At 44.3% G+C, this 277911-nt stretch overlaps 2 protein-coding genes across 6 annotated transcripts in view; both read left to right on the plus strand.

The window, feature by feature from the left end:
* The window catches only part of LOC144607631 (neurabin-2-like), a 193826-nt gene extending 156577 nt beyond the window's left edge, over positions 1–37249 (plus strand). For all 3 annotated transcript variants that reach the window (XM_078424587.1, XM_078424588.1, XM_078424586.1), the window contains 6 exons: positions 1292–1427; positions 18063–18218; positions 21722–21775; positions 25770–25999; positions 28914–29010; positions 32870–37249. In XM_078424587.1, coding sequence (XP_078280713.1) covers positions 1292–1427; positions 18063–18218; positions 21722–21775; positions 25770–25999; positions 28914–29010; positions 32870–32923 — 727 coding nt within the window. In that variant the 3' untranslated portion in view covers positions 32924–37249. The remainder of the gene's footprint in view (positions 1–1291; positions 1428–18062; positions 18219–21721; positions 21776–25769; positions 26000–28913; positions 29011–32869) is intronic.
* Positions 37250–115399: 78150 nt separating this feature from the next.
* On the plus strand, positions 115400–243558 carry samd14 (sterile alpha motif domain containing 14). 3 transcript variants are annotated; one of them, XM_078424589.1, is made up of 11 exons: positions 115400–115975; positions 116194–116246; positions 121986–122056; positions 183003–183160; positions 184353–184725; positions 188584–188677; positions 197572–197649; positions 205454–205637; positions 227262–227366; positions 233448–233609; positions 236626–243558. In XM_078424589.1, the coding sequence occupies exons 3-11, from the start codon at positions 122014–122016 to the stop codon at positions 236785–236787; spliced, it is 1359 nt and encodes a 452-aa protein (XP_078280715.1). In that variant the 5' UTR covers positions 115400–115975; positions 116194–116246; positions 121986–122013; the 3' UTR covers positions 236788–243558. The 3 variants fall into 3 exon arrangements, with proteins under 3 accessions (XP_078280715.1, XP_078280717.1, XP_078280716.1); XM_078424591.1 differs by having other exon boundaries at positions 184353–184689; XM_078424590.1 differs by lacking the exon at positions 121986–122056.
* Positions 243559–277911: the final 34353 nt, after the last annotated feature.

A 277911-nucleotide genomic window follows, 5' to 3' on the forward strand; every position in this document is an offset into this window, starting at 1 on the left:
CTGACCCGCTGAGTTACTCCAGCATTTTGTGATGCCTTCGGTTTGTACCAGCACCTGCAGTTATTTTCCTAGAGAAATAGGTAGGGGGTCAACTGTGATTTTAGTGATGGATCAGGTTCGAGAGGTCAAGTGGCTTCCTCCTGCTTTTAATCTTCTAGCTCGATGGAACATAACAAGACGACTAAGCTCAAATTCAGGTTCAGATTAGTTTATTGTCATATATATAATAGGGTTCAATGAAATTTCTTCTTCACATGAAGCTCATAGCATCCGTTCCTTCCACAGATGCTGCCTGACTGGCTGAGTTTCCCTAGTACATTGTGTTTTGCACAAGATTCCAGCATCAGCAGAACCTGTAGAACAATCTGGAGTAGTGCAAAAAAAAAACTAAAATGCAATGATAGAACTCAAAGGATGGAAATCATTTTATTAGTTCCACATACAGCTTGTTGAAAGAGATAGAAAAAACAGTTGGCATTGGCTTCTGAGAGAAACAGGACAGAGAAAAAAATGTATTTGGTCATTGGGGATGAGGAGGCAAGATTTAGCAGGAAGTACCGTACAGTTTAAAAAACTAAAGCCAATACTCGCAGTATGTCACCGTATATCACGAGAAATCTCCTTTGTAAAGAGGGAGGAAAGCGCTGTTAGAATTGGAATGTGAATTCAGCCAGGCGTCTTGCAGATAAGGAGAAGTGAGTTGGGAGCATTATTCATCCAGAACCCCTCCTTAAAACTTGGAGGTCAATTCACTGGGTGTTTTCAAGAGAGGGCTAACAAAATCAAGGGATATGGGGAGAAAGAAGGAACGGGGTACTGATTGTGGATGATAAACCATGATCATATTGAATGGTGATGCTGGCTCAAAGAGCCGAATGCCCTACTCCACCTATTTTCTATGTTTCTATAACGCAAAGTGCTGGAGGAACTCAGCTGGTCAGGCAGCATCTATAGAGGGAAATAAACCAGACAGTGTTTCAGGCTGTGACCATTCTTCATACTTCCAATCAATTGGTAGAAGGGTCCCGACCTGACGTTGTCTGTCCTTTCCTTCCACAGATGCTGCCTGGCCCATTGACTTTCCCTAGTACATTGTGTTTTGCTCAAGATTCTAGCATCTGCAGTTTCTAGTGTCTCAATTCCACGTTCTATTTGCCCTCATGAGCAGAGTTACTCAAATGACAGTAGCTTTGAAATCTGCTTTAAGATATTGACTACAAAAAGCAAGCTTTGCAAAATCGGTAAATTAGCTATGGCCAAATATATTTACGAATTGTGGCATTGCTTTCAGGTTTCTGATCGGACGGGAGAAGCCTGGAGAAACCAGTGAAGTTGCTCAACTTATACGTCAAACCCTCGAACAGGAGAGATGGCAGAGGGAGATGATGGAGCAACATTACGGCCAATACGTCGATGATGAGGAGGAGGTAAGATTTATCAGGTGTATAATTCCCACTCTGTTACAATTCCCATGTTGTTACTTTCATTGCAGCAATGATAGCACATCAGAAATGGTTCTTGGTGAGAGAAAATGTGTTTTCCTCGCACAAGGAGATCATCGTCGGAGGTTGAGGGGAAACTGGATAGAAGTATATAAAATTATGAGAGGCATGGATAGGGTAGACAGTCAGAACCTTTTACCTAGGTTCTAGAAATACCTAGAAATATCCAACACCAGAGGGCATAGCTATAACATGAAACGGGGAAGGTTTAATGGAGAAGTTTTTTACATAGAGGGTGGTGGGCGCTTGGAACCAAAAATACTAGAGGAACAAGATAGATCACTCGACCCTAAAAACCGTAGTATGTCATGGCACCATTTTAGTAGGCAGAAACTTGCGAAAACATTTTAAAAGAAAAATAACAAAAATCTGTGAGTTGATAGATGAGATATATTCTGTATTTTAATGGTATTATCACACATATTGTTCTCCCACAACACTGATTACACTGCACGAGGCATAGCGATCGACGGGTTTCGCCTATTAAAATGGCTCCTTTGCGTACTACACTTCAGTATAGGCGATTTTGAACGGAGTGGTCCATCTTGTTCCTCTAGTATCTTTGCGTGGAACACATTGCCAGTGGTTGTGGTTGAGGCAGATACAATAGAGGCATTTAGGAGGGTTTTAGAAAGGCATGTGGAAGTGCAGGGAACAGAGGGATATGGATCATGTGTGGGCAAATGAGATCAGTTTAACTTGGCATTATGTTGTGGAAAGAATGGCCCATTCCTGTGCTGTACTCTGTGTTCTATTATCAGTTCTAATTCTATTGCTCTGAGGTTCCACTGTGCAATGTAGTGACATAATAAAGCTTTCTGTCTTCCTCGCACGGACAGAACAAGACTTGCTTGACACAGATAGACATACTGATGCAAATGTCGTCCTAATGCTGCCTACTCACACATTGTCCCCCAAAATCATGCCCCCTTGTGGCAGTTGAGTATCCTCCATCAAAAGGCTCCTTCTGCCAGACCTCATGTTTACAGATTTAGGCACTGAGTATGTCATGTTGCAGTTTTATAGGACTTTGATTTGGCTGCATTTTGAGCATTACATGCAGTTCTGGTTGCCCCATTACTTGAGGTGTTGGAGAGGGTTCAGGAGATTTACCAGACTGCTGCTGCCTGTATTAGAGGGTATCAACTTTAAGGAGAGGTTGGACAAGCTTGGATTATTGTCTCTGGAGCATTGGAGGTTGAGGGGAGATGTGATAGAAGAATATACAATTATGTTAGGCATGGATAGGGTACGCAGTCAGAACATTTCTCACAGGGTGGATATACCAAAGACTAGATGGCATAGTGTTAAGGTGAGAGGGGCAAAGTTTAATGGAGACATGTCGGGCAAGATTTTGTACTCAGTGAGTGGCAGGTGCCTGGAATGTATTGCTAGGGGTGGTGGTAGAAACAGGTGAAATAGAGGTATTGAAAAGGCTTTTAGATAGGCATAATCTAAGATAGGCAGGGAATCGAGGAATATGAATGATGTGCAGGCATTGGAGATTAATTTAACGGCATCATGTTTGGCACCAACATCCCAAAATCCCTCTCTACATCAATGGGCTTAAAGTTCCTGCCATTTATTTTAGACTTGCATGTGACTTCCCAAAATGCAACACCTCACACTTGTCCTTCAGCCTATGCCCCCCTCTCGTTCCTGAATAACATTCACTCTATTTCCTTCATGTTGGTGACCTTCATAAGATTACCCTTCAGCCTTTTGTGTTGTACGGAATGAAGTCCCACCCTGCCCAACCTCTTCCGATGTCTCAGGCCCTTGAGCTTGGCACTATCCTTGTGAATCTTCTCTACACTCTTTCCTGCTTACTCTTCCATTACCCATTAAAAAAAAATAATTCTGATGTGATTTATTGTCTGCAGTTTTTTGAATCCTAAGCAAAGATCAATGAATAATTGAGAGGAGTGATTATTAACTAGCAAGCTCCAAACCCTCAAATGACCAAGCAGAATAAGACTGAAAAGCATCCGAGCATCAAAGTCCAAGTCATGCCTCGTGTGACAATATGTTCCACAGTTTTGGTGTTTTTCCACCTGCTGTATAATGTCGTTGAACTTAATTGAGTTTTCTGTTCTGATCTGTAGGATTATGAACTATTTTCACACAATGTGAACAGTGCAGAGAGCAGTTCCCTCAACAGCAATAACAATAATAGCAACTGTCGTGCATTGGTGAAGGTTTGTCACAATGGAGTGCTTTTGGATTTGAGCCCTGTGCATGGTGTGAGGGCCCTATTGCCTTGCTTTGCTCAACTGCTTTCTTGCATTTATTTTCCTGTCGATCGGAAAGGCCAAGTTTTTCCATTGTGATGGAAAGCCCACGAAGTAAATGATGCAATTGAAAAGATTATGCATGTGGCCGCATTAGATGTCCTGGCATGAGCCCAATTAGAGCCGTTTTGATGGGTTCTACCAGGAATTCGACTTGCATCATGAGCCTTCCTTGAGAAGAAGGGAGGGGAAATCGCACCTGGGCTTTGGCCAGTATTTGCTCTCCTGGGACAGCAAGACAAGACCATCTCCCGTCCAGGCACCTGATGAAAATGGCCAGAATGATTAAAACGCATCATTTTACACAGTGCAACATCCTTTCCCCAAAAATGGTTTGCCTCCAAGAAGTCAAATCAAATTTACAGTCATATGCACAATTATGATGGAATACAAGTGCAATGAAAATCTTGCTTGCAGCAGCACCATAGGCACATAGACTCAAGGAACGCACAGAAATCTAAATGATACATTATTATTTGCAAGTTACTCACAAATCCTGCTGGACCGTGTAAAGAAAAAGAATGTGCAAAAGCGAGAGATTAGTGCAAATCACATTTAGAGAGCAAATGCATGGTAATTCCAGAGGTGGTCCTCAGTGTTCTGTTGCCAAAGTAGGATTTGGGTTGTGCAGGTCAGTTAAAGAACCTGATAGTGTAGGAAACTAGCTGTCACTAAACCTGGTGAAGTGGGACTTCAGGCTTCTGTAGCTCTGCCCTGATGGTAAAAGTGAGAAGGGACATTGTAGGGATCCTTGATGATAGACGCCACCTTCTTGAAGCTGTGTCTGATGTAGATGCTTTCAATGGTTGGTAGGCTGAGTCCACCACTCTGGACAGCCTCATACATTCTTGGGTGCGTTGGAATTGCTGTGTCAGGTCATGATGCAGCCAGTCCTTTTTACGAGGCATCTGCAGATGTTTGTTGGAGAATTACCCGGTGAAACTGTATAAACATAAGAAAGTAGAAGCCCATGGGAAAATGGGATTGAATGGGTTACCTGCCAGAAGGGTTTGGCTTCATTGGATGCAGATGTTCTTCTTGGTGAAGACACGTGATGAAATATCTCAATGGGCAGGTGAGTGGTCCCACTAACCACCCTGGAACTGCAGAAAATCAGGTGGACAACAGCAGCGTATCAAGCTTAGAAAGTCTTTTATCTCAAGCAACGATTAGGATTCAGGATTCAGGATATCTTTATTTGTCATCCAAAAAACAAGTTTTTTGGACGAAATTTGGTCACCCACAGTCCAACAATTAAAGCAATAAAATAAGCAAATTACACAACCCCAACCAACACAAAAAAAGAAAGAAACATCCATCACAGTGAATCTCCTCCAGTCCCCTCCTCACTGTGATGGAAGGCCAGAATGTCTTTTCCCTTCCCCTGCCGTCTTCTCCCGTGGTCAGGCTGTTGTCGTTGCCACGTTCCAGGCCGCGCCGGACGGTGAAAGGTCGGATTAAGACTCTTAAATTGGCTGCAGAAGTCTTTATTTCACCCTTGAGTTTCCTTTAAAGAAATTAGAGTTAGAGTCTAAGAGATACAGCAGGGAAGCAGGCCCTTTGGCTCACCGAGCCTACACTGAACATCAACCCCCACCTCCCTCATCAGATTTCACCTACACACTAGCAGCCATTTGCAGAGGCCAGTTAACCTATCAACCCGCACGTCTTTGGGATGAGAGGAATCCAGAGCACCCGGAGGATACCCGCACAGTCACAGGGAGAACGTGCAAGCTCTACACAGACAGCACCCAAGACCAGGGTTGAGCCTGGCTCTCTGGTGCTGTGAGGCAGCAGCTCTACCAGCTGTACCACTGTGGCGTCCCGTTAACAATGTGTTTACTGAACATCTGTGGATAAACAGCAAATTATCATGTCTTTGTCAGGGCGGTTCTAGTGAAGAAATCATGCTTTAAGTCTGTAAGTTGCTTTAAAGCAGTCCAAGGAGCAGAACACAATTGAATTGCTATTTTAAGATGCAGTGTGATTGTGCATCAGACACTACTAGGTCACGAAAAATGTGGGTCAGAGTAAAGCTCTACTTTACTAGTTTGGAACAAACTCTAGTAAAAAAGTTTCCCCGTTCCAGTTTCGGACACTGCTTCCTCCTCTCATGCTTGTTCTGCAGAGTTTAACCTTTCTTCACAACCATATGGAGAATGACTCACCTCCAACCTTCCAAGTTTGTAGGTGGGGAGGAAGTTCCAACAAGTTTCACACAGGTGCAAGACTTTTCCCCTCTGCAGTGAAGTGTTACCCAGCATGCAGAAGATCATACATTTGATTTTACTTCCCAGCATTTGTCACGTCCATAACATTGTCAGTTTTGAGGATTGTGGTCAAATTTCCTAGCAGGTTCTTAATCAGGAAGTGATTAGTCTGGCCTGTGGATTCTTGTGGAGAAGTGGTAAGTGTTGTTCCTACATGCTAATCAGTAACAGAGAGCAATAAAAACTATCGAGGATGTACCTCTGTCCTGTGGAGAGTGATGATCAATGAAAATTAGTTTAGTTTAAACGTGGTGTGGAAATTGGCCCTTTGGCCCATCGAGTCCGTGTTGACCCGTACACTAGTTCTATCCTGCACAATAGGGACAATTTACAGAAGCCAATTGACCTACAAACCTGCACGTTTTTGGAATATGGGAGGAAACCGGAGCACCTGGAGAAAACCCACATAGTCACAGGGACGTGCACAGAACGTGCAAACTCCGTACAGTCAGAACCCGTAGTCATGATTGAATTCAGTCTCTGGTGCTGTAAGGCAGTAACTCCAGCACTGTGCAAAAATGGAGATACAAATGCTGGAACTGCAGATGCTGGAATCTTGAGCAAAATGCAATGTACTGGTGAAACACTGGGTCAGGTAGTACCGGTGGAAGGAATAGGCAGGCAACGTTTTGGGCGGGGACCCATCTTCAGACTAGTTGGTTTGTGGATTTTGGGAAGGAGAAAGAATCAAGGAATGCAGGATAATTGAGCTATAATGGTGGAAGCTGTGGTGGGGAGATGAACTTGTGATGGTCTGGGAGATGTTGTCCTGTCGTTTGTTCGTGGGATGATGGTAAAGGCGTAGATCCGAGGAGGTGTCCGAGTCCTGAAGCCTGGCCTCAGCACAGTTGAGGATAAATGAAAGATGTGAAGCTATTCTGACAACCAGGTACTTAACATGACCAAGGCAAGGCAAAGACAGGCAGCAAGTTGTGATTTTGACTGATGTGTGTTTTTCTTTGACACCTGCTGTGATATTCAATGTCCCCATTTCCTTTACTTCCAAGTATTTGAGAGATAGAACAGAGTTGTCTGTGAGATGTGGTGTACATTCATCGATAGGGAGCTTTTATCGACACCTGGTGGTGAGGTGAGGAACATTCCTCAGCACTCACAATGCTCAGTCAGGTTTGGATTGGGTTCAACACAGCCGTGGCTTCCTCTACAGTTACCCGTTGCAACAATGTGATTTGTGAAACAGGACGAAGCGACACAGGCCTTCCTTAAAAGCAAGCCCTCTCCCTCCCCCAGCCTGGTTAAGCCATGCCTCCAGCTCAACGCTGCCAAAATTGTTGACAAACATGTTGATAAGTCGTCAGAGCAGAATTAGGCTATTTCACCCATCGAGTCTATTCAGTAAAACCATCTTGGCTGTTCTATCTTTCCCTCTGAACCCATTCTCCTGCCTTCTCCCCGTAATGTTTGACACCCTTGTTAATCAAGAAACTGTCAATCTCTGCTTTAAAAATACCCAATGATATGGCCTCCAACACTGCCCCGACTTTGAAATGCATATCCTGCAGTTCAGTCTTCCATGCTCCAGTACCTCCATTAGCCTTGCCATCTTCCAAACACTCCCTCTCCCCCAATTCCAGACCTTTATATCAAAACCTTTTCTATCCCCCTCTTTCACCTCCCCCTTCCCATTCCATCCATATCCCTCCCTCTAGCTGTACGTTTACTCCACCTTACCTTATCTGACATCCTTTTGTCTCCTTTTCAGCTCTAGCCTGTGTCACTTACTCCATCCATCTGCCACTCTCTCCCCTACCCCCGTCCTCCTCCCTCCCTCCTCGCCTGTCTCCACCTATCACTTGCCCGGCTCTGCCCCACCCGCTCCTCCCTTTTCCAGCTTTCTGCCCCCTCCTCCGATCAGTCTGAGGAACTGATACGCAATCTTGTCCATTTTCCTCCTCAGATGCTGCCTGACCTGCTGAGTGCCTCCAGCTTTTTGTGATTTGCACAACTACTTTCACTCCTTCCTTTCATTTAAATCTCTGCAACTCCGCAACTTTTGAATTTTTTTCATAAACCCCTCTACCTCTTTAGGAATCTACTTAAGTTAAAACCAAGCCCTTGCAATTAGTAACTAATAAGTCCCTCTCGTGTATGCTTTCACCAGACCATTGCTTAATAATACTCAGGTTTGGCATCTTGTGTTTCATCAATCATAACATTGTAGGAGGATCTTATGGAGGATTCAGGAATATTAGAGTTAACGATGCTACATAAATGCAAATTGTTGTTTTAACATCAGCGGGAGATTTATAGACAATAGGTGCAGGAGTAGGCCATTCGGCCCTTCGAGCCAGCACCGCCATTCAATGTGATCATGGCTGATCATTCTCAATCAGTACCCCGTTCCTGCTTTCTCCCCATACCCCCTGACTCCGCTATCCTTAATTTGTTGGTGTTCCAGTTCCTGGCATCGTGTAACTACAAATGTAATTGGCTGTTGTGATCCCCTTGTTAAATTTACAGTCAGTTCAAGTGTCAAATTTATTTGATTCTTTAAAAGGAATCACGTTATTGCATCTTCCAAAATAATAAAAAGCCAAACCATGTTGGTGTTGTAAAACAGTATAGCACTTAAGAAAATCGAATTCTAACCGGGATATCAATTCATAATTTTAAGACATTTCAATCAGTGAATAGTCTTTTATTAATATTAAATGATCCATGTCAGTAAGGTTGCGCTTTCATGCAACAGGGGCCTGGTACACTTGGGTGGAATATATCATGTTGAATTAAGCAAAATGCTGGAAATTCTCTGGAGATCTGACAACGTTAGTAAAGAATGAAACAGATTTAATGTTTCAGATCAATGATTCGAAAGACTAAATGTGCTTTTAGTTTTGATCTGTTATTAGGAATGTACACATCTGTTTCACAGAGGAGGATATATAAAAATAAAACAAACTCCAGACTACTGCTGGTTATATTGCAAGAGGAACTTGCAAACGTTATGGATGAAAATGAAAGATCTTTAGACTTTAGAGATACAGGCTGACCAGCTGTCATTCCGAACATTAGCACTATCTTACACACTTGGGACAATTTACAATTTTACCGAAGCCAATTAACCTACAAACCTGTACATCTTTGGGGTGTGAAACCAGAGCACCCAGAAAAAACCATTGCAGTCACGGGAAGAACGTACAAACTCCGTTCAGACAGCACCCGTAGTCAGGATGGAACCCGGGTCTCTGGCGCTGTAAGGCAGCAACTCCACCGCTGCGCCACTGAATCGTGCGAGCGAATGCTTAGCATCTGCTTAGCAAAATGAGAACGTGCAATATAAGTATGTGATGCGTGTGAAATAGTCCTTAACAGGATTGTTGGTGCTTTTTATTCCTATTCTCCATAGAAAAACAGGTGAGATATTCATCATCATTGTTCACTGAAGCACAAGATGTGTGTAATGAAAGTGGCAATTTAAAAACTAGCACACTGCAGTATATAGAGCAGAAATGGCATGAATTGGCTATCCATCTGGAACTGTTGGTGGAGCAGAGTGTCTTTAGATGTAGGGCAGGTCAGCAAAGTTGTACGAAAGACATGAGCTGAGGTAAAGAATATAAGAGTAGCGAGCTTGTGTTTTTACTAGTTGTTGGTTAGTTTATGCACTACTTGCCATTCTGTTCACTACGTTACGTTACACTACGAACGGCTACATTTGGAGAAGAGATTTACAAAGACTGGAAAGTTTTACTCGAGATGGATGGGATAAGCTTGGGTGATGAACAAAGGAGGCTGAGGAAGACTTAATTGACTGACTGAAAAATACAGCATGGAAATTGGCCCTTCGGCCCACCAAGTCCATGCTGACCATCGATCAGCCATTCACACTAGTTCTGTTATTCCACTTTCACATCTACTCCGTACACACAAGGGGCAATTTACTCTGTGACATCCTTCGTTTCTGGCAGCCCATTCACTATTCCAAGAGGGTGTGGCAACCTCACACATCCACATACACATGGTACATGGACTCCTCCTGACTGATGAAGATGTAATATGGTTAAGTAGCTCTTTTTCAGTTGTCGGAGATATGAAATGCCGGTGTGTGTGTGTGTGTGTGTGGTGTGAATTTTCAGTTTCTGTGATTCGGCATACTTCTAAGTGAAAGAATACCGTGGATTGGAGCAACTCCACTCAGTCATGTGTGTTTGGTATATTTCCTTTCACTTATATATAAATGTCACCATGGCACTGCACATTCTCTTTTGCATGAGTGTGGAGATAAAGCAGAAAGAAAGAAATAAAACAAAAAGCAGTGTGCAGTAAATTCCACAGATCCAAAATGTCTGATCACATCCTCCGTTGTGTAAACTTTGTGAACACTCGCTCCTTCTTTCCTCTTTGACAAATACATTCATCTTGAATCGTCATTAGATACGGGTGAGGTGCTGGAGGATTGGAGGGTGGCTAATATTATGCCTCTATTCAAGAAGGGCTGTATGGAAAAGCCTGGGACCTATAGGTCAGTGAGCCTAAAATCTGTGGTAGGCAAGTTACTGGAGAGTATTCGGAGGGATAAGAAATGTATGCATTTGGATAGACAGGGGGTGTTTGGGGAGAGTCAGAATGGTTATCAACATGGGAGATCTTGCCTCAAGACTGAGTATTTTGAAGAAGTAACCAAAAAGGTTGATGAGGGCAGAGCAGTAGACATTGTCTTTGTGGACTTCAGCAAAGTATTTGATAAGGTTCCACGTTATAAGTTGCCCTGGAAGGTTAGATCGCATAAGATCCAGTGAGAGCTAGTCGACTGCATAGAAAATTGGAAGGAAGCAGAGGGTGATAGTAGAAGGTTATTTTTGTGGACTGGAGGCCTGTGACTAGTGGTGTGCCTCAGGGATCAGTGCTGGGCCCATTGCTGTTTGTCGCTTATATCAATGATTTGGATGATAATGTACAAGGCATGATTAGTAAGTTTGCAAATGACACTAAAGTAGGTGGTTTTGTAGGTAGTGAAGAAGGTTATCAAAGATTACAGCAGGATCTTGATCAGTTGGGCAAGTGGCCTGAGGAATAATTAATGGAGTTTAATGTAGATAAGTGCAAGCTGTTGCATTTTGGGAAGCCAGAGCAGGGCAGGACTTTCACAGTGAATGACAGGGACCTGGGGAGTGTCGTAGAGCAGAGGGATCGAGGAGTTGAGGCACATAGTTCCTTGAAAGTGATGTCAGGTAGATAGGGTGGTCAAGAAGGCTTTTGGTACATTGCTCTTCATCAGATTGCATTGTATGGAAGTTGGGATGTTATGTTACAGCTGTAAAAGATGTTGGTGGAGCCACATTTGGAATATTATGTTCAGTTTTGGTCATCCTGCTATAGGAAGTATACTGTTAAGCTGGAAAGATTATAGAGAAGAGTTGCGAGGACGTTGCCAGGATTTAAGGGCCTGAGGTATAGGGAGAGGTTGGACAGGCGAGGATTTTATTCCTTAAAGTACAGGAGGATGAGGGATGATCTTATAAAGGTGTATAAGATCATGAGGGGAATAGATTGGATCATTGAACAGAGTCTTGAATTGAATTGCATAAATTTTATTAGCCAAGTATCTATACATACAAGGAATTTGCCTTGGAGCTTTGCTCGCAAGGATAACAACACGATATACAGTAGACAATTAAAAATAAAACATTACCCAGAGTAAAGAAATCAAGTACAGGAGGACATAGGTTTAAGGTGAGAGTTGAAAGATTTAATAGAAATCTGAAGGGCACCTTTTTCACACAGAGGGTGGTGGGTATATGGAACGAGGTAGTTGAGGCAGGTAATAAAACAACAAGTGCGGGCAGGTGGGTCTGGTGTAGATGGGGGCATCTTTGTGGTCATGGGCAATGTGGGGCCGAAGGGCCTGTATCTGTGCTGCTCTATGACTCTCAAATGGATATTGCTGACACTTTTCTCACTCTTATTTCACTCTTCTCTCCTTATCTGACACCTCTTTGTCTCCTTTTCATCTCTAGCCTTTGTCCACCTATTTGTCAATCACCTGTAACCACCAATCACTTACCAGGCTTTGTCCCACTCCGCCTCTCTTTTCCAACTTACTCACCCCCTACTACAATCAATCTGTTAAAGGGCCTTGACCCTCAACGTCACCTGTCCATTTTCCTCCACAGATGCTGCTTGACCCGCTGAGTTGCTCTAGCAATTTGTGTTTGATCAAGGCTCCAGCAACTGAAGTTTAGACTTTACACTTTAAAGATGCTGTGCAGAAACAGGCTCTTTGGCCTGCAATCACCACGTACACATGCACTATCCGACACACTAGGGACATTTTGCAATTCTACCGAAGCTAATTGACCTACAAACCTGTAAGTGTTTAAAGTTTTGAAGGTGATAAATGTGTCGATTTGGAGGGGCGTCAAAGACGTAAGAATCTAAGAATTGTAGGGGTGAAAGAAGGAAGTGAGAAAGAAATGGGTACTCGGGATTTTGCGGCAGACCTTTTACAAAAAGTCTTAAAATTGGATTACAAACCTTCACTCGGTCGAGCTCATAGAGTGCAGCGAAAACGTATAAAGGATGATGCCCATCCAAGACAAATTATCGTAAAGGTGCAACTGGATCATGAATTTGATGATATAATGAAGAAAATGGTTCGAGGCGGACAGCTCCTTTTTGAAGGTGCGAGATTCAGTATTTACCGAGATTACTCGGCAGAAGTCTACAATAAAAGAGTGCAGTTTATTGAGACAAAGAGAATTCTGAAGAAGGTACCTGATTTGAGATACAGTTTGCTTTATCCCGCAAGACTAAGAGTCTCCTACAAGTCCAAGGAGCATTTTTTTACAGACTACGAAAAAGCACTGGAATATGCTAAAGATGTCGGTAACACGAGCATAGACTGAAGAATTTACACTACTCCTTAGGAGTCCTGCTAGATCTAAAAGGACCTTTAAAGTTCTTTTAAGAGCTTTGAGGATATCCGGAAACCGAAATGGATGGAGGACATTGGATAAAACCGTGATCTTTTTTGCTTTTGCTGTTTACTAATCATGGATTCAGCGGAAAAAATTAATATGATAGGTAGAGAATAAACGTAGTGAATTTTTGCTGTTCATAAGTTTTTCTGCAAGGTTACGTGCTTATGTATGCATACATATGGGGAGGTATATATATATATATGTGTATATCGGGTGTATGTATGTATGGGTAAGTAAATAAGTTTGTTACTCCCAAAGAAGAGATATGAATGTTAGAAATAACCCTTTATTCTCTTTGCGCACGGAGCTGGAATTTTTTTTTTTTACAAAGGCTACGGAAGTCTTTAGAATTCTAGCCACGTTAGTGTGGCTATCACTAACTACACCAATTGTAGAGGTAGTTACTTTTCTTTCACCCTATATTAATCAACTCTATCACTTTTCTCTTTTTAAATATTTTTATAATTTAATGTTTGAATGGAAAAGTAAGACAAATACAAGGAGATGTGCTCGGAAGAGCGATGTATATGATTTTAAATTCATCTATTTGATGTTCGGGAGCAGGGTCGGGTTCTGTGTGTTGTACCTTCTGCTCGGTTATAGACCACCTTAGAAACAATATGCAAGACATTAATATGACAAGAGGGGGTCAGGGAATAACATTTTGTAGTTGGAATGTCAAGGGAATCAATGAACCAATTAAGAGAGGTAAAGTTTTGGCACATCTAAATTTAATTAAAACTGATATAATATTTCTTCAAGAAACACACCTTAAGAAGGAATCTCAATATAGACTTAAAGCTAAGTGGATTGCTGAATCATATCATTCCTCCTTTTCCCACAAGGCCAGAGGAGTTGCAATACTAATTCGTAAAGGAATACCTTTTAAGAACTCCTCAACAATAGTGGATATTGATGGTAGATATATTATAGTAGTTGGAGAGTTAAATGGAGAAAAAGTGATCCTTCTTAATGTTTACGGGCCTAATTTTGATAACCCTATGTTCTTTAATAAAACATTTAATAAAATTCCTGAATTTACACAATATAAATTAATAATTGGAGGAGACTTCAATTGTACATTAGATTCATACTTAGATAGATCATCAATGCAAAAAAAAGTAAAATCTCAATCAAGTGTATTTCTAAATTCATTTATTAATACCACTAATATTAAGGATGTTTGGAGAATAGAAAACCCAACTGGACGGGAATATTCATTTTACTCACCAGTACACAAAACATACTCAAGAATAGATTATTTTTTAGTTGACTCTACGTTTATTCCATTTATTTATAATTCAAAATACCATAACATTATAATTTCAGATCATGCACCGGTAACATTCATGATTAAATTAAATGGAATGTCCGAGAAACAAGCATATTGGAGATTTAACCCACAAATTTTGAACGAAAAGTCATGCCAGGAATATATTATTAAACAGATTCAAATATTTTTTGAAGTAAATGACAACCCCGACACACCTATTTCTCTTATGTGGGAAACGTTTAAAGCGTATGTGCGAGGTACATTAATTTCTGCTCAAGCTTTTTATAATAAAGAGAACAGGATTAAGCAACAAACATTGGAAAGTGAAATTAAACAACTAGATATAGAAAATGCGAGAATGCCATCTACTCTAAAACATAATAAAATTGCTGTATTGAAATATAAACTAAATAAAATGTATTCAGAACAAGTAATAAAACTTTATCAAAAAACAAAACAATTACATTTTGAATTTGGAGACAAACCACAAAAACTATTAGCACGTCAGTTACGAAAAATGGAAGGGGAAAAAATAATTCAGAAAATTAGAACAGAGACAGGAGAATTATTAAAAATGCCCAAGGACATAAATGATAGATTTCTCCAATATTATCAGAACCTTTATTCAACTAAAACCGTAGCACAATCAGAAGGAATAGCAGACTTTTTAAAAAAATGTAATTTACAAGGTTTAGATTCAAAAGATAGAGAAGTACTAGAAAGGGAGATTACGATAAAGGATATTGAGGAGTCTATTGGTTCTTTAAAAAATGGTAAAGCAGTAGGACCAGATGGTTTAGGCTCCGAATTTTATAAAAAATTTTATGATTTGCTTAGCCCACGTTTACATAGACTGTATGAGTATATATATACTCAACAGAAACTTCCAGATACTCTAAATGAATCTATAATAACACTTATTCCTAAAGCTGATAAAGATCCGGAAGACCCGGGATCATACAGAGCAATTGCACTTTTAAATACAGATCAAAAAATTTTAACTAAAATACTAGCGCATAGATTAAGTACAGTGATGAATAAATTAATACACCCTGACCAAACAGGCTTCATTCAGAAACGATATTCATACTATAATCTAAGAAGATTATTTAATATTATATATTCCAAGAGAATTATTAATGAAGATCTAGCAATAATCTCACTTGATGCTGAAAAAGCATTTGATCAGGTTGAATGGTCTTATTTATTTTCGGTGATGGAAAATATGCAGCTAGGGGAGAAATTCTGTACATGGATAAAACTGTTATATACAAATCCCACGGCCAGAATATTTACAAACCAAAGGTTGTCATCGAAATTTAGCCTATCTAGAGGTTGTAGACAAGGATGCCCGTTATCCCCATTATTATTTGCGCTTGCTATTGAGCCACTGGCAGAAAGAGTTAGGGGGCATCCGGAAATACATGGATATAACACAAAGGACACAGTGAATAAAATTTCTCTATACGCAGATGACGTATTAATTTACATTACAAAACCAGAAATTAGTATTCCAAACTTATTAAAGCTAATAACCCAATTTGGTTCACTTTCAGGATACAGAATAAATTGGAATAAAAGCGAAATTATGCCAATAAGGGAACATAATAAACAGATAATACAACAATTTCCATTTAAAATAGTAAATGAAAAATTTAAATATCTAGGTATCTATGTAACTAAGATATATACATCATTATTTAAAGCAAATTTCCCCCCATTACTGAACAAACTACATAAGAATATTCAATATTGGAAAACACTCCCTATCTCAATGGTTGGCAAAATTAATGCCATAAAAATGATTTTTTTACCGCAAATATTATACCTTTTTCAGACAATTCCGATATATCTGACAAAAAACTTTTTTAAAAAATTGGACTCTATTGTTAATGATTTTATCTGGGATTATAAGAATCATAGGATAAACAAAAGACACTTGTGTAAATCAAAAATAAATGGAGGCCTGGCTTTACCCAATTTTTTGTTTTATTTCTGGGCAGTTAATATTAAAAATATGAATTTCTGGTTGGAAGAAATAGATCATCAACCAGACTGGTTAAAAATGGAAAAGGAAGATTGTTTGCCTTTTGATATTGGTTCGATATTATTTGCTACGTCTAAATTAAACAAAAAAATTTATAGGGAAAACCCTATAATATTTAGTGCTATACGAATTTGGAAACAATTAAAAAAGACATTAAAATTAGATAATTTATCACTTTTTCTTCCAATTGTGAATAATCCTTTGTTTAAGCCTTCATGGGTAGACGGGGGTTTTACACAATGGAAGGATTATGGAATTAAAAATATGGGACAACTTTATAAGGAAGGCACTTTTCTGACATTTCAGGAGTTGCAACAGACTTATGGTCTTCGTGGAAATGATTATTTCAGATATCTTCAACTTAGAGATTATGTAAAATCGAACTCCCAAAATTTTCGAATTAGAAATTCAGAAATTCTTGATGAATGTTGGAACAAACATCCTAATACAGAAAAATTAATATCTTATATATATAATATCTTATTAGACAGTGACATTCCCTCCACGGACTTATACAGACAAAAATGGGAAAAAGAATTAAACCAAGTAATTACGAAAGATACTTGGGAAGAAAGTTTGCAACATATACATCAGTGTTCACTAAACGCCAGACATTCTCTAATACAATTTAAAGTAATACATAGGTTACACTATTCAAAAACAAAACTACATAAAATTTTCCAACATATCTCACCTAAATGTGATAAATGTCAACATTTAGAAGCTACATTATTTCATATGTTTGCAAACTGTATAAAAATTAAAAAATTCTGGGTAAATATTTTTAGCATAATATCTAAAGTAACCAGCACACAATTGGACCCAGATCCAAAATTAATTATACTCGGAATATTAGAATTAAATCAAACATTTAGAACAACACAAAGAAACTTTATGGATTATAGTTTAATAACAGGAAAAAAATTAATTCTAAAATTTTGGAAAGGCCCTACGTCCCCCACAATCAAAATGTGGATTATAGAAATGACGGAGACCTTAAACGTGGAAAGAATCAGATTTTCCCTGTTGGATAAACAGGAATTATTTATTGGAATATGGTCTCCTTTTATTGATTACTTAAAGGGTCAGAATGGTTCAGCACAGGAACCTGACTAGCACTCGGACTAAAGAATGGATGAAATGCTATACTTTGAAATGTACGAATATATCTCGAATGAAGTTTTTGTTATTTTAATAAATTTCTCCACTCTTCTTTAACTAACTTTTTCCTTATCTTTATAATCTGTTTTTGTTTTTGTTTTTATTTTTCTTCTCTCTTTTTTCTTTCTTTACTTCATCTAGTTCTTTAGTTCTATCTAGTTTAAAAAAAAAAGGGGCAAAAGGTATTGGAGACAATATAATAATAATTGACAATATTATCAATTTAAAAATGTATGACTGTAAAGATGTAAACAGGTTATGTACCTATCTCCAATAAAAAATTTATTCAGAAAAAAAAAAAAGTTTTGAAGGAAACCCGAGCACCCAGAGAAAACCCACGTGGTCACAGGGAGAACGTACAAACTCCATGCGGCCGGTAGTCAGGATTGAACCCGGGTCTCTGGCACTGTAAGGCAGCACCTCTATCATTGACCTACTGTTTCACTGCAGTTCTTTGTGTCTCCATTGAATAAGTAATATCCCTGATATTAGTATCTGTTTCTTAGTAATCTCGGTCTGTTGACTGATTTTGATGGAAGATCAAACATGGCTCATGAAACATTCATGTCATCACCAGACAGGAGAGTACGCAACAGACGACGAGGAAGAAGAGATGAGCCCCATGTTCGCTAACAACGACATGGCCATTGAAGTTTTCGACCTAGCGGAGAATGAAGATATGCTTTCTCCGGTGGAGCTGGATCCTGAGAAGCTGGTGCTCAAGTTCAAGGAGGTAGGAAGCACTTGATAATCTGTCAAGCATTCTGCACAATGTTTTTGCTTTGATTGAAAGGAACAGCCTGGAAACAGGCCCTTTTGCCCACCAAGTCCACGCTGACCATCGATCTCCCGTTCTATGTTGTCCCACTTTCTCATCCACACCCTACCCATTCGGGCCAATTTTACAGAGGTTTATTAAACCTCAAACCCAGCACCTTTGGGATGTGGTTGGAAACTGGAACACCTGGAGGCAAACCACGCCATCACCGGGTGAGCATGCAAACTCCGCACAGAGAGCACCTGCGGTCAGGATCGAATCTGGGTCTCTGGTGCTGTGAGGCAGCAGCTCTACCAACTGCGCCAATTTTCCATGTTTAATGCCCATTTATTTTGATCATATTGGCTCCTGTACATTTTCTCCTCCTCTGCCATTGCTGATTGTTAAGGTTGTGCTAGTTAATCAGCGGCCAGCCCCTAGAGGGCTCAGGTGAGCTGGTTGAGTCTTCCAGATGGGTGCCTTGCTGGACCTCCCCATGGTTAACCATGCTTGCTGCAACCTGATAGAGCCTCAGTCACCAATGTACTTATCTGCTGGTTTTAAGCTGGCAACCTGTGATGGTTGGATGAATCCTGTATTGGCTATTATTGTAGCAGATGAACTAGTGGGCTTCACATCTAGAGGACTGGACTAAGATTCTGAGACCCGACTTAAAATCCCACCAAGGCAACTGTGGAATTTAACAACTAGTCTAAAACAACTAGCAACTAAACAGCAAAACAAGTAGTCAACTAGTCAACAACTAAATTTCTAGTCAACTAAACAACTAGTCAGCTAAACAACAAAACAACTAGTCAGCTAAACAACTACTCAAGTAGTTAGCTAAGCAACTTGTCTTAACTAAACAACTCGCTGCACAAAGTGGTAGAGTAACTCAGAGGCAGCATCTGTGGAGAACATGAATAGGTGACATTTCGGGACGGGACCCTTCTTCAGATGCAGCCTTACTCCAGCACTTTGTGTCTTTTTTTGTACACTGTCATCTGCAGTTCCTTGTATCAACAATATAGCTAGTTTAAACAATTCAAAAAGCCAGCCTTAAACAGCCTTAAACAGATGTGGCATTTAAACAACTGGTCTTACTTATGAAGACCACAGATGCTATGAATTGTTGGGAAGACTCGTGGGTAGCGCAATGTCCATCGGGGGAGAGAATTTGTCACCCACAGGCAGCCTTGCCTGTAGTTACTCCAGACCCGTCCTAGGTACTTGACTGCTAAACACCCACTGCATTGACCTCCTGAGTCAACCATTTGTTGGACAAGGACAATAATGGGTGAGCAATAGATACATAGAGCAATACAACAGGCCCTTCGGCTCACAATGTCCGCTCCAAACATGATGCCAAGTTAATGTATCGTGCCTCTGCCTGCATGTGATCCATATCCCTCCATTCCCTGCATATACATATGCCTATCCAAAAGCTCTTAAATGCCACTATCATATCTGTCTCCACCAGCACCTTCTGTTTGAATGCTTGCCTTAACAAGGTCTCCATTATTGTGTGGAGAAGGTGATGGTACTGAGTCTTATCGATCTGCAGTGAATGTGCTCTCATAACGCTGTTTGGTGTAGAGTTCCAACCTTTAGAGAGGAGATGGTCGCCCATCTCTTTGCAGAGCGTGTGTTCGCTAAGGTGGTCGGGAGGACGATGCAAGGGTCCTTGTCGTGGTTAATCCAGAACAAATCTGCAACAGAGGATTCTCTGATTTATGGGCTGTTCCCAGGAACACACCGAGCTAGACATCAAGTGCAGCTGGAGAACCATTAATTCAGTGAAATACTCTCTTTGTCCTGCCCAAAACTTGTTGGTGTCCCAGCACAGTGAGATGTCCATACGGGAATGTTGCTGAATGGCCCACTTCAGACTGTAGGAGTACAAGGTGAGGGACTCGCTGAAGCTTGATGCAGCAAATGCAAATGCTTTGTTGGGGCTTTGTTGACCCTAGACCACAGTCTAGGGTCCTTCCGCAGCTGGACATTGAGGGGCTGTCCAGTGGGGACCCCCTTCCCCTCAAACAAGGAAAAGGATATCACAGATAGACACAAAATGCTGAAGTAACTCCGTGGGTCAGACAGCATCTCTGGAGATAAGGAATGGGTGACGTTTCGGGTCGAGACCCTTCTTCAGACCAATGTCAGGGGAGTGGGCGGTACAGAGATAAAATGTAGTCGGAGACAATAAGACTGGTGGGAGAACTTGGAAAGGGGAGGGGATGGAGAGAGAGGGAAAGCAAGGGCTACTTAAAGTTAGAGAAGTCAATGTTCATATTGATATCATATTAAGGGAAGGGATATCACCCCAGGAAGCCATAGGAGTGGCAAGAGTGTTTTGTGTAAAGACAGTTTTTAGGTTTAGTTTTAGAGATATAGCATGGAAACAGGCCCTTCGGCCCACCGAGTTCAGACTGACCAACGATCACCCATACCTTATCCGACACACTCGGGGCAATTTACAGAAGTCAATTAACCTTCAGACCTGCACGTCTTTGATGTGGGAGTGTGGGAGGAAATCAGAGCAGCCAGGGAAATCCCACGCGATCACAGGGAGAATGTCCAATCCCCGTACAGACAGCACCTGTAGTCAGGATCAAACCGAGACCCTGGCGCTGTAAGGCAGCAATTCTACCCCTGCACAACAATGCTGCCCACCTCTGCTGCCCTCATACTAACATTACTGGGTATCACATTATGGAAAAATATAGACACTGAGCGTGTATGAAGAGTTTCTGCACGGTTTTTGTCATGTACATGGTTTTTTTTACGAAGTTAATTTCGAAATTTTAAAAGGTTCAACATTTTAACCTGGCAATGATGAGGGGAAACAACACATGTCCATGGTGGTACGTGGGAGGTGATGTGCTGAGGCACCTGCTGCCCTGACTTTGTACGCATTGAAGAACATATGTTTCAAAGGTGCTACGGAAAAAGTCTTGACAAGTGATGACGTGGATCCTGTGAGCCGTACACGTAGCTGCCAGTCCTTGGTGGTGACGGATACAAGAGTTGCTAATCTGCCAGAGGTCCTTCCCCTTTGCATCTCTCCAGTGTTTTTACAATGGAACTAACTGGGCTAAACAGAGTCTTCGGTCGCAGCTAAAGTGCCTTGTGGGTGGAATCAGAGGTTCAAAGGAGCCTGGAAATTGCAGGTCACCTTTCCTTGGGACTGTCGTTACACCCCACTCTTGCCGAGTCAACTTTGTCCCGCCCCTCCTGACGTCAGTCTGAAGAAGGGTCTCGACCCGAAATGTCACCCATTCCTTCTCTCCAAAGATGCTACCTGACCTGCTGAGTTACTCCAGCATTTTGTGAAACCTTCGAATTTGCACTGGTGTCCATTCTTTACGTAATATTGGTCTTGAGTGGGTGGGTAAAATGTCATGGCAGATGGCTAGAAGATGAACGAACAGGACATGACTGCCAGTAATATCAGTGATTATATTGTGTTTTATTGCCAGCTTCAGATAAAACACGCTGTAACCGAAGCCGAGATTCAGCAACTGAAAAGAAAGGTACGTTTTCTGCTTTTGGTGATGTTTACATTGACAGGAGTGAAGATCATTTGTTTAGGTTGCCTTAACCAACCTGATCTCCCGATGGCTCAGCACTTCAACTCCCCCTCCCACTCCCAGTCTGACCTTTCTGACAAGGGCCTCCTCCAGTGTCATAGTGAGGTCCACCACAAATTGGAGGAACAGCACCTCATATTTCGCTTGGGCAGCTTACAGCCCAGCGGTATGATCATTGACTTCTCTAACTTTAGATAGCTCCTCTGTCCCTCTCTTCCCCACCCCCTTCCCAGTTCTCCCACTGTCTTCCTGTCTCCAACTATATCCTTTCTTTGTCCCGCCCCCCCTGACATCAGTCTGAAGAAGGGTCTCGGAGGTATGTAGGTTAATTGGCTGGGTAAATGTAAAAATTGTCCCTAGTGGGTGTAGGATAGTGTTAATGTACGGGGATCACTGGGCGGCACGGACTTGGAGGGCCGAAAAGGCCTGTTTCCGGCTGTAGATATATGATATGATATGATATGACCCGAAACGTCACCCATTCCTTCTCTCCTGAGATGCTGCCTGACCCGCTGAGTTACTCCAGCATTTTGTGGTACCATCATTTGTTTCCAACCATTACAGGTGAAGAGAAGGCTGGCACGTAAAACCGCGCTTTGTGCATGATACATTTTGTCACGATGTTTCAGAAACCTGTATAATATTTTGAATATGGATTTGCAATGGATTAAAGACACAGAATGCTGGAGTTACTCAGTGGGACAGGCAACATCTCTGGATAGAAGGAATGGGTGACGTTTCGTGTCGAGACCCTCCTTCGGACTGAGAGTCGGGAGATAAGGAAGTGTAAGGTGTGAAAATGAGACATCAAAGGCAATGAGGTTCAAGGAAAATGTAGAATCATTATTAGCTAGGAAAAGGTGACAGCAAAGCAGACAGAGATAACGTTTAATCAGGGGAACAGTCCGACTGGTCGGAGAACTAGGAAGGGGGAGGGATGGAGAGAGAGGGAAAGCAAAAGTTAGAGAAGTCAATATTCATACCTTGAGGAGAGGGATGGAGGAATCACAGGGGGAGCAGTGAGAGGATGTTGCTGAACTCTCTGGAAGAAGGGTCTCGACGCAAAACCTCACCCATTCCTTCTCTCCAGGGATGCTGCCTGTCCTGCTGAGTTACTCCAGCATTTTGTGCCTACCTTCAATATTCCTACCACTGGCGTGTAAGCTACTCAAGTGCATGCATTGGATTTGCCATTTGAACAGCTTTTGTTCCAGCGTTAAGATGTTATGGTCTTGGATTAGGGGGAGATTGCCAAAGCTCATTTAAGGAGTGGAGCTTTTTCAGACTGGGTAATGTGCTTAATTTGCAATGACTTCATATCCATTCTGACCAAGCATTACTGCCAGTCTGTAAGTACAGTGCATATTGTTCCATTGCTTTAATCAATATCTTGAGCTAATCATTTATTGACTGGGAACATGACCTCACTGGTTATGTGTCCTTGGTGAAAAAGTAGCTTGGAATGGATTGGAAATTCACTTTGTGTGCCTCCTTTTTGGCATTCCCTGTCCATATTGGTCTTCAGAGCCGAGTTAGCAACAGTTGTAGCTTCCTTGGCAGCAGAGATGGTTTTTCACCACGATGGTGGCCACCAGGCTTGTGTTGACGGAGCTGCCTCTTTGCACAGAGCGGGCGACACGCGGTCTTAACACAAGCCCAAGCTGAACTCCTGTAAGCTTTGTGACATTGTGTTCAAGCTTACTGGCTGATTGCCCAGGGCACCCTGTACATTCCCATGAGCCTTTGCCAGTTGGCTGAGTCTTGAAGCCTACGACTCACCCACCAACCCTAGGGAGGTGCAGGATGGGACTCCCATTGAATCTTACATGAACCTGATGGTTCACTGCATGAAGATGCCATGCATCTCTCATATATTTTGGATGACATAGAAACTGCATAGACTTCACAGACCATTCTCATCAACCCCATTCTGCCATTGGCATTTCTAATCCCTCATTATCTATTTTAATCATATCTCGTAACCCAGCAACCCCCCTGGTTTGCCCTTGCTCTGACAAACTCAGTTTTCTTTGAAAATCCCAATGCTACTTTACTGGCTTCACACACGTCAACCATGTTCTCTCAATCCACCAATCAGCTGAACCAGTTTTTTAACAGCCCCCTGTGGAAATCTTTTGACATCACTCTATTCCCATTCTCCCCTTTTGTACCACTTCTTTATCAGCTTAGAGTTCAGAGACACAGCGCGGAAACAGGCCCTTTAGCCCACCGAGTCCACGCCGACCAGCAATCCCGTACACCAGCCACACACTAGGGACAATTTACAATCTTACCGAATCCAATTAACCTACAAACCTGTACGTCTTTGGAATGTGGTAGGAAACCGGGGTACCTGGGGAAAACTCACGTGGTCACGGGAAGAACGTACAAACTCTGTACAGACAGCATTCGTAGTCAGGATCAAACCCGGGCCTCCAGAGCTATCAGGCATCAACTGTACCGCTGCACCTCTGTGCCACCAGCTTCTTGCATTATCAATATTGCATATTGATACCTTCTTGCATTATCATACCAACAGCTTATAACGTACCTCCTTTTCTTTCTTAACACGATTTATATAATCCAGCAAGCTCTGGCATTGCTTGCCTCCTTTTTCCCAGTGAAAGTACTGTGGCAAAGGCATCTCTTTAAAGACGAAGTGCTGCTTTATTGTATTTATCCGTGCCAGCTTCTGACTCCTATTTTAAGCAGGCAAAATCCTTCCTCAATCCTCAGAGTTTGCCACTCTCCTGTCAAGTAATTTTAATCAAGCCTACTATGTTCCCCATTCCTGAGATGCTTGCTGCCTGTGGCATAAAAGCATATCTTTTACTGGAGAACATGTAACTCTTAAAGATCAATAATGAATATGCGTGGATCATCTGATTCGCTATGACTAATGCATTTAGCAAGTGATCAATATGTAGCTCAGACAGTAGTTCTTGGTTTAAAACTTGCTTGGCTTGCTAATTTTCTCCTAAGAACTTACAATTTTGATACACATCAGTAATGTTTTCTTTGTCCGCTTAAAGCTGCTAAGTTTTGTGCAAGTGCTTTTATACCAACAGTGGTTTTTGCATTTGCGTCAAATTAACTATTGAACAAAATCTTTGAATTGTTTAATTTAAACAACTAATGACTTCATTAAGGAGAACAGAAAGGGCAGGAGTAACTCAGCGGGTCAGGCAGCATCTCCGGAGGACATGGACAGGTGACATTTTGGGTCGGGACTCTTCTTCAGTCTGATTGTAGTAGGGGGGAGAAAGCTGGAAAAGGGGTGGGGTGGGATATAGCATGGCATGTGATAGGTGGATACCCATCAGTGATGTTTACCTTGTCTGGTCAGAGCTGTTTAGTTTTGTCCAAGTTCTTTGAGGATTTTATTAAAATGGCTCTGTTGAGAACTGGCATTGCAAATATGTGATCTGCTGTTTGAACATTAGCACAGTGATTTAAACTCCATACTGAGTCTGCCACTTATCTAAGTGATTGAGTACATTATTGATGGAAGTAGATCACATCAGTGATCTGAGTACATTTAATGTCTATTTTAGTTTTTTAACTTTTAGTTTTAGAGATACAGCATGGAAACAGGCCATTTGGCCCAGCGATTCCCATACACTAACACTATCCTACACACTTGGGACAATTTTACTGAAGCTGATTAACCTACAATGTTTTCCAAATGTGTGAGGAAACTGGAGCTCCCGGAAAAACCCATGTGGTCACAGGGAGAACATACAAACTCCGCACAGACAGCACCCGTAGTCAGGATTGAACCCAGGTCTCTGGCAATGTAAGGCAGGTAGTGAACCACTGTGCTGCCCATGTAACTCTATTACGTGTGAAGGTAAATTTGGGCAGGGGCCATCATTCTTCACAGCGCTTCGGGTTAAATGGGTGCTTATTTTCACGCTGTGTTTGTGTCTCTGCACAGCTTCATTCGACGGAACAGGAGAAAATGCGTTGGCGGATGGAGAAGGTCCAGCTGGAGCAAAGTGTGGAGGAAAACAAGGAGCGGATGGAGAAGCTGGAGAGTTACTGGATGGAAGCGCAAACACTCTGCCAGGCAGTGGATGAGCATCTGAAGGAGACACAGGCTCAGTACCAGGCGCTGGAGAGGAAGTACAGCAAAGCAAAGCGCCTGATTAAGGAATACCAGCAGAAGTAAGAAATGCTCTCCGCAGAACTGGTGGAGATTTTTATCTTCATTTCCCCGGGGTGTGTTGTGGTTGGAGTGGATCACTTCCCTTTGCACTAAAAATTATAATGGGCCAACAATCAGGTGGGTTCATTGTGTAAGAGGGAACTGCAGATGCAGGTTGGCACTGAAGATAGACACAAAATGCTGGAGCAACTCAGCGGGACAGGCAGCATCTCTGGAGAGAAGGAATGGGGGGCGTTTCGGGTCGAGACCCTTCATTAACTGTCAAGTGGCCTATTCCAGCAGATAATAGACTACATCCTGAAATTCCAACCACTTGAAGTCTGATGAAAGATCTCGACCCGAAATGTCGCCCATTCCTTCTCTCCTGAGATGCTGCCTGACCTGCTGAGTTACTCCAGCATTTTGTGAATAAATACCTTCTAACCACTTAGTTCTTTTTAGTATGCGAGAAGAGTGGAGAGCATTGTAGTTATCAAAAGGATAAACCATTTCTGCTGTTGTTGTTTATGAGTGGTGCCGTAGGTAGATAAGGTGGTCGAGGGCTGTTGGTACATTGGCCTTCATCAGTCAGGGTATTGAGTATAGTAGTTGGGATGTAATGTTACAGTTGTGCAAGACATTAGTGAAACCACATTTGAAGTATTATGTTCAGTTTTGCTCACCCTGCTATGGGAATTATATTGTTAAGCTGGAAAAAGTACAGGGAAGATTTACGAAAATGTTGCCAGGACTTGAGGGTCTGAGCTAAAAAGTAGAGGTTGGGCAGGCTAGGACTTTACCCCTTGGAGTACAGGAGGATGAAGGGTGATCTTATGGAGGAGTGCAGGTTCATTGTTCTTGAAATTGACGTAAAGGACGTAGGTTTAAGATGAGAGGAGAAGATTTAATAGGCACCTGAGGAGCAACGTATTCACATAGGGGGAGATGGGTACATGGGATGAGAGGGGAGCAGGCAGTTGAGCCAGGTACCATCACATTTGAAAGATATTTGGACAGGTATCTGGATAGGAAAGGTTTAGAGGGGTACGGATCAAATGCAGGCAGGCAGGACTAGTGTAGATCGGGCATCTTGGTTGGCATGGGCAAGTTAGTCCGAAGGGCCTGTTTCTGTGCTCCATGACTCCATGATTGTTCTTTAAACATAAGTTGCCCACTATGTTCAAGAGGATGTCAAGGGCTTTGTATCTTTTTCTTGTTTTCCCTTTTGTGAAAATCACTTAAAATTGTTAGCAAGGTTCAGATGAACAAAGAACTAGTAGTATCACAAAATGCTGGAGTAGTCTCAGAGATGCTGCCTGACCCGCTGAGTTACTCCAGCATTTTATGATACCTTTGATTTGTACCAGCATCTGCAGTTATTTTACTAAAGAACTAGTAGTGGAGTTTGTTACGTTCAACCGTACAGCTTCAGACTTCTGTATTATTAAAAAGCTGCCAATCTCCGATCTGTGTGTGTGGGTGGAATTTGCTTCTGAGCCTTTGCTGAACATTATTCAGATCAGGCAATTACTGTTGTGCATTGATGCATATTTATCCTGCCAGTCGTGTTGAACATTGAAAGGAACATGGCATTCATCATGTAGAACACAAAGTGCTGGAGTAACTCGGCAGGTAAGGGAGCATCTCTGGAGGATATGGATAGGTGATGTTTCTGGTCGGGATGACTCTGATGAAGGGTCCTGGCCCAAACCATTGCCGAATCTCCTCCAGAGATGCTGTCTGACCCGCTGTGACTAGCACTTTGCGTTCTATAGACAATAGATAATAGGTGCAGGAGGAGGCCATTCGGCCCTTCGTGCCAGCACCGCCATTCAATGTGATCATGGCTGATCATTCTCAATCAGTACCCCGTTCCTGCCTTCTCCCCATACCCCCTGACTCCGCTATCCTTAAGAGCTCTATCTAGCTCTCTCTTGAATGCATTCAGAGAATTGGCCTCCACTGCCTTCTGAGGCAGAGAATTCCACATATTCACAACTCTCTGACTGAAAAAGTTTTTCCTCATCTCAGTTCTAAATGGCCTACCCCTTATTCTTAAACTGTGGCCCCTTGTTCTGGACTCCCCCAACATTGGGAACATGTTTCCTGCCTCTAACGTGTCCAACCCCTTAATAATCTTATACGTTTCGATAAGATCTCCTCTCATCCTTCTAAATTCTAGTGTATACAAGCCTAGTCATCATATCATATCATATCATATATATACAGCCGGAAACAGGCCTTTTCGGCCCACCAAGTCCGTGCCGCCCAGCGATCCCCGTACATTAACACTATCCTACACCCACTAGGGACAATTTTTACATTTTACCCAGCCAATTAACCTACATACCTGTACGTCTTTGGAGTGTGGGAGGAAACCGAAGATCTCGGAGAAAACCCACGCAGGTCACGGGGAGAACGAACAAACTCCTTACAGTGCAGCACCCGTAGTCAGGATCGAACCTGAGTCTCCGGCGCTGCATTCGCTGTAAAGCAGCAACTCTACCGCTGCGCTACCGTGCCGCTCCAGTCTTTTAACATATGACAGTCCCGCCATTCCGGGAATTAACTTAGTAAACCTACGCTGCACGCCCTCAATAGCAAGAATGCAGGTTCTCTGCAGGTTCCAGCATCTGCACATCCTTGCCTCCATAGTATTCAAGATGGAAGGAATAGACTTTTCAGCTTGTAAGGAAATATTAAATACATTCATATTATGCCCATGTGCAAATAGGTGGCAGCTGGTAGTCTAATTATTTATATCTATGTGGCATTTGCAAGTAGAGGAATATCATATAAGCATATTAAAGTCCCATCTATTAACTTTGCCAGTCATAAATAACACATGGCATAACAGAAATAAACTTGTACTTTGTCAAGGAGTATAGAATTTGTATGTTATTGTTCATTTTTCATGGCTGTTGTATCTTTTAGGGAAATAGAATTTCTGAAAAAGGAAACAGCTCAAAGAAGAACATTGGAAGAAACTGAAAATTCACACAAAGAAGAGATTGAGAAACTTCAGAATAAGGTATGGCTGATGCCGATGGAAAATTTATCAGTTACATTTTTGTGCAAATTATCAATTTGTCAGTGACATTTGTCAAACTGTAGAAACAAGGAATTGCAGATGCTGGTTTACACAAAAGGACCCAAAGTGCTGGAGTAACTCAGCGGGTCAGGCAGCATCTCTGGAGAAGATCGATAGCTGACGTTTCAGGTCTGAGGAAAGGTCCCGACTAGAAACGTCAATTGTTCATGTTCTCCAGAGATGCTGCTTGACCCACTCAATTCCTCCAACACTTTGTGTCCTTCAGTGAAATTTGTCAATTCTATACAGAGATTGCATTGTAAATTTCCTAAAATATCAATAATTTCCTCAATACTTTATACTTCAAATTATTTTATTATGAACGTTTTATTCTTTAAAACATATTAAGTATAGAGGAAAGAGGAGTGGATCAGTTCTGTGGCACAGAATTTAATTGATGGAATGTTTACAATCCATTTTATAACAGGTCATTACAGCGAAGTTCACAGTTTATCCTTTAATCCATCGTATAGCATGGAAGCAGGCCATTTGGCCCACCACGTCCATGCTGACCAGTAGGTTCCTATCCACACTAATTCCATATTCCAGCACTTAGCCCGTAGCCTTCTATGCCTTGTGATTCATGTGCCCAAAGAACAGTTAACAACGGGTCCATTTCGCAGTGGTTTGGTCTGACATTTCGATTAAGCTAAATCTGTAGTTCTCTATTCACAACTACTTGTATTTTTTTACATCACAGAAAGCACTCGTAAGTCAGTCATAGGAGTAGAAGCAGGTCATTCGGCCCATCGAGTCTACTCTGCCATTCATTCATTGCTGATCTATCTTTCTCTCTCAACCCCATTCTCCTGTCTTCATTCCCATAGCACCTTGACACCCTTCCAAACAAGTTTCTGTCAATCTGCCTTGTGGGCCATCAAGTTAATGCTGGCTCTTAGAGCAGTGTCAACAGTCCCATTCTTCCCCCCCCCCCCATTTTCCTGCAACACATTCCCTCGTACACACCTTGGTTAACACGTCACAAGAAGGGGAGTTCAACAATGCAGCCGAGATTGAAACAGTGACTGCGCCACAAGGGTTAAACAATGGAGACAGATTGCACTCAGAATGTTTATATTTTCTTGCATGTAGAACATTCAAGGTGTGATTTTTATTTAGGTGCCTAATTAATTCAGCGATTTCAGAGTGTAGGAAAATAACTGCAGATGCTGGTTCAAATCGAAGGTAGACACAAAATGCTGGAGTAACTCAGTGGGTCAGGCAGCATCTCAGGAGAGAAGGAACGAGTGACCCTTCTCAGACTGAAGAAGGGTCTCGACCCGAAACATCACCCATTCCTTCTCTCCAGAGTTGCTGCCTGACCCGCTGAGTTACTCCAGCATTTTGTGTCTACAAGCGATTTCAGAGGAGTGATCGACACAATTTCCTCTTACGGGCACGAGACACAAAGACGTTGCCTCAAAGTTTAGAGCCAGACCATTCACGATTGAATGATTTATTCACAGAAATTGTGCTGGTAATTTGGTTAAAGTTTTGAGGAAGATGTAAACTGAAAATGGGAAACATTCAGGTCAACCATGAAGTAATCGAAAGGCTGAAGATGCTTGAGGATTTAGAAGCACGGTGTGGCCTTGACTTTGGACGGTGCCTGTAAAGGAATGTCATTCTGCAAAGTCAAATGTAGATATTGGTTCTACAGCTCAAAGATTCAACAGGGAATGAAGCCCAGGCCTTGTTTGCTTCTGGGAAGCCTTTCAGCAGAAACCAGGGCTGAAGACATGCCCGGGGGTTTGAAAACAAGTGGAGAACTAGAAAGGTGGGAAGATGATTGGATTGGACCAATAAATTGTACAATTATGACAAAAATGGGCTGAAGAAGGGTCTCGACTCAAAATGCCACCTATCCATGTCCTCTCGAGATGGTACCTGACTCACTGAGTTACCCCTGCACTTTCTGTTTCAGCACTGTATCTGTAGGGCCTAAAGTATAGATCCCACAAGCAGACTGAAAATCTGTAACACGTTCTCTCGTACACACTGTGAGCATCGCAGCACAAGTACGAGCATTGCAGCAAATGTGATCCTCACTGGCAATACTATGCGGTAATTCAACAATGTGATCTTCAGTGGCCTGCGGAAGGCAGGTCACACAAGCGGCCTCCAGGCATATAATGCACATCACTGCACCTGTCTAAAATCCTCAGTGCGTTCTGGATCTGATGCACAGAGGACAAGCGAGCACAGTATCCTGGACTAGTAATCCACTTGGTAAATCCTGGATATCCATCAGCATTTTGTTTCTTTGTAATGGCTTGCACAGTGGCCCAGCCGGTGGAGCTGCAGCCTCACAGCGCCCATGTTCAATCCTAGTTTAATTTAGTTTTGTTTATTATTGTCACGTGTACCGAGGTACAGTGAAAAGTTTTTTCTTGCGTGCTATCCAGTCAAAGAAAAGATCACATCAAGCCATCCACAGAGTACAGGTAAAGGATTTACCTGTATAACATTTAGCGCAAGTTAAAGTCTGAATAAAGATGGTTCAAAGGTCTATAATAAGGTGAAGGTCAGGCCTACACTCTAGCTGGTGAGAGACCTTTAACAAGTGCAGTATAATATAATAATCCTGTTGGACAGAACACGTGTTAAAAGAACCAATGTGAATCGTTGGCTGAACAGTGCTTTGATGTCGTGATGCGCAAATTTCTGCCTTGATTAAAAGGGGAATACAATGAATATCATAGGTACTATTTAGGAGTTAGGGATAAAATTTGGGCTCATAACCCCAAGCAAACCACTATAACAATGCTGGTTAAAAGGCAACAGTAATTGCAAATGTCCTCGGGTGCTGTCTGTGCAAAGTTTGCAAGTTCACCCTATGACTGCGTGGGTTTCCTCCAGGAGCTTCAGTTTCTTCCCACATCCCAAAGCCATGCGGGTTTGTAGGTTGATGTGGGTTAACTCCTCCATAAGGAGTGGATTAGAAAGTGGGATAACATGGAACTGGTGTGAACGGGTGACCAATGGTTGGTGGGCATGGACAGGGGGCCCCATGGGCCTTTTTCCATGCTGTACCTCTGAACTCAACTAAGTGTAATGGCATAGAATGTTGTTGAGTCATATTATTTCTTGGAACTTACATTACTATTTTTTTCAACAAGAAGAAAGCATATTGTCTTGCAGGTGTCACCCCTTAATGATCTGTTAGAAGAGTGCAGATTAATCCAAATCCAGTGAACAAAATTCAAAACAAAAACCAAAACGTCACCCATTCCTTCTATCCATAGATGCTGCCTGTCCTGCTGAGTTACTCCAGCATTTTGAGTCTGTCTTCGAAAAAAATAAGAGCCAGAGTACCCTACTCCAAGGGAAGGCAATTCTCCACAGACCACCTTTACTTTAAACGTAAAATAAACTTCAGTAATATTTTAGTTTTTTTTTTTAGAGATACAGCGCAGAAACAGGCCCTTCGGCCCACCGGGTCCGCGCCGCCCAGCGATCCCCGCACACTAACACTCTCCTACACCCACTAGGGACAATTTTTTTTGAAACACATTTGTTCAGCCAATTAACCTACAAACCTGCACGTCTTTGGAGTGTGGGAGGAAACCGAAGATCTCGGAGAAAACCCACGCAGGTCACGGGGAGAACGTACAAACTCCCTACAGACAGCACCCGTAGTCAGGATCGAACCTGAGTCTCCGGCGCTGCATTCGCTGTAAGGTAGCAACTCTACCGCTGCGCCACCGTGCCGCTTTGTACTGACTGCTGACGTGAATATTCTTGTACTGACTGCTGACGTGAATATGTTCCAATTTTCCAATATTTGCTCTTCTCGCAGGTGACGGAACTGGAGTCGAGTTTAGAATCACTGAAGAATTCCAATGCAATTTAGATAAGAAAATAGCATCACATCACCTGTACTTAAAATAAACCTTCATGCAGGAGCAACAGGTCTTGAAACATGGACATTTTTCCTGTTTGTACTCCTCTGAAAGGTTTGTGCCAGTTGCACCCAGTGCAAGAGGTTGTGTTTAAGGGAATTTTTGCATTATTGTCTTACATATAACAATTTGCCAAGTCACTTTCGAACAGATGGCCAAATTGAATTTGTCCAGTGCGTTATGAATGGGCTGCAATGAACTGGTCTGACTAGATTGGACTTGTTTCTCAAGTCACAGAACTAGTAATTTCCCATTCGGCTTATTGAGTTTTAATAATATCAAACGGCTCGAACAAATGAATGTTCACCAAGGGGCATCCTCGTTTCAAAAGTAAACTGCAAGGTTTCTGTTGGTAACACGCCATTGATGACTCGTTGCTCAAGACGACCAGGAAGTCGAGCTTGCCATTATGCCATGAGTGAGACGACACAAGTCAAATCCTTGAAGACAGCGTGTTTTCCTTTCTTGTTCCATGTGTGATTTCTTGTCACAGATGATGTAATCATTCTTTGACCTTTCCATTTTATTTCATTCTGTAATTAAAAGCATTGCGGCACCATGTTAACAAAGCTGATGTCCTTTTATATCTGCATAGTGTGAAGTTACCAGGACCTGTCTTAACAAAGATTGTCTTTAGATGTGTAATTTTTAAAAAGAACTGTAAACCAAATTTCATTCATTTGTTTATGAGCAGGTGAAAATGAAGTGGAATATACAACATATATAGAACATTTGGAATGGAATGTTGAATGATTGTCACTGTTATGGACTAATGAAGTCAATGGTTGCAAAGTTAAAGACAATGAAAATGTTACATTTTGCAGTTTTTCTATTGTATCTATTCAGATCTACCAAGCTTTATCATTCATTCCTATTGTTATTCATTGTGCCATACTTGGTAGATCTTCCCACTTATTGCCATCACATATGTACAGAAAAAGGTGAGTGTTTGTGTAGATGTTTGGCTGACGCCCTTGTAATTTGTAGTATGAAATGTGCGAACCAGACTGCACTGTACAAAAGAACTATCCCACGGTCCGATCCGTTTCTGGAGCTGTGTATCACAGACGCTAGAGTCTGATGTTGTGACTGAATGAATTCTCCACAGGATGGAGGATTCCAGTGCAAGGAATATACTTAATAAACCATTCCAGCAGAGAATATATTTTAGAATGAGATTTACCTAACTCTACCCTCTTATCGTCACAGGTTTATGCCCAAGAACAAATCAGTTCTTCAGTCTGACTGTCATTTCAAACGAGGTTGAGGTATCTCGACGACCTTGAGTCATATCATAAGGGAAAGAATTGCCCCTCCCATTTGGAGACTAGAGTAACACTCAGGTGTGTGAAAGACATTGCCGCCCTTGATCCCACTTGTCACCATGCCGGGAGGAGCGACGGGGGCATATTGTAACGATTCTATCACTGGAGTATGTTTGGCATGGTGTAAGGGCGCTTGCTGCTGTTTGAATAGATAGATGTACCGTTTACACAACCATTTTTCCTATCGAGACAGATGTCCTATCCATCCATTACGTGACACAATTGCACCCAATCCAGGGAGCGGCTTTAGCTTGTCCGGCCAACAACTCTAGATAGGCTCGAGGTTGACGTTGAGGCGTCATCGACAAGCTGCTGGTCCGTTGCCCAGAAACACAATGCATAGCGGGGTTTCATTTTAATTAACAGTGTAATTCAGTAGAATGTTTCCAACAAATCCTCAGCGATTTATTGTCTACACTTAGCATCTACCGAGTGGCGAGAGTTATCATCACCAACACACCGGAACAACACTGGGAAGCAGCACGTGGTGATAAGATTTTGTTTTTGAGGGCCACCAAATGAATAGAAATTGAAGAAAGATTTAAACTAAGGCACTTGATACGTGAAGAACATGTTCCAATCACTAACGTGGCAAAGTTAGTATCTAACTTTGTATCTAAGTTAGTATCTAACCAGATAATTAGACAGGTAACCAGCATCAAAGCTGGAGGATGAAGATCGAACAGCACCTTTCAACTGTGGGCCTCAAGGGTTTGGGCTTGCAGTCCTGGGCCTATCCAATGGCCTAAGAAAATTCCCTGTTGTCTGCACGTTTCCACATCTCCCTCCAAAATATCCAAATTACATACCCGTCCCACTTGAAATGAACAGTGAAGAGAATCCACCTATTTTTTTATTTTCTTCCGGCTGATTTTCCCATCCCTTGGCACCCAGCCGCGGTGCACAACACCTCAACTGTGCCCATGCCCCCCTCCCCTGAACCCCCTCCCCTGAATCCCCTCTGTTCCTGTTACACAGCGGCCTGCGTGACACACCCCTCGACTGCCGGTGGCTTGAATTCCAGCCCTGCCACTCCCAACAGCAGGCTCAGATTCCCACCAAGTTGGGGTTAGAACCTATTGTAGATCAACCATATTTATCTCTGTCAATATGACCTTCACCACATACCTTATGCATGATACACATTCCACCATGTAATCCAGTCCGGGATTTGGGTCGGACTGCTGCCACTAATAACAGTCTGCTTGTCCCTTAGTTTAGTAGTCTGTAAGGTAATATGAGGAGTGCAACATTATGTATTGTTGACTCTGCATGGGTTTTAATAAATGCTTTATGGTTTACCTAATACTTTGTAATGGATTGATTAGAAATTTGGAGGCGTGGGTTCGTATCCCACTTCTGACACCATGTTTTGTAATCAATCCATTACAAAGTATTAGGTGAACCACAAAGCATGTATTAAAACCCATGCGGAGTAAGCATGGGTTCACATAATGTTGCACTCCTCGTATCACCTTACAGACTACTAAACACGGGACGAACAGGCTGTTATCAGTGGCTGCAGTCCTACCCAAATCCCGGACTGGAATACATGGTGGAATGTGTGTTATGCATAAGATATGTGGTGAAGGTCATATTGACAGAGATAAATATGGTTGATCTACACCTACTCTACCCAAGGAGGCCAGCTCAGCTTTTGGCAACTTGCTCCCACCGACCCCACGAGACCAACTGAAACGCGCTGTTGGAAAGGCAAGCATCTACTCCAGCACTGAGAGTAGTTGATGAAAATACTTTTATCCTCACCGACAGATGACATCTCATTCAACTTTTGTTTCACCAAGTGTTCCTAGTGGCCGGCTGAACCACAGGAGGAACCAACTTGCAGTCCGTTAATAATCCCCCAACAAAAACAGCAACACGAGTCTGGCCACAATCTGCTTGACCCCTTCTGGATAAAGAAGGCACTGCAGGACAGGAGGAATGAGGATAATGCATTTGCCTTGAAATTCATCCCTGTCTGGCAGGGTCGCCCGCTCGATGTGATGGTACATTGTACTTGGCCTCTGAAATTCATTTCATTGGCTTCAGTTCAATGGGACTGAAATTCCCCGGGCAAACAGTGCAATTAGCAGGGCCAAACAGGTAAGAATTTCCAGGCATTATATTTAAAAACAGAAAATATATTAAAAGCTGCTACTTACAAAATGTGACTATTCTTTTTCCATCTGTGGTATTGTGGAAGGGACTGGGTTGTGTGTTGTACCAACACGCTGGCCCCGGCAACTCAGGAACTAGGTTCTGGAACCTTGCCTCATCTCTGCTTCCTTGCCTCCAACCCTCTGATGTGGAATGAGTATTGGCCCTCTGTGTCCATTTCACGACAAGCAAGAGCCGACAACTGTAATTATCGTTAAATTAGCAATTTAACGTGAGATGTATCATAGAGGGGGAAGGTAGGACAGGGTTAAGGATGGAACAGTGAGGAGGCCTCATGTTCATGCCCCTGGAATAAAGTGTTAATTTGCCTTGCAAATACTTGAACATTATTCCACATCCCCCAGCACGGACACACCTCCCTTTTGATGGGCAAAGAAAAAGCTGTTAACTTTCCTGGATACTACAATGAACCTTCACAAGTAATGATTGAACTGTTGAATCGAAGCAGCAGGTTACACATTGAACTCAATCCTTGTTTTGACTCCTTCGGTTGCAGGGAGAGGTTGACAACACTGAGCCATATTGGATTTTTGATAAATGCTTTTATTGTTGCAGATTATTACCATTTAGAGGTTTCAATAGCCAACTGGTTTGCATAAGCCTTGTGCCCACTGTTTGAGATTGTATTTTCAATTGGTTAATTTTACTTGTGTATCTGTGATAATTGTATTTGGTGAAATGTATACAACTTCAGAAAAAAAGTTAAATTGTTTCTTTTATTGGTTTCAACCATGTTAGCTGAATGTTGATTAAATTTCCTGTTACAAGGTATTATCTAGCTTATATGAAGTCATTAATCTTTAAAATTTGATTAAACCTGTCCAATAGATTCTTAAGTAGTGTAGTGAGGATCCTTTGAGTTGTCAAAAATGAAAGAAACTGGATGATTTTTTTAATGTCTGTAGGATATTTTTTTGCTAGAATTGGGCATACATGTTATTCCCCTCCAAGTTAAAATTAAATAGTCCCTCAAAACCTATTTTATTTGAGCGTTTCCTCAACGATGATATCATATCTTTTCATGAGGTGTAGCATGAATTCGTATGAAGTTGAACAAGATTGGCAATGCTGCTTTTTTCAGGATGTGCCCTTTTAAGTTTATGTAGCAGAGAGACACTCAGCATCTCTGGAGAAAAGGAATAGGTGATGTTCAGGGTCGAGACCCTTCTTCAATATATTGTTAGTCCTTTCACAGTGATTATTTTCAGGAAGTGTTCAGTAATGCCATCATATTAGTGACACGATCTGTTTTTTTAAATTCGTTTTGCACTGAAGACATTGCATCAAATCCCTGTACAATGTCAATGAGCTTCCAGAACAACACTTATTGATGCAGTACTCTTGTGAACAAGGGCAAATAGAAGTCATCCTTCCATATTCTGTTGCTCCTCGTCTGGAGAGCAGCGTAGGTTTGTAGGTTAATTGGCCTCTGTAAATTGTCCCTTGTGTGTAGGGAGTGGATGAGAAGGTGTGATGCCATGGAGCTAGTGTGAATGGGTGGTCTGCGGGGATTCGGATGGCCGAAGGTCCAGTTTCCATGGTGTTCCTTTCAAACCGTCTCGTTCCGCAGTCAGCGAAGGTCACGTGAAGAGGTGAACAGGAAGCCATTTGGAAACACCCATTCGATAACGACCAGATCATTTGTTTTTGTGATATAGATTATGAGACAAATGGTGCTCGGCCTCCCGGATAACTCCATTTCTCTTCCTCAGAATGTGTATGGATTATTTTACCCACACCCAAGAGAGCAGATAGGGCCTTAGTTAAAACTTTGTCCAAAACCTATCTGCCATCTCAAATAATTGAGCACTCCCTCAGTACTACTGTACAACCCAATTGCTTATTGAGGTCAGACCTTTGCTCTGCACTTGTCAAGCAAATCTGTAATATCATCAAGCAACACAGTTTGGAAAATGTTTATAATTCATTGCGGGCCTGGGCTGAGTTAGATCTTCTCAGCCAGTATTGAGTTAGATGTATTGTAATTGACTTGTGTTCTCGTACCAAAAGATTACTGTTGGCTGCTGTTGTGAAGATCTCTTGACATGGATCAACCTCGTAAGATTAAAGCGAGGATTTCAGACAAACTTTCTTCAAAAATATTTGCTTTTGGTCGCTTCGAAGCCATTGAGGCATTTTTGAAATCAGATCATCATTTTAAAACAGGAAACACTATTGCCAACGTGCAAACAGCAAGCTCCCAAACACACAGTGGCTCAGCGGCAGAGTTGCTGCATTATAGCTCCAGAGACCCTATAGGGTTCAATCATGACTACGGGTGCTGCCTGTACAGAGTTTGTACACTCTTCCTGCGACTGCGTGTGTTTTCTCCGGGAGCGCTGGTTTCCTCCCACATTCCAAAGACGGACAAATTTGTAGGTTAATTGTCCCTAGTGTGGTACTAGGATAGTGCTTGTGCACGGGGATCGCTGGTCAGCACGGACTCGGTGGGCAGAAGGGCCTGTTTCCGTATTGTATCTCTAAACTAAACTAAACACTGCTATCATAATGATCACATAATCTGCATTTGAGATTATCATTGTCCTGGTTACCAGAATAACTCCCGTTCTCTTCCTCAAAATAGTGCTAAAGGCTCTTTAATTCATAACCTCGACAGCGGGTGGGGGCTCAGCTAATTCTTCATTCAAAAGAAAGCATCTCCATTGGCATCTGTTGGCATTTTAAATAATTAATCTCTCCCTCAGTACTGCATTTCAAACCCATTGAATCATTTAGAATAAGCAGCATGAATTATTTTCAACCCAGACTGAAAGTTTGCCACTGTGTTTAGTTCAGAGATACAGCGTGGAAACAGGCCCTTCGGCCCACCGAGTCTGCACCGGGCAGCGATCACCCCGTACACTAAGACTATCCCACACACTAGGAACAATTTACATTTTTATCAAAGCCTTACTGACCTACAGAACCGTACGTATTTGGAGTGTGGGAAGAACCCAGAGAAAACCCACATGCTCACAGTGAGATTGGACAAATTCCGTACAGGCAGCAACAGTAGTCAGGATCAAACCTGTTATCAGTCTGTTTGACATTGTTGGTGTTTCGGTCTTGGTAATGGATTATTATTGTCATGCGTGCTCTGAGCTGCAGTGAGAATCTTTTGTTTGCGTGCTTTCCAATTCAATCAGATCCCATGAAATGCATGAGCACAATCCAGCCGTTTACATTACATTTACAATTGGAATTGAGATTTAAGAGTCATAGAGTCATACAGTGTGGAAGCAGGCCCTTCAGCCCAACTTGCCCACGCTGACCAACATGTCCCATCTACACTGGTGCCACCTCCCTGCCTTATGCCCCTATCCCTCCAAACTTATCCTTTCCATGCACCTGTCTAAATATGTTTTAAATGTTGTGATAGCGCAGACTTCAACTACCTCCTCCAGCAGCTCGTTCCAAATACCTACCACCTTTTGCGTAAAAAAAGTTGCCCCTCAGATTCCTATTAAATCTTTTTATCCTCACCTTGACACCTATGACCTTTGGGTCTTGATTTCCCTATTCTGGGTAAAAGACTGCATTTACCCGATCTATTCCTCCCGTGATCGCATACACCTCTATAAGATAGCCCCTCATCCTCCTGCACTCCAAGGAATAAAGTCCTAGCCTGCTCAGCCGCTCCCTGTAGCTCAGGTCCTTGAGCTTGGCTTATACTCGCTGGAATTTAGAAGATTGAGGGGAGATCTTATAGAAACTTACAAAATTCTTAAGGGGTTGGACAGGCTAGATGCAGGAAGATTGTTCCCGATGTTGGGGAAGTCCAGAACAAGGGGTCACAGTTTAAGGATAAGGGGGAAGTCTTTTAGGACCGAGATGAGAACGTTTTTTTTCACACAGAGAGTGGTGAATCTGTGGAATTCTCTGCCACAGAAGGTAGTTGAGGCCAGTTCATTGGCTATATTTAAGAGGGAGTTAGATGTGGCCCTTGTGGCTAAAGGGATCAGGGGGTATGGGGAGAAGCCAGGTACGGGATACTGAGTTGGATGATCAGCCATGATCATATTGAATGGCGGTGCAGGCTCGAAGGGCCGAATGGCCTACTCCTGCACCTATTTTCTATGTTTTGAGTCCTGGCAACGTCCTGTATCTTTTCACCCTTGCCAGCTTAACAACAAAAGAGCAGAACAACTGCAATAAATGATAGTAGATTCTTTTCTGGGACTGCACATGAAGAGTCACGACACTCCCAAGGCATCTCGGTTTCCCAAGGTCTTTAACACAGCAAAATCTCAAATTTATCATTTGTTGAAGAGTTCATGGTTTCATTAAAAGTGTTGGCCTGAGGAAGACCACCTCAAGGTACTTATAATGTGAATAAACGGAGGGAGAAATAAAACAAATCACTGTGCAGCAACATCTTTGGTGACATGTGTCCACTTAGGACAGGTAAGATGGACCCGGGCTCCCCCATGAAAACAATTGCTCATTGCTTCGGCTAATGCGAAATGAACATTTTATCTGAAACTTGTTGCAGACAACACCTGCAATCAAAGTTAAAACAAAAACCACAGACACTGAAAGCAGAAAATGCTGGAAAACACACAACCGGCCAAGCAGCATCTGTGGAAAGAAAAATAACGTTTCAGGCTGAAGATCCAACGTCTGAACTGGGAAAGAGACAAAAAAAAAAAGTTTGTAAATGGATTGTCGCAGATCTGACGAAGGGTCTTCGGCCCGGAGTTTGCACGTTCTCCCTGTGACCACGTGGGTTTCCTCCGGGTCCTCCAGTCTCCTCCCACATCCCCAAAATATGCAGTAATGTAGGTAAAATGGCCTCGCTAATGTGTAGGGAGTGGAAGAGAAAATAGGATGAGATAGAACTAGCCTGAACAGATAATCGAATTATCATTGAATTTAATCGATAGCATGAATCTGGTGGGCCGAAGTGCCTATTTCCATACTGTACCGAAAGCTAACTGAAACTGAAAACCATGTTTTCTCTTTCCATAGATGCCGCCTGACCTGCTGACAGATGTACATTGAGTGCAGGACAACAACTTCACCCCAGTAGCAGAGTATTAGTGGGGTGGGGTCAGGTTGCAGGTAGTGGCAATGAATAATGTATACAAGACAGTGTTGCAAAATCTCCAAATCAGATTAAATTCTCCAGCTGTTTGACTCACTCAAAATCACAGCATCTAGTATCTCCAGATTAAATCCTTGATCTAAATGGAGTTGCATTCCCACCTTTCAGCCTCTGCATACAGTATCTAGCTACTCTCATTCAATCCCCCAGCACATGGGCTTGGCTGGCACACCTGCTATCTTACACTTCAGAAACCTGGGTCCAATCTTGCCCTCAAATGCTCTGTGTTGGAACTACACGCTCTTCCTGTGACCACGTGAGTTTCCTCCGGGTGCTCCACTCACAACCCCCCCCCCCATGTCCCAATGTCGTGCGGGTTAATTATTTAATTTGTCAATGTAAAATTATCCCTTAGTGGTTGCTTACAGTGGTGGCGATTACAGCACGGAAACGGGCCCTTTGGCCCACCGAGTCCATGCCGACCATCACCCTTTCACACTAGTTAAATGTTATCCCACTTTTGCATCCACTCCCTGCACCTCAGGGTCAATTTGCAGAGAACAATTAGCCTACAAAAACGTCCTTGGGATGTGGGAGAAACACCAAGCACCCGGAGGAAACCCACGCAGTCACAGGGAGAAGGTGCAAACTCCACACAGATAGCACCTGAGGGCAGGATGGAACCTGGGTCTCTGGCGCTGTGAGGCAGCAGCTCTACCTGCAGGGCTACTGTGCTGCCCCCTAGAATCTGGGGTAATTGCATAGGAATGTGCACAGGGTAAAATGGGATTAGTACAAAATGGGTGCTTGATGGTTGGTGCAGACTTGGTGTGTCAGCAGATTTGCTTCAGTGCTGTGTGACTCCTTGACTACCTCCCCAGATAGCCTGAGGGATACATTTTTCGTTGATCACTGATGAATAATTGGCACATACTTTATTCATCTCTGGGCATCTCAGTTCACCAGCGTCGAGGCAGGTACAATAGCAAAGGGCTTAGATAGAGTGGATGTGGAGAGGATGTTTCCATTAGTGGGAGAGTCTAGGACTAGAGGTCATAGCCTCAGAATTAAAGGATGTTCTTTAAGGAAGGAGATCAGGAAAAATGTCTTTAGTCAGAGGGTGGTGAATATGTGGAATTTGTTGCCACAGATGGCTGTGGAGGCCAAGTCAGTGGATATCTTTAAGGCAGAGAGAGATAGATTCTTGATTAGTACAGGTGTCAAAAGTTATGGGGAGAAGGCAGGAGAATGGGGTTAGGTGGGAGAGATAGATCAGCCATGATTGAATGATGGAGTAGAATTGATGGGCCGAATGGCCTAATTCTACTCCTATCTCTTATGACAACCTACAGTCAATGTTCTGTCAGACATTCACAAGAACAAATCGAAGGTATTACAAAATGCTGGAGTAACTCAGCAGGTCAGGCAGCATCTCAGGAGAGGAATGGGTGACGTTTCGGGTCGATGCCCTTCTTCAGACTGACCCGAAACGTCACCCATTCCTTCTCTCCTGAGATGCTGCCTGACCTGCTGAGTTACTCCAGCATTTTGTGACACCTTTGATTTGTACCAGCATCTGCAGTTATTTTCCTACACCAGAACAAATATAAATCTGGGGCAGAACAGTGGCGCAGCTGTTAGAGCCGTCGCCTCGCTGCGCTAGAGACCTGGGTTCAATCCCGACCTCGGGCTTTGTCACATTGTCCCGGTGATGGCGCGGGCTACTTCCAGGTGCTCCGGCTTCCTCCCATATCCCAAACAGCTTTGTAGGTTAATTGGCCTCTATCAATTGCCATTCGTGTGCAGGGAGTGGATGCGAAAGTGGATCATGTAGAACTAGTGTGAACGGGTGATCAAAGGTGGGTGTGGACTTGGTGGGCTGAAGGGGCTGAAGTCCCAGGTCCCCAGCACTGTGAGAATGGCTCTGTCATTGGAACAACACTGTTCTGCCCAACATTGATTGATTCTACATGTCCCCGATGTTGGGGGAGTCCCCAACCAGGGGCCACAGTTTAAGAATAAGGGGTAGGCCATTTAGAACGGAGACGAGGAAAAACTTTTTCACTCAGAGAGTTGTGAAGCTGTGGAATTCTCTGCCTCAGAAGGCAGTGGAGCCCAATTCTCTGGATGCTTTCAAGAGAGAGTTAGATAGAGCTCTTAATGATAGCGGAGTCAAGGGATATGGGGAGAAGGCAGGGACGGGGTACTGATTGTAGATGATCAGCCATGATCACGGTGAATGGCAGTGCTGGCTCGAAGGGCCAAATGGCCTATTCCTGCACCTATTGTCTATTGTCTATCCCAATAATCCATTAAAGATACAATACAATACAATATATCTTCATTGCCATTGTACAGGGGTACAACGAGATTGGGAATGCGCCTCCCATACGATGCAATAATTTAATTTAAACAACGACAACCCAACAAAACAAATTGTAACAGTTTTAAGACAGAATAAAGTGCAAGTAGATCTGTGCCGGATCACTGTGCGATGTGACCATCCAGCTCAGCAGGACCGGTTCATAGCAGCTATGGCCCTGGGGATGAAGCTGTTCCTGAGTCTGGAGGTGCGGGCGTAGAAGGCCTTGTATCGTCTGCCCGATGGAAGGAGTTCGAACAGACTGGTGGCATCGTGTGTTGTAGATGCCCTCCAAGGCTAGTAGCTGTGTTCCGATGGTCCTCTGAGCTCTATGGACTACCCGCTGATGAGCTTTCCTTTCTGCCTCCGTGCAGCTGAGGTACCACACAGGAATGCCATGCGTTAGGATGCTCTCTATGGTGCAGCGGTAGAAGGTCGTCAGCAGCTGTTGGGGTAGACCAGACTTTTTCAGTGTTCTTAGGTAGAACAGTCGTTGCTGTGCCTTCTTGACCAGCGCAGCAGTGTTATTGGACCATGTTAGGTCCTCCGAAATGTGAGTGACCAGAAACTTGAAGCTGGACACTCTCTCCACACTGTCCCCGTTGATAAAGACCGGATGGTATTCCCCGTTATGTGACCTACGGAAGTTGATGATTAGCTCCTTGGTCTTGGTGGTATTTAGGGACAGGTTGATATCAGAGCACCAGTCCGCCAGGTTCTGCACCTCCGCTCTGTATTTTGTTTCATCACCGTTGGTGATCAGCTCGATCACCGTTGTGTCATCTGCAAACTTGACAATGGTGTTGGTGTCGAATGCAGGAACACAGTCGTGTGTGAAGAGGGAGTAGAGCATGGGGCTCAGAACACAGCCCTGTGGTGTGCCGGTACTCAGGGTGATAGTGGAGGACAGGTGCGGGCCCATTCTCACTGCCTGCGGTCGCTCCAGCAGGAAGTCCAGGATCCAATCACATAATGACGAGCTGAGGCCTAGCTGGTGGAGTTTGGTGATGAGCTTGGTGGGGATGACCGTGTTGAAGGCAGAGCTATAGTCTATGAATAGCATCCTCACGTACGTGCCCTGTCTCTCCAGGTAAGTCAGGGCAGTGTGAAGAGCCAGAGAGATGGCGTCCTCTGTGGATCTGTTTGCCCTGTATGCAAATTGATGCGAGTCCAGTGAGGCAGGGATGCTGGATTTGATGTGTGAGAGGACCAGCCTTTCAAAGCACTTCATGATTATCGGCGTTAGGGCAACCGGGCGGTAGTCATTCTGGTTGGTGATCTTTGCTTTTTTCGGCAGCGGCACTATGGTGGCCGACTTCAGGCACTTGGGAACCGTAGCCAGAGATAGTGACAGGTTAAAGATCCCGGTGAATACCTCAGCCAACTGTTCATTACAGTCCTTAAGTACCCTTCCTTGAACTCCATCCGGGCCCGCAGCCTTGCGTGGGTTGACCCTTTGCAGAGCGCGTTGTACCTCCTGTGTGCTCAGTTGCAAGACCAGTCCCTCCGACTCAGCTGGGGTTCTTCCACTCAAGGTGGCGTTGCCAGTTTCGAAGCGGGCAAAAAAGGTGTTTAGCTCATTGGTCAGTGTCATATCGCTGTGGGGGCAGGCAGGGCTGCTCTTGTAGCCAGTGATGTCCCTGATTTGGATTAGTTTCTTTGCAGCAACATTGCACCATGCCAGGTAGTCTGTCAATGTATGTGGTGAATACATATTTGCACCATGGACCAGACCTAACTTACTCTAACTATATAACACATTATAGAAACAGCAGTTTGAATATTTAAAAAAATATAGAAATCAGGTGAATTCAATGTGATCATCGAATCAGCAGTGTTTAGTTACCATTCTCGTCCTACATATTTAAAAACAAAAATAAAAATGTAAGCCAGAATATTGTGTTGTAGGTGCTTTTAATATTAACTTGTAAGTAAAAACAGGAACAGATTGAGATTATCAATTGTTTTTTTGCTTCAAAATGCTGCAAAACATGAGCAATTGACTGATAACAAATCATGTCACGATATTGCAGGCAATTCGAGCATCTGACAGAAACAAGATTGCTGAATAATTTCACAAAACAATTGATGGAATTCTAGAATTCCTGTGAATATGTCTGTTAATAATGAGTTTCAAGGAAACAAGCTGGAGTTTACGTTTAAATTGTGTGGCCAGTCGGCAAGTCATTCTGTGCTCAAGACATTACAGAACTGCAGTGCTTTATTCGGCTAATAATAGTCCAAGTTTTATGCTATTTTCAATCTAGTAATATTCCCAATCGATCACTTTAGTGTGCTGAGGAAATATAGGTATTGATCAATTGTTCTGTGTTTTTTTTAACAGCTTTCAACATTATAACACCGCCTGTTATTATTACTATTGCATAGCACAGTTCAGTAATGTTAAAAGTGACAAATGAATGCATCACATTCATTTTTAAGTTTGCTTGATCATAAATACCAGGACCTTTAAATGTATCAATTTGGTAATTTGTATTATTAATTTATTAATATTTATTCATTTGTATTAGTCTAATATTTATTAATTTAATGGATATGCTACCAGCTTCATTAATTGACAGACAGTGAAACGTACAGATGTTAAACCATTGTGGATATTATTAAAACAGGAGCTGAATTAGTTAAATTAGTGTGATCAGAGTTAGATTACTTGTAGGTATGAAAGACTGTAACAAACTTCTCACTTCAAATTTGCTTCTGAGCAACTATTCAGACATGGTACAGTGAAAAGAAATGCCACTGCGGATGTAGGAGTGGATTTTCATCTTATAATTGAAGTGGATTATTTTGATAATGCCGGGAATCACACCAGCCCCTCAGTTTGTTATAAGGTCAGGGATTCCATCCTGTTCCACTCCCTGCCTTGATATAAACCCGCGCTCCACCAGCATATAATCACTGGTTCAGTTGAAGTACTGATATATCACAATACGTTGATGTCATTAAGATGGAAAGATTGCAGAGGAGATTTATCAGGAGAGTTGGCAGGAGTTGAGGGCCTGATTTACAAGGAGAGGTTGGACAGGCGATGACTTTATTTCTTGGAACACAGGAGGCTGAGGGGCGATCTTATAGAGTTGTATAAAATCATGACGGGAATAGGTAGGGTGATTGCACAGTCTTTTGCCCAGGATAGAGGAATCAAGAACTATATATATATATTCCTTTATTTGTCCCATGGGCTCTTGTTCTATGGGTCTGCAGCACAGGGGTTCCGCAGGGAACAGTGCTAGCTCCATTCTTGTTCACCTTGTACACCGCGGACTTCAGGGGAAATTTACAGTGTTACAGCAGCAAAGTGGATAGCAAGAGACATTCATTATAAATAAAAATAAAGATAAGGATAATTGTCATCATTTACTATGTTTTTCCTTTATTGTTACTGTTGACTGGTCTGTTGACTGGTCTGCTGGGAGCAGTGCTGGTTGTGCAGTCTCACAGCAGCGGGAAGGAAGGACCTCCTATATCTCTCCTTCACGCACTTGGGGTGAAGGAGTCTGTCACTGAAGGAGCTACTCAGTGCAGTGACAGTGTCCTGCATGGGGTGGGAGTCGTTGTCCAGCAGCGATGTTAACTTTGCCATCATCCTCCTCTCTCCCACCACCTGTACTGAGTGGAGGGGGCAACCCAGGACAGAGCTGGCCTTCCTGACCAGCTTGTCAAGTCTCTTCCCCTTCGCTGCTGAGATGCTGCTGCTCCAGCAGACCACTCCATAGAAAATGGCTGATGCCACCACCGTGTTGCGGAAGGTCCTTAGCAGTGCCCCCTGCACTCCAAAGGACCTGAGTCTCCTCAGCAGGTAAAGTCTGGTCTGGCCCTTTTTGTACAGTGCATTGATATTTTCGGTCCAGTCAAGTTTATTGTTGAGGTAAACACCCAGGTACTTATAAGAGTCCACCCTTCCGATGTCCATTCCCTGGATGTTCACTGGTGCCGGGGGGACCTGGCTGCGCCTGTGGAAATCCACCTTGGTTTTCCCCGCGTTGATCCGGAGGCAGTTCCGCTGACACCAGTCCACAAACTCCTTGATCAGTTCTCTGTACGCCCTGTCATCGTCGCCTGTGATGAGGCCGACGATGGCAGAGTCGGCAGAGAACTTCTGTAGATAGGAGTTTGCAGAGCTGTGCCTGAAGTCCGCGGTGTACAAGGTGAACAAGAATGGAGCTAGCACTGTTCCCTGCGGAACCCCTGTGCTGCAGACCCATAGAACAAGAGCCCATAGATTTAAAATGAGAGGGAAAAGATGTCAAAGATTTATTCTTCCTGGTTTCGTACAAGACTCACTCCTACAAATTTTTCGTTGATACTTTTTTTTAAAATTCCCAACATGAAACCAATGGAATTTTAAAATAGATGGCCCAAAAGAACCCCATGCTGATTAAAATAACTTTTAAAAGCATCAGAGTTGAAGGAGTTGCATAAGCAGAGCACTGTGCTGAAAAAGTCTCAGTAACATTTTACTTTTAACAGTGATTCCGCAGTTAAAAAGGTTTATTGAGAAGAGTGGAACAGTAGTTTAAAACGTTTGCATGCACTGGAATCGGAGTTGCATGTTACATGTAAACATCAATTTTCAGGTAGATTTTTTTGTTCTGAGTTCTACCACAAGAGGGAGCAGCTGCACAATAGAGAAGGTGACTACATTCTCTGATCAATGTTCAGTCAGAAACGGTATTGGCATTGGTCTTGGTTTGTTATTGTCACGTGTAGCCCAATGCAATGAAAAAGTTTATTTTGGATGTTATCCAGGAAACTCATACCATACATGATTAAGAAGGAACTGCAGATGCTGGTTTTAATCGAAGATAGACACAAAATCAGGTACACGAGTACAGAACGGAAAATATACAATGGTTCAATGGTATTTATGCAGAATAGTGTTACAGCTAGTGAATGTGCAGATTTTTTAAAAGTGTAAGGACTACAACAAGGTAGATTGGAAGATCTTCAATTCATAACCTATCTCTCTGTTCCCCGTGGGGCTCTGGGACTCTCTGATCATTGTTTCATTCACCTTATTCCGACCTACAGGCAGAAACTAAAGTCTGCTAAACCTGTGGTCAGAACAATAAAAAAGTTGGCAAGCGAGGGCATTGAAAACCTACAGCCCTGCTTTGACTGCGCTGATTGGAATGTGTTCACGGAAGCAACCACAAGCCTCGATGAATATACAGACACCGTGACATAGACAATAGACAATAGGTGCAGGAGGAGGCCATTCGGCCCTTCGAGCCAGCACCGCCATTCAATGTGATCATGGCTGATCATTCTCAATCAGTACCCCGTTCCTGCCTTCTCCCCATACCCCCTGACTCCGCTATCCTTAAGAGCTCTATCTAGCTCTCTCTTGAATGCATTCAGAGAATTGGTCTCCACTGCCTTCTGAGGCAGAGAGACATCATATGTCAGCTTTTGTGAGGACAGTTGCATTCCCACGAGGACCCGGATCTGGTTCAACAATGACACGCCTTGGTTTGCAGCAGAACTCAGACAACCCCGCCAGTCTAAAGATGAGGCCTACAGGAGCGGGGATGCAAACCTCTACAGGCAGGCCAAGTACAAGCTGAGAAATGGAATCAGAGCTGCCAGGGAAAGATACTCTGAGAAGTTAAGGAGCAAATTCTCTGCTAACGACTCATCCTCAGTGTGGAAGGGCTTGCAAAGAACCAGCTACAAGAGGAAACCCCCACCACCCCCCCCCCCCCCCCCCCCCCCCCCCCGCTCCTTGGACAATCGTCAGCTGACCAACGACCTGAACGAGTTCTACTGCAGGTTTGATGGACAGAAACATAACCCCCCTCCCCCACCCATACCTCCCCAATCAACACTTTAAACCCACTTACAGCCTGACTCCAGTCTGCAAAGACAGGTCCCTTCCCCACTACCCACCCCCCTCCCAGCTGCCAACATCAGTCTGGCCACTTCTCCATCACTAACAATAGATGTTGAGGAGGTGGAAAAGCTATTCAGGAGACAGAAAAGCCGGAAATCTCCAGGACTGGACAATGTTTCCCCCTCTACCCTCAGGCTCTGTGCCGAACACCTGGCTCCAGTCTACACAGACATTTTCAATCAGTCCCTGTAAAAGTGATAGTTCTACTCAATAACCAAAGCCTGTAGTCTCTTTTTTGCTCTGGTTTATTTTCACCCACACATTTAGGCCGTAATGGTGTATCCTTATTGTTTATGCTTTATTCTTAATTGTTAACTGTATGTTTGTGTTGTCATATGTGAGCGGAGCACCAAGGCACATTCCTTGTATATGCATACTTGGCCAATAAACCTATTCATTCATTCATTCATTCATTCAAACCTGCACTGTCCCTGCCTGCTTCAAAGTCTCCACTATTGTTCCTGTACCCAAAAAGCCAAGGATTACTGGTCTTAATGACTACAGGCCTGTCGCACTGACCACTGTAATCATGAAAACCCTTGAAAGACATGCTGGCCCACCTGAAAAATATCACAAACCTACTGCAGTTTGTATACCGGGCCAATAGCCAGTGGATGACGCAGTCAACCTAGGCCTGCACTAGGGGATCCATGCAAGGATTTTGTTTGTGGACTTTAGCTCCGCATTCAACACCATTGTGCCAGAGCTACTACACTCCAAACTCTCCCAGCTGACTGTGCCTGAACCCCTCTGTCAGTGGATCACCAACTTCCTGACAAACAGGAAGCAGCACGTGAGGCTGGGAAAGCACATCTCGGACCCGCAGACCCTCAGCATAGGAGCACCGCAAGGCTGCGTACTCTCCCCTCTCCTTTACTCTCTCTACACCAACGACTGCATCTCCACAGACTCCTCTGTCAATCTTCTCAAGTTTGCGGATAACACAACCCTGATTGGACTGATCCAGGATGGGGAGGAATCTGCCTACAGATGGGAAGTGACACAGCTGGCATCCTGGTGCCATCACAACAACCTGGAGCTCAATGCTCTCAAGACAGTGGAACTAATTGTAGACTTTTAATGAGCTCCTCCTCCTCTCCCACCACTCACCATCAACAACATCACAGTCACATCTGTGAAGTCATTTAAGTTCCTTGAAACCATCATCTCCAGGGACCTTAAATGGGAGGCCACTATCGACTCCGCAGTCAAAAAGGCCCAACAGAGGATGTACTTCCTGCGGCAACTGAAGAAACACAATCTGCCACAGGCAATGATGGTCCAATTCTACACTACCATCGTAGAGTCTGTCCTCACCTTCTCCATCATGGTCTGGTTTGGCTCAGCCACCAAGCACGACATCCGGAGGCTGCAGCGCATCGTTCGATCAGCCGAGAAGGTTGTTGGCTGCATCCTTGCCCCCATTGACGAACTGTACACTGCAAGGGCCAGGAAGTGAGCGGGTAAGATCATCTCTGACCCCTCTCACCCTGGCCACAAACTCTTTGAAGCACTTCCCTCTGGAAGGCGACTCCGGACTGTCAAAGCAGCCACAACCAGACATAAAAACAGCTTTTATCCACGAGCAATAGCTCTACTCAACAACCAAAATCTGTAGCCTCCTTGTGCTCTGGTATTTTATTCTATTCTTCACATGTTTAAATTATAATGTTTTATTTTTAATTGTCTGCTGTATATCGGGTTGTTATCCTTGCGAGCAAAGCACCAAGGCAAATTCCTTGTATGTATACATACGTAGCTAATAAAAATGTATTCAATTATTCAATTCAATTCTCAGTGTATGAGACATTCGAAAACATTGGAGAAAAAAAATGTTATTGAATCTGGTAGCATGTGCTTTCAAGCTTTTGTATCTTCTGCCTGATGGGAGAGATGAGAAGAGACAACGATCCAGATGTGGGTGATCCTTGATTATGTTGGCTGCTTTCCTGAGGCTACGGGAAGTGCAGGTGGAATCAATGGGGGAGAGGCTGCTTTGTGTGATTCACTGGGCAGCATTCACAGCTCTCTGCAATTTCCTGCGGTCTTTTGCAGAGCAGTTGCCATACCAAGCTGTGACATATCTGGGCAGGTTGCTTTGCATGGTGCGACTGTAGAAATTGATAAGAATCATTGTAGACATGATGAATTTCCATAGCCTTCTGAGGAAGTCGAGGCGTTCGTGTGCTTTCTTGACCTTAGCGTTGGTTGTGGTTGGACCAGGACACGTTATTGCGATATTTACACCACACCTTGGAACTTGAAACTCGTTAATTCAGCACCATTGATACATTCTGATGTGTGTACTTCACACTGTTTCCTAAAGTAGATAACCAACTCCTTTGGTTTGTTAACTTCAACAGTGTTCATGCTGACCAGTGACTCCCAACCTTTTTAAACGAAAGCTCAATTTTTACAGTACCCTTTCCCTCTCAGTAATGCCTGATGACGTCACTGCTCAGACCTTAGAAGGAGTTAGGGTGGTACCAGAGATTCCTGGGGAATGTTAAATTGCTGGTGAGTTGTGTATATTTTTATTATACGTACTTTTTTTGTGAACTTTCTCACTAAATTGCCTCAATGTTAGTCACAAACCCCTTATCACCTTTGGAGTCACTTGGTGGGGGTCAGATTCATAAGTTCCAGGAGCAGAATTAGGCCATTCGGCCCATCAAGTCTTCTCCGCCATTCAATCTTGGCTGATCTATCTTTCTCTCTCAAGCCCATTCTCCTGCCTTCTTCCCGTAACCCCTGGCACCCTTACTAATCAAGAGCACTAATCAAGAATCAAGTCATTGGCCTCATCCTGTCGACACTCCACCAACAAGCCCCCATTACTTATTGTCTTTCCCTCAAGTTGCTTTATTTACCTCAAAACACAGAGTGCTGGAGGAACTCAGTGGGTCAGGCAGCATCTGTGGATGGAGTGGACAGACGATGTTCTGGGCCAGGACTGTTCTTCCTGCTGTTCATTCCTGCTCTTCCCTTGCTTTATCTCCATTTAAATTTCACTTAGAAATTTTACTCCTCCGAATTTTAACAGCCCATTCAAAAGAAAGTTAACAAAATCTATTCGGACGAATCAGTTTGATGTTATCGATTTCAGATTTCACTTCTGCAAGAAAAAAGCCAAAGAGATTAATTAACCAGAATTTCTCCTTCAAGTAGCCATTACGGCTGTTACCCTGCAACTGGCTTCATCGTGATGTATAATTCAGTATTTCAACAAATATTAATGGTCCATAGCTGCCCATTCTTGAATGGGATGATTGCTTCCAATCCAGTGGGACATGGTGATCAATGGTGTTTCACAGAGTTCATCCTTTGAGTCTGCCTTTCTTGGATAGGCAGCATCAATATAATGGCAAAGGACCAAGATCTGTAAAAGGGCCCAAACCCAATGGACAAACCTGTCCATTTCCACCACCGATGTTGCCTGACCTGCTGAGTTCCTCGAGCACTTTGTATTTTGCTCAAGATTCCAACATCTGCAGTTCCTTGTGTATCCACGGAATATTGAAGTTATGGTATAAAAAGAAAGGAAAACCTATTTCATCTCCTGCCATCCTGGTGGTCTCAAGATACCACAAGGATATAGTTACAGTATTGATAAATCACAGCAATAAATCTTTTTCAATTCATCTCTTTAGACCAGACAGGGGGCAGGGATTATTGGACGAATGGACGGTTTTTGAAGCTGCTGTTCAGAACTCAGCTGTCCTTTCAAGGAATGCTACACTTGTCCATGGCTCAAATTGAACCGTTAGGAAAATTATCAGCAAATCTGCTTGAGCCATTTCCCAATGGAGCTCGTTTTACTGAATTCCCTCTTGTTTGCAAAAATGACATGGTATTTCTTCTTACTAATGTAGTACATGTTATTGTAGTCTTGTTAAGAGAATATTGATTGACTGGATTGATTTGTTCTGCATTGTCTTTCAAGTTCACTCTCCATGGGATTTTTGAGGAAACTTTTCTTTCCCTGTCCGTTGGAAGTTCAGTGCTCTATGCTCTGTAGCAATAAACATTGCCAATTATTTTTCCTCTCTGATGATCCCTTGCTCTTACACTTGCTGCAATCTTCCATTGATCCCTTCACTCGAGAGAGATGACCGTGCATATTGAGTACAACAATAGACAATAGACAATAGACAATAGGTGCAGGAGTAGGCCATTCAGCCCTTCGAGCCAGCACCGCCATTCAATGCGATCATGGCTGATCACTCTCAATCAGTACCCCGTTCCAGCCTTCTCCCCATACCCCCTCACTCCGCTATCCTTAAGAGCTCTATCCAGCTCTCTCTTGAAAGCATCCAACGAACTGGCTTCCACTGCCTTCTGAGGCAGAGAATTCCACACCTTCACCACTCTCTGACTGAAAAAGTTCTTCCTCATCTCCGTTCTAAATGGCCTACCCCTTATTCTTAAACTGTGGCCCCTTGTTCTGGACTCCCCCAACATTGGGAACATGTTTCCTGCCTCTAATGTGTCCAATCCCCTAATTATCTTATATGTTTCAATAAGATCCCCCCCTCATCCTTCTAAATTCCAGTGTATACAAGCCCAATCGCTCCAGCCTTTCAACATACGACAGTCCCGCCATTCCGGGAATTAACCTAGTGAACCTACGCTGCACGCCCTCCATAGCAAGAATATCCTTCCTCAAATTTGGAGACCAAAACTGCACACAGTACTCCAGGTGCGGTCTCACTAGGGCCCGGTACAACTGTAGAAGGACCTCTTTGCTCCTATACTCAACTCCTCTTGTTATGAAGGCCAACATTCCATTGGCTTTCTTCACTGCCTGCTGTACCTGCATGCTTCCTTTCATTGACTGATGCACTAGGACACCCAGATCTCGTTGAACTCCCCCTCCTCCTAACTTGACACCATTCAGATAATAATCTGCCTTTCTATTCTTACTTCCAAAGTGAATAACCTCACACTTATCTACATTAAACTGCATCTGCCATGTATCCGCCCACTCACACAACCTGTCCAAGTCTCCCTGCAGCCTTATTGCATCTTCCTCACAATTCACACTACCCCCCCAGCTTAGTATCATCTGCAAATTTGCTAATGGTACTTTTAATCCCTTCGTCTAAGTCATTAATGTATATAGTAAATAGCTGGGGTCCCAGCACCGAACCTTGCGGTACCCCACTGGTCACTGCCTGCCATTCCGAAAGGGCCCCATTTATCCCCACTCTTTGCTTTCTGTCTGTCAACCAATTTTCTATCCATGTCAGTACCCTACCCCCAATACCATGTGCCCTAATTTTGCCCACTAATCTCCTATGTGGGACCTTGTCGAAGGCTTTCTGAAAGTCAAGGTACACCACATCCACTGACTCTCCCCTGTCAATTTTCCTAGTTACATCCTCAAAAAATTCCAGTAGATTTGTCAAGCATGATTTCCCCTTCGTAAATCCATGCTGACTCGGAATGATCCCGTTACTGCTATCCAAATGCTCAGCAATTTCGTCTTTTATAATTGACTCCAGCATCTTCCCCACCACTGATGTCAGACTAACTGGTCTATAATTACCTGTTTTCTCTGTGGATGAACTTTACGTTATGGATTCTGAAACCAGAATACTTGCTAAGCTTCAAGGATTTTCAGTAGGGCCATAAATTATTTGATTCATTCCCAAGATCTATTCTGCCATTTTACCCATATGGAAAACACTCTTATTTGCTTTACCAAAATCTAGTAGTGGTTAAGTCAAGTATCCAAGCCTGAAAGCCAAGATTAACAGTGGATTGCTAAAATGTTCATCAGCATAAAAATAATCACAGGAATAGTGTGATTTCCTGCAAATATATTCTTTGGAACTGTTTCAGTTGGCAATGTACACTGTATTTCTAGCCATTAATCTCCAAGCAGACTATTGTTTATTTCAATGAGATGGAAGAGTAATCCATAGACACATTCATAGGCCTTGGCTCTATTATCTTCAGCTGGACGCCAGGCCTAGTGCACTCTACTTACTTTGAACGGCTGAGGTGGACTTTATTTCAATGTGGAATTTTTGCTTAGTGAAGCGGGACACGAGTGTCAAGCAAAGTTTCCTTTATTCCTCAAGCACCATACAGCTCCCCAAACCCCCCAACCAGTTCAACTCCTCCTAGAACTCCACTACCAACCGCCACTCCCCCCCATTCCAAGTTCTGTGACCCCACCCCCCAAGCCAACGATCCGCACCACACGTGGCTCACCACCAGGGGCCACCACATTAGTTTAGTTTAGCTTGTTGTCACATGTACCGTGCGGTACAGTGAAAAGCTTTTGTCGCGGGCTAACCAGTCAGCCGAAAGACAATACACGATTACAATCGAGCCATCCACAGCGTGCAGGTACATGATAAAGGGAATAACGTTTAGTGCAAGATAAAGCCAGGTGACTCCTTGAGTGCTAGTTACAGAAGCGGATCTGCAATCACGCATTACAATCCATGCACTCTTTTAAATCTCTACTCCTACAGCAACCTTTATCTTGCACTAAACGTCCGATCAAAGATAATCTGAGATTAGGTCAACGGTAGTTCAGGATTGTGCCAGGATTCGTTGTGGTAGGTGTTCTGGAACCCGGGAGTCGGAGAATGGACAGATCTGAGAGGAGATTAAGAAGGGCATAGTTAAAGTAAGAAATGTTGTTGTCGGAGTAGAGATTTAAAAGAGTGCATGGATTGTAATGCGTGATTGCAGATCCACTTCTGGAACTAGCACTCAAGGAGTCACCTGGATTGGGCGCCATCTTGGATATTAGGGAGAGCACATGTGCAGCCCCTAATACCATCACAATGCAGTGATTAATTGCCCATATCCATCCAATAAATGATCAGCATGGCTGATAATAAAGAGAGCAGTTTCCACTTTTCATTAATAATTAAAAATCTGGGTTTATGTGTTAAATATCTTATTTTCTTATCACGCATGTTAATTATGCACGATTCAGCAATCTCTGTTAATTACTGCGATCATTTTGCTTCCTCCGATGCAATTTACAGCTGCTCACTGTTATATAATTTGATTGATTTTTTTTTTTTCAACAGTCCAACAAATCTTAATATTTCTCTCATCATTAATACTGCAAAGCCAGGGGGAAAATGGAATGCATTTTATTTTTGCCTCTTTTATAAGAAAATTGCTTTGGTAACATGCCTATTTTCCTAGCACCACAGCAGAAGAGTTCGATTGACCACAGGTATGGCTTGGCAGGAGGACATCGGGTTGGCAACTACGTATGTGTAGGAAATGCAGATGCTGGCTTACACCGAAGGTAGGCACAAAATGCTGGAGTAACTCAGTGGGTCAGGCAGCATCTCAGGAGAGAAGGGATGGGTGACATTTCGGGTTGAGACCCTTATTCAGACCTGTAATCAATTGTTTAGAAAAATACATTTATGCAGAGCATTGTACTCATGTGAAGCGCACATTCTCTACAATTAAATTGCAATTAACAAATGCAATAATATTAAATTAAACAAGGGACGCAGCAGTAGAGTTGCTGTCTTACAGCACCAGATACCTGGGTTTGATCCTGACTGTGGGTACTGTCCATATACAGTTTGTACCTTCTTCCCGTGACCACGTAGGTTTACTCCTGGTGTTCCGGTTCTCTCTCGCACCCCAAAGACGTACAGGTTTGTAGGTTTCTGTAAATTGTCTCTAGTGTGAAGGATAGTGTTAGTGTGTGTCAATCGCTAGTCAGCGCTGACTCAGTGGGCCGAAAGGCCTGTTTCGACGCTGTATCTCTAAATTAAACTAAACTTCATTAAATTTGCCTTAAGTAGTGCAGCAAGATATTCACTTGCAAAGTTAGAACAGTTCTGTCTTAGCTCAAATGTCATGTTGCCCGGTTTAGGAACATGTCAAGGATAGAACGATGTGGATCCCCCATTATAATCATTCAACATGTTAAGCGCACACATATATGTACATCAATGTGCAGTGTGTTTATGTTTACACTCAGAAATGATCACATTTATATTGCTGCCTCTGTCCAGCTTCAGGATAAGTGAAGAAATAATGAACTGCAGATGTTGGTTTACACAAAACAACACAAAAATACTGCAGTAACTCAGTGGATCAGGCAGCATCTCTGGAGTCTGAGAAGGGTCCCTCTAGAGATGCTGCCTGACCAGCTGAGTTACTCCAGCACTTGATCTTTTTCTGCGGTCCAACTAAGATTGACTAACCGTTATATCTTGCTTAGAGGATGCTCAGAGACTGAAGAAGCATTTCAACCCAAAGAAGTGGTCTCGACCCGAAACGTCACCCATTCCTTCTCTCCTGAGATGCTGCCTGACCCGCTGAGTTACTCCAACATTTTGTTATATCTCAACCCAAAACATCACCTGTCCATGTCTACCAGTGGTGCCTGGCTCACTGAATACTACAGCACTTTATATTGATTTTATTCAGGATGAATGTACTGTTTTGCAAAGCTTTCACTTCTTGGCCATTCTGCTAACTGCTCAAATCTCTTCATATTTGCCAACTGAATTTATAAGAAATAATAAGAATTGCAGGCATCGATTTGATCACAGTTTGGTGATTAGTTTACATACCTGCAATCAACTTTCCAACCTTTGCCCCTTGATATCTATAAGAACATTTATAATTCAGTTTATTAGAATTGATTATCAACAAAGATGTGCATTTCCAGAGCTAATTGTGGTTAATCATCAAAAATCTGAATTATTTATATTGATTATAAACCATATTACTGGCAGTGTCCATGTCTGCATAGAAAACGATAATCCTTAATTTGTCAATCTGGCTTTTGATATATTCCTTATTTAATGAGTATGTGATGAAATGTGACCTCCTTTGTTTTACTGGAAGTAAAAACATCAAAAGTCAATAGTTACTTAAACCTAATCATCCACAACATCGAATAGTAGAATTTATTAATCCACTTACAGCCTACTTTTAAAGATATTATTATGAAATGACTGTGGACCTAGCACCTAAATAACCCTACAGCCCATGGTGATATGGTTTATACAATAGGTTTGCCTACTGATTTGCAATTTAGCAATTAATAATATGCAGCCTGCCAGCCATTTTATTTAGTGAGTATAAAAGCGAGTCTGAGTGTGTGTGAGTATGTGCATGTGAGTGTGTGAGTGTGTGAGTGAGAGTGTGTGTGTGAGTTTGCACGCATACCTGCAGATGTGTGTAAATCATTTTCAAGTAAAATTACAAATGTACGGATAATGTTTTTAACCATTGTATTCTCTGTAGTTCAAAGTGCATTTGTTAAAGATTGGTTGTGCTGGATTATATCTGTTTGCAGAAACTTGTTTTAGCGTGTTGTTGAGGAAGTACCATGAACATACTTCGCTGTCGTGTGGAAAGCTTCCACTATATGTATTGAGCACCACTCTGCACCCTATATCATGTCACTGTTTATCTTTCGGGACATCAGCACAGCCTTTAGTTACACATTTGCATTTTGCAAGCACTAGAACGCAGGGCCGTCTTAATGCATGGGCCTGATGGGCACTTGCCCGGGGGCCCACGAGCATAGGGGCCCCATGCTGATCTGTGTATGTTAAGTGACTTGCAATAAATAAATACTACTTTAAAAATGTAGGTTCAATAAGTGCTTTTTTCGCAACATTTTCGGTCCCTAAGTGCTTCTCACAGCGATCTGTAAGTGCTTTTCGCAACAATGTAGCACCCTAAGTCCATCGCTAAGTGCTTTTCGGTAAGTGCTTTTCGCCGGCACGACAGGGGGGGGGCTGGTAGGGAAAGGGGGGTGGGGGAGAGTAACGGTGGGGGCCCAGTACACTGCTTTGCCCGGGGGCCCATAATGCTGTAAAAACGGCCCTGCTAGAACGTGCTGTTAATTAATTTGGCACTCTGCTGACTTAGTTTAGTAGTAAATGAGATTGTGCCATTTGAAGACTTAGTTATCTTGTGTTATAAGAAAATAACTGCAGATGCTGGTACAAATCGAAGTTATTTATTCACAAAATGCTGGAGTAACTCAGCAGGTCAGGCAGCATCTCAGGAGAGAAGGAATGGGTGACGTTTCGGGTCAAGACCCTTCTTCAGACTGACACAAGTTATCTTGTGTTAGTCATTTGAACCACTGATGAAGTACAGCAATAAAAATGTATTTCTTTTGATCACATTGCAAAAAACATCGGGTCTGATTTTTTAAAAATATGGGAGAAGAGGGAAACTTTCCCCTGATTATCGGGTGTTAAAGGCATCATAAACACTGGAAGGATTTTCTTCAAATATTACGAACAATATTATAGTGGAATTACAAGACTTTTTCTTAAGACACCATTTTTGATTTCAGTGGAAAAAGCAAGCCCTTCGTGACAGTGCGCTATGTTCTACCATGTCATATTTTTCCTGTTAAATTATTTTCGATGATCTGACGGCAGACTTCAATGTATACTGCAGACTTTAGAAATACACTTATCAGCAATAATTTTGCCTTCTCTCCCCGTGGCCTTTTAAAAGCCTGCAGCTCTAAATGAGGACACATTTATTGCATTCTTGAATAGCCTAATCTTTCAATAAAAAAGTAACATATTATCTTTTTAACGATAAATTCCACTGGTAATTAAACATCAGGAGTTCAGTGGTTGTGTGAAATGTAATAATCCTCGTGCTGGTTGTAAATAGGTGACTGTAAGGTCAGTAATGCCTTTCTACCATAAAATGTGTCACAGCACTTCTAATATCAAACACTGAGCGATGATATGTCTGGGAAATCAGCACTCAATCGGCAAACATTCACTCTCCACACCAATTCCTGTCAGCACTAGGATTTTTCATATTGTTTTTGTGGTATGTTTATGTTTGAAACCCTTGCTGAATAATTCTAGTGACACCAGCATTGCTTGCTTATAAATGAGCTTCTGACTCACTGTTACAAAACAGGAATCATTGTAAATGTCACTCGGAAGGTACTGATACCAGAAGCAAGCATGCCATCATCGCCTTTGAATAAAGCCACTTTGAGAGAATGAATTAAACCTTTGAGTCTGAAAAGTGAATATTGCCTTCCGGGCCATTCACTATGTGAACTCAACATCATAGATCTGCAGCTTTGGATTTAATCCCGGGAACTTGAACAGTTCCATTTGTTTTTCCTTTCAAAAAAACTTATCTGCTTCATATTTTCTGAAAAGATTACCTTCCTACCTTCCTCTTGTGTTCTCTGCCCACCCCCTACCCCCCTCCCCCCTGCAATACTATTGAAGGCACACCTTTATAACGTTCGCTGTAAATTCATGCAGTGTATGTAACGTTATTTTAGCACTCTCACCTGTTGCTTTCCATTCCACATGACGTACATATCTTTGGGTTTTCATGTTAAATTTATGCCTATTGCTAATATTGTGAAAGCATTTAGCACTTGAATGTGCAATTTCTGTGGAGAATAAGCGTTGCAGTAACTGTGGATGATAATGGCATGTTTATCAATTAAAGCTGTTTCTCTGTATATTGTGATTTGTGTTGAAGTCTAATATCAAAAGATGAAACTTCATTGATCTGGTTTTAGGCTAAACCCGCTGAAGGCCCTAGTGTGTGAGTGATAAAGAGCCACAAAGGTTTGTAGCGAATCTGAATAAAATATCATTCCTAACAGTAATGTCCTAGACTTTCTATATCGTATATTCATTGCTTTGGAGAGGGTGCAGAATGGCTTTACCGGAATGCTGCTGGACAAGAGGGTATCAGCTATAATGAGAGGTTGGACAAACTTGGATTGTTTTCCCTGGATCATCGGAGGCTGAGGGGAGACCTGACAGAAGTATATAAAATTATGAGAGGTGTAGATAGGATAGATGGTGAGAACCTTATTCCTACGGTGGAAATATCAAAGGCTCATGGGCAGAGCTTTCAGGCGAGAGGGACAAACGTTAAAGGAGATATGTGGGGCAAGAGTGAGCTGGGTGCCTGGAACATGCAGCCAGGGGTGATGGTGGAGGTGGTGGTGCCAGGGGTGATAGTGGCATTTTAGCTAGGCATATAGATAGGCAGGGAATGGAGGGATATGGATCAAGTGCAGGCAGAGGAGATTAGTTTAACTCGACATCATGTTCGGCACAGATATTGTGGTCCAAAGGGCCTGTGCAGTGCAATTCTATGCTCTATGTACGTTAGCTCCATGCAGCAGTCATCGAGCAAGGAAGGGAAAGCATACTCAAACACTTTTTCCCTGTTGCCAGCACTTCTTCTGTAGCTCACTCCATATTAGCACCAGTCACTGACAAGAAGCAATCACTTCAGTTGGAGAGTCACAGCCAAATTTCAATCCTAACCCAAATTTTGTAGCAAAGACCAATATCTACGAACCAGCAAGAAGATTGCTGCTTGATTAGTCCCACATCTCCAGCCTGGGCTGCCTTGGTCATTTGTCCCACCAGGGGTGGCAGGGTGGCACAGCAGTAGCTTTGCTGCCTTACCGGGCTAGAGACCCCGGTTCGATCCTGACTACGGGTGCTGTCTGTAGGGTGTTTGTGTGTTCTCCCCATGGCCAAGTGAGTTTTCCCTGGGTGTTCCAGTTTCCTCCCACACTCCAAAGATGTACAGATTTGTTGATTAATTGGCTTCGGTAAAGATTGTAAATTGTCTCTAGTGCGTAGGATAGATAGTGCTAGTGTATGGGGATTGCTGGTTAGCGTGGACTCGATGAGCTGAAGGCACTGTGTCTCTAAACTCTAAACTCTAAATGATCATTGGAGATTTGGGATTGAACCAAGGACCTTTCTGGATCATATATCGTACACAAACACTGTGAACACATTGAGATATAGAGGAACTTTCACAATGCTTTGTTATAACTCACTAAACAAATGCTATGTTCTATCGGGCGGCACGATGGCGCAGCGATAAAGTTGCTGCCTTACAGCGAATGCAGCGCCGGAGACTTAGGTTCGATCCTGACTACGGGCGCCATCTGTACGGAGTTTGTACGTTCTCCCCGTGACCTGCGTGGGTTTTCTCCGAGATCTTCGGTTTCCTCCCACACTCCAAAGACGTACAGGTATGTAGGTTAATTGGCTGGGCAAATGTAAAAATTGGCCCTAGTGGGTGAGTGTTAATGTGCGGGGATCGCTGGGCGGCGCGGACCCGGTGGGCCGAAAGGCCTGTTTCTGCGCTGTATCTCTAAATCTAAAATCTAAAATCTATACTTGGTGTATGATTGTGTATTTTCTATTAATTTGATATTTTGTAATATCAAAATGTCAGGGTGAGTTAATAAACGGAAGATCATAATAAATTATAATGCAAGTTAAAATGGGAAATTGGCCAAACCAATTGCAATTACTGGGTAAAGTCAGTAATTTTTCAGTTCAAAAAAAGTGTTTCTCATTAACAATCTGAAACACTTTTATATTACTTCCAAACTTTGATAGAAAATACATGATGACACTGAATCTGGAACATAATACAAATACTGTAACAAGAATCTTCTCACTGATGGTAAAAACATTGTAAATACTCCTCAATGATCTCACAGGTCTTAAGTATAATAACAAATTATTGATAAAAATGAATCTAGAAAAAAAAAACTGGAAAGGATGATAGATAAATGCCTTGATCCTTTAGCACATCTGTAATCGTTATCAGAATGGCAAACTCCCAAGACGAGGAATGGTAGCAATCGAGGGAAAATACTGGGAATTTCCACCAACCTGAGCTATTTGTCCAAGGATACACAAAAAAGCTGGAGAAACTCAACGGATCAGGCAGCATCTTTGTATTCCTATTCTCCAGAGATGCTGTTCAATCCTGAACTCAGGTGGTGTCTGTGTGAAATTTGCACGTTCTCCCTTTGACCACATGAGTTTCCACTGGGTGCTCTGGTTTCCTCCCATGTTACAAAGATGTGCGGGATTGTAGGTTATTTGGCCTCTGTAAATTGTCCCTAGTGTGTAGCGACTGAATCAGTATTCAATTAGTGGAATAACATAGAACTAGTGTAAACGGGTTATCGACATCAGCATGGACTTAGTGGGGCCGGCTTCCATGCCGTGTCTCCAAACTCTAAACAAAATGGTTCAATAGATTCACCACACTTTCTCCTGAACACTAGAGAATACAGTATGTGTAGGAAAGAACTGCAGATGCTGGTTTACACCGAAGATACACAAAATGCTGGAGAAACTCAGCGGGACAGGCAGCATCTCTGGAGAGAAGGAATGGGTGACGTTTCGAGTCAAGACCATTCTTCAGACAATGGTTGTTGTACAAGGACACCAGGCTTCTCTGAATACTAACAGTTAAAAATCATTCAGCATTTTATAAAATGCTTGGCTTTTCTTTTTTTCCATTAAACAGATGACGTTACATATAAGATAGCCACAAAACGCTGGAGCAACTCAGTGCGACAGGCAGCATCTCTGGAGAGAAGGAATGGGTGACATTATGGGTTGAGACCCTTCTTCTTACAGATGCCTGTTATACTTCGTGGTCCGGTACCTGTTGTACCTTTAGTGACTCTGGAAGGACCACAAGTACACTTGTGTAAAAGGTTACATTGCTGGAGCTCAACTCCAGGCTGTTTATTCCGTTGCCACCTGTATCCAGAGTGACCGCCTAATCACACCAATCACTTATATACACAGGCATACAAAGTAGTCCTTGGATACACAAAATAGTCCCAGCAATATCACAACATCCCCCTTGTCTTATATATTACAACATCCCCCTTGTCTTATATTAAAAAAAATCTTTACCATTCGTGGGCTAAAATATATTTAACAAACAAAACCAAAACACCATTGCTTTTTGCAAACAAAACCAATAGCACAACTAAACACAATTGCTTTTTTCGCCATCATGGTGGTCACTCCTCTGCGGAATTTCACTCATCTCCGGGTGGTCACTCATCTCCGTGTGGTCACTCCACAGATATATACACATATACAAAAGTATCAAATATAATACATTAAGCTTTCAGTACATAGATCACTACACAGGTCATTAAACACAAAATATTCATTTTGTTCCATATCTTCCCCTCAAGAAGACGTGCTGTGTAGATCAAACGTAATGTAGGCTCTAGATGCTCCACCACCATGATTTGCCTGCCACTGCTGGCCTCCCACTGCTGGGCTGGCACTGCTGGGCTCCCACTGCTGGGCTGGCACTGCTGGGCTCCCACTGCTGGGCTGGCACTGCTGGGCTCCCACTGCTGGGCTGCCACTGCTGGGCTGCCACTGCTGGGCTGCCACTGCTGGGCTCCCATGCTGGGCTCCCACTGTTGGGCTCCCACTGCTGTAATCGCGGTGCGATCGCGCCTCCTCTGCAGTGCGCGCTGGCCCCGCCCACAGGTGCTCCACGGCAGCTGCCGCTCAACTTTGCGAACGCGCTGCCGCTGCTCGCTGGCCCCGCCCACAGGTGCTCCCCGGCCCCGCCCACAGGTGCTCCCGGCAGCTGCCGCACAATTCGAACGCGCTGCCACTGCCTCGGGCCCAGGGCCGTCCCGATTCTACGGTCGACGTGCCTGGGTAAGTATGTAGTGCCTCGGCCTTACCGGCCGCCGCACCTCCGCGGGTGGTCGGTCCCTCCGGTCGCCGACCCCCTCCGGTCGCCGCACACCTCCGTGGGTGTCGGGTCTCCCTGTCGCCGCACACCTCCGTGGGTGTCGGTCTCCTCCAGGGCTCTCCCGGTCGCCGCACACCTCCGTGGGTGTCGGTCTTCCCCGGTCACCGCACACCTCCGTGGGTGTCGGGTCTCCCGGTCTCCTCCGGTCGCCGCACACCTCCATGGGTGCCGGTCTCCACTGGTGGCCGCACACCTCCATGGGTGTCGGTCTTCCCCGGTCACCGCACATCTCCGTATGTCGGATCTCTCGGTCTCTCCCCCGCGAAGCAGGCGCAGGCTTCTAATCTCGGGTCTACACAGGTGCTGGGGCGCGACGTGGGCCTACACGCACCTCCCCCAGCAGCTTGCAGCGTCACGTCGGCAACTCGGGGCACCGACTACTGAGCAGGTAACTATACCAACTCACACTGGCCCTGTCGGGATGCACTCCAAATGTCCCGTACCGAGCTGGAAACTTTTCTTTCGTTTTGTTTCCCTTCAGGGCTCTTTTTATTTTCTTCTTTTTTTTTTTTTTTTTAACCTTTTCTGCTCGGGCATGCTTCATTCCCTCCCTAGGCGAAACACCAAGCCTTCTTCAGACTGAAGAAGGGTCTCGACCCGAAACGTCACCCATTCCTTCTCTCCTGAGATGCTGCCTGACCTGCTGAGTTACTCCAGCATTTTTATGAATAAATACCTTCGATTTGTACCAGCATCTGCAGTTATTTTCTTACATTATGTCTGTAGGCTTCCCCAGGCATCCTCACCAATTCCAGTACTTGTCCAGATGTTTTTTCAATGTCAGCTTAAGGCTGAACATTCCAGACCAAGTAAGGATACTATTTTTCCATGCTCACTGACACTTCTTCACAGGACTTTTTGTTACAAGTAAGAACCTGTCAGTCCTCATGTTTTCCTATTTGGTTTCCAGCTATTGATGTGGACTGTGAACAATGGGGCCCTAGCATAATTTCCTGGAACACCACTGGTCATAGACTCTTAACCTGAAAATGACCCCTCGATTGTACATTCTGATCAGTCTGTCAGCTCCTTCTAAATCAATGCAAGAAAATGACCCAACTACAGTGAGCTCTTAAATGCATTTACAAGGCATGCTTGTAGCTGCAAATATTAACTGAATTGATACTTATTATTTCAGAATAAGCACATTTTCTTTGATTTCTTAATTATTGCCACCCAGGCTTTCTTGCTCTGGAAATGTATTTTTATCTGATATATCATTTTATATTTTTATTTCTGTCTGAAGAAAGGGTCTCATCCCGAAACGTCACCTATCCATGTTTTCCAGAAATGCTGACTGACCCACTGAGTTACTCCAGCACCTTGTCTTTTTTTTGTTGTTGTTGTAAAACAGCATTCCAGTTCCTTGTTTCCAGACAATATTTAAACTGGGTCTTGTTATAGAAAAAACCCAGATATTTTGTAAAATTTTTTTGTAGAATTTTGTATTATGCTACTTTAATCTTCCACTCACAACAACTTGCTAGGAGACAGTTCGTAGATAATAAATGGAAATACAATGTGCCACCTGACCACAGTATATACTCAAAACACTGCACATTACACCTCTACTATGAACTGTGATCGCACTGTGGAATTTGGGGGGTTTTGTAATCGTATTGGGGTTATTAATGTATTGAATTTTGTTTATTATATATTTTATGTGCTTTGTATTGATAGGTCTGTTATGCTGCTGGAAGTAAGGATTTCATTTAATATGAAGGGCGGCACGGTGGCACAGTGGTAGAGTTGCTGCCTTATAGCTCTTGCAACACCGGAGACCCGTGTTCGATCCCGACCATGGGTGCTGTCTGTAAGGAGTTTGTACGTTCTCCCCGTGACCATGTGGGTTTTCTCCGAGATCTTTGGTTTCCTCCCACACTCCAAAGATGTATAGGTTTGTAGGTTAATTGACTTGGTATAAGTGTTAATTGTCGCTGGTGTGTGTTTAGGATAGTGTTAATGTGCAGGGATCGCTGATTGGTGTGGACTCGGTGGGCCGAAGGGCCTGTTTCCGCGCTGTATCTCTAAACTAAACTAAAAACAATAAAAAGATACAGCAGATGCTGGTTTATACCATAGATAGACACAAAGTGCTGGAGTAACTCAGAGGGGCAGGCAGAACATGGATAGATGACGTTTCTGGTCGGGACTGTCTGAAGAAGGGTCCCGACCTGAAACTTCACCAAGCCATGTTTTCCAGAGATGCTGCCTGACCCGCTGAATTACTCCAGCACTTTGTGTCTATTTATGGTAAGAATTTCATTGTTCCGTTGTTGGCAAAAAACACTCTTGACTCTCTTAACCTTTGAAATTTGGCACATATCTAGGCCGTTTAGCTCAACTCGTTTGGGTTATCATGTATGGTCTATAAATCTCTCCACGTCCCATCAACTTTATTTCAACTGTTTAAGATATCTTTCTCCTCCTCTTCTCCCTCATGCCTCTCCAGTTTCTCTTTGATATCATCAAACCTCCTGCATCACCCACGTTCAGGTCTCGTACATTCCACGGCCTAACCACTCTCTCTGCAAACTCTGCTCATTGTCTTTCATTTGGACTTGTTCAAAATCTATCATGCCGTTAGGCAGATGATGAAGCAATATTGTTAACTGGTAGAACATAGAACAGTACATCACAGGAACTGGGCCTTTAGCCCACAATGACCATTCTCGACATTAATTCAGCAGCTATGTTGAAGTAATCTCCCCTGCCTGCACTTGATCCATATCCCTTCATGCTCTGCTAATCCATGTGCCTATATAAAACCCGTTTACATCCACTATTGTATTTGCCTCCAGCAGTGCATTCAAGGCATCCACCACCCTCTAAGTAACAAACTTATGCCATACATCTCCTTTAAACTTTCCTCCTCTGACCTTAAGGGTACATCTTCTCATCTTTGACATTTCCACCCCGGGAAAAAAAGTTCTGACTGTCTGCTCTATCTATGCCTCACATAACTTTATCTGGTTTTATCAAGTCTCCCTTCAGCCTCTGACATTGCAGAAAGAACAACCTGAGTTTGTCCAACCTCTGCTTATAACTAACACCTTCTAATTTAGGCAGCATTCTGGTGAAATATTTCTGCAACCTCTCTGAAAACTGCGCATCCATCTGCAATGGGTGATCAGAACTGCATACGATACTCCAAATGCGACTGAGCCAAAGATTTATAAGGCTGCAACATGAGTTCCCGGCTTTTCTACTCAATGGCCTGACTGACTGATGAAGGTATGTCTTCTTTATCACTCCATTAGTTCATTAATTCATGTTCTAGGAGCAGAATTAGGCCATTCGGCCCATCAAGTCCACTCTGCCATTCAATCATGGCTGATCTATCTTTCCAAATCAACCCCATTCTCCTGCCTTCTCCCCATAACCCCCGACACCCATACTAATCAAACTTTATCCCCTTCTTTTGCCACTTTTAGGGAGTTATGGACAAGATCCCTCTGTACTTCTCCCTTTCTTCTTTCCCAGTGTCTCAGGACTGCCTGTATGATGCCCAGGATAACGCCAACTCACCAATAGAGGGTGCAAACTCTGTTACACGTGTTTGTGCAATCTGTGGCTACATATATTCCAGACTACACACCATCCTTTCACACTGGCGTGTGTGCCAATCGGAGGGTGGGCGCGAATTTAAGACCAAATCCCCCAGGTATATAGACTGGATCTAGGTGTCCATTAACACACAGAACACAGTCCTGAAATATTGGGAATGATGGCAAGCTGGGGTGATCTTGGTATAAACTAACAGAACCATAGATCTTTATATGCACACTGAGGCCAGTTTACATTCCCAATTACTGATTCATTTAACATTTTTAAAATGAGGGTGTTCCCAACCTCAGAAGAAAGGGAAGATTTCCCTGTGATTAAAAATCCATTTAGTTTTTTAAAAAAGCACTCTGCCTCATGATAACAATGATAACAGCATCAAAGGCTGTATTTTCCATTTGCCGGTTGAAATGCTGAGTGCAGTAATGTGCCCTTAAGAAAATTATGAATGCAATAACCATTGAATTTGATCCTCAATTTACTAAGCATATCTTTTGCTAATTTTATTACATTACATTAATATTGATTGTGCTTAAATATTACTGGTTTATATATCTGCTGCATTTATGACTATGCATTCTATCACAACAACAGGCAATTTACTCTGAATTTGCTCAATATTCATTTTCTAAAGTGCTTTTGCTCTTTGGAGTCATAGAAATGATAATGGAGTGGCCCAGTGGCATAGCTGGTCGAGCTGCTGCCTCATCGTACCAGAGTCCCGGGTCCAATCCTGACCTCACGTGCTGGCTGTGTGGAGTTTGAGCATTCTCCCTGTGACCACATGGGTTTCCTCTGGGTGCTCCGGTTTCCCTCCCACATGCCAAGTTTGCAGGTTAATTGCTCCCACTGTGTAGGGAATGGATGAGAAAGTGGAATAACATAGAACGGTCAGCATGGATTCGGTGGGCCGAAGGGCTCATTTCCACACTGTATCTTTAAATCAATCAATCATTAAATCAACAGGTGACCTGAGTGCTTCTGCCTTAAAGTGCAATCATTCAGGGTGAGCAGTGATCTACAATAAACTTACTGTCAATGTGATGACTCCATTACACTTTTTCCGAACATATCATGTCTTCTAAAGTCTAATTCTTAATCCTCATTTCTCTAGAGCTGTCTCAGCAATCATTCCTGAGAAAGCATTTTTTTTTCTCCTCTTCTGACACATTACACCCTGTGTAAAGGTCACCATCGTTATAAAGTGGCTGTTCAATGGACAATGAAGGTGATTTATTAGGAGTGAAGATGTTTGAGGGTCCGTGAATGCTAGAACCAAACACAGCTCAGAAGCAACAATTTATCATGCTCCGATTATAAAGTGAAATCCCCAGTTCTCTTCTCAGCAGCAATTTAAGGACAAGTTTCTTTTCCAGACATTTTGGCAGTAATAAGCTTGTCACCAAAATGGAGGCTGCGTCAGAAACTGCCAGGTTTTCTCTCCTCTGAAGAAATAATTCTGGCTCGGCAGAGGGTCCAGAGGATGTTTACAAAAATTATCCCAGGAATGAGTGGGTTAACATATGATGAGCGTTTGACAGCACTAGGCCTGAACTCACTGGAGTTTAAGAATGAGAAGGGACTTCATTGAAACATACCAAATCGTGAAAGGCTTGGATAGAGTGGATGTGGAGAGGATGTTTCCACCAGTGGGAGAGTCTAGGCCTAGAGGTCATATCCTCAGAATTAAAGGACATACCTTTAGGAAGGAGATGAGGAGGAATTTCTTGAGTCAGAGGATGGTGAATCTGTGGAATTATTTGCCACAGAAGGTGTGGAGGCCAAGTCAATGGATATTTTTTAAGGCAGAAATAGATTGATTCTTGATTAGTACAGGTGTCAGGGGTTATGGGGAGAAGGTAGGAGAATGGTTAGGAGGGAGAGATAGATCAGCCATGATTGAATGGCAGAGTAGACTTGATGGGCTGAATGGCCTAATTCTGCTCCTATCACTTATGACGTTATGACAATTCACAGGAGAAGAATTATTTTATTGAACATTATATTTATTATGGTGTCTAATGAGTACCGTATTTACAAACCTGTTGTGCTGCTGTAAGTAAGAATTTCATTGTTCCGTTTCGGTACGTATGACAATAAAACACTCTTGACTCTTGAAATAATCTCTATGCCTTCACTTTAAATTAATATACCTTAAATAATGCATTTAGGTATCATTGAAAATCTACTTTCATGAAAACGATTGACGAAAAATGAATAATGCCTTGATATGTTTAGTTTAGTTTAGAGATACAGTGTGGAAACAGGCCCTTCGGCCCATTGAATCCGCACCAATCAGTGATCACCCGCCACTAATTCTATCTCACACGCTAGGGACAAATTTACAGAAGCCAATTAACCAACAAACCTGCACGTGTTTGGAATTTGGGAGGAAAGCGGAGCACCCGGAGAAAACCCACGCAGTCAGAGGGAGAACATGCAAACTCCGTACAGACAGCATCAGCAGTCAGGATTGAGCTGGCGTCTCTGGCGCTGTAAGGGATCAACTCTACCACTGTGCCCCTCACTATTCATATGGATTTGATATGCTAGACGTGCTGGTGAATAATCTAAAACAAATATACTAGTGAATAATCCAGAGTAGGCTTATGCTAGTGTTTATGATAGTGATATCCTAGTGATATGTTAGCGATTAATCTAAGACAAGAAACATTAAACATTCTTTAAACTCTAAATATCACTGCAGCACATTTAATTGCAAATTGCATCAAGGGTGGCCCACTAACTGACCATGCAGATGTAGTCCATGGACCATCCATCATGTTCAACAGATTATTTAATTGATTGTGGGTGTCTGACATTGTATATATTGCCCTAAATTAGGGAAACAATTAGCCATGGGGCTTGAGTCCCATCAGTAACACATGAACCCATATAGTAACAAAACTGCCTGGCAAGCGGTTGAAGTTTAGATTGACACTAAACACCCCAAGGGCTTAAAAGTGGAAGAGTTTGTATATTTACTCAAGCTAGTTTGTGCCACGTTGTCTATCAGTGCCTCCTTCCTGTGTTTTATAGCAGATGTTACGAGGCTCTAACATCAGAACATGATAGTGCTCGCTTACCTTATGCTAAAGAAATGGTATTTTTCCACGACGATGTGCTTGTTTAAGTTAGCCGCAAATATATCAAAGGCTGATTTTATTGGCACAAATTTTTTTTAAAACAACCTGTTGCTTGACTATTCTTGTGTAAGAAAGAACTGCAGATACTGGTTTAAATCGTAGGTAGACACAAAATGCTGGAGTAACTCAGCGGGACAGGCAGCATCTCTGGAGAGAAGGAATGGGTGACGTTTCGGGTCAAGACCCTTCTTCAGACTATTGACTATATCGGACTACCACTTGACTATTCTTCCAACCCCATCGTATTCTTATTTGAAAGTCTCATTTTATTGGTATATTCTTTAATGTGAGTGGGGCTTAATTATGGTAGTGTATCGGATTAAAAGAGACATAAAGTGCTGGAGTAACTCAGCAGGTCAGGCAGCACCCCTGGAGAAGATGATGGGTGATGCTTCAGGTCTGGGCCCTTCTTCATACTGATAATACGGGAGGGAGGGAGTGGGGAGGTTGGGAGGGAGGGGGAGAGGGTGGGAGGGAGGAAGGGGGGGGGGGTGGAAGCTGGAAGTGAGGAAGGGCAGCACAAAGCCTGGCAGGTACTTGGTTGATACAGATGAGGGTTTTTTGAAAGGCAAATGGTGGACAAAGGACAGAGATAAAAAGACAGAAGGTGTAAGACAAAAGAGTTGAAGAATTATAAGAAGATAACTGCAGATGCTGGTACAAATCGAAGGTTTTTATTCACAAAATGCTGGAGTAACTCAGCAGGTCAGGCAGCATCTCGGGAGAGAAGAAATCTTCTCTCCCGAGGGTTGAAGAATTCCTCTTCTCCTCTGCCTCCTCGCTTTCAGCTTTCTTCCCCCTCCTACAATCAGTCTGAAGAAGGGACACGACCCAAAATGTCCAGTGATGCTAACGCACTGAGTCACTCCAGCACTTTGTGTCCTTTTTGTAAAGCAGCATGTGTAGTTCCTTCTATCTAGTGTAATAGTTTAATCCTCGGTTACTATTATTAAGTCCACAATGTTGCAGTGAATGTATGAGTGAATGTAGCCCAGTTACCAGCATTCAGCTCCATTGAAGTTATTGGGAGTTCCATGTGTTTACATCAGCAGTACAGGGCCTGGGCTTGCAGGCTCGACTTACAGGGAGAGGTGCAATGGGATATGCCTTTCTTCTTTGGAGCGTAGGAGGCTGAGGGGTGGCCTTATTGAGGTGTTCGAGATCATGGGGGACATGAATAAAGGGGACGCTCACAGGGTAGAGGATTCTACAACCAGAGTCCATAGTCGTACGGTGGGAATGGAGAGATTTAAGAGGGTGCTCAGGAGCAGCATTTTAACTTGGAGGGTAGTCCGAATCTGGAATGGGCTGCCAGTGGAAGCAATAGAAACAGATACAACTACAGCCTTTAAAAGATAATTGGCAGATATATAGGATAGGAAACGTTTAGAGGGCAATGGGCCAAATATAGGCAAGTGGGAATAACCCAACATGCCAACTTGTTCAGTATGGACAAGGTGGGCCGAGGGGCTTGTTTCCGTGCTGTACAGCTCTGTGACTGTGAGTTTACAACTTAGCGAGTAGCACTAGTTGGAAGATGTGGAATGCTTGCTGATAGTTCCGTGGAGAACTGCCATGGAGTTCACACTCATGCCCATAACTGGTGAAGTAGAGCAGCTCCATTCACTTAAATGGAATCACTGACCTGCATTTAGTGCAGTGCAAGTAAATGCTTATTTGATTCAAATCTTAATGCATTAATCTTAATTTCTACGTTAAGTGTGTTTTAAGTAAAAAATATTTTTAACAGTTTTAATTTTCTTAGCTTATCTCAAATCTTCTTTAAATGTCCCTAGTTATCAGAGACAATTTAATGTTAGGATGGCACTGTGGCTTGGCAGTAGAGGTGCTGTCTTACAGCGCCAGAAACCCGGGTCCGATCCTGACTATGGGTGCTGTTTGTACGTTCTCCCTTTGACCACGTGGGTTTTCTCCAGGTGCTCCGGTTTCCACTCAAGCTCCAAATATGTACAGGTTTGTAGATTCATTGGCTTCAGTAAAATTGTAAATTGTCCCTAATGTGTAGGATAGTGCTAGTACATGGGGTGATCGCTGCTCGGGGTGGACCCGGTGGGCCGAAGGGCCTGTTCCTGCGTTGTATCTCAAAAGTCTACAGTAAAGTCAAATTTAAGCTAAAAATATCTTTAACAGTATTGAGCTGTCAGGACACCATCTGGACAGTCTGGGGCTGTCAGCTGGGCCTCGGCTGCAGTCCATGGGCCAGGCTATATCCTGGGAATGCCAGTGCCAGTGTTTCCTGAGAAGGAGTTAGCCCAGATATATATGGATAACAAAGGTGTAAAGGGCTATCGGCCAAATGCAGGCAAATGGGACGAGTCCAGAATGCCAATTTGGTCGGCATGAAGATTGTGGGCTGAAGGGCCTGTTTCCGTTCTGTAGAGCTCTGTGACTCTCTGACAGGCCTGTGAAGGTTATGTACCGCCACTGGAATAACCCAGAGAGCAAGCACGAGGAAAGTGCCACTTCAGATGCACCACACACACGGCATTCAATTGCCTTATTAAACTTACTCTCAAATGAAGGCTTCATTCTCAAGAACTGGAAAAAAAAGATAGAGCTTTACGTGGCATATAATGTGGAGGCGGAAAAACGAGCATAACTTTGCCTTCTTGACCTTTAATTATGCTGAAATGTCTATGTCAACCTACTCCATCAATGCCCCCCCCACCTTCGAATTTCAGCCTTTTGCCCACAACCAGGTTCTTATTCTCTGTGGGAAAAGGTTAGCGGAGCTAAAGGTATGGATAATGACATTTCTTCTCATGTCAATGACTTCATCAATCTCATATATTTTACTCAAGAGCCATTTTTCCCTAACAAATCAGTCATAATTAAAAAGCTTCATATATGCCTCTTGGCATTTAATGTCTTTCTGGTGCTTATCGTTGACAGTGAACAAAGGGTTGGAGAATTATTTTATTGACTCTGTTTTTGTGATCTCAGCTCAGTAGGAATTCTGTCCAAGTGCAAATTGGCACAAAACACTGAAATTTCTACTTCTGGCATCTTTGCTCGTCTGGTTGCAAGTGCCATTTGATGTTGAACAACAAGTACTCAGCTTATCTCCTGGGGCGAATTAAGAGTCTGTTGGAAACCAGACATCTTTGTTCCTTTTGGATTCAAATTAGTTCGAATTGAGCAGGATAAGCATAAATAAAAATACTGTTCCCCAACAAAATGACCAAAGTAAAGGCATTGGTCTTGAGCTCCCTGCAGCATGTTTTTACGCATGTCATTTTAGTGACGCTAATACGAAGAGTTTAAGTCTATTTTATACTAACAGAAAATGTGCTGCATTAGCTACACAGCACTGACTTGTGACAGTAAATGTAAACTTTCAAAGCAGAGGTGGGCAGAATGCGGATAATTGTCTGCTTTACGATGATGTCCTATTCATTTTGCAACTTACAGATTTTTTCAAAAGACTCCACTGAAAGATTTAAACTTAATATCAGCCTGAGGCAACTTATTGGAAGGATTTACATGACTTTGCACCATAAGTGGATGAAGGAAAATCCGGCACTGTAATTGAAACTGTACTACCAGGAAAATACTGTCTGCAGAAATGTAACATACCATCAGAAAGATCAGTAGGAGAATTGCAATTCTCCATTGCCGACGTCCTAACCCGAGCCCAAACCCTACTTGTATCGCTTACTATACATCGAGGAAGGATGTGCTGGCACTGGAGAGGGTCCAGAGGAGGTTTATGAGAATGATCCCAGGAGTTTGATGGCTCTGGGTCTCTACTAGCTGCAGTTTAGAAGGACGAGGGGGACGTCATTGAATATTACTGAATTTGAAAGACCTGGATAGAGTGGATGTGGAGAGGATGTTTCCTCTAGTGGGAGAGTCTAGGACCAGAGGTCATACCCTCAGAATTAAAGAACGTTCCTTTAGGAAGATGAGGAGGATTTTCTTCAGTCAGAGGGTGGTGAATCTGTGGAATTCAGTGTCACAGAAAGCTGTGGAGACCAAGTCAATGGATGTTTTTACGGCAGAGATAGATGGATTCATGATTAGTACGGGTGTCGGGGGTTATGGGGAGAAGGCAAGAGAATAGTGTTGTGAGGGAAAGATAGATCAGCCATGATTGAATGGCAGAGTCGACTTGATGGGCCGAATGGCCTAATTATGCTCCTGTCACTTATGAACTGATGCCTGATAGACTCCATGCAGAAGAAACTCCCCAAAGTAGTTGAGATATTATAGTTGGATATGAAGACGAAACAAAGAAAGACGGGAAGATTCCATTTATATCGTGCCATTGAAGTCTGAAGGCCACCAATACTTTCATTCGATGTGCAGTCAATGTTTTAAGGCAGGAAGTACTACAAAGACATGAAACAGTTTTGTTGTAGATCTTAAACAAGAATGGGACCTTCAAAGGGCAATGTCTAGAAACAGATTGATGGCAGAGTTGGCCTTCTTGCTCTGTTGTGGTAACACCTCCAGACCTCTCCCCAACACCCCAAAGGTTAAAAGACCTTTCATGGTGGTGGGAACCCCCCATGAATCCCAACACCAGTAGATTTTGCACCAGGTGATAGGAAAGGGACACCAGGTATACGGAGAAAAATTAAGATCAATGGCAATACGCCTTACCATCTATTTGCCTTGTTATTTGTGCTCAGATTGGGGGAGAACAGCAGCAGGGGCCAGTGGTGGAAGCCATTCCAGCCCATCTTTTTTTTGGATTTGAAGCATTCCATTTAGTACATGGAAGTTCTATTTGTTACCACAGGAAGCAGCTATTTCAGATTTTAATGATGTCTATCAAGATTCTCATTAGCAAGAACTGAACACATCAGCAGTTTAAAGATGAATGTTTAAGCAAAACGTTATCGTCGTCACTCTCTTATGAAGTTCATAGTTTTTAATTTATGGTGGAAAATAGGATGTGAGGTACTTATAGTAAATACTCCTAACCACTAACCAGGGAATATAACGACTATTTTTTTCTATGTTTAGTTTAGTTTAGTTTAGAGATACAGCGCACTGAGTCCTCGCCACCCAGCGATCCCCACACATTAACAATATGCTACCCATTCTAAGGACAATTTTACATTTATCCCAAGCAAATTTACCTATATACCCATACGTCTTTAGAGTGTGAGAGGAAACCGAAGATCTCGGAGAAAAACCACGCGGTCACGGGGAGAACGCACAAACTCCGTACAGACAGCGCCCGTAGTCGGGATCGAACCCGGGTCTCCGGCACTGCAAGCGCTGTAAGGTATCATATCATATCATATCATATATATACAGCCGGAAACAGGCCTTTTCGGCCCACCAAGTCTGTGCCGCCCAGCGATCCCCGTACATTAACACTATCCTACACCCACTAGGGACAATTTTTACATTTACCCAGCCAATTAACCTACATACCTGTACGTCTTTGGAGTGTGGGAGGAAACCGAAGATCTCGGAGAAAACCCACGCAGGTCACGGGGAGAACGTACAAACTCCTTACAGTGGAGCACCCGTAGTCAGGATCGAACCTGAGTCTCCGGCGCTGCATTCGCTGTAAAGCAGCAACTCTACCGCTGCGCTACCGTGCCGCCCTGTTGATATAACATATCAACTCCACCGCTGTGCCGCCCGTGTCATATGTCATTTTACCATGTTTAAAATAGGTTATAAGTAATAAACAATGATAAGAATAACAATTTATTCTGAGCATTCAAATAATCCTTTCTGCCCCCATCACACTCAGAGCCATTTTACTGTGACATTATTTCATTTGGTTGATTTACTGTGAGCAGCTCATTAATTATTTATGATATTTATGCGGCCGCTCATTGAGATTGGATCAACAGAACGAATCTGAACAGTTTTGTGCTGAGGTGCACATTCTGGATAGGTCTCCTCCCACCTTACCTGCGACCTACGTTAACGGGTCCTTGCTTTCCCCTCTCCCCTTTGGAAAGGGACCCTTAACCTGCGGTTCAACTCTACGTCTGCACGTAATAACAGGTTCCACATTTCTACCCATTCTGATTACAGATCTTCGGTTTCCTCTCACACTCCAAAGACGTGCAGGTTTGTAGGTTTATTGGCTTGGTAAATGTAAAAGAATTGTCCCTAGTGGGTGTAGGATAGTGTTAATGTGCGGGGATCGCTGGTTGGCGCGGACCCGGTGGGCCGAAAGGGCCTGTTTCCGCGCTATATCTCATAACTAAACTAAATTCTTTCCCACTTTCCCCTTTATCCACATCCCTCCCTCCAGCTCTACATTTCACTCCTTCACTTCTTCCCTTATCTGACGCCCCTTGTCTCGTTTTAACCAGTCGCCTTTGTCACTGTCCCCACCCACATGCCAATCCCGACCCACATGCCAATCCCCAGCCACCACCTGTATCCACCCATCACTTGCCAGGCCTTGCCCCACCTCTGCCTCTCTCTCCCAGCTTTTTCCCCCATACTCCATCAGTTTGAAGAAAATATTATCTGTCCACTCCCTCCACAGAAGCTGCCTGGTCTGCAGAGCTCCCCCAACACTTTGTTTTTTTTTTCTCCTCAAGATTGCAGCATCTGCAGTTTCTTGTGTCTCTGATGTGCATGTACTGTATGTTTACTGGTTTTGGACACGTGCAGATCATTATGTGATCAAGGGTGTACTGCAGTTCTTCAACACAAGGCCTATCCTTCACCCTCCAAAGCAAAATCTTCAACTCACTTCACTGCTAATTAATGAAATCCTCTGTTTATTGCTTCACTTGATTGCAATTATACTCTGCATTTAAACTATTGCACAGACTCTGATATTAAAATGTATTTTGTTGTTGCCAAGTGTGAAGTTGTGGAGGAATCTTGCATTTATCATCTATTTGTACTTTTCACTTCAGCCATTATGTGAAACAGATGTGGCTAACATTGCGTGATGACTCGATTTTTAGAATGGCATCTTTTACGCCAAACATAAATGGAAGCACAGAAATAATCAACACCTTTATCGATTTGAAAGCTGTCTCGTTTCAGCAACTTAAACCAGTATCAAGGCTTTAATTTGTCATATATATCCTGCTACAAACACACTGTGAATATAGTAATCCACCCTCTGAAGCATAGAGTTTGAGTTCAAAATCAATCAAATAAGTGCTGTTGTTGCGGAACGTACAATAAACATTCAACTTGGAGGGCGGCAGAGAGGTGCAGCTGGTAGAGCTGCTGCCTCACAGCGTGGGAGACCCGGGTTCAATCCTGACCTTGGGTGCTGTCTGTGTGAAGTTCAATAGTCAATAGTCAATAGTCGTTTATTTGTCACATACACATAAATGTGTAGTGAAATGAAACATTACCCGCAGTTGAAACACTAAAACCAATAAGAATAATCAATAAAAATGCAATAACACATACAATCATACACTAACACCAAACAAAAGAAACATCCATCACAGTGAGTCTCCTCCAGTCCCTCCTCACTGTGATGGAAGGCCAGAATGTCTTTTCTCTTCCCTGCCGTCTTCTCCCGAGGTCAGGCTGTTGAACTTGCCACGTCGGGGCGGTCGGGGCTCCCGACATTGGAGCGCTGCGCCGGACGATGAAAGGTCTACGGCCTATTCCAGGCCGCGCCGGACGGTGAAAGGTCCGCGGCGGGCCGACCCAAGCCCCGCGATTCGGTGCGGGCGAACACGCTTCCTCTGCCGCTGCCGGAGCTCCCGATGTCGGCCCCCACCCAGGGGCCTGCGGGCTTCCGACGTCCACGCGGCCCACGCCGGAGCCTCCGGAGACGAGTCGCAGCCGCTCCCGCAGCATCCGAAGGCGGCCAGCGCCGCAGGTGGTGAGTCCGGGCCGTGGGCTCTGCGAACCAGAGCCCCAGGTGGTCCCAGGTGCATGGCCGGTGGTAGGCCGCAACGGGAACGGAGACACGACACAGAAACAAGTTTGTGTCTCCGTTAGGGAGAGAGAATTTATTTTTTTACAGTTCCCGTTCCCTCCCACCCCCTCCCCCCCACATAACATACAAACACTACACCATATTAAAACTACAATTCATACAAAAACAACAAAAAACACAAAAAAAGACAGACGGACTGCAGGCAAGCCCAGCTGCGACGGCTGCAACGCAGTTTGCACGTTCTCTCTGTGATCGATTGGGTTTCCTCCAGGTGCTCTGGATTCCTCCCACACTACAGTGATGTGCAGGTTTGTCGGATAATTGGCCTCTGTAAATTGCCTCCACTCTGTTGGGAGTGGATATGAAAGTGGGATAACGGAACTAGTGTGAATGGGTGATCCATGATCGGCGTGGACACGGGGAGGCTGAAGGGCCTGTTTCTGCGGTTTTATCTTTCAATCAGTCGACAGAATTAAACTCCAGGGCTTTTGATGGTTTTTGGTTTTAGATAAATAGTAGGTAATAGAACATTCATTTGTAACAAACAAAAATTAATAAATAGTAGGTAATAGAACATTAATTTGTAACAAACAAAAATATGCAAATGTGATAAAGGAGAACATTAATATTTTTAATTTATGCCACACACACACACACACACACACAAACACACACACACACACACCCACCCCCCACCCCTCCCTCCACCCCCCCCCCCCCCACCCTCCTCTCTCTCTCTCTCTCTCTCTCTCTCTCTCTCTCTCTCTCTCTCTCTCTCTCTGCTCTCTCTCTCTCTCTCTCTCTCTCTCTCTCTCTCTCCTCTCTTCTCTCTCTCTCTCTCTCTCTCTCTCTCTCTCTCTCTCTCTCCTCTCTCTCTCTCTCTCTCTCTCTCTCTCTCTCTCTCTCTCTCTCTCTCTCTCTCTCTCATATATTTGGGCTAGGCCCTGTGCTTTATAGTATTGTGCAGCATTAGACACATGGGACACCATTTATTAACCTGGTATGCAACACCAATTAAATAACGTATCTTTCCAGGCACCAAACAATCTGAGCCAATATTTCTGAAGTCTCTATTTTATGACCTGAGTGAATGAAATTCGACAATATTGCTCTCTTCCGGGCAAGCCCAGTAGATTAATGCTGTGTTAACAATTATCACATGTTTAACAGACTTGAATTTCTGTGGCCAATTCAGTGAGCAGTTAATGTGCGATTGCAGTAGATAAGGGGGCTGTGGAAAACAAAAGGCCTAAGCAAAGCAAATAGCAGAATGATGTAAGATTGACCAGCACGTTTTGTACCTTTAATTTCTTGAATTTATTGGCTGACTTGTTATTGAACAAACTTATTGAACACAGAACAGGCCTAGCAAGGACAGTCCCTTCAGCCCACTATGTCTATTCTGAACATGATACCATAGAGTCATGCAGTGTGGAAACAGGTCCTTCGGCCCAACGTGCCCACACTGAACAACATAAGAGATAGTTATTCACAAAATGCTGGAGTAACTCAGCAGGTCAGGCAGCATCTCAGGAGAGAAGGAATGGGTGACGTTTCAGGTCGAGAACCTTCTTCAGACTGACGTCAGGGGGCGGGACAAAGGAAGGATATTGGTGGAGACAGGAAGATAGAGGGAGATCTGGGAAGGAGGAGGGAAGAGAGGGATGGAGGAACTACCTAAAGTTGGAGAAGTCGATGTTCATACCACTGGGCTGCAAGCTGCCCAGGCGAAATATGAGGTGCTGTTCCTCCAATTTCCGGTGGGCCTCACTATGACACTGGAGGAGGCCCATGACAGAAAGGTCAGACTGGGAATGGAGGGGGAGTTGAAGTGCTCGGCCACCGGAGATCAGTTTGGTCAATGCGGACCGAGTGCAGGTGTTGAGCGAAGCGATCGTCGAGCCTGCACTTGGTTTCGCCGATGTAAATAAGTTGACATCTGGAGCAGCGGATGCAATAGATGAGGTTGGAGGAGGTGCAGGTGAACCCTTGTCTCACCTGGAAAGACTGTTTGGGTCCTTGGATGGAGTTGAGGTGGGAGGTAAAGGGACAGGTGTTGCATCTCGTGCGGTTGCTGGGAAAGTGCCCGGGGATGGGGTGGTTTGGGTAGGAAAGGACGAGTGGATCAGGAGTTACGGAGGGTACGGTCTCTGCGGAACGCAGAGAGGGGAGTGGATGGAAGATATGGCCGGTGGTGGGGTCCCGTTGTAGGTGACGGAAATGTTGGCGGATGATTTGTTGGATCCGCTGGCTGGTGGGTGGAAGGTGAGAATGAGGGGGATTCTGTCCTTGTTGCGAGTGGGGGGAGGGGGAGCAAGAGCGGAGCTGCAGGATGTAGAAGAGACCCAAGTGAGAGCCTCATCTATAATGGAGGAGGGGAAGCCCCGTTTCCTGAAGAATAAGGACATCTCTGACGCCCTAGTGTGAAACACCTCATCCCGGGCGCAGATGCGGCGTAGACGGAGGAATTGGGAGTAGGGGATAGACTTTTTTGCAGGGGACCGGGTGGGAAGAAGTGTAGTCCAGATAGCTGTGCGAGTCAGTGGGTTTATAGTAAATGTCCGTCACTAGTCTGTCTCCTGTGATGGAGATGGTGAGGTCCAGAACGGGAGGGAGATGTCGGAGATTGTCCAGGTATATTTAAGGGCAGGATGGAAATTGGAAGTGAAGTGTATGAAGTCAGTGAGTTCTGCATGGGTACAAGAAGGTAGCAGCAATGCAGTCGTCGATGTAGCGGAGGTAGAGATCGGGGATGGGGCCAGTGTACGTCTGGAACAGGGATTGTTCGATGTACCCGACAAAGAGGCAGGCGTAGCTAGGGCCCATGCGAGTGCCCATAGCTAGGCCTCTGGTTTGGAGGAAGTGGGAGGAGTCAAAGGAGATAGAGTTAAACTTTAAAATGTGAATAACTTTGAAAATGTAACACCAATTTCAATGAAACTTCTTCCACTAGCACCAAAGGGACGATGGTGAGTAAGGTGGGCCTAAAATTGTCTTGCTATCGTGCACCCTTTTAGCTGTAGTTCAGGGGTTGGGAGGAGGGGTAGGGGAGGGGGGGTGGAGTGGGAGGGGGAGGTGGAGGGGGAGGGGGGTGGAGGGAGAGAGGGGTGGAGAGGGGGGAGGGGGTAGGAGAGATTTGAATCAAACGGGTCCACTTGGTCTAGTACATATCTAAAAGCCTGTTCAATGCCTCCACCCTCCCTCCTGCATGTTTCAGGCAATCACCACCCTTTGTGTAAAACTACTTGCTCCTTTACATTACATCCTTTACACCCTTGAAGCTTTGCCCTCTGGTCAGTGACATATTCACCCTGGAATATGGTGTGGGCTGATGGTGAATTGAATTTGTGATGAGAAATAACAGCAAGGTATTCAATGCTCAACATTACACTGAAGGCAATCTGGCATGACATCTGGAGAATGCACAAGTGCAGAATCACAAGAATCCATCTGTTACTGCCAGTGAATCCCCACCAGTTGTGACATTACAGCCTTCCCTTGATCTGCACACTTCAATGAATCAACACAACTTATAAGGGCTGAGAACTTGCTGCCTGCAAAGGTGCAGATACCGATTCTTATACAGTTGCAGACTGATTCTCGCACATAGCTCCACCATCCCTCCTGCATGTTCCAGGCACTCACCACCCTTTGTGTAAAAATACTTGCCCCGCAATACACACGAACACATGTACACACAAACACATGTACACACAAACACATGTACACACAAACACAGGTACACACAAACACAGGTACACACAAACACACATATCTACACATCTATCTATCTATCTATCTATATAATACTAAAACTCTGCGGTCCAACATTCCGTATGTATGTATGTATATGTGTATGTACGGAAGATTACTTACAAACCCTACTCCTCCTAGACGGTACACCAAAGCGCTACGATTTTTGTACCGCCGTATTCACCATTAACCTGGGCAACTATTGTAAGTACTTTCGTTCAAATTGAAGCTACCTTTTTAAAGCTAGAGAGATATTAAAGTTTAAATTTTTCATTTCTAACCCTTTTCTTCAAGGGGCTACATTTGTTTCCAAAGTTTCCAGAAAAGGATTTAGTTTTCAGCAAGGATTTAGTTTTCAGCTTGTAGACGTCTATATGTTTCGAAAAGCTTCCAGAAGTCTTTTTTGTTATTGCAAGTCAAGTCAAGTCAAGTCAGTTTTATTTGTATAGCACATTTAAAAACAACCCACGTTGACCAAGTACTGCACATCTGATTAGGAAAAAACAAACAAACATCTGATTAGGGAAAAAAAAAAGAATGAAGGCTATAGTGGTCACTTGACATACACAGATCAGGAGGACGGGCCCAAACGGGCACACTTGGAGAGTAAGAGTGGGGCTGGGGGAGGAGAGAATGGGGGGTGTGGGGACGGGCCCAACGGGCCCTCTTTTCCGGCCCAACGGCACACTTGAGAGTAAGAGTGGGGCTGGGGAGTGAGAATGGGGGGTGTGGGGACGGGCCCAACGGCCCTCTTTTCTAGTATAATACTAAAACTCTGCGGTCCAACATTCCGTATGTATGTATGTATATGTGTATGTACGGAAGATTACTTACAAACCCTACTCCTCCTAGACGGTACACCAAAGCGCTACGATTTTTGTACCGCCGTATTCACCATTAACCTGGGCAACTATTGTAAGTACTTTCGTTCAAATTGAAGCTACCTTTTTAAGCTAGAGAGATATTAAAGTTTAAATTTTTCATTTCTAACCCTTTTCTTCAAGGGGCTACATTTGTTTCCAAAAGTTTCCAGAAAAGGATTAGTTTTCAGCAAGGATTTAGTTTTCAGCTTGCTTGTGACGGCTACATTGTTTCGAAAAGCTTCCAAGAAGTCTTTTTTGTTATTGCAAGTCAAGTCAAGTCAAGTCAGTTTTATTTGTATAGCACATTTTAAAAACAACCCACGTTGACCAAAGTACTGCACATCTGATTAGGAAAAAACAAACAAACATCTGATTAGGGAAAAAAAAAAAAGAATGAAGGCTATAGTGGTCACTTGACATACACAGATCAGGAGGACGGGCCCAACGGGCACACTTGGAGAGTAAGAGTGGGGCTGGGGGAGGAGAGAATGGGGGGTGTGGGGACGGGCCCAACGGGCCCTCTTTTCCGGGCCCAACGGGCACACTTGGAGAGTAAGAGTGGGGCTGGGGGAGTGAGAATGGGGGGTGTGGGGACGGGCCCAACGGGCCCGGGGCTACATTTGTTTCCAAAAGTTTACAGAAAAGGATTTAGTTTTCAGCAAGGATTTAGTTTTCAGCTTGTGACGGCTACATTGTTTCGAAAAGCTTCCAAGAAGTCTTTTTTGTTATTGCAAGTCAAGTCAAGTCAAGTCAAGTCACTTTATTTGTATAGCACATTTAAAAACAACCCACGTTGACCAAAGTACTGCACATCTGATTAGGAAAAAAAAACAAAACATCTTGGAGAGTAAGAGTGGGGCTGGGGGAGGAGAGAATGGGGGGTGTGGGGACGGGCCCAACGGGCCCTCCCCAACGGGCACACTTGGAGAGTAAGGGTGGGGCTGGGGGAGGAGAGAATGGGGGGTGTGGGGACGGGCCCAACGGGCCCTCTTTTCTAGTATACTATTAAAACTCAGATGTTGTATCTATATATATATATTCCACTGATGTCGGCTGAATACGGCAATTCCGGCAAAACGGTGAACCGTAGCGCCACGATTTTTGTACCGCCTTAATCAGCATGCGGTTCGCTGCTGGAAAATGATATTTTTATTTAATTCGGACGCATATTTTTTAAAGTTACAGAGGTTTAAAAGTGCTGCCCCCCCTGATTTATCGAAGTTTTGACAGAAGGGGGGCGCTGCGGTGCGGATTGTGATGTCACAATGCCCCTGTGAGATGAACTCGAGCTGACCCCCCTTCCCCCCCAGCGGTATTCAGCGTGTGACGTCACAATGCCCCTGTGCTACATTGTTGCGAAGAGCTGTCAAGTCAAGTCCATTTTATTTGTATAGCACATTTAAAAACAACCCACGTTGACCAAAGTGCTGTACATCTGATTAGGTACTAAGGGAAAAAATGAAACATACAGTGGCACGCAAACAGTTCACAGCGCCTCCTCAATGAGCCTCAAACGCTAGGGAGTAGAAATAGGTTTTGAGCCTGGACTTAAAGGAGTCGATGGAGGGGGCAGTTCTGATGGGGAGAGGGATGCTCTTTCCACCCTCCCCCTCTCTCCCTCCCCCCTCCCCCCTCCCCCCTTTCCCCCCTCCCCCCCTTTCCGCCCTCCCCTTCCCCTCCTCCCTCCTCCCTCCCTCCCCCTTCCCTCCCTCCCCTCCTCCCGGTTACAATGGAATCCCTACGAGGACGGGCCCAACGGGGAAAGTGGGGTACTGGGAAAAGGGGAGAGCCCCCTCCCTCCCCCCTTCCCCCTCCCTCCCCCTCCCCCCTACCCCCCCTCCCCTCTCCCCCTCCCTCCCCCTCCCTCCCCCTACCCCCTCACTCCCCCCTTCCCCCCTCCCCTCCCCCCCTCCCTCCCCCTCCCCACCTCCCTCCTCCCTCCCTCCCCCTTCCCTCCCTCCCCTCCTCCCGGTTACAATGGAAACCCTACGAGGACGGGCCCAATGGGGAAAGAGGGGTACTGGGTAAAGGGGAGGTCCCCCTCCTCCCCCCTTCCCCCCTCCCCTCCCCCTCCCTCCCCCTACCCCCCTCCCTCCCTCCCCTCTCCCTCCCCCTACCCCATCCCCTCCCCCCTCCTTCCCCATCTCCCTCCACACCTCCCTCCTCCCTCCACACCTCCCTCCTCCCTCCCTCCCCCTTCCCTCCCTCCCGTCCTCCCGGTTACAATGGAAACCCTACGAGGACAGGCCCAACGGGGAAAGAAGGGAACTGGGAAAAGGGGAGGTCCCCCTCCTTCCCCCCTTCCCCCCTCCCCTCCCCTCCCAAACAGTTCACAGTACCTCCTCAATTAGCCTCAAAAGCTAGGGAGTAGAAATAGGTTTTGAGCCTGGACTTAAAGGAGTCGATGGAGGAGGCAGTTCTGATGGGGAGAGGGATGCTCTTTCAAACCTTCCCCTCTCTCCCTCCCCCCTCCCCCCCTCCCCCCTTTCCGCCCTCCCCTTCCCCCCCTCCCTCCCCACCTCCCTCCTCCCTCCCTCCCTCCCTCCCCTCCTCCCGGTTACAATGGAAACCCTACAAGGACGGGCACAACGGGGAAAGAGGGGTACTGGGAAAAGGGGAGGTCCTCCTCCCTCCCCCCCTTCCCTCTCCCCTTCCCCCCTCCCCCTTCCCCCCTCCCCTCCCTCCCTCCCCCCTCCCTCCCCCTACCCCCTCCCTCCCCTCTCCCTCCCCCCTCCCCTCCCCCCTCCCATCCCACAACGGGTAAAGAGGGGTACTGGGAAAACAGGTGGTCCCCCTCCCCCCTCCCTCCCCGCCTCCCGGTTACAATGGAAACCAATATATGCGCGCGCACACACACACACACACACACACACACACACACACGTGTGTGCCCCAGCTATAATTATAAACAAATAACTATTTAAAATTCTTATAACTTGCTTAATACAATTAAACATAATTGTTTTTTTGTTTAATGTTTGTTTAAAATGTTCCTTCCTTTTTGAAGCCTATGTGTAAATTCCAATCTTTGTTTTGAGTTGAGTAACATATTTCAGAAGTAGATTACACTGTCACTTCCTGGTTTTCTGCCCGTGTGATTTCTTCAGTGTGTGGGAGTGGCTCCTTGGCATGTTTGATGACAATACTGTTGTGGATGTGGTGAGTGTCCTGGTACTGGTGTGGAGAGTCACGGACACTGGGAAAGGTGTCTCAGACTTGGTCGGATGCGAGGGCACCATCGCAGTGCCTCCAGCTGCAAAAGTCCAGCTTTTATGTCTGGGACATAGAACATAGGTCAGGAGAGCACAGGAGCAGGCCCTTCTGCCCATGATGTCGGTCCTGTCCATGATACCAACTAAAACAACCAGGCAATGTCAAAGGTGTCATCTTTAAACTGACACCTGGTCTCCACCCTCAGGGTGATATAAAAGACTCCATCTGATAAACACTCAGGAATTCATTGCAGATGCAAGGAACTGCAGATGCTGGAATCTTTAAACTCAAGAAGGGTCCCGACCCAAACCATCACCTGTCCATTCCCTGCACTAGCCCGCTGAGTTCCTCCGGCATTTTGTGTTTTGTTCGGGAATTCTTTTTGGTGGCCTGGCCGATTAGCGACATTGATTATCACGAATGATCTGGTGAACATCGGTGGCCTAATTTTGGGGAAATTGCCCTGCGTTCGTTGACCTCAAGTTTATTTGGATTGGTTTCCGGGATTGTTTGATCTCTCAGGTGCTCAAACAGGATGAAATTGGAGAATGGTTTGTGAAATGTGTAGGAGGAATCGCAGATGCTAGTTCAAACCGAAGAGACACCCAAGAGGCTGGAGTTGTTGAACTAGTTTTACTGTTCTCTTTGTCACCTATCAACAATGGCCCATTGTGTGCCTCACATTTCCTCGATTATCATTGCTTTTTACGTATCTTCCATTAATTTTCTCCTAAGTACTGTCTATATCTCTCGTTCTCCTCTCCCCTGCTTCTCAGTCTGAAGAAGGGTCTCGACCCGAAACATCACCTCTTCCTTTTCTCCAGAGATGCTGTATGTGCCGAATAGTTTGTGAAGCCTTACTGTTGGATGCTAAGCAGACACACCATGGGGGTTTACTGAAGGTATCACAAAATGCTGGAGTAACTCAGTGGGTCAGGCAGTATCTCAGGAGAGAGGGAATGGGTAACGTTTCGGCTCGAGACCCTTGAGCGTCATCCATTCCTTCTCTCCAGAGATGCTGCCTGACCCGCTGAGTTACTCCAGCATTTTGTGATACCTTCGATTTGTACCAGCATCTGCAGTTATTTTCCTGCACTACATGGGGGTTTACTGAGTTATCTCATCTTCATGGCCATGAGCTTTTCACACTATTGAGGCTATTTCATGTAAAATTGCCACTCCTGATGGTGAAGGGGATAAGTAGCAGTGCCTTCTGAATAGTGGGAGAAAGCAAATGAGGAACAGCTTATATAATCATCAAACCCAGATATAATCAGATATTTGTGAGATACCTTTAACCCTGTCAAAGGAAAAATCAGCAGCAAAGGCTCACAAAATTATTATTTCCCCTGGGTCAATGCTATTAATCAGAAGCAGGGATTAGTTATTAAAATAGTCTAACATGTCATTGTGTTACATTTGCTCTCTCTTGCTCGGCACGCACATTGGTGATAATGAGAAATCAATCATGACCTTCGCTGAGCCTGTTGTGTAAAGCCGACAAAAGGCTTGTGACCTGAGATTTCAAAGTACCTTGGGTGAACAACAGACGCAGGTTATTGCGAAGCAAAGGAGAAACGTCAGACAAGGGTAGAGAGAATTTAATAAGTCAAAGCTGAATCCTTCAAGTCGACTGGATAACAGATAACAACAAATCCCCTTTTATTTAACGGTATGACTTTCCCTTTGTTTCCTCAGGATTTGCCTGTTCCAATCAATGCCCAAGCCTGCCTTTCATGCTTAGTTTAGTTTTGTGTGTTTGATTATGTTCTATTTAACTAAAAAACGATTAAACCCAGTGAAGATCAATGTTATGCACTGATTGATTTGAATGAAAGATTCAACACCAGCCCACTGAGTCCGTGTCGACCATTGATCACCTCTTTACAATAGTTCCACGTTATCCCACTTGTGCATCCACTCCAGACACATGAGGGGCAGGTTTTTTTTTAAACAGGACAATTAACCTATAAACTCGCTCGTCTTTGGGATGTGAGACCCAAGCACCCACACGGTCACCGGGAGAACGTGCAAACTTCAGGTCGAAGATCCCTTGTCAGACCGTAGACAAACCATTTATAAACTTGCTTTTATCCTTGTTTCCGCTTCTCTTTCACAGTTCTGACATAGGTCCTTCAACCAGAAACATTTTTCTTTCCACAACCGCTGCCTGGTGAGTTGTGTATTTTCATAAGTTCATAAATTCATAAGTTATAAGAGCAGGATTAGGCCATTTGGCATTCAATTACGGCTGATCTATCTTTTCTTCTCAACCCCAATCCCTGACACCCGTACTAATCAATAATCTGTCAATCTCCACCTTAACATCCATTGACTTGGCCTCCACAGCCGTCTGTGGCAATGAATTCCACAGATTCACCACCCTCTGAGTAAAAAAAAAATACTCCTTATCTCCTTTCTAAAGGTACATCCTTTTAGTCTAAGGCAGGGGTTGGACACGTTAGAGGCAGGAAACATGTTCCCAATGTTGGGGGAGTCCAGAACAAGGGGCCACAGTTTAAGAATTAGGGGTAGGCCATTTAGAACTGAGATGAGGAAAAACTTTTTCAGTCAGAGAGTTGTGAATCTGTGGAATTCTCTGCCGCAGAAGGCAGTGGAGGCCAATTCTCTGAATGCATTCAAGAGAGAGCTAGATAGAGCTCTTAAGGATAGCTGAGTCAGGGGGTATGGGGAGAAGGCAGGAACGGGGTACTGATTGAGAATGATCAGCCATGATCACATTGAATGGCAGTGCTGACTCGAAGGGCCGAATGGCCTCCTCCTGCACCTATTGTCTATTGTCTATTGTCTATTGCCATGGCCTCTGGTCCTAAACTCTCCCACTAGTACCCTCTCCACATCCACTCTCTCCAGCAATGTCAGTCTCAAGAAGAGTCCCGACTCAACGTGTCATCTATCTATTCCCCCCACTCACCTGATCCACTGAGTTACTCCACCATTTTATGTTTTGCTCAAGATCCCAGCAACTGCAGTTCTTTGTGTCTCCAATGTCATGGATACGTGATCTATAATGGAATTTGAGAGGCTTTTGAAGGCTTTTGTGTAGGCACATGGATAGGCAAGGAATGGAGGGCTATGGATCATGTGCAGGCAGAGGAGATTAGTTTCACAGCATCGTGTTTATCAAGCACATCGTGGGCCAAAGGGCCTGTCCTGGTGCTGTAGTGTTCTGTGTTCTTATTGTACTGCAATATTTTTATTTTAAGAATGTAATTGTTGAAGCTGGAGGTCTTTGCTCCCCATTGTGTTCTTCTCCTGCTTGTAATACTGCGTGCAGCATGTAATGGAATGCCTCTTGTGGTCTGAGGAGTAGAGTTGGGAAATCTAAAGAATTCTCATCAAGTTATTTGTGTTGGGTAAATGTGTACTTTATTGGCCAAAGGATGGACTGGTTTTCTGTGCTTTTTATCTCTGTCTGAACTGGAGTTACAATTCCGAAGCAGATGATGGCTATTTTTGTTTTACATGCACTGATATTATTGTGAGGTATAGGAGCTCTACAGTGAAACAACTCTGCTGTCCTGACTTGTCTTATTAACTCATTCTCAAACAAACCCTATGGTATTCGTGCTCAATTCTTGCTATCGAGGGAGTGCAGCGTAGTTCACCAGGTTAATTCCCGGCATGACGGGACTGACATATGATGAAAGAATGGATCGACTGGGCTTGTGTTCACTGGAATTTAGAAGGCTGAGAGGGGATCTTATAGAAACATATAAAATTCTTAAGGGATTGGACTGGCTAGATGCAGGAAAAATGTTCCTGATGTTGGGGGAGTCCAGAACCAGGGGTCACAGTGTAAGAATAAGGAGTAGGCCATTTAGGACTGAGATGATGAAAAACTTTTTCACCCAGAGAGTTGTGAATCTGTGGAATTCTCTGCCACAGAAGGCAGTGGAGGCCAATTCACTGGATGTTTTCAAGAGAGATTTCGATATAGCTCTTAGGGCTAACGCAATCAAGGGTATGGGAAGAAAGCAGGTACGGGGTACTGATTTTGGATGATCAGCCATGATTATATTGAATGGCAGTGCTGGCTCGAAGGGCCGAATGGCCTACTGCTGCACCTATTTTCTATATTTCTATGTTAGTACATTTGACGGATTTCCTCCTTGCTGTCTGTGATCAAGGAATCCGTTTCATTTTGTGGATAATTATTAATAATTATCGGATCATTATTATTGAATTGATCACATTTGTTTAATAGTCCCTGGATGGTCAAATTAAAAGTAGAATATACATGCGTTAGGATATTGAAGGTATCACCAAATGCTGGAGTAACTCAGCGGGTCAGGTAGCACCTCTGGAGAGAAGGAATGGGTGACGTTTCGGGTCGAGACCCTTCTTCAGACTGTGAAGAAGGGTCAGAGATGCTGCCTGACCCGCTGAGTTAGACCAGCATTTTGTGATACCTTCGATTTGTACCAGCATCTGCAGTTATTTTCCTGCGTTAGATCTGATTAAAATGTAGTTTCATTTGAGTTGAAATAATCGAAATACTCGAGTGATCAGATCGACCATTAATACCGTTCTGTGTGTCTGGACATCCGAACAATTAATCACATTGTTGGAAAAATTAACACTCTACCATATGTGTTTTGTATTCTTATCATCAACCCTTTGGTTCTCTGAGCAAGGTCAGACTCTAATTCGGATGATTTTGTTAAATCCTCCCCTTGTGCATGAGTAATGCAAACAAGCAAAGCCATGAAGTTGAATTTTGGGGAGTAAAGGAATATCCAGGAGTTGAAGCAAGATAAATGTGCCAGTAAAGGAAAATAATATAAATAGGTGAAGTATGATACAATCATTAAAAAGATTAAACGGTGATTTTGCTCTCTAGATATGGAACAAATGGTTTCCATGGCGATTGAAATTTATGACTTATAACTAAAATCTGTTTCTTACTTTGATGATGAGGTCACATTGTATGTCACTTGGAATCACACATTGTGATTAACTGTTTCATTAGTTAGTCGTGAAATAGTCATCTCCTTTTAAATTTGCATTTTCTAGCAGACTGAAGATGTTAATATGAGCAATATTAAACAAGTATCACATGTGCCGCATCTAAAATGTTTTGCATTATATTAGACAGGTGTTACCAAGTTATAAAAAAGGAGCTTTAAAATTTTCAAGGTTTTGTTCACTTCAAGCTGTAGAAACAAGTAACTGCCGATGCTGGTTTGCACGAAAGGGCACAAAGTGCTGGAGAAACTCAACGGGTCAGACGGCATCTCAGGAGAACATGGACAGGTAACGTTTTAGCCCTCTTCAGACTGATGAAGGGGGGGGGTCCCAACCCAAACATCGCCGATCCATTCCTTCCAGATATGCTGTCTGACCTGCTGAGTTAAACCAACACTTTGTATTTCAAGCAGGGCCCATACAAAATAATTCTCATTTAAGCTTATTGAAGAACGGTCGATATTAAAATAAATAAGCATAACTGTTACAGAAACAAAACCAGAAAAAGAAAGGAACGCGCCACAGATAAGACACCATTTGTGGAAAGAGAAACAGAGTTCATGTTTCAAGTGGAAGACCCTTTGTCAGATTGGGAAAAAGAGAACATGTTAATTTTAAGTTAAGAGTGCACGGGTTTGGGGTGGATAGGACAAAGGGAAGATCACTGATAGGGGAAGCTAGGGTTACTGTGGGGGAAAATGTTCAGTAAATTAAGCCCATCTTGTCTACCCTGAAATCTACCAACACTCTCCTCCGCCTAGCAGAGCTGATCCTTACCCTTAACAACTTCCCCTTCGTCTCCTCCCACCTTTTCCGAATCCAAGGCGTAGCAATGGGCACTCGCATGGGCCCCAGCTATGCCTGCCTCTTTGTAGGGTACGTCGAACAATCACTGTTCCAGGCGTACACTGGCCCTATCCCCGAACTCTACCTCTGCTACATTGACGACTGCATCCATCCTACACCCATGCAGAACTCACTGACTTCATTTACTTTACTACCAATTTCCATCCCGCACTCAAATTCACTTGGACCATCTCTGACATCTCCCCACCATTTCTTGATCTCACCGTCTCCATCACAGTAGACAGTCTATCAACTGACATCTATTATAAACCCACTAACTCCCACAGCTATCTAGACTACACTTCTTCCCACCCTGATTCCTATAAAGACTCTATCCCCTTCTCCCAATTCCTCCGACTACGCCGCATCTGTGCCCAGGATGAGGGTTTCCATACCAGGTCATCGGAGATGTCCTCATTCTTTAGGGAACGGGAGGGGGGGTTCCCCACTTCCATTATAGATATAGATGAGGCTCTCACTAGGGTCTCCTTGATATCACGCAGCTACGCTCTTGCTCCCCCTCCCCCCATTCGCCACAAGGACAGAGTCCCCCTTGTCCTCACCTTCCACCACATCAGCTGTCGCATACAGCATATAATCCTCCCACATTTTCGCCACCTACAACGGGATCCCACTACTGGCCATATCTTCCCATCTCCACCCCTTTCTGCTTTCCGCAGAGACCGTTCCCTCCGCAACACCTTGGTCAGCTCGTCTTTCCCCACCCAAACCACCCCCTCCCCAGGTACCTTCCCCTGCAACCGCAGGAGATGCAACATCTGTCCCTATACCTCTCCCCTCGACTCTGTCCAAGAACCCTGACAGTCTTTTCAGGCGAGGCAGATGTTCACTTGCACCTCATCTACTGTAGCCGCTGTTCCAGGTGTGGACTCGGTGATCGTTTCGCTGAAAACCACTGCTCGGTCCGCTTAAACCTACCTGGGTTACTCCAGCATTTTGCATCCATCTTCAACCACCTGATTAGTTCCATGGATAGACATTCAGTTGCTATGCTTTGATAGCTGTCAGTTTCCCATTTACCTCCATGCTTAAAAACATTCAAACACATTAATGTGCAAAGGTAATATTTTTCAACACTTCCTACAACCAAATCTATATTGTTATTTTTGATCCGGAGGTACAAGATTAGACATTAGACAGTTAGTTCCAATTTTCTTGAAGAAAGGCCGACATGCCACATTTATCTTTGAATGATACAAATATAATGCTCTCCCAGGGCAATAATGTTAGTGGAGATATCCCTTTATTACCCATTCATTTCCCTTCACTCCATTTCTCCCCACAGGGACCTAAATAACTGCATTGACATTTGTTTTCCGATTAGTGTATGCACCTGACGTCTGTATCAGAAAAAATAAAACATTTCAGCTCTCTACAACCTCTTCTGGTCACTGCTACTCTTCCTACTCTTCTCCAGAACCAGGGGCCACAGTTTAAGAATAAGGGGTACGCCATTTAGAACTGAGATGAGGAAAAACTTTTTCAGTCAGAGAGTTGTGAATCTGTGGAATTCTCTGCCTCAGAAGGCAGTGGAGGCCAATTCTCTGAATGCATTCAAGAGAGAGCTAGATAGAGCTCTTAAGGATAGCGGAGTCAGGGGGTATGGGGAGAAGGCAGGAACGGGGTACTGATTGAGAATGATCTGCCATGAAAGCCTTCGACAATGTCCCACATAGGAGATTAGTGGGCAAAATTAGGGCACATGGTATTGGGGGTAGGGTACTGACATGGATAGAAAATTGGTTGACAGACAGAAAGCAAAGAATGGGGATAAATGGGTCCCTTTCGGAATGGCAGGCAGTGACCAGTGGGGTACCGCAAGGTTCGGTGCTGGGACCCCAGCTATTTACGATATACATTAATGACTTAGACGAAGGGATTAAAAGTACCATTAGCAAATTTGCAGATGATACTAAGCTGGGGGGTAGTGTGAATTGTGAGGAAGATGCAATAAGGCTGCAGGGTGACTTGGACAGGTTGTGTGAGTGGGCGGATACATGGCAGATGCAGTTTAATGTAGATAAATGTGAGGTTATTCACTTTGGAAGTAAGAATAGAAAGGCAGATTATTATCTGAATGGTGTCAAGTTAGGAGGAGGGGGAGTTCAACGAGATCTGGGTGTCCTAGTGCATCAGTCAATGAAAGGAAGCATGCAGGTACAGCAGGCAGTGAAGAAAGCCAATGGAATGTTGGCCTTCGTAACAAGAGGAGTTGAGTATAGGAGCAAAGAGGTCCTTCTACAGTTGTACCGGGCCCTGGTGAGACCGCACCTGGAGTACTGTGTGCAGTTTTGGTCTCCAAATTTGAGGAAGGATATTCTTGCTATTGAGGGCGTGCAGCGTAGGTTCACTAGGTTAATTCCCGGAATGGCAGGACTGTCGTATGTTGAAAGGCTGGAGCGATTGGGCTTGTATACACTGGAATTTAGAAGGATGAGGGGGGATCTTATTGAAACATATAAGATAATCAGGGGATTGGACACATTAGAGGCAGGAAACATGTTCCCAATGTTGGGGGAGTCCAGAACAAGGGGCCACAGTTTAAGAATAAGGGGTAGGCCATTTAGAACGGAGATGAGGAAGAACTTTTTCAGTCAGAGAGTGGTGAAGGTGTGGAATTCTCTGCCTCAGAAGGCAGTGGAGGCCAGTTCGTTGGATGCTTTCAAGAGAGAGCTGGATAGAGCTCTTAAGGATAGCGGAGTGAGGGGGTATGGGGAGAAGGCAGGAACGGGGTACTGATTGAGAGTGATCAGCCATGATCGCATTGAATGGCCGTGCTGGCTCGAAGGGCTGAATGGCCTACTCCTGCACCTATTGTCTATTGTCTATTGTCTAATGGCGGTGCTGGCTCGAAGGGCCGAATGGCCTCCTCCTGCACCTATTGTCTATTGTCTATTTCACTGAACAGAACAGTAGAGCTCAGGAACATGCCATTCGGCACACAATGGCCGTGCTGAACCTATCGTCTAAGATCAGCTGTGGAATTTATTGTCACAGAAGGCTATGGAGCAAAGTACTGTACACAGCGTAAGCCTGATATAAAACAGAAGAGGCGGGTTAAACCTAACAGATCATGGGGAGAGGGATAGAGTTAATAGTTCATGACCTTCCATCAGAACCTTTTGGATAGCAGCATTTACGACTGATTTGCTTCTTGTCAAAAGTCGCTTTAACCTTTCCCAGAAATAACAGTGAAAATAATTATCTTCATTTGGTGCAATGTGAACATAGATTATTCTGAGGCGTTTCAGCCTTCTCCATGTGAATGCATACTGCAAATTTCCCTGGAGTGATGGTGGAGTGGACGGTGGGACTTACGCCATCGGTGTGGGTGCACCAGAGAGAGAGAGGGCCATAATGAAACCAAGCAGTTCCTCGATCTCTCCCCGACGATCACATTTCCATTGAATACTTTTAGCGATGTGTGAGCGTCCAAGAAAACTGTGTTGTTTTCAAGTATTTTAATGTGACAGGTACAACTTTAAACCCCTGCCCACTTAGGCGATTTTTTAGACGACTACCGGTGACTAGGCTGTCGCCACACGGTCGGTGGGGTGTTGCCTGTACGGTCGTGAGTCCTCTCCAAACAGTCGTAGTGTTTTTCTGGTCACCGCTGGATTTTGAAATGTTTAAAAAATTTCGGCGACTATTGGTTTGACGCCAATGGTCGTAGCTTGACGTCTCCTGACGTAGGTTGTCGCCAAGTGACGTAGGTTGTCGCCGGTGCTGACTTCGGTGAATTCTATTGGCGACTACCTACGTCAACCGGCAACAGGTACCGGCGTCAAAACCTGAGGCCAAAATCATGTGAATTGTCTTCAGTTGTCTTCAGTTAGTATAAGAAAATAACTGCAGATGCTGGTACAAATCGAAGGTATTTATTCACAAAATGCTGGAGTAACTCAGCAGGTCAGGCAGCATCCCGGGAGAGAAGGAATGGGTGACGTTTCGGGTCGAGACCCGTCTGAAGAAGGGTCTCGACCCGAAACGTCACCCATTCCTTCTCTCCCGAGATGCTGCCTGACCTGCTGAGTTACTCCAACATTTTGTGAATAAATACAGTTGTCTTCAGTTGTCGCCGACAGGGTCGTAGCTTGTCGCAGGTAGAGACGTAGGTTGACTTCAGTTGTTGTAGGTTGCTGCCTGTGTGGTCGTAGGTTGTCGTAGGTGCGGTCGTAGGTGGACGTCCTAAGTCGCGATGATTGGGTCGCCGGTTGTCGGTAGCTTACCGTAGGTAGACGTTGACTAGGTGGTAGGTTGTTGTAGCTTGTCGTAGACATTGCCGTAGGGGGGGTCCAGTCAATGGTTTATCGGCGACCTGCTACGACTCTGACAGTCGCCGACAGTCGCCTAAAAAAACGCCTAAGTGGGACAGGTCCTTCACTCAATTGCACCTGAGTGAGATGCCTGAGCAGTCACGTAGCATTTGCACATTCATGAGCATGAATCTTTCCATTTCTCAAAGCACTTATCTCCATTTCCACTCCAAGCCTATTTTTCTCTGTCTGTGAAGTTTAATGAAAAAATAGATTGCAATAAACAGCAAAATGCATGCAGCGTAGATTGAACACTGCAAAACAATCTTAGACCATCCTTTTTAATAGTTCTTATTCCTTCTCATTTAAAAATGTTTACAGTGATTAGTGAAAAATATTACTTGCTTAAAAAACCTGGATAGAATGATAACATTATGAAATTATAAAATAATCTTGGGTGGGTGGAAATGGATATTACTCATGAATTACAGTGGATGACAGGGGTGGAATACGTTGGGACTGCTTCCTTTGGATAAGATGTCAGAAGAGCCTAAATGGCATATAAATGTATCAATTAAATATTTAAAACATTTATGTTAAGGCCAGCCACATGAATACACAACGGAACCACATTTATTTACATCCATAGGGTGGTGTAGTGGTAGTGTTGCTGCCTCACAGCACCAGAGACCCGGATTCAATCTTGGCTACCAGGGCTGTCTGTACGGAGTTTTATATTCTCCCCGTAATCTGCCTGGATTTTCTCCAGGATCTGCGGTTTCCTCCCACACTCCAAAGACGTACAGGTTTATAGGTTAATTGGCTTGGTAAAAATTGTGTTCACGTGCGGGGATTGCTGTTCGGCACGGACTCAGTCGACCGAAGGGCCTGTTTCCCCACAGTGTCTCTAAAACTCTCAAACTCGCGATCAAATAGATATCTTTAGTTTAGTTTAGAGATACAGCGCGGAAACAGGCCCTTCGGCCCAATGGGTCCATGCCGACCAGCGATCCCCGCACATTAACACGATCCTACACCCACTAGGGATAATTTTTACATTTGCCAAGCCAATTAACCTACAAACCTGTACATCTTTGGAGTGTGGGTGTAAACCGAAGATCTCGGAGAAAACCCATGCAGATCACGGGGAGAACGTACAAACTCCGTACAGACAGCACCCGTGGTCAGGATCGAACCCGGGTCTCCGACGCTGCATTCGCTGTAAGGCAGCAACTCTACCGCTGCGCCACCGTGACCGCCCACAAGTGAGCTAGTCTTCTCCTTCACCCTTGTTAGCTTTCGAGGGGTGTTGATGGAGTAACTCAAACCAGTAACTGCAGAGCACGTTCCACCTGCCTTCCTAATTATGGGCATGCACCATCTTGTATTCCATTACACTCCTGTCTTTTATTTTATTGATGGCAGAAAGACATTAAGGGATGAGTCATTCACTGCAGGGTAGCAAGTCTTTGACCTGTTCTTGTAAATACAGTACTTGTTTGGCTGGTACAGCTGAGCTTTTGGTCAATAATGACACCTGTCCCTGACAAAATACATTAATGATAAGGAACTAAGTGACGTTAGGGCCATCGAATGTCACATGTAGGTGATTAGACTCGCTCCTGGTGGAGATGACCATTGCCTGGCACTTGTGTGACATGACTGCTACTTGCCACTTATCAGACCATGCCTGATGTGGTGTAGGTCGTGCTACTTAAAGGCATGAACAATGTTATTTTCTCAGGAGACACACGAAACTGCAGGCACCGGGATCTGGAGCAAAGCAAAATGTGCCGCAGGAACTCAGCAGTTCAATCAGCATCTGTGGGGAGGAATGGACAGACAATGTATCGGGTTGGGTCATTTCTTCAGTCTCTTCTTCCAAGTATGGCCATTTTGAAGCTCCTCTCTCTGGCGTGAGTCTCTATGCGAGACTCCCTCTGACTGATCTTCCTCTGTGATTGTTGCTGAGTCTGAAGAAGGGTCTCGACCCAAAACATAATCTGTCCGTTCCCTCCACAAATGCTGCCTGGCCCACTGACTTCCTCCAGCGCTTTTGTGTGTTGCTCAAAAATTGTAGATCGGTAATTTTGATTGGTAATCATGCATTATGCAATCATCAGCAAACATTCCTATTTCTGACCCGACGAAGGAAGAAGGTCATAGATGAAGTAATTGCACAGTACTGCGTCTATAACACAATTCTCGCAACAATGTCCTAGGATAATTGACTGTCAATAACCACACCTGAAGATGGAGGGAAGATGGAAGGAAGCCCCTTCTGCCCAACTCGTCCACACCCACCAAGATGCCCCATCTAAGCTAGTCCCATTTGCCCACCTATGGCCCATATCCCTTTAAACCTTTCCTATCCATGTATCCATACATGTGTCTTATAAATGCCTTTGTAGTATCTGCCGCAACTACCACTTTTGGCAGCTTGTTCCATAAACCCATCAGCTTATGCTCTAGTGCAATTATAGAAGGACTAAGCAAGACCATATTAGGGATAATTAAAACAGCTTTGGCCTCCTTTCCTAAAACAAAGTCTGCATGTGCCATAGAGGGGGTGTACTGGGATTCACCAGGGATTAGACCTATACAACTGTCTTCCTTTCTGAAGGTATGATCCTAACCATTACCTTGTATTAAAACTCAATATTTACGAAGACATTTCTTAATGTTAAAACTGAATGTAAAAGTAAAATCAGAACAAATAAATGAATTTAAAATGAAATAGTGTCTTTATAAAATAAAGTTTTCAAAAAGAAAATCTCGGTAAAAATATTTCCATGACAGTCTTAGGTTTGTAGCAATAACTATATAGCTTTCATTTGGAAGGGTTTCGACAAAATATTTATCAGTGATGGCAGATGATCAATACTTTTCTGAAATCTATTACATGCAGCACGGTGACCATCACCGAACGTACAACGAGTTTCAGAGGTAATAAGGCAGCTGGCGTTATAGTGTCAAAGGCCTTTGATCCAAGCTCAGCGTCGAGGATATTGAAGAGTCTTATTACTGAAATATGTAATGTCACACGACAGCAGGAAGGGCAATGGTCCTCAAATTGCTGGGTCACTTCTTTAAGCCAAGCACCATTTATTTAATAAATCCTCTCAGGTAGGAGACCCATTGTTCATGTAGCCAGTGTTATAGCTTTAGGATTATTATTGTCACATGTATCGAGGTACAGTGAAAAGCTTTGTTTTGCATGCTATCCAAACAGATTAGATTATCATGCATACGTATATGCAATTAGTTCAAACTTAAGTATAATAGATAAAGCAATGGGGAAGATACAGAGTGCAGAATATATTTCTCAGCATTAGGTAGGCACAAAATGCTGGAGTAACTCAGCGGGTCAGGCAGCATCTCAGGAGAGAAGGAATGGGTGACGTTTCGGGTCGAGACCCTTCTTCAGACTTTCTCAGCATTAGAGTAAGAAAATAACTGCAGATGCTGGTACAAATCGAAGGTATTTATTTCACAAAATGCTGGAGTAACTCAGCAGGTCAGGCAGCATCTCAGGAGAGAAGGAATGGGTGACGTTTCGGGCCGAGACCCTTCGTCAGTCTGAAGAAGGGTCTCGGCCCGAAACGTCACCCATTCCTTCTCTCCTGAGATGCTGCCTGACCTGCTAAGTTACTCCAGCATTTTGTGAAATAAATACCTTCTCAGCAGTAGAGTTCATTGTCGTCCATCAGTTCCTTGGAAAAAGTCTAATGTCCTCAATAGAGTAGAGGTGAATTGAACTGCACCCTAGCTTATGGAAGGACCATTCAGAAGCCTGATAAATGGAGGGTAAGAAGCTATTCCTGAGTCTTGTGGTGCGAGCTTGTAAGCTTCTGTATCTTCTGCCTTGTAAGAAAACTGCATCTGTGAGTGAAATGAAAATTTGGAGCAATGACTGAATTGATAAAACTATTCCATTTAAGGTATTTATCGAGAGAGCCATCAATTGAAGAGAGTTTGAACACAGTCCAGTTCATCATGCACACCAATCTCCTCCCCCATCGATTCCATCTCTCCCTATCTCTTCGCATGGTGCGTGTAAACTTGCACAGTGAAATGCTTCTTGTTATAGATAAGCACCAATGGGTATTACAGCTAGGAAAGCTGTTCAGCAATTCAGTCACATAATGCAAGGTAGAGTCCAGGCAGATTGCATTGAATTGCACATAAGCGAAAAATTACACTAATTTCATAAACAATTCAAAATTACCCAAAGGAACATTTATTGCTACATTCAAATAATCACAAAACTAATGGGGTTTTTTGGTAACCAGAACCAGGGGTCACAGCTTAAGGATAAGGGGGAAGTCTTTTAGGACCGAGATGAGAAAACATTTCTTCACACAGAGAGTGGTGAGTCTGTGGAATTCTCTGCCACAGAAGGTAGTTGAGGCCAGTTCATTGGCTATATTTAAGAGGGAGTTAGATGTGGCCCTTTTTGCTAAAGGGATCAGGGGGTATGGAGAGAAGGCAGGTACAGGCTACTGAGCTGAATGATCAGCCATGATCATATTGAATGGCGGTGCAGGCTCGAAGGGCCGAATGGCCTACTCCTGCACCTATTTTCTATGTTTCTATGTTTCTATGGTACAATGCCACTAAGAAGCAACATTACAACATTACTTGCAATTATTTTATTACTTTTGAGAAATTCAAACCAAAAAGCAGATTTCCATTTATAATCCCAATTTCACACCAGTTGTGTTAAGCGTTGTACACATGATGCGCTGTCCGAATTAATCACACACTGCCTTTTAATTTCAGTTTGCAATCTATATACTAAAACTCTTGTTTGTTTATTTGTTTGTTCCTGAACTATTGCCAAAACGGTACACGATAACGCGACAATTTTAGGCCCACCTTATTCACTATCGTCACTTTGTGGCTAATGGCTGAAGATGCATTGAAATCGGTGTTATATTTTTAGTTATTCACATTTTAAAGTTTAAATCTATCTTCTAGGGAGGGGGGTGGGGGGGAGGAGGGAGGATAAGGGGGGTTGAGAGGGATGGAGTGATGGTGCGGAGTAGGGGGAGGGGGAGGAGGGAGGGGGGAAGAGGAGGGGAGGAGGGAAGGGGAGGGGGTGGGAGGGGAGGGGAGGGGGAGGAGGTAGGGGGGAGGAGGATGGGGGGGAAAAGAGGATGGGGAAAGAGGAGGGGAAGTGGGGAGAAGGGGAAAAAGTGAAGGGGGGAAAGAGGAGGGGGAAGAAGAAGGGGAAAAGTGGGGGCAAGAGGAGGGGGGGCAAGAGGAGGGGGGCAAGAGGAGGGGGCCAAGAGGAGGGAGGGCAAATGGGGGCAAGAGATGGGGGGGGCAAGAGGAGGGGGCAGGAGGAGAGGGGGGCAGGAGGAGAGGGGGGCAAGAGGAGGGGGAAGAAGAGGGGGAAAGAGGAGGGTGAGGGAAGGAGGGGGAGGGAAGGAGGGAAAGAGGGGGAGAGGGGAGGGGGAGGGGGGAGGGGAGGAGGTAGGAGAGGGTGCTGTACCAATGCAGGAGAGATTTGGGCCCTACAGGTCCACAGTCTAGTAAAATAATTAAATGGCACCATTTTGAAATATCATTTTAATCCAATATCATTTTTAAAGCCAATTAATAATCCGTCTCCGTGAAGCTCATATCTCATTTTACTGGAGCAGTAGCGACTCAGATTTTAGGAGGAAACTCTCTTTGCACCGGAGAAGTGTTTATGGCTGAAAGTGTAAAATTAATAAATTAGATGTCAGATGTGCATAAATGTTATTTATCTGTTTTCATTTAGAACTTTTAGGTCACCATCTTTTATTTATTTTAATCTGCTTCTGGCATTTGAGATTGCCTATTCACCTTTTAAGAAGCGGCAGATTATTAATTTGCTGTTTACACCTATGGACAAACAACATTAGGGTCGAATGCTTCAGAGAGTCGCTTTATTCATTGAAAAATAACAATAGTTGCTCAATAAAATGACATTTAGATCGGTGTGGTAGTAATGGCTACGTTACTGTTATAGCAAGAGTTAAGAGTGTTTAATTGTCATGTGTACCGAAAACGGAACAATGAAATTCTTACTTGCAGCCACGTAACAGGTATTTAAACACAGTTTTCGGATAACGTAATATAGAAACATAGAAACATGGAAAATAGGTGCAGGAGTAGGCCATTCGGCCCTTCGAGCCTGCACCGCCATTCAATATGATCATGGCTGATCATCCAGCTCAATAACCTGTACCTGCCTTCTCTCCATACCCCCTGATCCCTTTAGCAAAAAGGGCCACATCTAACTCCCTCTTAAATATAGCCAATAAACTGGCCTCAACTACCTTCTGTGGCAGAGAATTCCACAGACTCACCACTCTCTGTGTGAAGAAATGTTTTCTCATCTCGGTCCTAAAAGACTTCCCCCTTATCCTTAAGCTGTGACTCCTGGTTCTGGACTTCCCCAACATCGGGAACAATCTTCCCGCATCTAGCCTCTCCAACCCCTTAAGAATTTTATACGTTTCTATACGATCCCCCCTCAGTCTTCTAAATTCCAGCGAGTACAAGCCTAGTCTATCCAGTCTTTCTTCATATGAAAGTCCTGCCATCCCAGGGATCAATCTGGTGAACCTAACAAACAAAAAAGTTAAATGAGCAAACAAAAAGGGTATTAATGCAAACAAAATGCACGAGGTCCTTAGTGCAACCAAGACGGTTCATAGTTTTTAGTTTCGTTGGTGTTTGTAATGTTCAGGAGCCTGATAGTTGATGGGAAGAAGCTGTCACTGAACCTGGAGGTTACAGTTTTCAGACGCATCTATCTCCTTCCTGATGGTGGGAGTGAAATGAGAGCGTGGCCAGGCTGGTGTGTGTCTCTGGCGATGTTGACACAGCGCCTCCTATAGATCCCTTCAATGATGGGGAGGTCAGTGGCCGTGATAGACGTGCTTGCGCACAGTGAAATGCTTTGTTTGCATACAACCCAGTAAGATCGTGCCTAAATAAAAGAGTGCAACAATTGAGTAGATCTCTTCTGAGGCACAGCAGAAAGAATCACCACATTTCCGGTGTCATCTTGTAGCTTTCAAGTAGCAAGTTCTTAAAAATATTGAGTCTTGGCCTTCTAGGTCTGTTGTTCTGATGGCAGCACTGGATCAATGATGAAGAGGTCGGCCTGGCCTGGCCTGGCCTGGCGATGCTTCTTGTGATGAGACGAGAGTGGCTAGTATTTGGGACTATGCTCCTCCTCCTCACCAAGCCTCTCAGCTCCAGGCTACAGGAACTGAGGCATGTTGTTTTTGTTGACAGGAAATGCAGGGGTTTGATTTATTAGCCCAATGGGCCCCAGGTTGTGAAGAAAGTCATTGAGTTTTGAAAGATGATTTCCATTAGTTCAAAGGCCTGACCTGCTACACAGCTCACTGCAACAGCCCCGCGCAATGGTAATGCTTTCAGCAGCGTGTCCCAATGCACAATCTTGAGCACATAATCCAGGCTGCACTGTGCTTTTCTGAGGAAGAAGAATCGGGACAATAAATACTGCAGATGCTGGAATCTTGAGGTAAAAATCAGACTACCCGGAGGAACTCAATGGGTCAGGCAGCGCTTGTGGAGGGAAATGGATGGGCGAAGTTTCAGGTTGGGACCTTTCTTTGGACTCACAAAGGAATGGAAAGTTTCCCCTGAGGCTCTGACAAGTGTTTTTCTCTCTCTGCCAATGTCACTTGTGCAGTTTATTGGGCCATTAACTCATTCTTACTGATGGAACCTTGCTGTGCATAAATTGCTTTGCTTCCTATTTTATAACAGTAAGCACTTCAAACACACTTAATTGCTTGCAAAGTGCTTCAGGATAACTTGAGGCTGTGAAAAGTGCTCTGTCAATACAATTTCTTCCTGGAGAGCCAACATCGTCGCAAAACCAGACAATTGGTCCTGATTTCAGATTTAGCACTTTAATGTTAAACATTCATCTAGAAAGGAGGGCCAAGTGGGAAATATAAAGTGCAAATCATCATAATTTATAGCGTTTAACCCCTCTGCATCTGGATGTGGATATGTAGATGTCATTAAGTCCTGAAAGCAGCTCTGCCACATGGTATTGATAATGGTTTATTATTGTCATGTGTACCGAGATACAGTTCAAAGCTTTACTTGCGTGCTATCCGATCAAACCATACCGTACATGATTACAATCAACCCACACATATGTACAACAGGTATTTTGAAGAGAAAAATAACCAGAGTGCAGAATATAATATTGCAGCATTATAATATTGGAGTGACAAATCGCCCGCGGGGCCTTCCATCGCCCGGCGCGGCTCGGCCGCGGGGCCTTCCATCGCCCGGCGCGGCTCGGCCGCGGGGCCTTCCATAGCCCGGCGCGGCTCGGCCGCGGGACTTAGCTGCGCACGGTACGGCCGCGGGGCCTTCCATCGCCCGGCTCGGCCGCGGGATGTTTCAGCGCCCGGTGCGGCTCGGCCGCGGGGACTTGGGCGTGGGGAAGAGAGCGGAAGTTTTGTTGCCTCCATCACAGTGAGGGGGTGTTTGGAGTCACTGTGATGGATGTTTGTGTTGGGGTTATGTGTCTTGTGTTTCTTTTTTTGTGTGACTGCTGGTAACGTAATTTCGTTCGGTACCTCGGTACCGAATGACAAATAAAGCTCTGTATTCTGTATTCTGTATTCTGTATTCTGTATATAAAGAAAAAAGTGCAAGGTCGACAATGAAGAAGGTTGGGGGATTGCAACTGCACCCGAGCTTTTGCAAGGACCATTCAGTGGTCTGATAACAGTGGAGAAGAAGCTGATCCTGAATCTGGTGGTACACGCTTTCAAACTTTTGTATCTTCTTCCAGTCAGGAGAGAGGAGAAAAGGAAATTGGGGGTGAAAATGGTTCATGATTATGTTGGCTAGTTTCCGGAGCCAGTGTGAAGTGTAGATGGAATTGATGGGTGTGAGGCTGGTTTGTGGGTTGGACTGGGCTAGGTGCACAGCTCTGTGATTTCTTGTTATCTTGGGCCGAGCTACTGCCAAACCAAGCCGTGATGCAGACTGATGGGTGGAAGTTGGTAAGAGTTGTTGGAAACATGCCAAACTTCCTTAGTCTTCTGAGAAAGTAGAGGCGTTGGTGTGCTTTCTTGGCCGTTGCTTCATAACGGCTGGTCTAGGACAAGTTGTGATGATCATGCCGAACAATTTGAAACTCTTAACCATCTCCACTCCGGCATCATTGATGCTGACAGGGCCATTTACACCACCTCGTTTCCTGAAGTCACTAACTAGCTCCTTTGTCTTGTGACATTTAGTTGGAGATTGGTGTCTTGACATCATGTTATCAATCTTTCTTTCTCCTTCCTGTTGCCTGCCTCATCATTATTTGAGATCCGGGCCACTGGTGCCATCTGAAAGCTTGTAAATGGTTTGGTTTAGTTTAGTTTAGAAACACAATGCGGAAACAAGCCCTTTGGCCCACCGAGACCGTGCCGACCAGGGATCCCCACACATTAACACTACCCTACACACACACGAGGGACAATTTTACATTTATACCAAGCCATTAAACCTACAAACCTGTACATCTTTGGTGTATGGAAGGAAACCGAAGAAAACCCACACAGTTCATGGGGAGAGTGTGCAAACTCCTTACAGACAGCACCCGTAGTCAGGATCGAACCCGGATCTCTGGCGCTGTCAGGCAGTAACTCTACCGCTGCGCCACCGTGCCGCCCTGGGAGCTTGGAGCTGAACATAGTACAAACACATTAATCACAGGAGGCACCAAATTGACCCAGTTGACCATGTTGCAATGTGTGGACACGCCACTAAATGACGACCGTTGTGATCAGAGGCAATACAACTGAGTGGTGACCGGTGTTCCCCAGCATTGAGCAGCTCTGCCATTCATTCCAAGATCACCTTGCCCCATGAAAATTAAATCAAGTAAGTGCACCAGGCAATTTCCACCATGAAAGCTCAAAGGTACTCAAGATATCAGTATTGACATATCATTGCCATGTCTGCAGAGATTCAATGACAAACATTGTTTACATGCTATTGAATTTATTTATATCATACTTGAGTACAATTGAGCCATATAGAAGTACAAGATGTACCACAAAGAGTGCAGAATGTATTGTAACAGCATTGCAGTGTTACTGCAACAGCGAAAGTGCATATGAAAAAAAAGCGCAAGGCCCTCAAGGTAGGTTGGAAGATCAGGGTTTTGTCATAATTCTGGGAAATGATAGTTAATATTCACACTGTTGATGTAGACCCATGGTACAGACGGTGACTGGACCAACATACAGAGTGGATGAGCAGAGGATGTTTCCACTAGTGGGAGAGTCTAGGACTAGAGGTCATAGCCTCAGAATTAAAGGACATTCTTTTAGGAAGGAGATGAGGAGAAATTTCTTTAGTCAGAGGGTGGTGAATCTGTGGAATTCTTTACCATAGAAGGCTATGGAGGTCAAGTCAGTGGGTATTTTTAAAGCAGAGATAGATAGATTCTTGATTAGTACGGGTGTCAGAGGTCATGGGGAGAAGACAAGAGAAATGGGGTAAGGGGGGAGAGACAGATCGGCCATGATTGAATGGCAAAGTAGACTTGATGGGCTGAATGGCCTAATTCTATTCCTATTCCTTATGACCTTATGAACATCCCCAAAGACATCATCTCTCTCTTGATTTGAAAGGATGGTTCACATGGGGTACCAATACTGTCATCACCTACTTTACTTGGAAGGTGAGGGATAATTCAAAGTGTGGCCGTGACCATGAGTTTCATGCCATGGAAAACTTAATGTGAACCTGTGTAAATATACAATATACAATTCATGGCATGACCCTCTACAGCATTGATGTACAGAGGGATCTTGGGGTTCACATCTCCAAAACTCCCGGAAAGTGGCAACACAAATAGATAAAATGGTAAAGAAGGCACGTGGTATGCTTACTTTCTTAGGTCGGGGCACTGAGGAGAAATGATGCAGCTTTATGGGATTCTGGTGAAGCCACATTTGGAATATTGTGTGCAGTTCTGTTCACCTCATTACATTAAGGATATAGAGGTTTTGGAAAGGGCGCAGAGGAGGTTTACCGGAATGATACATGGACTGGAGGGTATTAGCTACAGGGAGAGGTTGGACGGACTTGAATTGTTTTTTTCTGAAACACTGGAGGTTGCGGGGAGACATGATAAAAGTATATACAATTATGATAGGCATAGATAAGGTAGACAGTCAGAACCTTTTTCATAGGATGGAAAAATAGGAGATGTGCAGGGTGACGTTTTTACACAGAGGGTGTTGAGTGCCTGGAAAGCATTGCCAGGGTTGGCAGCTGAGGCAGGTATGATAGTGGCATTTAAGAGGCTTTTGGAAAGGTGTATGGATATGCAGGGAATGGAGGGACATGGATTGTACACAGGCAAATAAGAGAAGACCTTGGCATCATGTTCAGCACAGGGTCTGTGGGCCGAAGGGCCTGTTCATGTGCTATACTGTTCTATGTTCCATGTAAGAAGATCTGTAACGATCTTCACTTAGAGTCACAAAAGGCTATTGAATGAAGAGCTGGAGTGGATAAGGCAGTTTGTCGTGCTGCACTAAAATAAGTCAAGGCTTTAAAGAGCAAAACAAAATTGCAATTGTTGGAAAGCTAAAAATAAACTAGCAAGACTGGCAAAGTTTGCAGAGAAAGCAGAAAAGCTGATATTCCACATTGATGACCTTCAGTTTAGTTCAGTTTATTATTGTCACGTGTACCGAGAAACAGTAAAAAGCTTGTTCTGCATATAATCCAGTCAAATCATACTATCTGTGAGTGTAATAGATCCTCTTCTGGACCAGTGTGCAGGGAGTCACTATGTTCTGGCGCCATTTTGCATCTTCCAAGTCTCTGAGAAGTCCGATCTTGACCTAAGGAGACAGACAATGTCTCATGGACGTACAAGAAACTGGAATCTTGAGCAAAGCAAAAGGTGCTGGAGGAACTCAATGTGTCAAGCAGCATCTGGTGAGGGGATGGACAGGTGACATTTTGGCCGGGGACCCTTCTTCAGTCCTCCAGCACTTTGTGTTCATGCAACTTTTATATGTTCACTTTAAAGCCGATAGTCTGGGTGGCACCGGATGGATGAAGTAAGGGTGAGTCTGGCCCAGCGTGACGCCGTGGGTTCCTTCTGTGCCACATCCACTCGCTCACCCGGTTGCTGTTAGGGCCTCTAGCAGCCGCCTACAACAACACCACGACTACCGCCACCTTGCACCCGTCTACCCCAGCACCCGCACCTCCGCCATTGTGTGTCGAGGCCACCGTGCCCGGCTTCTTGCTCCCCAAGCCAATGGCGGGACTTCAGGTCGCTTTCCGAGTGCGCGGGAGGTGAGTTCACGGACTGTTCACAGCCCCCAACGTTCCCCTTCCCCTTCCACCTTTCGTTCAGTTTGAGTTTAATTTAAGTTTGAGTTTAGTGGGCAGCACGGTGGCGCAGCGGTAAAGTTGCTGACTTACAGCGCCAGACACCCGGGTTCAATCCCGACTGTGGGTGCTGTCTGTACGGAATATGTACACTCTCCCCGTGACCGCGTGGGTTTTCTCCGAGATCTTCGGTTGCCTCCCGCACTTCAAAGATGTACAGGTTTGTAGGTTAATTGGCTTGGTTTAAATGTAATTTGCCCCTTGTATGTGTAGAATAGTGTGAATGTGCGGGGATCGCTGGTCGTTGCGGTCTCTCTCGGTGGGCCGAAGGGCCTGTTTCCGCTCTGTATCTCCAAACTAAACTAAAAAGACTAAATTATACAGTGCTGAAACAGGCCCTTCGGCCCATCGAGTCCACGCCGACCATCGGCCCACCGAGTCCATGCTGACCATCAATCAACTGTATGCTAGTTCTATGTTATCCCACTTTCTCATCCACTCCCAACACAAAACGTTTACCGACCTGAGATGTTAACAGTGTTTCTTTCTTTACAGATGTTGCCTGACCCATAGGATGTCTCCATTAGTTGCTGTTTTTTTAATTAGGCAGATATTTCATTCCCCAATGTAATACGGATGGTGCAGCATGTTATGCATTGTGGCAATAAGATAGTTTGCCTGCCATTGATCTCCATGAGCCTTAGCTGTGTAGTCAGCCAGATGTTGTGAGTGGATATTAGGTGATCAGAGCTCAGCCACCAACCTAGGGAGGGAGGTAATCAAAATTTGACAAATTATCCCTGCTAGCACACCATGGGAGAATGTGAGCAGATTAATATATTCAATGCTTTGTACAGAGATGCAAAGGGAATGAAACCAAAATAAACACAAACCACTTAACAATGTTGGGAAGAAATAAATAAAATATCACCATCAATAATTTATTACCTCCTTGCAGATTTTTAATAATGTTTGATCATAAAATCAAAATAATTTTTGCTGCATCTAACAAAACAACATTTAGATATGGAAGCAGGCTTTAGAATTTGAAATGCTATCTATTAAACGTTTCTGCTTTGAATATATTGTGTTCAAATGAATAAAATGGTTTACAATTTATCATAACATGGGAGATAGAATAGAATGTAGAACAGCACAGGAACAGGCCCTTCGGCCCACAATGTCTGCACCAAACATGACTCCAAGATAAACTAATGTCCTTTGCCTGCACATGATCCATACCCCTCCAATCGTCTGAAGAAGGGTCTCGACCCAATAAGTCACCCATTCCTTCTCTCCAGAGATGCTGCCTGTCCCATTGAGTTACTCCAGCATTTTGTGTCTATCATCGGTTTAAAACAGCGTCTGCATTTCCTTCTTACACCCTCCAATCCCTGCATATCCAAGTGCTCATCAAAAAGCCCCGTAATCATCACTAATGTTTCTGCTTCCACCATCACTCCTGGCAGTGCTTTCCAGGCACAGATCACTCTCCGTGTAAAAAAAATTGGATCCCCACATCTTCTTTTTAAACTTAACCCCTCTCAACTTCAAGTTATGCCCACCCTGGGAAAGAGGTTCTGAATGTCTACCGTATCTTATGCCTGTCAAAATGTCATACCTCTATCATGTCTCCCCATAACTTCTAACGCTCCAGTGAAAACAATCCTTCTAGCTAATAGCCCAGGCATTATTGTGGTCAACCTCCTCTGCACGTTCTTCATAGCTTCCCCATCCTTCCTGTAATGTGGTGACCACAACTCCAAATGCAGGATAACCAAAGGCCTATCATGCTGCAATACTACTTCCTGACTCTTCTACTGTACTCAATGCCCCTGACCAATGATGCATGAATAAATAATAAGCATGCCATATTCTTTGCCATTTTATTTCATTATGTTGCCACTTTCAGGGAATAACGGGCAATAAATTAATTTATTAAAATTGTCAAGTAACACCATAGAAACAATGGAAAGAAATTGGCAAGAGAATGTCAGGAGCATTTAATTGACATTTGTACCAACAACAGAACAATTAACTTTGCATAAACTTTATACAAAGTATGAACTTTAACATTTAAAAATATCATTAATTTTAATTCTCTTCTGCGACTTCCTCATTGATGTTTTGACCTCCGCACCATTCAGTGGTAATGTGATTAAGATAAAGCTCATCAGCTGCCTGGGCATTTAGAAGAAGGATCCCAACCCAAAACATCACCTACAGTGCATTCAGAAAGTATTCAGACCCCTTCACTTTTTCCACATTTTGCTACATTACAGCCTTATTTTAAAATGGATTAAATTCATCTTTTTAATCATCAATCTACACACAATACCCCATAATAAAAAAGTGAAAACAGATGTTTAGAAATGTTTGCAAGGTAATAAAAAAGAAATAACTGAAATATCACATTTACATAAGTATTCAGACCCTTTACTCAGTACTTTGTTGAGGCACCTTTGGCAGCGATTACAGCCTCAAGTCTTCTTGGGTATGACGCTACAAGCTTGGCACACCTCTATTTGGGTAATTTCTCCCATTCTTCTCTGCAGATCCTCTCAAGTTCTGTCAGGTTGGATGGGGAGCGTTGATGCACAGCTATTTTCAGGTTCTTCCAGGGATGTTCGATCGGGTTCAAGTCTGGGCTCTGGCTGGGCCATTCAAGGACATTCACAGACTTGTCACAAAGCCACTCCTGAGTTGTCTTGGCTGTGTACTTAGGGTCATTGTTCTGTTGGAAGGTGAACCTCCGCCCCAGTCTGAGGTTCAGAACGCTCTGGAACAGGTTTTCTTCAAGGATCTCTCTGTACTTTGCTCCGTTCATCTTTCCCTCGATCCTGACTATTCTCCCAGTTCCTGCCACTGAAAAACATCCCCACAGCATGATGTTGCCACCACCATGCTTCACTGTAGGTATGGTATTGGCCAGGTGATGAGTGGTGCTGCTTGGCATTCAGGCCAAAGAGTTCAATCTTGGTTTCATCAGACCAGAGAATCTTGTTTCTCATGGTCTGAGAGTCCTTTAGGTGCCTTTTGGCAAACTCCAAGCAGGCTGTCATCTGCCTTTTACTGAGGAGTGGCTTCCGTATGGCCACTCTACCATAAAGGCCTGATTGGTGGAGTGCTGCAGATTTAGTTCTCCATCTGGAAGATTCTCCCATTTACACAGAGGAACTCTGGAGCTCTGTCAGAGTGACCATCGGGTTCTTGGTCACCTCCCTGACCAAGGCCCTTCTCCCCCGGTTGCTCAGTTTGGCCGGGCGGCCAGCTCTATGAAGAGTCCTGGTGGTTCCAAAGTTCTTCCATTTAAGAATGACGGAGGCCACTGTGCTCTTCGGGACCTGCAATGCTGCAGAAATTGTTTTATACCCTTCCCCAGATCTGTGTCTCGACACAGTCCTGTCTCGGAGGTCTACAGACAATTCCTTCGTCTTCATGGCTTGGTTTTTGCTCTGACATGCACTGTCAACTGTAGGACCTTATATAGACTGGTGTGTGCCTTTCCAAATCATGTCCAATCAATTTAATTTACCTCTGGTGGATTCCAATCAAATTGTAGAAACATCTCAAGGACAATCAATGGAAACAGGATGAACATAAGCTCAATTTTGAGTGTCATAGGAAAGGGTCTGAATATTTATGTAAATGTGATATTTCAGTTATTTCTGTTTAATTACATTGCAAAAATTTCTAAACATCTGTTTTCACTTTTTTATTATGGGGTATTGTGTGTAGATTGATGATAAAAACGAATTTAATCCGTTTTTTAAAATAAGGCTGTAATGTAGCAAAATGTGGAAAATGTGAAGGGGTCTGAATACTTTCTGAATGCACTATATCCAGAGATTCTGCCTGGCCTGCTGAATTGTCCAGCACTTTGTGTCCTTTTCAGTTAAATATGTTGCCCAACCAGCCATTCTTTATTGGTAAATCACTGCTATTCAGGAGACTCATTAAGTATGGAAGGTACAATCGCTAATTCCTAAACATAATTCATGTGACATTTTAAAATGATGAAGTGAACATCAAACATCAAAGCCTTGATGAAGTGAACATCAAACTGTGGACATTGAGGTTGGGACCCTTCTTCAGACAATGCACTATTTGTGCCTTTTAACCAAAAATAGGTCAGTAAACTTTTTCTCAATTGCAATATAAGGATGAGAAGTCCGTTTAGTCTTTCACCATCACAATATTGTGGAAATGATGACTGGTCCATCCAGGTTTCTTGTGAAACAAACTCACTTTCAAGTGATGTGCATGAACAGCTTTGAAAGATGTTCAGACCAGAAAGACTTGTAAAATCTGATGGAGCAAAGAAGGTGGATTGGCAACTGACAGTCGTAACAGAGCTGGGAAGGGTGAGGCTTATCAAGCCGAACAGTGATTGTCAACTGTGTGCCATTTCCCACAGACATTACATAATGTCCACTAACTATTGATAGGTTGTTAACAGCAATCAAAAGATTAGCAAATGCTGAACAAAGCAGAGTGTGTTGGAGTATCTCATCTGGCCAGGTAGCATCTGTGGAGGGAATGGAGAGATAACAAGGGTTGGGGACTCTTCATCAGACTGATTGTAATGGGGGGGGGGGCTGGAAAAAGAGATGGGAGTGGGACAAAGCCTGGCAAATGATAGGTGGATGGAGATGAGGGGTGTTTGATTGTCAGAGGGGTGGAGCAAATGACAAAGACTAGAGATAATAAGGAGCCAAAAAGCTGCCAGATAAGGGGAGAAGAGGCGTGAAATGTAAAGTCAGAGGGGGAGATATATATATCCCTCTGATTGTTTGTCAATATATATCTGTTTGCCAAAACTCTGGCCCAGAACGTAATTAAAGAAGAATGTAAAAATTAATAATGATTACTTGTAACTATTTTGCGCAGAAACTAAATGTTTTGGATCTTCAATTATTGTATGATAGCTTCCTATTTCTAGGTGTGCTGACAACATTTGGAGTTTGGAACGCATACTGTGGTTACTTGTGTGAAGAGGGGTGGAAAGGGTTAAAGTGGATTTGCCCGGGACCCAGAAGCAGTGAAGCATCCAATTGCAATTATGATCTACACTGTGAACAAGTTGCCATTCTGAAAAAGCCAGGCATCGGACATGTAGCAGCATATCTGTCAGGAATACCTGCCTCTGTTTGAAATCTGGCTGTGGAAACATCATGTGTGGCTGGCAACCGGCTGAAGCCTTCTTTCGTAATCATCGCTGAATAATACAGTGCTTCTCTTCGGGGAGGAGAAGAGAAGGAGCTTCTGCAATACTGACTTCAGCAGATCAGGGTCCGGTATCGTCGTCTCCGGTACAGTGACAAAAATAATGCATCACCGAAAACTGAATGACTCTTAGTGGCACTCGAGGGACTATAGCATTCATGATGTGACAGTCCGGGAGCAGCAGTGTTTATTAATGACTTATCACGGCAAAGGAGCAAGCTCTTCTGGGCTGTTACCGTCCTCCTCCCATCTGGAGCCTGGACCCATCCCATTCTGAATGCATCGAGGCACCCATCCCTGCTTTAATCAAGCTGGCTGAGGTGCTCCCGCCCGAATGAACTGCAAACATCCCTCGCAACCCGCGGATGGACGGTATCTTGCCAGAGGGGAAACATTCTAACCAACTGAGTACTGTTGTGGGGAGATGCTGTGATTAAGATGCCGTGAGTCGTCCTCAGGTAAGTTCTGATTAATCATTGTTCTTTCTTCTTCCCACCACCCACCCCCACCCCCACCCCTTGCATCCTCTCCCTTCCACTCCCAATAACAGCTCGGAGCTGGCAGGCAATGCTTTGTCGCTGTTCTGGAGTGGAGTTGTACTGATTATTTTAGTTGGCCCTGTATGTTAGGCCAAAAATAAACCCCTTATCTGATGGCCTGCTTTTCCTGCCCACAGTCCCAGCTGCATCATGTCTACAAAAAAAACAGGAGATGAAGACGAGGTTTTCGGTAAGTAGATGCTAATCTACATTTTAACTGAGTCTTTAACCATTTATTGAAAGCTCGGCAGTCCAAATTCTTATTCAGAGGCTTCTTTCTGCTTTTGCATCCTGACCCTTTGATGTCAATTTGCTCAATCAATCAATGTAATCAATAATTTAATCAGTTTTCAACATGAGAGTGCGAGACAAGCAATTCTTAACAGTCCAGGGCAATCCTAAAAGAAAGTAATCTCTGATTGGTGTTTCAAAAATAAACAACAGCGTGCAAATGTTTCTTTGAAGGAGGAAATCAGTCATGACAAGATTAAGGAAGAAGAATACTTTAAGAGGAGTACCTCCTTATATTTGTAAGTGTGTTCGCAGTGAGAGTCACGACCTGATTTTAAGCATTGGGTCCTGATGAAATTGTGCTCTGTCTTATTGAACGTGGAAAGGAACTTTATTGGGGATGGAGAATGTGTAATCACCCCCCACACAAACCTGCCTCCAACTCACCGGCGAGTCCTTTGGCTGTAACACAATATTGTTTATCATGAAATAGCCTTTGTTACAGTCCTGTTGTTAATTTGATTGCAACAAGGGCTCTTAAATCTTTAATGAAAAGAAAGTCTCTCATTAGCCGCCACCACACAGTTAATGGGCTATATATGTGCATGTATAGAGAAAACATCACACAGAATAGATCAAACCAAGCCACACATTACAATCAATCACCAGAATATTTTAGTTCCAGTTTTGTTTTCCAGTTTATGTATGAGTGTGTGTGTGTGTATATATATATATATATATATATATTTTAAAATTGGTATATGTTGCTGGAAAGAAGAAGAAAACGTTTAAAGGAATGTGATTAATTCATGGTTTTAAAATGAATAAACCCTGTTGTTTATTGAATAGGTCTTGATCCAATCTGTGGCTCTTTAAAAACATGGTCTGTTGCACCCTCTTGAATGACTGGCTTGACCCTTTTAAGGGGATTCTGTATTGAAAAGATCACCTTCATTTAAACGTGGTCCTGCGGCTGACTTTGAGTAATTATCTGGACAGTGAATGTGAGATTACTCCCATCAAAACCAAACTAAATTGAGTTTGGCTATTTCCCAGAATATTAGCTGAATGTATCGATATCTGATGTCTTTCCAACGGAGAAGCAAATTACCTAGCGTATGAAGAGCATTGCTTATTAACTATTTTGCAACTTATTCTACGCGAGGTAATGAGAGTGTTGCCACTTCCTCATGTTGCCGTTTCTGCTTTGGAATTTAGAAACAAAAAAAACCCCAAATGTTTTGCATATTTATCAGATGGTTTATGACCCACCATAACAATTTGCAGATACTGCATTGGACAACACAATGCAATATATTCTAGCGCAGAACAAATGCCGGTGTGACTTTAGCAGCTGGTAGGATATCCTGTAGTTCATATTTTGGTGGTTATCAGTAGCATTAATTCGCAAGCCTTGGAATCTAGAACAGATTCCATCCACGATATGTAAAACCATACAAATGTTCGACCTGTGAAACTCCACTGTAAGTACAGTTTCCTTCCAGCATTTCTCTCAAAAACAACCAAACGCCACAACTGTGTGGAAGTGCAAGCTCAGCTAATTAATTGCATTTCCACCACTTGGCAGCTTATTCTGCGAAAAAGTAGCTAACTGCAGAATAGAGTGTAAGAATAAGAAAATAACTGCAGATGCTGGTACAAATCGATTTATTCACAAAATGCTGGAGTAACTCAACAGGTCAGGCAGCATCTCAGGAGAGAAGGAATGGGTGATGTTTCGGGTCGAGACCCTCGACCCGAAACGTCACCCATTCCTTCTCTCCCGAGATGCTGCCTGACCTGCTGAGTTACTCCAGCATTTTGTGCAGAATAGAGTGTTATGGTTACAAAGAAAGAACAGATTAAAAAAAGATGCAAGCGCCATAACCAGGTAGATAAGGAGATCAGGAATTTATCCTCAGTCTGATAACAGCGAGAAAGAAGCTGTTCTTGAATCAGGTGGCACGTGGTGTCAAGCTTTTGTATCTTCTGCCCAATGGGAGAGGGGAGAAAGGGAGAATAACCAGGTTATTAGTGGTCCATGATTATATTGGCTGTTTTCCTGAGGCAGCATGAAGTTTAGTTTAGTTTAGATTAGAGACACATTGCGGAAACAGGCCCTTCGGCCCACTGAGTCCGCACCGACCGTTGATCCCCGTACACTAGCACTATCCTACACACCTGGGATAATTTACAATTTTTATTGAAGCCAATTAACCTACAAACCTGTACGTCTTTGGAATGTGGGAGGAAACCCACGCGGTCACGAGGAGAACAAACAAACTCCGTACAGACAGCACCCATCGTCAGGATCAAACTCGTGTCTCTGGCGCTGTAAGGCAGCAACTCTACCGCTGCGCCACCGTGCAGCACAAAGGGCCCCAACCAGGCAGATTTGGAGATCAGGAATCCGTCCTTAGTGTAAGGATCGGGTTGCATTCACATCTCTCTGCAATTTCTTGCTGTCTTGGGCCGAGCAGTTGTAATGCATCCCGACAGGATGCTTTCAGTGCCCTTCTGTATAAATTGGTAAGGTGTTGGAAACATGCAACATTTTCTCAGTCTTCTGACGATGTAGGTCCGCATTGAACCTATTTACATCGGCGAAACCAAGCGCAGGCTCGGCGATCGCTTCGCTCAACACCTGCGCTCGGTCCGCATTGACCAAACTGATCTCCCGGTGGCCGAGCACTTCAACTCCCCCTCCCATTCCCAGTCTGACCTTTCTGTCATGGGCCTCCTCCAGTGCCATAGTGAGGCCCACCGGAAATTGGAGGAACAGCACCTCATATTTCGCCTGGGCAGCTTGCAGCCCAGTGGTATGAACATCGACTTCTCCAACTTTAGATAGTTCCTCTATCCCTCTCTTCCCCTCCTCCTTCCCAGATCTCCCTCTATCTTCCTGTCTCCACCTATATCCTTCCTTTGTTCCGCCCCCCCCTGACATCAGTCTGAAGAAGGGTCTCGACCCGAAACGGCACCCATTCCTTCTCTCCCGAGATGCTGCCTGACCTGCTGAGTTACTCCAGCATTTTGTGAATAATTCTTCACTGTAACATCATTGTGGTTGGACAAGGAAACATTGTTGGTGATATTTACACCTAGAGATGTGAATCTCTCACCATCTCCACCTCAGAATGGGATGTGTACTCCACTCCACTTCCTGAAGTCGAATAACTACTCTGCTGTTTTGCTGATATCGGAGGAGAGTTTCCTTTCCTTCCACCATGTTACTCAGGTCTCTATCTCTTTCCTGTACTCTGTCTTGTCAGTGTTTGAGATCCGGCCCACTACTGTGGTGTCATCTGCACACCTGTAAATGGAGACCTGAACATAGTCGATAGAGCAAGATTTGGCTGCCCAGTCGTTAGTGTGTAAGGAGTATAGTAAAGGGGTGAGAATGCATCCTTAAGGGCCACCAGGTTTGGGAATTATCGTGGAGGATGGTTGTCACCAATGCTCGGTGCTTGTGCTTTATGAGTCAGAGGGTTGACAATCCAGTTGCCGATGGGGATGCTGAGTTTCAGGTCTAGAGGTTTGGAGATGGGTTTGCGGCAACAATTCAAGGCTGGTGAATCTTCTCTGCGGCCTTTCCAGAGCAATCGCATCCTGCACATCTCGTTTAAAGTTTGCCCCTCTCACTTTAAATCTAAAACCTCTCGTCTTTGGCATCTCCACCATGGGACCCAGGTTCTGCCTGTCTACCCTACCTGTTCATTACATGTCTCACTGCGTCGCTCTGTTATGTGGAGGTTCTCACTGAAGCAGATTATTAAAGCCAAACATTTCCAGGCTGTTCCCATGGTAGAAACACATAAAGTGCTGGAGTAACTCAATGGGCCAGGCAGCATCTCTGGAGAAAAAGGATAGGTGATGTTTCTGCTTGGGACTCTCCTTCAGTCTGAAGTGGTCCGACCATAATTAGGCCATTCAGCCCATCATCTACTATGCCATTCAATCACATCTGATCTATCTTTCCCACTCACCCCGTTCTCATGGCTTCACCCCATAACCCCTGACACCCGTACTAATTAAGAATCTGTTCATCTCTGTCCTAAAAGTATTCATCCGACATCACCTATCCTATTTCTCCAGAGATTCTGCCTGATCCGCTGAGTTACTCCAGCACTTTGTGTTTATCTTTGACATAAACCAGCATCTGCAGTTCATTGTCTCTTCCCAAGGTGGGCCTGCTGAGTTTCCTGACTCCCTTTCCCACATGGGATGAGCTCCTGGCCTATATCTCTCTGACCTCAACCTGTGCGTCTCTTCAAGAGGGTGTTGCCCCTTCTCTTTGAAGTTCGTAAATTATAGGAGCAGAATTAGGCCATTCAGCCCATCGTCTACTATGCCATTCAATCACATCTGATCTATCTTTCCCACTCACCCCGTTCTAATGGCTACACCCCATAATCCCTGACACCCGTACTAATTAAGAATCTGTGAATCTCTGTCCTAAAAGTATTCATCCACTTGGCCTCCACAGGCTTCTGTGGCAATGATTCCACAGATTTACCAACCTCGTTAAGAAATTCCTCGTCATCTTTCTAAAGGTACATCTTTTTATTCTATGGCCTCTGGTCCAAGACTCTCCGACTAGTGGAAATATCCTCTCTGTATCCACTCTATCCAGGCCTTTCACTATTTGGTAAGTTACAATGAGATCCCCCCTCATCCTTCTAAACTCCAGTGAGTACATGCCCATTGCCGTCAAATGCTCATCATATGTTAACATATGGGATCAACCTCCTCTGGACCCTCTCCATGTTTGAAGTCCCTGTTTCCTCTGTGGGGGGGGGTCAAAGTTCGCATTGTTGCCATGGAGAATCTGGCTTCAGGAGCTAAAGTCCTGGCCTGGTTCCCACACACCACAATACTGGCCGGGATCTTGTCAGGAATCGTGCAGGTTGAATGTTGGCACTTGTATCTGTATCTGAACCTAATGCTGCTTCACTCTGGATATTGGGCAACTTTACAATTTTTCATCAGGTACCAAACTGGGCATTGGTTCAAAACAAAGGCATATATCAACACACCAACAATAGATACAATCCACTTTCTTTGTATTTGTGTGCCATAACCCTTCTTGCAATGTTGTAAAGTGGTGATTCGCTTACGTAATCACCACTGGAAGTTTTGTTGCCTCCATCACAGTGAGGGGGTGTTTGGAGTCACTGTGATGGACGTTTGTGTTGGGGTTATGTGTCTTGTGTTCTTTCTTGTGTGTGACTGCTATGTAGTTTCGTTCGGTACCTTGGTACCGAATGACAAATAAAGCTCTGTTGAACTGTTGAACTGTTAACCATGTATTGTTTCATCATAACTGGGGAAAATCCAAAGTGAATTCAAGGTGGTGCAGTGGTAGAGTTGCTGCCTTACAGCGGCAGAGACCCGGGTCCTGACTACAGGTGCTCGCTGTACGTAGGTTGTACGTTTTCCCTATAATCACATGAGTTTTCTCTGGATGCTCCGATTTCCTTCCACATCCCAAAGATGGGCAGGTTTGAAGGTGAATTGGTTTCTGTAAATTGTTCCTACTGTGTCAGATATAACTAATGTATGGGTGATTGTTGGTCAGCATGGACTCAGTGGGCTGAAGGGCCTGTTTCTATGCTGTATCTCTAAACTAAACTAAACCAAACTAACGAGGATCCATCAATGCTGAACTTTCCCATCTCTTGTTTCCACCTAACCGCAGTGTGAGTTCAGGTGCTCCCCAGCTCACGATGGGGCTCCGTTCCGAGAAAACAATCGCAAACCGAAAAAATTGTAAGTCGAAATGCATTTAATACACCTGATCACGCGGCCAGAAAGTCGAAATATCGCAAGTTGAAGCATCGTAAATCAGGGAACATCTGTACTCAAACCTGGAAAGAACAGGGTCAGAACGTCAGGGTCAGAGAAGGGCACTGCTCTGGAATTTAGGTTTTCTCAACAACGGTCGACGAGAATGTCCTTAATTGTTTATCTCTTAACACTGAAAACTATTTTGTCACTAAAACATGGAAACTTTAAGAACCAATCCAAAAATTAAAATACTGTTATCAGAAATGCAAAGAGATAATACTGGAAACTCTCAGCTGGTCGGGCAGCACCTGTGGAGAGAGAATCTGAGTCAAAGTTGATGGCCTTTTGTCAATTTTAACTTGGGTCTCTGGCCTGAAACATTAACTCTAATGCTGCCTGAACAGCTGAGTATTTCTACATTAGACTTCTAGTGTTACCCAATAAATAATTGTATCAGATTTATTAAGCAACTGGAACACCAGACTCAGGAACAGCATCTTCAGCTCCATTATTCACCTCCACCCCATTGAGGACCTACCTGTAAGACTTTGTCGAAGAACTGATGGACTACAATGCTGAGAACTATATTCTGCAACTTCCCCTTTGCTCCGTCTATTGTATCTGAGTTTGAACTGGTTGTATCTATGTATGGCACATCTAATCTGTTTGGATAGCATGCAGAACAGATCTTTCCACTGTGCCTCGGTACATGTGACTATAATAATAAACCTAAACCTAAGCCTGCGCTTGAAGAAGTAAAGGCAGTAATTTCTAAAACATAACATTTCTTCTACAATTGCAAATAACCACACAGGAGCTAGAATGTGTGTAATTCATGACAGAGTTTAAGTTCTGATCTCGCTGTGTTTTTGAAGCAGATTTCTAGTTGTCTAGTGGTACCCCATTTTATCTTGCTCCAGCCCTTAAAAGATACCAAGGAGTAGTATGTCCCATTGTGAACCTAGTGGGAAATTTCTATGGATCCTCATAGAAATTAGTATTGGAATAGTTTCGTTTAGGTTAGAGATGCAGAGTGGAAACAGGCCCTTCGGCCCACTGAGTCTGCACCAATCAGCGATCAACGCCCACTAACACCACTCGACATAGTTGGGACAATTTACAATTATGCCAAGCCAATTACTCTACAAACCTGTACGTGTTTGGAGTGTGGGAGGAAACCAGAGCACCTGGAGAAAACCCGTGCAGATCCCACGGTGAACGTACAAACTCCGAACAGACAGCACCTGCAGTCAGGATCGAACCTGGGACTCTGGTGCTGTAAGGCAGAAACTCTATCGCTGCACCACCCTGTGGTTTATTAAAGTATTGGTTTATTATTGTCACATATATTGAGATACAATGAACAACTTTGTTTGCATACCATCCAGTCAAATCATATCATGCATATCTCTGGAGATCTGTCCAGGGCCCAGTGATTTCATGCAACCACAAGGAACGCTCATCAACACTGCTACATCCTCAGATGTTTGAGGAGATTTGACGTGTCACTGAATACTCTATCGAACGTCTACAAGTGTACAGTGAAGAACATATGCAATGGTTGCATCAAGGCATTAACTCGAACACCCAAGATCGAAGGAGGCTGCAGAAAGTGGTGTATATTGCCCGGTCTGTCATAGGTAGTGGCTTTCCCACCATTGAAGGGATTTACAGAAAGTGTTGCCTCAAAAGAGCAGCCAATACCATCAAAGACTCACACTGCCCTGGACAAGCTTTCCACTGCCTGGTACCACCAGGAAGAAAGTACAGAATCCTAGAACCGTGACTTCCATGTTCAAGAACAAACACACCCTATCTCAACAACGATCTACTATGGACTTTGTGCCGGAGGCCTGGGTTCCATCCTGATTACGGGCGCTGTTATACGGAGTTTGTATGTACTCCCCGTGACAGTGTGGGCTTTCTCCGAGATTTTCGGTTTCCTCCCACACTCCAAAGACGTTCAGGTTTGTAGGTTAATTAGCTGGGTGTATGTGTAAATTGTCCCCAGTCTGTGTAGGATGGCGTTAATGTGGGGGGATCGCTGGTCAGCGTGGACTCGGTGGGCCGAAGGGCCTGTATCCGCACTGGATCTCTAAACTAAAATAATCTAAGCAAACATGAAGAAAACTGTACAAAGCCTCTTTCACAATATTTGATGTATCAGAAGATTTCTTTCAGCTGTTTATACCGTTGCCAGTTGTAAAGAATGTCACCTACACTACATTTTTAACAATTAAAAGAATAAGTTTCTATGGGCAAGAATAATATTTAGCAAATGCACCTGCAAAATTTATATTTGTGACAAAAGTTCACACAAAATCTATCTAAATCTAAATTAAATACTTGTTCTAAATTCTGAAAATATACCTCTACAAATTTCTGGGATTTATTTTCCTGTCAAGTCGATACATCTCTTTCAAGAAGCCCATTCAATTTTTGCTTCATAATGCATTAGCTGCAGTCCCAAGTTTCCCCCTCATCCTGCAGTGCTTTTTAATTCAGCAACATGGTGGCGCAGCAGTAGAGTTGCTGTCTTACAGCGCTTGCAGCGCCGGAGACCCGGGTTCGATCCCGACTACGGGTGCTGTCTGTACGGAGTTTGTACGTTCTCCACGTGACCTACGTGGGTTTTCTCTGATATCTTCGGTTTCCTCCCACACTCCAAAGACTTAATTGTCTTCTGTAAAAATTTAATGTGTCCCGAGTGTGTGTAGAACACCAGCGGGAATCGCTGGTCGGTGCGGATTTGGTGGGCCGAAGGGCCTGTTTCCGCGCTGTATCTCTAAACTAAAATCTAGACCACTGTTATTTAGAATTGACAGATGACGTTTTAGGTCAGAACCCTTCTTCAGATTTACTTTTTGAGTCTGAAGAAGTGTCTCGATCCAAAGATGCTGCTGAATGCTTCCAGCACTTTGTTTTGGGCTCAGGATTTCAGAGTCTGCGATCTCACTGTTATTTACCTGCCAAAGCTCACTGTTCCACTTGTTCTTCAACCATACTCCTTGTTCCTGACACTTGCTTCTAATCCCCTCACTCTCGCCAGTTGCCTTCTTTGATTCCAATCTGTCCTACTTTAAAAAAAAACTTTTTATATAAACCTCATCCATGTTTGTGACATACATACAGCCAATTAAAACAATCTTCATTCTGCACTTTTGTTACTCCGTAAACGAGTCATCATTTATGTAATGTTGCCGATTAGGAATTTAATAGTTTCTTATTTTATTTACCAGTTTTGGTTATTTCAAACCATTTTAATTGTTCAGTGATATTTATTCCCATCTTCAACTAAAGTGCAGTTTATTACTAATTATAAACAGTGCTACAATTATCTAATTGGTTTGGTACTTTATAATGTTTTCACTCTATCTAATAAATGAGTAAATTAAATTAACCTATTAAATGAATTTTCACGATGTGCCACCAATATAATTGCTTTATTCAGTAATTACTTCCCTAGTCTCTCCATTTAATAATTTACTCTCTCAGAGGATTTAGCAATGGATGTTAGCTTTGTAACATAATGACGTGAGAATACGTAAATTTATTTGCACCATATATTTCAAAAGCCCCATTTGGGCATCTTGATTAATTTAAGAAACTTTAGTTTCCAGACTATGGTTTCCATGGCAACTCTTCACTCTCCACAGAGAGAATCAAAATGGCAGCTGTCTATGGCACGGTATATATTTGTACCGACCTGTCACAGAGTTCAATAAAGTGATTAATATCATGCCTAGCTCTCACTGAAGGGTACCAAGGCTAATAGTTTGTTGGCTCCATTTCCTTCTGCAGACGTGAATATTATACAAAAAAAAGAAAACTTCTGGGGAAATCATTTTTGCAGAGCTCAGGATTTTCTTCAGTGTAAAATGTAGTAGAATGAGATTGGGTGTGAGACCTATGACCTTGTTTGCAAAAAAAATGGAAATACCACATACAGAGGATTTGGGGGGAGGGGGGGTTGACAGAAAGATGGTTGGAACAAAGCCCAAAGATAAGAACAATAGGTGTGAGACAGCTCTGAAGAGCTGCAGATTGTGAAGCCAGACGGAGGAAAGTAGCAGGAGCGGGGAGAGGGGTGGAGGGGAGAAATAGGTGGGAGTCCAGGCAGTTTCGGATTTCCACAATTACAGACAGCAAGTATTGACCATTTGGCAAATCAATAACAGGGGCCCATTGTGCAAAGAATGAAGGGGGAAGTTGGATTTTCAGAAAGTAATAGAATGCACAATCAATGCTGTTACACGTATCTACTTTGACAGCAGGCATCAATCCATTTAAGTGGAACTGTACTAAGCTTGCACAGTAAGCATGTGAATGAAGGGAAGGGAATTACCTTTCAGAACCTGGACAGAGAGCTACAAATGCAGAATTGCCACCTGCACCTACCTGTTGTGGTGAATGAACACGAGGAAAGTACTTCCGTGAATTACAATAAATTGGTACATTTTAGGGCGGCACAGTGACGCAGTGGTAGAGCTGCAGCCTTACAGTGCCAGAGACCTGGGTTCAATCCTGACTATGGGTGCTGTCTGTAGAGTTTGTACGTTCTCCCTGTGACCGCGCGAGTTTTCTCTGGGTGCTCCGATTTCTTCTCACCTTCCAAAAGACATAAAGGTTTGTAGGTTAATTGGCTTTGGTAAAATTGTAACTTGTCCCCAGTGTGTAAGATAGTGTTAGTGAACGGGATAATCTGTGATCGGCGCGTGCTCGGTGGGTCAAGGGGCCTGCTTCCGCACTGTATCTCTAAAGTCTGAAAGTGTTAAAGTGTAGGTACTGCTGAGATGTGTCCTTACAAGGGTGGTGGAGGAGGCAGATTCAATAGTTGCATTGAGAAGGTTTCTGCTAGGCACATGGATAAGCAGGGAATGGAGGGATAGGGATCATGTGCAGAGGAGATAGGTTTATCTGGACATTATGTTCAACGCAGACAGTGTGGGCTGAAGGGCCTGTTCCTGTGGTGTACTGTGCTACGTTCTATGTTCTAAGTGTAGACATTTAAAGCCTGTTGTTGGGTAACTTCAGTCTCGTTTAGTTTAGAGTACAGCATGGGAACAGGCCTTCAGCCCACCGAGTCCACGCTGATCTTTGATCGCCCGCTCACACTAGTTCTACGTTATCGTTATTTCTCATCCACTCCCTACATACTTGGGGCAATTTACAGAGGCCAATTAACCCACAAATCTGCATGGCTTTGAGATGTGGGAGGGAACCGGAGCATTTGGAGAAAACCGATGTGGTCATAGGGACGATATGCAAAATCCTCACAGACAGGATTGAATCCAGGTCGCTGGCTCTGTGAGTCAGCAGCTCGACCAACTGCGCCACTCAGCCGCCCTCCAAGCTAGATGTTTACAATGCATTCCAAATGTTTACAACAGCTGCACTTATTTCATTGATTTTGACCTTAAACTCTATGGCTTCAGAGTGTGGATTACTATATTCAGAGTTTGTTTGCAGCAGGTTATATATGTCAAATAAAATTCCAGATACCAGCTTAATTCACCTAATAATGAGAGATGCCGTAATAATTTATATTTCTCTTTAATACGTGTGACATTGCTTAGTTTTAAAATAATTGCACTAAACTATTACTAATATGTGCAGTAGTAAGTTTGTGAAGAATTTGGAAGTACACTCTGGAAGTAGATTACAATATATGGAGTATACAAAAGTGAAGCCCAGTATTGAGCTCAACTCATGATTTCTGCTCTGTCTAAGCCTCCTCCAACGTTTTGCACATTGTACAATACAATACAATACAATACAATACAATACAATACAATACAATACAATACAATACAATACAATATATCTTTATTGTCATTGTACCCAGGGGTACAACGAGATTGGGAATGCGCCTCCCATACGATGCAATAATTTAAGTAATTAACAGCAACCCAACGAAACGAAACAATTGTAACAGTTTTTAGACAGGGTAAAGTGCAAGTTGATCTATGCGTTGTGGCCATCCGGCTCAGCAGGACCGGTTCATAGCAGCTATGGCCCTGGGGATGAAGCTGTTCCTGAGTCTGGAGGTGCGGGCGTAGAAGGCCTTGTATCGTCTGCCCGATGGAAGGAGTTCGAACAGACTGTTGCAGGGGTGTGAAGAGTCTTTGTGGATGCTGGTGGCTTTTCTGAGGCATCGTGTGTTCTAGATGCCCTCCAAGTCTGGTAGCTGTGTTCCGATGGCCCTCTGAGCTCTATGGACTACCCGCTGTAGAGCTTTCCTTTCTGCCTCCGTGCAGCTGAGGTACCACACAGGGATGCCATGCGTTAGGATGCTCTCTATGGTGCAGCGGTAGAAGGTCGTCAGCAGTTGTTGGGGTAGACCAGCTACCTTTAAACTTCTTTTAAAACCTGACTGATTTGAAATGATAGAATGGAGAAACTCAGTGGGTCACCCAGCATGCTCTACCTTTTGGCTCAAGATTCCGGCACCTGTAGTTCATGTGTCTCCAACCTGAAATGTTAACTCGGTTTCAGTCTCCACACATGTTGTCTGACTTGCTGAGTATCTACAGAATTTCTTCTATTATTTCAGATTTCCAGCAATCTAGAATTGTCGTTTGAGAGTCCATTCCTGGTCCTTTCTCTCTCTTGTGATTTTTTTTTTTTAAATTACATTTTGTTTTTGCAAACCTTGCCTAGACATTACCACATACTGCCCATTCCCCGATTGAGAAGGTTTTCTCTTAAAATCCCTCCGAAAGTTATTAGTGATTATCTGATCCCTGTGGCCCACAAAGTTGGTATTTTACAATTGGAAACAACAAACCATTTGATAGTTAAGTCCTTTATCAGGTGACTTTTTAGCCTTCTCTTTAGTGTGCTGTGTAAAAGAATCACAGTTGCCCTCATTTTTCCTGGTAGTTTCAGTCTTTCAGTCTTGTGAATCTTACTTTCACCTTTGTCAATGTTTTGATTTTGCAGAATTGCGCACAATATTCTGAGTAAGATCATTTGATATATTTCTTACAAGTTGTGATAAAAATCTGTCACCTTAAGGCAGATATCTTCACTGGAGGTTACAATTGAAGAGTTCCTTTACATTGAATGCAAAGGTTTATTTCACCCAAAAGAAAGGGAATCTGTTTATTCTATTTATTTGGTATCAGCAAGAAAATTGCATTAACTTGTTTCCCAATCAATGAAAACAAATTGGTGTAATTTGAAAAAATCTTTAAAGTACAAATCTTTTTCCAGTGCCATAACCTTTCTAAATATAACATAACATAACATAACATAACATAACAGAACTTTATTGTCATTCGGTATAAATACCGAACAAAATTTCAGCAGTCACAAGACACAGCAAAAAAGAAAAGAACACAGGACACACGACCCCAACACAAACATCCATCACAGTGACTCACTTCCAGCTTCCACATGTTGGTCTCTCTCCTGCACAGTTATCCAACCTTTGACATACTTTCAGCAATGCCATGAGTTTCGCGTTGACTTTGATATATAATGAAGCCATAGGGGTTACAATTCTCTTCCACACCCCATTTCCCTGCAGTTTATTTCCTTCAGGCTTCTTTCTGTTTTCCCATTTCTACCAGATGTTATAAAACAAAACACGGAACAACTGACCCAATCCACCGATTGTCTCGGCTGTGGTGGCTGAAAAGTCTACAGTACATTCTAATGCTGTAGCTTAACAGACCTGTGTCATCTTAAACAGCCCCAAGCTGTGACTGTTGCTTTTACAAGCTGAACACCAAAGGCGCTTTGGTTTTAGTTTTAGAGATACAGCGTGGATACAGGCTCTTCGGCCCACCAAGTCCAACCAACCAACGATCCCCGCACACTAACACTATCATACACACACTAAGGACAATTAACAATTATACCAAGCCAATTAACCTACAAACCTGTACATCTTTGGAGTGTGGGAGGAAACCGGATATCCCTGAGAAAACACATGCAGGTCACAGGGAGAACGTACAAACTCCGTACAGACATCACCCGTGGTCGGGATCGAACCCGGATCTCTGGCGTGTAGGGCAGCAACTGTACCGCTGTACCACCCTGCTGCCCCTTGTTAAATTAAAGACCGAGAGAACCAAACACAAAGTGTTAGAGTAACTCAGCAGGTCAGGCAGCATCTGTTCAGGGAATAGATGGGTGATGTTTCAGTTTGGGACCCTTCTTCAGGTTGATCAGTCAGAAGAAGGGTCTCATCCCAAAAGGTTGCTTATCCATTTCCTTCACAGATGCTGCCTGACCCACTGAGTTACTCCTGTACTTTGTGTTTTCTCAAGATTCCAGCACCTGCAGTTCCTTGTGTTTACTAATAGAATCAATCTGCCGTGAGTTGTTGCTATTTGCTGAATCAAGATATGCCTCTTATCACCTTATTTATCTCTCTTTTTCCACTGTCCTTTCTAGCATTTTTCATTTTTCTCTCGTTCCTCACTGACACAGAATTTCCTTGTCTCTATTTTTTAACCGTGGTGTTTTACATGCTGTGAATGCTGGGCCAGTGTGCCTCGATCTTGCTCATTAGGGAAAGATAGCGGAGTAACTGTCAGAATTTACCAACATCATGTCTCGTTGAAATGGCTTGCAGGCAAAACATTATGATTTCCTCCAGGATAAAGCTCCTATTAATGATCAGCATTCTGTCTAGTTATTTCAGTTTCATTTTGCTGTTTTGAATGAAGTTAAGTGAAATTGACGTGTGCCATAAATCGTGACACATATAATTAGATGTCTCTGATTCAGTGTGTTGACAATAAATTAAATCCAATTCCATGAGAAACCATTAGAACAATTCTTCATTTATTTTCAGAGAATATAATGCTGGATCAGTTAAAATATATTTTACAGCTTTTTCTATCCTTAGATTAGTTTGTGGAAACAGGCTCTTCGGCCCACCGAGTACACGGGTTCTATTCTACACACTAGAGAGAAATTTACAGAAGCCGGTTAACATACAAATCTTTGCAATGTGGGAGGAAACCGGAGCACCCAGAAAAAGCCCACGCGGCCACAGGGAGAACATGTAAACTCCGTACAGACAGCACCCGTAGTCAGGATCGAACCCGGGCCTATGACGCAGTAAGGTAGCAACTCTTCCGCTACATTACTGTGCCGCCCTCAAGGGGTTTCAGTTCCATATTTTGTTACAATGAATATATTGTCAATGTAAAGAATGTACTGGGCGTGTAGGGAAGAACTGCAGATGCTGGTTTAAATCGAAGGTAGACACAAAATGCTGGAGTAACTCAGCGGGACAGGCAGCATCTCTGGACAAAAGGAATGGGTGACGATTCAGGTCCGAAGAAGGGTCTCGACCCGAAACTCCACCCATTCCTTCTCTCCAGAGATGCTGCCTGTCCCGCTGGGTTACTCCAGCATTTTGTGTCTACCTAAAGAATGTGCTAGATCTCCCTTAGGTCACTGCCCAACTGATTTAATTATAAGCAAAGAGCTGGAGGAACCCAGCAGGTCAGGCAGCATCTGTGGAAGAAATGGGCATATGGTGCTTTGAGGCGGGACCCTTCTTCGGATTGATGCTGACTATCCAACCTTAAAAGTACGTCACTAATTGCTCATGATGTGGGAGCTTTGCAATGCAATGCCTTTTCAGTTTCAATCCCATGAGCCCAAAGTTTGGGGTTGCAAAGAGGCCACCAGGATAAGGTTAACCTACAGACCATTGAATGAGAGGCAATGGGCGGCACAGTGGTGCAGCGGTAGAGTTGCTGCCTCTCAGCGCTTACAGCGCCAGAGACCCAGGTTCGATCCCAACGATGGGTGCTGTCTGTATGGAGTTTGTACGTTCTCCCCATGACCATGTAGGATTTCTCCGAGATATTCGATTTCCTCCCACACTCCAAAGATGTACAGATTTGTAGGTTGATTGGCTTGGTATAAATGTAAAATTGCCCCTAGTGTGTGTAGGATAGTGTAAATGTGTGGGGATCGCTGGTCGGTGCGGACTTGATGGGCCGAAGGGCCTGTTTCTGCGCCGTATCTCTAAACTTCACTAAACAAGTGCATGTCCCATAACCAATGTTCAGTTTCTTTAGCAATATGGGAGGTTCATAGTCACCATTTGGGTGGCGCAGTGATAGAGCTCCTGCCTTAGAGAACCGAGTTCAATCCTGACTATGGGCCCTGTCTGAGGGGAGTTTGTACATTTCTACTGTGATCACGTGGGTTTTCTTCGGGTGCTCCGGTTTCCTCCCACATTCCAAAGATGTTCTGGTTTGTATTCCAAAGATGTGCTTCTATAAATGTTCCCTAGTGTGCAGGATAGAAGTATTGTACAGTGGGATTGTTGGTGTGTGTGGACTCGGTGAGCTGAAGGGCCTGTTTCCATGATGTATCAATAAACTGAAACTAAATGAATTCAAATGTGGAACTCAACAACTCCCAGTGGAAGTTCCAACCCTGGACCATATCGAAAGAAACAATGCAGTCTGCAAGAGTGGCCAGCCAAGTTGGAAAATCTGCCCCATTCTTTTGCAAATCCCTGTAAATAAGAGGATTTGTGCAGGAGAGTGATCACAGTTTGGAAGGTACATTGAATAACAAACACTTGCACTGGCTTCCCATCTGCTGCGGTTTAATCTGCCATCGGCTCCAGGCTGGGAAAGCTAGAGACAACTTGGAAAAGTGCCCACAGTGTTCTTGCCTCCTATTGTGACCATGGCCTTTAGGCTCGGTCTCAGCCAATGCTCATAGCTGACTGGTTGCAAATAATGTTACCTCCTCTGCTCTCTTGGTTCCCTTTGTTTGTATCATTAGCTTTGGTATATGGGATACTCAGCATTCTGAGCAACACAGCGATTTCTTGTGCAAGTCAGCATTGAATGATAGAAGGCAATCCAATGTTAGGATGTAATGCTGAAGCTTTATAGGGCACTGGTCGAGGAAACATTTGGGATTTGTGAGCACTTTTGGGCTCCATATCTGAGGAAGGATGTGCTGGTGCTGGTGTTGCCCTACGTCATATGATCTTATGATAACATAAACTACAAGATCGTACTTACTCCTGTTGCATCACAATAGACAATAGGTGCAGGAGGAGGCCATTCGGCCCTTCGAGCCAGCACCACCGTTCAATGTGATCACGACTGATCATCCCCAATCAGTACCCCGTTCCTGCCTTCTCCCCATACCCCCTGACTCGGCTATCATTAAGAGCTCTGTCTAGCTCTCTCTTGAAGGCATTCAGAAAATTGGCCTCCACTGCCTTCTGAGGCAGAGAATTCCACAGATTTACAACTCTCTGAGTGACAAAACTGACTGCAGCATCACCTCTCGCCCTTATTCCACACATGTCCCACGCCAATCCCCTTCTCTGCTGCCCCTCCCCCGTAACCCAACTCTATGATAAAGTCCAGGAAGCACGCCTCCAGAATTTAATTAACTCCGTCATTCAGAATCAAAGGTTCACAGGCAGGTGGGAATCTGGAGATGCTCCCTGATCAAAGGCGGAAGAAGCTTTGTCAGCTTTGTATCCAGCCAAACAAGAACATTGACTGCGTCTTTCAGTTCTGCCACAGTTGTACAAGGCAATGGCGAGGCCACACTTGCAGTATTGTATTCTGCTTTGGTCACCCTGAATAGGAAAGATGCCATTAGCAGGAAGAAGTGCAGAAAAGATTTATGAGATTGTTGCCAGGACTTGAGGATCTGAGCTTTAGGGAGAGGTTAAGCAGGCTAGGACTTTATCTGTTGGAGTGTAGGAAGCTGGTCTTATAGAGATGTATAAAATAATGAGGGGAATAGATACATTGAATACACAGAGTATTTTTTCTAGAGTAGGAGAATCAAAAACTAGAGGGCATAGATTTAAGGTGAGAGGGTTAATATTTAATAGGATGCTGAGGGGCAGCTTTTTCTGATATACGGAACAGGCTGACATAGCAAGTAGATGATGCAGACACAATAACAACTTTTACAAGACATTTGGACAGGTACCTGATTAGGAAAGATTTAGAAAGATATATGGGCTCTATGTGGGCAAATGGGACCAGCTTAAATGAGACATCATGGATGGCTTGGACTAGTTGGGCCGAAGGGCCTTTTACCGTGCCGTATAACTCTGTGGGGCTCAAACAAGATGAACAATACATATATTTTCAAGTGGCATTCAGATTACGTTAATGTTTCATGTATTTTGTGTTTTTATGATTGTTGGCAGATCAATTTCCCAACTGTGATAAATAAAGTTCTATCATGTTGTATCGTATCGTATCATATAAAGGCCTCCCAGTAAATACCTTAAAGTACTCACTTACTGCACCATCTCGATCATTAACAACTTCATTCATGATGTTTGCATCCAGCAGTCTATTCCAAGCGGGCTGAAGAAAATGCTTCTGGTAATAACTGGAGACAAGCGTTTATTTATTTATTTGAAGCTTTTCTTTCCAGAACTTAAATATTTCCACCCTTTTGCAGCAACATTTTGGTGGCATTTTTCCTTTCATCTTTGAAAAGTGAGAGGAATAAATTGGATGAGGGGGAGATTAGTGTTAAAGTAGGGTGGCACCGTCTCAGTGGGCCGAAGGGCCTGTTGTCATGCTGTGTAGGAGACTGAGGGCACACCTGATAGATGTATATAAAATGATGAGGGGCTTGGATAGGGTAGGCCAGGGTGAAAATGTCAAAGATTAGAGGGCAAAGCTTTAATGTGAGTTGGGCAAAGTTTAAAGATGTCACAAAGGTCATACTTGAGAGGAGTAGAATTAGGCCATTTGGCCCATCAATTCTACTCCCCCATTCAATCATAGCTGATCTATCTCCCTCCTAACCCCATTCTCCTACCTTCTCCCCATAACCTCTGACACCTGTATTAATCACAAATCTATCTATCTCTGCCTTAATAATATACACTGACTTGGCCACCACAACCTTCTGTGGCAAAGAATTCCACATATTCACCACCCTCTGACTAAAGAATGTTTTCCTCATCTCCTTCCTAAAAGAATGTCCATTAATTCTGATGCTATGACCTCTAGTCCTAGACTCTCCACTAGTGGAAACACCCTCTGCACATCCACTCTATCCAAGCCTTTCACTATTCTGTATGTTTCAAAGAGGTCCCCCTTCATTCTTCTAAACTCCAGCGAGTACAGGCCCAGTGCTGACAATCGTCCCCAGAGCTCTATCTAACTCTCTCTTAAATTCATCCAGTGATTTGGCTTCCACTGCCCTCTGTGGCAGAGAATTCCCCAAATTCACAACTCTCTGGGTGAAAAGGTTCCTTCTCACCTCAGTTTTAAGTGGCCTCCCCTTTATTCTAAGACTGCGGCCCCTGGTTTTGGACTCCCCCAACATTGGGAACATTTTTCAAGGCATCTAGCTTGTCCAGTCCTTTTATAATTTTATATGTCTCTATAAGATCCCCTCTCATCCTTCTAAACTCCAGTGAATACAAGCCTAGTCTTTTCAATCTTTCCTCATACGACATTCCCGCCATCCCAGGGATCAATCTTGTGAACCTACGCTGCACTCTCAATTACAAGGATGTCCTTCCTCAAATTAGGAGACCAAATCTGTACACAATACTCCAGATGTGGTCTTACCAGGGTCCTTTACAACTGCAGAAGAACCTCTTTACTTCTATACTGAAATCCTCTCGTTATGATCTTGTGCAGGTAGATGAGATTAGGATATCTTGGCGTCATGTTTGGCACAGAAAACATGGGCCGAAGGGCCTGTTCCGAAGCTGTACATTTGATGCTTGTGTGATGCTCTATGCTCTCTCTAATATTTGTGTGCTGTTCTATGACTCGACTGTATTTTTCTTTCACAGAATATAGTTGCACAGAGCCCAAAATATTCCGTAACACTGCAGATGGAGCCATGCACTAGTCTGCTCTGGGGGGGAGTGTACATGCATTGGCGACCTGCTACAGTGTGAAGGAAAGGCTTGCATTATTTAGTTTTAGACTGGTTCACTGACTGCACTGTGCAGGAACGAAGCAGTCAATTTATTCAGTTATTTATGGAGAGGGAACCCAGTGACAGCGCGTGTTGCCATGGTTACAGCGGGGCTCTCTGCTTCTGTGAGGGCGTGCACAGCTGTCAGAATATAGATTTCAGACGCACCCGAAAGAACAATTTTGGAATAAAAACAGTTTAAAATGGTCGATGATCTTACGTCTAATTACATAAAGGAAAAAGATGTTAGACTGAGTCCATGCCACAATGATATTTTATGTAAACCTCCATCTTACAATGCTCCGAGCACAACCCTCTCTCCCCCTTACCTTGCTGTGCCTATCCAGCTTCCTCGGAACCACGTCTGTGTTCATTACTGTGATAACGATTCCCAGAGTGAGGTGTGCACACACACGTGTGAGGCAGGTTTGATGAGTGTGCACGTGTGTGTGCACACGTATGTTTGTGAATGTGCAAGAGTGTGTGTGCGCGTGTGTTTGTGAATGTGTAAGAGTGTGTGTCTATGTGTGTGCGTGCATGTGTGTGTGTGTGTCTGTTAGTGAATATGCAAGAGGGTGTGTGTGTGTGTGTCTGTGAATGTGCAAGAGTGTGTGTATGCGTGTGTGTGTGTGTTTGTGAATGTGCAAGAGAGTGTGTGTGTGTCTGTCTGTGAATGTGCAAGTGTGTGTGTGTATGCATGTGTGTGTGTGTCTGTTTGTGAATGTGCAAGAGAGTGTGTGTGTGCCTGTCTGTGAATGTGCAAGTGTGTGTGTGTATGCATGTGTGTGTGTGTGTGTGTGTCTGTTTGTGAATGTGCGAGAAAGTGTGTGTGTCTGCGTGCATGTGCATTTGCGTTTGTGTTCACACACTGCACAAGTGTGAGTGGATGGAATACGCTGAATAACCTCAAGGAATTGCAGGTCTAAGCTGCCAACTGAGATTTCACGGCCTGTATGTCGACCAGTATCTTGTTCAGTGAGGAAGGAAATAATGCTTATTCTGGTTTTAGGGGAATAAATGGGGAAAATTATGTTTGTTTCTTTGGAGAACAACTAAGAATGTCCTTATTTTGTTGAGATGTTTTGCAGAATGCCACATCATGCTTGTGAAACTAAAGCCTGTGGTGATAAAAAAGGCAACAGCAGCATAGATTCAGAGTAGGCTGAAAGTGCGAAAGAACTGTTAACCTAGGATAAAGCACAGCTCATGAGCAGGCCCTTTGGCCCACAATATCCATGCCAAACCTGATGCCAAGATAAATGTAAGATAGATACAAAATGCTGGAGTAACTCAGCAGGTCAGGCAGCATCTCTGAAGAAAAAGGATAGGAGACATTTTGGGTTGGGACCCTTCTTCAGATTGAAACTAGGGGACGAGGGGGATTGGGGGGGGTGGTGGGAGGGAGAGCTGGATGTGGGAAAAGACCAGGACAAATCAAGGCTGACAATAAATGACCCGAGGCAAGGTAGGCCAATTGTTGGCTGGGGAAGGTGTGATCCCAAGAGGGATACAATGTGGTGAACTGTGAAACTGGTAAAATGATTAGGGTAGAGGAAGGGGCAAGAGGGAAGGGCGAGGGGAGTGTTAGTAGAGGTTACTTCTCCTCTGCCTGCATATGATCCATATACCTTCATTACCTGTGTATCCATTTTTTAAAAATATATTGAAAATTCTTTTTTTTTACAAATACTTTATTCCAAAAACAAATCAAAAGCTGCCTATTTTTGCAGTCTACAAACAAAACAGTTATCAGATAAAAATCGCGCCAACATTGTCAATAATGCGTTCCACCTCCCGCGGCGACCAGCGTTCACGGAAGGCCTCCAGCGTCCCCGTGGACACCGCGTGTTCCCTCTCCAGGGACACGCGGGCACAGACGCAACCCCGGAAAAGGGGCGGGCAGCCGACCCCTGTGCGGCTATCCGCGTATCCAAGGGAGTGGGACAAAGAATTAAATCAGAGAGCAAGTAGAAGCTGAGGAAAGATTTGCAGATTTGACAGATTTTAGCAAAGCAATTATCTGATCTCCAGTTGGTGTCCTCAACATTGGAAGGTTGTATTGAGGGCAGAATAGAAAAAGGCCCTTTGGCCCAACTTGCCCACACCTGCCAACTTGTCCCATCTACACTAGTCCCATCTGCCTGCGTTTGGCTAATATCCCTCTAAACCTGTCCCATCCCGGTCCCTAGCTGGCGGAGAGCAGAATAAGGGTTGTTGTGTGGTTTGCCAAGAAGTGTGTTTTGGATGTGTCCCACCTCTCAAATGTTCTCTCATTCCTACTGTGAAATTAGTTGAAATCACACCTCTTCCTTGTTTCTTTTTCACCTTGGCGTGGCAAGATGCCACATGGGACAATTTGGAGCCTTTGACCCATGGCCTCTGAAAGGGCTTAATGGAATGAAAGCTGAGAGGTGGTTTCTCTCAGGCTGCAGGGGATGTGCTTGTCAATCAATTATGGAGACTGAACTATTGTAGAAAAGAGCAGCAGTTCAGAGCCTGGTGTACTGAGCTTTAAATTCTTGATTAGCTTTGTGAAAATGTCAGTGCAATACTCCTTGGATGCTTAAACTTCAGCGACTGAATTGGAAACAGCCGTTTACAGAAAAGCAAAGAAAACTACAGATGCTAGAAATCCAAAAGAAAAAAAAAAAATTGCTGGGGACATCCAAAACATCGAGTAGCTTCTATGGAGAGAGAAACAGAAACGATGAATGAGCATCTACCCAGCAATTATTGATTCATCAGTGCCTGCGTTGAATTTAATTAGAATTGGAGTCTGAAAAAAATGTGCTTGTCCAAATGAGGTGAGGAGAAAGTTATCTGCGTGGCATGTTGTCTGTTTTCTGCATGTTGTTTTACATACAGAAGGTGGTAGGTGCCTGGAGCTCACTACTGTAGGTGGTGGTGGAGGCAGATGCTGTGGTGGCACTTAATAGGCCTTTAGATGGGTGTATGGAGAGGCAGGGAATAGAGGGATATGGATCATGGGCAAGCAGAAGAGAATAGTTTATCTTGGCATCATGTTCGGCACAAACTTGGTGGGCTGAAGGGCCTGTTCTTGCACTGTATGTTTCTATGTTCTTTTCTCAAAAGGTCATCAGTCTCTGGAATTCCCGACTTAAACGAACATTCAAGTCGGGAATTCCAAAGACTGGGTGTCCCCTAAAGTAGGTGGTAAATTGACAGCCGAAGCCGAGAGATTAATGGCAAAAGGATGAATTGTGATCTGCTTGAATGATGGAGCAGGCTTGAGAGGTATCGCTGCGTATTAGTATTCCATTGTGCATTGTTAGGTCCGGGTGTGATAAATATTCATGTGTGTTAGCATATGAATTAACCAGGGGGTGGGAGACAGTGCCATCCTGTAGCATTCCCCACTGGCATTGGAGCACGGTGAGGTAAGAAACGCATGCAGCAAAGCTTTATCATCTTTGAATGTACTGTATGGAAGAGATTTTTTTCAGACGCCAATTCTAATTAAATTCAACCCAGGCACTGATGAATCAATAATTGCTGGGTAGATGCTCATTCATCGTTTCTGTTTCTCTCTCCATAGAAGCTACTTGATGTTTTGGGTATCCCCAGCATTTTATTTTTTTTCTTTTGGATTTCTAGCATCTGTAGTTTTCTTTGCTTTTCTGTAAACGGCTGTTTCCAATTCAGTCGCTGAAGTTTAAGCATCCAAGGAGTATTGCACTGACATTTTCACAAAGCTAATCAAGAATTTAAAGCTCAGTACACCAGGCTCTGAACTGCTGCTCTTTTCTACAATAGTTCAGTCTCCATAATTGATTTCATTAGAGCTGGTTCGCAGAAGATTTATTGGAGTGATCCTGGAAATGGAGAGGTTGCTCATAGTTTAGTTTAGGGGTACAGCATGGAAACAGGCCCTTCGGCCCACCGAGTCCGTGCCGACCAACGATCACCTGTACACTACCTCTATCCTGCACAATAGAGACAATTTACAAAGGCCAATTAACCTACAAATCTGCACGTCTTTGGAAAGGGAGAGGAAATTGGAGCACCCAGAGAAAACCCACGCGGTCAGAGGGAGGACGCACAAACTCTAAACAGACAGGAGCCACAGTCACGATGGCACCTGGGTCTCTGGCGCTGTAAGGCAGCAACTCTACTGCTGCGCCACTGTGCCGCCTGGACCTTCTATGAGGAAAGATTAAACAGGTGGTTCAGCACTCAATGAATGAAAGACAATCTCACTCAAATGTGAAAGTCTGAGGGTGGTCAACTGAGAAAATATCGATAGTATGTTTCCTTTCATGGGAGAGTCTGGGACCAAAGGGCCTGGTCTCAGAATAATAGGAGACTGAGATAAGGAAGAATTACTTCTCTCAGAAGTTCGTGAATCTTTGGAACTCCTTGCTGCAGATGGCTGTGTTCACAATTATTGTATGCAAGACCCTTTCCTGCATTGATGTACAAAGGGATCTAAGGGTCCAAGTCCATGGATCCCTGAAACTGGCAATACAGGTAGACTGAGTGGTAAAGAAGACCTATGTTATGCTTGCCTTCATTGGTCGTGCATGGAGTATAAGAGTCAGTAAGTCATGTTGCAGTTTTATAGGCTGCATTTGGAGTAGAGTATGCAGTTCTGGTCACCCCTTTACAGGAAGGATGTGCAGGCATTGGAAATGTGTTTTGAAAGAAAGAAAAAAGAGGCTTACCAGAATGCTTCCTGGATTAGAAACTATTAGCTATGAGGAGAGGTTGGGGAAACCTTGACTGTTTTTTCTGGGAATGGGAGGTTGAGAGGTGACCTGATTAAGAGAAGCATAGGAGGCACGATGGCACAACGGCAGAGTTGCTGACTTACAGCACTTGCAGCGCGGGAGACCCGGTTTCGATCCCGACTACGGGTGCTGTCTCTAAGGAGTTTGTACGTTCTCCCCATGACCACATGGGTTGTCTCTGAGATCTTTGGTTTCTTCCCACACTCCAAAGAATCAACAAACTCATCAGGAAGGTTGGCTCTGTCCTGGGGGTGGAGTTGAATTCATGGGAGGTGTTCTTGGAGGGGAGGATGCTCCTCAAACTGCGGAGTATCCTGGACAATACAGCTCACCCCCTCCATGGCATACTGGCCAACCTGAGGAGCACCTTCAGCAACAGACTGGTTCCACCAAGATGCAGGACAGAACTCCACAGGAGATCCTTCTTCCCTGTGGCTATCAAACTGTACAACTCCTCCCCCTTCTGTCATGGGGTAGACTGAGACTGAGACTGACTCCTCCCCCCTCCTCAATCTTTGCACATCCCCCAACCCTTTCAACTCTTCACTTTAATTTCATGTTTCTTGTATTTTGTGTTTTTTATGACTGTTGGCAGATCAATGTCCCTCCTGGGATAAATAAAGTTGCATCATATCGTATCGTGCAGGTTTGTTGGTTAATTAACCTGGTAAAAGGGTAAAGATTGTCCCTCGTGTGTGTAAAATAGTGTTAGTGTGCAGAGATCGCTGGTTGGTGCGGACTCGGTGGGCCATAGGGCCTGTTTCCATGCTATACCTATAAACTAAAAGCATAGATAGAGTACACAGTCAGAACATTTGTCCCAAGGTGCACATGTCAAAGGCTAGAGAGCACAGCTGTAAGGTGAAAGAGGCAAAGTTTAAAGGGGATGTTTGGCACTAGTTTTTCACACAGAGTGGTGGGCAACTGGAATGGGTTGGCTGTGATGATGGTGCAGGCAGATACGATGATGGCGTTTAAGTGGTTTTGAGATAGGCATATGGATGTGTAGGGACTGGGGAGATACGGGTCATGTGCAGACAGAGGAGATCAGGTTAACCTGCATCATGTTCAGCACCGACACTGTGGGACGGACTATTCCATGTTCTGTATTTAAGGCTGAGTTTGTTCAGTTTCTAATCAATAAGGTGATTAAGTGATATGGGGAAAGGGAAGGAAAGCGGCCTTCATGGGATCATTCATAATCCCATTGACTAGTGATCCAGGTTTAAGAGTCTGAAAGTTACACTACTGTGCCCACTTTTTATGGTCATGTATTCCCATGAATCAGTGATTTGGCCACTCTAGTGGGCCCAGATTCATTGAACTGATTGAGAGCGGAAGAGAGCATGGAAATAGGCTTTTCGGCCCAGTGAGTCCACATCGACCATCGATCACCCATTCACACTAGTTGTAAGTTACCCCACTTTCCCATCTAGTCCCTACATGCTCGGGGCAATTTACTGAAGCCAATTAACCTACAAACGCTTGCGTCTTCGGGATGTTGGATGGAACTGGAGCACCTGGAGGAAACCCACTCGGTCACAGGGAGAACGTGCAAATTGCTCACAGACAGCACCCAGGGTCAGGATTGAACCCGGGTCTCTGGCGCTGTGCGGCGGCAGCTCTACCACCTGTGCCACTGTGCCAACCTTGCCACACAGTTGTGAGTGGGCGTTTTTCGTAAGATGCAATCGTTATTTCATGGGGAGAGGAGGCATAATTCCAGTTGTATCTTCACGTTGATGACATTCGGGGAGGTGGACAAACTGAAGAGAAGTTTTTATTAATTGGAAAAGAGTGGGCAGAGTGGGCGAATCTAACGCTGACTGGTAAAATTGCAGCTGTGCACAGAGACGCTAAAAGATTAATTACTGGTCTATTGGACCATTCGGCTTTAAAGCTGCCTCACTTAACACCATGAAAGCATTAAATAAAAGATTAATTTTTTTATTTTTTTTGCAGTTTGCAATTTAATGGACTGAATAACATTGGTTTGTGAGAAATGGGTCATTACTGGTGCGCTGACATGATGACTTGGTTTATTCTAAATTGCCGGAATAATCTGAAGTGCTAGGATGCAATAAAGTAACTGTTCAATTGGTACTAGTTAGATATTAATTACTGTGGTGCAGCACAATGACTCTGATGTAGGAGCTGGACAGTGCTCCAAACTCCCGAATCCGTTCAGTCATTCAGCAAGTGGTGGCACAATTGCGCAGCGGGTAGTGCTGCTGCTTCTCAGTTCCCGCAACCCACGTTCAGTCCTGACCTCGAGTACTGCATGTGTGGAGTTTGCATATCCTTGTGGCTGCATATTGTTACACCCTCTCAGTGGCCCGACATCACAAAGAAATGCTGGCGGGTTAATTGGCCGCTGTAAATAATCGCTAATGCCAGTAAGTGGCAAAGAATCGAAGGGGGGCAAACACGTTTTTCAGACTATTGGACGGTGATGTTACTATTGGAGTAACGTGATTCAGCACATACTACTGTAATATATTAGTGTTTCCAGGTAAGTTCAAAGGGAGCATGTGAAACAGACCATCCCCAGATGCTAGTGGGAGCACCACAAAGGGAGCATGTGAAACAGACCATCCCCAGATGCTAGTGGGAGCACCACAAAGGGCAGCACGGTGAGATAGAGTTGCTTCCTTACAGCGCCAGAGACCTGGGTTTGATCCTGACTATGGCCGCTGTCTGTACAGAGTGTCTACGTTCTCCCTGTGACCGTGTGGGTCTTCTCCGGGATCTCCGGTTTCCTCCCACAGTCCAAAGGCGACGTTTTGTAGGTTAATTGCAAATTGTAAATTGTCCCTAGTGTGTGTAGGATAGAGAAAAAATGTGCGGGGATCGCTGGTCGGTGTGGACTCGGTGGGCCGAAGGGCCTGTTTCCACACGGTATCTCTAAATTAAACTAAACTGAACTAAACAGAAAGCACCTGGTGAGCCAAATGCTGAAACATCAGGATCTCCTAACAATCAGATAGCAGATTATCAGCATTTTACTGCAGCTATCAAGATACCATTAACACCATAAGGAGTAAGATAGAACTTCTTACATTTTAGTTGCACAAAGAGGTTTCATGTAGAGCCTAAACTATTTGATTAATGTTCCATGTTGTGAAGCAGCTATCTCATATATTTGTGTGAAAAATTAAACCTTCCAGTGCTTTATGTACGGCTACAATTACATTTAGGGAGTACGGATATTATCTGAATGGTGGCCGATTAGGGAAGGGGGAGATGCAACGAGACCTGGGTGTCGTGGTACACCAGTCATTGAAAGTAGGCATGCAGGTGCAGCAAGCAGTGAAGAACGCGAATGGTATGTTGGCATTCATAGCGAGGGGATTTGAGTATAGGAGCAGGGAGGTTCTGCTGCAGTTGTACAGGGCATTGGTGAGACCACACCTGGAGTATTGCGTACAGTTTTGGTCTCCTAATCTGAGGAAAGACATTCTTGCCATAGAGGGAGTACAGAAAAGGTTCACCAGATTGATTCCTGGGATGGCAGGACTTTCATATGAAGAAAGATTGGATAGACTCGGCTTGTACTCGCTGGAATTTAGAAGATTAGGGGGGATCTTATAGAAACTTACAAAATTCTTAAGGGGTTGGACAGGCTAGATGCAGGAAGCTTGTTCCCGATGTTGGGGAAGTCCAGAACAAGGGGTCACAGTTTAAGGATAAGGGGGAAGTCTTTTAGGACCGAGATGAGAACGTTTTTTTTCACACAGAGAGTGGTGAATCTGTGGAATTCTCTGCCACAGAAGGTAGTTGAGGCCAGTTCATTGGCTATATTTAAGAGGGAGTTAGATGTGGCCCTTGTGGCTAAAGGGATCAGGGGGTATGGAGAGAAGGCAGGTACAGAATACTGAGTTGGATGATCAGCCATGATCATATTGAATGGCGGTGCAGGCTCGAAGGGCCGAATGGCCTACTCCTGCACCTACTTTCTATGTTTCTATGTTTCTATACAATGAAGAAATTATGAAAACCTTGAAACTTAGATTAAAACTTGGACAGCTCCAGAATGGAAGGATTCTTGCTCGCTGAACAAGTGACAATTAGATGATGCACGTGGGATAATTATATTGCTTGTTAAAGCGCAAAAGGTCACAGCATATATTAGTCTGAGGAGCTAACTAATGTAGATTCACTTGCAGAACAGAGAGAATCTAACAATGCCGTCATGAAACACCCGTGAAGAATTCTTGAGACAGAAAGGCATTAACTACAGTTGATATTAATCTCAAGGTTTGCAAGTCACGCTTTATAATTTCAAATTCAATTATGTAACTTTGTATTCTGCTGAGCCATAAATACCTCAAGATGAATCCCCAAATTAGGCTCGATGAAGAAACTACTTAAGACAATTTTTTTCACGCAGAGATTAGAGAAAATATTTACTGTAGCAACTATCCCTGTGGCAAGTAGTATATTAAGTAACGCTTCAGACATTTTAGCGTCTTTGATGCAAGAAAGTATCACAAATTTAATTTTTAACTGTAGAATACTGTGTGAATGAAGATAACAGGATGATCAATATCAATCAGGTAATTGTAGAAAATCTTCTCAACCTTGGAGATACAAGGCACTGCAGATGCAGGAATCTTGAACAAAACACAAAGTGCTGGATGAACTCAAACAGGTCAGGCAACATCTGTGGAGGGAATGGACAGGCAACACTTCAGGTCGGGACACTTCTTCAGAATTGTCACCTGCCCATTCCCCTCCACAGATGCTGCCTTACCTGCTGAGTTCCTCCAGCACTGTGCTTTGCTTCTCAAAACCTTGTTGGCAGACTACAAGATTTTGAGCTTTTATAGAGAGCTATATTAGCTGCTATATTATACAGCAATGTAATAGGGAAGTAAGACTATTCAAATCAGGATCAGATGGTAGAATTTCCTCTTCCTCGTCACACTGATCTCAGGAATGTGGGAGAAAGTTCAAAATCATGCAGGTGGAAAATCAGGAGGATGCCTAACCTGTTTTCCAGACATCGATTGATTTAAATGCTTGAAAACTACAGGCAGCATTAATTTAGGATCATAGATGAAAAATACAAGATCGAGAGCAGTTGAAGTGTTGGGTCATCTGTGGATTGATTCACGGAGCCAGTGATGTTTAAAGGGAGAAATGATCTACCAGATAATCTGCAAGAAAATGGAGCTAGTTTAGGGCCAATTAATGCCACCTTCTCAGCTGAAACATGGGACCTGATGACAGGGAAAATTCCTGAACGGCCTTAAAATCAACCCGAGAAATGATAATGGCATTTAAGAGGCTTTATATAGGCACAAGGAGATGCAGGGAATGGAGGGATGTGGATCACATGCAAGCCGATGAGATTAATTTGGCAGTATATTAATGAGGCAGTATGTTTGGCACAGACATTGTATGCTGAAGGGATTTTTCCTGTACCGTAATGTTCTACGTTCCATGAACCAATTATATCATATATCATATATATACAGCCGGAAACAGGCCTTTTCGGCCCTCCAAGTCCGTGCCGCCCAGCGATCCCCGCACATTAACACTATCCTACACCCACTAGGGACAATTTTTACATTTACCCAGCCAATTAACCTACATACCTGTACGTCTTTGGAGTGTGGGAGGAAACCGAAGATCTTGGAGAAAACCCATGCAGGTCACGGGGAGAACGTACAAACTCCTTACAGTGCAGAACCTGAGTCTCCGGCGCTGCATTCGCTGTAAAGCAGCAACTCTACCGCTGCGCTAATTATAGGACTGAAATGATAGAAATATGTGGAATTTAAAATTCATTGCTTACATTTCTGATTGCATCCTTCAAAAAATCAATGTCATGCTGGTTTGAAATTAAAATACTTGAAATGATGTTATTACAGTACCTAATATTGAAATACTTTTGACCGTCACTAAAAAATAGGTCGTTTCACCACTCAATTAAAAATAATAGAATGAATTATTTGTATGCCACTGTCTGTAAAGATTTCAAAGTGAGAGGAAATGTTTTGGATATCATGTACGTCAATAACTGATTCATGCATCTGCAAACTGCATCAATTGAGGTTTGGTGAATGTCATTAAAATGAAAGTGGGAGTTGTGTTTAGTTTTATTTTTTATCTGACCTTGGTTGAAACACTTCAAAAAGGCTTTCAAGCCATTTTGTAACCAGCCTTTCAAAGCTTGGCAAGAGGTGCCGCAGAAATGCACCTTTCAGGAGTGTCGTAGAGATCTAAAGGTTGGAGTGAGTTTGAATGATAAGAGGTTTGTCTGGTCAATTGGCTCTAATATGGAAAGTGTTTTGCAGTTTATTATGTCTCCAATTATATTATTACTCCAATATGTACTATTAGGTTTAATAATAGTTGAGATCAGTATTTGACAAGTGTGAGTATGCTAACATTGCCTGGCATTTCTAACGTCATTGTGGTCATGATCCAGATCTGTTTGGAGCCTATTGGCCAGGTGGTGGTTTGGTTTGGGGTGGTGGGCAGTCTGGGAACAAAAATGGACCTGTCCCATGATTGTGGTCTGGTTTTAATTCATTCTTTTAATCGAGTCAGGGAGATATACCCCATGACCCTTTTGGTCAACTTGTTCATGCCAACCACGCTGGTATTCTGGGCTAGTCACAATTGCCCACATTTGCCCGATGGCCCTCTAAACACTTTCTACTCCCACATTTTTCCAAACCTCTTTAGAAATTCGTAATTCCTCTGGCAACCTGTTACAGATTCAGACCACACCGTAAGTGAAAAGGTTGTCCCTAGATTCCCTCTTAAATCTCTCTCTTCACTCACCTTAAGCCTGTGCCCTCTAGTTTTAGAACCCTCCATCCTAGGGAAAAAGACAGTGTGCCCTTACTTTATCTGTTGGCTCAGAATTTTCTATACTTCAATAATGACATCCCACAGGCTCTTACTGTATGTTCAAAAGAGTAAAGTTCCGCCTCTCCTTACAACTCGTTTATAGTTTTAAACTCTTATAGAGTCCTTGATTTATAGAGATGTATCAAATCATGAGAGGAATAGATCGGATAGATGCACAGAATATCTTGACCAGTTATGGGGAATCGAGGACCAGAGGACAAAGGTTCAAGATGAAGGAGGAAAGATTTAATAGGAATCTAAGGGGTGACTTTTTCACACAAAGGGTGGTGGGTACATGGAACAAGTTGCCAGACTATCCCAACATTTAAGAAACAGTTAGACAGGTACATGGATAGGAAAGGTTTGGAGAGATATGTACCAAGCACAGGCAGGTGGGACTAGTGTAGCTGGGACATGTTGGTTGGTGTGGGCAAGTTGGGCCCGAAGGGCCTGTTTCTACATTGTATTGCTCTATGACTATAACTTGAGTCCACAAGTCCTAGTAATATGTATTCTACATCCTTCTAACCTAATGGCATACTTCCTAATCTGGGGGTAACCACAACTGCACTCAGCACTCCAAGGGTGGGCTCACCAATGCACAGTACAGCTGTATCCTGATGAACCAACTCCATGCCCTTCCCAATGAAGGTGTGCTAAATGCTTTCTTCACCACTGCTGTCCACCTGACTCGCCACGTTCAGGGAACCATGTACCTGTGCTCCGATCTCCATGGTGTATAAATCATAAGGTTCATAGATCAGGTTGTTGTACAGGGTTTTTTGATCTGGGGAGAGGAATCTGGAACTAGGGGACACAGGTGAAGGTGAAAGGAGAAAGATTTAGAAGGCACCTGAGGGGGAATCTTTTCCCACGGTGGGTGATTGATACATGTGACGAGCTGCCAGAGGAAGTGGTAGAGACGGGTTGTTTAAAAGACATTTCAATAGATACATGGATAGGCAAGCTTGAAAGGATATGGACCAAAAGCAGGCAAAAGGAATTAGTTCAGGAGAACTAGTTGGTTGGCATGGATAGGTTCGGCCGGAGGTCTTGTTTCAGTGAAGTTTAACTATATCCAAAAGCTAGTATTCAGCTTTCTTAGCGACTGACCCCAATGATGGATTTGAAAGTACGATTGGCAATCTTCTGATTCACAAGGCACCTGAACCTCTGATAGATCCAAATGGAACTGTAATTGCATACTTGTTTTACTTATAATCTAATGCCAGCGATGAGGATTGGATCTACAATTATCAGATTTGAAACCCATTAATGCTCCAACATTCAACTTTCCAATCAATGGAGAAAAGTGCAGAAATGTTGGCACAGCGATTATGTTCTGGTTAAATTGAATTACAGAGAGATTTATTAAATTTATCGGAAAACTCTAAAAGCAAGATAGAGGTGATGCAACATTTATTAAACTTTCTCTTTATGAGTTAGTGTTCCTCGGCAAGATGATTCAGCATGTTCTGACAGGCAGCAATATATTATAATGGACAGGAGAGTCATGCGTGTTGCACAGATAACTTCTTTTCCTGAGGGGTGAGTTGCTGTCAGAATATTAACCAAACTTGGGAGCAAATGGCTGAATATTGTACGAGAGAGACCAAACATTGTTGAGCTTATGATCGGCACAAAATGCTGGAGGAACTCAGCGGGTCTGGCAGCATCTCTGGAGAAGAAGAATGGGTGGTGTTTCGGGAAGAAAGGTTCTGAACCAAAATGCCACCTATTCTTTTTCACCAGAGATGCTGTGTGACTTGCTGAGTTGCTCTTGTGTTGTGTGTCTATCTTCAGTATAAGCCAGCATCTTCAGTTCCTTCCCACACATTTCGTCTGCTCCACTGCAAAATCTCCCCAAGGTATGGAGTCTGAAGAAGGGTTCTGACCTAAAATGTCACCCATTCTTTTTCTCCAGGGATGCTGTGTGACCTGCTGAGTTACTCCAGCATTTTGTGTCTATCATAAGCTCAACAATGTTTGGTCTCTCTCGTACAATATTCAGCCATTTGCTCCCAAGTTTGGTTAATATTCTGACAGCAACTCACCCCTCAGGAAAATAAGTTATCTGTGCAACACGCATGACTCTCCTGTCCATTATAATATATTGCTGCCTGTCAGAACATGCTGAATCATCTTGCCGAGGAACACTAACTCATAAAGGGAAAGTTTAATAAATGTTGCATCACCTCTATCTTGCTTATCTTCGGTGTAAACCAGCATCTGCAGTTCCTTCCTGAACATTGTTGAGCCTAAGATTATCCAACCTCACCTGTAGTGCAGCAGGTCCATGTTGACGCACACCACTAGAACAACTGCTCTATGTCTCTAGCACCAATGGAAGAAGGGACAGAGGAGGTCAAAATTATTTTATTTTACCATTTCTACATCTGAGGCATTAAAGGTAAAAAGGCGCGTAAGAAAATAACTGCAGATGCTGATTCAAATTGAAAGTAGACACAAAATGCTGGAGTAACTCAGCGGGTCAAGCAGCGGGTCAGGAGAGAAGGAACGGGTGACGTTTTGGGTCGAGACCCTTCGTCAGACTGCGGTCCCGCCCCCTCCCCTGACATCAGTCTGAGGAAGGGTCTCGACCCGAAACGTCACCCATTCCTTCTCTCCTGAGATGCTGCCTGACCCGCTGTGTTACTCCAGCATTTTGTGTCTACCTTCAAAGGTAAAAAGGCAGTAGCCCTGTAGCCCCGGACAAAGCTGTATGATAGAAACATTTCAGAAAAGGACCAATAATTATGTGAGCAAAATTGTCATGCCTTATTGATCAATTGAAAGATACAGCATTTCATAAACAGGCCCTTTGGCCCACCGTGTTCACGTTGACCTTTGATCACCTGTTTGCAATAGTTCTATGTTATCCCACTTTCTTATCCACTCCCACACACACTAGGGGCAATTAACAGAAGCCAAGTAATCTACAAACTCGTCGGAGGAAACCAGGGCACCCAAAGGAAATCCATGCAATCACAGCGAGAACGTGCAAACTCCACGCAGCCAGCACCCGAGGTCATGATCGAACCTAGGTCTATGACAATGTGAGGTAGCAGCTCTACCATTTGTGTCAATGTGCTGACCATAAATGGCAGAAAATAAAGGACAGACAATTTTTAAAAAGTGATTATCACAAATCCTGCTTTCAACCATCACACGGTGTGCCTGACAATTTGTGGTGGCTCCAGGGGTTGGATTTTTTTCTTATCATTCAAAGAGCCACAAAATTTCAATCTGTGAAAAAGGTTTAGTCTAGAGATACAGTGCGGAAACAAGCTCCTCGGCCCACCGAGTCCGCATCGACCAGTGACCCCCGCATACTTGCACTGTCCTACATACACCAGGGACAATTTACAATGATACCAAGCCAATTAGCTTGCAAACCCGTACATTTTTGGTTATGTAGGAAAATAACTGCAGATGCTGGAACAAATCGAAGGTGTCACAAAAAGCTGGAGTAACTGAACGGGTCAGGCAGCATCTCTGGAGATAAGGAATGGGTGACGTATCGGGTTGAGACCCTTCTTCAGACTGGAGAAGGGTCTCGACCCGAAACATCACCCATTCCTTCTCTCCTGAGATGCTGCCTGACCCGCTGTTACTCCAGCTTTTTGTGATACCGTAAATTTCTGGAGTGTGTGAGGAAACTGGAGAAAACCCAGGCTGCTCACGGAGAGAGCGTATAAACTCCGTACAGACAGCACCCGTAGTCAGGATCGAACCTGGGTCTCTGGCGCTGTAAGGCAGCAACTCTACCGCTGCACCACTGTATCTTTGACTCTGAGATAACACTGATGATGCTTCATGTTCAATGTTAATTGCTGATCCACAATGGGTCATAGTCTTTTTCTCATGGTATGGTAGTCTAAAACTAAAGGGCACAGATTTAAGGTGAAAGGGGAAAGATTTTAAAGGCATCTGAGATGCAACCCTTTCATTCAGAAGGCTGTGGCTAAATGGAACAGCATGGGAACAAGCCATTTGGCCTAATTCATCCATGCCAGTCATGTTGTTTACCCAATCTTGTGCCATTTGCCTGCATTTGGTCCTTATCCCTCTGAACCTTGCCTTTTCATAAATCTGTTTCAATGTTGTTTGAAAAACCTGCCCCTACCATCTCCTCATTTTCACTGACAAGTCATAGAGTAGTAGAATCATTCAGCACGGAAAGAGGTTGGACTGCCCAACTCAACCAAACTGTGCAAGATGCTCCATCTGAGATGGTCTAATTTGCTCACATTTGGTCCATATCCCTCTCAACCTTTCCGATCTGTGTCCCTGTCCAAGAGTCTTTTAAAAGTTGTTATAGTATCTGCCTCAATGACTTCCTCTGGTAGGTAGTTCCATGCATCCACAACCTTCTGAGGGAAAACATTGCCCCTCAGATTCCTATTAAATGTTTCCCCCTCTCTTTAAACCTATGCCCCCTGGTTCCTGATTTCCCTACTCAGGATCAAAGACTCTGTGCATTCATCCTAACTATACACTTCATGATTTTATACACCTCTGTAAGATCACCACTAAAAAAAAATGTTGGGCAATTTAATTTCTGGGTCATTTTTCCAAGAATGTACATTTATCATTGTTAATTGTATGCCAATACAATTTGGCAGAACAGGTCAGTGGACTACTGCATTATCACTATGTAAGTAAGGCTGCCGTATTTTTTTAAAATCTCCAGTGACCACAATTGCTTCAGTTCTCAGTGAAATGTTTCTGCTGGAGCTTCTATTTAACAACACTGGACATTTATGCTGTTGCTGGGGATGTTATATATTTCTAAGGTGGTAAAATATTGATGGGAACATTCACATTAATCGCTATATCATCATTATCAGGTCATAAGGAATAGAAGTAGAATTAGACCATTCGGCCCATCAAGTCTCACCACCATTCAGCCATGGGTGATCTATTTCCCCCTCCTAACCCCATTCTTCTGCTTTCTCCCCATAAACTCTGACACTTGTACTAATCAAGAATCTATTTATCTCTGCCTTAAAAATATCCACTGACTTGGCCTCCACAGTCTTCTGTGGCAAAGAATTCCACAGATTCACCACCCTATGACTAAAGAAATTTCTCCTCATCTCCTTCAGAAAAGAACATCCTTTAATTCTGAGGCTATGACCTTTAGTCCTAGACTCTCCCACTAGTGGAAACATTCTCTCCACATCATTACTACTTTGTCATTGTAGTTTGAACTGAGGAACAAATTAGGGGCAACCACTTTGGTGGGGAGTGGGTGAGTGAATGGGATTGGGGTTTTATGAACTCCTAAGACTTGGAGAGAGACACAAAATTTTACGTGGAAGCAAGTTTCTGAGAAATGCTAAATAAAATCATTCAAAGTGGGGCTAGTCAGGGATTTCCAGCACTCAAACATTAATTGGACAGGGTATAAGATGTAGAAAGTGCAAAAATCTTGAAATGCATTTAGGTTAAAATTTTCAATCAGCAAGGTAATGTAGTTATGGGAAAAGATGGCACAGATAGATCAGAAGTGAAAATTGCACATTGGCACAAGTCCAACTTTCCAAGGCTGAGATATAATTTAACAAAATTGGTCTGGAAGCAGCTACTATAAGATAAATCAGTGTAGGACCACTGAGCGGCATTCAAAGAGGAGATGGTAGGTGTTCAGATCAATGTGTTTCCAATACAAGGGAAGAGAGTTTCCCAAATCTAAACACACGGTAGCGCAGCGGTAGAGTTGCTGCTTTAAAGCGAATGCAGCACCGGAGACTCAAGTTCGATCCTGACTACGGGTGCTGCACTGTAAGGAGTTTGTACGTTCTCCCCGTGACCTGCGTGGGTTTACTCCGAGATCTGGACCCGAGATCTTCGGTTTCCTCCCACACTCCAAAGACGTACAGGTATGTAGACGTACAGGTATGTAATTGGCTGGGTAAATGTAAAAAAAAAAATTTTTTAAAAATTGTCCCTAGTGGGTGTAGGATAGTGTTAATGTACGGGGATCACTGGGCGGCAAGGACTTGGAGGGCCGAAAAGGCCTGTTTCCGGCTGTATGTATATGATATGATACATGGAAGTTGACGGTAGATTGTGGCAACAACTGAATCATAGGGTCTCACAGCGTGAAAACAGGCCCTTCGGCCCAACTTGCCCACACCAGCCAAACATGTCCCATCTACACTAGTCCCACCTGCCTGCATTTGGCCCATACCCCTCCAAACCTGTCCTATCCATGTACCTGCCTAAATGCTTCTTAAACGTTGCGATAGTACCTGCCTCAACCACCACCTCTGGCAGCTCGTCCCATACATCCACTACCCTTTGCTTGAAAAAGTTACCCCTTCAGGTTCCAATTAAATCTTTCTGCGATCACCTTAAACCTATGTCCTCTGGTTCACGATTCCCCTACTCTGGACAGGAAACTGTGCATCGACCCGATCTATTTCTCTCATGATTTGGGATTGGTGGGGGCTAGATCACTGGTGCCATTTGAAATTATAGAGTTGTACAGTCATACAGCATAGAAACAGTTCCCTTGGTCCAACTTGTCTATGCCAACCATGATGCCCATCTAAGCTGGTCCCATTTCATTGTCTCATGTTTAATCCATGTCCCTCTAAAACTTTCCTATCCACGTAACTGCCCAAATGTCTTTTAAATGGGATGTAATGTTGAGGTACTATAAGGCACCGGAAAGGCCGCATTTGGAATATTGAGAGCAATTTTGGGCACCATATCGGAGGAAGGATGTGCTGGCTCTGGAGAGGGTCCAGAGGAGGTTTACAAAAATGATCCCAGGAATGGGTAGGTTAACCTATGATGAACGTTTGTCGGCACTGGGCCTGTACTCGCTGGAGTTTAGAAGATTGAGGGGGGACCTCATTGAAACATACAGAATAGTGAAAGGCTTGGATAGAGTGGATGTGGAGAGGATGTTTCCACAAGTGGAAGAGTCTAGGACCTGAGGTCATAGCCTCTGAATTAAAGGACGTTCTTTTAGGAAGGAGATGAGGAGAAATTTCTTTAGTCAGAGGGTGGAGAATCTGTGGAATTCTTTGCCACAGAAGGCTGTGGAGGCCAAGTCAGTGGATATTTTTAAGGCAGAGATAGATAGATTCTTGATTAGTACAAGTGTCAGAGTTTATGGGGAGAAGGCAGAAGAATGGGGTTAGGACAGATAGGTCAGCCATGATTGAATAGCGGAGTAGACGATGGGCGGAATGGCCTAATTCTACTCCTATCACCTATGACCTTATGAAACATTGTTATTGTAGCTGCCTGACCACTTCAAAGGCAATTTGTCACAAATACACACCACCCTCTGTGTGAAAAAGTTATCCCTCAGGTTCGTATTATATAATCCGCCTCTCACTGATAATTGAGTGGTGCAGTAGATCATTTTTTTGAAAGATGAGGGAACTGATAGCCATATGGATCAATCACAAAAGAGGAGGTGAGGCCTTGGGGAGATCAGCCATGAACGTATTGAATGGTGGGATAGGCTTGAGGGGCAGAGTGGCCTACTCTGCTCTTATTTTTGTTGGGTCCTTATTAAGTCATTCAGCACTGAAACAGATCCTTTGTCCTACCAAGTCCACACCAACCATCAAACATTCCTCACTAATCCTGAACTCATCCCATTTTATTTTCCTCCTGGTCCCATCAATTCCCTCGACGTTCCACTGCTCGTCCGAACATTTGAAGGAATTCACAGAAACCAATGAATTAATCTACCCACCTACTTATAATTAGTGTGTGGGAGGGAACTGAAGCACTCAGAGGAACCCATGCAGTCACAGGGAGAGAATGCAAACTCCACACTGGTAGCTCCAGAGGTCAGGAGAGCACTGCAGTTGCTGGAGCTGAGAAGCTGCAGGTGTACCAGCTCTGCCACTGTGATGTTTAGCAGTTCAGGAAGCCTAGAGGAATATCGAAGATACTGCGATAAAATTAAAAGGAAATTAGATTGGCATGAAAAATACTGGCAGGTACATCGTTAATTTTTCATTGATTGCATGAGTGGGAAGAGGATGATAAAATGGGGGCGAGGTGGTGGAGCTGCTGTTTCACAGCGCCAGAGACCTGGGTTCAATCCTGACCCTGGGTGCTTTCTGTGTAGTGTTTGCATATTTACCCTGTGACCGTGTGGGTTTCCACTGAGTGCTCCGGTTTCCTCCCGCACCCCAAAGACGCGCGAGTTTGTAGTTTAATTGGCTTCTGTAAAATTGCCCCTAATGTGGAGGGAGCGAATAAGAAAATCAGGAGAACGTAAAACTTATGTGAATGGGAGACAGATGGTCGGCGTGGAATCACTGGGCGAAAGGGCTGATTCCATGCTGTATCCCGAAACTAAACTAAACTAAATCTCTAAACTAGACAATTGTAAAGTTTGCCGAAGGAACTAGTGTGATTGATATTGATGAAGTAAATTTGAGTATGTCAATAAGACATAATTTGGAGAATATTACGTGCTGAAGAGTAACACAGGTTGCATGGTCTGTGTAAGAAAGAACTGCAGATGCTGGTTTAAATCGAAGGTAGACACAAAATGCTGGAGTAACTCAGCAGGACTCAGGCAGCATCTCTGGAGAGAAGGAATGGGTGACCTTTCAGGTGAAAAGGAGACAAATTGGTGTTAGATAAGGAGAGAAGATTAATGTAAAGCCAGGGGCAGATATATAAGTAAAAGGGGACATGGGGAGAGGTGTTTCATCAGTACAAATAAATGATTTATTGCTTATCTTCTTGAAATCAAAGGACTAATATTATTACCTGTATCATTAGCGTTTCCCAACCAAAGAAAGACAACTCAAATCAGTGTCCATCAATGCCAAACTGTATTCATAACAAAATACAATTCTGATTATAATGGGTTTATACACATATATATTCATGCAAATAGACACATTTGGTATTAAATATTGTTATGCCCATATATGATATAAGATGATTGTAATATTTATGTATATGTGCTTTTTTTAAAATGGGATGCACTTAAATTCATATTAGCTTTAAGTTTCAATGACAAAATATTACAAGGAACATGGACAGTCTCATCAAATTTAAAAATCCCCCTGGTTACAGAGAAAAACACAATGTACTGTCGAAGACCAATGTTTACTCACAATCATCCTTATTAGAGTATAATTTAATTTTATTTACATCAGTTATTAATCCACACTGTAGTTCAGTCATGCAACTTAATAGTTAGAAAGTGGATTTCTGGTGTGGATAGTAGGTGTTTAGTTTTGTCAACGACACGGTGGTGCAGTGGTAGAGTTGCTGACTTACAGTGCTTACAGCACCAGAGACCTGGGTTCGATCCTGGCCACAGGCGCTGTCTGTCTGCATGGAGTTTGTACGTTCTCCCGGAGACCTGCGTGGGTTTTCTCCGAGACCTTCGGTTTCCTTCCACACTCCAAAGAAGTACAGCTTTGTTGGTTAACTGGCTTGGTATAAGTGTTTTAAAAGAAATAGTGTCTAGTGTAGGCTAGTTGTAATGTGCGGGGTTCGTTGGTCGGTACGGATTCAATGGGCCTGTTTCCGTGCTGTATCTCTAAACCAAACTAAACTAAATTAAACTAAGCATAGTGGTTGTCATCAAAATCATTTGTTGAGTTGGGACATCCTCCTTTTAAGAAATTGCTGCCACTTTTTCTCCAATTCCTTGTGTTAGAAGCCAACTTGTGCATTGTACAGAGAGCAGCCACTGACTCAGCTTGCAGCTGGTTTGTTGCTCACCTGCTTGCTGAGGAACGGGTTTATGCTGCTCAATGTTCCCACCCAAGATAGACACAGAATACTGGAACAACCCAACGGGACTGACAGTGTCTCTGGATAGAAGGAATGGGTGACGTTTCGGGGTCGAGACCCTTCTTCAGACCCTTCTATCCAGAGATGCTGTCTGTCCCGCTGAGTTATTCCAGCATTTTGTGTCTATCTTTGGTTTGAACCAGCATCTGCAGTTCCACCCTACAATGTTCCCACCCTACAGGCTGCCATGGAAACAAGAGAAAATGCTGGGGGGTGGAGCAAGGGTGGAAAAGCATGAGGTGGGGGGAATGGGAAAGAAGATGGACAATCATTCGGAAGGTGAAAATCATGGGGATGTATGGGAAAGCAGGAAAGGACGGGTATATCTGGAGCTGAGGAGGGATTTTGATGAATCCCCCATGTTCTGAAGCAGTCTTTAGTTGTTTAGAGATATATCATGGAAGCAGGCCCTTTGGCCCATCGAGTCTACGCTGCCCAGTGAGCACACATACACTAGTTCTATCCTACAATTTACAGAAGCCAATTAACCTCCATGTCTTGGAATGTGGGAGGAAACGGAAGCAACTGGAGAAAACCCACCGGGTCACAGGGAGAACATACAAACTCCGCACAGACAGCACCCATAATCAGGATCAAACCCGAGTCTCTGGCGCTGTAAGGCAGCAACTCTGTTGCTGCTCCACTGTGCCGTATTGGGAATTCTTGAATCCTTTCTGTTGGGATAATGCGCAAGTCATTTCTCTGTGCATTTGAACTCCATGGGCTGTGAGTGGAACCATTGAGGATGCACAGATGATGCAGGCATTGTTAGGGTTACCTGTCTGTGTAAGGCCAGCACACATCAATCAATGTGCTGGAGTCAGAGCTCAGAGAAGGGATGCCACAACGGCAAGCCGTCAATTCACTTCTGGATCCCCAGTTACTGCTTGACAAGCTCTTTGCTTTATTGTGAGTGAACATCAAATGTCATAGTTCGCGACTTATTGATCCAGTGTCTGTCAGTAAGTCAGAAATGCGTCCTGAGCACATTACTCCCTCCATCGTCCACGTGAAATGCAGTAGAGAAATACCAGTTTCCCTCGGGTGAATGCCAACAAGACATGCAGGCCCCAATTTCCCAATGATGGTCAAATATCTATTGGGAATGGGTACAACGATTTCAAAATGTGCGCAAAATTTTATGTATGATTCATACGTAATATAGTGGAGTCATGGAACTATGCAGCATGGCACATTGTCCATACCAACCCAGTCGGCAAATTGTACTTGGCCCATAGCCCTCCAAACTCTTCCTTTCCATAAATCTATCCAGACGTCTTGTAAAAGTCGTCATTGTTGTACAGCACACTCTTGCGGCTCATTCCACAAGCGGACTACCCTCTGAGTGAGAAATTGGCCTTTGAGGACCCTCATAAATCTCTCCCCTCTCACCTTAAGCTTTATGCACTCTAGTTTTGGAATCCTCCGCCCTGGGAGAAAGAGAAAGTGAGCATTTATGTAAAGCTAAATCGGCAGCGTGTAAAGCAGGCTGTGTGTTCTGCCCAACTTTACCAGGGCATGTTATTCTAAAAATGCATCAATCAAACACGCGTAAAATGCGAGGTAAATGCACATCTACATACTAAAACTCTCGTTTGTTATCTTGTTTGTGACTGAACTTCAGCCAAAACGGTACACGATAGCGCGGCAATTTTAGGCCCACCTTGCTTACCATTGTCACTTTAGTGATAATGCAAGTAGTTTTATTGAAATCGGTCTTATATTTTTAAAGTTATTCACATTTTAAAGTTTAAAAGGAGGGGAGGAGGGAGGAGGGAAGAAGGGGGGAGTGGGGGAGAAGTGTGGGGGGGGGGTGAGGAGAGAGGGGAGGGGGGGAGGACAGGGTGCTGCACCAATGCAGGAGAGGTTTGGGCCCAGCGGGTCCACTTTGTCTAGTAGTTTACTGAAAGTCTGCACTGGAGGAGCCAGCGCTGCCGTCGCAGCTGCGGCTTGCCTGCAGTCCGTCTGTCTTTTGTGTTTTTTGTTGTTTTTGTCTGAATTGTCGTTTTAATATGGTGTAGGGTTTGTATGTTATGTTTGGGGGGGGTGGGAGGGAACGGGAACTGTAAAATTCTCTCTCCCGAACGGAGACGCGACCTTTGTTTCTGTGTCGTGTCTCCGTTCCCGCTGCGGCCTACCAGCGGCCATGCACCTGGGACCACCTGGGGCTCTGGTTCGCAGAGCCCGTGGCCCGGACTCACCACCTGCGGCGCTGGCCACCTTCGGATGCTGCGGGAGCGGCTGCGACTCGTCTCCGGAGGCTCCGGCGCGGGCCGCGTGGACGTCGGAAGCCCGCAGGCCCCTGGGTGGGGGCCGACATCGGGAGCTCCGGCAGCGGCAGAGGCAGCGTGTTCGCCCGTCCCGAATCGCGGGGCTTGGGTCGGCCCGCCGCGGATCTTTCACCGTCCAGCGCGGCCTGGAATAGGCCGCGGGATTTTCACCGCACAGCGGGGGCTTCAATGTCGGGAGCCCCGACCGCCCCGACGTGGCAACTCCAACAGCCTGACCGTGGGAGAAGATGGCAGGGGAAGAGAAAAGACATTGTGGCCTTCCATCACAGTGAGGAGGGACTGGAGGAGACTCACTGTGATGGATGTTTCTTTTTGTTTGGTGTTAGTTTGTGATTGTATGTGTTATTGCATTTTTATTGATTATTCTTATTGGTCTTATTGTTCAACTGCAGGTAATGTTTCATTTCACTACACATTTATGTGTATGTGACAAATAAACGACTATTGATATTGATGTTTCCTGAAAGACTGTACAGAGTTTTCTGAACCACAGTTATACAGGCTGGTAAATAAGACGTTTGGCATGCTGGTCTTTCATCAGGGCATTGAGTATAGAAATTGGGATGTTATGTTGCTGTTGTACAAGACGTTGGTAATGTTGCATTAGAAAATTGTGTTCAGGTTCAGCTATCCGGTCTTAGGAAAGATGTTATTAAGCTGGAAAGAGTACAAAGAATATTTGCAAGGATGATGCCGAGACTTGAGGGCATGAGTTATGGGCTGGCTTGGCCAGGCTCAGATTCTATTCCTTGCAGCAAAGTATTGGTTAACTTGCAGATGTGTATAAAGTCATGAGGTATATAGATAGGGTGCATGCACACAGAATTTTTTCCAGGGAAGGCACATAACAATATAGAGGGTATAATCTTGAGGAGATTGCTTTAAAAGAGTGCTGGGGACAACTTCTTCTCGCAGTGCGTGGTGCATGACAGGAATGAGCCGCAAGAGAAAATGGTTAAGGCAGGTACAACAACAACATTGAGAGGGAAGTACATTTAGTGTGATTCGGAAGAAACCGCAGATGCTGGAATCTAGAATAAAAAATAAAATGCTGGAGGAACTCAGTGTGTCAGGCAGCATCTGTGGAAGAAATGGATAGATGGTGTTTCAGGTCGAGACTCTTCTTCAGATTCAAGAAAGGACCCAACCTGAAATATCGCCGATCCATTCCCTCTGCAGATGCTGCTGAGTTCTTGCAGCATTTCTTCTTTGCTCATGGTTACCAAGGGTCTGGGCCAAATGTTATTATAGTCCTTGCTTCAACTACCCCCTCTGGCGGTTCATTCTATATACCCACCACCCTCTGTGTGAAATGTTGCCCCTCAGTTTCCTATTAAATCTCTCCCCTCTCACCTTAAACCTATGTCCTCTGGTTCTTGATTCCCCTACTCTGGGTAAACAACTGTGCATTCACCCTATTTATTCCCCTCATGATCTTATGCACCTTTAGAAGATCACCCCGCATCCTCTCGCGCTCAGGAATAAAGTACTAGCTGGCCCAACCTCGCCCTTTAGCTCAGGCCCTCAAGTCCTGGCAATGTCCTTGCAAATCTTCTCTGCACTCTTTCCGGCTCATGGAGGAAATGGACAGACGACATTTTGAGTCAGGTCTCTTCTTCAGGCTCTTCATTCTGAAGAAGTATCCTGTCCCGAAACATCGTCCATCCATTCCCTCCACAGATGCTGCCTGAGCAGTTGAGTTCTTCCAGCACTTTGTTTCTTGCTCAAGAAATATTGCTGGGTTTGTGGAACAACAGTGTCAGGATCGAAAAAAGGGTTTTAAAACTTATTGGGGGTGGAATCCTGCACGTCCATAAGCTGGGCTTCAAATTACAATGATCCGTTTTTGATAATAACTTACACCATGAGAAACAGAAAGGCATGTTAAATAAAATAATGCTGAAATCAAAAATTAATAATTTAAATCCCTGGGTGAAATAGCTGAACTAAAATGGAATGGTGATAAAAACCAAACACAGTCGCCAATGGCAAGTAAGGGAATTAATTTGCAGACTATAATTTGAAAGTTATCGTGGTTTTAGGAGGCATTAGATTTTCAGCCTCCAGCTATCATCAACAGCATCAATATTCAGATTGGTGGGTAGCACAAATATATATTTTTATAGCTGCGTATTAGTGGCCACGCGTGAATGTTTCCATTTGTTAGTCAGTCGATGAAGTGTTCGAGTCTGCTGGCTGATGGATTTCCTTTTATCAGGGTCAAGGCACTGAGACCCTGTATGACAGGATGTAAGTGGAATACCAAGCAGAGAGAGGCAGCTGCCTGCCTCCACTAAATATTGATGCACCCTGAGTGACCAAAGGATTTGACCAAAAACATAAAGGAAGGAGAATAAAATGCTTGCATTTCCATGCCCCCTCTTACACCATCTTCGATCACTTTACCGATTATGAAGTCGTCTTGAATGGTAGTCATTGTTTTTGAGCAGGAATCGTGGTAGTCGGTGTGAGGGGAACAAACTTCCTCAAGCCAGAATTCACCAAACTGATAAATGCATTTGCCACACAGTCTCAAGGATATATTTAATTTGGAACAGGAGGGATATCCCAATATCTCCCTATTCTTCACCAAAGTGCCACGGATTCTTTCCCATCCAAGTAATTGGGGGCTTCGGTTTAAGCAGCTAACACACAAGGAAGGAACGCTTACAGTGCGGCAACCCTTCAGTTGTGCACTGATGGAGGATCTGTCTGGAGCTTGGTCTCTCAACTCTGGGACGGGACTTAATCCCAAAGGTAAGAATCTGCCTACGGAGCAGCCCACTGACAGTCTCCAAAAATGTTAAACAAACTAATAATTCACTGGCAACTCAAAGAACGGAGCCGGTGGGGGGGGGGGTCTGCAAGAACAAAGGAGGACCTGGTGTTGGGGGTGGGGGGGGGGGGGGGGGGGGGGTGCCGAGAACAAAGTGGGACCATTGTGGACTAGATGGAATACTTCATAACTTTGTCAGCATCCTTTATGTGGCGACTCTTTGCATACCTTGTGTATGCAAAACAAAGAATCCCACCGTGACACGTCACATGGGATAATAAAGTATCATTAATTCATAATGAGAAAATTAGAAACAGAGTATCTCAATTCGGAAGAATGTAAAATTAGATGCAATAACTATCGATGTTGGCTCTTTCAGAAATGGATGGAAATAGTCAATTTACTGATGTGTTGGATTTTACGTTGATACAGTAGCTGCAGTAAAATACAAGGACTGTGATATATATTTTAATGGTTGGGAATTAAGAGGTTCAGATGAATTATATGCCACAATGTCAAAGCTCACATTTCATAGACTTCTGAACTCTGTGATGTTTTATTCATGTAAATGGACGCTGATGTACACTATGCAATGCAATATATCTCACCCATGGAGGATGGGTAATATTGACAGTGATGAATGGCAAACTCTCACATTAAATCCAGGAGATCAACGGAAGAACTATAGCACCACGTGACCTGAACTGTAAAGGTCATCATGTTTCATTTATGGTGAACTGTTGACTCGTATTAATACTAAATTGACATATAAAGTGGATTAGTGTAGATGTGCATAAACATTTTGGAATAATGCCTAGCCTATGGAGAGGGAAGAGAAAAGACAATGCATATTTTCTAGTTGTCAATGTATAGTAGATTCATGATATGCAAGTTTACTGAAAAATTGCTGATGGAAGGAAAAGGGGGAAGATTAGTTATCTTGGTTTGGTTTCGTGATATTTAAAAAAGATTTACACTTTCATGTCAGGAATGGAGAGAACAATATTCATCCATCATGTTGTCTTTTCTACATGTTGATACAGTCAACAGGTATTGATGATAGAACATAGAACAGTACAGCACAGAAATTAACCCTTTGGCTCACAATGTTTGTGCCGAACATGATGTCAAGTTAAACTGGTCTCTTTCTGTACACGATCCATATTCCTTGCACGTTCATGTGCCTATCTTGAAGCCTCTTAATTGCCACTACGGTACCTACCTCCATCACCCTCACTCACAAATGCGTTCCAGACCCCCACCACGCTCTGTGTAAAAGAACGTGCCCCGCGCATTTCCATTAAACTTCCCCCCTCTTACCTTCCAGCTGTGCCCTCGAGTGTTGGACATTTCCACCCCGGTATTTTGGTTCCAAAAAATCAAAAGCAATGGTGGGGGTGGGGTAGTAAATAAACCTGCAATAATATAATGGGTCATTGTTATTGTGGTGTCCCAGAATGACACAATTGGTGCTATGTATTACTTTCTATTTTGAAAGTAAAGTTAAATTTCCCTTTAAAAATTTTTTTTTTATCAACATCTATCAGCAGCTTTCAGTGTGCAAATGTTTTTACTGAACTCGACTTAAATGTCAATTTTGCTTGTGGGCCGTGCCCATTTTTGACTGTCTGCCCGTCAAAATGCCACTTAAAAGGCCGCTCAAAACTATAATGCAGGCAGAAGAATATATTGTGAATGTTTCTACCACGACAGTATTGATTTAAATGCAAATTCGTGGTTTAAAAGTGGACAAAACCCTGAAAGAGAAAACTCTGTTGGTTAAAAGATTGACATGAATAACACAGAGCATTATTCCATCACAATCAAAATGGAAATATGTCACGCGGAGATCTAGCAGAATGAACAAAAGTCATCTTCGAATGACACAAAGTGCTGGAGTAACTCAACAGGTCAGGGCAGCATCCCCGGAAAATGTGGACAGATGATGTTTCTGGTCAGGATCCTCCCTCAGTCGGATTCAATGTTGTGCCTTTTTTTTGTAAACCAGCATCTGCAGTTCCTTGTTTCGACAAAAGTAATCTTCTACTCATTGGATCTTATTCTGTGCAAATTTGTAATCACGATTGTGGAATTTAGAGGTGGCAATATTTTTCCAATATAACTTGGATTTTGCAGCTTATTCTGTCAATCTAAACAAACATGTGCCAGAGGCCCTTCTGGTGAATTGTCTGCATTCGTGGTATCAATTAATTACTTCGTTAATTGCCCAAGTTTGCTGGTCTTTAAGGATACTCTGATAATTAAGCTGCTTCTTCCAGTTAAAATTGCCTTGAAATTATTGTTCAGACTTGAATGTATCCCGACTGAGTCCTGGGAACACATTGTACATGAACACATGGGCATTTCAAAATAGGGTATGCTGCCCTGGGCCTCCCCCATTGCCTGAGCGAGGTCCCTGACAAACCGGAGGAACAACACCTCGTACTCTGCTTGGGTAGCTTACAATCCAATGGCATGAACCTTGAATTTTCCAATTTTAGCTAACCTCTAACAACCTCCCCCCTCCCCCTCCCCTTTCTCCCCCGACACATCCCCCCATTTATTCCCCCCTCCCCTGTGCCCCATCTGGACGCACCTATTTCTCCCCTCCCCCTCCTCGTACATTCCTTCCTCTGGCTTCACAATTTGCAACTCCTCCATCAGTCTGTCTCACACCTTCTGGTTTAATCTCTGGTCTTTGTTCCAACCATCTGCCTTTCGAAACCCCCATCACTTGAGTCCACCTGTTATCTGCCACACTTTGTCCTGCCTCTCCTCTCTCCCAGATTTCTTCCCCTTCCCCCTCACCGTTCCCCCCCACCCCCAACCCCCCACCCCCCCCCCAAACAATGTCTGTAAAAGGCTCCCAACCTGACACGTCATCTCTCCATGTTCTCCAGAGATGCTGCCTGACCTGCTGAGTTACTCCAGTATTTTGTGTCCATTTGTTTAAGCCAGCATCTGCAGTTCCTTGTTTCTGCAAGGAGCATTTAGGATAGTTTTGAGAACCTTGAGTCCAGGCATCAGGAAACAGAGGAGATGAGTTTAGCTTGGTGTCATGTTCGGCATGGGCATTGTGAGCCAAGGGGCCTTACCTGCGCCGTAACGTCATCTATATACTAAAACTCTCGTTTGTTTGTTTATTTGTGACTGAACTATAACCAAAACGGTACACGATAGCTTGACAATTTTAGGCCCACCTTACTCACCATCGTCGTTTTAATGGTAATGCAAGTAGTTTTATTGAAATCGGTGTTATATTTTTAAAGTTATTCACATTTTAAAGTTTAACTCTATCTCCTAGGGAGGGAGGTGGAGGGAGGGAGGTGGGGTGGAGGGAGGGGGGAGGAGGGTGGATAAGGGGGGTTGAGGGGGATGGAAGTGGGGAGGTGAGGGGGGGGGGGTAGGAGAGGATGCTGTACCAATGCAGGAGAGATTTGGGCCCAACGGGTCCACTTGGTCTAGTACATTCTAAATTTTATTCAACAAATGCAGTTGTGATTTGAATCATAAAACTGAGTGTTGTCAAGGCTTGTTTTTGCCAAGTATAATCAGCCATGTATGAATATTGCAGCTGGGATATCATCCAAGAGGAGATTGACAGCTTCACTCAAGTGGAAATTACTCTGTGTAGCAACAACAGTAGCTCAGCTAAAAAATGTGGCACTGCAATCTCCTGATGGTTCAACAAACATCCAGTGAGCATCGAAGCACGTCTGAGAGGTCTCAGGTTCAATTCCCCAGTTGGTACTTGATTGAATAAGATGGGCCTACTCCCTCAGGGGCTGAGAAGAACTCGAGGTGATTTCATTGAAACCTTGGATTCTAAAAGGCCCTGACATGATGCACAGAGGCTGTGTCCTGCACTAGGAGCAGCAGAGCTTTGCACAAAATGGGTCAGCCTGATAAGGCTGAGAAGATGAACAAGGGCGGATGAACATGAGAGAGATGTTTGGTTTTACTTGTATCCAAGGACTGGACTTACAGAGTTTGCACATGAGGGGAATCAAAAATGAGGGGAATTAGACAGGGCATTAGACAGGATTCAATGTCAAGGTTCAGCCACAATCCTACCGTATGGAGCATTGTAATTATATTTATGTGGAGTATTTTATGCAGTGCTGGTCGCCCCATAGCAGGAAGGATGTGGAGGCTTTGGAGAGGTGTTGCAGAATGCCGCCTGGATTAGAAAGTGTAAGCCTAAAGGAGAGGTTGGTCAATCTTGGATTGTTTTCACAGAGGCTGAGGGGAGACCTGATAGAAGTGTATAGAATTAGGTGGGACTTAGATAGGGTAGACAGTCAGAACCATATTCCCAAGGTGGAAGTTATATAAACTTGGCGGCATAGTTTTAAGGTGAGAGGGGCAAAGTTTAAAGGAGATGTGTGGGGCAAGGTTTTGACACAGAGTGGTGGGTGCCTGGAACACGCTGCCAGGGGCAGTGGTGGAGGCAGATATGAGAGTGATATTGAATAGGCTTCTGCATAGGCACCCGGATATGCAGGGAATGGAAGGGAATGACTCATGTACAGGCAGAGGAGGTCATAAGTGATAGGCGTAGAATTAGGCCATTCGGCCCATCAAGTCTACACCATTCATTCATCTCCCCCTCCTAACGCCATTCTCCTGCCTTCTCTCCATAACCTCTGACACCTGTACTAATCAAAAATCTATCTATGTCTGCCTTAAAAATATCCATTAACAGTCTCCACAGCCTTCTGTGGCAAAGAATTCCAACCTCTGACTAAATAGATTTCTCCTCATCTCCTTCCTAAAAGAACATCCTGTTGTGATATTGCTGGGACTACTTTGTGTATCCAAGGACTACTTTGTATGCCTGTGTATATAAGTGATTGGTGTGATTAGGCAGTCACTCTGGATCCAGGCGGCCTTGGAATAAACAGCCTGGAGTTAAGCTCCACCATGATAACATCATAAACATGTGTACTCGTGGTCCTTCCAGAGTCACAACAAAGGTACATCAGGTACCGGATCACGAAGAACAACATGGTGGCAGCGGTTTGGGTGTTTAGCCTAGAAAAGGAAAACAACAAAAACACCAAGAAAAAAAGTTAACAAGTGCGTAAAAAAAAGAAAAAAAGAAAAAAAGAAGGTTAACAAAAAGGAACCCAGCAAAAAGGTTAACAGGTAGATAAGATAGAGCCCTGAAGAACGAAAAAAAGTTTCCCGCTCGGTAAGGGGCCCATATATGTAGGTATACTTACCTGCTCAGTAGTCAGCGCCGAGCTGCCGACGTGACGCTGCAAGCTGCTGAGGGCGGTGTGTGAAGGCCCACATCGTGCCCCAGCACCTGTGCAGGCCCGAGATTGGGTGCCTGCGACTGCTTCGCGGGGGAGAGACCGGAGGCAACCGGGAGACCCGACACCCGCGGAGGTGTGCGGCGACCGGGGAAGACCGACACCCACGGAGGTGTGCGGCGACCGGGGGAGGCCGACACCCACGGAGGTGTGCGGCGACCGGGAAAGACCGGGAGACCCGACACCCACGGAGGTGTGCGGTGACCGGGGAAGACCGACACCCACGGAGGTGTGCGGCGACCGGGGGAGGCCGACATCCACGGAGGTGTGCGGCGACCGGTAAGACCGACACCCACGGAGGTGTGCGGCGACTGGGAGAGCCCCGGAGGAGACCGACACCCACGGAGGTGTGCGGCGACCGGAGGGGGGTCGGCGACCGGAGGGACCGACCACCCGCGGAGGTGAGGCGGCCGGTAAGGCCGAGGCACTACATACTTACCCAGGCGCGTCGACCATAGAGTCGGGACGGCCCTGGGCCCGAGGCAGCGGCAGCGCGTTCGAATTGCGCGGCAGCTGCCGGGAGCACCTGTGGGCGGGGCCGGGGAGCACCTGTGGGCGGGGCCAGCGCGCAGCGGCAGCGCGTTCGAAAAGTTGAGCAGCAGCTGCCGGGGAGCACCTGTGGGCAGGGCCAGCGCGCACTGCAGCGGAGGCGCGATCGCACCACGATTACAGCAGTGGGAGCCCAGCAGTGCCAGCCCAGCAGTGGGAGCCCAGCATGTGCCAGCCCAGTGGGAGCCCAGCAGTGGGAGCCCAGCAGTGCCAGCCCAGCAGTGGGAGCCCAGCAGTGCCAGCCCAGCAGTGCCAGCCCAGCAGTGGGAGCCCAGCAGTGGGAGGCCAGCAGTGGCAGGCAAATCATGGTGGTGGAGCATCTAGAGCCTACACTACGTTTGATCTACACAGCACGTCTTCTTGAGGGGAAGATATGGAACAAAATGAATATTTTGTGTTTAATGACCTGTGTAGTGATCTGTGTACTGAAAGCTTAATGTATTATATTTGATGCTTTTGTATATATGTATATATCTGTGAGTGACCACACGGAGTGAGTGACCACACGGAGATGAGTGACCACACGGAGATGAGTGACCACACGGAGTGAGTGGCCACACGGAGATGAGTGACCACACGGAGTGAGTGACCACCTGGCGATGAGTGAAATTCCGCAGAGGAGTGAAAACCATGATGGCGAAAAAAAGCAATTGTGTTTAATTGTGTTTAGTTGTGTTATTGGTATTGTTTGCAAGAAGCAATGGTGTTTTGGTGTTGTTTGTTAAATATATTTTAGCCCTCGAATGGTAAAGAAAACAATTTTATATAAGACAAGGGGGATGTTGTAATATATAAGACAAGGGGGATGTTGTGATATTGCTGGGACTACTTTGTGTATCCAAGGACTACTTTGTATGCCTGTGTATATAAGTGATTGGTGTGATTAGGCGGTCACTCTGGATCCAGGCGGCCTTGGAATAAACAGCCTGGAGTACAAGCTGCACCATGATAACATCTTAAACATGTGTACTCGTGGTCCGTCCAGAGTCACAACAAAGGTACAACAGGTACCGGACCACGAAGAACAACACATCCTTTAATGTAAATTGAGATTTTTTAACTACGCATCAAGTTCAGCATGGATATTGTATGTCAAAGGGTGTGTTCCTGCAATGTTCTCTGTTCTATGGAGAAGGCTTGTGGGGCCACAAGACCTGTTCCAGAAGCTTTTAAGTTGCTTCTTAGTGACCTTTTGAGTTATATTTTGTTTTATAAAATATAAAACAGTGAATTGGATTCACTGAATCTTGGTGGGAAGGCCCATGAGTAAGTGAAGGGCCGAATGGCCTCCTCCTGCACCTATTGTCTATTGCCTATTGTGAGTGAAGCCACTACTGCACCCAAAGATGATTTAAGCATTTCCGAACCATAATCCATTGCTCACTACCGGGACTCTTCCTCAATCCAAAAAGTTATTCCTTTACATCAAGCTCAAAGATATATTCCTTAACTAGATAGACACAAAATGCTAGAGTAACTCAGCGGGTCAGGCAGCATCTCTGGAGAAAAGGAATAGGTGATGTTTTGGGTCGAGGCCTTTCTTCATACTGGGAGTCAGGGGAGAGGGAAACTAGAGGTATGAAAAGGTACAAAGAAACAATGTATGAAAGGGATGAAAACACCAAATCAAAGCCAACATTGAAGATCAAGGAAAAGTGGAGCCAACAACGGTCCATTGTTGGCTGTGGAAAAGGTGATAACGAGTGGATATAAACAGTGAAACTAATCAGGATGGCAGCGAAATTAGCAGAATGACTAGAGGAAGGGAGGGAGAGAGAGGGAATGAAAGGATTATTTCAAATGAGAGAAATCACTTTTTATACCACTGGGTTGTAAGCTGCCCAGTGAAATATGAGGTGCTGTTCCTCCAATTTGTGTTTGGCCTCACTCAGACAGTGGTGGAGGCCCATGACAAAAAGGGAGTGGGAAGGGGAGTTAAAGTGTTTGGCACCTGGGAGATTGCGTAGGCCAAGGCCGACTGAGCGGAAACCTAGTCCTTAACTAGGCCTATCCAAATATCACACACATGACAAAATCCTGATGACAATACAGTGATTGGTTGTTTTGTTAAATAAGTTATTTCCTGAGGCACTCCAAAAAATTTCTATTGCAGACAGAAAGTACTTCATCTATTAGCAATTTTCTACTGCTGATTGACTTGACTTCTGGAAAGACTTGATTTGCCGACGTGGCATCATCTGTCAAAGAACACGCAATTCAGAATGTACCAGATAATGCAGTCAATGAGCTTCTGGTGTTAAAATCAGAATGAATTACAGTGTTTACAGATTGCAGAGAAACAGCAATCTACCTGACAGTTGCATGTCTTGCTATATTTCAGCTACAACTGTTAAAATCTCTAAAATGATTCTTTGCAGTTGGATAACACGATCTTTTGCATGCATGGGTTGGATATTGTAAAGTAGAGAGATCGCTACTAAAATGGCACAGTGCAGGGGATCTCCAACAGTTTCAGTGAACTCGAGGAGCTGTGACTGTGGATGTTGTGACTCCCTCTGAATGATTACAGATCGAGGTGGAGCACAATTTCAAAAACTCGTGAGTCGGCCCTTGGTCCTCCCCGAACCTCATCTCCAGCACCTTCTGGTAGTAGGACCTGATGGTGAGGGGCCAGTGCAGTTACCAAAAAGCATGAGTCATCCTGCCCTTGACTCCAGCCCCTGACGTCCTGGTCACAGACGCTGGTCAATCTGGACCGATCAGAAGATAGTGACATCAACCATCATCTGGGCTTTCATCTGGGCCCCCTCACTGCCTGACGTTGTCACTCCTCTTGCACCCATATCCATCCTGATGGATTCATTAACGGGCTCAATGCAGCACACAAAGACAGAGGAGAGTGTGCAACCCTGCTGGACTCCAGACTTAATGGAGAAGCTACCTGAGCTCCACCCATTCATATGGACTGCTCTAGTTTAGTTTAGTTTAGAGATACAGTGCGGAAACAGGCCCTTCGGCCCACCGAGTCGGCACCGACCAACGATCCCCGCACACTAACGCTATCCTACACACACTAGGGACAATTGACAATTTTACCGAGCCAATTAGTCTACAAACCTTTACGTCTTTGGAGTGTGGGAGGAAACTGGAGAAAACCCATGCAGATCATGGGGAGAATGTACAAACATGGTACAGACAGCACCCATGGTCAAGATCTAACCCAGGCCTCTAGCAGCAACTCTGTAAGGCAGCAACTCTACCGCTGCGCCACCGTGCTGCCCCCATGTCTCCCTGGAGCAGTTGGATCCAACTGCTGATTCCTTTCCCAAAGTTCATTTTGGAGATCACGTCCATCTTACACGTGCAATATCCTACCGATGGCCTTCTCCTGGTCCAAGCTGACCAGGCAGGGGTCCACTCCACTGTCCTCGCCTGGAGGTGATGGTGTCCTCGAGCAGCACAAGGCCATTGGAGATTTTTGTGCCAGGTACGTTGCAGGTTTGATCCGGGTGGATTACCTGTCCCACAGCAGGCTTGACACGGTTTGTAGACCTTGTAATCCACACTCAACGGTGAGATGGGTATCCAATTCCCAATGTCCTCTTACTCCCCCTTCTCATCGTGGATTCTGACATCCAGCCAGCTGGAAGCATAGCATCATATGCACTTCCAGCTGGGCTACACACCAGCATCACCATTTAGCAGGTTGATGTGACACTTGGTGCCTGTAACAGCCAATGATATAGGAATTTCTAACCACACACCTGTGCCACCCCTCTTGTTTTGTACTGAAATATAACACTTATTATTAAAAGCGCTCTTGGGAACCTTGTAACCAGACTAATATGATGATAAGAACATAAGGTGTGAGACAGGTTTGAAGAGTTGCAAATTGTGAAGCAAGAGGATGGAATGCGGGAGGGGGAGAAATAGGTGCGAGTCCAGATGGGGCACATGGAAGGGACGAGGGAAGGTGAGAGAGGGTGGGGTGGGGGGGGGGGGGGGGGTAAGGGGGGGAATAGTTAGATACCTAAAATTGGGGAATTCAATGCATATTTTTTTAAGCGTTGCGAATTGTGAAGCTAGAGGAAGGGATATAGGAGTAGAATGAAGAAAGTTAGAGGTTACTTAAAATTGGAGAAGCCAATGTTCATACTGTTGGGTTGTAAGCTACCCAAGCAGAAATTGAGGTGCTGTTCCTCCAGTTTGCATGTGGCCTCACCCTGTCAATGGAGGAGGCCCAGGGGCAGAAAGGTCAGTGTGGGAATGGGAAGGGGAGTTAAAATGGTCAGCAACTGGGAGATCCAGAGGGCCTTGGCGTTGTATAATATACAACATCAGATGGCTTTGCTTCACACATATATCTTCCCCCCCATTACGATACATTTATTGAACGTGACTATGTTTCAGGAGCCAAAGCCGCGACTCGCATTTATTTCTTTTTCTGACAAACTCACTTGCCAGATTTGTACCTTTGCCCTTTCTTGAAGATTGCAGCTGTGTTAGCACTTTCAAATCATGTTATTTACATTTAAGAGCTCTAACTGCTGGTCTCAGGCACTGCAAGCACATATTGTTCTTCTTCAGGCCAAAGCGTGCCCATTACTTCTAATGGAACCAAGCTGTTCTGTGGGAGTACATATATATTTTTTGAAATTGTGAGCAATTGAAGCCAGCTTTTAACCTTATAGCCTCACGGACCACTAGTTAATTATTGGCTACTGACCTGTAATCAAATCTCTGATTGTAATAATAATTAAATGATAATTTGATGTGCAGCTTCACCTCAAACCACCTTTGAATTGAGGTAATCTGCTGTGTTAGGTGTCGATGCATTTAGTCTGTTCTTTTTGAAATCTGGGCTGAGTTTAATAGGTTGTTTTATTGAAATATGTTCTGCCCTGGGATATTTGCTGTTATTAAAGACATTTTGACAACATGCCTTACTTGCTCTTTAGCAAACCGATAGGAAAGCAGAACAGTTCTTTCTAGTGAAAGAATTCATGAACATTTGCCCTTGTGTTCTTAGAGAGTGGAGATCTATCAATCAGTCTGAAATTAATTAAAGCCATTAATCCTGTGACGCAGAGCGTTTTGTCGGGGAGAATGCGATTGATATTACCAATTACCTCCCGAGGAACAATATGTGCTCACGTTGTATTTTAGCCATACATAATCCAGATACTGCCGACATTAGTAATTTGATGTACGGCACCAAATCCCATAAATTATTAATGGCCACGTTTCTCCTCAGATTGCTGCCCGATACCAGCAAGCGAACTGCGGTCTCTTTATTTTAAACGGCTGTGTTGGGTGCTGAAACTTGAGTCAATAAGGCTGGAGGTCTCTGGATAATTGCCCCATCAATCAAGGTTTGGGGACCACCCTGCGGGAAGTGACTGAGATTGATTTTATGTAAACACACGGATCCAAAGATTAGGAGAAGGAGTCGGCCACACAGCCCACTCAACTTTTCTAAAGAGGTCATGGCTACTCGGTTTGTGATCTCAACTCTGCATTCAAGTCCATCAATAATAGTTTAGGTTTAGGTTTCTTATTGTCATGTGTACCGACCGAGGTACAATGAAAAGCCTTGTTTTGCACGCTATCCAAACAGATCAGGTAATGCTCTACATGAATATCGTTAAGTCAAACTCAAGTACAATCGGTGGAGGAAAGGAGAAGTGCAGAGGGCAGAATATAGTTCTCAGTGTTGTGGTTCATCCCTAGATAAGCTCCAATGTCTGGAATGGGGTTGAGGTGAATTGGACAGTACCTTAACTTATAGGCAGTACCCTAGTTTATCCTAGCTCAGTTCAGAGGCCTGATAATAGAGGAGAAGCCTTTGGTAAATCAGGCACCAGATCACTCTGCACATCTGCGAGCTCCGACCATTTGGACAATCTACAAAGATAGACAGTGTCACACTCTCCCAGTGTCTCCCTATTGTACAGCTGATGTGCACAGCAATCCCCCATGCACTGCATACTTCTAGAGATATCACTCTGCTCTGCATACTGGTATTGTTCATAGAAACATATAAAATAGGTGCAGGAGTAGGCCATTCGGCCCTTCGAGCCTGCACTGCCATTCAATACGATCATGGCTGATCATCCAATTCAGTATCCCGTACCTGCCTTCTCTCCATATCCCCTGATCCCTTTAGCCACAAGGGCCACATCTAACTCCCTCTTTAATATAGCCAATGAACTGGCCTCAACTACCTTCTGTGGCAGAGAATTCCACAGATTCACCACTCTCTGTGTGAAAAAAAACTTTCTCATCTCGGTCCTAAAAGACTTCCCCCTTATCCTTAAACTGTGACCCCTTGTTCTGGACTTCCCCAACATCGGGAACAATCTTCCTGCATCTAGCCTGTCCAACCCCTTAAGAATTTTGTAAGTTTCTATAAGATCCCCCCTCAATCTTCTAAATTCCAGCGAGTACAAGCCGAGTCTATCCAGTCTTTCTTCATATGAAAGTCCTGCCATCCCAGGAATCAATCTGGTGAACCTTCTCTGTACTCCCTGTATGGCAAGAATGTCTTTGATCAGATTAGGAGACCAAAACTGTACGCAATACTCCAGGTATGGTCTCACCAATGCCCTGTACAACTGCAGCAGAACCTCCCTGCTCCTATACTCAAATCCCCTCGCTATGAATGCCAACATACCATTCGCGTTCTTCACTGCCTGCTGCACCTGCATGCCTACTTTCAATGACTGGTGTACCACGACACCCAGGTCTCGTTGCATCTCCCCTTTTCCTAATCGGCCACCATTCAGATAATAGTCTGCTTTCCTGTTCTTGCCACCAAAGTGGATAACCTCACATTTATCCACATAAAGGCATGGAGCATGGAAGCAGGCCTTTTGGCCAAAATTGCCCATGTTAATCAAGGTGCCCCATTTCCTCTGCTCCCTAAAATGTGCTTATTTGCTCTCTGTAACTTTCCCATCCACGTGACTGTCCAAATATCTTTTAAATGTTGCTATTGCATCTATTGCTATTGCTTGTTCCATATACCCACCACCCTCAATGTGAAAAAGTTGCCCCTCAGGTTCCATTTTAAATCTTTCCCATCTCTGGGGGAAAAAAGTGTGCATTCACCCTATCTAACATATAACATATAACATATAACAACTACAGCATGGAAACAGGCCTGTCCGGCCCTACCAGTCCACGCCGACCATTCTCCCTGACCTAGTCTCATCTACCTGCACTCAGACCATAACCCTCCAATCCCCTCCTATCCATATACCTATCCAATTTACTCTTAAATAATAAAATCGAGCCAGCCTCCACCACTTCCACCGGAAGCCCATTCCATACAGCCACAACCCTCTGAGTAAAGAAGTTCCCCCTCATGTTACCCCTAAACCTTTGTCCCTCAATTCTGAAGCTATGTCCCCTTGTTGGAATCTTCCCCACTCTCAAAGGGAAAAGCCTACCCACGTCAACTCTGTCCGTCCCTCTCAAAATTTTAAAAACCTCTATCAAGTCCCCCCTCAACCTTCTACGCTCCAAAGAATAAAGACCCAACCTGTTCAACCTCTCTCTGTAGCCTAAGTGCTGAAACCCAGGCAACATTTTAGTAAATCTCCTCTGTACCCTCTCCATTTTGTCGACATCCTTCCTATAATTTGGCGACCAGAACTGCACACCATACTCCAGATTCGGCCTCACCAATGCCCTGTACAATTTCAACATTACATCCCAACTTCTATACTCGATGCTCTGATTTATAAAGGCAAGCATACCAAACGCCTTCTTCACCACCCTATCCACATGAGATTCCACCTTCAGGGAACAATGCACAGTTATTCCCAGATCCCTCTGTTCCACTGCATTCCTCAATTCCCTACCATTTACCGTGTACGTCCTATTTTGATTTGTCCTACCAAAATGCAGCACCTCACACTTATCAGCATTAAACTCCATCTGCCATCTTTCAGCCCACCCTTCCAAAAGGCCCAAGTCTCTCTGTAGACTTTGAAAATCTACCTCACTATCAACTACTCCACCTATCTTAGTATCATCTGCATATTTACTAATCCAATTTGCCACACCATCATCCAGATCATTAATGTAAATGACAAACAACAATGGACCCAACACAGATCCTTGGGGCACTCCACTAGACACTGGCCTCCAACCTGACATACAATTGTCAACCGTTACCCTCTGGTATCTCCCATTCAGCCATTGTTGAATCCATCTTGCAACCTCACTATTAATACCCAACGATTTAACCTTCTTAATCAACCTTCCATGTGGAACCTTGTCAAATGCCTTACTGAAGTCCATATAGACAACATCCACAGCCTTGCCCTTATCAATTTCCCTGGTAACCTCTTCAAAAAATTCAAGAAGATTAGTCAAACATGACCTTCCAGGCACAAATCCATGTTGACTGTTTCTAATCAGGCCTTGATTATCCAAATAATTATATATATTGTCCCTAAGTATCTTTTCCATTAATTTTCCCACCACAGACGTCAAACTAATAGGTCTATAATTGCTAGGTTTACTTTTAGAACCTTTTTTAAACAAAGGCACAACATGCGCAATGCGCCAATCTTCCGGCACCATCCCTGTTTCTAATGACGTTTGAAATATTTCCGTCATAGCCCCTGCTATTTCTGCACTAACTTCCCTCAATGTCCTAGGGAATATCCTATCAGGACCTGGAGACTTATCCACTTTTATATTCTTCAAAAGTGTCCGTACCTCCTCTTCTTTAATCCTCCTAATTTCCATCACTACTCTACTTGTTTCGCTTACCTCACATAATTCAATATCCTTCTCCTCGGTAAATACCGAAGAAAAGAAATTGTTTAATATCTCCCCCATTTCTTCTGGCTCAGCACATAGCTGTCCACTCTGACTCTCTAATGGACCAATTTTATCCCTCACTATCCTTTTGCTATTGACATATCTGTAGAACCCCTTGGGGTTTACTTTTACATTACTTGCCAAAGCAGCCTCATATCTTTTTTTCGCTTTTCTAATTTCCTTTTTAAGATTCCTTTTACATTCTTTATATTCCTCAAGAACCTCATTTACTCCCTGCCGCTTATATTTATTGTATACCTCCCTCTTTTTCCGAACCAAGTGTCCAATTTCCCTGGAAAACCACGGCTCTTTCAAATTATTATTCTTTCCTTTCCACCGAACAGGGACATAAAGACTCTGTACTCTCAAAATTTCACCTTTAAATATCCTCCATTTCTCTATTATATCCTTTTCATAAAACAACAATTTCCATTTCACTCCTTTTAAATCCTTTCTCATCTCCTCAAAATTAGCCTTTCTCCAATCCAAAATCTCAACCCTTGGTCCAGATTTGACCTTCTCCATAATGATATTGAAACTAATGGCATTATGATCACTAGACCCAAAGTGCTCCTCAACACATACCTCCGTCACCTGACCCATCTCATTTCCTAACAGGAGGTCCAACACTGGTAGGCACCTCTACGTATTGCTGCAAAAAAAATTGATCTTATACACCTCTATAAGATCACCCCTCACTTTCTGAGCTTCAAGGATTAAAGTCCTACCCTGCCCAATCCCTCCCTACAGCCCAAGCCCTCAAGCTCAGGCAAAATCCTCGTGCAAAAGATACAAAGTGCTGGAGTAACTTTGCAGATCAGGCAGCATCTCTGGAGAACATGGATAGGTGACTTTTCAGTTGCGACCCTTCTTCAAACATGTGGGTTTGTGGATCCTCCAATATCATCAGGTGTACGTGACTGATCAGGTCGAAGGTAGACACAAAACGCTGGAGTAACTCAGCGGGTCAGGCAGTATCTCAGGAGAGAAGGAATGGGTGACATTTCGGGATCAGGTCAATCATCACAGTGGTGCAGCGGGCAGTGCTGTTGCTTCACACCCGGGTTCGATCGTGACCCGAAACGTCATCCATCCATGTTCTCCAGAGTTGCTGCCTGACCGATTGAGTTTTTCCAGCACTCTTTGTCCTTTTGTGTAAACCGGGATCTGCAGTTCCTTGCTTCTATTGCCTTCCCACTGTATGGTACTCAGGTTAATCAAGTCAAGTCAAGTCAATTTTATTTGTATAGCACGTTTAAAAACAACCCACGTTGACCAAAGTGCTGCACATCTGATTAGGAAAAAAAGAAGAAACAACATACAGTGGCAGGCAGCCAAACACAACGGCGCGGCCATCTTGAACAAAATGTTTAACTAAAGCAGAATGGTGTCCCGCGGCCGCGCCGCACCGGTCGATGGAAGGCCCCGCGGCCGAGCCGCACCGGGCGCTGTTCAGTCCCGCGGCCGAGCCGCGCCGGGTGATGGAAGGCCCTGCGGAAGAGACCTAAAAAATAAAAAAAAGAAAGATTTCCCCCACCCACACCCCCCCCCCCCCACATACCCACCCACCCTCACCACCCCCCCCACCCCCACCCCCACATACACAACCAAAACAAAACACCCCACCACCAACACACAAACAAAAAGGACAAAGGACAAACAGACTGCCAGCGAGAGCAAATACTGCACCTGGTCTCCGTGTCTGTGATGCGCCACCATGTTGCATGCTGTGCTGAGACAGTGTCATCAGCTAGATTTAGTTTAGTTTTTTTAGTTTAGCGATACAGCGTGGAAACAGGCCCTTCGGCCCACGGGGTCCGTGCCGACCAACGGTCTCCGCACATTAACACTATCCTACGCACATTAGGGACAATTTGCATTTATACAAAGCCAATCAACCTACAAACCTGTACGTCATTGGAGTGTGGGAGGAAACCAAAGATCTCAGAGAAAACCCACGCGGTCATGGGAAGAACGTCAAACTCCTTACCTGGGATCGAACCCGGGCCTTTGGTGCTGAAAGCGCTGTAAGGCAGCGACTCTACCGCTGCGCCCCCATGCTAGTTGTGCTATGAGTGATCACAACTGTGCTTGGCTCTGTATTTAACAGATGTGCGCAGGTGTTTTCTTGGCCTCGAGCTGGTGACTCGTAACAGTTGTCATTTTTTATTCTGGAGCCTTCTCTCTCTCTCTCTCTCTCTCCCTTATTCAGTTTAAACATAAATAGCTTATTTCATCATTTGAGTGCCCGTGAGGTCATCCATTATCAGTACTAACCCTTTTCTACTTAGACTGACAATGTTATCTGAAACATTTTATTCCTCCTCAGCTTCACCCTACCTCTATGTTTTGCGTGTAACCAGATTTCTCAATGACGCTAACAATGCACTTAAAAGCCACTAAGAACCATAAACCCATTAATTTATACTGGATGTGTAATACTTATTTCCCATGAAAAGCCTTTTGGCTTCTCTCTGAATACATTGGTTTTCCCTCAAATATTTTTTGAAGTGCTTTTGCAATGTTCAGTGATTTGAAATCGTTTCCATTGTGGTGCCTTCGACAGTGAGTCTCAAAGCAACAGTGAGTCTCCAACTCAGACTGTGGAATACCTGATGAAAACTGAGTAATTGAATTGGAAATTCGTATTGGGCTGAACAATGATGGGCTGACCCAGGATAACTTGGTCAAATTTCTTCTGCAAGCTGAATAAATTGATAAGTATAGGAGTTTGTTCTGGAGCATGGACAATCTCAACGAGCCGTCACCTTCTACAACTCACGGTCATTTGAGTTATTTCAAAGATGTCACCGATTCCCTTTCTCCAGTGATGTGGCCTGACCCACTGAGTTACTCCAGCTTTTTGTGTCTATCTTTCCCAGGGAGGTTGGCAGGGCTTCTTTGCTCATGAGTTGAAGGACTTGCTAGGCCATTTCAGAGCTAAAATACCACCACGTGCCTATGGGTCAGGAGTCATGTGTAAGTCAGAATATGCAAGAATACAAGATTTGTACTTTTATCATGGCTGCCAGCAGTGGTGGAGGAGATACAGCTGTGGCATTTAAGAAGCTTTGAGAGGGCATGTGGATGGGCAAGGAATAATGGGGTACAGGTCACATGCAGGCAGATTTAACTGGTCATCATGTTCAGCACGAGCAATGTGTGCCACAGGACCCGTTTCCCTGTTGTACTCTTCTATGTTCTTAAAGCATTTCATGCACAGTTAAGTATCTTTGAAGTATAATCACTGCTCAGCGAGACCACATTGCTGAAAAAGGAGACCATTGAAGATCTGTTTGGAGAGGAGTGCTTGTCGCCTTTTCTGGAATAGCATAAAAACCCGGAACATAGAACAGAACAGCACAGGAACAAGTTCTTTGGCCGACCATGTCTATGTTGACCATGAGATCTATTATATTGCATATGGTCCATATCCCTCCATTTCCCATCTGTTTACGTGTCTGACTAAATACCTGTTAAACATTGTCATTGTATCTGCTTCGACCAACTCCCCTGGCACCCTGTTCGAGGTTCCTATCATTCTCTGTGTTTAAAAAAACTTGCCTCGTAAATCTCTTTAAAACTTTCCTCCTTTCATCTCAAACCTATGTCCTCTCATCTTTGACATTTTCATCCCGATAAAAGACTATGACTCTCTACCCTAATTATGCCCTTCATAATTTATCAGGTCGCTCCTCAGCATCCAACACTCCAGAGAAAACAATCCAAGGTTTTCCAACCTCCCCTTATAGTTAATACAATACAATCCTAAGGCTCCTGCCATTTACTGTCTATTTTCCGTTTGCATTTGACCTCCCAAAATGTATTACCCCACACTTGGCTGGAATAGACTCTATCTGCCCAAATTTCCAACTGATGGAAATGGAGGGATATGGATTATGTCCAGGCAGATGAGATTAGTTTATCATGGCGTTATGTTTGGCACAGATATCGTGGGCTGAAGGCCCTGTTCCTGTGCTGTAGCTTGCTATATACTATGTTCAATGATGTATCTATTAACAACATTGCTCACTACAGACAGGCAGTAAGTCTGCAAACTTACTGATCATTCCAACTAGATTTTTATCCAAATCATTTTGATATATCTCAAACAACAGAGGTCTCAGCACCGATCCTTGCAGAACACATTGGTTAGATACCTCCAGTCAGAAAAATATCCCTCCATGACTCTGATCCGCTGAATATAGCCAAGCCAAATTTGTATCTGATTCACCAACTCACTGTGGATCCCATGTGACTTAATCTTCTGGACCAGTCTGCCATGAGGTACCTTGTCAAATGCTTTACTTCGGCCAAAATGGAATAAAAAGGAACTGCAGATGCTGGTTCATACCAAAGATAGACACAACGGGTCAGGCAGCATCTTTGGAGAAAATTGGGTAGGTGATGTTTTGGGTTGGGATCCTTTAGATTTCTCTGTCTAACTTGGCATCATGTTCAGCATGGACAATGTGGGCTGAAGGGTTTCTTCATGTGCTGTACTGTTTTATGTTCTATGTGTCCCAGTCAATATTGGGAATGTTAGGTCACCCGCTAAAACTAATCCATCATTCGTCTATTTTTCCATGAACTGCCAACATCTGTTCCTCTCGCTCCTTCTCGCTATTTGAGGCCTAGAGTATAACTATAATACCCATTACTAAACCAATAGTTTTTTTTAAGTGTTCCAGTTGCATTGATGAGTACATTTTCTCTGCTACTCTTCATATTATCAAATGTGTTGAGTAAATTATTGCAAAACTTTAATTAATATAAATAATTGCATTAAAATGGTGTGGCTCTGCGAATTCCGACACATCCAAATTTTGTCTTAATTGATGCCCTTGGAATTGAATTCCAGATGGGAGCACAATGCAGAGCAGCTGCCACTTTGCATGCTTTGTGTAAGCTCCATGTAAGGAGCTTGTTACATGCAAGGAGATGTGTAAGACAGTGTCCACTCCTTTTTCTCCAACTTCCTGTTCTTATCTGTTCTGAGAGATAGAGATAGATAGATTCTTAATTAGTACGGGTGTCAGGGGCTATGGCGAGAAGGCAGGAGAATGGGGTTAGGAGGGTGAGATAGATCAGCCATGATTGAATGGCGGAGTAGACTTGATGGGCCGAATGGCCTAATACTGCTCCTATCATGTACGAACTTGTGAACTTATCCCACAACAACTGAAGTATGATACCTCCTGACACTCCATGGGAAATGAATTATCTGTGCTTTACAGCCGCACTTTAGTTCAATTCATTTAAATTGAAGCTGTAGTTTTAGAAATACAGCATGGAAACAAGCACTTCAGGTCATCGGATCCATACCGCCCATCGTTCCCCATACTATATTATGCCCCGGTGTAACTAAAATGTACGGCCAACAGATTAGTTGTAGTGGGTGATTTTAACTTCCCAATATTGACTGGGACTCATAGAACATAGAGCACAAGTACAGCACAAGAACGAGCACTTCAGCCCACAGTGTCCACCCACTATGTTATCCCAGTTCCGCATCCTACACATAACGGGCAATTTACAGAAAACCAATTAATCTACAAACCTGCAAGTCTTTGGAATGTGGGAGGAAACTGGAGCACTTGGAGAAAACCCACGCAGTCACAGGGAGAACATACAAACTTCTCACAGGTAGCACCCGTAGTCAGGATCAAACCGGGGCCTCTGGCGCTGTGAGGCAGCAACTCTGCCACTGTGCCATTGTGCTGTTCTCGTTGTAAATTTATTATAGGTTCTAATTATAAAGTTTATATAATGCACTCCAACAATGAGTTTAGTTTAATGCCCCATGGACAATCGTACATGCTCATGTTATCATTCATTCTGACTGCATTAATACGTTTAATATCGTCGCAGATTTTAATGAAGTGATACCAGAGACTGAAAGACTTGATAGCAGCTTGCAAAAAGCTCGAGCCCAACTGTCTGTTAAGGCAAGACGACAGCGACCTTCCAGATCTCGGCTAAGAGACAGCATGAGCTCCACTGAAGGTGATGACAGCCTGGAAAGAAAGGTAAGTCATTATTTTGACTGTGGGAATGGAAAGACCGCACATCCTCATCCTACATTGATCACGTGATAAGGACAGTGTGTGGTTGCGCCCAGCATCCAGCAGGCCTCAATCCAGATCTAATCTGTGCAATTAGCTAATTCCAGTCAACCATCTGGGACTAGTTTAGATGGTGCATTTTGGTCGGTATGAACAAGTTGAAGGCTTTTTTTCTCTACCGGCTGCATTTGCTGTATGACTCCATGTCTCATTGGCAGGACACTCCATTTGGTCTCAGTTACCTTGGCTTGTGATTTGTTATAATTAGCAATTAGTTTGACTTAGTTTAGCGATACAGGAAGAAAACTGGCCCTTCAGCGCACCAACTCCAAGCCGACCATCAATTGCCCATTCTCACTAGTTCTAGGCTGTCACACTTTCTCATTCACTTCCTGCACATTAAGGGTAATTTTACAGAGGCCAATTAACCTACAAACCCGCACATCCTTGGGATGTGGGAGGAGACCGGAGCTCCTGGAGGATACCCACGTGATCACAGGGAGAACGTGCAAACTCCACTCAGACAGCTCCTGGGGTCATGATCGAAATCTGGTGTCCGGCACGGTGAGGCAGCAACTCTACCAGCTGCGTCACTGTGCTGCCCAAATATTTTCTGTTTCTCTTCGATGAATCTGATGGAAACGCCATTTGTGTGGATATCAAATGAGCATGGCTCTGGTATCCACAATGTCTTTGATTTTTCACATAATCTGCTCATGAGTAAGAAGGAAACCATTCTGCCCATTGAGTCTATCCTGCTCTCAGAACCTTCCCATCGGTCCCAGTCATATCCTTATAACCTATTCTCCCTCATGTACCCATCTCGTATCCTAATACTCCTACCATCCGACTACAAGCCAACAGCGTGAACCTACGCTGCACTGCCTCAATTACAAGGATGTCCTTCCTCAAATTAGGAGACCTCTCTAGATCTAGATCTCTCTACTTCACTGCCTATATCTCTCGTTTCCCTTTCTCCTGACTAGTCTGAAGAAGGGCCTCAACCCGAAACGTCACCCATTCCTTCTATCCAGAGATGCCGCCTGTCCCACTGAGTTACTCCTGCATTTTGTCTCTGTCCGGTTTAAACCAGCATCTGCAGTTCCTTCCTACACTTTGCTATGAACCCATTGTGCTTTGCCTTTGATCATTTCAGGTATCGGACAGCTACGGAAGCCCACTGCACAATATGAGATCTCCCCTCCATTCCTCACTCCGAGGCTCCTCTCTGTCTTCAGAATCCGCCATCTCCTCGGCATCTCCCTCCCAGCGGGCCGCGTCCTTCTCGTTCGATGTGAACATTGTGAGGAGGACGTTTGAGGAAGAGGAGCAGGCGTCGATGGCAAAGGCACGTTTCCAGACTCTGACCTCTGCTTCCTCCCAGGAAGCCCTGGGACTAACACCGACCAGCTCCCCCTCCAAATCCTGCCACAGCTCCGACATGTCTCCAGTTCACACACGGAGGGAGAGGAGAGCAGAGAAGCACAGTGAAGGTGCCGTTACTCTATTTTGTCATTCATTTTCCACTGGTGAGATAATATTCCTTTATTTCTGGGCTTTTCTTTGTGCAAGGCATCGGGCAGTATATACAAAAAAAACACACACAAGTTGCTGGAGCAACTCAGCAGGTCAGGCAGCATCTCTGGGGGATAGACACAAAAAGCTGGAGTAACTCAGCAGGTCAGGCAGCATCTCTGGGGGATAGACACAAAAAGCTGGAGTAACTCAGCAGGTCAGGCAGCATCTCTGGGGGATAGACACAAAAAGCTGGAGTAACTCAGCAGGTCAGGCAGCATCTCTGGGGGATAGACACAAAAAGCTGGAGTAACTCAGCAGGACTGGCAGCATCTCTGAAGAGAAGGAATGGGTGACGTTTCAGGTCAAGAACCTTATTCAGTCTGATGAAGGGACTCGACCCGAAACGTCACCCATTTCTTCGCTCCAGAGATGCTGCCTGTCCCGCTGAGTTACTTCAGTTTTTTGTGTCTATCTTCGGTTTAAACCAGCATCTGCAGTTCCTTCTTAAGCATCTCTGGAGGACATGGATAGGCGAAGTTTCAAGTCGGGACCCTTTTTCGAGGGTCTGAATCTGAACGCTGCCTCTCCATGGTCCTTCAGAGATGCTGCCTGACCCCCTGAGTTACTCCAGCACTTTGTGGGTTTTTTTTTTGTGAGCCAGCATCTGCAGTTCCTTGTTTCTCATAGGGCAACTTAACAAAATTTGCAGTAAACATTGGAGATGTGGCCCAGAATATTGCAGTTGATTGCACAACTTGGATGGAGATTCATTCCATAGAAACCACTTTCTTAAAAGAGGGTATTTATTCACAAAATGCTGGAGTAACTCAGCAGGTCAGGCAGCATCTCAGGAGAGAAGGAATGGGTGACGTTTCGGGTCGAGACCATTCTTCAGACTGATGTCAGGAGGGCGGGACAAAGGAAGGATATAGGTGGAGACAGGAAGATAGAGGGAGATCTGGGAAGGGGGAGGGGAAGAGAGGGACAGAGGAACTATCTAAAGTCGGAGAAGTCGATGTTCATACCACTGGGCTGCAAGCTGCCTAGGCGAAATATGAGGTGCTGTTCCTCCAATTTCCGGTGGGCCTCACTATGGCACTGGAGGAAGCCCATGACAGAAAGGTCAGACTGGGAATGGGAGGGGGAGTTGAAGTGCTCAGCCACCGGGAGATCAGTTTGGTCAATGCGGACCGAGCGCAGGCATTAAGCGAAGCGATCGCCGAGCCTGCGCTTGGTTTCGCCGATGTAAATAAGTTGACATCTAGAGCAGCGGATGCAATAGATGAGGTTGGAGGAGGTGCAGGTGAACCTTTGTCTCAGCTGGAAAGACTCTTAAAAGAGGGTTTCCTTGGCAGATGCAGAGAGACAGCCTCAGCCACTCAGATCTGCCCCCCCCCCCCCCCCCCCCTCCTAGTGATCAGAGTCAGAAGCTGCAAAGCTCAGCCACTGAGCCCGAAACAAGTTGTCTGTACGTGAACTCTTCGGTAACTCTTTGCAGACCAAAGGAGACTTCTGGAGTTAGACCTAAGGCACCCACCTGAAAGGGTTGGTGCATTACTGGTTTTATACCTACCTCCAAAAAATATTATCTTTACATAATATATTCAACAAATACATCTGGAATGTAGAAACAAGGAACTGCAGAAGCTGGTTTACAAAAGAGGACACAAAGTGCAGGAGTAACTCAGCAGCTCAGGCAGCATCTCTGAAGAACATGGATAGGTGGCATTTCTGGTTGGGACCCTTCTTCAGACTTTCTCCATGTTCAGTGTATTCTGTTACAATATATTAACACCATGCTTGCTTCTTCCTTAAACAATGCATCTGCAGAACATATGAGAGGCTCTTACAGAGGCCCAGTCATGTAGCATTCAATGGTGGCTGAGCCTAGACTATCGTGCTTCTCCATAAAGTCTTTAGGAAGCAGCACCTAGCTCTATAATACTTCAGGGATCAAGGGGATTTCATGGTCATCGTTTCAGGTCTGGACCCTTCGTCAGACTGATTATAGTACGGGGAAGAAAGCTGGAAGAGAGGTGTGGGGTGGGACAAAGCCTGGCAAGTGATAGGTGGAAACAGGTGATGGGGGTTGATAGGTAGAAGGGTTGGCCAAAGACCAGAGATGAAAAGACAATAGGTAGTGGGAAAAGGCAATAAGGAGAGAAGATGTATGAATGTGATCTTTACAAACAGGCCAAAGGCACAGCTCCATAAACAGCCTCTGGATTAAGCCTGTGTGACTGAGTTAGTTGATCATCTGTGATGCCAGTGAAGTGTTTTAACTAACCTTGGTGCCTCCAGCAGGATTAAACCAGTGGGGCTCATAGTCCCCAATGCAATTTAGCAATTCCTTCAAAAGGAGATCAGCTGGGCGAACTCAGAATGTTCCATCTCACTCAAACGCTGAATCTGAGCAAAGAGGCACTAATAGAATCCACATTGCTAAATTAGTATCATTTTTTCAGTTTATTCAAATCAAATATATCTGTAAACCTAAATCACAATGTTTAGTTAGCCCAATTACCATGACTTTTGTTAATTGGATTTTGGATGAATTAGTCCATGCGCAATAGAGTGAAACATACACTCTTTTCAATGTAAGGGAGTTGGTTTCATTGAAATAAATTGTTTGAGTCATCCAGATTTCTGTCAGATCCATTGTAGATTATCCTCGATTTTGAGATTAAAATGAGGGACATTTACTATCTGAAGTTAGCTAGCACAGAGAATTTTAGTTGGCTCGAGAGGGCTACCATTTAAAGACACAAAGTGCTGGAGTAACTCAACAGGTCAGACAACATCTCTGGAGAACGTGGACAGGTGATGTTTTGGGTCGGGATTATGCACTTCCTTGTTTCCCCACCGCTACCATTTAATTGGTTGAGTTTCAGGTGTTGTCCAGGTCGGATTGTTTAATTTAGTTTAGAGCATGGACACAGGCCCTTCGGCCCACTGAGCCCATGCCAACCATTGATCACCTTCTCGCACTAGTTCTATGTTATTCCACTTTCTCATCCACTCCCTACACATTTAGGCACAGTAATTGAGGTAACTGAACATTGTGATTTAGGTTTATAGATATATTTGATATGAATAAATTGAAAAAATTATGCTAGTTTAGCAGTGTGATTCTCGCTCTGATTCAGGGTTCAAATGAGATGGAACTTTCTGAGTTCCTCCAGCTGTTCTTCTTGACAGAGACTTACAAACCCACATGTCTTTGGGGTGTCCAATGGTTCAATGGTACTTTATTATCACATGTACTGAGGTATAATGAAATTCTTATTTTGCAGACTGTTCGGTAAGTTTTATCGACACATAAGCACAATCGCAGCCAAGGGCAGCATCTTTTAACAGAGGAACAACGTGAAGCCTTTTCAGGTCAATGCTTCCTCTGGGAAGTTCGACATCTCTTTAAACTCGTCAACTTTTGAAACTCGGTTTCCCCCAGTTTATAATGAGGAAGATGTTTAAAAGTCAGCAACTGACCATTTGCAATCAAACCATTGACAGTGGTTTTGTGTTTGAAACTGTTTTAATGAGATAAAATTAGCTACGACACACCATCATTAATTATAAACACTGCAGAGATTCACCATTAATTAAGAATATAAAATGGCCCCAAAAAAATATCTGTGGTGCGTAGCCTGGATGAACCATCTTGATACACGGTCGCAAATGATTAATTCCAGTTTGACTTTTCTTTTCATTGAATTTGTCATGGGATGTACTTAAATCAGAAACCATCTCACAATCTCATAAGGTTGCTAGATATTCATGGTCGTTGAAGCAAGAACAATAGCTGTCAAGGATGTACTATCAATGTTGTGACAGTGCCCTAATGTATTCCTTACATGTTTGTACCACAGGTTCAGAAGGGAGCAAGGAAACAAGTCCTGCGGAACCAGCGAGTCCCACAGTTGGGCTGGACAGAAAGGCACGGAGGAAATTTTTGGACCTTGGGTAAGTGTGACTCTATTTGGAATAAATTATTAATCCTTTTTATAAGCCAATGGTAAGGCCACATTTGGAGTACTGAGTACAATTCTGATCTTCCTGTTATAGAGAGAATGTCATTAAACTTGAAAGGGTGCAAAAAAGACATGAGGATATTGCCAGGATTGGAGCATTTGTGTTACCAAGGGGAGGTTGGCTAGGCAGTGACTTTTATTCCCTGGAGCATAGTAAACTGACAGGTCATAAATATCATAAGATCATAAATGATAGGAGCAGAATTAGGCCATTTGGCCCATCAAGTCTTCTCCAGTGACCTGAGATAAAGAGGTTTATAAAATCAAGAGGGGCATCAATGAGGTGAATAGCCAGTTCTTCTCCTGAGTGTAGCTGAGTCTAAAATGGAAGGCGGAGCTGAGAGAACATTCAGACATGACCTGAGGGGCAACCTTTTTCACACAAAGGATGGCACATTTATGGAATGAGCTGAAAAGGAAATGGGAGTGGGGATATAAATATGACTTTTAAAAAACACTCTGACAAATGCATGCTTTGGGGAAACTTGTGGATGGATATGGGCCAGGTGCAAGCAAGTGAATTAGGTGATTTGATTGGTGTAGGAAGGAACTGCAGATGCTGGTTTACACTGAAGATAGACACAAAATGCTGGAGTAGCTCAGCGGGACAGGCAGCATCTCTGGAGAGAAGGAATGGGTGACGTTTTGGGTCGAGGCCCTTCCGTTTGACTGGCATGGACAATTTGGGCCAAAGGGCCCGATTCTGGACAGGGCGGCTGTGTCTCCATGACTCTGTTTGTACTGCCTACCAGAGAGTAGCTAGCAAAAAAAAGTCTAATATTAAGTTGTAACTTTAAGTCTGTAACTTACAATTTCATGACAATTAAAAATAGATCCATCACACTAAATTGATTAAAAGCCACTTTTTACAGCAAGCTGCCAAGCATAATTTTTTGCCAAGATTTTTAAAATTCATTCAAGACAAGTTAAGTTTATTTGTCACATACACATACACGATGTGCAGTGAAATGAAAGTGGCAATGCCTGCGGATTGTGCAAAATTTCTTTAAAAAAATTACAATTACAGCATATAAATTAAAATTAATACAGAAAAGAAAATGTTAGTCCCTGGAGTTATAATAGTTAACAGTCCTGATGGCCTGTGGGAAGAAACTCCATCTCATCCTCTCCGTTTTCACAGCGTGACAGCGGAGGCGTTTGCCTGACCGTAGCAGCTGGAACTGTCCGTTGCTGGGGTGGCAGGGGTCCCTCATAAATGCATATTAACATGTATCACATATCTTGAATATCCCATTGAACTGACTACCATGATGGATCATTGCAGGGGCCATTTAGTCAATAGCAATATTGTGGGTTGGAGTCGGACAAATGTGAAACTGGGGAGGGATGGCACATTCTCCTTGTGAATTAAATTGTTTTTTAATTCAATCATTTATTTAATTAATTTCTTCTTCTTAAAAATTCCTCACTATCAAAGTTGAATTCTACTCTGTTCGTATGGATTTTGATGGACAATTAACTAAACATTCCTTGATAGACACAAACTGCTGGAGACACAGCATGGAAACAGGCCCTTCGGACCATCGAATCCACAGCGATACACGTTCTATCCTCCAAACTAGGGACAATTTGCAGAAGCCAATTAATCTACAAACCTGCATGTCTTTGGAATGTGGGAGGAAACCGGTACACCCAGGGGAAAACTCAAGCGGTACATGGGGAACATACAAACTCCGTACAGACAGCATCCGTGGTCAGGATCGAACCTGGGTCACCGGTGCTGTAAGGCAGCAACTCTACCGCTGCACCACTGTGCTGCCTTGAGTGCTATAGCTTAAAATAGACAAAAATGAGTCAACATGGTGTTTTACAGTCTGCTGATGTTGTGTTGATGGGGCCAATGCGCCTACTGCAGACTCTTCCACATGTGGGGCAGGACATACCTGAAATGGTGGATGGTTTATGACGTTGTACGCTCCTTCTGCTGTTAACATAGTGCTTCAGAGTCCTGCCAAGGCCTGTACTCCAGGTTCTCAATGCTACTTCATCATTTTGATCAGTCATTGATAAGGGATTCTCAAAAAGTCAATGAAACTGTTTTGTTAGTTCAGAGTATTAGCTACAAGGAGAGGTTGGGCAAACTTGGATTGTTTTCTCTGGAACACTGGAGGTTACAGGGAGAACTGTCATCAGCACATAAAGGCATGGATAGGCTCGACAGTCAGAATCTATTTCCCAGGATGGAAAACTCAAATACTAGAGGGCACAGCTATAAGATGAGAGGGGCAAAGTTCAAAGTAGAAGGTACGGGGCATTATTTAACACAGAGGGCAGTGAGTGCCTGAACTGTGTTGCTGGAGGCATTAGTTGAGGCAGATGATAGTGGGATTTAAGAGACTTTTGAATAGGCATATGGATATGCAGGGAATGGAGGGATATAGATAATGTGCAAGTAAATAAGAGATGGTCTTGGCATCATGGTCGGCACAGACATTTTGGGCCAAAGGGCCTGTTCTTGTGCTGTACTTTTACACGTTTTATGTTCTACTCTTGAGTACATCCTTCAGCCTTTCCCTCTGTCTGATTGGTGACAGAGCTTGAAAGAGATTGTCTCAGGGCTTTGGTGTGGGGCATGTAAATAAAAATATGTCAGGCACAAGTAATATTAATGTGGTCCAAACACCGAGGTTTTCTAACCTTGATCTTTTTAGCTGATCTTGCCATTGGGTATGGAGTGGGAAATAGACTGCAACTAATTTAACACAATCTCTCCAAATCTTAATGTGTAACAGCTTTTCAAAAGAAACATTTGAAAGAATCGTGAATCATTTAGAGATGTGCTTTATTCCATACTGTGATAAATTCCAGAATCTATTTTATTTTTCTGGCAATCAAGTATTCTGAGTCGAAGGAACCACTTTATGTCGTCTGTGGGAGCCATAAAAAGGCAACTTATATTGAACAGTACCTTGTGGTAGTGAGAGCACCGTAAATAATGTTTGTTATATTAATGTTATTGTGTGGAGTATTGAACAAAGAGGATATTTACGAGTCTTCATATCACTGACAAAGCCATAAAAACATGTTGATTCTCATTGAATCATTGACATGGTCAAAGAAAAATTCTGATGGGGCTTGCTTGCCTGGAATTCCTATTATGTCCATTATGGTTTTCCATCCCTTATCGCAGTTTGATGATATTGCAGCATCTTGTGGGCATAATGATCCAAGCATTAATAACTAACTCAGGCGGCACGGTGGCACAGCGGTAGAGTTGCTGCCTTACAGTGCCAGAGACCCGGGTGCGATCCTGACTGCGGGTGCTTGCCTGTGCAGAGTTTGTATGTTCTCCCGGTGACCTGCGTGGGTTTTCTCTGAGATCTTCGGTTTCCTCCCACACTCTAAGTACGTACAGGTTTGTAGGTTAATTGGCTTGGTATAAATGTAAATTGTCCATAGTATGTGCAAGGTAGTGTTAATGTGCGGGGATCGCTGGTCGTTGCGGACTTGGTGGGCCGAAGGACCTGTTTCCCCACTGTATCTCTAAACTAAACTAATATCTGATAACAAAACCGATGACTGGTTCAATGAATCTCAGGATATGACAATCAAACCATGTTCTCCTATTGTATATTTTTGTATCCTGTTAAACACTCAGAAAGCACAAAGCTGGAGTAACTCAGCGGGTCAGGCACCATCTCAGGAGAGAGGGAATGGGTGACGTTTCGGGTCGAGACCAAGGGTCACGACCCGAAACGTCACCCATTCCTTCTCTCCTGAGATGCTGCCTGACCTGCTGAGTTACTCCAGCTTTTTGTGATACCTTCGATTTGTACCAGCATCTGCAGTTATTTTCCTACACTCAGAAAGCATGTCAATTATCAGCTCATTATTTCCTGAAAGCTTGTTGGATCTTGCCGTGAACACATTGACAACTGTATTGTTCCCAAAGTACAAATGTGATTACACTTTAAATAAAAGATTTTTTCCGTAACATTTCACCATTGTAAAGTGACTGGCACTAAGGGCGACATTGTTGGGCAGCTGATAGAACTGCTGTCTCACAGAGCCAGAGACCCTGGGTCTGAAGAAGGGTCTCGACTCAAAAGGTCACCCATTCCTTCTATCCAGAGATGCTGCCTGTCCCGCTGAGTTACTCCAGCATTTTGTGTCTATATTCGGTTTAAACCAGCATCTGCGGTTCCTTCCTACATTATTCACCCTGCTTCCATGCTGTCTGCATACAGTTTGCATGTACACCCTCGTGGGTTTCCACCAGGGTGCTCCAGTTTTTTCCCGCATCCCGAAGACATGCAGGTTTGTAGTTTAATTGGCCTCTGTAAATTGCCCCTGATGGGTAGGGAGTGGATGCAAAACTGGGATAACTTACAACTAGTGTGAATGGGAGATTGATGATCGACGTGGACTTGGGTCGAAGGCCCTGTCTACGTGCTGAATCTTTCAATCAATCAATCAGCGTCAATATGTTGAATTTCCCTAACACCTGAAGGCAGAAGTTAATGAGAGTTGCATGTTGTATGGAAGATGGGTTTTATCTTGGGATGACTGCTTGCAAATTCAGTGGCATGGAGGCATGACAAGTCAGGCATTACCCAATCAGCTTAATATGGTGTAAGGCCTTTCCTTTGTATCAAGCAGCTTAGTAGAACACATAAAGGAAACCAGGTTATCTCGAGCCATGGCCGTGTCCTGGTGGGAGGATTGAAGGGGGGAAAGGTTAGGCGGTGTCAAGTGGAGTCAGGGAAGAGACCTAAATCAGAAGGGCGTTGAGAGTCATCTGTAAGTGGGTCAAAGTCACTGGTGCATTGGCCAGCAGATGCAGAGAGGAATCTGGAATAAAAGGCCTGGCCTTACATAGAGCAACATAGAACAACCCAAAACAGTACAGCACAAGAACAGGCCCACAATGTCTAACATAAATCGGGGCAGCAAAATGGCGCAGCGGTAGAGTTGGTAAAATAGTAAATTGTCCCTAATGTGTAGGATAGCGCTAGTGTAAGGGGTGATCGCTAAGTCTCAAGTCAGGTTAAGCTAATCTCATCTGCCTGCACATGATCCATAGCCCTCCATTATCTGCATATCCATGTGCCCATGTAAAAGCCTCTTAAGAGCCCTATCGTATCTGCCTCAACCATTGCCCCTGGCAGCGGGTTTCAGGCATTCACCATCTGCACATCTCCTTTAAACGTTGCACCTCTCATTTTAATTCTATGCCCTCCAGTCTTTGACATTTCTATCCTGGGAAAAAAGACTCTGACTGTCTATCATATCCATGTCTCTCATAATTGTCTACACTTTTCACAGATATTGAATTGCTTGCAAACAAAGATTGTTGTGTTATAATCTGGTTTCCTGGCAAATGTTTATTGGATATTTTTGTTCCAATTTCATCACTCAACAAATATGAATAATAAATAAAAGTGCTCAATAATGACAATAAAGAGAAGAGAGAGAGAGAGAGAGGAATCAACTTCTTTGTAAACTCTGACAACAAATTAAACAAATTAAAATATTAGTATTCAATAGACAATAGACAATAGGTGCAGGAGTAGGCCATTCGGCCCTTTGAGCCAGCACCGCCATTCAATGTGATCATGGCTGATCATCCACAATCAGTACCCCGTTCCTGCCCTCTCCCCATACCACCTGACTCTGCTATCATTAAGAACTCTCTCTTGAAAGCATCCAGAGAATTGGCCTCCACTGCCTTCTGAGGCAGAGAATTCCACAGATTTACCTTTCTGAGTGAAAAAGTTTTTCCTCATCTCCATTCTAAATTCGTGCTTCAAATAGAAAATGCCAACCAAAGTAAACAGCTGTAAATATTCGGATGTAGCATGGAACAGTTCACATTAGGGTCACAGTACAACTAAGATAGACTTTGGCTCAAAATATAGAAACAAGGAACTGCAGATGCTGGCTTACAATAAAAGGGACTCAAATTGCTGGAGTAACTCGGTAGGTCAGGCAGCATCAAGAAGGCAAGAGACAAAGCGTGGCAGGGAATAGGTGAACACAGGACTTGTGAAGGGTTCCGACCCAAAACGTCATCCATCCATGTTCTCCTGGGATGCTGCCTGACCCGCCTAGTCCAGCACTTTGTGTCCTTTAATCTTCGGCTCACGCATGTGTGTATATACAATTAGTCTCACAGTAGATAAAATGGGGAAACCCCTAAGTATCTCAAGATTTGCAATGTTTTGTGTCAAAAAAACTTGTGATGCTTTTTCCCAGTGAAGAATCATTAACATTCACAATGGTTAAGTGGCTCATTAGCTGCTTCATGGATTCATAGGATTAATTTTTGCAGTTATGCAAAATAATGTAGAACAAATTAAAATAAAATGCAAAATGAGATAATTACTCATTAAAAATGTTCCCCTTTTGGCCTGAATGTTGAAAAGAAACAAAGTACATCTCTGGTGTAGATGCGAAAGCAGAACAGATAACTGCAAGCCACAAATGATTAAATGGAAAACCAAAATGTAGATAGTAAATATAAGAAAATAACTGCAGATGCTGGTACAAATCGAAGGTATTTATTCACAAAATTCTGGAGTAACTCAGCAGGTCAGGCAGCATCTCAGGAGAGAAGGAATGGGTGACGTTTCGGGTCGAGACCCTTCTTCAGACTGATGTCAGGGGGGCGGGACAAAGGAAGGATATAGGTGGAGACAGGAACATAGAGGGAGATCTGGGAAGGGGGAGGGGAAGAGAGGGACAGAGGAAATATCTAAAGTTGGAGACGTCGATGTTCATACCACTGGGCTGCAAGCTACCCAGGTGAAATATGCTGTTCCTCCAATTTCCGGTGGGCCTCACTATGGCACTGGAGGAGGCCCATGACAGAAAGGTCGGACTGGGAATGGGAGGGGGAGTTGAAGTGCTCGGCCACCGGGAGACCAGTTTGGCCAACGCGGACCGAGCACAGGTGTTGAGCGAAGCGATCGCCGAGCCTGCGCTTGGTTTCGCCGATGCAAATAAGTTGACATCTGGAGCTCCTGACCTGCTGAGTTACTCCAGCATTTTGTGTAGATAGTAAATAGTCTGCACAAGGTCAGAACGTGGGATCAGGTTACTTTGAAAGACCCCAAGAATATATGTACCTCCATAATTGATGTCAGCACAAATATCAGTGATGGTGATTCTGATTATTTGTGACTAAAATACAATGAGCAGAACTGAAGAAAGGAAACCTTTATTAGATTTTAACATCAATTTAGGCCATCCAATTTAGGCACAGTGGCGCAACGGTGGAGTTGCTGCCTTACAGTGCCAGAGACCCGGGTTCAATCCTGAGAACAGGCGCTGTCTGTTACAGAGTTTGTACATTCTCACTGTGACCACGTGGGTTTCCTTCGGGTTCTCCGGTATCCTCCCACACCCTGAGTTGGTTTGTTGGTTAATTGGCTTTGGTAAAAATTGTAAATTGTTCCTAGTGTGTAGGATAGAGTTAGTGCCTGAGATCGCTGGTCGCTGTGGACTCAGTGGGCCAAGTGACAGTCAGGGACTATCCTGTCGGGTGAAACACTGGACACTAACTCTCGAAAGACTAAAGTCCTCAGGAAATGGATATTTCTTTTTGAGAAGACTGTGTGGCTTCCCTTTTTATTAATAGAAGTATAAGTTTATCCTAATCCTTTCTAAAAGCATGGCAAGGCCTCATCTACAGTGTTATATTCAGTTCTGGGCATTGTTCTTTAAAAAGGAAGTCAGAGCCTTATAGAGGCTTTCCACAGGATTCACTAGAACAGTACCACAGACTTCAGTTTTGTGAAGAAAAGGGAGCTATTTTCTCCAAAGCCGATAATGTTATCATGAAATGTGGTTATAATCACACATACTAATGAAATTAGAGGATAAATCATTAACATGAGTGTTAAACATCAACAATTGATTTAAGTGTAAGAAAATAACTGCAGATGCTGGTACAAATCGAAGGTATTTATTCACAAAATGCTGGAGTAACTCAACAGGTCTGGCAGCATCTCAGGAGAGAAGGAATGGGTGACGTTTAGTTGATTTAAGGTTGACACAAAATGCTGGAGTAACTCAGCGGGTCAGGCAGCATCCCTGGAGAAAAGGAATAGGTAATGTTTTGAAACCCTACTTCAGACCCGAAACATCACCTATTCCCTTTCTCCAGAGATGCTGCCTGACCCACTGAGTTCCTCCAGCATTTTGTGTCTATCTTCGGTGTAAACCAGCATCTGTAGTTCCTTCCTACACATTGATGTAAGGTTAATGGTCATGGATACATGAGAGAAAAGTAAATCATGGCCATGTAACAGAAGTTTGGTAGGAGGTGGGGTCTGTTTGGGGGTTTCAGGGGTGGGTTGCTGGGAGTCAAAGATTACTTGTCCTACAATTATTAGCTACATTAACAATACATGAGTGTACGTACAGAGACACAGCATGGAAACAGGTTGTTTGGTGACTGGGTCCATGCCAACCATTAAGCATCCATTTTGTGTCAAGCCAACATTAATCCCATTACAATATGTGTATGACATATTGATCAGTTTAAAGTACATCAACAAAAAAGATTTGATGAAAAATTCCTTCACATACCACCATCTGGAACAAGTTACCTTATAGTGCAGTGGAAATATAGTTTAATGATAACTTTTAAGAGGAATAAATGACTGAAGAATAAAACAAAAATTGCTCTGGGGCAAGATCAGAGAAGTGGGTCAAATCTTATACTCCTTTCGAGAATGGGCCGAATGGCTTCCTTCTCAGCTGTTTATCATTCTATCAATGTATAACTTAGAGAAACAAACTTTGTCAAACTGCTGCGTTGAATTGAACTCTCGCTGACCTTAACGACCTGCACTATTACAGGGTACAGCTACGGAGATCCTCATCCACGAAAGGAAGAAAAGCAGAGAAGGCAGCCAACAGACTGTCCACAGGCAGCAGGTAAAGTCAGCGAATTGCACGTATCTTCTCACATAGCTGAAGGATAGCGCATCACAGAGCAGCACAGCACGGAAACAGCCCCTTCGGCCCACCTTGGCCATACCGACCAAGCTGGGATACTGGGCTAGTCCCATTTGCCTGTAATTTGCCCAGATCCCTCTAAACACTTCCTATCCATATCTGTCCAAATGGCTTTTAAAAGTCGTAATTATATCTGCTTCTATAGGTTCCTCTGACAGCTCATCCCAAAACATATTCTACAGTATTGTTTAAATTAATACTGACTAGCTAATTAAATTATTGCATCATATGGGAGGCGCATTCCCAATCTCGTTGTATTGTAAGTGTGCCTCAAGATTTTCACACGAGTTTACTGATTATTAATAAGCATCCATTTTGTATTAAGTGAACATTAATTTCACTACACTGTGTATGACATATTGATGTATTTAAAGTACAGCAACAAAGAAGATTTGATTTAAATTCCTGCATGAGCCGCAGTTTGTTGTATTATTGGTATTATTAATTGATTGTATTATTGATTATTTATTATTGTATAGTTCTTGTGTTAAAAGGCCTGCAAGTAAGAATTATTAATCAGGTTACCAACTCTCTGGTGATGTATTCAAGTAAACTTCACCACATGGCCTTCCACCACCAATAATCCCGTCCCTTCATTATATGTCTAGCTTTACAACTTCCATGGGAAATTAGTGTCCAGTGTTTCACCTGACAGCATAGTCCCTGACTGTTACTCGACCTCCCTGCCCTTCTGTTATAGAATGAATAATGGAAATGAACAGATAATTAGTGCCACTGTGATAATATTCTCAATTGCTCCTATCAAAACCCAGAAGATTACTCTTCATCGAAAACAGACTTCAGGGCAATGCTGGAGACGGGAACTCTAATTCAAGCAGGTTGTAGGAAAAAAAAAACTGCAGATGCTGGTTTAAATCAAAAGTAGACACAAAATGCTGGAGTAACTCAGCGGGTCATGCAGCATCTCGGGAGAGTGACGTTTCGGGTCGAGACCCTTCTTCAGACTGATGTCAGGGGAGGGGGTGGGACAAAGATAGGATGTAGATGGAGACAGGAAGACTAGGAAGGGGAAGGGGAGGGGATAGACGGGGGAAGTAGGGACTACCTGAAGTTAGAGAAGTCAATGTTCATACCGCTGGGGTGTAAATTGGCTAAGCGAAATATGAGGTGCAGTTCGTCCAATTTGCGCTGGGCCTCACTCTGACAATGGAGGAGGCCCAGGACAGAAAGGTCAGATTGGGAATGGGAGGGGGAGTTGAAGTCCTGAGCCACCGGGAGATCAGGTTGGTTGAATCGGACTGAGTGGTGTCCAGCGAAACGATCGCCGAGCCTGTGCTTGGTCTCGCCGATGTAGAGAAGTTGACATCTGGAACAGCGGATACAATAGATGAGGTTGGAGGAGGTGCAGGTGAACCCCTGCCTCACTTGGAAAGTGTTTGGGTGCTTGGATGGAGTTGAGGGGGGAGGTAAAAGGACAGGTGTTGCATCTCCTGCGGTTGCATGGGACTATACCCGGGGAGGGGGTGGTTTGGGTGGGAAGGAACAAGTGGACCAGGGAGTTTCGGAGGGAACGGACTCTGCGGAAAGCAGAAAGGGGTGGAGATGGGAAGAATGAAGGGTGTGTAGGGGGGAGGTTGTTGATTCTGAAGAAAGTTCCCGACCCAATATGTCACCTATCCAAGTTCTCCAAGGATGCTGCCTGACCTGCTGGGTTACTCCAGCACTTTGTGTCCTTTCTTTGTAAACAAGCCACTGCAGTTCGTTGTTTCTACTAGCGGTTGGTCTGCTGTTTGCTGCTGCACTCTGCCCAACTATGACGTCTCTGCTGGCAGGTGGGGTGCTCCACACAACAACCCCTTTGACCGTAAAAAGGCAGAAGTAGAAGTACATCGAATTGGCATTTGGTGGAGTCTTGCTTTTAAATTGAGTAGCAAGAGTCAACAGAGTCGAAAGAGTCAAGTGTGTTTAATTGGCATATGCACTAGCAGTGGAACAATAAATATCTTACTTGTTGCAGCTTTATGGGCCCATTAATGCAATAATACACAATAAATATACAATGATCAATAATACAATAAATTAATAATCAGTAATACTTGGTAACCTGCCGATGATAGTGTCAAGTCCAAGTCCATAGTGCAACCAAGACAAAGGCCATTATCAATCACAGTTACTGAGGTGGGGTTGTGCTTAGTGTTGTGGAGTGTTCGAGAGCCTGATGGGAAGAATCTGTTCTTGAACTGTTTGTGGAGTTCCTGGTTCTCAGGCTCCTGTACCTGTGTTTTTAAACTTGGTAAGGAATTCCGCCCGTGATGTTATGAAGTGGAAATAAAAGATATTGGACGTGTAGTACAACTTTTTAAGAGGGTCTGGAAAGGGAAAGTTTCTGGCAGGTTGTTGGTTCCCCTGTTGTTTGTTATTTATATCAGTGATTTGGATGTAAATTTGGGTTGCATGGTTAGTGAGTTTGCAGGTGACAATAAAATTGGTGATGATGGACAATGAAGAAGTTATCTACAATTACAATGGGGTGTTGATGAAGTGTGCCCATGGGGCAAGGAATGGCAGATGGATTTAAGTCAGACACATGCAAGGCATTGCTGTTCGGTTGAACAAACCAGGGTAGGATTTACGCAGTGACTGATGGGCCCCTGGGGAGTGGTGTAGAACCGGGACCTCTTGGGGTGCAGGTACATAGTTCTATGAAGGTGGCGACACAGGTGGACGGGGTGGTGAAGAAGGCATTTGATATGCTTGCCTTCATCAGTCAGGGTAGTGAGTACAAGAGTTGGGATGTCATGTTATAGGTGTTCAAGAGGTCGGTAAAGCTACATTTGGAGGACTAGGTACTGCTCTGGTTGCCCTGCTATGGGAAGGAGGTTAGCAAACTGAAAAGGGTGCAAAAACAAAGATGTTTGAATGAATACGTTTATTGGCCAAGTATGTGCATATACAAGGAATGTGCCTTGGTGCCTTGAAGGTTACAAGGAGAGGCTTGGCCTGTTTTCCATACAGTCTAGATTGTTGAGGGGTGGACATAGAGAAGTATATACAATCTTGAGGATCAGAGATAAGGTGAATGGTCACAGTCTTTTCCCCAAGGTGGAGGAGTCTAAAACTAGAGGGCGTAGATTTAAGATGACTAAAGAAAGATTTAAAAGGGCCCTGAGGGGCAACTTTTCCACACAGGGGGTGGTGCATATATGGAGTGAGCTGCCAGAGGAAGTGGTGGACGAGAGTACATTTAATAGACACCTAGACAGATAGGTAGACAGGAGAGGTTTGGAGGGTGGGCCAAGTGCAGACAAGTGGGTCTAGCTTGGTTAAGCAATGTGGTGCGATGGGTCGAAGAGCCTGTTTCTTTGCTGTACAGCACTGTGACTCTATGTTCTTTGAGGCTGCCAATTAATTAAATCAGTTGAGATGGGTGGTTTCAAGAAGCAATGTGATGAATTATTTATATGAAGTACGCTAACACGTTTGTAAAGAATAACAGAGACGCTTATACTTATCCTGAAACAGAAGGATGTGTAGGAAAATACTTCAACAAATCATCCTCCAAACATTTCCGTCACCTCCAACGGGACCCCACCACTGGCCACATCTTCCCATCCCCTCCCCTTTCTGCATTCCGCAGAGACCGTTCCCTCCGTAACTCCCTGGTCCACTCGTCCCTTCCTACCCAAACCACCCCCTCCCCAGGCATTTTCCCCTGCAACCGCAGGAGATGCAACACCTGTTCCTTTACCTCCCCCCTCGACTCCATCCAAGGACCCAAACAGTCTTTCCAGGTGAGACAGAGGTTCACCTGCACCTCCTCCAATCTCATCTATTGCATCCGCTGCTCTAAATGTCAACTTCTCTACTTCGGCGAGACCAAGCGCAGGCTCGGCGATCGTTTCGCTCAACACCTTCGCTCAGTCCGCCTTAACCAACCTGATCTCCCGGTGGCTGAGCACTTCAACTCCCCCTCCCACTCCCAGTCTGACCTTTCTGTCATGGGCCTCCTCCAGTGCCATAGTGAGGCCCACCAGAAATTGGAGGAACAGCACCTCATATTTCGCTTGGGCAGCTTGCAGCCCAGCGGTATGAACATTGACTTCTCCAACTTTAGATAGTTCCTCTGTCCCTCTCATCCCCTCCTCCTTCCCAGTTCTCCCTCTATCTTCCTGTCTCCACCTATATCCTTCCTTTGTCCCGCCCCCTTGACATCAGTCTGAAGAAGGGTCTCGACCCGAAACGTCACCCATTCCCTCTCTCCTAGATGCTGCCTGACCAGCTGAGTTACAGCATTTTGTGATACCTGAAACAGAAGGAGGCCGTTTGGCCCAGAGGGTCTGTGCCAGCTCGCTGAGGCATATCCCATTAATCCTATCACCTCCTCTTTACTTCCCAGTGCTCCTGCAACATATTCACATACACATACCCATGATTGTTTTTGCCAATAACCAGCACTAACATTAACACTGGCACCCTCATTTAAAACCAACACTTTAAACCACTAGTGTTTGCCAGCTGCCAGCATTCATTCCCAGCCCCACATGTTGAAGCACACAAACTGTTTGAAATGCAAATCAGATTAGACAGCATTTAAAAGAGCTTGGAAAAGGTTTCAGTGGGAGATTTTATTGAAGCTCATCCCATGTTTTGATTTGTTTTGAATCTCCCTCAAAACCAATTAAAGCTAAAATGCGATGGTTTAAAATAGTTAGGTGACCAATTAAATTTCCGGTCTAATTTTAGGCTGACAGAGGCCCTAATGTTAGGCTGACAGAGTCCTCAGGGCAGGGAAAGTTGTGATGAGATGGCATTATTTCTCTTTGAATGCAAATTGCATGACCCGCAGAGATTAATTTGGGGTGTTTAAAAACATTTCTGTTTTTGCATGAATGGGATGGACTGCCATTCCCACAACCAGGAATTGGATTCCGGCACTGTGCTGAGTTTCCAGCATTGACTTCTGTTTTCATGAATAAAATGGCTATTAACTTTTCAAAACATGTTTTGAAATCGTGTGCTCTCAAATTCCACGCACTCAGTAAATGGCTCACTGCTGTAAGCTACACCTGATTATCTCCTGGTCTTTCTTCCCTTGCACTAACACAGTAACTTAATAACTCTAGGACCTAATAAATTTGCCTAATGAATTTAGGGAGGAGGCTATTCTCAGGCCTGCTCCACTGTTTAATTAGATGACGTCTGGTCAGTCCATCAACCCCCATATTTAGCTCCTTTTTCTTCAATAACTTTGCCCATTAAAACTTTATGTACTGAAGCAAAATACTGTGGCTTGCCAGTAACTCTTAATAAAATCAGAAAATGCTAAAAACATACAGACGGCCTGTCTATGAATTGAGAAATATAGTTAATTGGCTGGCATAATTGGTTAGTACAAGTAGAGCCACTGCCTCAAAGCGTCAGAGACCCGGGTTCGATCCTGGCCTCGGATGTTGTCTGTGCAGAATTTGTACGTTCTCCCTGTGACCATGTGGGTTTCCTCTGGGTGCTCTGGTTTCCTCCCTCATCCCAAACACATGCCATTTTGTAGGTTAATTGGCCTCCATAAATTGTTCCTAGTGTGTAGGGAGTGGATGTGAAAGTGGGATAACATTGAACTAGTATGACGGGTGATCGATGGTCAGCGTGGACTCAGTGGGCCGAAGAGCCTGTTTCCATGCCCTGTCTCTAAACTAAACTAAACAATTTACTGGCCAAGCTCAGCACTAGGTTAGGTTTATTATTGTCACCTGTACCGAGGTACCATGAAAAGCTTTGTTCTGCATGCTATCCAATCAGATCAGATAATACTATATATCAATACAATCAAGTCAAACTCAAGTCCAATAGGTAAAGCAAAGAGGAAGATACAGAGTGCAGAATATGTGCGCGATTTACAGGCAAAAAAGAGATTTAAAAGACTAGAGTGATTGTATCAGATGATAGTAGCTTCTCCTCTGGGAAGAGCAGGCAAAGAGTTGCCATGTTCCAGTGCTTACAAACATTAATAATAAATTAAACACATTTACATTAACTCACTTAAAACAATTAAACACATTTACATTAACTCACTTTAGCCAAACACCTGCACAGTACTTGAAGCTTACCTTCCTTCCAGATCATTACATCTCTCCATTGGAATGCTAATACCTCTCTGGAAACTGTGGGTTGCTGTGTTTGATCTTCATTAGCCTGAAAACTCTGATTGTTCTCCGACTCACAGCACTATTCCGCAATTCTACATCCCTGTTAATAAAAATGGGTCAAATATTGAATATGTCAGCAACTTGGGTTATCTGTCTTTATCTCACTCCACCTTAAATCTAATCATCTTCATCCAGAGTTTGGGTGAGATTGATCAATCAATGAATGAATTAATTCATTAATACAATACAATACAATATATCTTTATTGTCATTGTACAGGGGTACAATGAGATTGGGAATGTGCCTCCCATACGATGCAATAATTCAATTAGCTAGTCAGTATTAATTTAAACAACAACAGCCCAACGAAACAAATTGTAACAGTTTTAAGACAGAATAAAGTGCAAAGTAGATCTGTGCCAGATCACTGTGTGTTTTGACCATCCGGCTCAGCAGGACCGGTTCATAGCAGCTATGGCCCTGGGGATGAAGCTGTTCCTGAGTCTGGAGGTGCGGGCATAGAAGGCCTTGTATCATCTGCCCGATGGAAGGAGTTCGAACAGATTGTTGCAGGGGTGTGAATAGTCTTTGTGGATGCTGGTGGCTTTTCTGAGGCATCATGTGTTGTAGATGCCCTCCAAGGCTGGTAGCTGTGTTCCGATGGTCCTCTGAGCTCTATGGACTACCCGCTGAAGAGCTTTCCTCTCTGCCTCCGTGCAGCTGAGGTACCACACAGGGATGCCATGTGTTAGGATGCTCTCTATAGTGCAGCGGTAGAATGTCGTCAGCAGCTGTTGGGGTAGACCAGACTTCTTCAGTGTTCTTAGGTAGAACAGTTGATGCTGTGCCTTCTTGACCAACGCAGCAGTGTTATTGGACCATGTTAGGTCCTCCGAAATGTGAGTGCCCAGAAACTTGAAGCTGGACACTCTCTCCACACTGTCCCCGTTGATAGAGATCGGGGCATATTCCCCGTTATGTGACCTTGATGATCAGCTCCTTGGTCTAAAGTACTTGGTATAAAAATACTTATACTTTATTCATTCATTGATCAATTTCATTCAAACTCTGAATGAAGATGATTAGATTTAAGGTGCAGTGTTTTACGGACAGATAACCAAAGTCGCTGTCATATTTTTAACTTTTTAAAATAATAGTACATTGCCTTTTCTAATTGACTAAGTTGACTTGTAAAGTCTCCTCTGGAACGACAGTTTTTTTTCTAATTTACTAAGGTAATTTGTAAAATCTCCTCTACCTCGTTGATTAATAAGGGGTAGGACTTTTAGGACTGAGATGAGGAAAAACCTTTTCACCCAGAGAGTTGTGAATCTGTGGAATTCTCTGCCACAGAAGGCAGTGGAGGCCAATTCACTGGATGTTTTCAAGAGAGAGTTAGATTAAGCTCCGAGGCCTAAAGGAATCAAGGGATATGGGAAAAAAGCAGGAACGGGGTATTATATTTTAGATGATCAGCCACGATCATATTGAATGGTGGTGCTGGCTCGAAGGGCCAAATGGCCTACTCCTACACCTGTTTTTCTTTGGGTTTTTTTCTATGTTTCTATTACGCTTTCACTTTGCTCCTTGTTCTGACTCTCGCCTCTTCCTGTTTGTAGGGAATCCTTTGACAGCCCAATCAGTATTCTGGCTTCTGCCAAGGCTGCAGTACCACAGTTTGTGCCTTTCTCCTGGTTTACAGACAGCAGCAAAGGGTCATCCTCCTCCAGCGGTACAATGTCACCGACCTGCTCTCCGAGAATGTCCTCCCATGGGCTTTCCCCGAAGAAGTCTGCTTCCCAGGTAGGGCTGAAAAACAATTGGTTAGGAAATTATCGAGAGGTTTACAGACAGAACAAAATGCGCCTCCCTTAAAACTGCTGAAGGTGAATCTAAGTGTGGAAACAAGGAACGTCAGATGCTGGTTTATACCGTAGATAGACACAAAGTGCTGGAGTAACTCTGTGGAGATGAGAAACGCAGAGCCAGATCTATCTTATTTGGGCCACTGGACTTTACATGGGCTTTGCAACATTGTGTGCTAGGTTAATCACATGCTTGAGGCTACGTAATCACAAAAATGCTGAAACTTGCTAAAGCTAGTAGTAATCAGTAACCCAAACCGCAGAATGTGGTACCAGGAGTGATCTGGCTCTGCGTTTCTCATCTCCACATTTCAACAGGTGTGCTGCAGTAATTCAGTGGGTCAGGCAGCTTCTCTGGAGAAAAAGGATGGGTGACATTTTGGGTTAGGACCCTTCTTCAGTCTGAAGCCTCAACCCGAAACGTCACCCATCTTTTTCCTCCAGAGAAGCTGCCTGACCCGCTGAATTACTGCACCACTTTGTGTGTCTCTCAAAGGTGAATCTAATATTCTTGCTGGAATGGTTGAGAGTTGAAAGTTTATGGGTTGATTCAGGATGTGTAAAAACGAATCATTGTGAGACAGACATAGGGAACAAGCAAATGAAAAACTGCACATAGATTTGTAAGTTCTAAATGTGTGGTAGTTAATGGTTAGAGACATACAGGAACAAAGGCATTCAAGTTGGAGTTATGGTGTCGCTATCAGTTCCAATTAATGATGGCAATTATGTTCAAGTGCAAATATCGCCGTGGATATTGTGTTTGAAACTTTCTTCATTCCAGTTGGGGAAGACTATGTCATTTTGATGTTAATGACTTCACTCCTGGCAGTGTGATAAGTGCACACTGTATAGTGATCTCCCCTGCATCTCTCTCCCCCTCTCTCCCTCCCTCTCTCCCTCCCTCTCTCCCTCCCTCTCTCCCTCCCTCTCTCCCTCCCTCTCTCCCTCCCTCTCTCCCCCTCTCTCCCTCCCTCTCTCCCTCCCTCTCTCCCTCCCTCTCTCCCTCCCTCTCTCCCTCCCTCTCTCCCTCCCTCTCTCCCTCCCTCTCTCCCTCCCTCTCTCCCCCTCTCTCCCCCTCTCTCCCCCTCTCTCCCCCTCTCTCCCCGCCTCTTCCCCCCTCCCCCCCTCCCCACCTCCCTCCCTCCCTCCCTCTCTCCCCCCCCTCTCTCTCCCCCCCTCTCTCCCCAACACATCCATGCCAACCAAATTGCTATGAGGTAGTCCCATTTGGCTTTGTTTGACCCGTATCCCTCTAACTTTCTCTGGTCTATCTACCTGTCCAGATGTCTTTTAATGATTGTAGTTATACCCACCACTATTGTTTTGTGTGGCAGCTCGTTCCACATACACACTAGGCTCTGTGTGGAGCACTCCGTGTTCTCAGACTTTTCCTAATATTGTGTAGATATCTTGGCCTAGAGAGAACAAAACTCTCCATATGATTGCCACCATCCTTTAGTTTAGTTTAGTTTATTGTCACGTGTACCGAGGTACAGTGAAAAGCTTTTGTTGCATGCTGACCAGTCAGCGGAAAGACAATACGTGATTACAATCGAGCCATCCACAGTGTACAGATACGTGAAAGTAAGAAATGCTGCTGTTGGAGTAGAGATTTAAAAGGGTTGAGCGATTGTGATTGCAGATCCACTTCTGTGACCAGCGACACAAAGAGTCGCCTCGGTTGGCCGCCATTCATTCTCCGACACTGGTGTACTGTTATCTATGTAGTGCAGAAATTTGCTGAATTTTCTTTACAGCAATGCCCAAACCTTCAGTCCAGTATAAAGACAGCAAGATCAATTCCACTCAAACACCATTCTGATGGGTAGAAAGGAACTGCAGATGCTGGTATATACCGAAGATGGACACAAAGTGCTGGAGTAACTCAGCAGGTCAGGCAGCATCTCTGGGGAAAAAGGATAGGTGGCGATTGGAGTCGGGACCCCAGTCTGAAGAAGGATCCTGGCCCAAAACGTCACCCATCCTTTTTTTCCCAGAGATACTGCCTGACCCGCTGAGTTAACTTTGTGTCTATCTTCACCCTTTAGATAGGGATATATGTCACTGCTCCATCAAGGGTACTGGGTTAAAGTCTGGAACACTCTGCTTACAGGCAGTGTGGAAGTACCTTCACTACACAGAATGCACAGGCACCTACAACAGCCATAGGAACAAAAGGCAGACACCACTTCACCACCTCCTCATGTGCAATTAGGTTTGGACAGTATTGAACATCTCTTGATGAATGCAGAAAGAATATGAGCATGACTTCCACCAACGCTAGAGTTGCTTTGCAGATGTTTATGACTTTGCATCAGAGTTTTTTACAATCCTGAGAAGGTTTCAATATTAAGTGGGCTCTGACATTGTGGACGTCAAACGTTTAAAATTGCCTGAGGAGCCTTTTCACAGCAAGACTTAAAATGGTGCCGCAGAGCACATCTATTTAAAGTAACTGAACCAATCATCACATTTCTGGGGCCCTCTGTGCAGGATACATCTAATCTCTTTGGGTATCACAAAAAGCTGGAGTAACTCAGAGGGTCAGGCAGCATCTCAGGAGAGAAGGAATGGGTGAAGTTTCGGGTCGTGACCCGAAACGTCACCCATTCCTTCTCTCCCGAGATGCTGCCTGACCCGCTGAGCTGCTCCAGCTTTTTGTATACCTTCGATTTGTACCAGCATCTGCTGTTATTTTCCTACTCTAATCTCTTTAGAATCTATTTAAAATTCTAGAATTTCAAACAATTAATTAGCAATGGGCAGATATATAGATAGGAAGTGTTTAGAGAGATATGGGCAAAATGCAGGCAAATGAGACTAGCCCAGTACGCCAACTTGGTCAGCATGGATAATGTGGGCCGAAGGGCTTATTTCCCTGTTGTATTGCTCTCTGACTATGTCTAATATCAGTCTGCCACACACAGTGAAATGGTTTTAAAGGTGGGGCTATCGGACAAAGGTTGCTCCAGTCAATCAACCACTATCCAATTGGAAATGTTGACATGCAAAATGGTGGTCTTTCCATCTTCCATTGCCCCAATAGAGTGTGCTGCTTAGGAATCGAAATGGCACCAGGAAGCCATTTTAAGGGCGAGCCATGTTTCCAAGCTTGTTTAAAATGGCCGACTCACTCAATCCTCTCAGAAGACCTGGAAATTTTGGGCACCTCTCCTCCCAATGCATTGAGCTCCACCAGCTGTACTTCTCCTGCCTAATTTTATACAGTCCTAGAATTTTACAGCATGGAAACAGGGCCTTGAGCCCAACCTGCCCACATCAGCCAGTCCCATCTACACAAGTCCCAGCTGTCTGCATGTGGCCCATATCCCTTTAAACCTCTCCTATCCATATACCTGTCTAAATATTTCTTAAACGTTACAATAGACAATAGACAATAGAGAATAGGTGCAGGAGTAGGCCATTCGGCCCTTCGAGCCAGCACCACCATTCAATGTGATCATGGCTGATCATTCTCAATCAGTACCCCGTTCCTGCTTTCTCCCCATACCCCCTGACTCCGCTATCCTTAAGAGCTCTATCTAGCTCTCTCTTGAATGCATTCAGAGATTTGGCCTCCACTGCCTTCTGAGGCAATGAATTCCACAGATTTACAACTCTCTGACTGAAAAAGGTTTTCCTCATTTCCGTTTTAAATGGCCTACCCCTTATTCTTAAACTGATAGCACCTGCTTCAACTACCTCCTCTGGGAGCTCATTCCATACACCCACCAACCTTGGTGTGAAAAGGTTACATCTTTCCCCCCTCACCTTAAACCTACTGTAAGTCCTCTGGTTCTCGATTCCCCTATTCTGGGCAAGAGATTCTGTACGTTAAAATCATGAAATGCATGTTATTTGCCTGCACATTAAAGAGAAACTTCAAACTCATCAGCCAGACCAGCCAGACATTCTGCAATATAAAACTCACTTAAGCCTCCAGCCCATCCATTGCCAGTTACAATAGGTTGCTATGATTTAATGTTTCCCAAGGTCTCACTGTAAACTGTGCGTTTGGCCATGTGTTACCCTTGGCAAAGTCAACATTCCTCACACTGCCTGACATCTCATTCAAACAACAACTCCGAGCCATTTTCGAACAGTTGAATTAATAATGTTTAAATATGCAGAATTTTAACCGAGGTGAATGATTTATTTTTTAATAAAAGTTTCTGATTATTACTTTTGAAGTATAAACCAGATCTATTTTAAAATTAAAAATTCCATGTTATTTATTCCTCGTGAATAACTAAAATGTTAAACATCATCAATCAGGCCTCAGACCTGACATCCCACAAATAAAACTCAGATAAATTACTCAGCCATCCATTAAATACGTCTGATTTATATAAACATAATTCCATTTTTAATTAACAGAATATAAAACTATCCAGACGATTTGTGCAAATTTCATAACATTACAATACACAATGCTGCAACTGTGCCAACCCAATATCATCTCACAAGGCATTAGCTTTACATCTCAGTTTAATATTCCCTTGAGTAGTGAATTATGCTTAGCAGGTTCTTTTTAAATTTCAAGCAAGGGCTGATTTAATATTTCCCTTTGAAAGTACTTTAAATATTCCAAAGGGAGAGGAAGATGCCTTTGGGGCATTTAAAACAAACAGTAGAGCCAGGAATAGGCCCTTCGGCCCACAAAGCCCATACTGAATATGATGCTGTTAAACCTATCTACTCTGCCTGCTCATCATTGTGTCTACCCAAAAGCCTCTTAAATGGCACAATTCTGTCTGCCTCGGTCACCATCCCTGGTAGTGTGCTCCAGGCACCTACCATTCTCTGCGTAAATAAACTTGCCACACACATCTCCTTTAAACTTCCCCCCCACCATCAAACCCCCCCCCCCCCCCCCACCTTGCCTTAAAGCTATTCTTAAAGCTACACCCTCTGGTCTTTGGCATTTTCACCCTTGGCAGAAGGTTCTGACTGTCCACTCTATCTATACCTCTCATAATTTTATGAACTTCAAGCCAGCTTCACCTTCCAATGAGATTGTTACTGGTTTGATCTCGGCCTCAGAGGTCCACTTTGCTGCCAGTTCAACATCTCAATGTCACTGTCTTGGCCTCCACAAATCTCTGCAGTCGGGAAGTTCAAAGAAATCTCAATCAATTTCTGAGAGGACGTTTGATCCAGGCAACCCCCAGAAAATTCAAGCTGAAATGCTGCTGAGGTGTGCAACTTAGTTACTTACAGAATAATCTTCCCGAGCCAGGAGAGGAAAGCAATAACTCTCGATACCCTGGGGCATTCAACCCACGACCACTGTGAGTTGCACATGGAAAATCCATTTCTCTGCCAGACAAATTAGATCATGTAAGAAATGTGTATTGATAAAATACAACACTTACCGAGGATTTGCAGCAAAGATGTTGCTGGAATAACAGAAAGTAAAGGAAAACGTTAGCAATATTAGCAGGAATAAACTTGCTACCTTGGGGGAAAGAATATACATATTTAGGCCACTTTGGAATAGCTGACTGCGACAGAGAAATAATTCTATGTTTGGAGCAAAAAGAAAAGATATTGATCCTGTATTTACTGAGATGCAGGATGCATCTTTATGAAGATGTTTTATTGATTGGAATATTAACTTACTATGTATTTTATGGTGGAATTTTAACTCTGCTGGGAATGCTGTTAAGATCTAATTGCACTTAACAACGTTCAAACTACACAACCTTAGTTAAAATAAACGGCACAAAATAACAAAAAAGACGAAAAGACAGACAGACCGTTGGCGAGGTTGGCCATCGCTGACGGCGATGTTTAGTTTAGATTAGATTAGTTCAGTGATTTGACATGGAAACAGGCCCTTCAGCCCATCAAGTCCATGCTGACCATCTGTTCACACTAGTTCTATGTTATCCCACTTTCTGCTCTTCATTCTGTACACATTCGGGGCAATTTATAGAGGCCAATTAACCTACAAACCCGCACGCCTGGGAAGTGTGAAGAAAAACGGATCACCCGGAGGAAACCCACACAATCACAGAGAGAAAGTGCAAACTCCACACAAACAGCACATATGGGCAGGTGAGACTAGTGTAAATGGAACACACTGGCTGGTGTGGGCAAGTTGGGTTTAGGACCTGTTTCCACGCAGTAAGATTCCAGGACTCTATCTATGTCTGCACTTCACTCTAAGTAAAGTACGTTTTCAATCGCATTGTTATGAAATAAACACAGCTACACCTCCCTACTTCTGGGTTGGTTTGTTCAAAGCTAGATTTTTAAACAAAATGACAGTTTTTGTTTCATGATTTTAATGGCGACCTCCCCGTGGTGAGCCCTGTCAACTGACCTCAGTCAGGCGAACGACAACAAACAGAGACAGCAGAAGCTGAAGCAGCTTCATAACTTCTGCTGCCTCAAACGCAAGAAGAAGAATGAGAAAATCTTCCGTGGTTCCTACGTTACATTTGTTTATGGCACAATGCTTGAGCCGAGGGCATTGACTCCGGCCTTGGGCTTAAAATGCAGAAGAAAGGAGAACCTGATGCAATTGTTGGTGAGTTATTGCCTTCACTGAGACTACCACACCGTGAATAATTTAGGCATTCGCCTCTGGCCTGCTAACTGACACATGCGGCAGATTCGACATGATTTAGCAGATTGTGCAGACAGCTCTCGGCCAAACTCTCTCACAAAGCAGCACGCTTTGGGCGAAGGGTGGCATTTCTCCAAGAAAACGTTTGAAAGTTTCCTTGAAATAAGGCATTTTTTTCTATCAGCTCTCGACGCAGGAAAGCACGAAGAATGCTGACCATTTGAACAGTCTCTTGAGCAGAGCTGGGTGAATCTTCCCTTCCTGCACCCAATATAGGTCTTCACCATATCACCGTCTATCTCTCTCGTTTCCCATTCCCCTGACTCTCGGCCTGGTGGAGGGTCTCGGCCTGAAGCGTCACCTACTCCTTTTCTCCAGAGATGCCGGCTGACCCGCTGAGTAACTCCAGTTTTTTTGTGTCCATCTTCGGTTTAAACCAGGATCAGCAGTTCCTTCCTACACACAGGTCATAGGCTCTATGTCAGTCACATTTGAGCGTTCTCTGCAGCCTTTGCTGGATTTCCAAGTGATCGACTGCGGCCTAATGTGACAGTGCGGCATTGATTTCACCTTGGAAACCCTCAGCTGCACTCCTGCCTTCTAGGAAAAACATAATGGAAGAATCAACACACAAGATTACTCACTTATGGAGGTAGCGCTCGCTAACCTTTGAAGAAAAGCTTTTGAATTATGTAAGACTTCCAGGACTCATTCCCCAAGCAAGTCATTAAGTGTTTCCTCCTTGGAGATGAATTATCAAACATTACGCTGCCCAACTCATTTGCTCACACACATTGTTTCATTTTTTAAATTAAAAATGTTATCCCACGCTCTCTTAAAATACTGCATAATTAATTTCCGCTGAGTTAACTTATGAATGTAAACATAGAAACATAGAAAATAGGTGCAGGAGTAGGCCATTCGGCCCTTCAAGCCTGCACCGCCATTCAATATGATCATGGCTGATCATCCAACTCAGTATCCCGTACCTGCCTTCTCTCCATACCCCCTGATCCCTTTAGCCACAAGGGCCACATCTAACTCCCTCTTAAATATAGCCAATGAACTGGCCTCAATAAAATGTGGGCAGTCAAAGTCCGCAGGTCAGGCTGCATCTCTGGAGAATGTGGATAGGTGACGTTTTGGGTCAGGACCCTTCTTCAGTGCACAACTATGGAGGGAGCGGGGCTTCCTCTCCGGAATTGTCTCTATCCCCTACTCTGGAAGGCAGCCACAGAAAGCTGTGGAGGCCAAGTCGATGGATATTTTTAAGGATAGATTCTGGATTGGTAAAGGAGTCAGGGGTTATGGGGAGAAGGCAGGGGAATGGGGTTGAGTGGGGACGATAGATCAGCTGTGATTTTTAATGGCGGAGTAGGCTTGATGGGCCGAATAGCCTGGCATCTGCTAGGATCACTAATAAACATGAACAGAGTCATTGGTGGGGAAGGGAGAAGCTACAGCCTCTGCCATTGATCCTGTGAAGGTGCAGGAAAATTGCAGCAACTCTATGCCAGCCAGTATCAGCCTTGCTTCTGTCCCCGAGTCAGGAGGTTGTGGGATCAAGTCCCACCACGGAGCACTGCAGACTTGCATTCTATTGCAAAAATATGCAACACTGTCTGTCCGCCATCTCAGCTGAATGTAAAAGAAGTCTCTCTCGAACTCTTTTCAGGAACCTTGGGCTTCTGATGACATGCAGCTGTCCCAGATATCCTTGGAAAGGAATCATGGGTTCCACTTGGACTTACCTGGATTTCTTTGTAAAAATACATGCATGATTTAATCAAGAATGTCTCTGGGCCTTTCTGGATCTAGACGTTAGGGGTATCATCACAGGCTGGGAGAATGTAGAGAAGGACATGCAATGAAGATGTAATGAAATATGATGGGTGGGGACTTGTGTGGAGAATAATCCTGACAGGCCCTTTAGGTCTGAATTGCCGGCTTTTTCTGCACTGATTTATCCACATTTTATTTTGATAGGTGGTTACTTAACCAGCAAATAAGAATGTTGCCAACCTAAATCATGAACACAATTTCTCTCTCCACGAGAGCTGAATGTTCATGACATTTTTTGCTTTATTTCAGATTTTCAGTGTCTGAAATAGTTTGCTTTTACAACTGAAAACCATAGGCTAGAATGAACTTAGAATCTAGAACAGTACAGCACGGAAACAGGCCCTTCAGCCCACAATGTCCATGCTCAACATGATGCCAAGATAACTAATCTCATCTGCCTACACATGCGCCTCCCCAAAAGCCTCATTTCTACCTCCACTACCATCCATGGCAGCATTTCACAAAATGCTGGAGTAACTCAGCAGGTCAGGCAGCATCTCAGGAGAGAAGGAATGGGTGACGTTTCGGGTCGAGTCCCTTCTTCAGACTGATGTCAGGGGGGCGGGACAAAGGAAGGATATAGGTGGAGACAGGAAGATAGAGGGAGATCTGGGAAGGGGGAGGGGAAGAGAGGGACAGAGGAACTATCTAAAGTTGGAGAAGTCAATGTTCATACCACTGGGCTGCAAGCTGGCAGCATGTTCACGGCACCCACCACTCTCTGTGTAAATAACTTGCTCTGCACATCTCTTTTAAACTTTGCTCTTCTTATCTCAAAGCTATGTCCACTAGTATTTGCCATTTCCACCCTGGGAGAAAGGTTCTGACTGTTTACCCTGTCCATGCCTCTCATAATTCTATATACTTCTGCCTCTGTGAGTGTTTACTTATTCGTAGAATCATAGTCATGGAACTATACAGCATGGAATCAGGCCCTTTGGCCTAACTTGCCCACATCGACCAACTTGTCCCATCTACACTAGTCCCACCTGCCTGTGTTTGTCCTGTCCTTTCCACATACCTGTCTAAATGTTTCTCAAACATTGCGATAGTCCCAGCCTCAACTACCTCCTCAGGCAGTTCGTTCCATACACCCACCACCCTTTGTGTAAAAAAGTTATCCCTCAGGTTCCTATTAAATATTATCCCCTCACCTTAAAACTATGTTCTCTGGTTCTCAATACCAGGGCAAGAGACTGTGCATTTACCCTACCTGTTCCTCTCATGATTCTGTAAGATAGCCTCATCCTCCTGCGCTCCAAGGAATATAGTCCTAGCCTGCTCAACCTCCCCCTATAGCTCAGGCCCTCGAGTCCTGGCAACATCCTTGTAAATCTTCTCTGCTCCCTTTCCAGCTTGACAACATCTTTCCTATAACATGGTGCCCAAAACTGAACACAATCCTCACCAATGTCTTATTTCTCTGCATGACCTCTCAACTTTTATACCCAATACTCTGACCGATGAAGGCCAATGTGCCGAAAGCCTTTTTGACCACTCTAATTACCTGCACGGACGCTTTCAAGGACAGGGACTTATTGGCCATAACGAGAAAATCCCAGGGATACGGTTTGTGTGTACACTGCTGCCAAGGTTACAGCGCCACGAGGAGAAACCAGACTGAAATATGTGATTAACATTGTGAAAACTGCAGACGCCAAACTGAAGCCACCTTCCCATCTGGGTCCAAATTGATCACCCTGCAAGACAAGGATGCTTGAGGAAGATTGCTGCAAACAAATCCAATAAGGTTTATTGAACTATTTGGTGTGCTCCTTTGAGCACACCAAAGCACTATCAAAGCAATTGCTCTCACGGTATTAATGGGAGTTACAGGCCACTTTACAGGTTTGAAACAGATTACTCATTTTTGCATTAGCCACTAGATGCAAGCATGTCCTTTGTGAGAAGTAATTGCATGAGATGAAATAGTTTCAGGAATCAAATAATGCCCGATAGTTCACCAAAATAACAGGATGCAATATGATTAGTACAGAGATGTGATCAATAGGGCAGCACCAAGGCGCAGCGGTAGAGTTGCTGCCTTATAGTCACATCTGTGGAGTCATTTAAGTTCCTTGGAACCATCATCTCCAGGGACCTTAAATGGGGGGCCACCATCGACTCCACAGTCAAAAAGGCCCAACAGAGGATGTACTTCCTGCGGCAACTGAGGGAACACAATCTGCCACAGGCAATGATGGTCCAATTCTATACTGCTATCATTGAGTCCGTCCTCACCTTCAGCCACCAAGCACGACATCCAGAGGCTGCAACAGATCGTTCGCACAGCTGAGAAGGTTGTTGGCTGCAACCTTCCCCGCATTGACGAACTGTACACTGCAAGGGCCAGGAAGCGAGCGGGCAAGATCATCTCTGACCCCTCTCACCCTGGCCACAAACTCTTTTAAGCACTTCCCTCTGGAACGCGACTCTGGACTGTCAAAGCAGCCACAGCCAGACATAAAAACAGTTTTTTCCCACAAGTGATAGTTCTACTCAATAACCAAAGTCTGTAGTCTCTTTTTTGCTCTGGTTTATTTTCACCCACATGTTTAGATCGTAATGGCGTATCCTTATTGTTTTGATGTGGTTATGCTTTATTCTTAATTGTTAACTGTATGTTTGTGTTGTCATTTGTGAGCGGAGCACCAAGGCACATTCCTCATATATGCATACTTGGCCAATAAACTTATTCATATTCATATATTCATATCTGTACGGAGTATGTACGTTCTCCCCGTGACCACGTGGGTTTTGTCCGAGATCTTTGGTTTCCTCCCACATTCTAAAGACGTACAGGTTTGTAGGTTAATTGGCTTGGTAAATTGTCCCTAGTGTGTGCTGGACAGTGTTAATGTGCGGGGATCGCTGGTCGGTGTGGACCCGATGGGCCGAACGGCCTGTTTGCGCGCTGTATCTCTGAACTAAACTAAACTAAATCTCACCATACATTTCACCTTCCCATAATTTTTTCATCACACATGACTATTTTCAGTGGAGATTTATTTATGTTTCTGGAGAGTTTGATAACATATTCTATTATGCTCCTTAATTAGATGCAGCGAGAAGAAAACTAAAATTCATCCAGTTCTGTTATTTTATTGCATATTTTCGATCTGAGTGGAGAGGCAGGAGTTGATGAATGGCCAGTGTTATTTTTAGATGCAGGTCAGTACTGGTTCATGCCCATATGGAAACGGCAGCTCATTCTAGTCTGAGCTTAACTTTTAAGTGCATTTCGGATTGAGGCAATCAGTAAGCAAGTATATCGAATTGATTGCTTTATCTCTGGGTTTCATACTTATTACAACATGATTAAGATCAATCTAATGCTATCATACCACCATTACGTTTATTTTGTTACTGAATTAGTATTAGATTGTGCAGACCAGTCCATCACACACCAGCTAGAGTCTCCACCATTGACTCCATCTACAATTCACACTGCCTCGGGAAAGCAGACAACATAATCAAGGACCTCTGCTGCCTTGGTCAACCTCGATTTAGATTTAGATTTAGATTTAGAGATACAGCGCGGAAACAGGCCCTTCGGCCCACCGAGTCCGCGCCGCCCAGCGATCCCCGCACATTAACACCATCCTACACACACTAGGGACAATTTTTACATTTTACCCAGTCAATTAACCTACATACCTGTACGTCTTTGGAGTGTGGGAGGAAACCGAAGATCTCGGAGAAAACCCACGCAGGTCACGGGGAGAACGTACAAACTCCCCACTCCTGTCGGGCAGAAGATCCAAAACCTTGAAAGCACCTACTGCCAGGCTCAGAAACAGCTTATTCTCCTCTGTAATCACACTTCTGAACAGTCCTTCCATAAACTGGGGTAATCCTGATTTTCCAACCTACCTCATTACAGACCTTGAACTCCATTGATTTTCAGGCACCCTCGGTGCCACATTATCTGTTTAGCCAGACCAACAGAGGTCACGGCCTTGGGGGGGAGGCCAAGATACCGACCGCCAAAGTTGGCCTTGGAAATCGGCTATGGGATTGGATCTGGTCCGGAATTCCAGAGCCCCGGCAGCAGGGGGTAAATTCAACACGCCAATCGGCATGGAAGTCCCGAAGAGTTTGAGATCGGCTGCCTCATTTTCAGGGGGACATCCTGGGGGGGGGGGGGGGATTTGATCTCATAATTTTGTCCGGATTAAAGGAGGTGCGGGACCACCAGTTGCCAGAAAATCGGAAAATCGGTGGTGGCCCTGTACTCGTGTAGAGTATTATCCTGAACAGCACACAAATAAGAAGCTTTTTATGTATCTCGGTACACATGACAATAATAAATCAATACCAAAAACAATACCTAGATTATTTGGGCAAAGTTTGACTTCTCTTCACCATCCATCCCAGGAAGTTGGCACAAGAGGTCCAGCTGCCAGAGATGCTGTCTTGCAGCACCAAAAACCCTGGTTCAATCTCAATGACACATGAATTGGTGGGCAAAGTGGCCACAGTCAATTGTCCCCAGTGTGTCAGTGCATGGGAGAATCTGGGGGGATTTCATGGGGATGTGGGGGGGTATTTAAAAAAATGATTGATCCAGGGCTGGTGTGAATGGGTGATTGGTAGTCTGTGCTGATTCAGTGGCCGAAGGACCGGTCTTTGTCAGAATAAAAGGGCGTACCTTTAAAAAGAAACGAGGAGGAATTTATTTCGTCAGAGAATGGTGAATCTGTGGAATTCATTGCCACAGAAGGCTGTGGAGGCCAAGTCAATGAATATTTTTAAGGTGGAGATTGATAGATTCTTGATTAGTACGGGTGTCAGAGGTAATGAGGAACTATCTGAAGTTAGAGAAGTCAATGTTCATACCGCTGGGGTGTAAGCTGCCCAAGTGAAATACACCCCAACGATATGAACATTGATTTCTCTAACTTCAGATACTTCCTCTGTCCCTCTCTTTCCCCTCCCCCTTCCCAGTTCTCCTTCCTGTCTTCCTGTCTCCAACTACATCCTCTCTTTGTCCCGGCCCCCCTCCCCTGACATCAGTCTGAGGAAGGATCTCGACCCGAAACGTCATCCATTCTTTCTCTCCTGAGATGCTGCCTGTCCCGCTAAGTTACTCCAGCATTTTGTGATACCTTCGATTTGTACCAGCATCTGCAGTTATTTTCCTACACTCTCTGACATCCAGTGTTGTTCCCCAGATGGTGGTAGTTCAATTTTAAACATTTTAAAGGTGAGAGCTTTTAATCAAGACAATCAAATTTAAAATTAATTAGAAAAGTCACTCACTTTTCTGCAGCTGTAGAAGCACTTGCTTGCCTGAGGCCTTTTGCATTCTTTCATCTTGACCGAAGATTATCCGTCCCTGTATGGTAGTAGCTGACATAACACTGATTAGTGCGGCTTTAATGATGGCAGGAACAAGGGCTGCTCAGGTCACAACATGGGTGATTGGAAAGATCTGGGCCAATGCCTTTGAGCTATTGTGTTGTAGGGAACTGCAGATGCTGGTTTATACCAAGGTGGGCACAAAATGCTGGAGTAACTCAGCGGGTCAGGTAGCATCTCTGGAGGAAAGGAATAGGGGTCTCGACCCAAAACGTCACCTATTCCTTTTCTCCAGAGATGCCACCTGATCTGTTGAGTTACTCCAGCATTTTGGTTGGAACCCTTCTTCATCCTGAGCAATGGGCTGGCAATGAACCATAATGACAGAGAAGGGAAGTCAGTCAGATGAGGATGTAAACGGATAACTGATGGCTCCAGGACTGAAAATAAACATAGGACAATAGAGCAGTAATGGTAGAAACCAAGAACTGCAGATGCTGGTTAATACACAGAAGTACATAAAGTGCTGGAGTAACTAAGCAGGTCAGGCAGCATCTCTGGAGAACATGGATCGATGACGTTTTGGATCGAGACCGTTCACAGTAATGGTGCTTTCCCGGGATTTAGTGTAGGAGGCCTTTCAAAGTCAGGAGGCATCCTGTCGGATGGAGCTTTGCTGGGAGAATTTTCATGACCTGAGAAGACATGTTGAGGTGCGGCTTGCCTGCAGTCCGTCTGTCTTTTGTGTTTTTTGTTGTTTTTGTCTCAATTGTAGTGTTAATATGATGTAGTGTTGTATGTTATGTTTTGGGGGGGGGGGTGGGAGGGAACGGGAACTGTAACTGTAACATTCTCTCTCCAGAACGGAGACGCGACCTTTGTTCTGTGCCGTGTCTCCGTTCCCGTTGCGGCCTACCACCGGCCATGCACCTGGGACCACCTGGGTCTCTGGTTCGCAGAGCCCGCGGTCCGGACTCACCACCTGCGGCGCTGGCTGCCTGCGAATGCTGCGGGAACAGCTGCGACTCGTCTCCGGAGGCTCCGGCGCGGGCCGCGTGGACGTCGGAAGCCCGCAGGCCCCTGGATGGGGGCCGACATCGGGAGCTCCGGCAGCGGCAGAGGCAACGTGTTCGCCCGCCCCGAATCGCGGGGCTTGGGTCGGCCCGCTGCGGACCTTTCACCATCCGGCGCGGCCTGAAATAGGCCGCGGGATTTTTTTTCACCGCCCAGCGGGGGCTTCAATATCGGGAGCCCCGACCGCCCCGACATGGCAACTCCAACAGCCTGACCAAGGGACAAGACGGCAGGGAAGAGAAAAAGACATTGTGGCCTTCCATCACAGTGAGGAGGGACTGGAGGAGACTCACTGTGATGGATGTTTCTTTTTGTTTGGTGTTAGTTGTGATTGTATGTGTTATTGCATTTTTATTGATTAATCTTATTGGTCTTATTGTTCAACTGCGGGTAATGTTTCATTTTACTACACATTTATGTGTATGTAACAAATAAACGACTATTGACTATTGACTATTGACTATTGACTATTGACTATTGAGATGAGCTGCAAACCAGTGAAAGGGCCGCTGTGTTCATTTGCGATAATGAAACGGGTTTTCAATGGCCTTCTTTTCCTTAACTTAGGCTCAACGCAGCTAGGCCTGCCTTCTCCCACAGAGGCAATGTGGTGTCTGCCAATTTGGTTTAGTTTAGAGATATAGTGCGGACACAGGCCCTTCGGCCCACCGAGTCCACACCAACCAGCGATCACCCATACACTAACACTATGCTACACACACTGGGGACAGTTTATACTTATACCAAGCCAATTAACCTACAAACCTGTATGTCGTTGGAGTGTGGGAGGAAACCCAAGATCTCAGAGAAAACCCACGCTGTCATAGGGAGAACATAAAACTCTGTACAGACAGCATCCGCAGTCTGGACCAAACCGGGTCTCTGGCGCTGTAAGAGAGCAACTTCTCCACTGTGCCACTGTGCTGCCCCAAATCTAGACCTAGACTTCCTAAACATTGACGTGGCACTGTTTGCTATTCTCAGCAACATTGCTCCTCACAGCAGCGTCTATTTGGCCAAATCTCAGGTTGGTCATTTGCCTTCTTATTTGCAGCTCGGTTCAAATCCACATGAGGATTGGGATCTCGTAGCATTCATTATGAAAAAGAAAATGGGTCTGAAAGCAGATGAGTAATCTCAAACAGTGGAGCAAAAGAAGAAGCACTGGAATTGGATACGACAGTACAATTTACAGGTTTTCAGCTCATGAGACTCCCACACTCAGGCTCATTCAAGTGACAATTTTAACTAGACATGAGTAGAAAAAAAGTAAAATTTTTGCACAACATGGTTCTTTGCAGACTGTAGATTTAAAGGCAGATAGAACAGTTTGATGCAATTAAGCAATGAACTATAACATTTTATTCCCCACTAGCAGTAAGCTGCAAATGAGGTCATTGTGGTAGTTGAAATTATTCCAGTTAGATCTGTTTCGACTACTTCTAAAGATGGTGATCTACTGGCAAAGAGTGGCAATAGTTCCTGAAACAAACATATAACCTCTCTGGTGAGAATATTTATGGTACTGATATAATTACTTTGGGGCAAGTCATGAAACCAACATTACTTCAAAAATTATGCCTTTGAATACCAACTGCAAGAGAGAGGAACAAAGAACTGTTTCCAATGGGTTTTGAAGATCCACAGAGTAGTTTAAAAAAAGATACAGCATGGAAACAGGCTGACTCCACTGACTCCACGTCGACCATCAATCACCCGTTTACGTAGGTTCTATGTTATCCCACTCATTCATCCACTCCCTGCACACTCCGGGTAATTTATTGAGGCCAATTAACCTACAAACCTGCACGTCTTTGTGATGTGGGAGGAAATTGGAGCACCCGGAGGAAACCCACGCGGTCACAGGGAGAACGTACAAATTCCACACGAACAGTAATCAAGGTCCGAATCGCACCTGGATCTCTGGCGCTGTGAGGTAGCAGCTCTACCAGCTGCACCACTGTGCCGCCAAAAGTGGCATTAAACTGCAGCGAAGAGGTTGCTGTGACTGACGGGCCCAACATAAGAGCAAATGTGCGCGGTCCCAGGTTTATCATGGTCTCTGCTGTTAAATTGTGCAGTAACAGTATGTTCGAGAAACGGTGAGATATAGCCGAATACAAAGTGCTGGAGTAACTCAGCGGGTCAGGTAGCATCAGCTGAGGGAGTGGATAGGTGATGTTTCGGGTCAGGACCCTTCTTCACACCCTTCCCTTACAACCTGCTGTCGGTAAATGAGGTCTGCATTCACCCTGCATGTCTCCCTTTGCAAAGGTAAGTTTAATGATACAGCACAGAAAGAGGCCCTTCGGCCCACCGAGTCGACGCTGATCATACCGATACTATGTCATCCACTCCCCTCACATTCGGGGCAATTTACAGAGGCCAATTAACCTACAAACCTGCAGCATGCCTTTGGGATGTTGGATGAAACTGGAGCACCCGGAAAAAACCCGCGCAGTCATCGGCAGAACGTGCAAACGCCACACAGCGAGCACCCGAGGTGAGGATTGAATCCGGATCTCTGACGCTGTGAGGCAGCAGCTCTGCCAGCTGTGCCACTGTGCTGGTATAGTTAAGTTCCTTTTCCTTCATTGTTGGGGTCCCCTGTCCACAGAAGTCAATGTCTTCAAGTGCCAGCACAATGCCCAATTAGCTGATGATTACAGTGGTGCCCCCTGCTGGCATCCACCTGCCATTCAACGGGATCTGCTGCCCAACTACACCTTGGGAAGACACAAGAGGCTGCCGATGCTGGAATCTTGACTAAAATTCAAACTGTTGGAGGAACTCTATCTGAAGAATGGTCCCGACCCAAAATGTTGTCGGTCCATTTGCCTCCTTTATATGTGTAGGAAGGAAATGCAGATGCTTGGTTAAGGGGGCGTGGCTGTGTTCTGCAGCTGCGGCTCACCGGCAGTCTCTCTGTCTTTTTTTTGTTTTTTGTCTATTGTCATTGTTTAATGTACGTTTTGTTCTATTTTTTTAACTCTGTGTATGTGGGGGGGTGGTGGGGGGGTTGGGGGAAACTTTTCTTTTTTTTATAATCTCTTCCTCAACGGAGATGCGACCTTTACCGTGTCGTATCTCCGTTCGCGCTACGGCCTAACATCGTGGAGTCGGCGGCCTCCAGCTGGGATCGACCTTGAAGACTCCGGTCGCAGGGCCTGGACTTACCATCTCGGAGGCTTTGGCCGTGGGCCCTGCAGACCGTAACATCGGGAGTTCGCAGGTCCCTGGCAGGCGACCGGTTTTTGGGAGCTCCAGCCGTAGCAGCTTCGACCGCCCGGAGCGCGAGGTACGATCGACCCGCTCGCAGGCCCTTCATCGCCCTGCGTGGCTCGGCCGCAGCACTTTCCATCGCCCGGTGGGGGCTCAGGACCTTCATCGGCCTGCTCGGCTCGGCCCTGGGACTTTCCATCGCCCGGTGGGGGCTCAGGACTTTCATCGGCCTGCTCGGCTCGGCCCTGGGACTTTCCATCGCCCGGTGGGGCTTCAAAAAGTTGGGAGCCTCGATCACCTCGTGGCACCACGGGAGAAGAATGAGGAGGAGATAAGACTCTGCCTTCCATCACAGTGAGGGTATGCCTAGAGCAATCACTGTGATGGCTGTTTGTGTCAAAATTGTATCTGTGTGTCCTGTGCTTTTTGATGTCTACTGCCGGACCCTGACGTGAGAGGACGCTGGCGTTGTTTATTCGCCGCTTTTCCGTCAGGATAGTTTGTCTGTTTGTTTTTATGTTAATTGTCTTTGTAAAGCGCTTTGAGCACCCGATAAGGCGCTATATAAAATAAATGAATTATTATTATTATTATTGTTTACACCGAAGATAGACACAAAATACTGGAGTAACTCAGCGGGGCAGACAGCATCGCTGGAGAGAAGGAATGGGTGACGTTTTGGGTCGAACTTTGTCTCTCACATCTTAATCTTATGCCCTCTTTTGTTTTGACATTTACACCTTGGGAGAAAGGTTCTGACTGCCCACCACTCTTTGTAAAAAACATTAACGTGGTGAAACGCCTGGAGCCACATTAGGGACATCTACGATGAAGCATTATCACCCAGCCTGCCTGGCTGCAATGGCAGTGAGTCATCTCTCTGGGTCAGGCTGGTGGCCCTGTTTTGAATTCAATTCTACAGTACAGTTTACAGGGTTGCAGCTCATTAGACTGAACCACTGAAGGAATCATTTTAACAAGATGTGAGTTTGAAAAAAGTGTACAAATTGCTGAAGTGGCTCAGCAGGTCAGATCGTATCTCAGGAGAACATGGACAGGTGAAGCTTCGGGTTGGGACCCTTCTTCGGACTTCAGAAGGTCCTGCCCCAAAATGTCACCTATTCATAGATAGACACGAAAAGCTGGAGAATCTCAGGGGGTCAGACAGCATCTCTGCAGAAAAGGAATAGGTGTTGTTTCAGGTCGAGACATCCGAAAGGTTTCGGGTCTGAAGAAGGGTCTCGACCTGAAACGTCACCTATTCTCTTTCTCCAGAGCAGCTGTCTGACCCGCTGAGTTACTCCAGCTTTTACTTCGGTTTAAACCAGCATCTGCAGTTCCTTCCTACACATGTCACCTATCCAAGTTTTCCTAAGATGCCGCCTGACTCCGCTGAATTACTCCAGCACTTTGTGTCATCTTTTATAAATCTGCATCTGCAGTTCCTTGTTTCTAAAAAAAAAGTGTAGCTTTTCGTCTGACTCGGTTATCTGCAGACTATCGATTTAAAGACCTTGAAGGCAGGCTGAGCAGGTCGATGCAATTAAGCTGTGAACTATAACTTTTTATTCATTGCTAGCAGTAAGCTACAAGTAAGGTCATATGGTAGTTGAAATTATTCTCGTTAGATCTGCTTCGACTACTTCCAAAGACAAGAGTCAAGAGTGTTTTATTGTCAGATCTCCCGAAACGGAACAATGATATTCTAACTTGCAGCAGCCCAATAGATATGTAAACACCGTACTCTGTTAAACCCATAATAAACAATTAAAAAAAGCTCATTCCCCAAGACTGATCTGCTGGCAAAGAATAACACTGTTGCCTGAGAAAAATATATAATTTCTCTGAGGTGTGAACATCTCCGATCCACTGAAATTACTACAGGGGATTGTGTAGAAAAATAACTGCAGATGCTGGTACAAATCGAAGGTATCACAAAAAGCTGGAGTAACTCAGTGGGTCAGGCAGCATCTCAGGAGAGAAGGAATGGGTGACGTTTCGGGTCGAGACCCTTATTCAGACTGAAGAAGGGTCTCGACCCGAAACGTCTCCCATTCCTTCTCTCCTGAGATGCTGCCTGACCCGCTGAGTTACTCCAGCATTTTGTGATACTGGGGATTGTCTGATCATGAAATCAACATTACTTCAAAATATGTGCCTTTGAATAAAAAATACCATTCAAGGGGAAGTCTGCTCTCTAGGGTCAGATAGGGTGCCCTCTACTGAATTCTATCCATGACATTCACCGGTGAGATATAAAAGCATATGTTTCATGTCTCTGACCATTGCTCCTGTTGCAACTGGACAGTTCATTGACATTCCTTGACAGGTCTTCCCAAATAAATGTTGGTCATTCAGTTGGATGCTGGAAGATGACAGTGCCATGATAATCTTCAACAAGAAGACTCTGCTTTCCTGGGGCAAGGACAAGAAACCTATATTAGTAGCAAAAGCGACTGTACTCTGAAAAGTGATGCTAAAATGTAACTTGTTCCATCTTTGAACTATACCTTAAAGAATTTGTTCGTGTTCAAAGGTGATCAATTGCTCAATGGCAAGCAATGGGTGTTGAAGAGTTGATCCATTGTATTTAGAACACAGAATGGTACAACACCGGTACGGGCCCCTTTAGCTCACAGTGTCCGCACCAAATATTCATGCGGCACGGTGGCGCAGTGGTAGAGTTGCTGCCTTACAGCGAATGCAGCGCCGGAGACTCAGGTTCGATCCTGACTACGGGTGCTGTACTGTACGGAGTTTGTATGTTCTCCCCGTGACCTGCGTGGGTTTTCTCCGAGATCTTCGGTTTCCTCCCACACTCCAAAGACGTACAGGTTTGTAGGCAAATTGGCTGGGCAAATGTAAAATGTAAATGTAAAACAAAATCGTCCCTAGTGGGTGTAGGATAGTGTTAATTTGCGGGGATCGCTGGGCGGCGCGGACCGGGTGGGCCAAAGGGCCTGTTTCTGCGCTGTATCTCTAAATCTAAAAAAAAATCTAAAAAATATGAAGCCTAATTAGATTAGGAACAGCAGTTCCAGGCCAATTCCTGCAACTCTGGCCCAGTGCAATTACTGGTTTACAAAAAATAACACAAAGCGCTGGAGTAACTCAACAAATCAAGGAACATCTCTGGAGAACATGGATGGTCTGAAGGGTCCCGACCAGAAACATGGTCTTAAGAAGGGCCCTGACCCAGAATGTCACCTATCCATGTTCTCCAGACATGTTGCCTGATCTGCTGAGTTACTCCAGAACTTTTTTTTAATAGTATAGTATACTTCTTTTTCTAGTATGGTATAGTACGGGATTAGTATTAGTACCTGATGGTCGGCATGGACCAGTGGGCTGAATGGTCACTCACAGTGCTCCGTGTCTCCGTGAGAAATGAATATCGGGAAGACTGAGACAGACAACCAATGCAAATAACATCCAAGATGAACTTCGAACCCATTCGGTTCAATTGCTGTCAATAATGAGGTTGGAATTGAAACTTTACTGCACTCATGAATTAAACAATGTCCAAATTCATCTCTGTACACACAGGAGTCTACACTGAGTGATGACACCAGCCCGCGAAGTGGAAGCCCCAGAATTCTGAGTTGCTCAATGACCGCCTCGCGAGCCACATTGTCTCTGTGCTCTGATGAAGTAAGTCTTCGTGGTCTTGTACTTCACTTCATTCTCATGCCCGTGGTTTCCTTTTGCCATCATTGTCCTTCTTAGAACATAGAACATTGAAAAGCACAGCGCAGGAACAGGCCACCAAGTAGGTGCCAAACATGATGTCAAGATAAACTAACCTCATCTGCCTGTAAATGACCGGTAGGCCACCCACAGGTGCTCATCTAAAAGCCTGTTAAATGCCACTATTGTATCTGCCTCCACCACCACCTCTGGCAATGCATTTCAGGCACCCATCACCCTCTGTGTCAAATGCCTTGCCCTGCAATCTCCTTTAAACTTTGCCCCTCTCACCTTAAAGCTATGCCCTCTAGTCTGTGACATTTCTACCCTGGGATAAAGGTTCTGACTGTGTACTCTACTTCTTGATCCTCTTCTTTTGGGTTTGTTTCTACCCACTAACTCTGCTCTGAGAAGCTGCTGAACCTTGATTTCTCCACGGGTGTTTCACCGAGTTTCAAACGCCCCGACGGCTTCGACCGTTGGGTCCGGGGGCTTTGATCACCCCGACTGCAGATGGTTTGATTGCCCCGACCATGGGAGAACAAAGATTGAACTTTATTGCCTTCCATCACAGTGAGGAATGTGGAGTCCACTGTGATGAGTGTTTATGTTAACTTTTATTTTATGTGGTTGTGTGTCTTGGTGCTTTTCACTTAGTATGGCTGTATGGTAACTCAAATTTCACTGTACCTTAACTGGTACATGTGACCATAAACTGACCTTGACTTTGAACCATGAAACCTTTTAGCAAACATCCTAACAATTGGGAAATGAGGAAAAACATTTTCAGTCAGAGAGTTGTGAATCTGTGGAATTCTCTGCCTCAGAAGGCAGTGGAGGCCAATTCTCTGAATGCATTCAAGAGAGAGCTGGATAGAGCTCTTAAGGATAGCGGAGTCAGGGGGTATGGGGAGAAGGCAGTAACGGGGTACTGATTGAGAATGATCAGCCATGATCACATTGAATGGCGGTGCTGGCTCGAAGGGCCGAATGGCCTCCTCCTGCACCTATTGTCTATTGAAATTTAGACATGGAATGTGGACAGCCATTTAACAGCAGAGTATCATTGAGTTCAGGTTAATTCTGACTTTAGCTAATAGACAAAAATATGCGTTTCATCACAGTTCGTTGGGAAAACTATCAGAACCTCAATCTCTGGATGACTTTCCCTTAAGGAAACCTGGAGAAGCACATCAGTATCTAATCCATCTGGAAGTAGCAACAACCATTTAGACTTCAGTGCAGTCCTGAGCTGTTGTAGTTTGTCATTAAACTTTAGACTTTAGGGATACGGTGTGGAAACAGGCCCTTCAGCCCACCAAGAACGCACTGACCAGCGATCACCCCATATACTAGCACTATTCTACACACCAGGGACAACTCACAACGTTTCCAAAGCCAATTATTCTACAACTAATGTACTTCTTTGGAGCGTAGGAGGAAACACCCAGAGAAAACCCTTGTCGTCACAGGGAGAAAAGCCAAACTCTGTACAGACAGCACCTATAGTCAGGATCGAACCCAGGCCTCTGGCACTGTAAGGGCAGCAACTCTACTGCTGCACCACTGTGCCGCCCTGTCATGTGGTTACAGAGAGAATGTGTAAACTTCAGACTGGTTGGACTGGATATTAGGATTGAACCTGAGTCATTGGAATTGTGGGACAACAGCTCTGCCAGCTGCACCACACCAAGGCTCCCAATGGGCCTGTCCACGAGGGTACACTTGCAACAGAACAAATGCATCAAAGGTTCGCCAGGTCATTTCCTGGAATGGAGGTTTGTCACGTTCCGCATGGTAGTTACAGAATTGGTCTCGTGGAAGGGTCTCGTGGAAGGAAGCAGAGGATGGTGGCGGACGGTTGTTTATTGAACTGGAGGCCTGTGACTTGTGATGTGCTTCAGGGATCGGTGCTGGGACCATCGCTGTTTGTGATTTATATCAATGATTTAGATGAGAATGTGCAAGGCACGATTAGTACGTTTTGCCAAAGGCAGTAAAGTGGGTGACACCATACCATGAGATGCTTATCAAACAATATAACAGGGTCTTGATCAGCTGGACCAATGAGTTGAAGAAGGATTAATGGAGTTTAATGCAGATAAGTATGTTTTTCTATTTTTGAAAGTCTACCCAGGACAGGACCTTCACAATGAATGCCAGGGCTCTGAAGATTGTTGTAGAGCAGAGGGATCTTGGATTTCAGAGTCACAGTTCCCTGAAAGTGGCATCACAGGTAGATAAGGTGGTAAAGAAGGCTTTTAGTACATTGGCCTTCATCAGACAAGGTATTGAGTATCGTAGTTGGGATAGGATGGGTCTGAAGAAGGGTCTCCACCCGAAATGTTACCCATTCCTTTTTCCAGAGATGCTGCCTGTCCCGCTGAGATATTCCAGCTCTTTGCGTCTATCTTCAGTTCCTTCTTACACATGTTATATTATAGTTGTACAAGATGTTGGTAAGGCTGCATTTGAAGTATTGTGTCCAGTTTTGGTCACCCTGCCATAAGAAGAATGTAATTAAACTGGAAAGAATGCAGAGAAGGTTTGTGTGGATATTGCCAGGAGCTCTCGCGAGAGGTTGGGCAGGCTAAGACTTTATTCCTTGGAGTGCAGGAGGTTAAGGGGTGATCTCAATAAGGTGTATATAATCATGAGGGGAATTGATAGAGTGAAAGCACGGAGTCTTTTACCCAGAGTTGGCAAATTAAGAACCAGGGGACATAGGTTTAAAGTGAGAGTGGAAAGATTTAACAGGAACTTAAGGGGCAAGTTTTTCACTCAAAGGTTTTGTTTTGTTAGTGTGTTTCCTTTCTGTAACCTGTTCCATTACAGCTACACAACTAGTTGACAGAGTACACTCGAGTCTTGGGTTCAGCCATTTTAATTCAGGATCTCCTTGGCTACTGCCTCATGGGTAATATGGAATGGGTGTATGGAATGAGCTGCCAGAGGAGGTAGTTGAGGCAGATGCAATAACAATATTTAAAAGACACTTGGACAGGTACATGGATAGAAAAGGTTTAGAGGGATATGGGCCCATTGCGGGCTTTGGGACTAGCTGAGATGGGGTATCTTGAGTGGCATGGATGAGTTGAACTGAAGAGCCCATTTCTATGCTCTTTATGTCTCTATGACTTCATGTGAGGAATTATTAAGGAGATTGGGCCTATTCGTGAGAAGACCGACAGGTAAATCTCATTGAAACATTGTTACAATGCTTGCTGGGGTACAGTTTTTGCAGAGATTATCTTTCTTCCAGCTGGGGTGTAGAGAACAAGAGATGACAGATTTAAAATAAGGGATCATCCATTCGCGACCAAAGGTATCACAAAATGCTGGAGTAACTCAGCGGGTCAGGCAGCATCTCAGGAGAGAAGGAATGGGTGACGTTTTGGGTCGAGACCCTTCTTCAGACTGATGTCAGGGGAGGGGGTGGGACAAAGATAGGATGTAGTTGGAGACAGGAAGACAGTGGGAGAACTGGGAAGGGGAAAGAGAGGGACAGAGGAACTATCTGAAGTTAGAGAAATCAATGTTCATACCGCTGGGGTGTAAGCTGCCCAAGCAAAATATGAGATGCTGTTCCTCCAATTTGCGGTGGGCCTCACTATGACAATGGAGGAGGCCCATGACAGAAAAGTCAGACTGGGAGTGGGAGGGGGAGTTGAAGTGCTGAGCCACCGGGAGATCAGGTTGGTTAAGGCGGACTGAGCAAACCTGTGAAGAAAAGCTTTTTTTTCACACATTGAATCTATGGGATCCTCCATCCATGAAGGGCCAGTGCATTAATCTCCGAACGCATTCAATCAAGAAACTGTCAGATTTGTGGATACGAAAGAAACCAAGGAAAATAGGGTCATTACAGGAAAATGGCGCTGAGGTAGAACTCCAGCCATGATCTAATTCCCATTCCTGCTTCCGTTTCTGTAGCTGCTGTCTCAGAAAAGGCACATCAGATCCGCAAATGCAATCCATACCGGCAAGAGCCCAGTGATGTTCTCAGAATGACACAAAATAAGGTGGAGATTCTCATTATTATATTTCACTCCATCCATGGAGTATTTTCAATTTCATCGCACTAAATTGAAGTGGTGCTGGACGGTTGCATTGATTCACTATTGATGAGGGCCATTTCATTAGATATAACTGCAGAGAACATAGCTGTTATAAATAACAATCCAATTTAATAGAGATTGCAGATGCTGGAACCTTGAGCAGAAAAACAAAGTGCCGGAGGAATTCAGCGGCGGAGGGAAAAACACAGATGACATTTCTGGTCGGAACCCTTCTTGTCCTGACCCTAAATGTCTGTTCATTTCCCTCCACAGATGCTGCCTGGCCTGCTGAGTTCCTCCAGCAGTTTGCAATGCAATGTTATTAGTTGATCTCGATCCAATGATTTAAAACTAAGGCATGTTGGATCAAATCAAGAGAAATCAGTGTCATTGAAGAAAGATTCCATTTCATCTTCGGGTTTTGGAGTGAATTCATTGCAAACCATTATTACTGACTTAGTGAGTACAGAACCTGTTGAATGTATCAAGAGAATCAGAATACCAATATGTTCAGAATTCAATAGCCTGGCAATTATTGTGAACCCAAATGGGTGCATCAAATCAACACTTCAGAAGATTGTTACTAACTGGATGAATGACGAGGCTTGTGTGTTGTGTTTAGTTGAGTTTAGTTGAGTTTAGTTTAGTTTAGTTTAGTTTAGTTTAGTTTAGTTTAGTTTAGTGTAGTTGAGAGATAGAGCGCGGAAACAGGCCCTTTGGTCCAGGGAGTCCGCTCGACCAGTGATCCCCATACACTTGCACTATCCTACATACTAATCATAATCATAGTCATAATAGTACTTTATTAGCCAAGTACGTTTTGCAAACTACGAGGCATTTGATTTGCCATACAGTCATACCGATAAAGAGCAACAAGACAACCAAACAAAATTTTTAACATGAACATCCACCACAGCGACTCCCCCACATTCCTCACTGTGATGGAAGGCAAAAAAAGTTCAATCTGCTTCCCTTCTTTGTTCTCCCGCGGTCGGGGCACTCGAACCTTCTGTTGTCGAGGCGATCTTGGCTCCCGCAGCTGGCGGTCGACCCTCCGCATTGGGGCGATCCAGCTCCAGCATTGGGGGGATCTCAGCCTCCCCGCGCTGGGCGATTGGACCCTGGGTCGGGGCCAGTCGAACCATCTGCAACTTGGAGCTTCCCGACATCAGTCTCTACCCGAGACTGCGAGCTCCTCGATGTTGAAATCCGCAGGCCGTGGTTGCAGCGTCGATCCCAGGCAAGGGATCGCAGGGTCCGATGGTAAGTCCTCAGCCCCGCGGTGGGGCTCAAATTCAGTCTCGAGCAAGGCCACCAGCTCCATGATGTTAGGCTGCAGAGCAACCGGAGATACGATCCGGAAGACAATCGCATCTCCGGCGAGGTAGGAGATTGAAAAAAGTTTTCCTTGACCCCCACCCCCACCCCCCACATAAAACAAACCAAAGAACTTTAACACATACTTTTAAAACACACTAAAAATAACAAAAAGACGAAAAGCCAGACAGACTGTTGGCGAGGCTGCCATCACTGACAGTGCCACCCAATGTTTCCATACCAGCGACAATTTACAATTTTTGCCAAAACCAAATTAACCTTCCCTGTCAGCTCATTTCATATATCCATTATCCTTTGTGTGAAAAAGGTGTCCCTCGGGTTCCTATTAAAGCTTACCCCTCACACCTTAAACCTTTATCCTCTGGTTCTTGATTCTGACACTCTTGAGTAAAAGACTGTGCAGCTAACCTATCTATTTCCCTCAAGATCTTATACATGTCTATAAGATCCCTCCTGATCCTCCAGCGCTCCAAGGAATAAAGTCCACTTTCACATAGAATATTTCTTGTTTAAACAACATACATTAGCAAACTGATGAAATGTTCGTTGGCGTATGCTTCGAAAGCTTTGTTTTTGTGTGGTATTGGTACATGGTGTCGTTTTAATGTAATTTAAAATGCTCTACTTTAACATGAATTTCAAATGCCAGTTCCTTGATGAAGGACAGCCGTACTGCCTTGTTTCAACTTGGACCACACAGCAAGTCTGCCATTGGCTACTTGGATTGAACATGGAACATTATGTATCGGAGTTCACTGCTGGTAACATTGATGGTGAACAACTCTTGCACTTGGACGGAGGTAAACTAAAGGTGAGCCTGGGAGTGTGATGGTGAAGGTTGGCCTTTGTTAACGAGGTTGCATGAAACTGATTAAACCTTTCTTTGAAGAGTAATGTGGCGTGGTACTAAATTCACATGCAGGAAGTCCTGTAATTGAAGAAAGATCTCCTGATCCCCTCAATCCCTACCTCCAAAACCAGCCCCAAACCTGGATGTACCTGACAGAGCAAGTAAATGCAAGACCTTACTCTCTGCAAGGTCTGTTGAATCATATACATGGGAAGCTCAATCATTTTCCAGGAGAGGAGCTCACCACCCATTGTCCTTTGGATGTCCCTTTGGATATGTAGGGAATGGAGGGATGTGGATCACACGTGGAACAATGGCACAACAATAGAGCTGCTGCTGCTTCACAGCGCCAGAGACCCAGGTTCGATCCTGACCTTGGGTGCAGTCTCTGTGGAGTTTGCAGATTCTCCATGTGACCAAGTAGGCTTTTTCCAGGTGCTCCAGGTGTTTCCTCCCACATCCCAAAGAGGCGGGTATGTAGGTTAATTGGTCTCTGTAAATTGCCCCTAGTGTGTAACATAGAAAATAGGTGCAGGAGGAGGCCATTCGGCCTTTCGAGCCAGCACCAATGGGATAACGAGTGTGATCCGAGATAACGAGAGCCTGTTTCTATGCTGTATCTCTAAACGAAACGAAACTAAACTAAAAGAAACTAAACTAAACTAAACTAAACTAAAATAAACATGCAGGCAGAGGAGATTAGTTTAACTTGGCATGATGTTTGGCATGGATACTGTGAGCCGACAGGTCTGTTCCTGTACTGTACTGTTGTAAATCCTCACCAAATTGATCCTTTTAAAATTCTTCTTAGTTTCTTGGTCTCGATTGATTGGTCGTGACTTTTATTGTATTCAACGTAGGAAAAAAATATCAAGGATAGTCCGTGTTAGAAGACACGAAAGGTTGGGGTGCACATGTCGATAGGTCCTGTCCATTTTTCTCATAACTGTGTCATTAGAAACAATCCCAAGCTAAGCCTTTGCCAAGCAGTGGGACATGGCAAAATACATTGTTAATCTCTACTCAGTTAAAAGTACATAGCACTGAATTCAGCAAGTATTTCGCAAAACACAAAGTGCTAGAGGAACTCAGCGGGTCAGGCAGCATTTGTGGAAGGATTAGACAGATGACGTTTTGAGATGGAATCTTCCTTCAGACTGATTGTAATGGGGATGGAGGGAGGTGAGAAAGCTGGAAAATAGAGGTGGGGACGAGACAAAGCCTGGCAAGTGATGGGTGCCTTTCCGGTGGGGGAAGGGGGGGGGGGGGGGTTGGTGGGTGGTGGTTCATTGCCAGAGTGGTGGAGTAAGTGCCAAAGGCTAGAGGTGGAAAAGGCACAAAAGGGTGTGGGTTCTTGAGGATCTTGTGACTGTGGCCTCTAGGTTCAGGAACAGCTTTTTCATAACAACCATCAGGCTCTTGAACACTGCAAACAGCAACTAATCTATCAACACAAGCTGTCTTGGTTGCACTCCGGCTTTTATTGTAGTAATATTGTTTTGTTTTAATTTATTGATCTTTTTTTTGTTTATTATGTTACCTATGAGAACTGTTCTTACAGACCTGTCGTTACAAACTTTCTGCTGCAAGTAAGAATTTAATTGTTCCATTTTCGGTACTTTTGCCAATTAAACACGCTTGACTCTTTCACTCTTGTTTAGTTCAGTTTAGTTTAGAGATACAGCGCAGAAACAGGCCCTTTGGCCCACCGAGCGGACATCGACCAGCATTCCCCACACACTAACACTATCCTACACACTAGAGATAATTTACATTTATACCAAGCCAATTAACCTACAAACCTGTACGTCTTTGGAGTGTGGGCGAAAACCAAGGATCTCGGAGAAAACCCACGCAGGTCACGGGGAGCGTGCAGTCTGGGTTGGGTCTGAATTGGGAGGTCTGGAACCGGAGCTGGAAACCCCGAGGCAGAAGATGGAGGCGCAGGCAAGTCCCAAGAAAGCAGATGTGCGGTGGTAGCGAGTCTGTGTTCACAAAATGCTGGAGTAACTCAGCAGGTCAGGCAGCATCTCAGGAGAGAAGAAGGAATGGGTGACGTTTCGGTGTGGAGACCCTTCTTCAGACTGGATCAGTCTGAAGAAGGGTCTCGACACCGAAACGTCACCCATTCCTTCTCTCCTGAGATGCTGCCTGAACTGCTGAGTTACTCCAGCATTTTGTGAAACAGGTCACGGGGAGAACGCACAAACTCCGAACAGACAGCACCTGTAGTCAGGATCGAACCCGGGTCTCTGGCGCTGTAGGGCAGCAACTCTACTGCTACGCCACCATGCTGCCCGTCTGGATAGTAGTCTGTCTGATATTTGTAAGGTAATAACTACTGTAAACATTGCCTTCATTAGAGTTGCCCACTTGAGGAAGTGATCTCACTGTGTTGAGTGCATTGTATTATCATATTGTAAGCACATATAATGGGGACAGAAATTGTGCATCGACCTTGCCATAAGTCTGAAAGGCATGAGGTGCAACAAGTATTTGGAGAATGTTAAACTCTTCAATGCAGGTGGAGGTGATTAAAGGAGCACCATACTGAAATAAAAAACATAGCAAACAGAAAGCCCAGGGTATAACTAGACTATTAATTCTAACAATATCAACATGAAGGTGAAAAATATGAATTACATTCAAAATAACAACTTATTATGCAAAGGTTATAAATGTTTAGGATAAGAATTTAAAGAATCTCTGAAATAAATAACTTTAATCCCTTTAGCTAGTCGTATTGAGTAGTTTTATTCTGGGGCATTATAGCAAAGGGGATTAGAGCTTTGTAAAATACATTTAGATGTTATGGTGAAATAGTTATGGTAATGGAAGGATTAGTTGCAAGGCTTTCAGTTCATCTGTGGCTTTGCTGTATAGTCCACGGCTTTATGGGACTTAAAGGCCTGCGATAATTCAAAAGATCATGACATGGCAGAGATTGTTTTGAGGATTATTTTGTTTCCCTGCGCAGGCTTTGGGGGTCATCAACTCACAGGATCGGGCCACTATCAAAAGGAAAATCAAAGATATGAACACAGCAGTTGAAAGAGAAAGGAAAGCCTCAGAAAAGCTGGAAAAACAGAAGGAGAAACAAAAGAAGAAAGAACAGGAAATACTGCAGAAAAAAAGTTAAGGAAGGTTCAATGACCAGTGAAAGGGCAACGAAACCTGTCTGCTGTTCTTCAGAGATTAACGTCAGCAACAGGAAGCAATGCAAGGAGTGGAGGGGTTAAACTGGACATTGCAAGACAGGTCTGTTTGTGGGATCAATGAAGTTCTTGAACTTCGCTCATGGACAGTTCAGGTCTGTAATGGTGACTTCCGGTCTTAAAAACAAGTAATATTTCACAATGCAGGTAGATATTTCTTTAGGTCTCAGTGGCTTACTGTGAAAAAACGTTCTGCATTTAATAATCAGCAAATTCATCCTGAATCAGTTGTAGCGGAAGAATATTACACCTGGATAATCCATTAAAACAAAAATTGGATGGTGACTGTTTAAGAATAAAATCTTCCTGATTATTTTTTACATCACTAGTGAAAGTAATACCGAATGCATCTCTGCACATGCGTAGTGAGACAATGTGTAAATGAAACAACTAGGTTTTGCTTTATCTTTGGATTGTTGAAAATTATCTTCCAATAATTAAATCAGAAGGATAAAAGGGTGAATTTGGGATCACGCCTGCATTTGAAATATTACAAGCACTTGCACACAGATTTCTCAAACTTATTTTGTTCCACGATCTAGGTGATGAAGAGTTCAGAGTCCTGGAGTGAGTTTGCAAGCCATGGTGCTGTGAGGGCAGAAGAACATTGAATAAATGTATGGATGCTGTAAATGTGAAATGTGAAATGGGCCAAGATTGAGTAAAGAGACTAGATAATGGGATGGACTTGATAACTTGCCATGTGTGAGTAATGTCTTCTTGTAATAAACTGTCAGAGAGTGCATGAGAGATTCAAATGGTAACAATACCAGGGAAGATCCTATTATCTTCTCAGTCTGGGCATGCAGTTGCACATTATATTCAGGACTTGTAAATGAGCTTGTTGTTCGAAGATTGAAATTAATCCAAAGATCTCGGGACTGATGAACATTGTTCATGCTGATTTAATAATAGCACCAGTTATGTGACCTTAAAACAAAGCGTTTTTCTAGCTTACATTTTGAAAAAAGTAAAAGCCGAAAAGCAGGTGAAAGAGGTGTTGCTGGGGGTGGATATGTTTTTGCATGTTGCAAATATAGTCACTGAATCTAACATTTGGTCGGCCATGCCAAATATCACAGTTCTGATTTAAAGTGTATTAACTGTATTGAACATTCTGAAACATTAGCTCGCGAAAGGCAATTGCAGAATAATTTGGAAGTGGCCCTAATTTTTGTTTCGCAGAATTAAAAGAAAGGTGAAAGAGTTTATTTTTAATGGAGGCTCTCTGCAATTGCAATTGAGTTAAATGACCACTGATGACCATTTGTTTGCTCACACATCTGACCATTATCTTCTACTCTTGCTATGCATACTGGAAATAAATCCTCAGAGCATGCTGACATAACTACAAAGTACATAAATTGCAGATCGATGGCTATTTGGTGGAATGATATTAATACGGCTACAAAGAAGCACAAGTATTTCAAAATAACCCCAACTCCCCCCCCCCCCCCCCCCCCCCCCCCACCACCAACCAAGGTAGGAATGTGCTACAGGAAGAAAATCACATTAGTCACCTTCACACTGGTGTTAGAAGCTAGAGTCTGCCAAAAAGCGAAGAATAGATCAAAGCACTCAAGAAGGGATTTAGCTGGGATGAATTATTTGAAGCTTTCACTTCTTTGGACAGGTAAAGATTTGTTTAAGCTTTAGATTGGTTATTAAACCCAATCATCAGAGAACAGAAGTACTTGCTTTATAAAATACACATTCAAGGAATTATGTGTATTATAATATGACGGAGTTGATATAGATGTAAAAGTCATTTGAATTTCACAGTGTCTGGGAGTTAAGACAAGTTAGGAGACCATTAGGATATTGGGAAAGATAGTTATGTGTATAAATTCTGACATAAAGTACAACGGATCTGTAAATTATTGATGATCTCTGTGGCTGGTGGAAATAATTATCAGGTGGCTCAGACATGCAAAAGTAAATGGAGCGACTATGTTAAATGATGTTGGCCTTGAAGGTGATAGTGTCATTGGGGCTGAGGCTAAAGAAGATGCATCCAAGGCATCCTTTGAATAAAAACCGTCAGTTTGCAGGCAGGTGAAAAGCTGAGGAGGTACTGTGTGAGTAGCTGATCATGAAAGGACTTGACAGCCAAATGTTGGCAAAATGTTATTTGGACCTTTGCTTTGTTTCTAAAATTTTACATCCCTATCATTGTTTAGAACTATTTAACAGTGGAGTTAATACTTTTATAACCCAGAGAATAACAATTACTATATTACGAAGCTTATTTTAACAGGAACGATTTATGTGTTCAAGAACTGTTTGAATGTGTTACCACAGCTAGTAAACACGGTGTGGTTGTGTCGGGTGAAATGAAGTCCTTGGGTGCTGGAATGCTGTGGCAAACGTACTGAATAAGTTGTTCTCAGGTCCCTGCAAAGAAACAAAATCACTTGCTCCAGTTGGAGTCCACAACCTGTTTATAATTGAGAGGTAAAGAAGATTTACGGTATGCTTCCATTCATCGGTTGGGACTTTGAGTATAAGTGTCAGGAAGAGATGTTGTGGCTTTATAGGATTTTGGTTGGACCACACTTGGAGTGCTCTGTGCAATTGTCTGGTTGTCCCATTACAGGATGTGGAGGCTTTGGAAAGGGTGCAGAAGACCAGATTACCAGATTAGAGGTTCTTACCTATAAGGAGAGGATGGACAAACTAGACCTGATTGAAATACATAAAGTGATGATGAGAGGTATAGATAGGGTAGACAGCCAGAACCTTTTTTACCAGGGTGGAAATGTCAGAGTCTGGAGGGCATAGATTTAAGGTGAGATGAGTAAAATTTAAAGAAGATGCACGGGTCAAGTTTTTTACACAGAGAGCGGTGGATGTCTGGAATGCACTGCCTGGGGTGGTGATGGAGGCAGGTGCAATAGTGTTTTTAACAGACTTTTACATAGGCACATGGATTTGCTGGGGATGGGGTGATGTGGATCACATGCAGGCAAAGGGGATCAGTTTAACCTGGCATCTTGTTCAGCACAAACATCATCACTCTATGTTTCATGTTGAGATTTATTACAGGTCATAGTTATATTAAACAGGCCAGAGTTTTCTGCTCCACATGAAGACAGGGTTTGGGGTCAGGTAAAGCAACAGATCGCTGTGTCGTTGCAATTGCACAGTTTGTACATAAATTGAGTAGAACGTTTTGCAAGGCACTTTAAAAAGCTGCAACAGCCTTTAAAATGACCCGTTAAACACAGTCCTTTAGCCATGCTCCTTACGGTAATTGTAAGCTATGTCGTAAAATACTCAGCCTTGCCTGACATTCATTTTTAACAAATTGACTTTAGCCTGTCTAATGAACTGCTTAATGGTCAAACTAAGAACCTTGCATTAGGAGCTTGGGACTGGATTTGTACTTTAATAAACGACCGTTTAATGGGAAGCAAAACCGTCAAGAAGCAACAAAACAAAGTGCCATTTCTTCTTTCTCATATTTTTTTTGGTGTAAGCTTTAAACAGCAGCATTGTCTTAACCCTTGCCTTGACCAACAGTGATTATGCAACTTAAGTTGAAATTCAATGCAGCTTATTTTTTTTAGATGAATATCTTCCTTTTGATTAAATCTGTTCAGTGCAACCTTTTTACTTTTGCTCACTCCTACATTAATTGCACTGTATACTTGGGCATGCTTCCACAGAACAAGCAGACGTGATTGGTTACTGTATTCTGACGCAGTGGCAGGCAGTTCATTATAGAAAACTGATCGCCACTTTGTAACAGTGAAAGAATTTACCACAAAAGCTCAGGGTTATTGAATTGTGGTAAACGTGGTCTGTCAGACATTTACTTGAATAGTAGGCTTCATCCTCTCTTTGCTTACTCCAACACCCCTATCTATAACTGATCTTTTTTTCGCCATTGACCAAACTCTCCAAAGAAAAGGAAAACGGAAGTCCGATTGAAGTTGGCGGCACAGTGACGAAGCTGATAGAGCTGCTGCTTCACAGCGCCAGAGACCCGGGTTCGATCCTGACCTCGGGCGCTCTCTGTGTGGAGTTTGCACATTCTCCCTGTAGGTTTCCTCTGGGTGCTCCGGCCTGCAGCCACATCAAACCTGTGCAGGTTTGTAGGTTAATTGGCCTCTGCAAAAATTGCCCCGAGTGTGTAAGGAGTGGATGCGAAAGTTGGATAACATAGAACTAGTGTGAATGGATGATCGATGGATGGCATGGACTCGGTGGGAACAAGGCCTGTGTTTCCATTGCTGTATCTCCAATAATAATAATAATCACCCATTTTTCCAGTAATTCACCCTTTCTTCTCAAATAAATGGATCTTTTTCAAGCTGGAAGGATGTGAATAGTGAAGAACCCCAGAGACTGGGTCTTGGCCCACCAATGTTTATAGTTACATCAAGGATTTGGAGGTGGGAATGATTTCTGAGGTTTCCAAGTTGGCAGGAAAATAGGTGGAAGGGCATGTTGTGATTTGGAAACTTTGATTCAGCAACGTGATTTGACAGCTGGAGAGATTGGGTGAAAAGAAGTTTAACGTGGGGAAGTGTGAGGTAATGAATCAAATGAGGTAAGAGGAATCAAAACTGGATCATTATCTAAATGGAGAGAAATTGAAAACGAGTGGAGTTCAGAAGGATCCAGGAGATACAACGCATGCAGAGCAAAAAGTGATTCCAATGAGTCATTAAGAAGGAAAACAGCGTGTTAACTTATTTTGTGAAGGGGTTGGAGTTTACGAATTGGGAGGTTTTGCTATAGTTGTGCAGGGTGTTGGCAAGGCTAACTCTGGAATACTGCACACAGTTTTAGTCCCCTTACCTAAAAGGATAGAGTAACATTGGAGGCAGTTCGAAGGAGATTCACCAGGCTAATTCCTAAGATGAGAGTGTTGTCCATTCAGGAGAGATAAGATAGTTTGGGTCTATATTCTGTGGGACTTAGAAGAATAGCAGTTTATTTAATGATAGTGGGGTCAGGGGGTATGGGGAGAGGGCAGGAATGGGATACTGATTGTGAATGATCAGCCATGATCACATTGAATGGTGGTGCCGGCTCGAAGGGCTGAATGGCCTACTCCAGCACCTATTGTCTATTGTCTATTTTACTCAGATATATAAGATCCTAGGGGGTGTGACAGGGTAGGTACTGAGATGCTTTCTCTGATGGGAGATTAACAAACAAGGGGACCTAGCTGGAAAATAAGGTGAAAATAAGACTGAGGAGTGCAGAAAGCTCTTCTCTCAGAGGGCAGTCCATCTCTGCCCCTAAGAGTGGAGGGGGCCAGATCATTAGATATATATAAGGTGGAGATAGAAACATTGTTGAAAGATTGAGGAATTGAGGCTCACGGGAACTGGCAGAGGAGGAGTTGATGCCAGCATAGATCAGCCATATTGTTGGGCTTGGGGCAGGCCTGACACACTTGGGGCCTGCTCCTCCCTCTATTTTCTTCCGTTCTTGTGGTCCTGTATCTCGTGTTCCTTTATTCCCAAAGCCGTAATCCTAAGGGGAACACCATTGTTTCTCCTTCACTCCCCCCCCCCCCCCCCTCCCCATCTCTATCTGACTCCATCACCTCAAACATCCCAATAACTTGTCTTATGCATTGAATAATCTTTGTCCTTGGTGAAAATCCCTCATGCAACAAGTCTTCTTCTGAACAAAATGAATCGTTTTTAACATCCAAAGAGAGTCTTTTTGTTTTTTTATTGGTCTGAAGAGACTGTGATATCCAACTGGGGAGATGAGCAAGTTCAGGTATAGCTTTAACATTTACACTGAAGGTGCAATATACTGAATGAGACGAACAGGATTTAGGTATTTTGGGCAAGAACATCAGCTTGTAGGAAACAATTACAGATGTAACTGCTGATACAAGTGGAATTCGCTCTGGAATGTTGCTAATTCTGAATGTTTGATTCTTATTGTAGAAGAGACAGACTTTAACTGACAGCACTTAATCTGTTCACTCAGATTAAGCATACTGTACAAAAAACACAGCCGATTCACTGCATGGACTTTAGTATCCAACAAATACAGATGACACTCTCCCCCTCTTACAGTCTCCCCCTCTTAGTAATTTCACAGCCTGGCTATGTGTGTACAAACACCATCATCTATTTCAGCACCTTGCTGATGTTTTGAGTGTAGAAATGTATATGATCCTTTCAAAATGATAAATGTACGGGTATTGGTTGCGACTGATCTTATGCTAGCAAATGTTATATAGATGTTAATATTGCTTTAAGCCACAGATGGACATTTGATCACTGGATTTTAATTGGTAAACAAAGGAGATGACTTAAAAATTACCACTCACAGTTCAAACTTAAAAGTGTTTTGAATTACCCTTTTTTGTCCAAAGTTAAATAAAAATGGCATAATGGTGACTGTTTTTGTAATGCAAAGAGTTTATTTGCGAATGGATTTAATGTATGGTGTTTATGTTAAATTGAATTGCTTTACTGATGAAATTTTATTTATTGAAGTTTCAGTGTTATATAAAACCTAAGATACCTTGTTTCACTTATCAATCAACATATGTTTGATCATGTTTTTGTTTTTATGGAATTACTAGACCAAGTGGACCCGTTGGGCCCAAACCACTCCTGGATTGGTGCAGCCCCCTCTCCTGCCCCACTCCCCCCTCCCTACCTCCCTCCCCCTCTAACCCTCCCCTCCCCTTCGCCTCCCTCCCCATCCTTCCCCCCTCCTCCTTCCCTCTAGGATTGCTTCTCCTCCATTGGTGCAGCACCCTCTCCTCCCCCACTCCCCTCTCAGCTCTCCCAACCCCTCCTTCCCCCCTCTCCCCCATCCCTCCCCCTCGACCCCCTCCCCCTCCCTCTCCCCCCTCCCCCCTCTCCCTCTCCCCTCTACCCCCTCCGCCCTAGGGTTGCCTCTCCTGCATTCGTGCAGCACCCTCTCCTCCCCCACTCCCTCCTTCCCCACTCCCCCCTCCCCTTGCCACTCCTCCTTCCCCTCCCCCTTCCCTCTCCTTCCCCCTCCCCCCCCTCCCCCCTCCCCTCCCCCCTCCCCCCTCCCCTCCCTCACCTCCTCCAGGGCCTTTCCTTCTAGACTGAACAAAGATTAAATAAAATGAGAAAGCCAAGAGAATGTTATATGGCTAGAGTCTGATTCTGTTGTATATATTCAATTGATTGTTTTGAAAGGTACAAAATGGAACCAGGCCCTACAGCCCATCAAATCCACCCAACCATGGATCACACTAGTTCTATGTTATCTCACTTTTGAATCCACCTCCTAAGCACTTAGGGCAGTTTACAAAGGCCAATAAACCTAAAAACCTGGACATCTGTGGATGCAGGAGCAAACCAAATCCACATAATCACTGGGTGAACATGCAAACTCCACACAGACAACACCTAAGGTGAGGATCGACCCTGGATCTCTGGCGCTGTGATGCAGCAGCTCTACCAACTGTGCCACTGTCCACCTTATGATGAGCAATTATATGTTTGTACAATTGTCATTGTGTTTTCATGAACTATTCTCACCTTGGATTATTATCTGTATAGTAAAGCATATTGTGGGGATGGACATGTGCTCAAGTATATATGACTTGGGTCAGATGAATATGAGCTAATATATCTTCATTTTTATCCTCATAAATTTACAATGACTTTACTGTGAGATAATTTCATTCTTCTTTGTGCTAACACCTCTGCCTGTTCTTTATACCATTCGTTTCACATTTGTCCCTTCCTTCAGAAAAATGAAATTTTGGACAGGATATCATTTCCCATTCTTCATGTCTCTGTGTTTTTGGATTCAATCCGTACAAAATGAACCCTGATCTTTCATCCCTTGCACCATGAGAAATTTCACAGCTTATTATTCATAGCCTTAATTAGCACCTATTTTGTACATAGCACTCACACCTAAAGTCAAATGAATCTCGATTTGGAGTCAAGAGTTAAGAGAGAGTCGAGAGTGTTTAATTGTCATAGGTACCAAAAATGAACAACGAAATTCTTACTTGCAGCAGCGTAACAGGTTTGTCAACAGGTACTCATGGGTAACATAAGAAACAAAATAGACTGAATCAGTCTGAAGAAGGGTCTCAACCCGAAACGTCACCCATTCCTTCTCTCCTGGGATGCTGCCTGTCACGCTGAGTTACTCCAGCATTTTGTATCTACCTTCGATTTGAGCCAGCATCTGCAGTTATTTTCCCAAATAAAATAGTTCAATAAATTGACAAAAACAATATTGGTGCATAAAAAGCTTGAAGCCCCAAGTGTAACCAAGAAAATTTGTGGTTCATAGTTTAATCAATGGTTGTAGTGTTCAAGAGCCTGATGGTTGTTGGGAAGAAGTTGGTCCTGAACCTGGAGATCATGGTTTTTAGACTTCCCTACCTTCATCTCGATGGCAGGAGTGAAATGAGAGCGTGGCCATGATGGTGTGGTTCCTAATGACAATTAATTCAAAAGATAATAAAGTCAAGAAATGCTGGAAAAACTCAGCAGGTCAGGCAGCATCTGTGGGAAGAGAAAGGGTTAATGTTTCAAGTATGGGAACCTTTATCAGCACTGGGAAAGAGAGAAATAAGTGAAATTATGCCCAAAGAAAGTTGATCAGGTACTGTGGACATTGTTCACCTTAGATCACCTGCTATTAATCTGCATCAAATAAGCACCTCATACCGGGATTATTATACAATGCTCATTTCCACAGTTACTAATATAAATTTTAGCTCCCTGATGCAGCTGCAATTTCCGTTTAACAGTCACAGCGAAACAAGGAGTAGGTCGAGCCGAGATCCACAATGTGTTGTGATTGAAAGTGTTTCCAATCCAGTGTCGATGTATCGATCGAAACAAATGACAGATTCACATTCCTTCGGTCAATATATTTCCCTGTCATTTTCCTCTGTCGCTGTTTACAAGGTAAACAGGTACTGCTGGGTCTCGCAACATGCCCACTAACACACTGATTACCTCGTAGAAGGCGTGGGCTCATTTATGGCATGAATCAAGGGCGGCACGGTGGCGCAGCGGTAGAGTTGCTGCCTTACAGCGAATGCAGCGCCGGAGACTCAGTTTCGATCCTGACTTAAGTCATTGGAGCAGAATTAGGCCATTCGAGTCTACTCTGGCATTCAATCATGGCTGATCAATCTTTCCCTCTCAATCCCATTCTCCTGACACTCCCCATAAACTACATCTTATCTCCATGGCAACCCTTGCCTCACTCGTTCAGACATTTTCTTTCTCTGCACCATCTTCCCCACCCACCCTGCAATGTAGGAACGGACTGTGGATGCTGATTTATACCTAAGATAGACACAAAATGCTGGAGCAATGCACTGGGTCAGGCAACATCTTGGAGAACAAGGGTCGGTGACATTACGGGTCGGAACCATTCTTCAGACCGAAATGTAAAACTAACTTGTTTTCTTTCCTTCCCAGTTCTGTTGAAGGCTCATTAACATGAAAAGTTTCTTTCCAGAGGATTGCCTGACTGCTGAGTCTTTCCAGCATTTTCAGTTTTTAGATTTCCAGAATCTGCAATTTTTATTCTATTTAATGAGACATCCTTTCTCTTACCAACAGCCTTTTAAATACAAAAAAACTTACTCATGACTCTCCTTGAGTCCCAGAAATACATTTTAGAAATCTTATCATCTAAACCTCATTGAACAAATCTTTATAAGGCAAACATTTGACCAGAGAGGAGACAATTCCAGGTTTATATGCCCTTTTATAACATTAGATGTTATGGGATAAAGCAGTAAATGGGTTTTTACAATTGGCCTCAGCCAGATTTCCTGGAAACAGAGACTCCTATTTCTGATCAATGTCCAGTAATCTCTAAAGTAAAGGCCATTACAATTCGCTCTAATCTAGCGCTCATCGAATATTCACTCTTGCCAAATAGCAATTTGGCAAGGTATCTCTCCCGCCCCAAGCCTGCTGTATGAGTCGGTTGCTTACCCTGTACAGTAGCTCTAGCAGAGACCACGTAACTCAGCGTAGACTGCAGGTTAAACCTGCAACCTTCAGAGGGTGTACAGATGAAGCACACCCACCCCTCCAAAAGATGCCATTCAGTGTTGATCCATTGTGAAGACTTTTTTTTAGATTTAGATTTAGAGATACAGCACAGAAACAGGTCCTTCGGCCCACCGGGTCCGCGCCGCCCAGCGATCCCTGCACACTAACACTATCCTACACCCACTAGGGACAATTTTTACATTTGCCCAGCCAATTAACCTACAAACCTGTACGTATTTGGAGTGTGGGAGGAAACCGAAGATCTCGGAGAAAACCCACGCAGGTCACGGGGAGAACGTACAAACTCCGTACAGACGGCGCCCGTAGTCATGATCGAACCTGAGTCTCCGGCGCTGCATTCGCTGCAAGGCAGCAACTCTACCGCTGCGCCACCGTGCCGCCTATATCACACAGCATCCATGGTAGTGAATTTTCATAGTTTGCATTCTGAGCAGCAATTAAAAAGAACATTTACTAACGATTGTCTGCTATGTCAAATGGTTTAGGGCCCACAGCGACTGAAAAACAAACTGTATTTAACTCTGTCATTGAACAGGGCTGCGCAGGAACAGGCCCTTTGGCCCATAATGCCAAACAAGATGCCAAGACCAACTCTTATCTGCCTGCGCATAATCCAAATCCCTCCATTCTCTGCATATCCACATGCCTATCCAAAGATCTCTTAAGTCCCACTATCATATCTGCCTCCACCATCACCACCCCTGGCAGAACATTCCAGGCACTCACCACTTTCTGTATAAAAAAAACTTGTCCCACCCACCTCCTTTAAACTTTGCCCCTCTCACCTTAAAGCGATGCCCTGTAGTATTTGGTATCTCCATCCTGGGATAAAGATTCTGACTGTCTACCCAATCCATGCTTCTCATAATTTTATATACTTTTATCAGGTCAGTGGATGTGGCTGACAATCGCATCGAGCAAAGCACCAGGGCACAGCTGGCCGAGCTGCCTGGCCCGCGGCTCCAGTGACCAGGGTTTGATCCTGACCTCCTCTGTTGGTTGTGTGGTGTTCGCACATGCTCCTAGTGACCACATGGGTTTCTTCGAGATGCTCTGGGTTCCCCCCCCCCCCCCCCCACATCCCAAAAATGTGCAGGTTGGTAGATTATTTGCCAATATATATTGCCCACACGGTGTAGGTGAATGGTGGAATCTGAGAAGAGTTGATTGGAATGCAGAGAGGATAAAATGGAGTTGGTGTCATGGTGTAAATGCCTACTTGATAGTTTGGCTTGTTGCCATGCTGTATGACTCTATTTATGATTCTAAAGGTTATATAGGAAAACCCTATTGAAGGTAATAATAATAATAATAATGCATTTTATTTATATAGCGCTTTTCATATACTCAAAGACGCTTTACAGAGATTTAGAGAACATAGGGAAATGAATAAATAGATAAATAAGTAAATAAGTAAACGAACAGAGAAAGGACACAGAAGGTGAGGTGACCTTCAGTGGTTGAAGGCAGTACTGAACAGGTGAGACTTCAGCGATGTTTTGAATGTGGTGAGTGTGGAGGAGTCTCTAACGGTTTGGGGTAGTGAGTTCCATAGGGTGGGAGCAGCGATGGAGAAAGGTATTATTTGCTAGTGATTTTACATGGCTTCTATTCAGATGATTATATATCCTGATATTAGCTCAATACTAAAAGTATGTTTTCTATTACTTGTGATGGTTGTGCTTATCATTGACTACTAGACCAAGTGGACCCGTTGGGCCCAAACCTCTCCTGCATTGGTGCAGCACCCTGTCCTCCCCCCCCCCCCCCCTCTCCTCAACCCCCCCTCCCTTCTCCCTCCCTCCTCCCCTCCCCCTCCCCTCCTTTTAAACTTTAAAATGTGAATAACTTAAAAATGTAAGACCGATTTCAATAAAACCACTTCCATTATCACTAAAGTGACAATGGTGAGTAAGGTGGGCCTAAAATTGTCGCACTATCGTGTAACGTTTTGGCTGAAGTTCAGTCACAAACAAGATAACAAACGAGAGTTTTAGTATACAGATAGTAAGCTGGGTAAAGTTGTGCTATCATGCTGAGGTACTATAATGCATCATTCATTCGTGAGTCATCACTTTTCTGGCCCTGAAACAGCAACACCAGGCTTCTGTTCAAACTAATCATTTCTGTCTTTGAAAGTCTTTGCAGATTCTTTGCTTATTGTTCACCAGAAGAACTCGTCCTGTCACACTCCATCTATCTTCATCCACCATCATTTTGCAAACCCCTAACCATAGCTTCTTTCCACAGCATTGGCTTGCTTTAACAACGGGTGGTAACTGGAGCACGTAGCTCATGTGCTTGACATGCTTTATGTAAACGACACCACTTCGCAGCAGGTGGAAGATTTAATGGTTTGGAGAAGCACAATAAAATCTTGCGGGTTTTGTAAATTGCAAGATAATTATTCTGTTTTGCTGTGGGAGATAATACCCTCTGGTTTGAGTGGTTGTGGTCGGTTGGTACGGAATCTATCTGCTGTTAGAAACAAAACAAAGCATCTCAGCAGAAAAGACTAGTAAGTTCATTCAGTCCACAGCCCACGACCAAACCAGGTCTACAAGATGATAAGTAATGGTTAATAAACTTCCCAACGTCAAAGAAAATTGATTTTGGTGACAACTTCATCTATAAGTTGTAAATCTCTGCTGCTCGAGAATGTGAAAGTTCAGCTGTAATCAATAATAAAATAATGACAGACTAACTAGTCAGTTGGGTAAAATCATGACGTGAACGGGCTGGGCCAGAAAGGCCTGTTTCTGTGCTGACTAACTCCATGAAATGACCTTTTTGCACATTCTAAACTAGGAAATCAGAACTGCTTTAAGTTGCCCTGTTGACGACAACAAAGTGAATGTTCGCAACAGAATGAAGACCAAAAGAGACCGAACAACACAAAGGGAGTCGGCGCAGACTGAGAGAGGCTGGTGAAGGCCAGTTAGTTGCAGAGGAGCAGATGCAACTGGAAGGAGATGAATGAGGACAAAGGATAAAGGGGGGAAATTTGTTGAGATCACTGCAGTTGCTGGAAACCAGAAATAAAGGAGAATGCTGGAAATCTAGTCTACTGTATTGAGAAGTCAGAATGAGGTCTCCTCTCCGTGATGAAACCTGTCCCAGTGCTGTACTATGTTCTACAGTTCTGTGTTCTACGCGCTGTTTATAGTTATAGATTCATACAGCATGGAAACAGGGTCTTCAGCCCATTGAATCCACGCTGACCATCCATCACCCATTCACACTAGTTCTAAGTTATCCCACTTTCTCATCTACCCCCCCCCATTATTAGGGACGATTTTACAGAGGCCAATCAACTTACAAACCCATACATCTCAGCAACATTAATCCAGAGGATTAAAACAGCTACTGCATATTTTGGTGGTGGGACAACTGATAGAGCTGCTGCCTCACAGCTCCAGTGACCCAGGTTCGATCCTGATCTCTGGCAGTGACTGTGTAGAGTTTGCACATTCTCCCTGAAAGTATGTGGGTTCCTCTCAGCTGCTCTGAATTCCTCCTATATCCCAAAGACATGCTGGTTGGTAGTTGAGTTGGTTACTGTATATATTGCCCCCTAGTGGAGATGGGTGAAAGAATCTGCTGGAATTAATGGGAAATGATTAGTACGGGTGTCAGGGGGTATGGGCAGGAGAATTGGGTTAGGAGGGAGAGATAGATCAGCCATGATTGAATGGCGGAGTAGACTTGATGGGCCAAATGGCCTAATTCTACTTCTATCACTTATGACCTTACGATCTTAAATGGGAAAGTGAGGAGGATAAAGTGAGATTAGAGTAGATTTGGTTTAAATGGATGCCTAATGATCTAAATTGGCTCAATGTTTCCATGTTGTACATGGGTATGACTGCATAATATCTGCAAAAATAAAGTTTACTTCCCATAAAGGTGGGAGAAGTCATAATATCTTCTCCCATGAGAAGATATTATGGAGTCATAACCTTGAAACATTGAGCCAATTTTGATCATTAAGCATCCATTTAAACTAGATCTACTCTAATGTGAATCCGTCCATGTGAATCCCAATAAATAACCATTCAGAGGCAACAACGGAAAGTTGGAATTTTAAACTCATGCATCCTGTGTGACCACCAATGCTTTGACAGAAAACTAGAGTCAAAGCTAGCAGAATATTAATTAATATTTTAAAATAAAAGTCACACCTTTCCAGCCATGTTTTGGTTCTTGTTAATAAGTCAGCCATTAAAGCAATCCAATGTGATTTGTAATTTGAAAAGTCCGGGAGCAGAGCAAGGACGCCCGTTGGCTGAGCAGTAAAGTAGTTTAAGTGAGAAGTCAGGTAAATTGGACAATCAGGCAATTTAATTGGGATATAAGCAATACTTGCAAAAGGGTGCAGCCCAGTGAGGGAAGTGCGAGTCTTTGGCTGCGAGTCTTCGGCGAGGAGGCTGAGGTGAGGAGGATACGATTGTTTTAAGCCAGACCTGGTTATAGGCACAAGGTGATGGCGGAAAAGTTGGTGCGGTGTGTTTCCTGCAGGATGTGGGAAGACGGGGACGTCGCTGGAGCTTCTGGGAGCTACACCTGCAAGAACTGTGTCCAGGTGCAGCTCCTGAAGGGACGTGTGGTGGAGTTGGAGAGGCAGTTGGATGACCTCAGGGCCATCCGAGAATGCGAGAGTTTCCTCGACAGGACCTATTGTGAGGCTGTCACGCCAAGGGTCCAGGTCGAGCGAAGGTGGGAGACTGTTTCAGGGGGGAGTGGACGTGGACTACAGGAGACCCCAGTGGCTGTGCCTATTGCAAATAGGTATACCCTCTTGGGAACTGTCGGGGCAGAAGACGTTTCCAGTCCGAGTGGCGGACCTGTTGGCAAGGATACTCGACAGGGGAGACCGAAGTCTGGAAGAGCCGTAGTGGTCGGTGACTCCATTGTCCGAGGGACGGACAGAAGATTCTGTGGCAGCAGGAGGGACTTGAGGATGGTCTGTTGCCTCCCTGGTGCCAGGGTTCAACACATCACAGACCGGCTTCAGAAAATCCTAGTGAGGGAAGGCGATCAACCTGAAGTCGTTGTGCACGTGGGCACGAATGACGTCGGGCGGAAGAGGAAGGAGGTGCTACAGCGGGAGTTTAGAGAGTTGGGGAAAGCACTGAGAAGTAGGACGTCGAAGGTAGTTATCTCTGGACTGCTACCGGTACCTCGTGCTGGTGAGGCCAGGAACAGAGAGATAGAGGGTATGAATTTATGGCTGAGGGGCTGGTGCAGAGAGCAGGGATTTAGATTTCTGGACCACTGGGATCTCTTCTGGGCTAGGGGTGACTTGTACAAAAGGGACGGGTTGCATCTTAACAGCAGGGGGACAAACATTCTGGCAGGCAGGTTTGCTAGTGTGACACCTGTGGCTTTAAACTAAGTAGTGGGGGGGAGGGGTTAACAAATTGTGAATATGAAGATGAGGTAAAAGGGAATACAGGAGATATTGCAAAAGACTCTCAGAAGAATGGGAACAGAAGTTCTAGAGCGGAAAAGAAATTAAGGGCAGGGCCAATTGTGAACGATGTGAGAGGGGAGGTAAATACAGAAGTTAAAGTGTTGTACTTAAATGCGCGTAGTATAAAAAATAAAGTGGATGAGCTTGAGGCTCAGTTAGTCATGGGCAAGTATGATGTTGTAGGGATCACTGAGACATGGCTACAAGAGGACCAGGGCTGGGAACTGAATATTCAGGGGTATACAACGTATAGAAAAGACAGACAGGTGGGCAGAGGGGGTGGGGTTGCTCTGATGGTAAGGAATGATATTCATTCCCTTGCAAGGGGTGACATAGAATCAGGAGATGTTGAATCAGTATGGATAGAAATGAGAAATTGTAAGGGTAAAAAGACCCTAATGGGAGTTATCTATAGGCCCCCAAACAGTAGCCTCGACATAGGGTGCAAGTTGAATCAGGAGATAAAATTGGCGTGTCAAAAATGTAATGCTACGGTGGTTATGGGAGATTTCAACATGCAGGTAGACTGGGAAAATCAGGTTGGAAATGGACCCCAGGAAAGAGAGTTTGTCGAGTGCCTTCGAGATGGATTCTTAGAACAGCTTGTACTGGAGCCTACCAGGGAGAAGGCAATTCTGGATTTAGTGTTGTGTAATGATCCTGATCTGATAAGGGGACTAGAGGTAAAAGAACCATTAGGAGGCAGTGATCACAACATGATAAGTTTTACTCTGCAAATGGAAAGGCAGAAGGGAAAATCGGAAGTGTCAGTATTACAGTTTAGCAAAGGGGATTACAGAGGCATGAGGCGGGAGCTGGCCAAAATTGATTGGAATGAGGCCCTAGCAGGGAAGACGGTAGAACAGCAATGGCAGGTATTCCTGGGAATAATGCAGAGGTTGCAGGATCAATTTATTCCAAAGAGGTGGAAAGACTCTAAGGGGAGTAAGAGACACCTGTGGCTGACAAGGGAAGTCAGGGACAGCATAAAAATTAAGGAGAGGAAGTATAACATAGCAAAGAAGAGTGGGAAGACAGAGGATTGGGACTCTTTTAAAGCGCAACAAAAGTTAACTAAAAAGGCAATACGGGGAGAAAAGATGAGGTACGAGGGTAAACTAGCGAATAATATAAAGGAGGATAGCAAAAGTTTTTTTAGGTACGTGAAGAGGAAAAAAATAGTCAAGGCAAATGTGGGTCCCTTGAAGACAGAAGCAGGGGAATTTATTATGGGGAACAAAGAAATGGCAGACGAGTTAAACCGTTACTTTGGATCTGTCTTCACTGAGGAAGATACACACAATCTCCCAAATGTTCTAGGGGCCGGAGAACCTAGGGTGATGGAGGAACTGAAGGAAATCCACATTAGGCAGGAAATGGTGTTGGGTAGACTGATGGGACTGAAGGCTGATAAATCCCCAGGGCCTGATGGTCTGCATCCCAGAGTACTTAAGGAGGTGGCTCTAGAAATAGTGGAAGCATTGGAGATCATTTTTCAATGTTCTATAGATTCAGGATCAGTTCCTGTGGATTGGAGGATAGCAAATGTTATCCCACTTTTTAAGAAAGGAGGGAGAGAGAAAACGGGTAATTATAGACCAGTTAGTCTGACATCAGTGGTGGGGAAGATGCTGGAGTCAATTATAAAAGACGAAATTGCTGAGCATTTGGATAGCAGTAACGGGATCATTCCGAGTCAGCATGGATTTACGAAGGGGAAATCATGCTTGACAAATCTACTGGAATTTTTTGAGGATGTAACTAGGAAAATTGACAAGGGAGAGTCAGTGGATGTGGTGTACCTCGACTTTCAGAAAGCCTTCGACAAGGTCCCACATAGGAGATTAGTGGGCAAAATTAGGGCACATGGTATTGGGGGTAGGGTACTGACATGGATAGAAAATTGGTTGACAGACAGAAAGCAAAGAGTGGGGATAAATGGGTCCCTTTCGGAATGGCAGGCAGTGACCAGTGGGGTACCGCAAGGTTCGGTGCTGGGACCCCAGCTATTCACGATATACATTAATGACTTAGACGAAGGGATTAAAAGTACCATTAGCAAATTTGCAGATGATACTAAGTTGGGGGGTAGTGTGAATTGTGAGGAAGATGCAATAAGGCTGCAGGGTGACTTGGACAGGTTGTGTGAGTGGGCGGATACATGGCAGATGCAGTTTAATGTAGATAAGTGTGAGGTTATTCACTTTGGAAGTAAGAATAGAAAGGCAGATTATTATCTGAATGGTGTCAAGTTAGGAGGAGGGGGAGTTCAACGAGATCTGGGTGTCCTAGTGCATCAGTCAATGAAAGGAAGCATGCAGGTTCAGCAGGCAGTGAAGAAAGCCAATGGAATGTTGGCCTTCGTAACAAGAGGAGTTGAGTATAGGAGCAAAGAGGTCCTTCTACAGTTGTACCGGGCCCTGGTGAGACCGCACCTGGAGTACTGTGTGCAGTTTTGGTCTCCAAATTTGAGGAAGGATATTCTTGCTATGGAGGGCGTGCAGCGTAGGTTCACTAGGTTAATTCCCGGAATGGCGGGACTGTCGTATGTTGAAAGGCTGGAGCGATTGGGCTTGTATACACTGGAATTTAGAAGGATGAGGGGGGATCTTATTGAAACATATAAGATAATTAGGGGATTGGACACATTAGAGGCAGATAACATGTTCCCAATGTTGGGGGAGTCCAGAACAAGGGGCCACAGTTTGAGAATAAGGGGTAGGCCATTTAGAACGGAGATGAGGAAGAACTTTTTCAGTCAGAGGGTGGTGAAGGTGTGGAATTCTCTGCCTCAGAAGGCAGTGGAGGCCAGTTCGTTGGATGCTTTCAAGAGAGAGCTGGATAGAGCTCTTAAGGATAGCGGAGTGAGGGGGTATGGGGAGAAGGCAGGAACGGGGTACTGATTGAGAGTGATCAGCCATGATCGCATTGAATGGCGGTGCTGGCTCGAAGGGCTGAATGGCCTACTCCTGCACCTATTGTCTATTGTCTATTGTCTATTGTAATGATTTACACGCCAGATATTTAAACATCTCATACCGCTGCACCAATTAAGTACCCAATTTGTTGCTTGCTTGATAAAACATAACTCTTTTCACCCTGACAGTTTATGGTATTCAATAAATAATTTAATTTAACATTATTCCATGCACAGATTACCTGTTATTTTCATTTGCATATCCCTGTGCAATCAAAAACCCATATCAGAGAACCCATAACTGATTTAATCATTAGCTGAACCAATGCTTCTGATCTAAATGAATAAAATGACAGGGCAATTAACTCACATTATTAAAGTTCTCTATAATTTGTCTTCTGGCATTATTCATTTTTAATCCCACGTGGTTCTGCCATGCCAAATGTCAATAGATATTCTTCTACCTTAACTTATCACCAGCCTGGATCGTGTTGCCTTTGGCTGGTGCTTCCAACTGGAACCACTGATGTGTAGGAAGGAAATGCAGATGCCGGTTTATACTGAAGCCAGAAACAAAATGCTGGAGTAACTCAGCATCACTGGAGAAAAAGAATTGGTGATGTCTCGGGTCGGAACCCTTCTTCCTCTTTTCTCCAGTGACGCTGCCTGACCCACTCAGGGATGAACGTGGCTGTTCACTTGCCGTTTAACCTAACGGAGATCCCATTACCAAGCCCCACTCGTGATGGAATTTGCCAACATTAGTTCATGGAAAAAAACTCTCAGGTCAGCATTTCATCACGATTGTACAATAAAGAATTGGGAAGCGAAAGGGAAACGCAAAGAGCTGCAGATGCTGGAACCCTGAACAAAGCACAAAGTGTTGGAGGAACTCAGCAGGTCAGGCAGCATCTGTGGAGGGAATGGACAGGTGTCCTTTCAGGTCGAGACCCTTCTTCTTCAGACTGAATCCCTTTTCAGCCAAAGGGAAAGTAACTTACCTGTTTTCAAATTATTTTGCTTTAATGTAATGAATTATTTACATTATTTTGTTTAAGATTTTTTCTTAGAAAATTCTATCATTCATTTACTTAGAAAATTCTGTCATTCTTTGAAAATTCTATAATTTATTCATTTACTTAAATTTTAGCATTTAAATGTTTCTGAATGTCAGAGCCATTTACAAACTGTCAACCCCAGTGACAGTATTTGCGGTCAGTGAAGCTTTGTTTCAGTTTTTGTGGCTTTCAAAGCCTGTTGGGCTGTTTTGAGGATGGGGGCTTCACGCTGTACAGGCCCAGATGGTACTTTGTCCATGCAGATGGAAACCAGCATTCGTTGGGTTCAATGGCAAGTGAGATCTGCTGTCTACACTTGGCCCAGGTTAGTATCTGTTGGATTAATGGGGCCCACAGGTAGGGATTGTGAAGGGGGCTAGGTTGGGTTGGAAATGGTCTAGATCAGCAAGATTCAACCCCACATTTTCAAGTTTAAATGTAATACTGGCCAATGAATTCAGAACCTTCTGCGACTTGTACAAACTTTGGCCAAGCATGAACCGTTGGCCTCAAACAACTGTCGAGACACAGACTATCTTGGTTCTCAGCACAGCATGGTTCTCAACAAGTGGCTTCTGATGTACACAGTTGAGAGAGAAGGAAAGAGTTAAGTAGAAGAATTGGGAACAAAGAGACCTGGTCGGTATGAGGTAGTGTTTCGCCGACATTTGTACGTCTGCTTACTGTCAGTGTGGGAGCATAACTGAGGCAGCTATTCAGCTGAGACGCCTTTACAGCCCCGAGAACATCCCACTGTAGCGGCCCCTGATGGTGAACCACGCGCAGTACATATCCTTCAGCTCGGGAGAGGTCAGGAGGTGCCCTGGGGGAGTGGGCGAAGCTGGCGAGCGGCAGAGAGGGGAGAGAGGAGTAGGGTAGGGAATTAAATTGGTGTTGGACGAACTTCGTGTGCTGCCTCATTCATCGATGGACAGCACCGTGACCGCTACACCACTATCTCTGAACACAAGGTAAAGCAGACGAGAATATTCTCAGTGACTTTAATGTAGGCAAAAAGGTGCTGATACACATGTTGTTCATTGCTGTTGGTGTCTACAGTGGTTCGCCATATTATAAACTGCTTAAGCTCTTTGGGGACTGACAGCTGAATTTAATTAATAATTCATTTTTTTTTAAATTTAGCAATCCACTTGTACAACAACAAATTCTGAAAATTTGAACATCTAGTTTTTGATTTTTAAGAGGTAACAGTCTGCTGCACTAATACAAAAAAAATCTGATGTGCATTTTGGGATTGTGTGCACTGGGGCAGTCTGGTAAATGGTACAAGCCTAAACTCTAGTAGCGTCTCCAAGACTCTGACAACTGTGGACCAGGTTAGTTAGATGATGATGGAAGCCAGTAGAAAATTGAAAGAATGAATATAAAACAAGTAAATATATGGAGAGGGAATTGACTTTGCACCACACAGTTGGCTGTAAGATCAAAGCAATGTCTGGAGGGTATGCAAAGCAACGCATGAAAGATGACTGACAACAATAAATCTGAAGACCAACAATTCACATGAATTGTCCAATTCAATGCTGTTGTGATCTATCCCTAGATGACTTCCTTCAATTCCCTCACAACTCGTTCATCCATCTCATCTCTTGGTCCCACCCCTCTATCATGTCAGTTAATTATCCCAACGATACTTTAAACAATCCAGGGACAACCATCATTTTACACAAGTACAATCCATGCTAAAGCTGTCAAGAATCTGCTGCCAACTTCCCCAGGGATCTTTTCTCGACATGTGTTTTTTTTTGTTGTTTCAGGCAGTACCTGTTCTGTGCAGTGATTTTTCTCACTGTCACACATACAACAGATGGTGTTCTGAAGATACTATGGTAATGCAAATCTTTTGTGGCTGATAGCTTCAGTAAACTGCTATACTGACCCCAAGTGTCAGCTCCCAGAATTACAACAAACCCCAAGCATTGAATCACCGAGCCAAAAAAAAGTGCGAGGGGAATCGCCAACCTATGGATGAGGACGGACCATGTGGAAGTGAGGACGCCGCTGCCGGGGGATGGAACAAAGGAGGACCCGTCGTGGGGGGGGGGGGGGGGGGGCGCCGTGAAGGAGGGAGGGGGAGGGGAGAGGGGAAAGGGGGAAGGAGCAAAGGAGGACCTGGCGTGAGGGAGGGGGAGGGGAGAGGGGTTGGGGGAAGGAACAAAGGAGGACCTGGCGTGGGGGGGGGGCGCCGTGAGGGAGGGAGGGGGAGGGGAGAGGGGAAAGGGGGAAGGAGCAAAGGAGGACCTGGCGTGAGGGAGGGGGAGGGGAGAGGGGTTGGGGGAAGGAACAAAGGAGGACCTGGCGTGGGGGGGGGGGGGGCGCCGTGAGGGAGGGAGGGGGAGGGGAGAGGGGGAAGGAGCAAAGGAGGACCTGGCGTGAGGGAGGGGGAGGGGGAAGGGGGAGGAGGGAAAGAACAAAGTAGGACCTGGCATGGGGGGCTGTCCTGAGGGAGGGGGAGGAGAGAGGGGGGAGGGGGGAAGGAACAAAGGAGGACCCGGCGTGGGGGGGGGGGGGCGCCATGAGAGAGAGGGCAGGGGAGAGGGGGAAGGGGGTGGGGAGAAGGAACAAAGGAGGACCCGGCGTGGGGGTAACTTTGTAAGCGCCCTCTATGTGGTGACTATTTGCATACCTTGGTTGTGCAAGCAAGGAATTTCACTGTGTCTTGTCACATATGACAATAAAGCATTCATTCATTCATTCATTCAGCCGGTGAGGCAGCATCTGTGGAGGGAATGGATATGCGACGTGTCAGGTCGGGACCTTTCTTCAGACTGATTGGAGTAGGGGGAGAAAGCTGGAAAAGAGTGGTTGGATAGAGCCTAGCCTGGCAAGTGATAGGTGGATACAGGTGAGGGGTGTGATTGGCTGATGGGTGGAGTAAGTGATAAAATCCAGTGGTGAAAAGGAGACCAAAAGGGTGTCAGATAAGGAATGAAGAGGAGGAATGAAAAAATGTGTCCGGACAACTTTATGTAACTTTGTTGGCGCCAGAAACGTTCTGCCTAGGTAGGTGAGGTCTGCTACATGATGTTACCAGGTTGTATGCAAAACAAAGCATTTCACTGCACCTAGGGGCATGCGACAATAAAGTATCACTGAATCATTGAATTGAATTAAATCAGAGGGAGGGATGTGGGTGGAAAGCAACAGGGAGGAGGAGAAAGAGGGGAATGAAGGGGAAATGTGGGACTCGGCGAGGGGAGATGAGCACACAGAGAGGGAAAGGAGCAGGCTGTATATGACACAGTATAGGCTATGCACAACATATGTGCCATGACACAATGGTCATAAACCAACCAATGGCCTCCATGCTGTAGAATTAGCTGGTGACTTTTATCCCACATTCTGCTCTTGATCCTATGCTCATTGATTGCTCCTGCAGAAGAGGAAATGAAGAACGTTTGCTGCAGGTTTTTGGTCTCTTGTTTATGGAGGTTGGTTAGACAATGATCCCATGACTGAACCCAGATGCCATCTCTCCATCAGAGGCAACTCCATTGGCAACTAGAGGTTTGTCGAAACAGGGAACTGAAGATGCTGATTCACATAAAAAGGACACAAACTGCTGGAGTAACTCAGCAGGTCAGGCAGCATCTCTGAGTCTGAGCATTTACCGACTCGAAATGTTGCCTGACCACATTCTCCAGAGTCACTGCCTGTTCCCAAGTATAAGAAGTACTTCAGCACTTTGTGTCCCCCGGTGGTAATTGTTAGCAGCATCTCTCTGAAGGAGTTACCTGTCTTTTACCAGGAACCTTTCAGAGCCTGGGACATTGTCACCCTGAGTCAGAGTTTTCCATCCAGGAGGGGGATCTCCGTCTGTGGCATTGGACTGGATGATGTAATGAGCCGCACAACACCAAGACTTAGAAAATTCCCTTTCATTCACCCCACACCATGCACCTTCTGGGCGCAGACCACGGTTCATCCCGCCATCTTGCTCAGCTCGAGGCCCCGTGTTGACCAGTGGTCCATTGGCATCAAACGTTCTCGGAGCATCTGGATCTCTGGAGAGGCAAGGGTCCCTCAATGGGACATTCGAGCTCCCAACAGCACAACCTAGCTTTGCTGGTGAGTGGATGGGCTGAAGGTGCCCAGTTAAGCAACTGGTAAGTTAATCAGGTGACTAAATAAACTTGACCTTCCAGCTTGAAACCAAGGGAAGCCACCAACCAGTACCTGGAGTAAATCAGGGTGATAAAAATCAGGTGTGAAAAGAGCAAGAAACTCTGCTTGGCACGAACCAATCACATTGAGGATAGACACAAAATGCTGGAGTAACTCAGCAGGGCAGGCAGCATCTCTGGAGAGAAGGAATAGGTGACGTTTCGGGTCGAGGCCCTTCTTATCAGGTCTGAAGAAGGGTCTTGACCCGGAACATCACCCATTCCTTCTATCCAGAGATGCTACCTGTTCTGCTGAGTTACTCCAGTATTTTGTGCCTATTGTCAGTGTAACCAGCATCTGCAGTTCCTTCTTACACAATCACATTGTGGAATTGTTAATGAGCATCATTGTCTGAAACAGGAATCACAAACTATTGTAAACAGTATTGTGTAGGAAGGAACTACAGATACTGGTTTGAATTAAAAATAGACAGAAAAAAACTGGAGTAGCTCAGCGGGTCAGACAGCATCTCTGGAGAAAAGGAATAGGTGACGTTTCGGGTCGAGACCCTTCTTCCAAACAGTCCTTAAACAGTATTGTGTTCAGTTCTGAGCACCATGTTGTAGGAAAGATGTTGTCAAGCTGGAAAGGGTGCAGAGAAGATTTACGAGGATATTGCCAGGGTGCGTGGGCCTGAGCTATAGCGCAGGTTGAGCAGGATGGGACTCTACCCCTTGGAGCGCAGGAGGATGAGGGGTGATCTTATAGAGGTGTACAATAATATCATGAGTGGAATGGATCGGGTTGACGTACAGAGACTCTTGCCCAGAGTAGGCGAACTGAAAACCCGAGGACATAGGTTTAAGGTGAGGGGGGAATGATTTAATGTGAACCTGAGGGGCACCTTTATCACACAAAGGTGGATGGTGGTATGGAAGGAACTGCCGGAGGTGGTAACTGAGGCAGGTACTATTGCAATGTTTAAGAAACACTTACACAGGTACATGAATAGGACAGGTTTAGAGGGATATGGGCCAAACGCAGGCAGGTGGGACTCATGTAAATGAGACACGTTGGTCAGTGTGGACAAGTTGGGTTGAAAGGCATGTTTCCACACTCTATGACTCTATGACTCTGCGAATCTATAATGTTTAACTCAATATCAAATCAGACATTAAGCAAAATGAAAAGGGAATAAGTATTGGATTCAGAGAGAAATGGAAACTATTTTGAAAACCGGTAACTTTTGCACCTCCAAAAACAATTAAACTCTGATGGAATATGCTTACACATTTGTAAAAATTAAATTTTTAGTGCTAGAATTTTTTTTCAGAGTAAGTACGAGTTGCCATGCAGTTAAAGGGTGTTATAGAGCAATGGCCAATGTTTGGCCTTCCTGTCCCTGGAGTTAGATAAAGTGATGACACAGTGTTCAATGCCCTTGTTCAGTGAGATGCTCTAATGAAATCTCTGGAGCAGGTCCATACCAGAGACAATACTGTAGAGATTTCTGTATTTAACCGCGTTTTTTGTGCTTAACAGAAGCTGATTTGGGATTTCCACTTTAAAATATTGGTGATCGTTATTACTCAATATTGTCTGTAAACTGTATTTCTACCATTGCTAGACGTGCGCTCATTGTTAATGTTTTCCAATCCTCTGCCACAGAATGACACAGAAGGCTGAGGAGGCCAAGTCAATAGATATTTTTTAAGGCAGAGATAGATAGATTATTGATTAGTACGGGCGTCAGGGGTTATGGGAAGAAGGCAGGAGAATAGGGTTAGGAGGGAGAGATAGATCAGTCATAATTGAATGGTGGAGTAGATGTGAAGGGCCAAATGGCCTAATTCTGCTCCTATCACATGACCTTATGACCTTTGGATAGAGTGACGAGTGGTAGCCAAGTACTGAGAGCTTAATCGAGGCTTGGCTGGCTGGACGTCAAGGGACCAAAGCTTGAAGCAAGTCTATCTTTAGTAGTGGGGGGGGGGAGAGATTAGTTTAAGTAGGCATCATGTTTGGCACAGACATCATGGGCTTAAGGGTCTGTTGCTGTGCTGTACTGTTCTAGTTTCTACAGTTTTGAATGAAGAATAAATATTTCTTAGGCCATCTCTCTTCAAAATAGTGACTTTAGATTGATTTTTTACATCGTATGACAGGACCTCGACTTAACATCTTGTTTAAAACCTAACTCCTTCAACAGTGTACCACTCCTTTAGTTTAGTACTGGGGAGTCAGCCTAGACCTTAACGCTCACCTCTGGAGTGGGATTTGAAGCCACCATCTTCCGATTTACAGATAACAGAGACCTACGTTTAACAATTTAATTAGTTAGGAGATCAGCTGTGATCCTATTGAATGGTTGACCATGCTCAAAGGATTTCAGACCAATTATAACTCACAATGATGGAATTCTGCCTGGATTTGAAAAATATTACAATTTTTTTTTAAAACCTCTTGCACTTATTAATTTAAATAGTTTCATTCAAGTTATTGGATTTTTGGAAGATTATTTAAGTAAAAAAATAATTGTTAACAGGTAAAGACTGCCAGGCTGCTTCAATGTTCTTGAGTGGCCTGTGGTCTGAAGAAGAGGTTTCGATCTGAAACGTCCATGTTCTCCAGAGATGCTGCCTGGGCCACTGAGTTACTCCAGCACTTTGTGTCTTCCAATGTGTCTTCAAGTTTATTACTCACATTCTCATGAATCACAGAGGAACTGCCTAAAATATCGACACACAAGTGTTGCAGATGTTGGAATTTTGAGCAAAACACAAATTGTTGGAGGAAGTCTGCATGTCGGGCAGCATCTGTGGAGGGAATAGATAGCCGACGTTTCGGGTCAGGATGGAGAAGGGTCCCAAAAATTTAGAAGGATGAGAGGGGATCTTATCGAAACATATAAGATTATTAAGGGGTTGGACACGTTAGAGGCAGGAAACATGTTCCCAATGTTGGGCGAGTCCAGAACCAGGGGCCACAGTTTAAGAATAAGGGGTAGGCCATTTAGAACGGAGATGAGGAAAAACTTTTTCAGTCAGAGAGTTGTAAATCTGTGGAATTCTCTGCCTCAGAAGGCAGTGGAGGCCAATTCTCTGAATGCATTCAAGAGAGAGCTAGATAGAGCTCTTAAGGATAACGGAGTCAGGGGGTATGGGGAGAAGGCAGGAACGGGGTACTGATTGAGAATGATTAGCCATGATCACATTGAATGGCGGTGCTGGCTCGAAGGGCCGAATAGCCTACTCCTGTACCTATTGTCTATTGTCTATTGTCTATTGTCTAAAACTGTCCATTCTCTCCATAGATGCTGCCTGACCCATTGATTTTGTTGAAAATATTGACTCCACCTATATCTACGCTGCAGTTGATTTACTTCACTTTAGAACTTTACTTTAGAGACACAGCGCGGAAACAGGGCCATGGGCCTACCAGGTATGTGCCGACCAGCGATTACCCCACACACTAGCACTATTCACTGCACACAGGGACAATATTACAATTTTACCAAAGCCAATTAACCTACAAACCTGTACGTCTTTGGAGTGTAGGAGGAAAGCAGAACACCCAGAGAAATCCCAAGCGGTCACAAGGAGAACGTATAAACTCCGTACAGACAGCAACCATGGTCAGGACCAAACCCGGGTCTCTGGCACTGTAAAGCAGCAACTCTAGCACTGCATGTATTTAATGTATTTAATCTTGTAACATTCACCCAAGTGACACTTTGAAGACAGCAGCTTCCATTTAAATTACTGAACCAGTGGCCAGAGTGTTGCATCAGGGATACGAGTCTAAATCAGTAACAGGTGGGAAATTTCAAGTAAGTAAGCAAATTTGGAACACAATCTTTAATAATAATAATAAAGAGTCTAGGTCTAGAGGTCATAACCTCAGAAATAAAGGATGTTCATTTAGGAAGAAGATGAGAAGAAATTTCTTTAGTCAGAGGGTGGTGAATCTGTGGAATTCTTTGCCACGGAAGGCTGTGGAGGCCAAGTCAGTGGATATTTTTAAGACAGCGATAGATTAGTACAGGTGTCAGAGATTATGGGGAGAAGGCAGGAGAATGGGGTTAGGAGGGGGAGATAGATCAGCCATGATTGAATGGTGGAGTAGACTTGATGGGCCGAATGGCCTAATTCTACTCCTATACCTTATGACCTAATAAAGTTGGTCTCAGTAACAGTAATCCATTGAATAAATGGATTTTTGTAAAAGAAACTTGAGTAGGTTACGAGCCAACAGTATGAACATTGAATTCTCCAATTTTAGGTAAATTCTAACAACACCATCCTCCTCTTCTTCCCCACAATACCCTACCCTGTCCTTCTTTTATTTCTTCCCAATGTGGCAGTGTCCTGAGGATTAATCCTGAATAAACCCTGGTGATAATCCAGGTAAATTGGTACCTGCCATGCTTTGTCCTGTCTCTCTTCTTTCCCAGGTTGCTCCCCCCCTCCCCCCCTACTCCCCACAATCACTGAAGAAGAGCCCCAACCCAAAATGTCAACTCTCCATGTTCTCCAGAGATGCTGCCTGACCCATTGATTTACTCCAGCACTTTGTGTCCTTTTGTGTAAACCAGCATCTGCAGTTCCATGTGTTCACTCAGTAAAAAAACTCACCTGGTTCGTTAATCTCCTTGATGCTAGGGAATCCACCATTTGACCTGGTCTGCCCTTTATGTTACTCCACCCATCAATGTGCTTTGTCTCCTAAGTGGCTTCTCAGTTCATAAATAATTAGGAAAGGTTCAATATCTAGGCGGTGAAGTGTCGGCAATGGTGAGGCCTCACGGGTCGGCCCATGGTACGGGAGGAAGGGGGAAGATCAATGGATGACCCGGCATGGGGGGGAAAAAAACAATGGACACTGGGGATGAAGGGAGAACAAAGGACCATGAGGACCCAGCGAGGGGTAACCTCTCTGTGGGGGGGGGGGGGGGGGGGAGACAATGGAGGAGCCGGCGTGCTTTGTAACTTTGTTTGCACCGTAAGTGGCTGCTATTTGTATACATTGGGTATGCAAGCAACGAATTTCACTGAGCCTTTCACCTGACAATAAAGTATTCCATCCCATTCGCTGCCTGTGAATGGATGAATAAGAAAAAGCAATGTTATGACTCTACGTCCTTTAACTACGTTTCAAAGTATTATTAAATTTGGACATCTGACAGCTATAGAATTACGTAGGACCAAAATAATTTATGGTGCAATGAATGAATAGATTAACAAAACAACATGAAGGAATAGAAAGTTTTTACAATCAGTCTGAAGGCTTCCGGCCCGAAATGTCACCTATCCATGCTATCCAGAGATGCTGACTTACCCGCTGAGTTACTACAGCATCTTGTGCCTTTCTTTTACAATCGGTAATGTTTAATCCACTCTATGTATTGATGGGAATGAAAGATCGTAAATAAACACCAATTATTCCACACCATAAGTAGTGGTATTTTGCAAGTAATGTTTTGTGAATTTTCTATGTACTCAGCAAGGCAATTAACAAAACTGAGCCCAATTCAAGTCACTGAATCACTGGAGAATGGGGTTTGTTTCTCAGGGAGAAACACCGAAACTACCCACCTCCTTGAATCAGCAGGGACTCGCGTAATGCAGGTTGGCCACTTGCCATGGCACCTGGTGTTCTGTGCTTGCACAAATAGTGCTTCATGCAAGTGTGGCACTGACTCCAACCAACCAGAATTACTGCAGACATTTCAATGCCTCTTTGCCATCCGAACAGAAATTCCACCATTGAAGCATCAAAAAGGTGCCAACAGTCTTCTGGGATCAATGCATTGGGCCGTTTTAGCCGTAGAAAATCACTTTAAATAAAAAAGCACTCTCACTTTTTTTGTCAGCCGCAACATTTGCAAAAGGCATCACAATGCATCGAAGATAGACACAAAATCCTGCTATCCAGAGAGGCTGTCTGTCCCGCTGAGTTACTCCAGCATTTTGTCTCTATCTTTGGTGTAAACCAGCATCTGCAGGTCCGCCCTTCACAATGCATTGACATGCCTAGTAAAAAGGAAAAGAGGAAATATATTGGTGAGTAAGAATCGGAATGGCCAGCAGATGGCAGAACGCTCCAGAAATCAGGTTTGTTTTGCTAAACGTCATAGGTTTATAAAATGACCCAAATTTAATATGTGGTTTAATGTAACCATCCCAATTGCTCTCTATTGAAATAGATGCTTTATCACATATTTTAATTGGAAAAATTATTAACCCAATCGAGGTAGGATTATGAAATCCCTCAACTTTGAATTAAAATGAAGCATATTTATTATTGAAGGAGTAATTCCTGTAGTCTTCCTTTGTTTCACAGTACATACTTCCACTGTGAATATCTCAAAAACAGTGAAAGAAGGGTCTTGATCCGGAATGTCACCTATCCATGTTCTCCAGAGATGCTGCCTGATTTGCTGAGTTACTCCAGCACTTTGTCCTTTTGTGTATTAACCGGCATCTGCAGTTCTTTGTCACTACATTCTAAACTTCCATTGTGTTTCCAAGGCATTTGAATGAACAATATCTTCAGCATTGTTTACCTGGTAAAGTGACAGCACTGACCCAACCTGACCTTTTCCATTGAAGATAGACTCAAAATGCTGGAGTAACTCAGAGGGACAGGCAGCACCTATGGAGAGAAGGAATGGGTGACTTTTCGGGTCGAGACCCTTCTTTAGGGCTGGATCTTACCTCAACCTCCATCATTAATCTAACTTTTCTGCCAATCCCAGGCCTGACCCTTCAGTTACATAGCCCACTCAAGGTGGGGCCATGCTGGACTTAGTATTTGCCAGGTGACTGGTGTTTCAATTGACTGCTGCCTGGATTAGAAGTTATTAGCTACAAAGAGAGGTTGGACAAACTTAGATTCCTTTCTCTGGAAAGTTGGAAGTTAAGGGGAGACCTGATAGAAGTATATGTAATTATGAGAGGCGGTAGACAGGGTAGACAGTCAGAGTCTTTATCCCAGGGCGGAAATGTCAATGATTAGAAGCCGTAGTGTTAAGGAGGAAGGAGCAAAGTTTAAAGGAGATGTCCGGGGTAAGTTTTTTTACACAGAGGATGGCAGGTGCGTGAAACACACTGCTTGAGGTTGTTGTGGAGGCAGATACGATAGTGGCGATTACGAAGCTTTTGGATTTGGAGGGATATGGATCATGTGCAGGCAGATGAAATTAGTCTATCTTGACAATGTTAGGCACAGACATTGTGGGATATAGTATTTGTTCCTGCGCTGTACTGTTCTATGTTCAGCCAGAGTCCAGAAGGAATATTTGTTTCAGTCACCCGTTTCGCCAACTCTGTCTTTCTTTCAGAATTCCCATACACCCGCCTCTCATTAGTCCCCACCCATCCCACACCAGTCTTTCTGTCAGACGCCCCGACTACTCAATCTTTCTTTTAGAATCCATCCTCCTCAGGTCACTCACCTCCTTTGTTGCCCTGATCCTTGACTCTCGGGCCTCTCTCTCCCCCATCCTTTCTCACCTCAGACCCATGTGTCACATTTTCAAATATGGCCAAGTAATGCTTTCACTACCAAGCCTCCTGCTGACTCACACTTGTAGCAACTGGCCCACAGCATAAAAAGTCATCAACATGTCTCTACAACAACCACTTGGCACACCCACATGGAAACACACCAGAACTGCCATGGTCCAGCTTAAGTATTCTCAGGTTGGAGAGAAGGACTATCCTTAATCTGTTTCAAATGTTCTCTCAGATTGAGTTTAACACATACAGATATTTCAAATCAATTGGGACTCAAAGAATTGAATACTAAATCTGTATATTTTATTTTTAGAGATACAATGAGCTGCGGATGCTGGAATCTTGAGCAAAACACTAAGAGTCAACTAGTCAGGCAGCATCTGTGGAGGGAATGGACAGGCAACAATTCGGGTCGGGACTTCCCACCAGTCTGAAGAAGAGTGCCGACACGAATCTTCGTCTGTCTGTCTGTCCAGTCCCTCCACAGATTGCTGCAGGAACTCAGCACGTCAGGCAGCATCTGTGGAGGGACTGGACAGGCGATAATTTGGGTCAGTACCCGTCGTGAGACTGGACAGAGGTCCCGTCCGTCCGCTCCCTCCACAATGAATAAAAACTGATATAAACTGAATTAAAATAGGTGGAGATTTTGTTGAAATCGCACTTCAGCAGTTGGACAACTGTAAATATCAAGATGTATCTTCTACTCTCACAATCAGAAAAGCCTCACATTCAGATGTCCAGTCAATAGCGTCCAGAGATGCCAGGTAGAGAAATGAGGAGGTTCACACAATTGATGATAATTGGTAGTTCGTTACTGATTTAGCTTCAGTGGAGGTTTGGTGAATTAGCCACTGAATGTGCCGACCTGACTAACAGGTACCAGTTCTGAAGCAAGGCCTTCAAGCTAAAACATTACCTCTTGGTAATATGTCTTGAGGACATAAAATGTTGGATGGCACAGAATGGGGCCTTCCATCGCCCGGCGCGGCTCGGCCGCGGGACTTAGCTGCGCACGGTACAGCCGCGGGGCCTTCCATCGCCCGGCTCGGCCGTGGGATGTTTCAGCGCCCGGTGTGGCTCGGCCGTGGGGACTTGGGCGTGGGGAAGAGAGCGGAAGTTTTGTTGCCTCCATCACAGTGAGGGGGTGTTTGGAGTCACTGTGATGGGTGTTTGTGTTGGGGTTATGTGTTTTGTGTTTCTTTTTTTGTGTGACTGCTGGTAACGTAATTTCGTTCGGTACCTCGGTACCGAATGACAAATAAAGGCTCTGTATTCTGTATTCTGTAACTTCCTTCAATTAAACGAGAGCAAGTCTGAGGTCATCCTATTCGCCCCCCCCCCCCCCCCCCCCCCCGACTCCATCAAAACTCCTGACAGGTACCCGTAAAAGGGACCACATCACCCCGATTCCGGCCTCTCTCCACTGGCTCCCGGTAAGGTACAGAATCAACTTCAAGCTCCTCCTATACACATACAAAGTCCTAAATCAAAAATCTTCTACCCCACCACTCTATCTCCAGGTCCCTCAGGTCGGCCGACTTGGAGCTACTGACTATCCCGTGGTCTAGGCTTAAGCTCAGGGGTGACCGCGCTTTTGCGGTTGCAGCTCCGAGACTCTCCCCATCAGAACTGCCCCCTCCATCGACTCCTTTAAGTCCAGGCTCAAAACCTATTTCTACTCCCTAGCGCTTGAGGCCCTCTGAGGGGGCGCTGTGAACTGTTTATGTATGTGCTGTTATGTTTGTGTGCCATTGTATGTTCGTTTCTTAGTACCTGAACTGATGTACAGCACTTTGGTCAACGTGGGTTATTTTTAAATGTGCTATACAAATAAAATTGACTTGACTTGGTTTCTCTCACCCCAGGTACTGCCAGAATTACAGAGAGCTTCATTTACTGTTTTCATTGCACAGGTTGACGGAACATTGGTTAACCTTTTAGAACCCATAATCCACATTACATAGGGTCTCAACCCGAAACCTTACCCATTCCTTCTCTCCAGAGATGCTGCCTGTCTCCCTGAGTTAATCCAGCATTGTGTCTATCTTAAATATTTGCCAGCTCAGGTATTCTCAAGTTGTAGAGAAAGAGTGTCCTCAGTTTGTCCAAAGGTTCTCGCAGGATTACATTTTATATCGAGCTGACTGCTAAATCTGAGGCATCTCTGAGGTTTGGTATTGGTTTAACTACTTGGCAAGACTCAAAAGTCATGAGTGGTTTATTGTCATGTGTCCTGAAACAGACCAATGCAATTCTTACTTGCAGCAGCACAACATGTATGTAAACATCAGTAGATACCATAATAAGTAACAAAAATAAATTAATACATTAAAGAAACAATATGCTGCAAAAACAAACACAGATTGTTTAGTAGGACTAGATGTTACAATCCCTAAGTTTTGCACTACAATTGACTGGTGTTGTTCTTGGGGGTGACCACTAGGTGATGTTGCTACCATTCAGACACATCTTCAGTTGTGTACCTCAACGTCACTGGGTGTTTCGGCCTTTTATCACAAGACACCCTCAGTCGAGGCAGGCCCACCGCAGGTTGATCAGACCTAGGTGTGTGTCTTATGGTTAGCCTCTAGATGGTCACGTGGCAGCCCAGACAGTGTCTTTTCTTTTCAGCCACAGCCAGTGACTGCTCCATTCGGCGGCATTTGCAAGTTCTTTGATTGCCCTCCTTTGGGCCTGCCCTCTGACTCCAACTTCCCTCAGGAGCCTTGCAGTGGAACTGGCTACAAAGCCCCTGCACCCCACCTCCACTGGACGCACTCTTACACTCCAACCTCGCTCCTCTACCTCTACTGCAAGGTTGGAATATCTCAGCCTTTTCCTTTCAAATGCCTCATCCACAGCCTCCTCCCAGGGCACCGTCAGCTCAATGATGTAAACACGCCGACAGGAGTTGGACCAGAGGACGAGGTCTGGTCGCAGGTTGGTAGCTGCGATTTCAACTGGGAAGGAAAGCCTCTGGCCTAGGTCAACCCGCATTTCCCAGTCTCTGGCTGCGCTCAGTGGGCAAGAGTTGAGAGGCGAGGTGGTAGTCTTCCGTTTCTCTCCTTCCCGGATGAAGGATGGGATTTGCGGGAATGTTAGCTGGGCATTGATAGGCATGGCGTTGGTGGTAACTCTCTTGCACTCGAGTGCAGCTGCCAAACGCCTCAGCACCTGGTTGTGTCGCCAGGTGTATCTGCCTTGTGTTAGGCTGGTCTTACAACCGACCAGGATGTGCTTGAGGTTTGCTGGAACTGCACACAGGGGGCAGGCTGGATCCTCTCCCAGCCAAAGATTTAAGTTTATGGGAGAGGGAAGGACATCATATGTGGCTCTGATAATAAAGCTCAACATACTTGACTCCATGTTCCACAGCTCACTCCATGTGATCTTCCTCCTCTCAATGCCATCCCACCTCATCCAGCGGCCTTGCTTGGCTTGAGATATAGCTTTGGCACACCTGGCTGCTTCTTCTTGGCGGCGCACCTCCTCCACCACCAGGTGCCGACGTTCAGCTGGAGTAGCCTTTTGCCAGGTAGGTTTCATTGCTCCCAGGCCAAAGCCCCCTCGACCTTGTTGGACATGGCCCACTATGTCCCGGTGTCGGAGGGCAGATTTTGCGTCCTGTACCACTGCTGCTGGAGTCCATTTCTTCCCTGTTGCTAGGGTTGGAGCGACACCTCTAACTATTGGGTCCTGGGATTCTGTTAGTGTCATGTCCAGCCTTGCTTTGGCGCATTTGAATTCCTCCACCAGGCTTGAGACTGGCAGTGAGAGGGCTCCATTCCCATAGAGTCCTATGCTGCTGAGGCATCTCGGTAGCCCAAGCCACTTCCTCACTTGTCTCTCCAGCTGGTTGACAAGTCTCTCCAGCTGGTTGACATGGGATAAAATGACCTCATAGATGGTAATTGGCCACATGAGTCGGGGCAGCAGACCGAATTGAAGGCACCAAAGCTTCAGCTTCCCTGGGAGAGCAGTGTTGTTGATTTGTTTGAGGCCACTGATTGTATCCTGCCTGAGTTGTTCCACCTGCTCTGCGTCTTTGAGGTGTGCGGTGTACCATCGCCCAAGGCTTTTGACAGGCTTCTCCAGGACAGTTGGTATTGTCTTGTTGTTGATGCGGAATCTTTCGTCAGTGAGCCGGCCTTTGACGATGGAAATACTGCAGGATTTGCTGGGTTTAATCTCCATTCGTGCCCAAAGACTAGTGCAACCAAGGCTGTTCACAGTTTGGGGGTTACTTGGAGTTCACAGTGTTCAATAGCCTGATGGATGTTGGGAAGAAGCTGGTCCTGAATCTGAGCATTACAGGTTTTAGGCTCCTATACCTTCTGGTAGGAGGGAAATGAGAGCATGGCCATGGTGGTATGGGTCCTTTATGATGATAGCAGGCTTTTTGAGGCAGCACTTCCTATAGATCTCTTTGATGGTAGGAAGGTCAGTAACCATGATGGTCTGGGCAGAGTTCACCACTTAGACAATAGACAATAGGTGCATGAGGAGGCCATTCGGCCCTTCGAGCCAGCACCACCATTCAATGTGATCATGGCTGATCATTCTCAATCAGTACCCCGTTCCTGCCTTCTCCCCATACCCTCTGACTCCGCTATCCTTAAGAGCTCTATCTAGTTCTCTCTTGAATGTATTCTCCTTCATTGCTGGGCATTCGAGTTGCCAAACCAGGCTGTGATGCATCCAGTCAATATGCTCAAATCTGTCATCCTTGAGGGAAGAACTCTGACAGGTATTCGATATCAGTCAGGAATCCAAGTATTGTTGCTTGGGATAGAGAGTTCCAATCCCATTTTTCTTTGGGAGTCAAAAAAAAGGGTGGTGTGCTGGTGCAGCTGGTAGAGCTGCCTCCTTACAGCACTAGACAACTGAGTTCAATCCTGGCCTCGGGCGCTACCTATGTGGAGTTTGCACATTTGCCCCATGAACGTGCAGATTTTCCCCGGATGCTCCGGTTTCCTCCCACATTCCAAAGACGTGCGGGTTTGTAGGTTAGTTGGCCCTCTGTAAATTCCCCTTAGTGTGTGGGGAGTGGGTGAGAAAGTGGAATAACATAGAACCAGTGCGAAAGGGTGATCGATGATGGGCATGAACCTGGTGGGTCGGAGGGCCTGTTTTCATGCTCTGTCTTGAAAGAAAAATGAAAACTTTTCTTAGCTCTGATAATTGGTACAAAAAGAAGAGGGAAATGAGTCTTAGTCAATCACGGTGAAACAATCAACAAAACAAATTAAATATTTATAGAATCATGATGAAAAATTATAAGCTGGAGGACATTAATTAAACTTTTCCACTTCAGTTACAGCTTGAGTTTTATGTCTACATATGGTCATTAAGAAGCCAGTGAAACATTCAGGAACTTAAAATAAAGAGAGCCTTGGTATAACTACCCTGATATCCTTCAACCTACTTTTCCTGGTTTTTTTTGGATCAAATTTTATTTATTTTTTCTACCTCCTTGTAATTAAAAAAAACCTCATCATGCACCCATTTGAACTTACTTCCTTCTTGTAGATCTTTGGCAGCCGCTTTAAGCTTGTGTTTGGAATTTGAACCAAGCAATTAATATGTTGCAATTGTCTCTTGTCTATAAATAGTGCCTGCAAGGGGTATTACATTTCTTTTAAATATGGCAATGCTTTACACGTTATTATGTTTTTTCCCATTCCCTTTGCATGTTTGTCTCATTTTATTTGGAGAGGTTCAAAATATTGTAGTTGGTTCAATCTTACAATTTGCAAAAAATCATCACCTGATTTAAGATCATGAATGAAATGCAGGAGACTAAAGATAGAGCATGTCTGACGTGCTGTGTAAAATGAGCTGGGTCTTCATCTGTTTACCGTACATTAACTGGAGCTTATATCAAGGTCACCAAGGGAGTGATGTTGTTTGCAAAGGGAGAAGTGTTCCATTTCCAGATGCTGTTAACTCGATGTTGGCTTCGTGACAAAAACACATGACAGGCTTTGCAGTTGTTTCAATAAGCAGCAAAACCTTCTGAGTTAAACTGTGGATAATATTACTTACAGTGTCTGCAAACAGGAGAGGTACGCTGAACAATCTCCCATATCCTGCAAAAGTGGACTTGGAGAAGTTCAAACAACGAAACTGTTTGCAACCAGCTATGAAAAGTTTTGTTTTTTTTGGACAGTTTTGAGATAATTCTTTCACCAGCAGAACAAAACAACAGCCTCCAGCCCCCGCATAATTAGACACTCGGAAATGCACAAATGTCCAACCTCGACCAATTCATTTTTCCCCAACTTCCTTTCGGGAAAACTATTGCTTATCTGTGAGCAGCTTTCAATTTGGCAGCAATTCTCAGGAATCTCCAGTGCTGAATGTTGAAGAGGGAGCCTAGAGGAACGGTTCAGTCTTTCCAACCTTCAGAGGCATGTGCAAAGTCAGTGGGGAGAGGCAGAAGGTGACAAGGGATCCTCAAGAATGATCCATGGGCAATATGTCAAACATGAGATTATGATTGCACATATAGACACGTCACCCCAAAGGTCAGCAGCTTTAGGTATCCACACACACCCTGCTCTGACACCCTGTCATGTGTCTAGTCTCTGGTTCCGCCTGTACACACTGTCACATCCCTGATCCCTGCTCCTGGTGGTTCCGCCTGTACACACTGTCACATCCCTGATCCCTGCTCCTGGTGGTTCCGCCTGTACACACTGTCACATCCCTGATCCCTGCTCCTGGTGGTTCCGCCTGTACACACTGTCACATCCCTGATCCCTGCTCCTGGTGGTTCCGCCTGTACACAATGTCACATCCCTGATCCCTGCTCCTGGTGGTTCCGCCTGTACACACTGTCACATCCCTGATCCCTGCTCCTGGTGGTTCCGCCTGTACACACTGTCACATCCCTGATCCCTGCTCCTGGTGGTTCCGCCTGTACACAATGTCACATCCCTGATCCCTGCTCCTGGTGGTTCCGCCTGTACACAATGTCACATCCCTGATCCCTGCTCCTGGTAGTTCCGCCTGTACACAATGTCACATCCCTGATCCCTGCTCCTGGTGGTTCCGCCTGTACACAATGTCACATCCCTGATCCCTGCTCCTGGTGGTTCCGCCTGTACACAATGTCACATCCCTGATCCCTGCTCCTGGTGGTTCCGCCTGTACACACTGTCACATCCCTGATCCCTGCTCCTGGTGGTTCCGCCTGTACACAATGTCACATCCCTGATCCCTGCTCCTGGTGGTTCCGCCTGTACACACTGTCACATCCCTGATCCCTGCTCCTGGTGGTTCCGCCTGTACACACTGTCACATCCCTGATCCCTGCTCCTGGTGGTTCCGCCTGTACACAATGTCACATCCCTGATCCCTGCTCCTGGTGGTTCCGCCTGTACACAATGTCACATCCCTGATCCCTGCTCCTGGTGGTTCCGCCTGTACACACTGTCACATCCCTGATCCCTGCTCCTGGTGGTTCCGCCTGTACACAATGTCACATCCCTGATCCCTGCTCCTGGTGGTTCCGCCTGTACACAATGTCACATCCCTGATCCCTGCTCCTGGTGGTTCCGCCTGTACACAATGTCACATCCCTGATCCCTGCTCCTGGTGGTTCCGCCTGTACACAATGTCACATCCCTGATCCCTGCTCCTGGTGGTTCCGCCTGTACACAATGTCACATCCCTGATCCCTGCTCCTGGTGGTTCCCCCTGTACACACTGTGACATCCCTGATCCCTGCTCCTGGTGGTTCCGCCTGTACACAATGTCACATCCCTGATCCCTGCTCCTGGTGGTTCCGCCTGTACACACTGTCACATCCCTGATCCCTGCTCCTGGTGGTTCCGCCTGTACACAATGTCACAACCCTGATCCCTGCTCCTGGTGGTTCCGCCTGTACACACTGTCACATCCCTGATCCCTGCTCCTGGTGGTTCCGCCTGTACACAATGTCACATCCCTGATCCCTGCTCCTGGTGGTTCCGCCTGTACACAATGTCACATCCCTGATCCCTGCTCCTGGTGGTTCCGCCTGTACACAATGTCACATCCCTGATCCCTGCTCCTGGTGGTTCCGCCTGTACACAATGTCACATCCCTGATCCCTGCTCCTGCTGGTTCCGCCTGTACACAATGTCACATCCCTGATCCCTGCTCCTGGTGGTTCCGTCTGTACACACTGTCACGTCCCTGACCTCTGTACCTGGTCGTACATACATCCACGTCTCTGATCCCTGCTTTTCACCCACACCTCTAAACACCAGATCACATTCCAACTCACTCCTACACCTATTCACTTTGAGAACCTCCAGAAATCTCGGAGGATTATTGATCCGCGTTGTGCCTGCACACTCAATCAATCTCCTGGTTCCTCATCCGTTCGGACACCTAACCTGATTCCCAGTCCCTGATTCAACTTGTGCACATAAGTGTGTTCCAGATCCAGGGTCTGGCCACACAATAAACCATGTTCCCGATCCCTAACTCAGCCAAACCTAACCATAGCAGTCCACGACCCTTGGTTCTACCTTGGACTAGGCTTATATTCACTGGAGTTTAGAAGGATGAGAGGGGATCTTATAGAGACATATAACATTATAAAAGGACTGGACAAGCTAGATGCAGGAAAAATGTTCCCAATGTTGGGGGAGTCCAGAACCAGGGGCCACAGTCTTAGAATAAAGGGAAGGCCATTTAAAACTGATGTGAGAAGGAACTTTTTCACCCAGGGAGTTGTGAATTTGTGGAATTCTCTGCCACAGAGGGCAGTGGAGGCCAAATCACTGGACGAAATTAAGAGAGAGTTAGACAGAGCTCTGGGGGCTAGTGGAATCAAGGGATATGGGGAAAAGGCATGCACAGGTTACTGATTGTAGATGATCAGCCATGATCACAATGAATGGCGGTGCTGGCTCGAAGGGTCAAATGGCCTCTTCCTGCACCTATTTTCTACCCATACATCTAAACATGGTCTCCTCTCCGACTCCCTATCAACACCTAACTATACCAGTCCCCCATTCCAGCCGCACTAACATTTAGAAACATTGGGTAGGATATTGATCATCCTACAGTGACTACACACCAGATTCAGCCCATCCTCAGTAGTGGAGCTGCAGTACGTGGACTTTAATCCGACCTTAGCGGACTTCAATATTAAATCTTGCACTAAATGTTGTACCCTTTATCCGTTATAGGATAAAGCTTGATTGTATTCATATATTGTCTTTTCTTTGACTGAATTGCAGGCAAACCAAGCTTTTCGCTGTACCTCGGTACACATGACAATAATAAACTAAACTGACTAAGCTAAACTAGGAGAACTAACGCTTGTGATCGGAGGTGGTCAATGCATTCACTGAACAAGCTACACACGCAACATCTGCAAGACAAGGCTCCATGCCTCTCCTAGCTACGACACTGGCTGTTTGCTTCACAGCCTGGTTCAGCAACTCTAACGTCCAGGAATAAAGGAGGGTACAGAGATTGGAAGACATTTTCTGGTCCATCGCAGGTACAGACCTCCCCACCAACGAGGAGATCTAATAAGAGGTGCTGCCTCAAAAAGGCCCCATATTACCAGACAAACACACTTATTTCATTCCTATCATTGAGAAGAAGGTATGGGAGGAGTCTGAAAACTGTGATCACCAGTTTTGAGGATAGCTTCATCCCAACAACCATCGTGTCAACAATGGAAAAGTTTGAAGATTGTGCTCAAAGCTTTTTGAAGAAATTCGATATTGCCCAGTGATTCCTAAAAATATTTGGATCAAGACCACTCCAAGTGTCGAAGGAACATTCAGGCTGGTGGTGAGAACCTCAAGGTCTTGTATTTAGAGCTCACAGAGGGTCTATATCAGCAGTGGAAGGTAGGCACCACATCATAATCTATCCCTCCTCAATGCCCTAACCCCAACCTGCCCCATCTGTGGTTTCCAC

The sequence above is a fragment of the Rhinoraja longicauda genome, chromosome 29 (assembly GCF_053455715.1).
Source record: "Rhinoraja longicauda isolate Sanriku21f chromosome 29, sRhiLon1.1, whole genome shotgun sequence".
NCBI lineage: Eukaryota > Metazoa > Chordata > Chondrichthyes > Rajiformes > Arhynchobatidae > Rhinoraja > Rhinoraja longicauda.

What these genes read in the sequence shown, in the direction of transcription:
- samd14 (XM_078424589.1), top strand. Translation starts at nt 122,014, where the DNA reads ATGGGGCTCCGTTCCGAGAAAACAATCGCAAACCGAAAAAATT. An exon ending in AATCGCAAACCGAAAAAATT is followed by an intron (nt 122,057 to 183,002) that starts GTAAGTCGAAAT and finishes ATATCGTCGCAG; the next exon opens with ATTTTAATGAAGTGATACCA. An exon ending in TTGTCATTCATTTTCCACTG is followed by an intron (nt 184,726 to 188,583) that starts GTGAGATAATAT and finishes TTTGTACCACAG; the next exon opens with GTTCAGAAGGGAGCAAGGAA.